General features: G+C 41.4%; 9 protein-coding genes, 1 long non-coding RNA gene and 1 pseudogene across 15 annotated transcripts; 2 read left to right on the top strand and 9 right to left on the bottom strand.

Moving 5' to 3' along the window:
- Positions 1 to 24,665: 24,665 nt before the first annotated feature.
- Positions 24,666 to 53,626, bottom strand: LOC110086537 (vitamin D3 hydroxylase-associated protein). The gene is made up of 16 exons (XM_020807496.3): positions 53,529 to 53,626; positions 51,271 to 51,535; positions 48,659 to 48,772; positions 46,776 to 46,919; positions 44,636 to 44,769; positions 42,970 to 43,176; positions 42,082 to 42,122; positions 40,785 to 40,909; positions 39,485 to 39,610; positions 37,683 to 37,780; positions 37,011 to 37,110; positions 35,233 to 35,276; positions 34,818 to 34,857; positions 31,950 to 32,058; positions 29,231 to 29,376; positions 24,666 to 27,808 (listed from the first exon to the last, which is right to left on the bottom strand). The coding sequence occupies exons 2-16, from the start codon at positions 51,499 to 51,501 to the stop codon at positions 27,683 to 27,685; spliced, it is 1,785 nt and encodes a 594-aa protein (XP_020663155.3). The 5' UTR covers positions 51,502 to 51,535; positions 53,529 to 53,626; the 3' UTR covers positions 24,666 to 27,682.
- Positions 53,627 to 57,111: 3,485 nt separating this feature from the next.
- On the bottom strand, positions 57,112 to 91,325 carry LOC110086550 (vitamin D3 hydroxylase-associated protein). The gene is made up of 15 exons (XM_072997590.2): positions 89,558 to 91,325; positions 86,863 to 86,976; positions 85,113 to 85,253; positions 79,072 to 79,205; positions 76,352 to 76,558; positions 74,473 to 74,513; positions 72,113 to 72,237; positions 71,257 to 71,382; positions 70,333 to 70,430; positions 69,414 to 69,513; positions 65,623 to 65,666; positions 63,772 to 63,811; positions 61,052 to 61,160; positions 58,522 to 58,667; positions 57,112 to 57,309 (listed from the first exon to the last, which is right to left on the bottom strand). The coding sequence occupies exons 1-15, from the start codon at positions 89,765 to 89,767 to the stop codon at positions 57,175 to 57,177; spliced, it is 1,770 nt and encodes a 589-aa protein (XP_072853691.2). The 5' UTR covers positions 89,768 to 91,325; the 3' UTR covers positions 57,112 to 57,174.
- A 1,478-nt stretch (positions 91,326 to 92,803) lies between these two features.
- On the bottom strand, positions 92,804 to 115,471 carry LOC140701291 (vitamin D3 hydroxylase-associated protein). The gene is made up of 15 exons (XM_072997588.2): positions 115,189 to 115,471; positions 111,898 to 112,011; positions 109,916 to 110,059; positions 108,392 to 108,525; positions 107,229 to 107,435; positions 104,187 to 104,227; positions 102,430 to 102,554; positions 101,669 to 101,794; positions 101,124 to 101,221; positions 100,106 to 100,205; positions 99,694 to 99,737; positions 98,871 to 98,910; positions 98,301 to 98,409; positions 95,792 to 95,937; positions 92,804 to 95,676 (listed from the first exon to the last, which is right to left on the bottom strand). The coding sequence occupies exons 1-15, from the start codon at positions 115,396 to 115,398 to the stop codon at positions 95,548 to 95,550; spliced, it is 1,767 nt and encodes a 588-aa protein (XP_072853689.2). The 5' UTR covers positions 115,399 to 115,471; the 3' UTR covers positions 92,804 to 95,547.
- Positions 115,472 to 118,506: 3,035 nt separating this feature from the next.
- On the bottom strand, positions 118,507 to 152,723 carry LOC110071700 (vitamin D3 hydroxylase-associated protein). Of its 2 annotated transcripts, none has more exons than XM_072997587.2 (15): positions 148,461 to 152,723; positions 145,169 to 145,282; positions 143,259 to 143,402; positions 141,736 to 141,869; positions 140,564 to 140,770; positions 138,670 to 138,710; positions 137,341 to 137,465; positions 136,477 to 136,602; positions 135,920 to 136,017; positions 134,625 to 134,724; positions 134,213 to 134,256; positions 133,389 to 133,428; positions 132,820 to 132,928; positions 130,285 to 130,430; positions 118,507 to 118,739 (listed from the first exon to the last, which is right to left on the bottom strand). In XM_072997587.2, the coding sequence occupies exons 1-15, from the start codon at positions 148,668 to 148,670 to the stop codon at positions 118,611 to 118,613; spliced, it is 1,767 nt and encodes a 588-aa protein (XP_072853688.2). In that variant the 5' UTR covers positions 148,671 to 152,723; the 3' UTR covers positions 118,507 to 118,610. The 2 variants fall into 2 exon arrangements, with proteins under 2 accessions (XP_072853688.2, XP_072853687.2); XM_072997586.2 differs by lacking the exon at positions 118,507 to 118,739 and adding an exon at positions 127,585 to 130,169.
- A 157-nt stretch (positions 152,724 to 152,880) lies between these two features.
- FAAH (fatty acid amide hydrolase) lies at positions 152,881 to 176,578 on the bottom strand. The gene is made up of 15 exons (XM_020783375.3): positions 176,315 to 176,578; positions 172,448 to 172,561; positions 170,591 to 170,734; positions 168,519 to 168,652; positions 166,796 to 167,002; positions 166,068 to 166,108; positions 164,355 to 164,479; positions 163,431 to 163,556; positions 162,165 to 162,262; positions 160,191 to 160,290; positions 159,383 to 159,423; positions 158,640 to 158,679; positions 156,833 to 156,941; positions 153,902 to 154,047; positions 152,881 to 153,113 (listed from the first exon to the last, which is right to left on the bottom strand). The coding sequence occupies exons 1-15, from the start codon at positions 176,480 to 176,482 to the stop codon at positions 152,985 to 152,987; spliced, it is 1,722 nt and encodes a 573-aa protein (XP_020639034.3). The 5' UTR covers positions 176,483 to 176,578; the 3' UTR covers positions 152,881 to 152,984.
- LOC144589038 (uncharacterized) lies at positions 173,832 to 179,118 on the top strand. Its single transcript, XR_013544895.1, has 2 exons — positions 173,832 to 173,928; positions 175,721 to 179,118. It is a non-coding gene; the product is annotated as an uncharacterized LOC144589038 (long non-coding RNA).
- Positions 179,119 to 179,291: 173 nt separating this feature from the next.
- NSUN4 (NOP2/Sun RNA methyltransferase 4) lies at positions 179,292 to 193,032 on the bottom strand. 3 transcript variants are annotated; one of them, XM_020783372.3, is made up of 7 exons: positions 192,819 to 192,958; positions 192,379 to 192,549; positions 190,196 to 190,587; positions 187,831 to 187,985; positions 183,606 to 183,760; positions 181,149 to 181,273; positions 179,292 to 180,020 (listed from the first exon to the last, which is right to left on the bottom strand). In XM_020783372.3, the coding sequence occupies exons 3-7, from the start codon at positions 190,552 to 190,554 to the stop codon at positions 179,744 to 179,746; spliced, it is 1,071 nt and encodes a 356-aa protein (XP_020639031.3). In that variant the 5' UTR covers positions 190,555 to 190,587; positions 192,379 to 192,549; positions 192,819 to 192,958; the 3' UTR covers positions 179,292 to 179,743. The 3 variants fall into 3 exon arrangements, with proteins under 3 accessions (XP_020639031.3, XP_020639029.3, XP_020639032.3); XM_020783370.3 differs by lacking the exon at positions 192,379 to 192,549 and having other exon boundaries at positions 192,819 to 193,032; XM_020783373.3 differs by lacking the exon at positions 192,379 to 192,549 and having other exon boundaries at positions 192,613 to 192,877.
- Positions 193,033 to 195,895: 2,863 nt separating this feature from the next.
- UQCRH (ubiquinol-cytochrome c reductase hinge protein) lies at positions 195,896 to 201,631 on the bottom strand. The gene is made up of 4 exons (XM_072997589.2): positions 201,503 to 201,631; positions 199,750 to 199,770; positions 196,618 to 196,779; positions 195,896 to 196,136 (listed from the first exon to the last, which is right to left on the bottom strand). The coding sequence occupies exons 1-4, from the start codon at positions 201,551 to 201,553 to the stop codon at positions 196,104 to 196,106; spliced, it is 267 nt and encodes an 88-aa protein (XP_072853690.1). The 5' UTR covers positions 201,554 to 201,631; the 3' UTR covers positions 195,896 to 196,103.
- Positions 201,632 to 201,876: 245 nt separating this feature from the next.
- Positions 201,877 to 215,201, top strand: LRRC41 (leucine rich repeat containing 41). 2 transcript variants are annotated; one of them, XM_020783367.3, is made up of 10 exons: positions 201,877 to 202,016; positions 203,412 to 203,498; positions 204,781 to 204,851; positions 207,028 to 208,222; positions 209,938 to 210,189; positions 211,402 to 211,566; positions 211,778 to 211,876; positions 212,594 to 212,716; positions 214,345 to 214,420; positions 214,919 to 215,201. In XM_020783367.3, the coding sequence occupies exons 1-10, from the start codon at positions 201,905 to 201,907 to the stop codon at positions 215,151 to 215,153; spliced, it is 2,415 nt and encodes an 804-aa protein (XP_020639026.3). In that variant the 5' UTR covers positions 201,877 to 201,904; the 3' UTR covers positions 215,154 to 215,201. The 2 variants fall into 2 exon arrangements, with proteins under 2 accessions (XP_020639026.3, XP_078248982.1); XM_078392856.1 differs by lacking the exon at positions 204,781 to 204,851.
- Positions 215,202 to 215,633: 432 nt separating this feature from the next.
- RAD54L (RAD54 like) lies at positions 215,634 to 239,436 on the bottom strand. Of its 2 annotated transcripts, none has more exons than XM_072997585.2 (18): positions 239,063 to 239,436; positions 237,955 to 238,041; positions 234,042 to 234,161; positions 233,152 to 233,212; positions 227,648 to 227,783; positions 226,687 to 226,756; positions 225,839 to 226,127; positions 225,016 to 225,140; positions 223,021 to 223,171; positions 222,350 to 222,476; positions 221,723 to 221,797; positions 221,397 to 221,527; positions 220,147 to 220,257; positions 219,900 to 220,023; positions 219,603 to 219,681; positions 218,811 to 218,990; positions 217,604 to 217,767; positions 215,634 to 216,917 (listed from the first exon to the last, which is right to left on the bottom strand). In XM_072997585.2, the coding sequence occupies exons 1-18, from the start codon at positions 239,063 to 239,065 to the stop codon at positions 216,716 to 216,718; spliced, it is 2,235 nt and encodes a 744-aa protein (XP_072853686.2). In that variant the 5' UTR covers positions 239,066 to 239,436; the 3' UTR covers positions 215,634 to 216,715. The 2 variants fall into 2 exon arrangements, with proteins under 2 accessions (XP_072853686.2, XP_078248983.1); XM_078392857.1 differs by having other exon boundaries at positions 237,958 to 238,041.
- LOC140707146 (U1 spliceosomal RNA) lies at positions 228,886 to 229,039 on the bottom strand (annotated as a pseudogene).
- Positions 239,437 to 276,199: the final 36,763 nt, after the last annotated feature.

The following is a 276,199-nucleotide window of genomic DNA, read 5'->3' as shown; positions in this document are numbered from 1 at the left end:
AAGTGCACTGACAGTGAAACTAATAAAACAAAATTATTATCACCTTAATTTTGCAATTAAAGAATAAAATACAACCTTACTAGAGAGCTGAATTCCCCAGTTACTTTGAATGGATTCAAACTGTTCCCCCCCCCCAATACAATGTGCAACTGAAATTAGCTTTAAAATGTGGGATGGAGGGCTCTAAAGGCAAACCTACAGTGAAGATGTGGATTTATAAGGATCTCTTTCCTAATAAATCTAGGGATGCCATTTTCAAAGATGTGGCTTTTGCAATGCAGACAGAGCCATAGCTAGTCATTTTGGCATCCAAAGCAAGCAGCACAAAATGTGCCACTAAATCAACTTTGTCATTGATGATATGAGACTAGTACAAGAGATTATGATAGCACTGAAAATCTTGCCAGAATCTCCCCTCCTCCTATATATTCTAGTGTACCATGTATTTATCAAGTGACTTTCTGTCCCATACAGTCCAGAGGCCTGGTCTACTGACCCCTAGATAGCCATACTCTTTGACAAGTAAGCCACGGTCTAGGTATGGTTTAGTTAGTTCACCCATCCATCTGTATGCCATGACCTTCTGCTCTTCCCATCTTAGCCAAAGACCCAGTCTACTGAGCCTTGAGTGGAGTTGATCTTCCATGGTGATGGGCTGGTAGTCTACTTACAATTTGAGTAGACCAGCACTCCATATAGCGGCCTCATCTAGGCCAGAAGGCTAATCTATTCAGTCTTGGGTAGCCAGGCTTTCCAATGACTGCAAATCTTAGAAATCTTACCTCTACAAATTCCTTAGCTGACAAGCCACTGGCTACCGCAGAGCATTCAAAATTGTTGTTATGGATTTTCCTTGTCACATGCAATCCCATCATAAAGCAGAACAAACTCCCATCCAAATTATAGTGGAATGCAGCATGGAGTAACCCCCATGACTTTGCTTACCATTGATAACAGTGGTAATAAAAGCCATTATCACTCAACATCAGCCTTTCACTGTCTGCAGTAGAGGGACAAGAAATAAATATTAGTCTGCCTTGGAAGGTGTTTCAAAAGTATGCCATGTATTTTGAACGTTATAATACATTATGCTACACATGGTGCTGGCATTCTAATGGTACACAATGATTGCACTGCATTTGCTGAACATGACAACTTTTCCTGAGCAGCTTGCTTCCAGCTTATTTTTACTTGCATATGTAAGCACCAGTTTGCTCCATGGTTGCTTTCGAAGAAAATGTTCTGGCCAGCCCTCTCTCTACTATGATAATGAGGTTGAAATTCATTATAAATACCTCCTCTTGCCAACACTATGTAAGATCATACCATGTTAAACTAGACTGTATCCACAAGAAATCATAGGGGTGAAACCATAAGGAAAAAATCATGAGAAGATGGATGTGTTTCATGTCCAGCTATCTCTGTAAATATTATACCATAAATAGCTGTTAGTTTTAGTTTTCCTACAAATTAGAAATTCCATCTTTATAGAATTTGGAAAATTAAAAACAGATGTAGGATGGGAGAGGAGAGTAATTTTAGTGGTACACTGCCAGAGATCTTTAATCTTTCAGAGGTATAGAAAGATTTCAGAAAACGTTGATTTCACAGTGGCTTCCTCACTGTAGCTTCTGAAGATCTAGAGTTCTGAGAAGATTCACTTTCAACAAAAATGTTTATAATTTTCAAGTAACAAATGAATCCAAGGTTAATTAACTGAGCTATGAAATAAGAAGTCCATAATTCAAATCTTGCCTCTGCAACAAACTTACTAGGTGGCCTTAGGGATGATGCTTCCTTGGCCTTAGTTTCCCTGTCTCACATATAAGGGATGGGAATATGGATTTACCCTAATCCTGTGGATTTTTTGTTAGACTTATAACCAGGTAGTGCTTGTGATTAGAAAAAGACTGAGACTTGGAAAGGCAGTAATGAAGGAATTTAAGAAGATCATCAAGGACCATGGGTCATTGAAAACAAAGACCAAGATCATCCTTACTCTTGTATTTCTGATTACCATGTGTGGGTTTAAAAGCTGGACAGTTAAGAAAGCTGACAGGAAAAAAATATTGATTCATTTGAAATACAGTATGGTGATGGAGGAGAGCTTTTGTTATACCCTGGACTTCCAGAATGATGAACAGGTTGATCCTAGAGCACATCAATTCTGAATTATCTCAGGATGAAACATGATTAAATTGGCCTGTCATACTTTGGGCACATCATAGAAGGCAATATTCTCTGGAAAAGACAATAATGCCAGGAAAGGTTGAAGGCAGCAGGAAAAGAGGAAGACCAAATATGAGGTGGATTGACTTCCTAAGGAAACCACAGTTTTGAGTTTGCAAGAGCTAAGCAGGGCTGTTGAGGACAGCACATGCTGGAGATCACTCATCATAGGGTCACCATAAGTTAGAGTTGATATGATGGCATGTAACAACAATCACAATACTTTGAACATTTGTAAGCACTTTACAAATATTAGATGATATTAAATCCCATTAAACTCGGTGCAATTTAATTCTCAGAAAATGTGAAAGAACTGGGCTGTTTTATTCCAATGCTATTCATATTTACACAAAAATAAGTCCCATTTTGTTCAGTGGGGCTTTTACCCATAAAAATTGCCTATTTCCTATTCCTGTGTGTGTGTTTATTTTCAAAAGTAAGAACAAAAGTTCATTTTACATTGAACATAGGTAATTCCATGTTCCTTGTTTGCTCTGAAGAGCAGCTGTGGGAATGGCTGTGATATCAATAAGTGGGCACTGAGATAGATAGCAAAGAAGGGAAAATATAACACAGAGAAGCCACCAAATTCTAAGTGCCTGATGGATTCACGGTTGGGAACAAATGGAAAGCAGATTGTGGCTAAAGAAGCAAAACAAGCGCTCTAGATCCAGGACTGGCAGAGATGGCTCCCCTGTTTAAAAAAGGATGTCAAAGAACAGCAGGGTTTGGGATCCAATGAAGTAAAAGCCTAATCTGGCATGGCTCTGATGTGTTCACTTTTCTTTTGGCAGCACCAGAGTGGAGGTTTCCTTTTCCACAATGAGGGAGGCATGTGAAGGTGGATCTCTATCCAAGGACCCTTTTCTGTTGGGGTCGAGAAGGAGATTTGCTTAATCAATGACTCTGGTCACTCTCACAAAATCATAGGTTAGAAGCCATGGAGTTAAACCAAGTAGAACAGGGAGCATTGCAATTATAAACAGAACGGATGTAAGCATTAAAGGATTTATGATTTGTCATCTAACATCTTGCACAGTTTTACAAATTGCAGATTAATTTGCTTTTCTCAAACAAGAAACAACGGGCTCTGTCTGGTTGTTGATTTTGAAAACAGCACCTTTGAAGATGCATCTCTGCAAAAAAATAGCATGTCACCTTCTCCTAATTGTCTATCTTCTCGACCTCCATTTTCTGTTTCCATTTTCCAAACATCCTTTTGGGGATATGTTCTTCTATTGTCTCTCAAACTTGTGGCAATCCTCATTCAAGACCGCAACACTTGAAAGAAGTATGGACCATCCTTCATAGAGCGGCTTTTAAAGCACCAGAGAACAGTGCAAAAAAAGAGTTTCACTTTGCATACCTGCATTTTTAAAATTTTGTTTATGAAAAAGGTTCTTCCACAATTAACATAAACATTTCCAATTCATTCATTTACTTTTAAAAAGCAGAATTCACAGAAAATTCATCTCAGCTCTTGTTGATGCACAAGAGTCAGAATGCCTTCTGTGCAAAGAATTCTTCCAGAGTCACACTTAACTATTAAACTATGTGCAACATTGAGAATTATTTTGTTGTTTATCTTCACTTACTCAGTTTTCATGCTAAATCTATGTTGAGTGGTTGGCAGAGGGAGGATTCTAAGCCACTGCAAACAATAAAAGACCTCCAGATTGGTGGAATCTGCTTTCTGACAGGTTATCGCCTATGCCAAATGAGACAGAAATACAAGTAATCTTGTAAAATGAAAGCCAAGGACAGACCTGTCCCTGTCTTAGATGAATAAGTATCCCATTATACTGAGGAATGGCAGCCCCAGGCAATGATTATGCCACTATTATATTCTAAGCATCATGGTTTGTCAGACTGAATAAATTCTCATGAAATAAAATAAAAAGCATCCAATTTATAGCAAAGCATATAATCTATTATTTTGCTTAATATCTCTTGCTTGGTTTTACAGATTATTGGACACAATAACACTATGTTTAAGCATGTGTTTAGAATCTGATATAATGCAGGCTCTCTCCAACCTTTTTTTTAAAAAAGACATAACCCCATTGAACTCTCATGAATTACACTGGTAGAAAGCCAGCATGAAGAAGATTAAAAACAAGATTGGGGGTATTTGGGAATGATGCATGTCCATTCGCCCTTTTGTTTATGCTCAAATCCACAGAGAATGTTTCTTTCAATACTCTCCCCCCCCCACGGTCTCAAAGGCATGGTACACTAACAAGAGCACAACACAAGCAAACACATTTCTATGCCAAACAACAATTCAATGTACATTTCACATTCAAAGGGCTCAATGCCACACCTCTGGATTTTTCCCTTGAGGTGGTAGATTTGATCCTTTCCTGTTTAAGGCTGGAGTCGAAACAGGAATGACTGAGCTAAACTAAGCTATGACTGAGTTAAAGCTTGATTTTATGAAGTAGCAATGTCTCTTCCAGCCTCTTTCCCATTCTGTCCAACCAATGTTGGAAATAAAAGAGTTACAAGTGAACAGTTATCTGTAATTAGTTACCTTTTTAGGTGACAAGGGAGGCTCATTACATTTTTAAACAATTTTAACTAAATGTGTATCCACTCATTTGTGTAATGAATAGCATTTCCTAGTTACTTTCAAGAGTAACTTTTTGCTGTCATTTTAAGAAGCATTTTGACAAGCATCTTTCAAGCTTTTTGTCACCGTCTGATCAATCATCAGTTTTGCTTTGAGTCACAGAAAGTTACAAGTGGTATAAGCAATGAAGTGAGTTATATTTCAACATTTTAAAGACAAGGAGATATTGTAATGAATGTTTTCAAATGCTGTAATGAGTAACAGGAATGAATTACTTTCAGAAGGTAGCTCCAGCTTGTCTGTCCACCCTTGTGAAATGAGGTTTGGTAACTGCCCATTTAGGAGAGTGAAGAGAATTTTTTTTTATCTGCCATGATTGCCTTGGGACCACTCTTTCGACCTGCTCAACACTGTTGAAAACAAGGGATACATGATTTCATTGGGCTAACTGCATGCTTAGTCTTCTGTACAGTTGGCAGGAGTAAATATAAGAAGTACATTGATGGGCATCCTGAGGCACAGGGATGCTCAGGGATTCGTCACTATGAGGAAGAATAACAACAGCACTGCTCTGTTGCTTTTAAATCTGTGTTTAGTACTGATTTTATTTACTTTTTTAAATATACTCTTTTAAACTTTTAAATACTGTCCTTTTAATCTTGTAAGCTGCCTTCAGTCCTTTTAAGTAAAAAGGCAGGGTAAAAATATTTTAAATAAATAAATAAACTCTGGAGATGGATAATAAGAGAGGGGGGAAGACTTACTGTTCATGAACTAGAATCAACTTAAGGACAGTACATGAAGAAATTAGTGACACAACCTCTGGACATGGCTTCAGTGCCATTAGTCGCCTCTTCTATATAGCTAAGAGGGAAGAGGAAGAAGAAACAGGAGGTGACTTTAAGAGGTGACTTTAGAGGGAGGAGAAGGAAGAAGGGAAGAGAGCTCTAGGTGTAGCAATCTGCCATACAGATCTAGAAAAAAACAAAAGAGGAAAGATGTGGACTATCTATATTCCAGTTACCCCACCCCAACACACACACACAGGTTCAAGTCATTTGTTGTGTGAGCTGGTGCTCGAGTCCAGTGATTGGCCAACCTTGGATAACCCAGGTGTTCTTGGACTGCAATCCCCAGAAATCCAGACCAGCACAGATGGCGGTACGGATGTCTGGGAACTGCAGTCCAAGAACACCTGAGTTGGGAAACCCTATTCTCTTCCATCTCTTGTCGTCTTCAGCTGTCCCAGAGATCTTCTGCTCCCTCAAAAAAAAAGTATTTTCTCCTCTTGCTAGAACTTTTTCCGACACCACGTGTATGATGCCTTCCTTCCAATCTCTTCATAAAACACATTTTCCCCCCATGAAGTCATTTGAATGACATTTCCACGCTCTGCTATGTAACAAAGTAATCAAAGTAAATAAATACACATATAGAGCAAATTGAAATCAGTTGTCCAGTGTATCCTGCACATATGCATCGCTGAATGTCTGGTGAGAGCAAGAGTGGAGTGAAAGCAATGGGTTTCTGTATTGCATGACAGCAGCTTCTCCGGGAACTGGTTGTGGCTAAAGTGGTAGTGGGTGTGATTACATAGGGAAAACGGTTGTAATTTGCACCACTTGTGGAGTGGTCTGGTGCAATCCCTTTCCTAGTGATCGCATGATGCATGGGAACATGTGTGCCAGTCCAACTCCAATCTGTGCCCAAGCTGGACCCTTTTTTAGGTCTTTGAGTTTTAGGTCCAGACTGGAGCAAGTCCCCAGCAGAGGAGGTTATTTTGTAGCTTATTGTACCCATTCCTTCTAGTCAGATGGGATTTGTAAATATTGGTCAGCTGCCCTCCTTGGAACTTATCATTCCATGCTGTTCCTTTTTGCAATATCAACTTTCTGCCTGGCGCTGGTCCTAGATTGTTGTTCCTGGGGGGTCTTTGGCGCCTGGTTGCATCAGTCCCCTCCAGTTGGATGAGATAGGTGGATATCATTGTGCTCAGTTGTCACAGTTTGGGCCATTTTTTTCACAATATCAAATCTTCTTCCCAAAATGAGTACTGGGATGTTGTTCCCAGGGGCATTTTTGGATGGTTGCATCAGTCCTTTTTAGTTGGGTGGGGCAGGTGAATTTTTTGGGGGGGAGGGCTACCCTAAAATCAGGAGGCTTCATTCTAGGCTTTTTTCACAATTGATTTTTCTGCCTGGGACAAGGATGAGAATGTTGTTCCCAGGGGCATTTGGCACCTGCTTCCATCAGTCCCTCACCCCACCCCTTGTTGGATGGGTTGAGTGGATATTTTCAGGCTGCCCTACTTAGAAGTCATCCTTCCAAATTTTTTTCACGCTGTTGGTTTTCTGCCCAGAATGGGTATTAGAGAGTTGTTTCTGAGGATGATTTGTGTCTTGATTTATGAGTCTCACCTAGCCTCACATGTGTCATGAATTTAGTTTGATTATCCTATTTAGAAGTTGCCATTCTGGGCCACTGTGTTCCATTTCAAAGGGTTTGAGAGCAACAATAGAACAATAATTTTTAGGTTTAATGTGTAAAATATTGTTCTGATGTTTGTCCATTGCATCCCACTATCTTTGGCACCCATTTTTTATGAAGAAGTCCCCATTCTATTCCATTTTGGCTTTTACCTAGTCCCAAATTTTCAGCAAACATGCACAGGATCAGGCCAGACAAACACCACTGGGTATCTTGCACTCAGCAAGAAATTGCCACAGCTCTGATAACAAAGCTTCACCTGCTAGAATGCTTGCTGATTATGTGCATGAAGTTTCCTTTTGGTCCACTTTAATCATGGACATCCGCCCCATTTCCCCCCTTATTTTAAAGGGGGTGAGGAAATAACCATAAAAAGCCACACACATGACAAACAGAAACCGTTCTGAAACTTGACACTTCTGTTTGCCCCTGTAACAGAGGCAGACTTTTACTGAAGAATGTGTCTCGATCTGGCTGTGTTCCTTCCTTCATCGTGTGAAGGGGAGGGCAAAAGGCAAAATCCCCACCAGGACAAAAGGAACTTGAACCCCATTCAGAATCTGACAAGTGCGAGCAGAATATGATCCTAATCCGGTTTCCAGCATTCTTCTTTGCTGCCTGGCCTTTCTGTTCAGGTCTGTATTCTTCTAACTGTCACTGCAGCAAATCCCCCAAATGGAATAAGTGGGCCGATAACCATCAAAGGGACGTCGGGCAATCTACAGTAATGTCACAGAGTTATGGGAAAGAAAAGTAAGTGGGTGGTGATGGTGGTGCAAATAAAAGGATGTTCTACAAAAATTGCCGAACACCCACCCCTCCTATTGCAATGCCAAGGATTTTCTCTAAGCAATAGCATTTCAACTCAAAGATAATATTTTTTTAAAAAAAATGGAAAAGGGTCTTTACATCTTCTAGCGGCCTTTTTTAAAAAATGAAGAACATGGAGGCCTCAGGCATTCTAGGAAACCCCAGAACATATCAAAATTACCTCACTGCGCCCTAAATGATATTTTGAGCCATTTTCTCCCCCTCAAAAAAATGAAACTAGTTTTTGTAGCATGTGAGGTGCTGGGAGGTGTATTTTGGCTCCGTGGGGGCCACATGTTAGCCAGCTTCTTTAGAATGTGGGAAAGGGTGTGCAGGGAAGCCAATAAACAGTTGTATCATGGGAAAAGGGCCTTCTGGGGAAGTCCACAGGGCCAAATTTGCTCTCAGTGCAAAATTGATTCTGTGTTTTAATACTGCAAGCCCCCATAGATCCTCTTGAGGAGAAAGAAAGGACTTAAATATGTCAAAAAGATAAATGATAAATTTTCCATACAATTGGTATCAGCACATTGCTATTGTAGGCAGAAAACCCAAACACAAAAGATAAATTCTGACTTATAAATCAGTGTGTCATTGACAGAGACAGAGTTAGAGATTCATTATTTTGAGGAACCTGGTGTGTTCCACCCCTGTACTGCTTTTAGGACCTTCCTTGCTGGTTCCATTCAATGAGTTTCCCCTGAGGAAGGCCCTAGAACAGAGCTGAAGTGGATCTGGTGCCTCAACATGTCAAACAGACAGACAGACAGAGATCTATTTTCTCTTTGTGCAAGTAGCACTTAACCCCTTTCATGCCAGACTGCAGATATCACTGACATTCTGAGTTTTTCCCTTCCTGGTTTCTACACATAAGGCAAAAAGACAGAATGCAGCTCAACGGGTGAAACATTTGTTTTGCATGAGGAAGACCCCAGACTCAGTTACTGGCATCTCCCTGTTGGTCTAAGAAACAGACTTCCCTGAAACCATGGCGAGTCTGAGCAAGTTAGTGTTAGCAATACTAGGCAAGAAGGGATCAACGTTCTGATTCATTATAAGGGTGGTTTCCCTATGTTCTTAGGCCTTGGATGCTCCTGTTTTTAGGTTCTCCTATCCCCACAGCTCATGAGCAGCAGAAGGAGAAGCAGCGGACAGATAGCCTTAGATAACCTCCCAGAGCAGAAGACCTGGCTTCTGATTGGCTCATGCGTCCTCAGGCTGCAAGAAGGCCTATTAAGCCTATGTCAGGTTCTAATTCGTCTCTTTAATGTGGTACAGTGGAAGGAATGTAGCTCCCTGCTGTGGTGTAATTTCACGCAGAGGAGTCTGATGGGGTTCCCTGCAGCCTGATCCTTTATGGATCAGAAAACCCACTGTCCCTTTGTGTTAGGGAGCCCAAAGATTATCTCCTTAACTCCTTTCATGCCACTGTCTGCCTAAACCATTGACACTATGCCTGCTTTATGACAAGTTTCCCTTATCATGGTTCACCTTATGGGAGGGTTTTTGTTTGTTAGTTAGTTTGTCTGCCTGTTAGTTTGTTTCTTTACTATATGAAAATAAATATTTCAGAGAGGGAGAAAAGGCCCTGTTGTTCTTAATTTTTTGTCCATATCAGACACTTTGTTATGTTTTCTCTAACTTCTGAAATCAGAATCCACTGCTCCATCCATGCAACTTCAGATGTCGCCAGACTGTATCTGCCCAAATACCTCATCATTAGGTGATTGGGGCTGATAAGAGATGAAAACCAACCCCTTGGTTGGAGAGGCTGACTTAGGTCTAAGAACCACAGCAGCTGTGATCCTTTGTATCCTTGTGTTCTAAAAGTTATTTAATGAGTCTTCAGAACATCTTTAATGATGAATTATCTACCCTCAGGTGGTCTCCAACGGTTAGTAAAACAACATAATGATAATACAGCAGTGCAAGTCAATAAATCAGAGAAAATAATCAGATAACAACAGCAAATAAAAATGGGATAAGAAAGAACCCTTTTACCTCCATTGATCAACTCGCAGGGAGCAAGGACCCATTTTAATGGTCCGCCCTCGAAGGCTACTGGATCCTATAGGATTCCAGAATTCCATGAGAGGGATTCCGGTTGAGCTGGCTGGTGCTCCTGTCGAGGATCTGGTTGATGGCTGGTTCACAGCAGCCACCAGGGCTGTAGACACAATCGCTCCTAAATGCCCGCTCCAACGCAGAGCTCGGCCAGTGTCTTGGTTTAATCAGGAGCTACGAGCGATGAAGCAAATTAGGAGAACGCTAGAGTGCATTTGGAGACAGAAACCGACGGATCACAATAAGGTAGCTGTCAGGGTCGCGACTAACCATTATCTTGCTAAGATAAGGGCTGCTCACCTCGCTAACCGGATAAGTGAGGCTTCAAATCAGCAGGGAGAACTTTTCCGTATAGTCCACGATCTATCCAGAATTGGTTGAAGTGATGGGCCTCCTTCTAGTATCTCACCCGACCAATCTGCAGCATTTTTAAAATCTAAAGTGGAGGCCATCCGCCGGGAGCTTTCTCCTTTTTTGGATACAGTGGATTGAGCAGAAATGTCCAGCGCTCTGCCTTGCCCAGTAAGTTTTGATTTCTTTCAGCCTGTGATGCCAGATATTGTAGACAAAGTGCTTGATCCCTGCCAGGCTACCACCTCTACTCTTGATCCTTGTCCGGCCTGGCTAATCAAAGCAGCCAGGCCTATAACAACAGAATGGGCCACAGCAATAATTAATGGTTCTTTCCGGGAGGGCAGGGTTCCCCCCGCCCTCAAGAAGACACTTATTAGGCCCATAAGAAAAAAACTGAGTTTGGCAGCGGATGATATTGGCAATTATAGGCCCATCACCAATGTTTCTTTCATTAGTAAAGTGGTTAAGAGAGTGGTGGCCGATCAGTTTCAGGTGCATTTGGAGGAAACACATGCCCTGGATCCATTCCAGTCGGGCTTCAGGCCATGCCATGGTACAGAAATGTCATTGGTTGCCCTGTTAGATGACCTATTGAGGGAGGCCGACAGAGGGAAAACGTCTCTGTTGGTCCTCCTCAATATCTCAGCCACCTTTGATACTGTCGACCACGGTATTCTCCTGGGGAGACTCTCCGAACTGGGAATCAGTGGCCTGGTGTTGGCCTGGCTCTGATCCTTCTTGGAGGATCGTCTTCAGAGATTCCAGCTTGGGGAGGAGGACTCGGCCCTGTGGAGTGTCAATTATGGAGTTTTGCAGGGCTCGACCCTCTCCCCAATGCTGTTTAACATCTATATGAGGCCACTGGGTGGGGTCATCAGGGGATGTGGAGCATCGTGCCATCAGTATGCTGATGACACTCAGCTTTACATCTCCTTTTTTCCAACAACAGAGGATGCTGTTCTGTCCCTTCAGCACTTTCTGGGGTCTGTACTGCAATGGATGCAGGAAAACAGGCTGATGCCGAACCCGGACAAGAGGGAGGTCCTGAGGGTGGGTGGATCCACCATCAGCGGTTTGGGAAACTCCCTCTCTTTCAGTGGGGGGGGGGTGACTCTCACTGCAAAGAATGAGGTTCACAGCTTGGGGATACATCTGGACCCAGCACTCACCATGGAAACTCAGGTGGCATCAGTGGTCCGCACCGTCTATTTCCATCTTTGGCGGATTGCCCGGCTGCATCCCTTTCTTGATGTTGGTGCACTCACCACCTTGGTCCATGCGCTTGTTATCTCGAGATTAGACCACTGTAATGCACTCTACGTGGGGCTAACTTTGAAAATTATGTGGAAACTCCAAATGGTGCAGAATGCAGCAGCCAGACTTCTTAGTGGGATGAGGAAACATCAACATATTACTCCCACTCTGGCCGCCTTGCATTGGCTGCCTATTCGATTCCACATTAATTTCAAAGTTCTAATGATCACATAGAAAGCCCTAAATGGTTTAGGACCTCAATACTTGGCGGAACGCTTCCTCCCACCTAGATTTAATCCTATCACCCGATCTAGCCAGGAGGGGCGACTAAGGAGCCTAATGCTGAGGGAGGCCCGGAAAGAAAAAACAAGACACTGGGCCTTCTCGGCAGTGGCTCCCAGGCTCTGGAACAAGTCCTCCCCCGAGATTCGTCTGGCCCCCTCACTGGGCATTTTCAAAAACCAACTCAAGACCTGGTTATATAGACAGGCCTTCCCTCTGGGCACTATGTAACTTTTTCTTTTTCTCTATCTTTATCTATTTTGTTCTGTGTAAATGCTATAAATTGTTATTTGATATTAATGGTTTTTATTCTGCATTTTGTGAGCCGCCCAGAGTAGACTATGTCTAAACAGGCAGCATATAAGCTCAATAAATAAATAAATAAATAAAATTAACTCAGAACCACATAAAAACCCCCTGTTGTGCTACATACACATGCATACAAAGAGGCTATGATGACATACTCAGCACTTTGGATGCTATTCAGTGAGTGAATTTTGTCAGAAAATTCCATTACCAAATCAGGCAACATCAAGGGATGGAAACAGAAAAGGGATAGAGACAGGATAGAGGAAGGAGAGGTGGAAGGAGGAAGGGAAGGAAATGTGTTATGGCATGGACATTCAGTCTGGATTACTCTGAAGGAAAATTGACTACAGGTATGGAAGATTGGAGTGAGTAAATCCAAACCAATGGTGGAAAGAGACCACTGCTCCAACGCACATCAATCCAAAACACACTGTCTGGATGGGACCACCACATATCTGCTGTTAAATCTACTCAAGTAGCTCAAGTTTTTAACTTCAGCACTTCCCAACATTCTCCTTAATTTCCCAAATCTTCCACAACTCCTCTAGTTTTAGGGAATGACTATAGCTTGTGGGTAAAGCCCATGTCTTGCATACAATAGGTCCCCAGTTCAATCACAAGCATCTCCAAGCAAGAAAGGATAGCTTCTCCTTCTGAACAAGGAGGACTTCATAGCCTTGAGTTCATATAAGCAGAGCCATCCCTACCATTAGATAAAATGGGGCAGCAACCCCAGGTAAAAGATGCTGAGGGGTAAAAGAGACACCCTTTCAGGTGTTTTTCTTGCATGCCATGGTCATTCCTCCTTGTTGGATAAGAGAGCTGTGTGGGCCCTGTAGTTGTAAATTATCTGGCTGGCCTCGAATGCAATGGAGGGTGGAGTCCAATTGCCAGTGTTGAAGTAAATTTGAAAAGACAGTCCAGTTCCCCTCTGTGCGTGGAACTAGAGGAAAGAGGATATATTTTTCTTTGCTTTAAGGAGCAAATTATCTTGGGTCAGCCTTGGGCATGAGGTAGTTTACTGTGTCCTCTGCATGTTCACCAAATGACCACCTGGTCTTATTGTGCAGTTGATGGAATACAAGCAGTAGAACCAGCCCACAAACAAGCAGATGTTGAACCAATTGAGCCTCCCAAAAGATATGGATGGCAGGAGCATCAACTATCTTTCAGTTCTAAACAGGATGCAGTATTTCACTATATGTAGAGGAGAAACCCTGTGGTTTAAGTGGTCATCATCAACCATCACTCAGAAGTGAGACCGTGCACTAACATCTCCTTTCTTCAGGCACCTTCCTAGCATCATTGGCTATGTCTGCATAAGACACTGCCCATTTTCAAATCCTGCATCCTCCCATTATCATTCTGCTCCATCCATACAAACCAATACTGCGGCTGGGCTATCGAAGGAAACACAGGACACAGTCAACTGTCATCAGACCACTGTCCCAGGCAGGAGAAAGTCAGGCAGTACTTAATCCTTTATTCATTTCCCAGTAGATTATGAACAGCAGGTTAATCGTATCCCTACAGAAATGGTGACTTGTCGGTCAGTGAAATGGAGATATAACAGGTCCCCAGTGTTTCAGATGTAGGGTAGGACTCAAAGTAATTCACCCAAATTATAAGAAAGGCAATTTCAACTAACCATTAGTGGCAGCATTCTAAGAGTAAGAGCTGTTTGACAGTGAAACAGATTGCCTTGGGAGGTAGTAGATGCTCCTTCAGTGGAGGCTTTTAAGCCGAGGTTGGACATCCACCCATCAGATTTGCTTTAGTGGTAGATGTCCTGCTTCTGAAGGGAGTTGGGCTTGGGAAGCTTTGGAGTCCCTTCTAGCACTATCATTCTATGATTCCAGGTATTTCTGAGGCTAAATCCAAACTCACTTTTATGGTGGACATCCTCTAACAGAATAGGACCTTCTTCCCCTCCCTTCTGTCATGAAAATGTGAAAACTAGCAGGGAGTTGGACTTGATGGCCTTGTAGGCCCCTTCCAACTTCACTTTTCTATGATTTCTATAAAATAGCTCCAGAGAAGTTCTGGAAGGAGCTCTGAAGGAACACCACAACAAAATGCCACCAGATAATGCTGTTTGACTCATCCTAAACTTTTGGAGCCCAGTAGAATCTTTTGGAGCTCAGGAAGATAATCATATTTCACTAGTTCCTGAGTTGTATCCTAAAATGTTTTCAAATGTGGACACAGTCATACAATGTGAATAAAATCTATATTGAATAAATTTCTGCAATTATCCATTGTCTTGGGAAAGGTACCACCCACCGATCATTTGTTCTGCACAAATTCTCTTATGCTTCAAAAATCCAAGGCAGATAAGAAAAGGTATAAACGGAATCAGAAGTCTGGTGGGGTGGCACTGATCTCTTTTCTTGCAAGTGGTTTTTTTTTTTTGAATGAATGAATGAATGAATGAATGAATGAATGAATGAATGAATGAATGAATGAATAAATAAATAAATAAATAAATAAATAAATAAATAAATAAATAAATGCTCTTTACAAATTGCTTTTGTCCAGGGTGGAGATGCAGGAGTTGTCCTACTCCTTGCCTCGGGTGGGGGGGGGGGAAGGAGATCGCACTTCCTCTCCCTTACAAGACATTCGAAGGAACATCTCACAGCTTTGGCCCTTAACTACTTCTGGACAAAGGATTTAATGTACATTTTTTCTATTTCTCTCATTTTCCTGCCTCCATCTATGCCCTAAGCCATGAAGGGTATAGTAACACATAACTGTGATAACTCTACAGCTTCTTAATGCTAATGAAAAAAATCCCTGCACATCATTATCTTCCATTGGCTGGGACCATTCAAGAATGCAATGGCTTTCACAGGCATGAAATAATCCACCCTGGTATTTAGGGATGGAAAATCCCTATCCAGATGGATTAGGGAATATTGTGCTTTAGCTCCAATATCCCAAATGATGTCTCATTGAAGGGCTTGGGAAATCTCATAGAAGAATATTTTTCTCTTTCATTTCAGTTTGCCTATCTCTGCTTATACCACAGAATCTGCTCTGCCAATTTCCTCGGCACAGAGCAACCAGCTGTTTAGCGGACTTGCATCAGAGCTGTTTCCTTCCATATGCATAACTATGAGACAGAGGACTGGCAGTGAGAGCAGAGATGCTAAAAATTCAACAGAACCGCTTCTGGTTTAGTCTGAAGGTCAAGCCAGATTATACAGCAGGTAACAGATATTGTATGTGGAAAAGGTGTCCCCTCAAGTGGTGAAAGCAATATAGTCATTGTAAGACTTAATCTTCCACAATTCTATAACTTACATTTAGCATACTTGCAAACAAAGGCTCAGTTTGCAAGTCTAATTGCTGACGCCCATATCTTTGAAGAAATCCTACTATCAAAGAGGAACACATTAATAGGAGGGAATACAATTTTTTCTTATTGTGTTGTTTAATCCTAAAACATTTAGTGACCAGAGATGGAACCCCATCCACTTCAAAGTGCACAGTATCTAAAGAAAACTAAGTTGTATTCATACATGAGGCAGAAATCCCCCAAATCATCCGTCCCCCACTTTGGCTGTACAATTTAGCAACAAACTAATCAACTAACAATTTGCAGCTCTTTCATGATATCTCCATCGAGACACACATTTCCCATCTATGTTCCTCATGATCCCTCTTTACTGAGAAGCCTCTGGCTTTTGGGGTGACAAAGAGTCAATGGAGATATGGATTCTTGACAAGACAAAGGAGCCCAAGAGAATGTGTCTTGTGTTGGACATTTGGGAAGGTAGCATTGTAGATATTGACATTCACAATTGTGCATTGTATTCAGACAGGGATAGGAAAACACATTGACTTTTCAGATGTTGATAGAGTACAGATCCAACATCCCTGACCACTGGCAATGCTGTTGTGAGTGGCAATCCCAAAATATCTGCAGGGCCACCCATTCCTCATCCCTGTGTTTAGAACAAAACAGTTTTGTGGAAAATAAAAATACAGTGGTGCCCTGCATGACGACAATAATCTGTTCCGGGAAAATCGCTGTTAAGTGAAATCATTATGCGAAAAATAATTCCTCATTGGAATGCACTGAAATCCATTTAATGCATTCCAATGGGGAAATTACCTCGTCGTCCAGCGAAGATTGCCCATAGGGGAAGCCATTTTGCGAGCGCCAATCAGCTGTTAAAATGGCTGCCCCTATGAAGCATGGGTCCGGAAAAGACAGGGCAGCCATTTTGCAGAGCAGGAAAAATCGTTGTCTTGCAAACAAACAGTTCGCAAAACACGGACCTAATCGACGTCAAGTGAAAATCCCCAATTGGAATGATTGTTTTGCGAATCGCTATAGCGATCGCAAAAAGTCACCATCCTGCGGATTCGACATACAGCGGGGTTGTTGTCTAGCGAGGTACCACTGTAATGGACAAATTCAGAAATCACTGGAGAGAAAATAAATAATATGAAATGATTCTACTCCAAATATCTTTCTATTAGACGTGATCAGCCAGAGGCACTTCTTGTCATGTTATGTACTTTGATTGCAATAGTGAACCAGATTGATCTAAGTCCCTTTGAAATCTGAAATGGATGCAACTCCGTTTTCCTAGATTCCAGTTCTGCTCTATAACACAAGACTGGCTTCAGCCAGAACCAGCTGGTATGACTCAGTAAGGCTGATTCCTGTTCAGAGAATCTTTAAGCTTTATCAATTAATGCTTACAAAGCACTTTGTGGCTCGCCCAAAATTCTTCACAAGCTCTGTCTCACTGGCAAAGGTAAAGACTGTTTGTTTGGGCCTGTGTGGCTTAGCCAGCTTTGCCCGGACTTTAGTCTCCCAATTTGATAGGTTCCTAAATGAAAATCCAATAATATTTTAAGCAGAATGAGTTCCCATGAAAGACATTTTAAATCCCTTGGCACATCATACCTGTCGAGGGATGGAAGGGAGAGAAGGAATGGGGGGGTGAGATAAAAGCCCTACGCTTCTTCTATGGGGGGGGGGTAACTCCTGTGAGCAGTGGTTTTACTCCTCCAAGCAGAATCGGCCCTTCTTTCCACCGCTATGATTGAGGACAGCGGCTCTGCATCCCACTTAATAATGAACATGTAAATAGGACTACGGGCTTTGAGTGGCATAACCCCTAAGTCGGGAAGTTCTCCGAAGCAGCTACAGAAGGAATAAGTCTTTATTCCCAGCAGTGAGAATAACTGATAGGGAACTGAATGAGAGCAGCTCATGCAAATGCTTTCCGAATTAAGCTCCGTCTGAAGTTAGAAAGGACGGATGATAAACACTCTCAGCTTTAAGATGGCAAAATATGCTTTGCAGGCATGAAGCTGGAGCAGTAACAAAACAATCTGACATCATATTAACAGCAAAGCATTTCTTATGTGCTGGGCTGCAGTTACCTAAAACTAAAGTCCATTAAAGAGCCCTAACTGTTATTTACACTTCTAAATCTTAAAACCATTAACAAAAGCCACTTAATTCAATTACTTTCCCAAGGCACCACCATGATTACATTATCAGGGTGTTGCTGGGTTACATGCACTATGTGACATTGTGGTCGTATTTTCTTCTTCTTTCACTTGTATACCCCCCCTCCCTTGAACTCCCCGCCCCATCCTCCCCTCCCAGATGGTTTCCCCTTCTCTGTGGCTGTTGCATAGAGCTAATGGGGTAAAGGGAAATGATGTTTTCCCCATTGACAGGTTTATGAGAATTTAATAAAGCGTGGCATGGATAAAATGAGATATTACAAGGTCGCGCAAAGCTGATTGTCTCCAACACGTCAGCATTTTTTATGCCCGGGTATCGACAATTCCCAGACTAATCACACTATTTTGGGCTTGAAAGACACTTTATTTTCTGAACTGAAAGGGCTTCTGGGGATTTGCCTGTCCCTACCGGGCCTGGCAAGTTGGATTTGTTAAAGGATGCTCAGAATCCCAGAAGATGTACATTGATTGTTTTGACCCTACCATTATCCTTTGGCAGATGTTGCTGGGCACTGAAACTGCCCTGGTGTAGGGTGGCTGTGTGCTCTAATTTCCTCCTTTCAAAGCTGCCCTTTCTTTAAAAACTGTTCAGTCCAAGTCTTTAGAGACAAAGAATGCCAAGGGGGCAGAGTAGCAGGAGCCTTGAGGTTGCCCATCCCAAGATGGGGGGTGTCTTGAAAAGCAAACTGTGCAGGCACTTAAGTCACCTCATCACAGTATATGCATGAGCCAACTCCTCCTTAAGTTCTATTGACTCAAACAGGTCTATTTTGCCAAAATAGGTCAGCAAGTAGGCCTATTTGAAACAGCCTAATTACAAAGAAGTTGACTCATTAAATCCCTATTGATTCAATAGGTTACTCTAATGTAATTTACTATGCTAAGCAACAGGATTTTTGGCTAATGTATTGATACATAAATCATAGCAATTATTTCCAGCTTTCTACCTATCTATACCAATAAGCTTATGCAATTCAACCCATCTTTTGGGTCAGTTGATGTGCTTCCTTTTGGGCAGATGATACACCTTTGGGGCAAGTAGTCATCCGGCCTTCGGTAAATAACATAAGATAATAGGGGAAGCCCCTGTTTGCAATAGTAACACACATTCTGTTGCATCAGCAGGATTGCTACCTCTTGAAATATGTGTGTTTAGTCGTGTCTGACTCTTCGTAACCCCATGGACCAGAGCACGCCAGGCCCTCCTATCTTCCACTGCCTCCCAGAGTTGTGTCAAATTCATGTTGGTTGCTTCGCAGACACTGTCCACCCATCTCGTCCTCTGTCATCCCCTTCTCCTCTTGCCCTCACTTTTTCCGAACATCAGGGTCCATTTCAGGGAGTCTTCTCTTCTCATGAGATGGCCAAAGTACTGGAGCCTCAGCTTCAGGATCTGTCCTTCCAGTGAGCACTCAGGCTTGATTTCCTTTAGAATGGATAGGTTTGTTCTCCTTGCAGTCCAGGGGACTCTCAAGAGCCTCCTCCAGCACCACAATTCAAAGGCATCAATTCTTCGGCGGTCAGCTTTCTTTATGGTCCAGCTCTCACTTCCATACATCACAACAGGAAAAACCATAGCTTTGACTATTCGGACTTTTGTTGGCAAGGTGATGTCTATATATATGAGGTTTTTATATACAGTGGTGCCTCGCACAGCGAGGTTAATCCATCCCGGATTAACCCTCGCTGTGTGAAACATCGCTGAGCGGGCAGAAAAGCCCATTGGAACGCATTAAACATCATTTAATGCGTTCCAAATCGGCTGAAAACTTTCAACGATGCTTCCGGGGTCCGGCAGCCATTTTCGCACCCTCCCCTCGCTGAACGAGGGCACGAAAATGGCTGCGATCAGCTGTTCCGCGGCTTCAAAATGGCCGCCGGAACAGCCGAAAGGGCCGGGTGCAGCGTTTTCGCGCCCTTGGTAAGCAAGGGGAGAGCACGAAAACGCTGCGCGCAGCCATTTCGGCTGTTCCGGCAGCGTTTTCGCGCCCTCCCCTTGCTTACCAAGGGCGCGAAAACGCTGCACCCGGCCCTTTCGGCTGTTCCGGCGGCCATTTTGAAGCCACGGAACAGCTGATCGGCGGGTCGCAAAGCGAAGGTCGGTAAGCGAACCGCTTACCGACCTTCGCTCTGTGATTTTCGCCCATTGGGGCCATCGCTGTGCGATCAAATTAGCGATCGCAAAAGCGTCCTCGTAGAGCGAATTCATCACTCTACGAGGCGCTCGTTGTGCGAGGCACCACTGTATATATATATATGAGAAGATGGGTGGATCTCTCAGTGAGCAGGAGTCAGGAATCCGATTCTTTATTATGCCTCCCATGAGAAGAGCCAGGTACTCCCAGAAGAAGGGAATGGTAAGCCACTTCCGAGTGCTCTATACCTAGAAAACCCTGAGAAGGGTCACCATAACTCAGAGTCAGCTTGGCAGTTATTATACCTAGGGGGCTTTGCAATTGAGTCTAGTCAGGGCTGGGTGGGCTGAGGCAGGAGGTAGAATACGTCAGCTATTTGGGGAGGACAGAGTACTGCAAAAGTAAAAAGAGGAGCAGCTCATGGAATTGTTGCCATGTGTGGAAGCCATGTCATACTGAGTAGACAGAAGAATCCCGGTATTGCCTTGAAGGGCTCTTAGCAATACAACCCCCAAAGCAATTAATAGAATTAAAGAATCATGGGGTTGGGGGTGAAACGGGTAGCCATGACCTCACCTGTCCATCACAGCTGGGCAGTAAATCATCAGCCAATGGTGTGATGGAGGGTAGAACTGAAGAGGAGGAACTGGTATAAAAAGGGGGGTGAAGAGTGTGTGAGGGTAGATTGATTGAGTGAGAGAGTGAGATCTGGAGAGATCTGGCGTGAGAGAGAAAGAGGCCTGCGTGCCTGAGTGTCAGTGAGGGAATGTCTATGTGTTTGATTTAAACCAGAAAGTGATTTACACCTTGATTATCTTACTGTGATTTACTTATTTTATTTTGTACTCAATAAACCAGTTTTGTTTTTGAAAGAAACCCTTGTCCTTTTCATTTAAAGGAAAGGTTGATGGCAGCAAGTTTTTGGTGAGGGGTAGTGAGCACTCTTATAGGCCTGGATCAGAAGAGGCTTGAGAGTGGCCTGCTACAGGGGGGAAAACCCAAGAGTCTGTTGATGCAGAAAATCCACAACTAGTGTATCCCTCAGTCATGGTCATCTCCCTGTTGAAGGAGTCCACCATCCTAGGGGGTGGTCCAGTCCCTCAGTTAAAAGCATCAAATTGTTCAAGAGAACAGAGCTAACACCCACAGCCTCAAGCCACATGCTATGCTCTCGCTCTTCTTTTGAGCCACTATCAAGTTCCACAAAAATATCTGAAACAGTTGCTGTACTACTTCTGTTTCACGTCAAAAGTTCGCCCCCTAGTGACTGAATGAAAAAAGGTGGCCTGTTCTCTTGTACATAAAAAACGGTCAATGAGAATTCACCCTAAGATATTCATTCATTTCTTTCATTTGCATACACACATACAGTATTGGGGCGGCGTTAATTTCCCAGATAGAATAATAGTACAAACTTACTGCAGTCTCAATCGTATGCTCAACTAAACAACACTTTTCCCTTGCTAGTAGGGCAGCAAGAGAACATGCATAACAACCCCATATAGGACCAGATGAAAGGAGGGTAGGAGACCCTTGAAGCCACCATATTGCTTCCCAACGTCATCAACCAGACCTTCCTGGAAAAGAGACCTGGGTTCAAATTCTCACTTGGCCGTGAAACTCACTAGACAATCTTGAACCAATCACAATCTCTCAGGCCGACCTACCTACCTCATAAGGTTAAGGATACAGTGAAGAGGGGAGGCATATTCACCAGCTGGAAATTTTTTTAAATGGCAAATGAAGGACAAAAATAAAGATTATAAGGATAAAGAATACAAACAGATCAAAAATGTTATCAGAAAGGAGGAGGAGGAGGAGGAGATCCCTGGTCTATGAATAAATGAATGAAAGCAAAATACAAAATAAAACTGGAAAGCTGAATGCCAGGAATGAGATAAAACAATTCATCGTTCCTTTTCTTCCTAACAGAACAGAACTGCTGCACCTCAACAACCCCAAATTATTTGCAAAAGTGAAAGCAAAAGAGCAACATCCTATCCTGGACATTAGTCTAGGCACTCCTCAGTTGGGGCAGAGGTCTTTCAGAAATGCTTATAGTTCAGGGTTTATTTGTTTTTAACTGGGCTTGCCAATCTTTTCCTCCCTGGCTATTTCTAATGCCCTCCACTGCTCCTTCATAGGCTGATAAGTGTTCACCTTGGGATCTTCTTGTACTTTTAGGAAATGGGAGGTAAGCATACCTGTGATTCTCTGCAGAAGGAGGATTGGTTACTGAGCTCCACAAAGACATATGAGATATGGACTAAGAACTAACAGCTGATTGACACTCCATGCAATGGTTGTACATAAATAGGCAAGCAAGATCAGGCTGATTTGGATCCTATTTGCCTTAAAAGCACCAGCCTCAGCTGCTCTCCTGTAGAAACTTGCCAATGAAAAGAAAGCAAAATCTGGTGTGTGGCTCTTCCTCTCCACCAAGGATGAGATGAGATATTCCACAAATAGGGTCTTTCCCATAGCAGATTTCCCTTAAAAAGAGGAAGAGGGAGAAGAGCAGGGAGGAAACAGCACAACCTGCAGTCCCTGGACCTAATATGGTTTAGAGCAGTGGTTCTTAACCTTTGTTACTCAGGTGTTTTTGAACTGCAACTCCCAGAAACCCCAGCCAGCAGAGCTGATGGTGAAGGCTTCTGGGAGTTGCAGTCCAAAAACATCTGAGTAACAAAGGTTAAGAACCAGTGGTTTGGAGCAGTGGTCCCCAACCTTGGGCCTCCAGATGTTCTTGGACTACAACTCCCAGAAGCCTTCGCCACCATGTCTTCTGGCCAGGATTTCTGGGAGTTGAAGCCCAAGAACATCTGGAGGCCCAAGGTTAGGGACCACTGGTTTAGAGGAAGGCCTGGGCAATGTTTTGCCTCTCCTTCCCACTGTGCCTCAGAAGCTGGCATGAAGGGAACCCCCACTATCTGATGACTGAATACAATTCTCTCTCTTTGCCACATGGATTTCCCCCACTCTAACCCCACCCCCACACAGAGCCCTCTACAGATTACCCCTACAGTGAGTAATTGAACTCCCAACCTCTAGCTCTGCAGCCAGATACCTAAACCATCCGGCAGTTCAGTACCAATCCAGTTGAACAATTTACATCATTTGCTATACCCACGGCTGATATTATACAGCACAGAGCCTCTACTCTGGACTGACCAAAGACCATGATGGCTGGACACCTCTGGGAACTTTCTGATCAGGACACAAGAGTGCATCTACACCACACATACTTAGAGTAGTTCAATACCACATTGAATTACCACAACTTCATCTTATGAAATCCTAGAATTTAGAGTTTGGCGTGGTCCTTAGAATTCTTTGCAGGAGACTCCACTAGAGCACTTTTGCAGAAAATTTTAGGTTTCTTACCATACCACAGATGGAGGATTCCATTTGATACCTGGAGCCATGCCAGGTGTCAAACAGCTTTACCTGTGCAGTTCAGATGCATTCACAATATGCCTCTTACAGCTGTTATATCTGAAGCTGGTGCCCACCTGTGCCATTCTGCTAACCAAATTCCATCTTCTCCCCCTCATAGAAAATAATGTTGCTTTACTTTACATTGCTGTGAACCAACCTCAGAAATCCCTCACAGATTCAGCCAGCACTGCAGGCACAATGCCACAATACAGTTACCTCACTCTAAAGTATCTGCTCTTTGCATCTCCATCCACTTCACCACAACTGGAGTGCTAACTGATATTCTCCTTTACACGCATGCTTTCTTTCATGTTTAAAATTACATCCTCCTTGTCTAAAGGGAAGGAGTCAAATTCTCCCTGGTTTAAAGATTCCATGGCAAGAGATAAGCATGCCTTGCTTTGCCTTGCCACATAATCAGCTCTTGCACCAATCAGCCTCTTGGAATGTAAATGTATGCAAATCTTCAGCAATAAACCATCTCCGCCCCAATCTCTTCTTGCTCCCTTTGGAAGGTGGAGGAGGCTGGAGTAATCACAGTGCAGTGATGCCGGGCAAGAGCATTTCTGCTGATGAATGCAGCCAATAATAACATCGTTTTATGTATCATTAATTCCCTTAGCATTCAAAACAATGACTTTCTCTGAATACAGATAATGCAGTAATCACTTACAATTGCCAATAGAGTTATCAGCATTCAGCTGTGTAAAACAACAACTAGAATATGTTTCTTAGCCACTTAAAACAGGAAGCAGGGCGGGGGCACCAGCTTCAACTCTTTAACATGCACATTAAATGCAAAGCTGCACAGAAGCCTAACTCAACTAGTTACTAGCTGATCTTCAAATGCTGGCTATCAAAGCAAACCACTTCGTGTTTTGTAACAACTGCAAAATGGAAGCTTAGGAACTGTAAATAAGGTTATTTCAGTCATTTATATATTCAGCTCTTTTCCTACCAAGAAGGGTCTGCCTTGAAAACTAACAAGTTTGATAAAAAAAAGTCTATGCATTGTGATCACTGTAAGCTCAGGGAGTGGGGAATGTGTGCCCCTCCAGACCTTGGTCGATTGCACACCAACCAGCATAAGCAGCACTGAGGGATGATTGGAGTTGTAGTCCAGCATCTGGTGGGCTGCTCATTCTTTAACCCTTGCTGTACATCCATTCCTTCAAATCCGCTGCCTAAGCTGATAACTGTCAACTATATGTACCACCACTCTTTTGTAGTTATAGTTTCTTTCTTTTATAGATATATGTACATAAAACAAAATATAACAAAAACATGACAAATAGAATCACAACTCAGATATACAGTGTAACCTACCACCATCAAGAATATAAATTTATATAAATTTGTACTAATCAATATGTTTTATCTTAATTGATGTCATATATCTCCTCTCTTTCCAATAACATAATGATTCTTGTGTTGGGGTATAACCTTTATATTTTGTAAATACATATTCTATGCAAAGGTTCAAAATCCCATTAAAACTATTTTTCTTCAATAATCCTTTTCTAACTTTCAGTTCACAAGTTAATTTATCGTAAGATTCCACATCTCATTATACTATTCTTCCAATATCAATTATTATTTTTCCAGTTCCTTGCAAATATTGGTCTAGCTCCAGTTAGCATAATAACAATTAGTTCCATCTTTCCCCTCTCTAGTTGGCAGGTTCCAAATATATTTAACAATGCTAACATTGGACATCTTTGTATATCTGTCCCTAGAATTTCTTTAATTTCATTAAATAATATTGTTCCTTCCTTCTGTCTCTCTTCACACACCCACCACATATGACAGCATGCTCCCCTTTCTTTTTTACATCTCCAATATACAGATGATAACTTTATTCAATATATTCAATTTCACTGCTTTTAAATGCCATCTCCATATTACTTTATAACAGCTTTCCCTTACCCTAATTGACATATTTTGATCCACTTCCTCTTCTATATTTCTTCAGTAATTTCTTTAGTTAAATCTCCCTGCCATAGCGCTTTCAAAGCTATTCTTTTATATTCATTCTCTAACATCTAACATATTACAATTACTGTATTATCCATTTTCTTTGAATATTATCATCCATCTCTTCCCTCTTTTCAATAATTTCTTCAATGTTAGTCATCCCCCTACATTCTCCTTCCTTTCCCCCCATTCCTTAGTCCAGTTATTTAAACTGTCTTACATTTGACCAAGTAATTCCTTCTCCTCCTAGCATATTTTTATGGTCTCTATATTATACATCTTTTGAGTCCAATTTTTAATTTTTATACCTTTTTGTTCTAACAAAACCTTGTATAATTTCTTCTTCAGGTTATCTGGAAAGCTGTGTAATTCCACCATGTGGGTCAAGTGGGAAATCTTTGGACTCAATATTCCCTTACACTTCTTCCGACATTGCAACGTATTATTTAAAAATGGGTTGTCTATGTTTCTAATAATATCCTTTAAATGTTCTTTTAAAAACAAATCCTCCATATTTTCCTTAATCTTGTAAAAACTCAGGATGTGTACCACCGCTTTTGTTCTTGAGACTGCACACGTTAATGCTACTAATGGTGGGGCATGGCTTCATGCCAAGAGGTCCCAGGTTCAATCCCTAGCAAATCCAGATAGGGCTGGGAAAGAAACTTGCTAGAAAGCCTGCAGAAATTCTGCCAGTCATTGCCAGTAACACTGGCCTAGATGGAAAAGTCACCTGACTGTGTATGATCCTATGTTAGCAGAGATCAGCATCTTTTTAAAGGACATATCCCTCCTCTTACTTATCCTTGCATAAAAGAACCCACTTATATACCGTAAAAGAGGAAACAAATCAGCAAATAATTTGTATAAATGTGCATATACTTAACTTATTTATGTAGCTGCAAATTTAGAAATAACAAGTAAAATATAACTGGAAATTCAGTACTAGCTAAGAAGACTGTGACCAGGGGAACTATTTGCCCAGCTAGTTGTCTAGCTGCTAACAGCTGATGGCCAGGTTTAATGCATCTGCTCTCCCTTCTGCTAGTTCCTTATCTTTCAGCCATATTTGAACTGGACAACCTTTTAAAAAGGGATCATCTTCTGACACTAACCAGAATGTGACGATGGACACAAGGGCCACTTCCCTCTTGAGCAACCAGATTTCTGTACTGTTGCAGACAAACTGGAGATGCTAATATTCATAATTATGTCCAGGTCATAAAAATGGGGGCTAGGAATGCTAGTTATACCCCAACACAAGAATAATTTCCAAAGACAGACTTCTTTGGAAAGAAAACAAAAGGCATTCATGATCAAAAACTGGCTGATGTAAAAGAGCAAGCTACTATGGCCAGCCTTTCCCTGCATGCCAGTTGTAATAATATTTAGTCAAGCAATTACAATACTGCTGATGACATTGTTTTCCTTAAATTCTGAGTAACACCAATGAGAAAAAAACTTTTTTTAATGGAATCTTTCAAAAATTTACAAATCATCATGCACATGAAAATTGATTTAAACATACCCATCGCTGGTTCAGAGAAATTATCCCTGCTGTGGGGATTTTAAGGAGATTTGAATATATATTTTTTTACACATAAGTTGCCATTTTGAGAGGATTTGGAGGAGATACAAACCTTTGTTCAAGAATAAATCCTTGTGCATCATTGCAAAGGAACAGCACAGGCTGGAATCTTGTTGGGATTTTTACCTGCACTTAAGTAAAATTATGGAAGTTGTAAGTAACCTAAGTAACAATTTGCTAGCCATGTGCATGGTTGCATTTCATTAATTAGATTCAATGAGCACCAGAACTTAAACATTTCTATTTAAGATGTGCATAAAAACCCCAATAGGCTTCTGGCCACTTGGACTATAACAAGGTAGGCCAAGTATGGCCTTCCCTATGTTCTTGGACTGCAGCTCCCATTAGCATAATCAATGGTGAGGAATGCTAGGAGCTGGAGTCCACTAGTACCTGAATGGCCACACCTTGCCTTGTGGAGCCCCTCTCTTTGCAGACTAAGCCAATCTTATCTGATTGTACTCTCAAGTGTAACACACACAGAATGGTCTATCACAAAGCATACTTTTTGGTGAGCTGCAGATGTTGATGATTTAGGTCCAAAAAGAATTCCATATCCATTCTCTACAGACAAAATTGAATCCTTATAACTGTCTCAATATCCCAGGTTGCTTGATACTGCATATTTTCCCTGATAAAATTGCCTCTTTATAGGCAACTGCAAACAGTTTTCTCTTCAGGTCAAATGGCCTATTTCTGTCTCACTTCCTGGGACAGCTTCTCTACCTCCTTCATGAATCGAAGGCATAATTCTTCCTGCCATGGTAAAGCCACACACTGTACTGCCACAGGGAGTCCCACTGCACCTTCCACAGCCTACAAAAATAAACAAGAGGTTGAGTTAATAAGAATAAGAATAAGACTTGAAGAATACTTTTTTGGGGGGAGTATAGCTTCTAGAGTCACTGACTGAAGGTTTCTAGGAAATAAAGTCCCCCCCCCCCCAAAAAAAAGCTTTTGCAAGCTTCACTGAAAATGCTCATATAACAGGATCCAAGTTTTTTGAACACTGGCAGCCCGATCCAATGCATGTTTGCTCTGCTGTAGCACTGTGTTCAGTGGAGAGTAGTTCTGTATAAATGTGTTTGTGCGTGCGTGCGTGCGTGCGTGCGTGTGTGTGTGTGTGTGTGTGTGTGTGTGTGTGTGTGTGTACCTGCTGCCTTTGAGTCTGCTTTCTGCTGCTTCCTTTGGGACTGATAAGTGTGTGATGTGCCTATTTTATACTGTAGATATCTTTTGCTTATAAGTTTTTATTGACATGCATTGCATGTGACTGAGATCTGACAGACAATTGCAGGTCATATGTGTGCCGGGAGTGACAGTTAAAACAGCTGAGAGGTATGGAAGAATGCTTGTGAATGCAACTATGAGCTTATGATTCCTGGCTGGAGGCACATTGTTTTGTTCCTAAGGTGTGTGAGTGTCACATAGTACTGAGTGCCAACATGCAGAAGGAACATCTCTGACACCATGCTGTACCTGGTCACCAGAGTACTTTAAGATTGTTAGCCAAACTTGTTATCAGGACACTTATACCCCCAAGACACACACTTTTTGACTAAAAACAGATTCAGACAATATATATTGTGATGGTCATTTAACAGGCTGTAACTTTGTCACTTTTTCTGTTACAAAAAGAATATGATCCTCAATTTTGCAACTAGAACCACAAATGTTCCTTCAAATTTCTTATCAGTTTGTTTAAGTGTTGGCTTTAAAAAAAAAGTTGGGGAGAAAACAAAACTATTCAACTAAGAACCGAGAGTAGTTGTCATGATTTGCTTCAAGAAATGTAATCTTCCCTTGGTATAAATTTCTTTGGAAATTTTCAATGATTTTTTCCCCCAAATAACTTTTAGATTTATGAATATTTGTTATTTGGTGTAAGTGTCTGACATCCAATATTTTTGCAGTAACTATTTGACATTTATTTACAATTGTCAGGCAGGTATCTAAATATTCTATATTGACTCTCTTAATGCAAAGTAGTCAACATTTGTCAGGTGAAGCTCAAATTAAATGTTTCCTTAACAGCATGTCTGACAGCAGCTTTTGTCTTCATTGAAGTTGAGACATACAACATTTAGTAAATTTCACATTGTCTTTTTTCACTGGTCTAATAAAATTTTGTCCAAGACAATTTTCAAATTCTGATGTCACATTTTTATCATGACATCAAAATCTGAATTTTCAAATTGACATTTCCTGCTCTAACTCCAGTCACCAATCCAGGCGAACCTCTTGCAGTTTCTTATCCCAGGGGTCACCACAGAGTCCTCGGTAACACCTCAGCTCCTCTTCATCAGCCTCTGTAACTGTGGTGACGGGCACAGTTCCAGCAGGGAAGTTCAAAACATTGTACAACATGGTGCATGAGACAGCCGCTGGGAAGGGATAGATGCAAAAGAAGACAGCTGGTGAAATCCAGGTCACTTCCCTCCCTCCCTTGCTACAAAGCCATCTCCTGACATGTCTCATTTTCTGTGTGTTCTTCCATCACAAGTGGAAATGGTATGACTTCAGCCAGTGACCTATAGCGGGGGTGAGTAGCATGTGGTACATGTGTGGCTGGCACACACATAGTCCCAGGGGGCTTGATTTAGCCACCCAAGCAGCCATGGGGACCACTGCATCTGCATCCCTTCACATGATTGACTCAAACTTCCTTTATCTTCTCTGGAGTTGAGGAGGAGGAGGCCTCTGCCATATTTTGATGGGCCTCCAGGCCTCCAATAAAAAACAAATGGCCACTAAAAGGCTTGAGGGGGCTCTTCCATTTAAACACACACATGCACACCCAGAGACACATTTAGTAAGCAAAAATAGGGAGGGGAGGTGTACTGAGGTTCATAGGAAAGTCCAGGAGTGGCCATGTGTGACTCTCAGACTGCCAGGGATTGCTCGTCCATGGTCCAGAGTCCTCCAACTCTGAGCTTTAGCTCTGTCCCAGAATCCTCCATGAACCCTAGGCTTTTTTCTGGCATTTCCTCCAAGGCCTAAATCAATCTGGACGCCAGCTTATATTTGTCTGCCTAAACACCCTTCCATCAACCGTGTTCAGGTCCCCTATTTCCTCATCTTGGTTCATTCCCATTAGCTTTTCTGTCTTTTTCTTTCCGTCTTGTTCTTCTGCTACCTGTTCTGCAATCTTTCTTTCTGCCCACTTATTCACCCATCCTCGGATCCCGACTTCCATGGGATGACACACAATGATCACACACACATATCACAGACTTCCTTGGGAGGGAAGCATTCCCAGTTGTAGTTTTGCCAACACTGTTGTTGTTAGACTATGGTTCCCATCAATCCTGGCCAGCATAACCAATGATTAATAAAACAATAGGAGTCTAGCAATATCTTCAGGACCATAAGCTACCCATCTCTGTTGTACAGTGGGGGCTTGACTTGAGAACTTAATCCATATTGGAAGGCGGTTCTCAAGTCAAAAAGTTCTCAGGTCAAATCTGCATTTCCCATAGGAATGCATTGAGAACCATTTGATCCGTATCTGCTCTTTTCCGTCCATAGAAACTAATGGGAAGCTGCTATTCGGCCTTCGACCACTAGAGGGGGATATTTTGTTTCTTTTTTTCTTAGGTCAAGAAAGGTTCAGGGAAGCCAGGAAAGATACAGTCCAGGCAGTACAGTACCAGGCAGTCTGAAGACTGTCTCCCAATCCACTCTCTAAACGCTGGGAGGAGTGAGGAAGCAGACAGGCACCCTTTTCACTGGCCAACAGTTAACTGAAAGTTCAAATTTTGCACTTTCCCTGCCTCCCACGTGGTTTTTTTCCAGTTCTTAACTCAAATCTAAGTATGTAAGTCAAGTCAATATTTTCCTATGAGAGTGGTTTGTAAGTCAAAATGTTCTTAACTCGGGCCGTTCTTAAGTCAAGACCCCACTGTACTCTTATCAGTGTATAAATAACACTATGCTGCTGAATTATTTCCATTTAGCGTTATTTTAGAAATTACAAGGAACACCATCGCAAAATTTGCTAATGAATACACACACACAATTGTTCCAGTGCCAATTTGGAAAGATAATTATAAAAGTCATACATGAACACAGCTTGGAAGTGAAGAGTTACAAGTAATGAAGTTACTGTAACCAGTTATTTTGGGGGACAGCTAACATGTAACAAAATGACATTTCAGAAGCAATGTAAAAAGGATCAAAGTTATTTTATTGGAGCAACAAGCATCATTTTCTTGTTACTTTCAAATGTGTCTTTTAAAGTACTTCTTGAGGAATTTTGACACAAATTTTTCAGGTTTTTTGCTATTCTCTCACCAATCTTAAGTTACAATCTTATTATATAGTAACAAGCAGAACTACAAGTAACCATACAAGTTACTTTTTCAACATTGTGCAAGAACAGTCCAGACTAAGGCCAACAGTGTAATAGAACGTTGAGTAGGTGTCAAGAATATATGATAGGCTGTACAATAAAAGAGAGTCTATTGTGTGTTGTTCAGACCAAAGAATAAGCTTTAAAGAGGGAGCCTGGACCCTGGTTCTCAATAAAGAAACAAACTTTCTTGCCCAGGTTATTTCAGATTGCTGGGGAGGATCCCATAATGGCATGCATAGACAGAATGGTAGACATATCAAACTCTAGGATGTTTGAGGGAAGGCCTGGCTGAAGACTCCATCTAGAGTCTGAGGTAATATAGACCAGATGCAGGTTAATTGCCACAGGGAGGATTAGGCCAGGTTACCTGCCCATCCCAAGAAAGCAGGAATTGTAGCTGTTCTCTTTGACCAGTGCTATTTCTCTCCTTGGCTTGCAATGGAGAACAGCAAAAACAGATTCCAGTTGGGCAAACACCTGGTATCAAACCCAATTCTGGTGGAGGACAAGTCCAGATGGTTCTAGTCAGGTGGATGTTCTCAAATTTTCATAATGGTGTTTGACTGGACAGAAAGATACTCCCACCGAAAATACAAGACTTACGTAGTATTTTTGCAGGATATCCCAGAAGGAAGGCAGGGCCCAGGACTGGGCAGAGGAGAACATCAAGTTGGCATTTCCTCCACTCATCAATAAACTTCTGATGATAAGCCTGAGGGTGCAAAGCAACAGCAGTTTAAAAATTGGGATGGAGGTTGAAAACAACAGAAGGATCACTGTTTGAAAGAGTGATATATAAGTTAAACAAACAAACAAGTCTATCACATTAGAAACTCTAGAGCAAGTATTACTGCTATGGCATGTATTGCTTTCTGCCGTCACCAGGATAAGTATGATGTCTCCCTCGAAAGAGGTTCATGTGGCCTTCCAAATTTTAGACTGTAATTTCCATGATCCTTCATCTCTAGCTATCTGGGTTAGGTTTGATGGTAGTATCCATCCAACAATGTATGGAGAGTTACACAATCCTCATTCCTGTTGTATCCATACAATCCCCATCTTATGCCTGGATGTAGGAAAGTATATTCTTATGATAATTTCCTAGATAAACCAGGTCTAGGCAACTTAAGGCATTACCAAAGCAATTCCATACATATCTGTTCAGGAATAGGTCCCACTAGATTTTGTAGGACTTGCTCTCAGGGAAGTTGGCATACAATGGCAAGCTACAGGCCATGAGCAACACATTGAATTGGCTCCATTAAGCAACAGGGAGACACTACCGGCCTCTGAGTGCTGGTGTACAATATATCCTACATCAAATCCATGTTAGAAAGCCTGCTGCAGGGTTCGCATGAGCTGAAGTTCCAGAATTCTTACCAAGAGTGGAGAATTCACAGAAGGCATAAATTATGCTCATTTGGCTGAAATCTGATGGAAAAGGCAGAGCCTTCCTCTAGCCGGGCAAAGCAGAAGCTGTCCGAAAGCACCCCCACCCCTAATCAACAACAGTCATAACCTGGACATCCAAGTACAGCACAGTCTGCAAATCATTAATTTTATGTTTCTGTGTGCCTTTACTGAGTACTCAACCATCACCAGAGAAAGAGAAATCACCAAGACAAAAGACTTTCAGCCAAGTTACAAAAGGTGAAAATGCCAGATGGCATCAAATGGATTGATAGCATCAGGATGTATTTTTGGGCTTCATTTGGAACACACAACCAATTTTTTTTAATACTGGAACATGAGACAGTTTAGCACCTATAGGTTGTTAGTGATGTTATAGCAGTGGTTGCCATTCATTTTCTGAGATGCTTGTGCATATTGTCTTTTGGATGTAGGTAGAGCCTGATTTTCAACAAGTTCACAATGCAGCTAGTTGTCTGGTGTGCAAGCCAGTTTTGGGTCATAGCAGTAGCCTTTACAGCACATCTGAGAGATTGAATGAATTGCATAGGCAACCAAAGTAACTGGCAACTGCAACTGGCAGTTGTTGTGGGTTTTTCAGGCTCTTTGGCCGTGTTCTGAAGGTTGTTCTTCCTGATGTTTTGCCAGTCTCTGTGGCTGGCACCTTCAGAGGACTGGAGTAGGAACTCTGTCCTTGGTCTGTCCACTCCAGATCCTGGCCATAAAAGCCTTCGAAAATACATATTTCAACTGTCTTTGAGAATGCATATTGCATACTGCTATGTGTTCTTGGTTCTACTGCATGAAGCAGAATCATGGATTTTAACACAGGCTTCTATTTTTTTTCTATTTTTTTTTAAACACCACTCTGACAAATACATTTTTCACAGAATGCTAAGAATTTATTGGATGGACACATAAGCACATAAAATGCAGAAAGCTAGAATAGCCCAGTTATTCAATGAGAAATTAAAAGTACATGTTGCTGCAACTAGGGACATGCAGGTGGGGAAACCGTTGGTTTCCTTCATTGCAGGAACTTTCAGGGGCTCCTCTGCTTTTTCAGGAGGTTTACAGTACCCGGCCTTTCAGCAAACCTTCGAAACACTTGGATCTTTCCATTTCAGGGAGCCTGGGCTTGGGAAATAGTGATGAGAGCATGAAGACATCAGAGCCTGTGGCCGTGGGAAGGAAATGGCAGGAAGGGGAAAGATAATTATGTATATGCATCAAATGGAGGTAATTTGATAGAAGAAATCCATAAGAAATCTCTAAGTTTCCTTCAGAATCTCAAATCTTATGGATTTCAGATGCTCTCAGTCCAGGAAGCCACGAAAGACTCCAAAACGAGAGAGAGAGAGAGAGAGAGAGAGCCTCTTTCATGGGGGTTTTCATTCAGATCATCCCAAAGTCCAATCCCTAGCTACAACTGATCCTTCAGGGGGGGAAATGCAACTGGAAAAAGAGTTACAGGAGGAATTTCCCAGTTGAAAAATGTTGGATATTGATTTGGATGCAACACGGTATTACTGTCCAGAGCTTTCCCAGCCCAAGTCAGAATAGTGATTATTCCACCCAACCTCTGCTAGGAACCTAACATATCAGAACACTCCTTGGAAGAAAAAGTGGGATTACAAGGGACTTGTGAAGTTAGTGGGCTATGGCCAGTTTGCAGATTACAGGTCTGGAGACCGTTTGCATGCAAGCAAGCAAGCAAAAAAGAAAGAAAGAAACTTCCTGTGAGGGCAAATTACAGCTCTGCTGCCATAGTTAAACATCCAGTGTATGCTTGCACATTCCTTACTTGTCAGAGAGTATGTAATTCATATAGTTTCATAGGTTACTTTGCTACCTTTTAGATGCTTATGGTCCAAACTTCACAGAGGCCTACATTTACTGTGGTTGTGGTTATTCACACTGAGGAACAGAAATAGAACTGCCTTTAAAATGGATTGCATCTCTTTGAGAGAATGTCATATACCTCATTCCAGCAGTGACTCTGATTTCTCAGCACAGATTAAGCCAAGTTTTTTTTTTCTACTTGCACTAAAAAAAATTTACCATCACTTTTTCATGGTGCTCCCAAAGGTTTTTCACAGACCTGAAATTTAATAGCATACAATCAGTTGTGCATATTAAAAATAGAAAAGATTGACACATCATAGAGTATGCAGCCATATCATAACACATCTTTAAAAGGTTAGGCAATTGTAGCCCTCTAGGTGTTGTTGGAATACAAGTCCCATCCTTCATCACCAGTAACCATGATGCCCAAAGCTGATGGGAGTTGCAGTCCATCAACCTCTAGAGGACTGAAGTTCCCTCCCCCAAATATCATTTATTTTACACAACATTCCACATTCTGTAAAACATTGTATTGGACAAAACAGATGACTTTTGTTTTTAAGATATGCATCATCTCCAAACGTGTTACCATTGTTCAGAATGTTGTCTGTCAACTTTAATTGACTCTTACCGCACACCACACAGGGCGTTCAGATGACTGGCCAGTCTTGGGAACTAGAATGTAAACAAAACTGGGTAAGACTCTAGATCCCTTAGTACTATTCGTTTTTTGGCTAGATATATAGTAATTGAGATTGAAGGGGAGATTGCAAAAAGATTTTATTTCCAGTATTTAGAAACTGGTAAAACTGTGCAATCTTATGCCAGGATTCATGGTCTGCAAGGCTATCAGCTTAGCACTCTCTTACTCTTGCTGACAAGCCACTAAGTAGAGAGTGACTCCTGGTTTATCAGTCCAGTAGATCTGATAATTTGCCATTTCTCTAAGTTCCCCAGGCCCCAGAAGACATCAACCAGCTAGCAGTGATGCCATATATATGGGACAGAAGAAAAAACGTAGACTTAGTATCCACAATTCATGGCATGAGTGGGCCTTAAATAAAACCCCAGAGTTTTGTTTTTCCCTTCGGGATTCTTGGAAGCAAAATAATCAGAGAATAAGTGAGGCAACAAAGATATTTATTACCAACTGGTATAGTGGTACCTCAGTAAAGTGGGTGTACAAAGACATGGAGCATTCACAGAGCTTCTATAGCATTCTTTTGACAATAAGGTGGGGATATCAACTAAAACCACCAATCAGCAAGTTACATTGCAACTAGAGATGGGCACGAACCAGTTTGTCCCAGTTCATCCTGGTTCATAAAGGCAGCAGCTCCCCTCCCCTGCCCCCTCTGGCTCAAACAGCCACTTACCAGGCCCAGCATGGTAGCTTCCTGCAGCTCCTCAGCTGATCTTCCAGTCTGTGCAACACCTCACGCTTCTCAGCCTTACCCCTCTTGGCTGATCTCGTACTCAGACGAAAGGGTCGGGCAGAGAAGTCAGTGCTCTGGCTCACGACTGGAAGATTAACTGAGGAGAGGAAAAAACACTCAAACTGGGCCTGGTGAGTGGCCAGATCAGATGAGGAGGCAAGGGAGGAGAGCAGCACCACCTGTACAGCTGCCTTTATGAACTGAGATGAATTGGGACAAACCGGTTCATGTCCATATCGAATTGTAACAGCTACAAAATAGGACAGGTACAATTGTCTACTTATATCTAATCATGTATACAAGAAAGGGTGGAATATGTCATAACAAATGTGGTAATTCATCTTCCCCTTAGAGATGCAGGTGGTCTTGATCAGACTTGGAAACTTGGAACAGATGTCTGTCATCCCATTCTGTAGTGAGGCCAATGGGATGTGCAATAAAATATAGAGGCATGTAGTTGATTCAATCATGTAGCAACTGTAGTGTTTGAAACAGCAAGGTCCAGTGGTCAGTGCATGACAGATTATAGAATACAAAAAGAAATAAAGATCAATTTGTCATTGACGACACAAATATTTACTGTAAGTAGAAATATCCAGAATTAATTTTCCCATTATAGTTCTTCATTTGCATAGAGCTGTACTCTACATTCCTAAGAAGCATTTGAAATGGAGAGGTTTTACTGTATTACTTACCAGGTCTTAACGGTGTCCATTCCCTTCACCATAGCTTAGAGAACCTACAAGGCTGCCTGTTGTATATACCAAATTTCTGGACTTGTACCCATTCTTTCTCCTATATGTCCCTGTTTCTTTAAAGTCTGATCCACCCTCAATGCCATCTTTTTCTCAGCTAGCAAACTAAAAGTTGCAGGGATTATCGCTTACTAAAGAATATAGCTTATATTTTGAGAAGGAGAACAAGATTAGTAGTATAAATGGCAAATGAAGACCCAAAGAGGTGCAAGACTCACCCAGGGCTTAACAATCTTGGCCAAAACCCTTTTCACTGTCTTTTGGATTCTCAACCAAGTCACTTGAGGCTTCAGCCTTGGATCCACAATATCTTTTTCACTGGGCAGAAGAAGAGAAAGAAGGCAAACAATGGGAAAGACCAACTCCTTTGGGCATGCAGCAAATATATAAAATAGGACATCCTTGTCCTACTTTATGACAGCATTTGTGGGTTCACTCATCTTATTCCTTATTCCTGAAACATATGAAATTTAAAAAATCACCCAAAATACATATTTATACATACTTCCATGGTGTAATTACCAGAAGTAGCCACTAATGGGAGCCAGAGACAATGCTATGTATAGCATTTGCTACTTCCATGTTTTTCGGCATCCACAGGAGGGCTGGAAACAATCCCCTGTGGTTTCCATGATCCTTCAGTATATATATTCCTCACCATTATTTACACCCACATAGAACAGAGTATAATGTGGAACAAAAGCTGCCCCAGTCCAACACAATGACAATGGCTACTGTGTGTTTGTTGAACAGCTCCCCACTTTAGCAGGAAAACAGTTTAGATCCAAGTTTTTAGATCCAAGTTTTCTTTGACTGTTTGCCGTATTTGATTTGCGTTTTTTTTTCTACCCCTCCCATGAAGTGTTCCTTTAAGGTTCATAATTACTTACAACATGGCCAACAGAAACGAGCCACCATCTGCAAAAATGCCTTTGAGAAAAAGTTCATCCATGGCATAATCCACTGAAGGTGGAGTGAAGGGAATGAGCTGTAAACAAAGGTTTATTTCATAAGGCAAGTGGCAACTAATTGTTGACAAATGTTTCTTCACAAACACATCTCTGCTCTTTTGTTACCAAAAAGGGTGTGCATTAAGTCTTTGCTGGGTATTTGTTTGCTCTAAGGGTGCACTCACATATATCTAATCCTATTTTTTCACAGAGAGATACAGTGGTGCCTCGCTTGATGACATTAATTCGTTCCAGCAAAATCACTGTAGAGCGAAAATGTCGTCAAACGAAATAAAAAACCTCATTGAAACACATTAAAAACCAGTTAATGCATTCCAATGGGCGAAATGCCCGCTTGTCCAGTGAAGATCCTCCATACGGCAGCCATTTTCAGGTGCCTGTCTTGCGAAAAACGGCTCCTAAAAACAGCGGGGAGCCATTTTGAGCAGCCAGTGGCCATTTTGAAAACCCGACAATCAGCTGTTTTGATCATCATAATGCAAAGAATCGGTTCCCGAAGAAGGGAACTGATCATTGCTAAGCGGAAAAAAAACATTAAAACATTGTTTTGCAATCGCATTTGCAATAACAAAAACATTGTCGTGAAGCGTATTCATCATTATACAGGGTAATCATTAAGCGGGGCGTGACTGTACAAGGCCCAAGAAGCCATGGACAGAGGGGGACATTTGGAACAGGATTGAAAACAGGGTTGCTGCAGTGCCAAAATCCACAAGATCAAAGCACTTGAATGACAAATTATGTGTTACCACCTCCTTGGGGTTTTCTTGAGTTTATTTGCAAGAAATAGCTTTTCCCATTACTGTAACTTAGCTGTCACTGTTATAATGCAAAGTATTTGGAAAAGATTTGGTCTTAAATGAAGAATTCAGATCTGTTAGCTCCATGAAAGAGTCACTCATGGTTGTGAGGAAAATTGCTAGTGCTGGTTTCTCAGTATGGATTGACACAGTTATCTGCATGTTTGAACCACCTTGAAGTACTGGCTTCCCAAACTCTCCCCAAGTTTGTGGGTGCTGGATTTATGAATTTATGGTGTGTTTATCAGGACTATCACAATGAATGTTTACACTGACAAATCTATCACTGCAACACTAGTTGAAAAGCCCTCTTCAACATTACCCTTTACTGACCCCATGAGGGGCTCAATCCTTCAGATATCTTGGAAAAGTTGCTTTTTTAACTACAACTCCCAGAATTTCACAGCCATCATTGACTCCATTGCTTCATATATATTCCAAACATATGTGTACAGAGGTTTAAGGGCAAGTAAGTTCTTTTCCTTCCCCTTGTGTAAAAACTGTGTGCACACATGCACAAATGTGTGTGCACACATACCTAAGTGTGAGGTAAGAACTAGTGTTGAGAAAGAGGGGAAGAGTCAACACTTTCCACATATTCTACTTAATTAAATCTCCTTGCTGTGGAACCTCTGTTCAGCTGTAGCTGCTGAAATTAAACCGGCAATGAGCTTTTTCCAGATTCTCCCAGAGCGAAACAAAGTCCTTCTCACCAGGTAAAGTGTTCTACTCACAACGTTCTGGAATGAGTACTATTAACCCAGATGTCACCTCAGTATTTGAACTGCTGTGCTTAGCAACTATTGCTAGACAGCTTGGAAGGGCAGATGGAATACACAGGGCACATTTAGCAGCTTCCTTCCTTGAGATATGTAGAGACGGTGCACTATAAGTAGCAGCAGCAGTTCCAAATGTATCTACCCTATGACCAGCTTCTTGGAGGAGCATTCCTGTTTTATGCACAGCCCTCCTCATGCAGGGAGGGAGCAAGAAATAGCCATCGGTGTCATAATATCCAATCCGAAGTGGTGCAGAACCTGCATATACCTAGGAAGGAAGAGAAACCTGTCAGATGCCACTGTTGGGGGAAAGTATTACTGTGGAATCAATCCATGGCAATCAAATTCTCATGTATCTGTTCTGCTGTTCTCAACTGGCATGTACAAAAAGACAAACCGAAAACTACAGATCTATTAAATAATCTATGAAATAATCTATACTTGGCATAACATTACATTTTGAGTATCAAGCTAAGACTAGGGAAATTCAGGCTGAAATCCCACAATGGACACAGAGGGGATATGAATGACACACAGATGTCCCCCAAGTGCACTTAAAGCCTTACACGGTTTCAGACTATAACACCTGAACAGGGTTTATCCCTAATCTGCCTCGGAGAAGATGACTCCAGAAGGGAGTGTCACATATGCTGCCCAAGCACCTGGATGGAAAAGTGGCAAACAAATGTGAACATAAAGGGTATCAAGTTCCTCCTCCTTTGCTGTGTAACATATAATAATGGTAACATATGTGATCACAACACATTTTCTCTGCCCCCATCCCCAAAGACTCAGTGCTGGGTGGGGCCATAATATGATGACATCAAATGATAAGCTTGCATTAACTCCAAATTCTAAGGGAAAGAAGGAAGGGTTTGACATGGAAGCGATCATCTCTAAGAGGAGTAGCTTTAGCTCAGTGAAAAAGTGTGCAGTGGAAGTTTGCGCTTTGAATGCAAAGGGCCCCAGTTTCAATACTCAGTGTCTCCCATCAGGGCTAGGGGGGAAATCCTGAAACCTTTGACAGCTGCCGCCACACAGTGCTTACTGGGTTGGGCTGCCTTCCATGGCCGATGAGCCCCACCTACCCGGCCTGCTCTCTAATAGTGCGGAAGTATGATCCGATCCTTAAAACTTTCCTGCCTCCCAGGTGTATGCAATGCTAATTGGCTTTCCTATTTACCATATTAGGGTCAGAGATAGAGTCAGAGAATTTGAGAGTATATGTAAACAGTATCTGTCAATTGATATGTTTTGTAGTAAAGCAAAGTGAGTTGGGGTTAAATCCTGCATCCATATAGTGCTGAATGAGGTGAACTCCAGTTTGGGTATTCTGTGCAGGAACTTTTGCAGTGACTATCAAAGTCAGCAGTTGTGTATGTAGTTCCAGGAGCAATGTGGGCACTGTAACAGAATAACAGGTATTGCCACCTTTCATTTACCTCCTCGTTGAATGGCATAGGTGGCACAGTGGGATCCATCTGGAACATGTCCTCACATAAGAGAGCCTTCATGCAGAATGCCAGACTGTCCACATCCCTGGCCATGGGCCCCACAGTTCCTGCAACTGCAATGGAAATGAGAAGATGGACCCAAAGGCAAAAATCAAGCTGCTGAGACAGGCTAACATAGCTGCTTCTTTGGAAATGGCTACTTATGCATAATGTATAATGGGTATAATGCAACCCGTGGGATCTGGGATCTGTAGAACAGATCCTGTGGAAGCTGGTAGAAGAGGATAGGCTAGGTACTCCCACACATCTAGAGAGTGCCAGGATGGAAAAGGTTGGAATAGGAGGATAGAATATCTGTCAGTCAATTTCATAATGACTTTCTCAATGCTTGCATTCTGATTAAAAAGAGCAAAGGAAAAATAAATGAGCATATATCTGCCACAAGAAACATGTGGAGAACCAACTGAAATATGGGAAAGTGACTGCTTTGTTAGGGATGGAAAAATATGTCAGGCTTTGTTGTTCAATTTTTTTTAAGCATAGGCCACAATCGCGCATATTTTTACAGCATCCATGCTAGTCCTTTTCTGGCATTTGGTTAACTTCCCCCTTGCACATGCAGAAGTCCCATTGCTTTCCATAGGGTAGTCTCCAGCATGTACAGCTGCAACCCACACACACATCTTGCTCGCACAGAGGGTAGAGGTTCTCACATTTTGGCAAAGTCTTCAAAAAACAAAAATGAGACTCAGTGCAGGGAAGACCAGTGTGGGGAACTACCACATAAGTATTAAAAATGAGCCCCTCTGGCTCTCTCTCTAAAAAGAGAGTGAGAGCGAGAGAGAAAGATGGCAACTCAAATTCAGCATGAACATACTTGACTGCGTACAGATTAAGTCACAGACTTTTAGGAGTTACGTAGCAAGCATTGAGGACCTGGGCTACCAAATCTTGTCAGTTTTTATCTGCCCCACTTTTTTTCAACAACAACAACAGTAGTGCTTAACTTCTTTCTTACCTGGATAGAAAGACATTCATAAATTTGGCAAATTCTTATGAAATGGAATTCCCCCCAGTCCCTACAGCTGATCTAGCTTCTGACTTATTGATCCAAAGGGTAATTGTCAAATGGGAATCATGTCATGGGTGAGCGTTGTTCCAAAGTTATTCTACGTTCGTTACTTTTGAAAGAGCAAATAATTCCCCTGCCCAATTTTATCTTTATTTGGACCACCATCTTCTCTGACTTCTTTCTAATTTGGTACAGAAAAAAAAGATCATTTACCTGAGAGTATTCCATCAATCGGACCTTTGACTCCTGAATTGCTGTGGAACATAGAAGTAGCTGATAAAAGCAAATACCTAATAAAAGCAAATGGCTGGTAAAAGCAAATCCAAAAACATTTACCACCAACTTCTTGGAGAATGGTGCCAACCAATTTACTGCCCAAACTGCACATTAAAATCAACACACTTTTTAAATGGTCTACTTGAACTGGTCATTTTTATTGGGAGAACAAGCAACTGCAGAGTCCTCTTACCAAATACCTCCCGGATTTTCTACATGATCCCTAAAACAATGCTGGGATGGTTTGGTTCTAAAGTTTTGGAACAAAAGATACATGTTTGCTACAGAGATAGGAAAATAGCCAACCCTACTTTTTAACAAAGAGCCACATACCTGGGTGCCTAAACATTAGCCTCAAGTAGTAGGCTAAAGGATGAAAAACCATCACAAGTTTTACATACATACTTACTAATTATTTGGGACAATAACAATACACATCACCACAAAATGAATCCAAAACTCTTAAGTAGGCTCTGCTTTAACTTCATATAGTCTGACTCCAAGGGTCTTACTAGAAAAGACACCAGTTTATTAGTCAGTAATTAGGAGGCTGAATGACTTTCTTTGTATGTCACGATGTCTCAGACACAGTAGTACGGAAAGATATGTGCTGACTGGAGGGACAGCAATTGTCATAATGTGTGAATTGGTAGTAGTTGTTGTGAAAGCTTTGCTTCCCATCTGGATGATGTGTTTATCTCCTTCCATTTGGTTCAGAACCACTGGACTAGATTACCTGGAGATCCCTTCCATCAACTGGACTCAATGCTTTGGGTAAAAGAATTTCAATGGTTTGCAGAGTGGGGCAGTAGTTTCAGTACATACCTCAACCTTCCCGCTGTTGGCTTCAGCCCACAAATGCCACAAAAGCTGGAGGGTATGCGAATACTTCCACCTATATCTGAGCCAAATCCCAAAATGGACCCTCCTCCAGCAATCAGCGCACCTTCCCCTCCAGATGAACCACCAGGGCCTCTTTTATGATCAAGAGGATTCATTGTCTGGCCAAAAATTGAATTGCTGCAATCATAGCTATAAGGAGAAAAAGGGGGAGCCAGTTATTTTTCTTCAGGTTGGGACAATGGGACAATGCATGTAAAACAGAAAAAGAGCTGGTCAATGAATTTTTAAAAAATAATTATTGCCATTACAACAGCTCCAAAGTAATTAATTGTCATTACTATTTCCTTTCTCAGTATTCAAAGGAACCACAATTACCTTTATTTACTTTTTTTAAAAAAACCCGGAAAGCTACAAGATTAACCCACCCAAGATTTTTAAACAGAAACAAACTGGAGAGATATGAAAGAAGAAAGATAATCTTTTTCCTTCTTCTTCATCTGATCTGCTAGGAAAAACCTAGCCAAGCATTATATGGAGCTGCTTGTTAACTGAGGGTCAAAATTGTTTGCAGAAGTTTTGGTTAAATTCCTGTAGCTGCAAGGAGAAGTGCAGGGATTCCCAGAGCAGAATAGCTTTAAAATCCACAGATTAGTCCACTCCTTTTTTCATTAACAGGCATTTATAATCTCCCTAACTCACTCTGAGATATTATTAGCAGAAATAATAAAAACCATTTTCTTTACTTACAGTTGTGAACAGATCAAACAGCAAACTAAGAAAACATAATGACTTTCAGCAACAAACTTCAACAGTCTCACTGTCAGAAATCAACAGTGGGGGGGGGGACCTCAGAGCGGGGAGTGGGGCAGCTCTCCTTGAATTCAGAGGCCAGAAAGGATCGATTGGTGAGTGCTGGACAGATTGACACTCTCCAGCCCAGAAAGGTCCCAACCAAACCTACTAAAGCCACATACGATGTTGCAAAAACTCCAACCAAGTCAGATGCTATAGACAGTGCATCATTAGAAGCAATTGCCACGTTATTAGAAGATCTAACCATTCAGTCCTCCCCCAGCATCACGTGTGTGCTGTCAGAATGCAGGAGTGTTTGACTCCTGGAAACCAATCAAATGATGCAAACTATAAGAAAAGAGACACAACAAGCCAGGATGTAGCTCAAAGTGGCAGTTTTTTAAAAAAAGAAAATACAGAAAGAAAAAAAAATCAGATGGCTACTTTCAGTTTCTATTGGGGGGAGTAGATAGGTCTTGTGGGTCCACCTATATGAAAACTGCAGCTCCTGGAGCAGAAATGGGTAAATGTTTTTGGTGGGGAAAAAAGTTTTATTAAAAAATTAAGTCACTGTGAGGACTGCAAATACATCCATGGGGAACTGCATGGTCCAATTGAACCCCAAGGCTAAAAGAACCAATCCCCCCCCCCAAAAAAAAACAAGTTTCTGGAATCACAGCCATGAGTTCTATGTTTTGCACTAGCCTGTAGGGCACTCCAGCATTCTAGCATTTAATCTCTAGGCTCTCGGAGGCTGCTCATCCCTATTGTAACAGGCTAAGCAATTCTATTTACGCGGCTGATCTGTACTCACACTGAAAAAGAGAAATATATTGCATTGCTTACATTAACTTACTTGAATAAAGACTGTGGAACATTTGTGAGGACAAAAGGAATTGCTCCTTGCTTCTTTAACACCTTGACCAACACACTGTCCTCTTCTTGCAGAACACCAAGAAAATGAGCAAGCCCACATGTTGATAAGTGCCCCTAAAAGGGAAAGACGCTTGTTAAAAGCTTGGGATTCTTTTCTCTTTTTTTCAAATTTGTGAGAAAATATTAAGCAACACCTTAAGGAAAGGCTAAATTAACATTTTAAACTAATTCTGCACTTCAACGGCTATCTGTTATAAACCACACAGCTTCCTCCAGCAATTATTTTCTCTGCCATTTGTGCCAATTGTCTGAAAAAGAATTTTGTGCCACTTAAAAATATGCACAATGTATACAGCAAGAGACACATTACCCGTTGTCACATTTTCTTGGTATTGTAGATCAAAGGCCATTTCCTGAGACAATGGGATGAAAATCCATGACAGCTGTACTTATATAGATCCACATGATCAAGCGAGGACACAAGAGAAGAGACAAATAGTTTATTAACACAGAAATGGGACTGTGAAGCTGTTAAGTGCTTCAGTTAGTAGTTCCCTGGCCAGGGTAGTAGCTGTAGGCCAGGGGAGCTTGGCTGACATAGGTTTGCTAAAAGGACTGGCTGTGAATCTGTCAAAGGAGGCAACAATTCAGCACCATGAAATATTATAGACAGCTGGGTGATTCGTATATATAAGTTACTACACTTGGTCTCTCTTTAGACTCTTAAAAATGAACTGGAACAGGAGTTTAAATATACATACACTACACAAAAATTTCAACAGAAATTTCCCTCATATAGAATTACCCATTGTTAGAGGATTCCAGAAGATGACCACATGATCTGTACTGTGGTTATTGGGAGAAGAGAGAAGGAAGAAAAGTTTAGATGTGGCTGTAGTCCCTCTGTACCAAAATATTTTGAAAGGCTATTTTGGACTTAATGAAATAGTGAAGCAAAGGTGTGAGTAGGTACAATGTGAACAATGGGGAAACATAAACATCCTTTAACCTCTTGGTTAAACTAATGTTGCCAATCTGCAGAATGCAGATTAGAAAGCTGTGTTCCATTTTCCAAACCCTTTCCTTGAGTTAGGCAAGCTGAGGAAGGAAAGCTGTATCAGACCAAAAGCTCTAGGTAAATGCTGCGTGCATGTTTTTCAAAATATGTCCCTTCATTTTTTGAAATTAAAAAAAGGGGGAGAGGTTGGTGTCCACAAAGAATGTCAATGGACACCAAAGTCAAAATCAACCATACTGTGTGAAAGAAAGACAGTGAAGAAAGACAGGGATAAAAATTAACTCATTGGAGATGTGGTGTTGGAGGACAGTCATACATATATGAAAGACAGCCAGATAAGCAGGAAAACAGGTGCTCAATCAAGTCTGAACTCTTACTTGATCAAAAATTAAGCATATCCTACCATGCACGTATAATGGAAATACAGAAGTGACCAGAATATACTACATTGCTGGGAAAAGTGTGGGAGGAGCAACAGGAAAAGAGTAAGACCTAACATGAGATGGTTTGGTTCCATAGTGGAAGCCACAAAGCAAAAACCAGCAATTTCACAACTTAAATAAGTAAGCCTCTGAATATTTTTTCTCTGTTTTCAAAAATAGGTTTTATATATTTTTACATCAGAAAGAGAATCTCTTTTTAATGTTTGACTAGGAAGGAGTTAAAAAGTTCTCCTCCTGAGAGTCATTTAATTTGGTCCTGACTGGCAGGGTCAAAAGTTGAGATCTTTCTGCTCTCAAACTCCCAACATTGTTTATATTTAGAATGTTCATACTGATAAGAAAGTTAGGGTTTTAACCTTTGAAAACACTTTCCTTTTACATTTAAAAATTAAAACTTCAAAAATTGTTGGCCCCCCAAATCTCAAAATTTACCACAAAGCAAGAGCAGACATCTGTGTCAAATGTGATGCTGATCTGAAGTCCAGCATCAAAGTTATAATTTTTGTTTAGGGTGCCCCCATTTTTTTGGTTGCTTATGTAATGCTGAATTGCACCATTGCACAATATCTATTGATGCCCTCTTATGCAGCAATAATAATATCTTGTGAAAGGATTATAGGACATGTGTAACCTCTGTGCCTCACAGAAAAAAGAATCACCTTATATCCAATGTGGTCCTTAATACTGATAGGTATGCCATGCAATAAGCCCTTTGCCTTCTGCTTTTTTATTTCTTGGAGCTGGTGTTCACATTCTGGGATAAAATCGCGCACACAGTTTGTCTCCTGGGTGACAATTAAAGCCTTTTCAGTGAGAAAAAAATGGGCAAGAATTAATTGCATACATACATACATACATACATACATACATACATACATACATACATACATACATACATACATACATACATACATACATACATACATACATACATACATACATACATACATACATACATACATACATACATCTAGCTTATGGATTTGTTTAATATACTATTTTTACTCATGGTAGCTTGAATCTACAATAATTTCCCTGCCTTCAGCAACTGCTGGTATGGTTTCCCATAATTCATAGAATCAATCCCCCAGCTCTCACTGTCTCACCAGTGGCGATGTCTTTCTTCTACTCTTATTCTTTGCTACTCTTCCCATGGGGGAAAATATGTTTCTCTCTTTCTCTCTCTCTCACACACAAATATGTATAAATATAATGGCCAGAATCCCATTTAATATTTGTGCAAGGGGACCTTAAGACTGTGGAAGCTGAAGAGCTGGTTGTGAGTCCAGCCACACACAGCTACCACCTTGACCAGTCACTGCAGCAGCTTTGGGAGCTGAAGTTGAACAGTCTACTGGCCAATGTATATACAATCTATTTTTGCCCAATAGAAGCAGAACTAGAACCAAGGGTTAGAATTAAAGGAAAATTGGCTCAACTCTCATTCAGCCTGAATCTGTCCAAAAATAAAACAAATGTTGCAGTGTAATGTTAAATTCAGTATCCCATTTCTTCTCAGAATTGCTACATTTTTAATTATGTATCAGTATTTCCTGCTCCAATTATACAAATAACTTGCAGAAAAGGGAGGGAACTTAACCTGGAGGAGTTCTCTAAGAAAGGGGGCCAGTAATTTTGAGTTATATGTGTTAAGAAACGGGCAAAATCAACACCAGTCATCCGAATGTCTGCTGGAAATGTGAGAAAGAAGTTGGTACATACTTTCATATGTGGTGGGAATGTGAAAAGGTACAAAGTTTCTGGAGACAAATTTTTAAAGAATTAAGTTGTATCTGTGGAAAAGATATAGAATGTAAGGCTGAGATTGCTTTGTTATCAATATATGAGAATGTGGAATATGACAAAATGATTAAAGAATTGATAACTAATTTAATAACAGCAGCTAGATTGATTATTGCTAGACAGTGGAAATTAAAGACTGAATTACAAATTGAAGAATGGTATAAAGAAATATGGAATATAGCATTAAATGATAAATTAACTTGTAATTTAAAGATGAAGAAAGGAGAGTTGAAAAAGAATAATTTTTATGTAATATGGGGCAAATTTTTGGAATATGTGTTAATAAGGGGAAAAGGGAGAGCTCCAAATCAAGAATCTATGCAGTTCTGGAGAGGAGGACAATAGAAGAAGAAGAATGAGAAGAAGAAGAAAAAGAAGAATATGGCAAGAGGTCCCGTATATGGTGGTGGGGAACACTGTTATTGTGTTGTAAGTGTATATGTTTTATGTATATGATTTTTTTATTATAGTTATAAATAAATAAAAAAAATATTGAAAAAAAAAGAAACTGGCAAAATTATTCTTTAGGTCGAGAATTCCATAATGAGACACTTGAGAGGCAAGGCCCCTATTCCTAATTTTGGAAAGAGATGCCTCTATAGCAGGCAACCTAAGTTTAGTAAATCATGTCGCATAATATGATAATTCAAGACAGTGTTTGGGCTGCCTTAAAGGTATATCTATATCTATATCTGTATTTCTGGAGGAACATTTTAAGTAACTGTATCATTTTTCTTACCTTCTCCATATAGGTGTAAAGGACAGTTTCAGGAGACAAAGATTCTTCCTTCAGCTTCTCAGCCAGCTCAGCCAGAGGCAGAGAAAGGATGTAAGCACTTTGTGTTCCGGGGTTCTGTAAGGACAGCGTGCAGCATATGAACTATGGTCAAGGACTCTGTAGAACAGGAGAGAGCAGCTGTGGCCCTCCAGATGTTCTTAGCGCACAACATCCAGCAGTCCCAGCTAGCATAGCCAGTGGTGAGAGATTATGGGAGTTGCTATTCCAGGCATCTGAAAAGCCACACTTGCCTTTCCCTGCTGTGGAGTTTAAATGGTGCCAAAGATGTATCAATCTTTCTGCTATATAGAACCCCATACCTCTATTTTGCTTCCATACAGCTTGTGGAAGCAATGCTATGAATCATGAGTTGAGATGAGCACAAACCAGAAACATGAAGGATCAGGCTGATTTGTGGTTCATGGATAACCACAAACAACCACAAATCCCCAGAAAAATGAACTGGTTTGGTGTTCACTTTTCTGGTTCATGCCTGGGGAGGAATCTACCTGCTCCTGCCCTCCGTCCCCCGCCTGCCCCCTTCCCACTGCCCCTGTCACCTCCCTTCCTGGTCCTGGTCCTGCCGCTGCCTCCTCCATCACTGCCATCCCCAGAAGCAGCAAGCCCAGCCTCTCTTCCCAAAGCCAGGCCTTCTGCTTCCGCACCCGCACCCGCTGCCCAGCTGATAGGCCACTGCATGCACAGAGGCAGCAGGCCAATTCCTCAAAGCCAGGTCCAATGCCTTTGTGTAGTGGGAAGTGGCAGATGGGCATCCCCTTTTGCCAAACAAAACAAAAGCACCAAAGGGGGGAGGGAAGTTTTGTGCTTCATTTTGTTACAGCAAAACAGGATTCCCAAATGTGATTGTGAAATGAACCACAAACCAGCCTGATTCATTGGTTTTTCTGGTTCGTGGTTTGGGTCATGCCCATCTCTAATCATGACCTGGTGATGTTTCTATGAGAGATTCTCTTCCAGGAGCACTGCCACCAAAGTTTTTCAGCTAGGCCCTTGAAGCAGCACAAGATGAATGTCAGTGGCCAGAATAAAAGAACAGACCCTTAATTATTTTATATTTTAATGGGTGTTGGCATAATTCCCAGGTTGAAGCAGTGAAGAGCTACAATGGTTCTCCTAGCCACTGCATCCTACACAGCATCAGGTCTCGACAGACCAGCAGCAGAAAATAATCTGATTCTCACTGGAGAATTGGTGGATATGCAGATGCTCCATTAAGATCAAGTGTCCAAGAGCTCTTCTGTTCTAACACAAAGCACGGCCTTCACCACATTCTTCCCTCCTAAAGGAAAGTTGGCTTTTTTAGCTGCCACAGCTGAAGCAATTGGCACAAGATGGTTCTTGGGGGAGTCAAAACAAACAAACAAATAAAAAAACAGGAGCCATCAGAGGTGTGTGTGCTTTTATATTTTGCCCATAGCTAGTTTAAAGGTAAGACCTTCAGCTGTAAGTTTACAAAACCCCTCAATGCTACCAAATATCCCTTTGTTTCACAGGAGGTGAAAAGAAGGAAAAGTGTTTCACCGGGCTTTAGTTAAAAGGTAAAATACATGTTAAAAATGAAACAAGGTAATTGTTTGCTGGTTGGTCCATTCACATTTTAGTACTTGTGATAGCCTTCTTTTCTGCAGCTATGAATTGTCCTGCTGACAAACCAACAAACCATACAGAGCACCACAGTGTAAGCTGTCCTCTGAAGTTGCCGGCCACAGAGACTGGCAAAATGTTAGGAAGAACAACCTTCAGAACACGGCCAAGGAGCCCGAAAAACCCCACAACAACCAAACCATACTTTAGTTTCTCCATATCTGATCAGTTTATTTCATGACAACTACTCTTTCAAAGTTCTTTCTGTTGAGTTCAGGAAGAAATGTGCAGATTCTGATAAGCTTTTATGAAATGAATAATAATTAAAAAGAAGTTTGAATATCAACGGTGGTCAAATTCATTAGGTACTGCTGGTCGCCAGATAGAAAACATTCTGTTGTACAAGACTGCTGTGTCATTAGTAAGGATGAGGAGCACATCAACACCACAACCATGGTTGAACACAACTTGATTATCAGGTGCTTAGCATTCAAATCCCTATGACTGAATGGATGAATGTGACATATGAATTTGTCACATTTGAATTTTTTTTAAAACCCCACCTTCTTTCCATCCCAATTATGTAGAAATTTGTGAATTTTGGGAAGCTCCAATCAGAAAATAAACCAAACAAAATATTCACTCAGCCTTTCTCCAAATTATACATGGTCAAACTTCTGAGTTCTATGTTTTAGAAGTCCCCTTTAGTAAATTAATTAAAATGTGCAAAACTGCAATAAGTTATCAGTAACCAAACACTGTATACTGTATATTAAATCAATTTGTCAGTCAGCTTGTGTCCCTGGTTTGAGAAAAGGCATCCTATATATAAAGTAAATAAATGTATGAATAATTTTTTTGTTTCCTGAAATTCTACTCCACCATAAAATAATTGCTAAAACTTGTGTGAACAAAAATTTAGAATTTTAAATTATATATACATATGCTTTGGGGGATGTACAAGTTACCTCCAGCTTAAATCTCTGGACAGCTTTTTCCATTTGTCCCAAACCATATTCTCTCTTGCTTCTCGCCTCTTTTATTTGTCTTTTTATTCTTTCCTGGCCCATCCATTTCAGTGCCAAGAAAGCTGCAGAAGAGCTACAAGCCAGACCAAAGATAACACGAAGATCCATTTTGATGTAGGACCATGGCTGCTTCATCCATTCAGGCATCATGATCAAAACGTCTTGCAGCATACTGGAACCAAATCAGTGGTTGAGGTTCACAGATCTTGAAGAGGGAAGATATGGAAACCATCAAATTTAACCTGTATACGTGTGACTTTTTCCAATCCTTGATCATTCAAAAATCATGTTAAAAGTCAAAGTTAGTACCCAGATGAATTAAGGTACACAACACTGGTGTGCTACAGGATGATTCAAAGAGGAATACAAACGCAGAGGAAGGACTAGCTTTTGGCCTATATGGCAGAGGAGGGCAGGACTAATTAATGGGTTCTGTTTAGTCCACATTCCAAAACTTAAATTGAAACCATAAGAAAAGTCAAATTCTACAGAAGGTTCTACAGTCTATTCCATATCAGAAAAACAAAAGAAAAAAATGTTTCTGAAGAAGTCCACAAAAATTTGCATTAAAATATAGAAGTTAGTCTTTAAAGTGCCACTATATTTTTGTCTTCCTTCTCCTTCTTCTTTGTTTTTGCCTCTTCTAACACTACATTCTGTTCCATGGACCACTAAGCCACCAAACTAGCAGATGCAAGATCAGAAGGACAGCATCATGACACCAGCCCTGAAGACTCATACCAAAGGCCCATCTAAGTCATCTATACGTTCCCTGTACTGTGGCCAATGTAATAGACTTCCCCTGCCCTTGCTCTAATCTACAGCACCATGGGCAAAGTGCAGCTGATAGGCTACATGTCATCCCGGAGGCTTTTGTGACCCTTCTCCTGCCATCTCCCCTGGATTGGGTGTGAGAAAAGGAATGTGAAAACAACGGTGAAGCAAGCTGAAGGAACTACACAATGCAGGCAAAGAGCCAGAAGCAAAAGTTTCTCCAGCGGTTTTCTCACATCATTAGGGAAGTCATGGAATGTTCATATAACAACCTCTGTTGGATGAACTCGCCCTGTTTACAGATAAAAATTGGCTGTTTCTCTCCTCGCAATGGAAATTCTGGTCCAAAACATTCCAAGGGTACCAGGTTGCCATCCCGTGCTAACACATACAGAAAGGAAGGGCGCAGCTTCAGATCCTCAAGCGGTAGGTATTCTGTGGATTGTGCACAAAGCACACCTCGATCTGCTCCTGTACTGATGAAGGGCAACAACTTCTCTTAGGTGGTTCCCCTCACTTTCAAAAATGGCCACGTACTGTAACCGTATCCCTCTCCTCCTGGTGCCACATTGTTTCTCATCTACTGCTGCATTCTCAAGCCTAAACTACTGGCCACCTCTTGGATCCCATTGTGGAGCACCATTGGCTGCTTCTCTTGCTTCACTCATGCCTTCCTTTAGACACCACTTCCCCTTTCTGATAGGAGGATTTACACAGTTCACAGGAAACAAATACAAAAGATTACAGCATGTAGGAGTGGGGACCTATACATTTGTGTGAGCACAATCACCCACCACAACCATGACCCTGCCATCATCTGCCATAAAGACAACAATGATACATGCACACATGAAACTGTTGCATATGCTGATAAAATTAGGCATACAAATAGACAATCAACAATCTTAAACAGAGAAAGATCCAGACATATTTACATGCTTTAATTTTTTTAATTACATGCCATCAAGTCAATTTTGACTTAAAGTCTTCTAGGTACAGAGTACTCAGAAGTAATTTACCATTCTCTTCTTCTGGGGGTGCGCTGGGACTTTGCAGCTTGCCCAAGGCTACAGGGGTGGGCTTTTCTCCCAGGAGAGACAGTGGGGAATTGAACTTTTGACTCCTGGCTCCACAGCCAGGTACTCCAGTTCACTGATGCCACTGAATAATATGTACAATGTAATATTGCATGCAAAAAGTAATGTATACACCAGTGGGGACAATATGATTCATATAGAAGCCCTACTACCTTTATCCTGTCTCTCTCACTTTCCCCAGTCCCATTTATAGAAACTGACCAGAACAAACACTGCTTTTATCATCCTTCCTGAATTGTGCTACCCTACAATTCAAGTTCTTTAATTTTGTGACTTTCCTATGTTGTCTAGTTTTCCTCCCCCTTTCCACAAGAAACACATGCTTACCTTCCACTCTCGTTTCTATCTCATAACTCAAAGTCACAGAGTTGACCCAAACCATTCACAGTAGGTGGAACCGCATTGACTAGCTGGACAAGATTATCAGGAAAACATGGGAGGCTGGGCTTTGAAAAACAACCTTCTTGGCTTCCCACAAGCCCTGCTGCTTATTTAAAGCAGCTCATGCAGTGAAAGAATGTAGACTTGATCCAGAAAGTATGCAGGGAAGCCTGGCAGGATGGTTTCCCCAGATTTGGATCAGTTTGTGCAGTACAAACTACCTAAAGATGGAATTCAACAAATATGGTTCTCTGTAATGAAATATAGAGAAATATGTGTATGTTCTGTTTCGGCCAGCCAGGAACTGCAGCCTATTTGTGCATAGCTTTGCTACACCATAACTCTTTTTTTTAATGAAGTGGAGTACAGTTTGTGAAACTTTTGACACAAGACTCTTTGTTACTTATAACCTGTTAGTTCCAGACTAACTGTACAGTGTAGCAACACTGCAAAAGAATAGGTGTAAAGAAACTAGAAAATTGAGAGAACAGTGGTTTCAGATACCCTTTGAAATACAGGCTTGTTAGCTTGTACCTGGGATGAGCAGGCCAGAAGAATGGGAAGAGCTTTAATTTAACTTAGTCTTTCTTAGGAGAATGCTATGCTCACCTGATGGTTTGTATTCTGCATATGTTCTGCAACCATGGTGAAGTTCTGCTTGAATATGAGTACTAGCATAGGACAGATAGCATTCTTATTTTTTGTAGGAAATGCTCTGGAATTGTCTTTGCCTCAAAATCTTTTGAATGCTTATTTGCTCCACAATCTTTTTGATTGATTTTGGGATTTTTGAAACTATGTTTTGAAACTATTTGGAATGTTACTCTTTATTACTTCTTTTTGGAACATCTTCAATAAAATAAAATTTTATAGCAATGTGATTATTTTGGGTACTAAAGAAAGTATCTTCCCTCAGTCAACTATTGGATACCTTACATTGTATGGGCATTTTGGTTTTCCTGCCTGGCATAGTTGGTGTACAGTCTAAACTGCTCAACCTTGTGAATTTTTGGTAACTCCCTGAACACTGAGCAGTCACGGTGACTCAAAATGTTGGAAGGGGTGCCAGGAAGGAAGATTTTCCCCAGCCATCAGGATATCTGGCTCTCCTGGAATTTACCCACACCAGGAATTTTTGGATAGTGTAGCTGAGTGGTTTGTGTGGATTATCCATAACATTGACAATAGGTAACTTTGAGAGAGATACATACTATCTCACCAGCCCATTGGGAGCTACAGTTTGCCAGCTACCGAATTGCAGTGTTAAAAGCAGTTGCAAAATGCATAGCTGAAGCAATTGCAAAAGGCATGACATGAAGGATGCTCCTTGTTTTAAGAGAGAACTGTGCTTGCCTTGCTGGCAAAGAGAACTGCAGAGGGAGGTTGTTGCTGTGCTACCATTAAAATCCATCAGTGCGGGTGCATATTTAAAGTAGTCATAGTAGCAGCATCTGGTCCATTAGGGCAAATGGGACACTGCCCCCATAACAAGCCCAAGCTACTGGCAACCAACATAGTCCTGACTCCATTCTATTGGGCAGGTGTATTATGCTTATTAGCATGGCTCTGTGAGTGAGTGAGAGAGGGGGGGAGGGAGAGACTGCCTGTGTGTGCATTGGCTGCTGTGCCTTCCACCTATCCAGTCATAATGAACACCAGTTAGCACTGAGCAATGGGGTAGAAAAACAGATGGAAACATATGCAACCTTAGATTTTAGATTAGATTAGATTAGATTAGGCATCTTTCAGTCTCGAGAGACTATGGTAAAGTGCTCTGAATAGAGGACTTGGAACAGCATCTAGTGTGGCTGAGAAGACCAATTTGAAATAACATCAACTGTGGGTCCTGATGGCAATTTTAATTGTATTTTAATTGTATTTTAATCATTTTATCTCTTATTGTATTGAATTTTAATTGCTGTAAGCCGCCCAGAGTCCTCTGGGTAGAGTGGGCGGCATATAAATTAAATAAATAAATAAATAAAATAAATGAATTCAAGAGTGACAATCCCTTCCACACTGAAGACAAATACAGTCTGTCCCCTGTCCAGCTGCCTGATTTTGCTGGTTTCAAGACTGCCTCTTTGCCTTCGCCTGCTGGACAAAAATCTCTTCAAAATGGGAAGGCCATGCTGTACCACCTGCCTCCAGGCTGAATGCTCAGATGTCAAGGTTTCCCATCTGTTGAAGTCCATTCCTAAGGCCTTCAGATCCTGCTTGCAGATATTCTTGTATCGCAGCTGTGGTCTCCCTCTGGGGTGCTTTCCCTGCACTAATTTTCCATACAGGAGATATTTTGGAATCTGACCATCAGCCATTCTCACAACATGCCTGAGCCAACGTAGACATCACTGTTTCAGTAATGTATACATGCTAAAAATTCCAGCTCGTTCTAGGACTACTCTGTTTGGAACTTTGTCCTGCCAGGTGATACCAAAAATGAACCGGAGACAATGTATATGGAAATATGCAATCAGTGGCCCCACATTACTCATCCCTGTTTGAAGAGGCAACCCCTAGTGACCTTGGTGATTTCCCTATGAACAGGATTCTTCTGTAAGTGGATTCATTTGAGAATTTATCTGGTGATGCTGTATTGCAACACTCTTATCAGTAAATTGCATATGTTTACCATATTTAAATCAATCCCCTAATCCTCTGTGTATATATGATAGACCTATTTCTCTGACAGAAATAAATCAGATTATATGGAATATGTGTATAACTCTTGATGAAAACATGTGATGGTACTGGCAGAACAGTAAAAAGTGAGGTGAATAGACCTGCAGAGGAAAATGTACCTGGCTTTCTACAGTTACATGTGATTGTGAAGAGTCAGGATACACATTGGAACCAGGGTTCAAATTGAGCTACAAATGCCACGGGATGACCCTAGTAATCCTTAACTGTCCTTCAGCATAACCTGTCTTCAAAAGAACTGTAAAAAAAGGAGTTGCAATATACTTTGTGAACCTGAGAAATGGTGTAGATTAATAATATCATAAACAAGAATCTTCTGTAACAACACCATAGTCAAAATCTGTAAGAGACTAGAAAGTGCTGAGTTGATGATAGCATCCCAGTGAAAGTCCAAATGAAAAAAAAAAGAACAATGACAACAGCATGTTTTTGTTTGGAATATACTCAAAAAAACCTTGGAAAGTGCTTCTACATGAAACTTTATCCTGTTTTTTCCTCAGAATTGTAGAGGAGATCCAATATTGTATTTTATTTCTAGCCCAAAGTTTCCTGCTTACTTTTTCTTTTCACAGAAAAAAGTCTGTTAAGGTGGGAAAGACAGAATAGCTGCTCTGTGTTTTTTGACTTGTACCAAAAGGAACTACTGGCCTGGAAGATTATGGCTGATCTCATGTAAGTATTGCTATTCATGTTGCATCAATGAATGTTCACTGCTTCCTAAACTATAAGCTGAGGCATCCACTCCCAGTATACTTGAAGAGTGCATTGATGAATACGGAACGCTGCAAATTCACCAGTGGTATGAAAGGAAACACAACAATAAACCAAAGAATGCAACAAAATGTTTATTTGCTGATATGATTACTTCCTTGCAGACTCCCTTCCAAGGAGCTCAGATTTTCCTCCTCCCCCTCCTTTCAGTGGAAACTATCTCCACTTCCTTCATGAATCGAAGGCACAGCTCCTCCTGCCATGGCAAGGCCACACACTGGACAGCCACAGGAAGCCCCACACCACCTTCCACAGCCTGCAGGAGACAGACAAAGCACAAGAGGGGCACTGATCATTCTTCCACTGATAGTTATCAATAGGAAATAGGTTGATTTACATTTTCCTGAACAACTAACACACACCTTATGCCAACACTGTCAATTTAGCATACAAGGGCAAGAAACCAATGGCATGGAGAAAGGAGGAGGGTAGTACACAGAGGTTTGCTGAGGGAATCTTGTACCACGGCAAAGATAGCACAGTACCCTATCTTTGATCAAGAATATTTGCCTAGTCCTGATGGATGGCTATATACAAACCTGCAGAAACTCAAGCAAGATAAACAACCCCCAGTGTGGAGGCCCTTGTGGAGGCCCTATGTGCTAATCACTATCAACATGAAAAGCTCCAATAAAGAATTATATATATGGGACTCAGCAGGACTTCAACAGCTGTCTGGTGTTCTTTGGTATTCTGTTATGGAGACAGAAGGCCAGGCTGTGCCTGCAGCTCTCAGAACATCCAGAAGGCTTTTGAACTGTGTCGAACCTGTTACTTAAAAAAATTAAAACAAAAGTGATGTTGTCCATCATGCTAAGCCATGGGTTTTGGGTTGTTGTTGTTGTTTGTCCCATAGACAACCAAACAAATCAAAGTTTGTTTTCCCCATTTTGGGTTTTGTTTTGTCCTTTTCTCTTCCCCTCCTTTCCTTGGGTTCTGTTTCAGAATGGCAGCTGGGGAAACAAACCAGGGGCTAGTCATGGTTCCAGGTTGTGATGAAATGAGAAGGCATGAGATCAACAAGCTAGAATCTGCAAATCAACAAGAAACCATGGCTTCTAATTCTGGTTTGTGGCTGGCTAAAAGACTAAGGTTTATTTGTGGGGATAGCTTTGAACACAAGAAGAACACAGAATTCAATGAAGCACAAACTGGCTTACAGTTATGCATGAACTAGGCTCTTCTCTTCAGCTGCATTATGGAAAACCTTCAGAACATATTTCCAACACTGATATCCATTTGATATTTGAATATGAGTTTAATGTAAGAGCTATCATATTTTAGAATTTCAACTGCATAGCACAGAGTTATTAATAAACAGGAGAGTGATTGTGTTAATATGTATCATGTGTTCCTTCAGACAAAGAGTCACTGACTTTAGAGGGGTAGCAAGGCAAAGTACCTTAGCTACAGTTTTGCAGAACAAATTGAGAGTCTCAGACAATAGCCAGCTTTCCTGTTTACTGACCTCCTTCATTCTTTTGTCCCAGGGATCTCCATAATGTCCTTTGTAAAGCTTCAGCTCATCCTCATCTGCCTGTGTCACTGTGGTGACTGGTACAACTCCACAAGGAAAATTCAGGACATTGTAGAGATGGGTGTAAGTAGTAGCAACTGAAAGAGACCATATACAACATGTGATATTTCAGGGATGAATGGTGGAGTTTAGGGAGACACAACACTTTTTGTTCAATGGGGCAACAATGCCATTGCTAAACAAGGAGGTTGCCTTGCTTTACTTTATCAAGAAGGCAATGTTTTTAAAATGTTAAAAAAAACAACCCCAAACCAACTAATGTAAGGTACCTGTCTATAAGCACCTATGTCTGCCATACCCTTATCTATGGAGTCAGACTTGTCTTTCATGTTTTAATAGAAATCAGGTTTTGCCTATTTGGTTTCAAGCTTGTTGCTGGAATCCTGAAGGACATGGTTTGACCTGGGGCCACAAGCTGAGTTGCTCTCAGGTTATAAATGTACCCCCTCAAGAAAGCAGGTTGGTAGGTTCTCTCTCGATTATCTTTCTACAGGCAGGACAAACAGCTTCAATTTTAGGTAGGCCTTTAACTCACTGGTACAACTAGAAGCGATCACATACTGGTGTTTTAAAAACAGTGGTCCTTAATTTCATGATTTGTTCAATTGGTTTTTAATGTCATGTTTCTGTAGTGTTTTAATTATGTTGTTTTAATTAACTGTGAACTGCCTTGTGTCCCCTACAGGGATAAAAGGTGGCAAATTAAATAAATACATACATAATCATTTTTTTTTCAGATAGCTACATCCCATGAGATACCTTTGCTATCACAGCTATCAACCTGGGACATTTGCCAGAAGGCATAGTCTTCCTAAGTGCACAAAGAATTCAAGAAGTGGAGAATTAATCAGTCAAGCATTTAAGTCTTATATTCCATATTTCCTCCAATGAGCTCAAAAACCATCTTTCTACCCTCACACCAACCTCATGGGGAAGATCAGGATAAGAAAGAATGACCTGCCCAAGATCACCCAGGGTGTTAGTGAAGTCTAGAGCCCAGATGTCCCACTTTGAATCCAATACCAACATGGACTCTGAGACAGTGGGAATATTCTTGTTGTGAAGTTTTGAAAAGGAGCCCTGCTATATACAGTTCTATATAAAAAAATAACCTTGATTATAGTTATATTATCTCAAACCCCAGCATCATCCTTCTTCCATCACTGTCATCCTCATTCTCACTAGTTAAAGGGAAAGTACAGTGAAAAAAGTGCAGGTTCATGCAAAGTAGCCGCCTAGAGTGGTCCTGACACGACCAGATAGGCAGGATAGATAGATAGATAGATAGATAGATAGATAGATAGATAGATAGATAGATAGATAGATAGATAGATAGATAGATAGATAGATAGATAGATAGATAGATAGATAGATAGATAGATAGATAGATAGATAGATAGATAGATAGATAGATAGAAATAAATAAATAAATAAATAAATAAATAAATAAATAAATAAATAAATAAATAAATAAAGTAAACCTGACATAATGAAGAAATGGAAGCATCAAGGAAAAAAATATTTATCTACTCAAGATAGGCCTGGGAAAATGGCTTGTGAAAGAGCCAGCAACAACACTCACCTTGAAGACACCATCTCAGTGTAGCTACAGTTCTACTGATAATGCATGAGGCATTCAAACAATGGTTGTTGTGGGTTTTTCGGGCTCTTTGGCCGTGTTCTGAAGGTTGTTTTTCCTAACGTTTCGTCAGCCTCTATGGCCGGCATCTTCAGAGGACAGCACTGTGTGCTCTGGCCACAGAGACTGGCAAAACGTTAGGAAAAACAACCTTCAGAACACGGCCAAAGAGCCCAAAAACCCCACAACAACCATCAGATCCCAGCCGTGAAAGCCTTCGCGAATACATTCAAACAATATTTTGTTTTAGACGACACTCAAATATCCTCTTTGGGTATTAGCTTTGCCTTCTTTGGTTAAAAATCTATCCTGCTGGCAATATGCACCAATGGTGTGAAATATATTTCAGCTTGAGGATTGCATTCCAATTTAGAAAGAGTCCAGAGATCTGTATATACTAGGAAAGGGTTGAACTAAGGACACAGGGTAAGATCAAGGACAGAACAGGCAAGGCCAAAGCAGAGGAGGAAGAGCAAGGCATATCACTTTACTAAGCTGCTATTTTCTCATCACACAAACAGTAAAGTTCAAGTTGTCTGAAGAAGCGTACATATCCATGAAAGCTCAAATGGAAGTATAACAGCTAATCTCTAAGTTGCTGCCATGTCTTTGTGTATGTGTTGTTATTGCTTTTAGGACATGCTTGCACAGATTAACACAGCTATGTCTTTAGATGGTAGAAGCATCCTGCATAGCTCTACTGTGCACGACTGCTGGGCCCTTTCTTAATACCCACATAAATCCAACCCTTTTTGTTGCAAAGTGGGGCTCATTACACAACATTGAATCACTGGCAGAGCAGGCAAGATTATCAAGCACTACCAAATAGTTTTCCAGCATATCCCAGATTAAAGGCTGGTCCTAAGGCAGGACAAAGAATAACATCCAGCTTCATCTTCCTCCATTCAGCAATGAATTCATCACGGTATGCCTAGAGAAAGAGAATAAGAAATATCATTGTTACATACAGCACTGATGTTACCTGTCTGTCATGGGTTTGGAGGGAAAGTTCCATCCTATGGGGAGTGGAAGGCGGGACATCAGGAGGAGGGGCTGTACTGTATATATATGTGGAGCTTGTGTGGAGAAGCTGAGAAGCTGGAGAAGAGCTGAGAGAAGAAGCTTGAGTGGGAGTCTGTGTGTCAGACAGGGTACTACTGTGTGTCAGTCAGTACCAACCTGATAGGTTCAGGTGTCTGTATGGTTAGCCAGAACTGATAGGTTCAGGGTCTGTGCTTCAAGTTAAGTGTTCTGTGTGAACCAAACTGTGTGTATGTATGATTGAGACTAAGCCACGTTACTGTATCTTATTCACTTGATCCTTTTATTTTTTCCTGTGTGTTATTTAATAAACCTTGTTTTTTATTTGTTTAAAAATCCATCCCTGGTCTGTGTGACTTCTTATAGGGAATGGTTGGTGGCAGCTTAGTGAAACTGTGGCATATCCCAGTAGGTCTGGGTTTGTCACAATCATTATTTCCTTTTATATACTATTCTCATCTTGAATTGATTACTCACTTCGAAAATAGAAATGTGTTTAGATATCCCAGCATTCTGGTTGCTAATCAACATATAATATAAGAAACTCAATAGGGCTCTAGGGTTCATAAATGCGAGGGGAAATCTGAATTTTGGTAAAGAATGCTTTCACTTTAATGGGTTTGTTAAAGTCTCCTTCATCAGAAGGAGAATATGAACTTCAAGTACTGAGAAGTTGAAAGATAGCACTATCCCAGTTTCCCTGTGCCTTCACCATGGTTCCTATTTTCCTTTCCTCCATTCTTACAAACCAATTTTTCATCCAAGAATGCCTTTTCATCTGCCAAAGTCTGACAAAATATTGCCTGAATTCAAAGCCTGACCCTCCGAAATTCCCTTGAATGTTAAATTAAGACATCTTGACATCCCATCAGCATTAAGAGTTCAAGATCACAACCTGGAACCTGATGCAACCACCAAATGAAAATGCAACATTTAAAATGTGCACACTGTCCTATGAAAATATTTTGTATTTTACAGTTTGATTTAATAGTTTCTAGTAGACAGGTTTTTGTGTACATAAAGACTTTGACCTCTGCTATCTGTACAGATGGCTGGTAAGTTCAGATGCCAGGAATTATTCACTCCAGCAACATTTAAGTCATACAAGTTATGACCTCCATAAAGAGACAGGTTTCTAAAATAGAAGTTAGCATCTTCCCCTTATCTGCATGTTCTGCAGGTCCATTTTATAACATATATAGCAAATATATCAGCTAAGGTATGGGCACAGAGTAAAACCTGCTTGACTGGACTGGTTGCTTCAGCAACCAACTTCTTCTGAACCTGCCACTGAAAATAGCAAGAACATGAAATGAATTATCAGAAAATTACATGAGCATTTAATAGAATCTTACCAACATACAGCTTTCGTAAGCAAGATCTTTATGTGCTAACAATAGTTATATTGTATTAGGTAATTAGCTCTAATTTCAAAGCAGACAAATGCCCTAACACAGTTTAAATGACATGACTATGAAGATCCCTACAATGCATTACCAGTAGGCAACACAAGTGTCATAAACCTCAAGCAGCTTCCAAACAACCCATGAGCCAAATATCAGTGGCAGAACCCGTGAGTTGTATGCAGAAGCTCCTGAATTTGGTCCCTGGGCGAGAAAGGTGCCTGTTCAAAACCCTGCACATCTGAAACAAGGCAGGATAGACTGGGTATGGGCTGTGTGCAGCTCTCTATGTTTTAGGCTGGAAATCCCATCCTCCCTCACCATTGGGATACTTTCTAGGCCTGGTGGAAGACTCAGTCTAAGAAACATTTCAAGGCAACCTTTTTGGTGACAGTGGTGTAGATGGGATGGCCACTGACACATCTCTGAAAAGGAGGATATGCCAGTGCCACAAAGGATGACAAAAGGGGATGCTTATTTGCATGAAACTCAATATGTTAATTAATATGTACAGATGCTGCCAAGGATTATAATGCATCTGACTTGAGTTGAAAAGACCGTGAGCATGGAATGTACATGCTTACTGAGTTCACGGTCCAGGTGTTCACTGTGGACAGGAAAGTTCAGGGTCCCTCATCTCCCCCTTTAAATATATCTTCAGGATGGGCTTGGACCAGACAGTGCTTCCAACAGAGGATATCTTCAAAAGAAGGATTGTCCTTTGGCAGCTGTTTAAACTGAGGACTGGCATCCTTAAAAGAGGACATATGACCACCCTAGATGTAGACAATTCTGAAGTGGATGGACTAAAGGTTTGGTTCAGTATACAACAACTTCCAGTGACTACTGTGCTCAGTGTTTTACCAACATCTCAAGGTAAGGCCGGGAAGCAACTACATGAAACCCTGGGGAGATGCTATCCATCAAAGCCACTTATGCTGGTCCAGGTGCACTAACAGCCTGACTCTGTACAAGGCAGATTCTTATATTCCCATGAAACAATCCTTCCTATACAGACTACTCTCTGCTGAAGAAAATACAGAAAAATAGATTGATCTGCTTGATTTTCTTTAACTTGAAATGAGGAAACATAATTACCATTCGGTCAGCATTGTTCTTCCAGAAGTTTTTCACTGACCTAGGAAGTTTGTAGAACATGTGCAAATTAACAGTAAGAATTTTAAAACTATTCCTCCTTCCCAATGCTTAATCAACCTTGAGTGCATAAGTACATTTAGCTATCAAAACTCATCTGCAGAAATATAGCTGTATGTTAGATGAAAATCAATATAGCATTTGGAAATATCTCAATAAAATGTCAAACACAGCCTGTCCTGAAATGGCCATGAGTCACTAGTGATAGTACATCCCAGAAGTTCAACGCTGCTATAAATTCCTCCAGAATGTTGAGACACATGTTATTCTTACAGTCAGATTATTTAAATTTTCATACGCACATTTGTCTCTCCATCAAGAAAGCTATTAGCAATGATAATTAGATTAGCAATCTGCTCCAGTGTCACAGTTTGCTTGATCAGGCAACGGAAAACAGGTGTCCAAAATTTGGTTTTCCATATTCACAGGATTGTTCCCCAAAGAACTCCATGTTCATTAACTCCCACATAATGTAAACTATCCCATACAGTTTCAAGAATTTCAGAACAATGCGAATTGCAAATATTTCCCTGCTTCCAAATTTCCTTGTAGAATATAGTGTCTTTTGCACTAGCCCTGTATTTTACTGCTACCTAGTGGCTGGAATAGAACACAACAGCATTCTAAATACTGCTCCACGGTATGCAGAACATAAGACAAATTCCAAATTTCAGGGTGCGGTGGTACATTTACTAGATATTTACCCCATAAAGAAATTGTTGCATCTTTTTATTTGACCCCACAAAAAAATGTCACCACCACATGGATTTTGGAATAAAAATGTGTTCTACGGTGTTTTACCAACAAAAAAAGGATGGGATTGTGGCCTAGGCTTTCATACATTGTTGTGCACTACATAAGATAATGAACTATGCACATACACATGCAGTACATATGGATACACCTGAAGCTCATAAAAGCTATACATATCTTCATGCTTCCATCTGCCACCTGGGGCACACAACGCAATCCTTCACTTACATTGAAGCTCTACAAAAACATGTACTTATTCCTTCTTCCTGGGTGCTGGATGGTAAACATGAGCTTACTTTGCAAGTCTGCCTGCTAAGATATAAATTTCTCAGGAAATTCTGTCTCTAGAGGGGAAATACGTTAATCTCAGGCTTTGCTCTTCATGTCTCATTTGCTCCAAAGTCAAGCTTTAGATGTTAGCCTTCCAGGTGTTAGTGGACTGAATTCCTACCATTCCTGAGCTAGGCTGAATGGATGTTGCAGTCTAACAACCTTCAAAGGACCACACTTTGTCCAGCCTTGCTTCTAACAGTGTTTGGCACCTCTGGAGCAAAGTATCAGAGTAAGCTCCTTCAAGGGCCCCTTGTCATGAATACTGATGGAGGCTGTATAGCAGAAAATCAGAATCAAACCAAAACAAAAACAATTGGTGGGAGAAACAAGGAAGATGAGACACATCTCAGTAGCACAGTATCATGTGCCCACACTGGGCAAGGCATGAAAACATGATAAACCTCATTGTTCATGGCTCTTGTGGTTGCAAATTTTTATAACATTTTTAATATTGCACAAAAATATTCATGGTTGCACTTAAAGCTAGAAAAATGTGTTAACTACTTCTAAATGACCAGTTGCTATCAATTATCCCTGCTGTTTCACTCTTCTCATGCTTAATGGTTATTCTCACATGCATTTTGTTATGTTTTTTTTATAGCTGTTTTATAATTTGTGGAAACATAGCTAGGGATTCTCATGAAGAATAAGATATTAATAAAATTCAACGAACAAACAACTTTTTAAAGTCAAGGAAAGTTCTCTCACCCCACTCCAAGGAGGGCATGCAGATGTCGGGAGATTCGTGGAAACTGGAAAAGTAACAACATATTGCATTAGAAATTTAGCAAAATGCGAATGGAACATGATAGCTAAATTCAAATACATTCATGATGGAACTCCTGACTAAATCTGATTTTGATTGAAAAGTCCGATAACCACAAAATACAGAAGGAGGAATGTGTCATACTCTAATTTCTGTGTGTAGCCATGACTCATGTTCCCTGGTGTACCTGTCCAGCTGTTACCAAGAGCTGTTAGTTGATGGGACTCCTGGTGCCAGTTGTCCTTCCACCAAACAAATAACTTAACACACTATTACCAGCATGGTTCACATGGGCAGTAGAGTTGATGTAGCCTATAGTCACCTACTACCTTTCCTTTTTATGAAATGATTGAGGTTTCTATCTATAGATTATATTGTAATCAATGCCTCCCTCTATCAGAATGTAATGTGTCCTGTACTTCCAAGAAACATTCAGGTAACTTCCTTCTGTGTTGGAAATAGAAATATGTGACCCACTTGTAATGCGTATATGCTCTTTTATATTGGACCAATCCCCACCCTTCACCTACATACATAGAATTATATTATATCTTTAAGTGTACTTCAGTTGTAAGCCACTTTGGGAGTCAATACTATGAACAAAGGAACAAGTAACACACATACAAATATACACTTCTATTTGATCTGTTTCTTACCACTTACTTACCTTACATGAAGATAGCACTGAGAACATGGATAGCCAATAGACAAATCACGCTAACCACACCAAGATGCATATTTCACCCTGAAGCTGAAAATGATTCTTTTGAAATTATGAGGCAGGGAGGGAGAAACAGTCTTGAGAAAACTGTGCCTGAGAGTACGTATCCTTAAAGTTCAATTCCTGACTCTCTACTGTCTTTGGAACTTCAAGATAGCACTTCTCTGAACATCATCTGATGACTTGTGACTTCTCTTCTTGCTTGACAAATCTCCTTCAAAGCCCCTTCATGAATGGAAGTGACCATCAATGCCAACTTTCAATGCCAATTCCATATCTAACGCTCAACTCATAAATTTTGTTGGAGTTGAGATTCTGAACAAAACTATATCCACTAAGACATCACTGAAACATTCACACATGGAACACAAAGGTCTGAAAATATACCAAAAATGCATTTGATTCAATGCACTTAGAGTCCTGGTGTGATTGGAAACCCTGATAAGGGTGAGCCCCTGATCAAACAAGTTGTGTAAGCCCATTGAGCTGTTCTGCTTCAGAACTTTGTATTTGTCACATGGACTCAATAACTTCCAGGTAGGGATATGATGTGGGGACACTAGGGTTTATGTGTTCATCCCCCATTTTCAGCACTCTTGCAGCCTTCTAATAGGTTCAGGCCTAATATGTGAATAGGGCTTGAGTTTAGATATGTGGAAAAGTGAGGGATATCACCTTATTCTTTTTACCTCAAAGTGTCCCTTCTCTCATACTCTCTCTGTTATTTTTATCCATTCCTTTTTGGTAACGTGCTTTATCATATTAATTGTAAGAACTAGATCCAATCCTAAGATTTGATGATATATTTTATGAATTTCATAACAACAAATAATAATGGTATTCCATCAAACCAATTCCAAATTACAATTCTTATTTCAGAAGTCAATTACAAATCCTTTCTCCCAGAGACAATCTGGCACTCTGCAGTTTGCCCAAGGCTACGTAGACAGGCTTTTCTCCTGGGAAGCACAGTGAGAAATAAAATTCTTGACCTCTGGCTCCATGGCCTGGTACATCACTTAAAGTACATTCAAGGTAATATGCTTTTAGCATACACCGATTTAGAGAATATATACTATTAATTCTCACTGTGAAAATAACAAGACTTAACATTTTTGAAAATGTGGGAGGAATACATCTGCTTTTTTCATTACTGCCAATGAGTTTTATGATAATAAAGAGTAATGAAAGAAAGAACATCTTGTGACTGTGACATAATGAAAAGAGTGGGGCTGTTGTTGCAGGAAAGATCATGATTTGTGGCAATACTGTATTTTCATTGCTTTCAACCCCATCATTTTTGAAAGAATGGGATCATAAAAAAAAACAAAAACAAACAGCATATGGAAACCAGAGACCAGCTGTATCAAGATCATTATTCTTAGATTATTATTTTCCACCTTGGTTATTCCGCTTTACAAAGAAAGCAGCTAGAACTTGATTTCAGTTTACAAGATAGAATGAGGCGACCGTACTCTAAATGAAACAGTCGTTCTGAAACAGCATAACTGCAAAACGATCAAATGCCAGTTTATATTGCAATTTAGTTTAGGCTTCAAAGAAAATGGAAAATGGTTTTCTCTAAAGATCCAGAGCTACCTTCTGATTTAAATATAACAATGACAATCAATTCAAACAGGGAGGTATAAGCTTCTCATAAGAATATGCATTTAAAGAACTGGTAAGCAATCTCATTTTCTGAAGCGCAAAAAAGGTTTCAACATATTTCCAAAGACAATAGAGCAGCAATGAAGTGGTAGTCTTGGCAACCAAAGCATCAGATATTTGGGTATTTTAGAACAATTGTAGAAACTATAAAAATAATGAATTTTTCTGCATTTTTATCTTAGAAAATCTTGACCTAACAGTCACTCCATTGCAATCAACATCTACAGCACGATTTTATTCATGTCTACTCAGCCCTAGTGAGTTTGAGAACTTATTGCCAGGCAAATTTGCATAGGATTGCAAATCCTAACTCAGATGTGCACTGGGTGCAAATGATGGGGAAAGAGCACAAGTCCCTTCTGCCAGCAGAATCCTCTTCTGCCAGTTCTCAAAAATCTGTTGCCAGAGCCATTTGCTGGCAGGACAATTCTGCTGGTGAAAATCTGCTAGCAGAAGAGCCAAAAGAAGGGGGAAGAGAAACAGGATTCAAGTTAAACTAGAGACAAATCTCTTCTCAGCAAAGTTAGGTGATTGTGAGGGTAGTGCTAAGTAATTTCTAATCTCTCTACATCCTGGAGATGGATGCTAGAGGGGAAAAGGTTGCCTGCAGTTAGAGAATTTCCCGCAGTCTAGATGGCGACCCTCTTCCCCACCAAAGATAGGCGACTGCTTTCTGGAGGGCAAAATGCACCCTTTCAGATGTGATCAGACTGCAACTCTCAAGGTCCCTCACCCTTCACTGTGTTGTCTAGGACTCTTATGAGTTGCAATTCGACAACATCTTGAGGGCCTTACTTTGCCCACCCATGATCAACTGGAAATGATGATGAATTCAGGTTGGAAAAAAAGGAAATGAACACCACAAAGGGACAGATCTAAGTCTTTGTGTGTTTTAGACATGAGGAAGCAACCTAATGCGAGCTGACCTGGGCTTCCATCAGTTATGTGAACAAAAGAAATTCATCTATAAATGTGGCAGCCCCAACTATTTCACTCTGTTTGCTGACCATTCAGTATCTTTAGGATATGACTAAAATGCAGCTCCTGCTGACTTTAGAACAGTAGCATAGTATACTTGCTTATTCATTACATCTATGTCCCACCTCTCCTCAGTGAGGTGATGGGGTGGATTTGGCAGCCCTCCTCCCTGCTTTATCTTCACAACACTAAGGTTGAGAACTGGTGTCTAGACCAACATCACCCAATGACTGTCAGGCTCATTGGGGACCAGACCCAACATCTTCCACAGTACTCTTACCATTACACCTATGGGCTGTCTTATATCACATTGGTATATGTGCTCCAGAAACTATCTCTGGCTTTAGTTGTGCCCAGGAGGCTTACCACAGGTATTAAGATGAAATACAGAATCCTCTTCAGCAGATTTGGCATTCTGTAACAACGTAACTGGTTTGTCCAAGTGGAATCCACAAACTCTCCATCACTGGAAAAGAGAAAAGAGAAGGAAAGCAAATCTGCAGAGTCCTAAACCTTCTTGACAGTCTCAACTGGAGTAAACCCATCAAATCTACTGCTGAATGGAGAATCAGTACACATATACACTGACTCAATGGATCTATTAAAATTAGCACTATGTACTACATTTAGGCCACAGTCTCTGATGTATAAGACACACATTAGTTCATCTCCTCTAATTGTAGGAGGGGAGGAAGAAGAAGTGAACACTCTTTCAGCTAATGACAGCAGCCATTTGTTATTTTAAAAATGGAGCTTTGTGATGCTCAAAAGCTTCAGATTTCAGAATCGGGGTGCAATTACATCCTGAGAAAAATGTGATGGATTCACTGTGAAGTCCCACCAGGAAGTCAGGTTCCCCTTGTTAATTCACTCCTGCCAACCAGACAGGTGACAGCAGAGAGAGGGGAGGAAATCTGCCTTATTTGTGCCTTGTTAACTGTTTCAATTCTCTCCTCCCCACACCTGGGGCCTAGTCGGCTTGTTTTCCTCTTCCTTTCCCATTCACTTCCTTCCTTCCTTGATAGCTCTGCTACAGATCTGAAAGAGGCACAATTATAGCAGAGCTACCTTAAAACTTTTTCCTTGCTCTCTGCTCAGTCCTCGCTGTCCCCTCTTTTGGTCACCCAGCTGCCGTAGTGCTAGATTAGAAAGCCTTTTAAAAAGAAAGACATGGAATAGGAAGGGAAGATGGAAGCTGATCCTATGGACAAATCAGAAAAGCTTTCTGCATCTTTAATATAATCACCCCATTGCTGTTTGTTAAGACATTTTGGACTTTACTTACAACTTTTCAACTAATGTGGAAGTTCCATCAGCATACAAGCCTTTGGTAAAGAGCTCATCCACCAGAAAATCAATTCGAGGGGGAGTGAAGGGTATAAGCTGAGTGAAAAACGCAATGTCAGTACTTACTTACTTACTTACTTACTTACTTACTTACTTACTTACTTACTTACTTACTTACTTACTTACTTACTTACTTACTTACTTACTTACTTACTTACTTACTTACTTACTTACTTATACCCCGCCTATCTAGTCAAATGACCACTCTAGGCGGCTTCCAACATATAGAACAACAATATAACAAAATTGCAATATAACAAATTTTTTAAACATCAGTAAACGAATTATCCAAGAAGAAAAAAGGGAAAAAAGGGAAAAAAAGGAAAGAATATAAAAAGAAAAAAGAAATCAAGTATTAACTGGGGGGAAGGCCTGCATAAACATCCAAATTTTCAGTTGGTATTTTAAAGATGCCCAGCGAAGGGGCCACACAAATCTCTGGAGGAAGGTTATTCCAGAGGCGAGGAGCTACCGCTGAGAAGGCCACCTGAGTTTCCATGGCGAGTGCCAGGTCCAGATGGATCCCCAAGCTGCGAACCTCACTCTTTGCGGTAAGAGTCAAACCCCCCGAAAAAATGAGAGTTTCTCAGACCGCTGACGGTGGGGCCACTATTTAAAGATAGGATTTCTTTTTTATTATTATTAACAAACAGTATTTACCAATACTATTCTTTACCAGGATGGTGAGTTAATGTTCTTAGTAGTAAACTGTATTGGTTGTGCATGATGGGGTTTTTTATTGTTATGCACCTCTGTGTTATGAAATCCTTGCTTAAATTAAAGCAGTATAACTAAATTGAATGCACTCATTATAAATTAAAATGAAGACAACATAAGACATTTTCATGACCACAGAGCTTACCGTATGCCCTGCTTCCTGCAGGAGTTTTCTGGTTTCCTGCACAGCCCGTCTCATGCTGGGAGATGGTTCAAAATAACCATCATCATCATAATATCCAATCCTAAGGGGCTTGGAACTTGAGTAAATCTGCAATGAATTGAATCTTTATTTAGTGCTAGTCACCAGGTAAAGAACTTGATGTTCTGGTGATGTCACCAGAGCACAGGTTGCTGTCCTCTGAAGATGCCAGCCACAGAGACTGGTGAAACGTCAGGAAGAACAACCTTCAGAACACGGCCAAAGAGCCCGAAAAACCCAGAACAACCAACTTGATGTTTATTGGTTCTCTTTATGTCCTTGTGGGTGGGATTGAGTAGTTATGTTTTAACCATTGTTAGCTATCCAGAATAATGCTTAGGCACTAGATGGGTGGGATATAAATGTAATGGATGGATGGATGGATGGATGGATGGATGGATGGATGGATGGATGGATGGATGGATGGATGGATGGATGGATGGATGGATGGATGGAAGGAATTCTTGGGATGAATTCATTGAATTCATTTTTGACAGCTCAGCCAGGGGTGACATCTGAGGGATCTTCCCATAGGCAAACCCATACACTAAGATCTTCAGAAGAGGCCCTTCTCAGTATCACCACCATTTGAAATATGAAATGGCCTTTCGCATACTGGTCAGCCAAGTTATGGAATGCTCTTTCAAGGATACTCTGCTGATGCCTATAGAGTGGCCACTTACACAACATGGAAAAAGGAGGACAAAAGAGGACACCAATTCACATAACAATGACTCTTTCTAAACCATCCTCACTATACAACAGCACTCCAGATTATCCTTGAAATCAGAGACATTACCTCATCATTAAAAGGGAGTGGGGGCACAGCTGGATCCAGAAGGAACATCTCATCACACAGCAGGGCCCTCATGCAGAGAACCAGACTGTCCACATCTTTTGTCATTGGGCCTGTCACAGAGATGACTGAAATAAAACAGAAAAGCCTCTGAATGTGAGGAAACAGTAGTAGTATGTGTTACATGGGAAGGATCTCCTAAAACTACTACTATGAATGTGATCTGACAGCAACTTTAATAAAAATGGGTTCCAAATCTTCAATTCTGCAGTATGAACATTCAAAAGAATTAACTTAAGTGCATTGTAGGGCCATAATGGCCAGAAACGTATTGGTGCTTGCACAATTTGCTGTGACTAATTGATGAGATGCCAGGGTGCATCTCTGTCACACAATAGGAAGCATGATCAAGCACACAACTAGGATGCAACCTGCCATTTCATCAATTAACATGTTATGCAGACCTTGTGCAAACACCAGCAGAATTCTGGACACCGTGTCCTACCATTGTAGAGACAATCCCTGAACACCACTTCCATTCAGGTACACAGGGAAATGTCCCATACTGATTCAACCCATTTGTCCATCCATCCAATCTCTGAAAACGCTGAGTGGTAGTGGTTTGCCATGGTTTCAGCCAGGCTTCTTTGGCAGCATTACGAGGAGATCTCTGGTTTTTGAACGGGAGACCACTATGCTTTTGTAGCATTACAAGGGATATCGTCTTCATGTACTAACTTGATCCCACCTTGTTCCTAAAATCAGATGGATTAGTATGTTCTGGGCGATAACACAGTTATGATATACTACTTTCACACCTCCTGTTTCCTTTACGTGTGTGTGTGTGTGTGTGTGTGTGTGTGTGCACGCGCGCGCACGCGTGCATTTAGATTTATTCTTGGTGAAACAAAATGAAATTTAAGGCTTCCCTTTCTAGTGTGGAAAAAAACCTGAATACAGAAAATTATTTTGTTCAAACTAGAATAGCTTCACAAACTGATATTAGAAAATATTGGGATGTTTGATTGAGATTGTACAAGGTGGGAAATGGTGTTTTGTTTAACCCCCCCCCCCAAAAAAAACCAGAAGCTTTAAACTGTAGACATGATCTAGAGGGGCGGGGTATAAATTTAATAAATAAATAAACAAACAAACTGGTCTACAGAAAAGGAAGGAGTGAATTACCATGGTTTATGATCACATCAGATCTGGACAAAAAATATCACATGCCAGATTGAATGCCAATTCAAAAGTTCTATTGCTGTACCTTGAAAAATCAAGTTTCATATTTGAAACCTGCACCATACCACATACTGCTTTCTTCAGCAGTGTTAACGGCAACAATTGTGGTAAATCTGGTAAGATGAGAGTTTTGAAGCTAGTCAACAGAACTGGTTGAACATATTTGACAAAACTCTCAAGAAGGGGCAAAACAAACACATGCAGCTATTCCTGATGACACATCATGGTGAATGAGGCACATTGTCAGAAGGCCCCAGATGAAATTTTTATCTCAAAGTGATGAACTCATTGGGTACCTGTGTGGCAGTTAGTGGCTTTTATACTTAATTTCATCCATACACAGATTAGAATTTAAAAAAAAAAAAAAACTTCAGTTCTCAGAACTCTCAACCAGCATGGCTGCTTTTAGGAGTTGACATCCAAAATTAAAAACAAAAGAAAAAATTCTGACACATGTTGTCATATACCAGTACAGTGTAAGACAATAATAATGTTGGCCTTCCTTGCAGACTATTGTAAGATTAGTAAATTAATATACAGATAGCCCATTTGAGCATGTAAGAACAGTTCTATAGCAATGCCTATTGTTGCCCATCTTTGTGTCCTATAGACCGCCTGTGTGAGCATGCACATACCTGCATACATGCATGCATGTAAACACATGTATTATTTCACCTTATTTTCAGTCTTTATACCAGACACACTTGCAAATGTAAAATGTAAACCTGATTGCCTAGGATCTAAAGAAATCAAACTTCTGAAACAGCATGCATAGCTACGATTCTGTTTATTGAAAAACAATGGCAATACTTTTTTTCTCATTTTTGTGTTTTGCAAAATTTCCGTGGTTCTTGATTTAAAAATGTAGCTATTATTCACTGGGGAGGGTTGGAGAATCACAATCAGAAAATAAGATTGAAAGTTGGTCCCCTCATAAAAGGACACTTAAGATTGACTGACTGAAAGACAGACAGACGAGACTGACCAATTTTTGAAGGCTGATTGCTTATCAGAAGACCAGCATATTCATCAAAGGGCTTGGCACTTGTTTTGAACTTTCCCATGAGCTGAGTAACAGTTTCAGCTCTAGCTTGTTTTTTATCAGCAAAAGACTAGCTCACCTGAGTTCATTCCAGCTACTGGAGAGGTAGCACCTTTGACGCTGCAAAAGAGCCAACGAGAAAAGTAAATTAATGATGGAGAAAAGCCAAATGACAGAAAGAGCCAAAGAGACCAAGCCATGAAATGCAAGTGACATGTGTCAAAGGATGTTACTAATAGCTGCAAGCTATTGGAAAACCATTGGAAATTCTGCACAGAGTATGGCCTGTTTATATTTCTTTTTCTTCTCCATACGTAAATATAACAAGTACTTTTCATTACCTTTAATTAATTATCTCCCTTGCTTGTGTAGAGCTACATGCAGTAGGAAGATATTTGATAAACTCTCTGACTGAAGGAGATTGTGGATATTTTAACTATGCAGCTTGCATACACTGGGGATTCAAACAATTTCACTTCCCTTCTTAGAATTTAGACCAGAACTAACAACAATTTGCAGAGAGATTTGAGCTTTAAGTGAAAACAGGCTCTGGACCTTCTCCGTGTTTAATACTTTCAGTGGCACAGCCCACTTTTTTAGTCCAGAAGTTAAGAGTTATGCTACTAATGCAGTTCTTCCCCTTCATCTCCACCCGCTCCTCAATCGTCTTCTACTTATATTACTAAATTTCCTGGAAGACTTGTGTATCTCTCTAAGAACTCAAAGTTTAACTACCTGTAAAAGGGCCAGCATTCTCTTCCATTCACCCAAGATGAGAAGACCTTATTGATACCTGCTTGGGTGTACAGTTCAGCATTTATGCAGAGCCAAGATTGAATTGATCTCAGTCCCAGACCCTGTTCTGATGCCAAAACACAACAATGGGATGCATTTCTTCAAAACTGAGAAATCCCAACCCTCCATTGTGGCATACTTAGACGTCTGGGGTATGAGAAACAGGAAGATCAGGTATAAAGAAAAATTGAATCATGTTGACTCTACCACCCTGGGAAGAGGGAGACAATATCAGGAATGCCCCCTTTACTGGCCATCCAGAGACAGTTACCAATGGCCACTGATAGGTTACAACAGCTGATCTTGCAGTCCTGTTTGTGCATCTTAATCCTTTGGTCAGATACGTGTGACTTGATACATTCTGGGATGCATGCCGTGAGTGTATATTTATGTGTGAAAAACACATACATAGAGAATTGACAGCACACAGAAAATATACATACTTGCATGTGTTTACAAATGGATGCATATTTACATGTTTGTGTGAGAGGGTGTGAATGGAATGTACAGGCTGTTTGCTTGTGTTTGTGCATGTGAGAAAGGACACAGAGAAAGTCTAAGAACAAATGACAATTGGATAGGATCATACTGTGCATGGGTGAGGGTATGTAAGTCACAACAAAAGGATGATGATGCAGAGGAAGAGCATGAGAGAACAGGGATGTTCTATGTTTTTAATTTGTCCCCAGCCACTTTTGTCTTTAGCCACAACCACTATGAGATCAGGCTTCTGCTGGGGAAATGTGGCCCTCATTTTTAAAATAGGTTCCCCACGTCTAGCTTAATAGCTTCTTGGCCTTGCCATATGACAGATCATGCTAACTAGTACGTGTTGTGTTTACAATCTAGTTTACTGTGGCTTTTTGAAATAAAAAGAGCCGTGGAAAACTTGTGTCAAGAAATTCTGAATGCCTGCAGTTTGTTTTTAAAAGGTAGTGCTTCTCCTTTTTTATTTAGTTGACTTTACATGATTGATGTAGCTTAGTGAGCAGGAATATCTGGCTGTAGAGAAGACCCACCCTGTGTAACCTTAGGTAAGCTGCGTAGTTGCAGGGCAAAGGGAATAGTAAACCACTCCTGAGTACTGTATATCTAGAAGACCCTGGAAATCTATTTGTGTGCATGCAGTTAGTATTAATTTGGTCCAAACCTGTTGTACCTACCTAATCCTATAACCAGTTGGTTTGAACCCACAGATTCCACAAAATCCACATGGCACACGGATACTTGCAGCCACATCTGTCCCAATTCCAAGGATGGAGCCTCCTGCTGCAACAAGTGCTGCTTCTCCCCCGCTGGAGCCTCCAGAGGTTTTCTTGTGGTTGAAAGGATTCAAGGTTTGTCCAAAGACTGTATTGCCACAATCAATGCTGAGCAGGAGGGGAAAGGAGTCGTAAGTTAAAGTTCCTGTTCCAAGGCACCGGGCTCTTCTTGGCACAAGGTGGACTTTGAACAGGCATGCAATTCACAAAAAGTACTGCGACAGCTTCCTTAAGGAACTTCCTACATGAGCAAACTTCATAGACCTTAGACTGCAGCAAAAAACAAGAGTGTGACAAACACATTTGGGGGATTGCAAAACAAGTGGGTGAGCTATGCCACCTCTTCACATGAATGTGTGAGTTATTCAAGTGTTAAGCGCCATTGGCTTAAACTAATGAACTGGCCATTTTTACTTATGAAAGGCATCTTACTAGACAGAGACAGATTGGTGTAGTACTATTCTATTTTATATTTTATTACCCTTGGGTAACTATAAATTCATTTCCATTTCAGTTTGTGAACTTAAGAAACAATGTCTATATCAACAGTCATGCATATTTTGTGCATATGAATTCTAATATGTTATTGTGTATTTACTTTTCCTATTACACACAGCTTTCACATGCTATCTCCCTTATGAAATGTTCTTTTCTTCTTCTTCTTTTTAAGATTATGGAGACAATCCACAAAACTGCAGGCACATTCCTTGTATACAGGTCTGTACACATTCTTTTGATTGTAGAACTATATTGCAAAACTTAGCACAAATGTTGAAGCAGAACTGTTTCAGTTTACAGAATTCAAGCCAAACACACCTCACCATCTCTATTCTTTGCAACAATTTTTGCTGTTCATTATTGTAAGACGGCAATAACATTTTTAGCAGTATCTGGGGACAGAGGTGCAAGTAAGCCCTGCTCAAATTCAGTGGTTTGTAGAATGCAAGTTAGATGATAGAAAGATTAACTTGGAGAAAACAGTCTATCATGCTTTCAGTTTATAGGACTTTGGGACAAGAAGAGGTTTCGATATGAGACCAGTAATCTATGTGCTGTAATGGGTGGAGCTTTCTCTTTACTTTTTTCTTGAACTTGGCTACAAGTACCTTTGTAAATAAACAGATTTATCCAAACATGCCATCAGAGGTCAAGCTTCCTTCCATTCTACAAAGAGACCTCTCCCTGTAAAAACTCACCTCTATTTTTTCCTATTAAGAAAGAGTCAAATTCTCCATGTATTATACAGAGTGGAATACAGCTGTGAACTAGCAAGTGAATCCTTTCCTGGCATGGAGATAATGGCTGAAATACTGTTCCACATGTGCAACAGTGATGACACCCTAGTCAGTGGCAAACTGTCTCTGGTTAAATACTTCCTTTGGCAATGTTGGGTCCATATGACTTTGTCATATTGTTTACAAGTTTATATGCACCCCAAGATCAGCTTTAACAGTTGCAATTAGACATGAGGATGAATTTAAAAAATAATTGCGATATTCATTAAAAATTGCTGATTCATTAAATATTCATCCCTTCATATTTCTCCATTGCAGAGACCCCAACAAATATGAAGGGACAAATATTGCCCAATTTTTATTTGTCCCCCATAGGAAGAAAGGGACAGCTAGCCTTCCCTCTTTTCTTATGGCCTTCCCATTCTGCCTATGGGCCCGCCAATCAGCAGGCCGGTAGGCAGCCAGCCAGCCTCACAGCCACCCACCCCCACAGCCTATCCCCCGCCCCCTTCCTCTCCCTACCTTAGTCGCCACCACCATCCAGCACCACTGTCATCTATTGCTGCCTGCTGCAGTGGCTTCCGCAGCCATGGCCTGCAGTAAGGGACACTGCTATCCTTTGCAAAGATGGCAGCTGTGGCTTTATTTAGGGTAGGGAAGCTCCAGTTGCCATCTTTGCAAAGGGCAGCCTGGAGTCCCTTAGCCTGCCTTAAGGGAATTCAGGCTGCCCTTTACAAAGATGGAGGCTATAGCTTCTTTACCTAATTGAAGCCACAGCTGCCATCTTTGCAAAGGACAACCAGTGTCCCTTACTGCAGGCCATGGTGGCTGAGGCCATCTGCAGACTGCAGCAGCAGTCATGGGGCCAGCGGGGGAGCAGCAGCAGGGGGTGGTGTGGCAGCACAGCGACCACTGCCAAGGTAGGGAACTGACAGGGGCAGGGGGCAGGCTGTGGGGCTGGGGATCAGCTTTTTTAAGACGACCTCTGGCCATCTAAAAAAAAAAAAACCAGACAAACCGACAAATTCATGCTTCAACGGTTCATGGGGAAGCTTCGTTCTTCATCAACTTTGATGGATCATGAAGTAGGACGAATTGCCAAAATGGCAATTCGTCCCCATCTCTAGTTGCAATTTCTCTTTAATTAGCAATGAGCTGTGACCTCTGACACAATCAAGGCACATGTGGAACTTCACACCAGGATTTCACCCAGTGAGACAGAAGAAGCTCTACCACTCTAATTTCTGTGGGTCAGAATGCTACTGAAGGCAGGAGAGTTCAGACAATCAAAGGGGCAAACTTACTTGGACAAACAAGACCCAGCTCATGTCTTTAAGAACTGCACAGAATAAGCATTTTAAATAAAAGAACAGATACAGTACTTACTTTAATATGGCCTGGGAAGTGTTGGTCTTTACGAATGGGATTGCCCCTTGTTTTTTTAACACCTTCACTATTACAGAGTCATCCTGCTCAGGGCAGTCTAAAAATTTCACCAAGCCAAGTGTGTTGGGGTACCCCTTAAAGAAGAGAAATAGACTTGGTGACTTTCCTTTGGACCTATTGCCCACTTCTTATTCCACCCGACGAAATGTAGCATGCCTATACTGTATATTATAAATTTACAGGAATTTGATACCAGTTTAACTGCCATAGCTCCATCCTAAAAAAAGTCCTGCAATTTGCAATTTGGTAAGGTATTTTGAATTGTCTGCTAGAAAGCTCTCCTACATTTACATCAACAAGTGCAGAGAATTCTAAATTTCCTTATAGACTACAGATTCTGTAGAATCAAGCCACGGGAGTCATCAAACTGCCACAACTATGTAATAGATACCTTTTTCATAGCATAACGTTTCAGCAATTAAGAGTGACTTCAGACATACACTTAGGTTCATTCCCACTGGAAATTGTATTTTTGCAGATAATTTACACTTCCCAAATATCTATTTTAATTACTATTTTGTTACTGGGTAGGAGACAATGTATCCTGTTTGGTCCTTCTTTTGTCTTTCTCTAATCCCTTCTTAGTGGGGAAAACTTTCCACAGCAAAAGAGGGTGATTGTGGAGGAAGAGGAGCAGAGCTGCTGGTGGTCACCAGAACATGGTGTGACAAACCCAGACCTACTGGGATCTGCCACACGTTAACTAAGCTGCCACCAACCATTCCCTGTAAGAAGTCACACAGACCAGGGATGGATTTTCAAACAATAAAAAGAATAAGGTTTATTTAAATACACACAGGGAAAAATAAAACGATCAGGTGAATAAGATAAAGTAACGTGGCTTACTCTCATTCATACATGCATACAGTTTGGTTCACACAGAACCCTTAACTTGAAGCACAGACCCTGAACCTATCAGTTCTGGCTAACCAACAGACACCTGAACCTATCAGGTTGGTACTCTGACACACAGTAGTACCCTGTCTGACACCCAGACTCCCACACCAGCTTCTTCTTCCCAGCTGCTGCTTCTTCACATCCCAGCGTCTCCTTTTCTCCACACACGCTCCACATATATATACAGTACAGCCCCTCCTCCTGATGTCCCGCCTTCCACTCCCCATAGGATGGAACTTTCCCTCCAAACCCATGACAGACAGGTAACATCAGTGCTGTATGTAACACCTCCCCTCTTTATAAGTTGTTTTGTACGGGGAAAGCTAAGGTGCTTTTCACCAAAAAACAACCTGAATAAAACACACAACAACAGTTATACATACCATATCATACTTACTTATACTTACATTCTAAGTTAACCATAGCAATTAGGCATTTAAACATTTACCATATCCATTACATCAATTTACCTTTATTCATACAAACCAAGTTCAAAAAACATGTACATTTAACTTTTTGTCATCAATATATATACATAGTCCATGTTTCTTTCGCCGTCTTCATTCTTCAGGTCTTCTTGACAAGGCGTCAGCAACACAGTTCACTGACCCTCTGACCACCTTCACTTCAAAGTCATAGTCCTGTAGGTTTAAAGCCCACCTCATAAGTTTGCTATTGTGGGTTTTCATTGTCTTTAACCATTGTAGTGGTGAATGGTCAGTGCACAGAATAAATGTCTTCCCCAGATGTAAGGCTTGGCCTTCTGGATCGCATAGACTATGGCCAGGCACTCCTTCTCCACGGTTGCCAAATGTCTCTCACCTTTCTGGAGTTTCCTACTCAGGTAGGACACTGGATGCTGGTCACCATTCTCATCCTCCTGGCAAAGAACTGCTCCTACCCCGCTGTTAGACGCATCGGTGTAGATGATGAACTCCCGGTCGAAGTCTGGAGCACGCAGCACTGGATAGTTGATGAGCGCCTGCTTCAACCTCTGGAACGCCTCCTCACAGTCGCTGGTCCACGGGATGCGGTCATCAGTCTTCTTCCTCGTCAGATCGGTCAGCGGAGTCGCAATCTCGCTAAACCTCGGGATGAACTTTCTGTCGTAGCCCACCAACCCAAGAAATGATTTGACTTTTTTCTTGGTGTTGGGTCTAGGCCAATCACGAACTGCTTCTATCTTGGCCTCTAGGGGTTTTATCACTCCTCCCCCTACCATGTGACCCAAGTATTTTATTTCTGGGCTACCCAGCTGCAGTTTGTTCTCTTTGCAGAGCCTAGGCCAAAGCACTTCCTCCCCTGGGTTAAAGTGCCTCTCCCTGGCTTTCTGATCATACCAGGTTTTCTGTCTGACCTTCTGAGCTTGCAGGTTCTCTGCTGCTAGCTCTAGGTTTCTCTTTAGGTCAGTCATCAAGGTGTCTATATATGTCACAACATCTTGTGGGTCATCCTGGGTGATCTGCTCCCAATTTTGTTTGATTAAATCAAGGGGCCCTTTCACCCTTCTCCCAAACAAAAGTTCAAACGGACTGAACCCGGTACTGGCTTGTGGCACTGATCGATAAGCAAACAAAAGGGATTGCAGCTTCTGGTCCCAATTGTTTGGATTCTCCGCCAAGTAAGCCCTAATCATGCGCATCAGAGTCCCATTGAACTTCTCCGTTAACCCATTACTTTCAGGGTGATAGGCAGTGGTTTCCTTGTGTTTAATTCCACAGATTTGCCATAACCGTTTCATGAGCTTCGATGTGAACGATGCGCCCAAATCTGTGATTATTTCTGAGGCAAATCCCATCCTGGACATATACCCCACCAAGGCATCTGCCACTGTGTTAGTTTCAATGTTAGTCAAGGGAATGGCTTCAGGGTACCTCGTGGCATGGTCCACAATGGTGAGAATGAACCTGTTCCCCCTCTTTGTGGCCTTGGGCAAAGGTCCCACAATATCCACCCCTATGCATTTGAACGGAGTGTCAATCACAGGCAAAGGGCACAACTTTGCTTTGGTCCTGTCGCGGCTATTCCCCTGCCTTTGACACACATCCCATTGTTTACAGAACTCCCTGATCTGCTTCCCTATGTCAGGCCAGTAAAAATTCTGTGTGATTCTCTGCTGTGTTTTGTTCACCCCTAAGTGCGCAGCAAACATGTCAGAGTCCCCCCTTTGTAAGATCATGGGGCGATACTTTTCAGGTACCACTAGCTGACTTCGAATCCCATCTCCCCCTTTGGAGATATTCCTCAGGGTCTCTCTATACAAAATCCCCTTTTTCTCTAGAAATCTCACTGGGGTTTCAGGTGTTAGCTGGGCGTCAGTCACCTGTTCAAAACACTTTTGGAGAGTGGCGTCTGCCTTTTGCTCTTGGCCAAATCGGCTGTCTGTGGTTAAGGTTTCCACCACAGCTTCTGAACTCCCCTCTGCTTCCGTCTCTGGCTCATCAGTACCCCCCTGAACTGTCCCCGTGGTGGCTTGTGAACGTGTAATCACTAGCACCCATTTCACATGTTCAACCAGGTCATTTCCCACGAGCACGGCTGCTGGCAGAGTCGATGAAATCGCTAGCCGCCAAACTCCCCTCCAGCCTTGAAAGTTCACAGGTACCTCCGCTACTGGCAGTGAGATCACCTGCCCCTCAATCCCTGCCACCTTCATGCTCTCATTTGGGATTATATATTCCCTAGGAATAATATCTGGATGGCACAGGGTCACCTGGGAACAAGTGTCCCTCAGCCCCCGATACTGATGGTCAAGTATTCCTACGTCCACCCCTGCTGTTTCAAACAACTGAGAATCTGTTCTCACGAGCAAGCAGCGCTTGACCTCCACAAGAGGACCATTTTCCTCAGCCTGATCAGCAGATGTAACTGTTCCAGATTGAGTAGCCATGGCAACAGGCTCCCTCAGTGACAAGGAGCTTTGCTCTTTCTGGACACAGAACACCGCTTTTGGCTTGGTTCCACTCAAATCATGAGGCAAATTTCCCTTTATCTGCTTCCAGTTCTCACACCCTGAGATTAGATGGCCCTTTCCCTGACAGAAATAACATTTTCTGCTGTACTTGGAGTCTTTCTCCTCTGGTTTTGGTTTTCCCTCCAAAATCTGGTTCCTGGACTGGCTCTGCCCAGAAGTTTTATCAACAGAATGGCCGCCCATTTTTGGCGGGCTCTGAACTAACCCTTTGGAGTACTTAGGGTCCCATGTTTCCCTCATGTTTTCCTCAGAATAATTCAGGTTTTGGTGTTGTGCCTTAACCTGTGTGCCTTCTTTTGGTTTCTTTTCTAGCTGCAATTTCTTCTCTTTTATTCTCAAATCCAGCTCCTTTTGCTTAGCCTCAAACTCAGCCCTGATCTGTAAAATTTCTTCCTCAGCCCTAGCTTTTATCTCTTTTACTTTTTCTTCAGTCTTATCTCTGATTTCTTTTAACTTAATGTCTTTTTGCTGATTATATTTTTCAAAATCTTGCTCACTTTGTCTGACCTGAGCCTCATACTTTTCTCTTTCCGAAATTTCTTCAACTGATAAATTGTTATTTTTCTTATTTAGGAATGTTAATTTTAATTGTGCCATTCTCATTCTGTGTTCCAGTTCCATCTCTTTCATCCTCATGGCCATTCCCCTTTTCTTGGCATCTGCCTCTGCCTGACTGATTTCAGATCTTTCTCTTAAGTCTAATTCCCTCATCCTCAGTTCATGCTGTTGGGCTATGAGCATTTTCCTGAGTTCTGGGTTCTGTTCTCCCGTGCTGTCACCCTGCACTGAGCCAAATTCATCCTCAGAACCTTGGTCAACCTGGGGGTCTTTCACTTCACCCATTTCTGCCATTTGGCTTCGAGTCAAGGGCATAATCCCCCCCCCCAGAACAGGCTGCTTTCAAAAGTCAAGCCTCAAAATAAAGCGACCACTTTTTTTTTCTTTTGCCTCAGAACCAGCTTTCTATAGATTACTGCTGTTCTTCAGCACTAACTTGCAACAGTTGCGAGCCAGAGTCTACCCCCCTCTGCTAGGCCTCTCAGCAGGCAGGCTAGATCACTGCTACTACACAGTTTTGCCTCAGCTTTTTTCCCACCAAAACAAGTTGCCTCAGAGCTCCCTAATCTAGTCCCCAATCTGAGGTTACACGTTCTTCTACTAGCGCACCCCCCCGTGAGGTACACCTAGAAGATTACCTACGTGCTCTCAGATTGTCCCTGACTAGACCCCCCTTGCTCTGGGCACTCTTGCCAAGGCTTTGCTGGACCACTGGACAACTGGACCAGTCGTATCCCACACGCTGGACACCAATCAATGTGACAAACCCAGACCTACTGGGATCTGCCACACGTTAACTAAGCTGCCACCAACCATTCCCTGTAAGAAGTCACACAGACCAGGGATGGATTTTTAACAAATAAAGGAATAAGGTTTATTTAAATACACACAGGGAAAAATAAAACGATCAGGTGAATAAGATAAAGTAACGTGGCTTACTCTCATTCATACATGCATACAGTTTGGTTCACACAGAACCCTTAACTTGAAGCACAGACCCTGAACCTATCAGTTCTGGCTAAGCAACAGACACCTGAACCTATCAGGTTGGTACTCTGACACACAGTAGTACCCTGTCTGACACCCAGACTCCCACACCAGCTTCTTCTTCCCAGCTGCTGCTTCTTCACATCCCAGCATCTCCTTTTCTCCACACACGCTCCACATATATATACAGTACAGCCCCTCCTCCTGATGTCCCGCCTTCCACTCCCCATAGGATGGAACTTTCCCTCCAAACCCATGACAGACAGGTAACATCAGTGCTGTATGTAACACATGGCAACTGGGAACTGTAGTCTACCTCAGAAAAACTGATTTAGTTGTGTGATCTAAACCAGTGGTTCCCAGCATTGAGTAACCTAAGTATTCTCGGAGTGCAACTCCCTGAGGACTTCCCCACTATCTGTGCTGGTCAGGGTTACTGGGAGTTGCAGTTCAAGGTTGGGAGCCACTGATCTAAAACAAATAAAAATACTAAAATATGAACTTTAAGCTAATTCACTCACTCTAGTGTGCCACTCCCTACCTGATGAATAATGGTAAATTTTACCTTGCAAGCAACATTTTCCTTGATGCTGACAGGGACTCCATAAAGCAAACCCTTCTCCCGTTTTTTCACTTCTTGAAGCTGTTCTTCACACTCTGGAAGGAAGTCTGTCACACAGTTGATTTGATGGGTTACTTCTAAGGCCTTCAGATGAGCAAACCACAGAGGAGGAAAGTGAGTTAGTGCAATAACATCTAAGGGTCATAGCAATAATTCTGTCTTCTTTGCTGTCCAAAACAGGACACTGTGAGGATCTCTTTTCCACACTGCACACATGTTTTATTTTTAATAACACACAGGATACAAGCTTGCTAGATCACTGTACTTAGGAAATGTCCAAGTTGAAGACCACAAAGGATGCATTCTGACGTGCTATGCAGCAACTTCTAACTGCAGAAAATAAAGCTGGCTCCTTTGCTGGTGATGATTAAAGCACAGTTTGCAGAACAATGGTTCAAAAGCAGCACTTTAAATAACCACAGGGTATGAAATACTTCACTGGCTAAATATATCAGTGGACGATAAAGTGTAGAGAGCACTAAACATATTGGGGATAAAAACCATTAACTTTCCTTCAGTTTTGAAAATGATTCCCACATTATTGGTTGAGAGACCAATTTGTAATATCACAGTAATTTTCTGAGGCATTAGATAAGCATGTCAAGGAATAAAGAACTATTTTGGCATCTGTAAACCAGTTGGCTGGACTGATAGACTCCACAGGATAATTATATTCTACTGGAAGGTCCCCTCAGTGAAAAATCTGGAAACTACTAACATCACTGGCTAGTCACCCCTTCTCTCTCTCTCTCTCTCTCTCTCTCTCTCTCTCTCTCTCTCTCACACACACACACACACACACACACACACACACACACAGATTTTGTGAGTGATGAACCTGCTACTTTTCTCCCAGCACCAGATGAAGGCCCATACTTTTGTCCACTTTAAGTCTATGCATTACAGCTGCCAAGCGAACACTCCATTCATTTGATTCACTGCCTCTGCTCCCCACAACTGTGAAAACCAAGCAGTTCCAAAAATGGAAGTCCCTTCTAGCTTAGCTGTTAGGAGCTATAATAAATCTACTACAGCTGAAAATAACTCTCTGAATCACATGGTGCTTCAAAGGTCTGAGTCCATTGCATGCCCCATGTACAGGAAGAGAGATGGAAATGGTGGATTCCCATTAACTCCACAATTGTGATGATCCTGAGTATATAATTACAGAATTCATGCAAGCTGCAGAATGTGTCTTAATGGGGAGCAGAATCTGAATTACCTTTGTGAAGAAAGTGGTATGGGTGAGTACATGTATGTCACAGAGTATAAATGGGGGATTAGGGAACTGGGGTTTCCTTTAAAAGAAATAGGTGGAAACATTTTTAAAATTTTCTCTAAATTAATTACTTCCTAATAATTATTCATTGAATTAAATAATTGTAATTTAAAAGAATTAAACAAAACTGAAACTGAACAGAATTCAGTCAATTGATATTCTGAATTGGTGTGTGATGCATAGCCACTGCTTTTCTCCCCATTTATTCAGGCCCTCTCATCACAGTAGTTGTTTGGCTATAATTTGGCATTCACATGAGGTCCCAAAGGTGAGCTGTACAACATTTCCAGTATCGAAAAAGTATCACTACTTTGTAAAGTTTTAAATGGCTTTGAGGTTCACAGAGACAAAGAACTGAGTCTGTTAAAGCAATACATATCCTGCATTAGGACTGTAAACTGAAATAAGATTTACCTTTTCTATGTATGTGTACAGGACACTTTCGGGTGACAAGCTACCATCTTTCAACTTGGCGCTCAATTCCGCAAGAGAAAGAGACAGAATAGAAGCTCCTTTCACTCCTGGATTCTGCAACACAGAACAAACACAACACAGTCATATTTCTACATTATTTGTATTTGCTAGACCACAAGCAGAGAACCTTCAGCCCTCCAAAGGTTGATGAACTACTACTCTCGTCATATCTTGCCATTGGCCCATTTGGCTTAGGCTGATGGGAAGTGGACCTCACCAATATTTGGAATGCTCACTTATCCCATATCTGTCATAGATGACACTGGCATCTTGCTCTACTGAGACAATGTGCTTTCACATAGGCAGTGTAGGTCAGAGGTTGCCCAGCCATTCTATTTTATGATGCAATGGTGAATGGCTTGATGGCAACAGCAGCACAAGGGTGCTCACTTCTATTTATTTTACCAAACACATTTCTGAATTAGTTTAACCATCCATTAAATAAATGCTTGAAGTAGTTTACAATTGTGCTATGTGCTGTCAAGTCAGAACTGATCTACAGCAATCCTAAGAGGCTTTCAAAGTAAAGAGAGATATTTGAGGAGTGATTTTACTACTTTGATCACCCCCAGTGAGGTTCCATCGCTGGAACCTATGTCTCCTGAATCCTAGTTTGTTGCTCTTATCCACTACACCACACTGAATTATCTATATAATAAAACCATAAACATAAGAAAATGTGACAATTTTGTGCATTTTTGTAAAACCCATCAGGAAAATATATATGGTAACCTTCTTAAATCAAAGAACAACATGAGTCATTAAAACCTCAATGGAACAGCACAGTTTTTAACAAACCATTTAAAAGCTAGTAAAAGGAAGTCAACCTAATCTGTAGGAAGAATTCTACAACTGGGGTATGGCTGCCAGAGATGGCAAAAGACAATTATTGCTGTTTTTCTACAGCTCTTGGAATACCTAAGTATTCTGGAACGTATTGTCCAAGAAAAGTTATTTTTCCTGTCTGGAGTTGCTACCCAGAATTCCCTATCTTATCAACTCCAGGTGGAGGAAAATGTGCAACGGGGTTGCAGATGGACGAGGGGAGCTTTAGGAAGATTCACTTCATACAGGAGGAATCTTGGCCTCAAGCTATTTAAATTGTTATAGATATTAACTAAAATCTTAAACTGGGCCCAGAAATGCATAGGAAGTTAGTGGAAATGTTTAAATCTGGTGCCATGTGGTCTGTGCAACACATACCACCTCAAAATCTGCTGTGTTTTGCATTAGCCGTTACAGTATTTCCAAACATCCCAACTAGTTGCAGACTCTTTCCCTGAACCCATTGCCAGATGTCCTCAACCGGTTCACCTTTTTCCATGAGCACAGCCTCTGAATAGGAATTATTCCTGCAATGTTAAGCAAGCAATGAGGGCTCAAGAGAAAAACAGATATGAATATGCAGGAGTACAAAAGAACCAGGGACTTGTTCACAGTGGAAAACAGCAGAAAGAAAAAGAGCACACAATGTTTTCTCTGCAACAAGGAGAGTCCTAGACTGCATTTCCAAAACCTGAGTATGGAGACTTAATCTGAGTAATGGGCATTGAACATTCTTGTGTTTGTCATTGTTGCTCACAAAAACAATAGGAAGGGACTGCTCCTTGTATCCAGACATAGCAGCATGTAGCATGAAACTAAGTCTCAATGAGAAACAATAAATAAATAAATAAATAAATAAATAAATAAATAAATAAATAAATAAATAAATAAATAAATAAATAAATAAATAAATAAATAAGGGGCCAAGTGCAGCAAGGACTTAATGGTGGAAAAAACCACAATTGGAGAATAATTTGAATACAAAGAGACTCATTGTCCAGAGTTGCTACGTCCAGATCATGTGTGGCCTTCAATAGCAGGAGGAGCAGAAGCATGGAGCTGCCACAGGGTCCTAGCACCCTGTCAAGACATCAGCTCAAATATTGTGCCTGTAGCAATGGACTGTTGGTCATCAGCCAGCTAAGACCAGGGTCCACGACAGCTGCATTTGCATTGACAGTTTGAATGCAACAGGGGTGGGGGGTGGGGAGGCAACATTATACCCTCCTTTCCATGACAGAAAGAATGTCTCAGTGTCAACAAGCTCCTAAAGTTAGACAGGGTCCAAAGTAATCTTAGCTGGAAGGGAAAGAGATCATATGATTTGTACTGCTCTATTAGATATATATCTATAGCAAAGCAGGGTCTTTAAAGCTGAAGAAAAAAAATATAGATTGTATAGGACAAGGTACGGTGCTATCACTGTAAGATTATATGGAGAGAAAAAAATCATCACCCTTCTTACCAGCACTTTGGAAAAAAAAAACAAATGCAGCCAATCAGAAAGGACAGCCTCTGTAGTTGCACAGCTTGAGAAAATGGCTTCTTTGCAGTACAGATTCAAGAATCCCCCAGCCAGCATATCTGATGGTCATTACAGCTAAGAGGTTCTGGAAAACTGAGCACACACACACACACACACAAAAAGCAACACTTTCAGGATTTGCATTGCAGAGATGGTAAGGCCACTAAACAGCTGCAAGAGATATGCCTCAGCTGCTTCCTAAAGTGGAAAAGGAAGAAACAAAGCACACCCTTTCCTCCAAGCTTTGTCCAGTGATGTGAAACCTCCCCCCCAAAGAAATTTCACCTGCTGCTTAAATTGCCTTGCTGTCTTCTCCATTCGTTGGAAGACGAGCTCTCTCTTCCTCTTGGCCTCCTCCAGTTTCTTCTGGACCCGTTTCTGGTGGACCCATTTCAGCACCAAGATGACAGTGGCAGAACCGCAAAGTATTCCCGAAACGATGCGGAGATCAACCTCTGTGCCTGAACAGAGCTCCTTCACTCTGTCAAGAGCCATGCTGGGAGATCTGCTCACAGCCCTCAATGGGGGAGAGCTGCTAGAAATCCGAGTTCCTTGAAGCCACTGGCAAAGGCAGCAAGGAAGGGGAAGAGGGTGGCGACTCTTAACCCCACCCTGGAGCAGTCAGTTCCCAGCAACTGTCGAAGAGAAGCTTGTGTGTTGAGGGGTGAGGAACTTTTGGAATTGCTTTTGGCCAGTGGAGTCCTGTGGTGATTGGCAGAGACTTGCACACCCCACATTGTTTTCCTGCCATCGGGGAAATTCTGCCTTAACATTCCAACATATTTGATAGCCAGACGTCTTACAAGTAAGAGAGGGCCCACCTGTTCCCTTCTGTATTCCAGCAAATGCTACTCCTTGTCTTCTGAAGGACATTTGAAGAACACGGAACATTCATTTTCAAAAGCATTATGTTGACTGGACACCCGAGTAGATTGCAACTATTGCAGTGACAGCATTTAAAAAGTAACAGATCCCTGTTTCTCAATAATAAATAAAGAGTTACATATGGTTGATTTTAAAATGTGTTAGTGTTACAAGGCAGTGGTCTGTGATGCAAAATGCATGCTCCTACTCAGCTCATCATCACACCAATATTTGCAACTGAGCACAAAGCAGTAGTAAAAGCCATAGGATGAGACAACATTTGAATCATGCAATATTCTTCTTCTACCATCTCATGAATCCATGACCTCACCTCCTTAGCTATTAAAGTAGCGAAAAACTTATAATTATGCCATAAAGTTATTCCTCATTGAGTTCCTATTATAACATGGTTATATATTAATAACTGAAGGAAAGAATAAATTGCAAGTATCTAGTTGTTTGTAGTTAAATTACTTCCACACTCTGGCTGTGTGCACATGTACCTACACCTGCACAGGTGCCCTGGAAGAAAATGGCAAAGCAATCAAGGGTATCGAGGAATAAACCAAGTGTGATAGTGGTGAAAACTTGCCAAAGTGAGACTGACACCAAGAACAGCAGCCTGGGTTTGCAACAGGCTATGAACCTGAAAAATCCCCAAGGAACAAATAAAACCTGAGAAGTACATTGTAGTTTTATTCACTGTCTCACAAATGACACTGCACATGGGCTAAGAGACACGTTGGGGGAATCTGTCAGCCAGGGTGTGCGGCTTGAAGATGTAAAGTGGTATTGCTTTATTGACATTTTCCCATTAGGACTAAAGTTTAAGTGCTTAAGAAGGAATCGGATTGTAGCCAGCCTTTCCTGACTACCTGAACAGGTGGGAATCAACTGCCATTTCACTAAAGAGTGGCATTCAGTGTGTGCTTAAATGCCATCTATGCAGAAGGCAGATCCTGGCACGAGAGAGCTGTCTGTTTAAAAAAAATACTTCCCCTCCCCAACACCATTTATTTATTTCTCCCTTTTTTGACTTTTGTGATTCCTCTCCTCCAGCGGGCTAATCACGGGTAAGATCCATGTTTTTTGCCTTGCTGTGGAACTATGAAGCATAGAATCTGTGATTGGGGGGGGGGGGGAAGTCCCTTGGAAAAATTATGTAAATAATTCAGGATCTGATTTTTTTTTGATACCTAATTGTGCACAGCTCAACAAATATGCTTTCCCCAGATTTTTAAAAACAAGTTGCAAGAGTTAATCCATTGCTATGCGACTGTGTATGGCCCTGTGAAAACACAGTTAAATCCCATCCCTTGCCAACTCAATTGCAATCCTCCATCCTAGTCTGGAGAAGAAGAGCAAATTCCTGCCGACAGAGACACTCCCAAGTTGCCAAACAGGTTCAGAACCATTTCCACTGATCAGGAATCAGATTGTTGTGTTCTTTCTTCATACTAGAAAAGCAAATAAGCTAAGAAGACAGAAAACTGTCACAAAACTGGTCTGGAAACATACCAAAACCAAAAAGTTGGAGACCACAAGGGCACTGTGCATTGACAACTGTCTTGTGTGGCTTGGAAATGAATGAGGCCTTAAAGTGTAAGGGAGAAGAGCTGCCATACTCCATGAACATGAACCAATTAAGGCATGTTTTCTTCTCTTCACTCTGCCTGTACCTACCTCCAGGGTTCACAAAGGTAAGAAGATGTCCAGTAAGCAGCTCTTGCTTTAAAAAAGATAACATTAAATGTAATTCTAATCTCTCTGAAACCACTATGAACACTTAAACCACCTATGCTCAACCTAGTTAATGCATTTATGCCACTCATTTTCAAATGCGCTCTTCCGACTGATGAAAGACACCTATTTCATCTTCCTCGTACATTTCATCTGCTTTGTTTTGTGGTTAGTCATTAGAACATAAGCACCATTTGGCCTGATGGGTGCTGTTTCACTTGAAAATATGACAAACACGTCCACCGCGCACTCCAGTGCTTGTTCTGCAGCCACAGGTTCATCTATGTGGGGAGGGGGAATCGCTAGGGTCCTTTGCCATGTTGTTTGTTGGTAATTATGATGAGTATGTCATGTGTTTGCCCCACATTTGTTTGTTTAAAATGCCCCATTCATATTTTTCTTTTAAGCCATCATCCCAAAGCCTTCAGTCTCAGACATTTGGTTCTGTATGCTGGCCTGGCTGCTTGTGGACATAAAGTTGCCATTCAAAAAATTACTTACTCAGCTTTATCACCAAGTTGTTAAAATTCTCTTCCAGCCCCTAAGCAGCACAACTACATCATGGCTACAATCCTGGTGGCCCTTGTCTACATTCCATCCTCCACCATTAAGGAATAGATGCTACTTTTCAGCCTTCCTGAGCCATTTGCTTTAAATTGCCCACTCCTATGTTCTGTTTCCTTACATTAATTGAATGCTACACCATGTCTCCTCAACCCAAGACCAAATGCAACTGGATCTGCACAGAGCTACATTAAATGTTCCAAGATACTTAAAATTCTACCACAGATTATAGGATTCCCTCTGTTGGCTGAACAGAAGCATCATCAGGACTGTTTTGTCCACTTTGAGAAGCATTGTGCCCTGTGTGACTGGCACCAGCAGGGGCATAAATTTGCTGTATAAAATTACGTCAGAAAGCAGAACAAGAAATTATAATTTTAAATTATATTTTCAGAATATGCACAGAAGCTTTCGTTCCACAGGTACCATGAGGCTTGGTGCCTTTAAAGTCCAGTCACAAACTTGAAGGATATTGTGTTCTTCCAGCTGGGCATTTTGTGCTTTTTAGAAGCTGTGAAGTCCTGCATGCCATCCTTCTGGAATCAGGCCCTACCTCCTTTCAGCCAGTCTAGGCAACCTATTCATTTTCTACATTCTCCCATCCAATACACTGTCATACAGCTAAGAGAAACCAAAGTCAATGTGCTGGTAAGTGTACTATTATAATTATTCCTTCCCAGGCAAAAAAAACATTCACAGCAGGTTTGTCTGCATTCTCAAATGTATGATAAAGAATGAAGCAGGCAACAACAGGATGCTACAGAGTATAGGTCTTCACAGTGTGGTGGATTCTCCAACACATTGGAAATGTTCAAACAGAGTTTGGTAACCCCCTGTTGGAGATGTTTTAGGTGCAATTTTTTTCCTTTGGCACGGGGGTCTGTAGTCCCCCTACTCTTCTATGAATCTTGTATAATGATGAAAAATAATGGGCATCGCAGTACAATAATATTTGGGTAGCCACAATATCTCAGGATGCCTGGACATCAAAGGATGCCTACACATCATGCCAAGGCTATGGCAGTGCCAGGACCTTTCGACCTTCTTTCCACTTTAATTGCTTAAAATGGGGTTAGCCAATTTTGCTGAGCCTGGAGGCTATTTTTGTCTTATCACAGAGCTTGGTGAGCTGTCTCTACATCCACCTCATCCCCAAAAAAAGAATATGAAAATGGCCAGTCATACCCTCTGAAGGCCACTGTTGGTCCCTGACAAACATTTTAGACCACCCTGGGCCTTTTAAAATCAGAAATAACTGCTTTAAGAAATAGTAAGAGAATAGCTAGTATGGAGGGGCAGAGTCAAGAAATCTCCATTGGTCCACACTGAAAGGAGGGGCAGAGGCCTTGCTTGCTTGAGCTTTCTGGGAGGTATAGTCCTAAAGAGCCACTTGACCAAGCTCTGTTCGAAAGGCAAGATGACTAGAGGCCAGAATCAAGAGGATACCATCAGCCAAGAAGTCAGAGATGAGGAAAACCTTGCACCAAAGCTACACAGAGAATGTATACTGTTGGGTGAAAAAGTGAGTGAGAAAGAGTTTGGAAAGCTAGCAAAACAGAATGTCACACATTGACTAAAACCCAGGAGTCAGTTGCAACTAGAGTAGGCTCATTTGAATCAATGGAACCTATGGAGGTACAATGGTGTAAACTGCAGTGCGTAATTGCCAAAAGGTATGTTTGCTGCTTGAATCCCTTGTTGCACACCAGTTGTATGAACTGGTGTACTGCAAGGAGTAAAAGTGGCAACTTGTTAACAATGATTATTATTATGTACCATCAAGTCATTTCCAAATGTTGGCAACTGTTTCCCAGATTTTCTGGGAACAAGGTACTCACAATGATTTACTACTCACTTCTTCTGGGCATACTCTGGGACTCTGTAGCTTTCTCATGGCTATGCAGGCTGGTTCTTCTCTGGAGGAGCACGGTGAGAAATAAAACTCCCGACCTCTGCCTCCACAGCCTCACTTGCTGAGCTATCCAGCCAGCAGAGACTCATTAGCTAACATCAGTTCCCTGCTGCATTTTATGCCATTGCAGTTACACTGGCAAATGAATGGTTGTTCAACATATCACTGTTACTGGCAGGAAATGTGCTAACTTAGTACATGGCATCTGTGTCATCCTCTGTACCTGGGGATTTCTTTGTAGTCTTCCAAGTTGTGTTGGGGTGGTGGTGAAAGAGAGCATAATGCAAGAGAGGCAAAGAAAAAAACACGTAGAGCTGAAGTTATGCAACAGCCAGTCTTCTTCCTGAACTATCTTGCTCCTGTTCTGGTCAGCCACAAACTCCAGCTGCCTATAGTACATGTTCCATAATGTCTATCCAGGTGGACAAGCTATCTTGTCATCTCTTGCCATCTTTCACTCAGAGACTGTTGGTTGTGTGAGAACATCCATCCTGTTCCTCACAAAGAACAGATGAAATGGTAGACTCGTGGAAGAGCTATCTTTTGGTGAGTGGAGATGCACAAGAATCTTTCTCTGTTTAAAAACATAATAGATCACATTCCCATGCATAGAAATACTTGGTGGGAAGGAGGTCCAGCTCAGCTTTTTCCATAGCTACTTCCTTTCTCATATAAAGGGAGCTTTTTTTTTTTGTTTTGCATGGAGAAACATTTGATCACCAGAGTACCCATTAGCAATCTGAAGAATACAGATTAAGACTTGCCATCTAATTTGCTGTTTATGAGACCTTAGAATCAAACAATGCAATCAAAATGTTTTTAGGAACTGAGCTTCATTAAGGAAGAAAGTTTATCCTGGTATGGGCTTGCCTTTTTCCCCATATTGCAAATTATCCTGCTTGACTTCTGTGACTGGCTTTATTTCCAAGTCTGATTGCTTAGGCATGGAGCTTTGAAGGAATTCATGTCTAGTGAGGAAAATGCTACAATAGTGGAAAGTACACATTTTTCTTAACTTGCAATTTGACCCTTAATCACAGGATGATTTCTTCTGTGAGGGGTAAGCAATATATAAGAAATTACTGTGCCCTAAACATACTTTAGAGATGGGTTAAGGGGATACTCTAGTCTTCATTGTGCTAGATTGTTTTGTTCTTTCCATTTTCATTGTTGCTGCAGGAAGAAGCATAATGTATCATTTTTGTGTTCTTTTCTCATGAACAAGAGTCTCCACCTCCTTCATGAACCGAAGGCAAAGCTCCTCCTGCCAAGGCAAAGCCACACACTGGACAGCCACTGGGAGGCCCACAGCATCTTTAACAGCCTGCAAATGGAGGGACAAAGAAAGACACAAGGACATTGTAAACATGCAAGAGATCTGACAGGAAGCAAGAAAACCAACAACAGGCTGATATATTTTTGTGCTCAGATACACTAACCTCTTTCAACCTCTTGTCCCAGGGGTCACCATAATGCCCTCTGTAATGTTTAAGCTCTTCTTCATCAGCTTTGGTGACCGTGCTGACAGGCACAATCCCAGCAGGAAAGTTTAGGACATTGTACAAATTTGTGTAGGATGTAGCCGCTGGAAGAGCACAAACACTATTAATGAAATGATCTCTGTTCTTCTTTGGTAGCTTCTCTGGAAAGACTGCTACTGGCTGCTCAGTTAAAGAATGGTGCATGCAGCTGTTGTGTTTTGTTTTTAAAGGCTTAATGCAATAATAAAATAATGCTGGACAAAACACAGAGTTTTTAAAGATGAATTAAGCCAACAACTCATGACTCAAAGTTTGAATTGCTTGCCTTCACAAGTTTCACAAGGTTAGATTGGTGGGTCAATTACACAAGTCTTTTCTCTTTTGCTTTCTTTTGTAGTAGCAATCCCTCAATGAAACTGACTCCCAATGTAGGTCAAACTTTGTACCTTGTTTAGACAGACAGTAAAGATTACTCTGTTCTGTCAGTTTTTTAAGGTTCCATAATATTTTATATCCAATTTTAATTTTAATTACACACTTCAATCGTAGTAGGTTGGGAGTGGGAAGTACATTTCTGGACCTTTATCATCTTGAACCAGATAACTGGCTCAAGATAGCATGCGTGTTACAAAATGATTGGGGTCCTATCACAATTTGAATGAGTGAGAAAGAAGAATTTTTGCCAGTACAAAATGTGCCAGAGATTTCCAGTAATGTATTAGAAGAATCAGCCGGATGGATGGCTCAAGGGAGTTGGATATCTGGCTGTGGAGACAGAGGTTGGGAGTTAAATTCCCTACCATGAATTTCCAAAGTGCCAGCCTATGTGGCCTTGGGCAAGCTGCAAAGTCACAGGGATGCCTCCAGAAGAAGGGAATGATAAACCACTTCTGAGCACTCTTTACTCAGAAACCCTCAAAAGGGTTACCATAAGTCAGAGTTTACTTGACAACACACAATTATTCTTATTACTAGAACAATCAATTAAGTTATCAGGCAAGCTATGCCTTAACTAACCTGAGTGGATAAGTGTTCTTAAAGTGACTTGAAGGTTTTTTGTGAGGATAAAATGGGCAGGAGGAGAAGCATCTACAATATTTATTGTTCACTGGGGGAAAGTAACTTATAAATGGGAATAATAATAGTATGCTGGACTTCAAAGTATTAAGTAAGAAAGGCATTGCAACATATTGAGAACAATGTGAGGCTGACTACAAGAGTACTTAGCCTGCTGTTTGTTCTGCTGCAGAAACAGGCGGGTGTGCTTTTAAAGATGGTGATCTGATGACATTTTTGTTGGAACAGATTAGACCACCCCTAAAGTAGTCCTATCTGTACCTTTTCGAGTCTCCATCAGGAGCTTCTGCTTTTTGGGAGGTGGGTAGGATTGCTCTGGTTTGGATCACTTCCAGTATGTGTGATTACTGGAACTGATCCAAAGCAAGGATTTTGGTTACATTTTGCCCATATGATGTGGTGTAATCAGTGAGACACTTCAGGATATTGGGACAGTAATAGACAGTTCTTTCAAAAGAGAAGCAGGGAAAGAGAATTTTTTTTGTTGCTGTATAATGGACTATTGCTTCTGCACTGCATCGGTTATAAAAATAAAACAAAATCTTTTTTCTTAAAGGACAGATTGAGAAATCATCCACAGTCAAATTCAGGGGGGGGGGGGGGGGTTTCAGCTGCAGGCAGTTTCTCAACTGTCCCTTTAAGACAAAGCAAAGAAAAAAATGTTTCAATTTTTTTTCATAATGGATGCAGCACATTAGCGGCAGTTCATATACAGTTCGTGTCGTTCTGCCAACTCCTGCGACGTTGCTGGAACCGACATTGCTGGAACCATTTCCATTGGACCGTTTCAGCAATGTGGAGAGGGGGGATCTGCTGCTTGGGTAACAGCCTATCCTCCATATTACTTTACCCAGGCTTCATGCTCTGGAGAGGACACTCCTCGATTCAGAGCATGTTACCATAGTCTCTCGAGACTGAAGGATGCCTATGATGATGACATACAGTACAGAGAATTCACTTCCCCTGCCCTTCTTGCCAAGAAATAGAGGAAGTGATTACTTTGCTAATATCCTGAAGTGGCTCACTTACTAAGTCACGATATTGGCAAATTCAAACCATAAGGGTTGCTTTGGGTCAATTCCAGTAATAACACACATTGGAACCAATCCAGATCAGAGCCATTCAAAAAAGTAGAAGACCCTAGTAGGGCCTCAGAAAGGTACAGATAGGGTTGCTTTGAAACTTACTGGGTGACCCTGAGTCTATCCTTCTTTTTTCTTAGCCTTAATAGAAAACGAACACATCTGTTTGTTCTAGGACCAAATAGCCACTCTTCACTATAAATATAATTTCATTACATCTGTTGGCTTATTAACAATTAACACGGGATTGTTTCCCTCAAATTTTCTAATATTTTGAATTGTACACATAATTACAATGCAAATAATACCAAATAATTTCCCGGGGTAGCCTTCATTAAATGCTGGGCCCAAGACAGGACAGAGGATGACATCCAGTTTCAGCTTCCTCCATTCTGCAAGGAACTCTTCACGGTAAGCCTGTAGGGTGAGTTTGTGTCAAGCAGGAAAACGGAAAGAGTGCTTTTCCCCTTCACCTTACATTTATTATTTTCAGGATGATTATATGGCCACCTAGTGGCTGATTCTCAACCAAGCCCTCTTTAAGCATAGCACGGCCTGCCAGTATCAGGAATGAATATCAGAGTACAAGCAAGGTAAACAAGTTTCCACCAAGTGCAAAGGGTACATTAATGTCTTTCAAAAGAGGCTGACAACAGGATATGTACCAGCTACCCTTCCTTCTGAGGCATAGTATCAAAAGTCCCACATGAATCAGTCTTTACAACTGCTTTCTACATACTAGTACTCTTTGTCTAGTTATTCATTCTAGTGCCAATTAACCATGGATGATGAAAGTGTCTCTGAGAAGAAAATTAAAGCACAGTTTTCAAATGAAGTGTTGATGGCTGATCAACATGTCATCAAGGACATAAACTCACCGCCACTGCTACATGATGTTTCCATAGTTCTTTTGCTGACCTGCAACATTGAAATAATTCATTAATGATTGTTCTCCCACAAAGAGACAACTAATCAGGACTGTGGCATAAAATGTGCCTGGATGAGTGAAAATTTATGAGCTAGTTTCATCTTAGCTTCCCATCAGCGTGCCATCAGCTGATACACAAAGAAGACTATACACAGTAACCACAGGAGAGTTGGAATGATGTGGATCCACCTATCCTCATGCTGTAATTACACCTATAACCCTGGCAAACATTTGGCAAGCTCCAGATATTGTCTAAGATGCATTTGTCAAGTGAAAGGCATGGCAGAACAGCAACAAGTTCTGTACAGAACTAGAGGAACTGCTGGATAGCTCAATGGTTTAGGCATCTATCTATAGAGCCAGATGCTGAGAGTTCAGTTCCCCACTGCACCTCCTTGACAGGGACCGGACTCCGTCATCCATAGAGTCCCTTCCAGCCCTGTAGGTTTAAGACAATACTGATCTTAATGCTGTGGCGAGCACTTGCAGAATACATGGCCTTGAAAACATTCAGATTTCCATACACATAATCTGAATCTTTGTATGGCAGGGCCAGAAGGAGGGCAAGGTTTGGTTTTGATAACATTCATAAATTTCTTTATAACCACAGAAAAGATGAAGCTAGGAAGTGAAACTGACAGATTTGTTTATCCCTCCCCACAACCTGGTCCCTGGGTCCCTTTCTGTTACCTGCATCCTTTAAGGTGAGGATGGTTACATTCTACAGAGCTGTCACTGATGGTGATTTTTAAAACTATACTCTCATTCCTTACCCAACTCCACACAAGGCATTGAGGTCTCTGGCAATCCGAGGATACTGGCAAAAAAAGGAGGGGGGGACAACTGTATTGATTTCCATTCTGAATCCAGCAATCATGTCATTTCCTCTTTAGTAGCGGATGAGATCACTAAGAGTGAGCTTATCCCCTAAATACCAAAATGCATATTCTGTCTTGCTTTAGCACATTCATTTATAGCACATAGATGGAATATGTAGTCTCTCAGACCTTGTTGCACTTCCCACCATTCCTCATTGTTGACTAGAGCTGATTAAAACCAGTAAAATTTGTACAACCAAATGTTTCCTACCCTTAAGCTATACTTAAGATGTACAAGATAAACAATCCTATGTAATGCTTCTCAGCCTCCCTCTGTTCTACGGATACAAGAGAACAAAATACTCACCATAGGTTTTAGGATGAATGCCAAGATCCTCTTCACTACAATGGGAATACTGTAACAATTTATCTGCGATTTTAGATTTGGATCAACAATATCTCCTTTGCTGAGAAAGGAAAGGAAAAAGAAACCCTAATGCTGGATGGCCAAAAGGCCAAAATATATATATATATATGTTGGGATAATAGCAATCATGCATGTACAAACCTGGATTATGAGTAAGAGGTGGATTTACATCCTGATATGATTGTCCTTTGTCACTAACTTGATTGGTAAAGTTCTTTTTCTTGCCTCTGCCATTTGAGGCAAGCCCTGTCCCCCATTTCTTGTTTTCTTTGCTTGATTCCATTGTTTGTTTTTGTTGATAGCCCACATCCTCTCTGGCCTTTCTCCAAACAACAAGCCTGCATAGTCTCCCATGAGCTGGAGACTCTGTTTTCCCTCCTTTTCAGCCCTCCAAAACTTAATTTATCCCCCCCAAAAAAGGCAAATTATGCTTTTGGAAATTTCCAGAAAGTACAAGTGTCCTTTAAAACAAGATGGACTCTCCCATGATTTATTTTGCACAAAAAAATTAAGTTTCTTGCAAAATCAGAAGTGGATTTCCAATCAATTCTAGTTTGGTTTCAGAAATGATTCTGTCCATAATTGGTCCCAGGGAAGGAACCAGTAAATTTGCTTTGCAACCCGTTAAATGATTCAATAATCTGATGTTTTGTAATTCAGAATAAATCAATAATCTGATTCATTGTTAAAGCCGATAGGTTCTTAAAGTTGCCTAACTTGATGCATGTAATGTCTCCCAAGTGGACATTGATTCATCATGTCTGTGTGTTTCCAAATAGTATTTTTCAAGTTTGTATAAAAACATTTGTCCTACATCTATATAAGTGATGCTCAGATGAAAATAAATGGTTCACTAAACCTCTGACATTAAAAGAGCTATGCTGAGCATCAGATTTTGCCAGAGCAAGAACAGCAAAACTATTGGACCCAAACTATATTCAAATACAGGTCTACTTACAACTTCTCTACTAAAGTTGCAGCTCCATCAGAATAGAGGCCTCGAGTGAACAGTTCATCAACTACATAGTTTATGCGAGGAGGTTCAAAAGGGACAAGCTGTGTGAAAAAGAGAACAGTTTTGATGGTAACAGGCAAGATTATATGAACTGTACATAAAAGTTACATTATTGGTCCCATTTCCTGGTAGTTTAGAAAGTTATCTGACAGGTTTTTTAAAAAAGAAAGAAAGTTACTCAGTATCATAGTAGAAGATAAAAATGAAAAATATCTGTCTTCTTCCCTTTATTTGCTAACAAATTAGACCAGAAATGAGCAAAATGTAATTTGTGAGCTGTGAGCCACCCCCTAGTACTCCTGTCCCCACAATTTCATTATGTCCTCCCCTCCAAGCTGCTATAGATGAAGAATGTATCTTATGAATAGACTTTCAGCCCACCCCTTAACCTTGGTCACTAACTATTTAAGAAAATGATGGGCATTTTAAATTTTCCAGGGCTTTATGAGATGTTCATGAGAGCTGGGGAACAGGTAAAAGAAATGTACCGTATGCCCTGAGGTCTGAAGAAGATGTTTGGTTTCTCGAACAGCCCTCCTCATGCTGGGAGAGGGCTCAAAATATCCATCATCATCATAGTATCCAATGCGGAGGGGCTTTGTACTGGTATAGATCTGGGGGGGAAAAGAGAATAGCTGTCATTTAGTGTTCACTGAAGCTGTGAAGGCACTTCCTAGCCTACCATAGACATAAGTCACATTGGCCCATCCCTGCTTGTTAGACTGCTACTGCTGCTCTCAAATCTCCCAACTCCAAAGATATTTTTAAACTATTTTTTTTTAATTAAAAAGCTGCCTCACAGCCTCCAGTGGCTCTAAGAAACAATTTTGCCATGATCGCTACTAGCTTCCTTTTTTCTTTTCTTTTTTTAAAGGGCGATCCCAGCTTAGAACAGCACATGGAAGCCATATATATATCCCAACAGTTTGCAAATGCCACAAGAAGAAACACAAAGTGATCAATACCATTGATTCACATATTTAAGAAGTTTGTACAGATGGGCTCAATAATGAAATTAACAGCACTTGTTTGAATTAGGAATAGATATGATGAAAAGGATGATTTTGACATTAAGTAGTCATGGATTCAGAATATTATCAAGCCATGCATTTCCAACAGCATAATCTATTGTTCAGATAAACTATTAAAAAAGGAGAGCAATATTGTCCTAACTGGAGTTGTCCATGGTGCTGAACCTTTGGTTGTGAATATTCTCAACTCTGCCTTGTTTCTCCTTGCAGGCAATTACCTCCTCTTTGAAAGGCATGGGTGGTACTGAGGGATCCAGGTGGAATAACTCATCACATAAAAGAGCCTTCATACACAGAGCCAGGCTGTCCACATCTCTTGCCATTGGGCCAATTGTTGCTGTAACTGCAAAGGAAATGAAGAAGACTTTCCCCTTTAAATGCACTTTGATGATGTGAAGTTATTTGTCAGCAGCCAAGACAAAGAATAAGACTACAACCAATCACTGCTCAATCATATTTAATGAGAGAGAGAGAGAGAGAGAAGAAACACCTTTGCTGAAGCTTCTGGTGGACATACCAGTCAGCACTGGGCTATATAGCTAAACTGGTGGTTCCCAACCTTGTGTTCCTGGATGTTCTTGGAACTCCCAGAAATCCTGGCCAGTACTGAAGCAGCTAGTGCTGAAGGACTCTGAGAGTTATAGCCCAAGAACATCTGGGGACACAAGGTTGGGAATCACTGAGCTAACAGTCTGGTATGACAACTGTGACTATACCTAAAGAAAGCCAAACTGGCCTCAGTTATGAGTATGCCAGTTGCATTGCAATGAAAATGCTATAATGTTCTCCACATGGTCCAGCCTTTGAAGGTAACCCAACAACCTCAATTGTCAAAGGGACCTGATGGTCAAAACATATGATACCAATTCTTTTATATCACTAGTGCATCTCTGAACCCAATTCACAGCACCTGGTTTTGGACTCCAAAGCCCGAAAACAGTTGAGGACAACTTATTTAAAGGAACACCTGTACCTACATCAGTCTGCCTTTGATTTAAACTTTAAAATCAATGTCAGAGATCTGGGCATTTACTTGGAATATACTGTATATCAGTTCTAGAATGTAAGGGCTTTTTGAAAATAGCAATTTCAAATAGCTTTCAATTAATGAGTTCTTTTTTTATTATTTAAGTATTTATTTAAGGACAGGGTAGGGAATACAAAAAGTAGGGGGAAAGAGGGAAGAGGGGGAAAAAAAGGTTAGGGGGATAGGAGAACACAGAGTATACCATCATCCAATCAATTCATATTACAATAACAGATCATCTTTTTGCTTTTTCACAGTTTGATTACCCTCCTGCTTTCATCTTATCATTTAATTTTAGTTTAATTCTATGTTTTAATTCTATGTTACTCCAACACTATCTGGTAACTGCAGCCATTTATACAATACATCCCATCGTTCAGTTTCCTTTTGAATTAAACAGTCTTTCAGCCCATCTGACAGTATCCATTTTTGTCACTTCCCATATTTTCACCATAAGATTCTCTTGTTTCAGTGTTTCTTTCTTGAGATTTTAACATAATGCTTTTTAATTTTGGAAGCTGCATAGGTCACTGTATAACTCTCTATCCCATCTATGTTACCTGGTGTCATGCCCAATAAAGATGGTTCTAAAGTTTGTGCAGCTTCATTTAAGTTTTGGTTGGCATCTAATGTCCCCTCTTTTGTCACTTTCATCAGATCTTCTATTTTGCTAAGACCTTCATGTACTTGCTGAAACCCTGTTATCAATTAATGAGTTCTATTGGTCATACTGCTATTTTATTTCCTACAGCTTTGAGATATGTGTCCACATTTTAATATCAGCTGATTTATAAAGTTTCATTATATAATTTACACATATACATTAATTTTGTATTTGATATCTTTTCTCCATGGCCTTAGGTGGCCATGGTGCAGAAAATCACATATAAAGTAATGTATACAAAGTGCGCGCACACATACATACATGAATGGATACAAGATACTTACCTGACTTCATGCCTGCTATAGGGAGAGCAAGACCAAGAAAGCTAGGAAAGATGCAATCAAGACAAAGAAGTATTTACTAATAACATAGTGAGGAGGAAGGGGGGAAAAACAGCAGAAGAAAATAACCAAGCTTCAGTCACAAGACACAACATCTGTAAAGTGAAAATAAGCATAACAAAATCCTTACTTTGTGTCATGTAGTTCATGTGAAAGCACAAAGAGGGGATTTGATCACTCTCCCCAGAGAGGAGGGGCGCCAGAAGGCTCCCCTCCTAAAGCATTTAGGTAAAAGGTAAAGGTTCCCCTTGACATTTAGTCCAGTCGTGTCTGACTCTAGGGCGCAGTGCTCATCCCCAAGCCGCAGAGCCAGCATTTGACCATAGACTAGACACGGAACACCATTACCTTCCCACCAAGGTAGTACCTCTTTATCTACTCGCATTTACATGCTTTCAAACTGCTAGGTTGGCAGAAGCTGGGACAAGCGACGGGAGCTCACTCTGTCACGTAGATTTGCTCTTACAACGGCTTGGTCTTCTGACCTTGCAGCACAGAGGCTTCTGCAGTTTAACCTGCAGTGCCACCACGTCCCTGCCCCTAAAGCATTTACCTCAAATATATAATGTAACACCCCAGGGAGACTTAAGAGAAATCATATTCTAACATTCAAAAGTTTTTCAGCAGGGACTGTGTGAGGATTCTTCCTTCTCAGGTGGCTGTACCCCCACAACCTCCTTTTTGGGATCAAATAAAGATAACTGGTCAACCAGCTCCTAAACCTCAACATTTATTTTAAGGAGACAGTGACAGTGTTATTTAACATATTTTCCTTTTGTAATGGTATGATAAAGGGGTTAACAGCTTGCTTAAAGAATGGGTTAGAACCAGGGGTCTCAAGCTTTTCAAACACCTGTATTGGATTATAGTCACTTATCTCAAGTCCTGTTGTCTCTGACAACATGAGCAACGGATCACTCCTGAGGGGTTCTTGTCCTGAGACTTCTCTTTGGGGTTCACTGATGTCCCATGGGAGGGGGTCATGCCAGAAACCCTTTCCATGGGGTTGTGGCATTTCTCCCTCTCTCTCCTTTAGCTAGCTAGCTTGGCTTTCTCTTCCCTGATCTTTCTACCCAACTCCCTAGCCTCCTTCTCTCCCCAATAGGTCAGCATTTTAGACTTTCCTTCTCCTCTCTCCTCCTTCCCGGGGGATCATCAACTTCTCCCATTGCTTAGTCCAGGGATTCTCCATCCATATCCACTCTCAGCTGGGAGGTCAAAACCCTCTTTCTTTCTCTCTCTCTCTCTCTCTCTCTCTCTTTCTTGCATCTGCTTCTCCAACCTCCACTGTCCTCCTCCTGGACTGCTTCTCCTTGTATCCATCTACTCACCCCCACTTTTTTTCCTATTCTCCTTTTCCAACTTGACCTCTACATCCTCTACAGTGGGCCCTCCCTCTCTTGGAGGCTCCCTTCTTTCTCTCAATGTCCATTTCTAGCCAAATTTCAGTCTCTGTCACACTCTGCTCAGTTCTTCCAGATATTCCCATCCCTTCACTTGTCGTCTTTCTGAATTAGTCTTCATCAATCTTCCTTGGTTCCTCCATGACTCTCCCTGTCTCTCTCTCATCCCACTCCCCCGGAGAGTTCGTCACTTTATGTACCAAACTCCTTCCTCACAGAATGTTACAAATAAGCTGCTTCCAACCTGATGCTGCCCTGAGACATCTGGAGGGGAGGGAACACTTCACTTTGTCCCAGAAAGGGATGTGATTGGGGAGCAGGGGTTGCAGGTCTTAAATATCCTCCTTGACACAATGCAGGCTCTTTCTTTGCACTCAGACCATCAACCTCCCCAGTGAATCCAGAGTGAGTTTTGCTAGTCATTGAATGCTAGCCACATAGGAATTCTGGACGGGTTTTCCTGTTTAATATATTGAACAAAAGGAGCCAATTTTGGGCGGGGGGAGGGAGGGTCTATTCCATTCTGACTGAATGCAGAGTATATGCACCTACCTGGGGGCAGTAGTTGGGTTAAATATGTGGCCATGACACTAGTGGTAGTGAGAAAGGGTGGTTGGTAGGAGATTGGGTATGCACATCAGAGTACTTTGAATCATCAGATTCAGGGGCTGTAGGGTGGGACTCAGGTCACAACCCACTTGAAGTCAATGGACTTGGGTGGAAAACGGACATGGGAAGAACTCCCCAAGTTGTCCGTAGAACTGTAGAGCTGGAAGGGACCCTATGGATCATTGAGCGCAGCCCCTATCAAGGAGGCACGGGGGGAATTGAACTCCCAGCCTCTGGTTCCACAGCCAGATACCTAAACTTCTGAGGTCTCCAGCAATTCAGCTCAATTCACCCAGGTCACGTTAAAGATCACAGAAGGTCCTTGGGGGTAGGAGTCCCTCCTTCTTAGTTGGGAGAGAAGGCCAGGGTGAACACTTGCCCCTTGACACTCCTGGGAGGCCCCCTCTGCAGGTTTAGGGAATTGAAATTATTAATAAAGAAGTGTCCCTTTCCAGCCCATCACCTGCATCTCATCACATTATTTCCTGGATGGGAAACCATGAAGCCAGACATTTCATCTTCCAAATCTTGAATTCAAAACCTCAAAATGTAGTCTGTTTGAAAATCAAATTTGTATTCAGGTGCAATTGAGATATTTCTTGTAGTTTTAGAACTATGAGAATCATGTTCCTGTTCTAACTAAAATAATAATAATGGATCTGCAGTACAGATAATAAATATGGGCTAGATCTGAATTCCTAGTCGCATCTAGAACAGATTTCTTGAATCAGTAAGAAATCTTGAATCAGTAAGAATCAGTGGATCTGCTTTAGCTGGGACTAGCCGGTAGATTTAATTTCGTCATTATTCAGTGAACTCGAGAACTGCAAAACACCATTTGATTTTTGCATTCTAAAGGCACTTTTCATATCAGTTACTGTAAATTGAAACAGTTCATACTAACGATTAAAAAATCTGATTAGTGTGCAATTGTTTGCCTATCTGCTAATTCCATGATGATTCCAGGACCCACCTCAGCCGAGGACCTGTGGGTTTGAGCCCACAAATCCCACAGAAACTGGACGGCAGGCGAATGCTTCCAGCGACATCTGTTCCAAAGCCCAAGATGGACCCTCCTGCTGCAATCAGTGCTCCTTCTCCTCCAGAGGAACCTCCAGGACTTTTCTTGTGATTCAGGGGATTTATTGTCTGACCAAAGATTAAGTTGCTGCAATCGTAGCTGAATGAAACAAAAGATGGGCTGGTTGTTATCACCCATGTATCTGTAGTGTGCTTAAGGCCAGTGATTCCCAACCTTTAGTCCCCAATATTTTTTTTACTACTACACTTCCCAGAATCCCTGACTCTTGGGCATGCTAGCTAGGGATTCTAATAGCTGCAATCCAGCAGCACCTGGAAACCTAAAGATGGGCACCCTTGTTTCAAATCCAAACATAATATGGAATCACAGGTCAAGAATGAAATGGCATGCAAATAGTATCCTGAAACCCACAGGGGGAAAATAGTACTGAGAGAACAGCAAATGACCAGGATTGAGGTCCATTCAAGACATTTTGCTCCCTAAAACAAAGAATAAAATGGCACAACTTTGTTTCAGATGCAGACCCTAACCACAGTGGCAAGAGGACAGCATGCCTGAATGTATGCACACTTTAATCTTTGCTTCTGTTTTCATTTTACAACTAGTGAGGTGCTCTGCTATCACTTTGCCTGTTAGTGGGGAAAAATAAATATAAGAAAAGTTGGACCTAGATGTACTCAGTAAACAGGTGAACTTAATTGCTATGCCATGAAAAAGTATACAAAGGCTGAGAATCTTGATTCAAAGTGTTTCAATATAAACCTAGATCCTGGGAGGTGCTGTGTAACTACCGATTCATGGGGTCACCTGTCAGTGTTCTTCTGCTCTCAGCAGCAGAAGGGGTGTCAGATTTCTCTCTGCTTTTTTACTGCTTAGGTCATCTGCTTCACAATTTCCTTAATAACATTGACCTTTCTCTCATTTTTGTGTTCTTTTCATATCCAAAAAGAATCTCTTTTTTTTTTCCAGCTCTGGCAAGAAAGTTTCTCTTATTCCTTTTTTTTCTACATGAAAGAACTCAAGCTTCTTCTTGCACATATATCTGGAAAGAGACAGCACTAGTAGTTTGTATTTGAAAGAGAGTCGAAGCTTACTTGACCATGCTCTGAGGGACGTTGGTTTTCACAAACGGGATTGCCCCCTGTTTCTTCAATACTTTCACTATCACACTGTCATCTGCTTCCACTGTGCTGAGAAAGTGCACCAAACCACATGTAGAAATGTGGCCCTTTCAGGGGGGAAAACACAGGCAGCTTCTGAGTCTCAGACAGGAAAGCCTGCCCACCAAGAACCCCATAATGAGGTCTCATTTATAAAATATACACAGACAGTTTAGCCAACTACCAACCCCCCAAACCTTTTCCTAATGAAAAGGTGATTAACCTGGATGGGAAGGAACCGTGCAAGACAAAGACACTATTCCTTCATATAAAATAACTTCTTCTAGCATTGTGTGACTTTGAAGTCATCTGTTTCGGGGATAATTCTCATCGAGTCACTGGATTCAATTTTGTTGAAGCTTTAACATATAGCATTATTAAAGACCATTTCCCTAAGAAGAGGCACATACATTACACTCAGAGAATACACCAAGGGTGACCTTATGTATTATGAATTTAAATAGGTGAAGAACTTTGATCCGTTAGGTGCAAATTAGAGCCTTTCTCTCATTAGTCCCAGCTAGTATGTCTGATAGTCAGAATAAGGGGAATTATAGTCTAGCAACATATGGAAGGCAACAATTTCCCAAGGTCTATTTTATACATCACTGACATAGCCATGTATGTTTATTTCTGTATTTGCATGTGTCTTTATATACACAAGCATTATATAAATACCTATATAAGTAGGTGTTTGTAATTAATTAATTTTTCCCAAAAAGCAAGATATTACTAACTTGGATTATGATTTTTCGCTTAAGAAGAAATTACTTTAATCATGTTGCAATGTAACTGTAGGCTCTTAGTTACTGGCCAAAGTCCTGTTTCAGAGCCAGAGGAAGGGAGATGGTGTAACTCATGGAGGATAATTGCTGGTAATGAGAAAGAAACTACTTAGCTTCCTCACACTGAGTCAGTCAAGTAGCTTGGCATGCAACCAAGAAGCCAAGCAGAGGCTCATTACCCAGGAGCAATTAGCTGCCGTGTTACACCATATCCCTCCTGCCATGGAATAGAGTTTTAAAAATAATGACTGCAGTACGACAATATGGAGGTGTAGTCACATGAAATTGTGTTGGAATAGAGATATCACCTAGTTCATATGTTGGCCTGTAGTGTGTCTTCTGCTACCAAAAGAAAAGCTTTCAGATGTAGAGGTTTGGGGTTTTTTTTTAAAGTAACCTTTTTGAGATGAAATAATTATTAATATTGTAACTATTACCAAGACATGAAATATATGTATTCGTGAAGGCTTTCACGGACAGGATCTAATGGTTGTTGTGTTTTTTTCGGGCTCTTTGGCCGTGTTCTAAAGGTTGTTCTTTCTTCAGAACATGACCAAAGAGCCCGAAAAACCCACAACAAACATGAAATATAGTTAAGTATTTTTAAAGACAGCCAAAAGATGAAAGGCACAAAGGTCAGTGCAAGCTTACTGAAAGATAAAGAGGGAAGCACCTTGCATCCAATGTGGTCCTTAATGCTGACAGGAACTCCATACAGCAAACCTTTCTTATTTTGCCTCTTCACTTCCTGGATCTGCTCCTCACAGTCATGAATAAAATCAGTCACACAGTTCACCTCCCGGGTCACTTCAAGAGCCTGGCCACAGAAGTGGCAGCATCCCATTGAAAATAAATGAGGAACATGGAAAGACAAACCAGAGGGGGCAGGAAGGAGAGTGAAGTCATATACATTTTGTTAAAAAAAGAAGAATTCTGGACAAGAAGACGTTTTTCTTTGTCTATATATACTTCCTTGATTTATTTATTTATTTTATTTATTTATTTAATTTATATCCCGCCTATCTAGTCGTGGTGGACTACTCTAGGCGGCAACTGGATCGTTGTGAAGGTAGCAATAAATTGTAGTCCTTCAGAATCTGGGAAACATATAGACTATACCTTCCAGAATCCCTGAGCCAGGTGACTAGGGAATTCTTAAGAGGTTTAGTCAAAAAAATATAAGTTTTCCAATCTGAGCTTTTACTAGTCCTAGCTAACATTAAGTGCTCCAGATCTTGTTACTAGACATTAAGAGTCAAATCAAATGACATGTTGAGGGCAAAATCAAAGCCATACTCTGTAGCTTCTGGTGAAATGAACTGGCCTGTAGGATCTCTTTGCTACTTTCCAGTATTTTTCCATACTGCCCATTGTCTAGCTTTTGGGAGGAGCAATGTGGATTCACTGGAATCTGGACTGCTTCCGAACAGCACTGCCTGTAGTGGCTTGGCCCCTTCTCTGCCCATATTGGCACGGTTATCTCAACTGTGTTGCATTTGTGATGGGACAGCTGGGTTAGCCCCTTTGTCTCTGTACATGGGTTCTGCCTCCCCTTCATAGACCAGCTCAGTGTTCTTAAATCTGGCAGTTCAGAAATCACGAGTAACAAGTGTGCATGCATCATTGTTTACCTATGGCTGTCTAGAATATTTGAACAGTCCTATTATCTGTCTGTATATATATAAATCAGTCATTATCAGGGTAGTATTTGCATAGTAGAGAAGACTATGTTATGGACCTTGGCCTTTCTCACCAAAGAGAGATGACAGTAGTATAGATTGCATGTTGGACTCATTATATTTCTCTAGCGTAAGAGATGTTGCCCTGATGCACAGGGGCACTTTGGTCTATATGGCAGAGTATCAAGGCTGCTGTTGCCAGGTATGTTTTGCCCTAAGCTTCCCCAAAGAACACACCAAACATTTCTTTTTTGGTAGCAGACCACCAAAGAATACTATGCCCTTACTGGTGAATATTTCTATGGCAGCGTCCTTGAACTCACACTACCAATGCCACTTCTCACTGTTTCCTTGTGGCAAATGTCTTTGGGAGTGGCTTGGTACACAAAATGAACAGCAAGTACCTAGGAAATGGTTTCTATCTACTTTCAATAGAATGGCTGCCTGTGCACTCCTACAGTGCACCAAGGCAAGAACACACTTAACCCAAAGAGGTGCAATAACTGGAAAACATGCACATACACATTTGCTAGAGACCTAGTGGTAATTCAAAGCAGTATAAGTGCATAAATCAAAGGTGTAATTGCCACCAGTTATGGAGCTGTTGTTCTGTTCTTATTCCTGGACATATGCCAGTCACACAACTTGACACACAATCAGGAATGCAATTAGCAACTCGTTAAATGGCAGCTCACAGACACGATTTATACCGTTACATTTAGGCTGGCATAAATCTCCAATAAGGTTCTGGCCATTGCGCTTCTCCAAGAACAAGATAGTGCTGTTTGCCAGTTGGGAAAATGAGATAAGCTAAGCTGATGACAGATGTGTGATGGGTACCTTGGATCTTGGATGCTTCTCAGTGAGCACATGAAAAGTATCAATTAATTGGTGGGTCATTGATATAAATGAAATGAAAAAAGTAAAGCAGCCAGCTTCTTCTTGAAGCAATACCAGTATCTCCTGTTGCACTCACCTTCTTTATGTAGGCATACAGAACACTCTCTGGGGAAAGGGACTCCTCCTTAAGTTTCATTGCCAGTTCTGTTAATGGCAGGGAGAGGATGAATTCAGATTCGACTCCAGGATTCTGCAAAAATGGGGACTGGGGAATTAAATCTTCAGACACTAAGTGCAGCTCTTAATGACAAAACTGACTCATCCACAAGAATAACACTGAGGAACCAGCATGAAATTTCATCTGATCAGTATCTGAAACTGCTGTCCTTCCCTCTCTTGTGACATATCTGAGAGGCAAGACAAGAAAACAGAAGCAGGACCTACAGACCTCAAAGAGGGAAATAAATATTATTAATTCTCTCTACCAGCAAAGCCAGATAGTTAAAGTGAGGGTAATTTTGAAACCACCCCAAAATAAGGCAGTGGTTTCTACAGACTCCCTTGGTATGTGTTTAAAGCCCCACTGTTACCCTCAAAATTACAGCCCTTTTGGCAAGAGATGTTAAAAGCAAGCAGTAGCTGGACATACTGAGTTTGCGTTGAATTGAGTTTAAAGCTATGGTCAACAGGAGTCCAGAATGTAATACCTGGGTGCTAGTTGACAACAGTCCTTTGCCTTTCTTCTCCACAAACCTCTTGCCTGTTTCCAGGCCTGAAAGAGATTGCACAATTTCCTTGGCATCCTGAGCAAGGACACTCCTTGTGGGCATGCATTGCAACATTTTGTCCCTGGTCTAATTTGCATTGCGGCCATACAGAACAAGCTAGTGCCCTGCAAGAAATGTTCCTACAGTCACATGCAGATTTCCTAGTAGGGTCATGAGATAGCAGATGCCCTACTTTCAAAGAGGTGTTCATGTTGTAGATCAGTGGTCCCCAACCTTGGGCCTCCAGCTGTTCTTGGACTACAGTTCCCAGAAGCCTTCGCCACCACCTCTGCTGGCCAGGATTTCTAGGACCTGAAGTCCAAGAACAGCTGGAGGCCCAAGGCTGGGGATCACTGTTGTAGACCGTGCTGTTGTACTAAACATTTGGCCTTGTACCAACAAGAACATACTCTTAATTGGAAGACTAGTGCCCAAAGCCTCAGGCAACAGAGGAATAGTAGCTGGATTGGTGAAACACTAAACTACCCCCTGAGAGATTTATGGCAAAGGTTGTTGGGAAGCAGGTTCCCAATTCTGCTTTTGCCTAAAGAGGGACTGAAATCTTCCCTTGATCAGAAGTGACAAAGAGCAAATTTACTCCTCAGGGGCCAGCCCATAGATCTTATTGCAGCCAGCATCTAACTGCCAAGGGCAAAAGAATGTTTTGCTCGGTCCAACACTGCTCTGACTCTGGCAATGTATGCAGTCAAGGTTATGCAGTTCAATAGTTAAAAGCAACCCCTGGGGTTACGTGTCACACTTCAGACTGGTTACTGGATAACCATGGAATCTTCTCTGTGTATGTGTTCTGTGCTGTCGAATTGGAACAGACTTATTGCAAAATCCTAATCGGGCTTTCAAGCTAAGTGAAATATTCACGGAGCAGTTTTATCAGTTCCACTCGCCTATAGAGATTCCATGGCCAAGCGGGGGTTTGATCCTTGTTCTCCAGAGTACTAGTCTATTACACTGTCCACTACATCACACTGGAATCCTCTAGTGGGCTTTAAGTACAAAATGTTATTGTAATGGTAAAGATAGTTATAAAACTTAGTGGATTTGTCACATTTAAAAAAAAAAATCTAAGCTTTTCGGAGTCAGCCTGCAAGGATATAAATACAAAAAGGGGTCCATTATTATAACATTCAGCACTTAATCATATTTAAATGTGTCCCCATTATAGGAGAATGAACTCTCCCATTACAGGTATTAATATGTTACCACCTGCTGCCTATAAACTTGGATGCTGGACGTCATCAAGGTCCTTTTGGCAATGGACGTGACACTTCTAAATGAATATATTGTTTGATGTTTGTCCACAAGATTCCTGAGCTGCAGTCCATCATTCCATGCCACACGAGGAATACTGTACATGGCATCAAAGAGCATACATTTGAAAACCCATTGTTATGTTTTATTGTATCTTACATTCTTTATTTTAAAAAAGCTGTTCCAGGCCATCTCCATTTTGACTCTTTTTGTATGGCTTTCCTTTAACCAAATTCTAAGGTATTTACATTTATGAACAGGCTTCACACTTTCATTTGGAACCTTTAGCTACAGTTCTTTTCTTGGACTACTTCCTTTACACTGGCTAAGTTAAAGGTAGTTTTCTTTGCTTTCATTTTCAGACCATACCCATTACTCATTTCATTGACTCGAAGTAAACTTTGCAGGATACCTAGGTTTATCAGCCAGGAATACTGCACGATTGCATGTTGTTGACAAATGGTCCATTAATTAGGATTATAATCAGCAAGTGCTTCTCTAAAAATGTCCCAAGGAGTGGCTAGTCACTCTTTCTTGGCCTGAGTTGTTGAAAGGTTAAAATGGGGAGGCTGTCATGTAGAGGAAAGGTGGGCTGTAAATGTAGGAAGATAAATAATAGCTTGATTGAGAAAGTTCTTCAGTTGTTGAATTGTTTGTAACTTAGGAAAGCTATGCCTACAGGTAAGTGTCACATAATCATAACTATTAAATTATTAAACACTCTGTTTATATAGGGTATTAAAGGCTTGGAGGGTCACATCAAACCACTTCTTAGCACCACACATGAAACCATGCCAGGTAAATGTCACCTCCAAGCAGAAGCAAAGGCTGATTCCATACATGAGGGAATTGCAAATATAAATAACAAATAATACAACACAAACCTATTGAATGTCATATTGAGCATTTACCTTCATTGCACTGAACTAGAGGTCTTGCCTGCAGATATCTTTATTTTGCTGTAGCTTGGAACTTTCCATGTTCTGTATGGAACAAATCTGCTTCCTAAGTGTCTGAGGAAACAGGCCTGATCCACAAAAGCTCTCACTAAAGTATAATAGTCTTTAAGGAGCCAAAGTGTTGTTTCTCTCATTTTCTAAATTTTGTTTTGTTTCTCTGTGTTATTTTTGCACAGATTAACATGGCCACATATTTGAAAAGTCCTTATTCTGTGACAAAACACTAACAAAAGTTGTGAAGAAGCTTGGGGTGCCCTCCCCAATGTAGAATGGTAGCATACAGTGTATATGTTATGGAGGCTGGAGCTTTTGAGGTACCAGTACTACTGACATCGCCAGGGTGCACAACTGAGATTAAAAGCTGGTTATTTTAGCAAGACATTGCTCACTTTCAGAGAAAGGCATCGTAACATTTTTTTAAAAAAAGATTACCTTCTGTTTTAACTTCCAAACCACTTTCTCCATTTGCTCCAGACTGTCATCTCTCCACCCTCTGGCCTCCTCCATCTTCCTCTGGATCCTCCTGTGTGCCACCCATTTCCACAGCACAATTGCAGCAGCTGAGCTACAGGTGATGGCAAGAACAGCGGGAGGATTTATTTTCTGCAGGGGCAGGAGCTCCCCCAGCTTTTCCTGCATCATGACAAAGGAAGTCTCTTTGCCTATTGAAGTCTGCTCGCTCTTCTGAAACTGAGCGATGGCTGGAATAGGGTTGGTTAGGGCTATTTAAGCATTAACTGCTGACCTTCTTCAGAGCACAGACTCTCAAATTTCAGGCTTACAAACTCCCCCCAAGGAATCTCAGAATATGACCTTTGATCTGGCAGTGAGTAACTTGATTAGGAACTTCTTATGGGTGTTTGGTGCGCAATTTCTAAACATAGCTTAATGAAAACACAACACAGCACCCAGACAACTGCACCAAGCGGCTTTTTCTGATTTTAATAGCTAAATATTCATCATTGTTTAACAGCTTGGAATCATAATCTGCAGAGTTAGCTTCTATGTTGTAGAAATACTTCAGTCTCGAGAGACTATGGTAACATGCTCTAAATTAATAAAGGACTTGGAACAGCGTCTAGTGTGGCTGAGAAGGCCAATTCGAGAGTGACAATCCTTTCCACACTGAAGACAAATACAATCTGTCTCCTGTCCAGCTCCCTGATTTTGCTGGTTTTGGGACTGCCTCTTTGCCTCGGCCTGCTGAACAAGTGTCTCTTCAAATTGGGAGAAGCCATGTTGCACTGCCTACCTGCAGGCTGAATGCTCAGCTGTCAAAGTTTCCCATCTGTTGAAGTCCATTCTTACGGCCTTCAGATCCCACTTGCAGATATCTTTGTATTGCAGCTGTGGTCTCCCTCTGGGGCGTTTTCCCTACACTAATTCTTTTGGAATTCAACCGTCAGCCATTCTCATGACATGCCCAAGCCAACATGAACATCACTTCTATGTATTACAAAGCCTTCATCTATTGGTGCATATATGCAGAGAAGGTATACCATAGCTTGTGTTATGCATAAATAGAAGTTAAGCTACCCAGCTTCAAGGTACACATTTACTACACCCCTTTGCACACGCATACATATAGTGGTTCAGCAATAAAGAAAAGCTGAGCAAATATCCTCTGCCTATATATAAAAAGGGCATACCCTTGAACAAGCTCCTGCCTCCACCCATTAAGCACTCTTTGGCAAAGCTACAGGAATTTTCATTTAAAGAACAAGTACATGCCATTCAAAGGATTGGGGCAAGGAGAGGAATATCAGAAGTTACGCTCAGTGTTTTTCTTTTCTTTTTATTTACACTGACCAGTATCCTACTGAGCTTCAGCCAAGTGGAGAATCCTGGCAGTATGGTAATGCAACATTGCACTGTTTGCCACTAGCAAGTAAAGATTGGTTTCCTTCATGGAGATTAGTTTGCTCAATGCTTGCACAAGTGGCACAATCCTGCATGCTATACTGGTGGGACTATGTGCTCAGCAGAAACTCAAGAGCATGCTGGAGTGTATGTTTAATATTTACTTGCAAGGTTTTACTGCTTGGCCAGAGGAAATTCATGTGAATAAAACATGGCGGCTGGGTGGGGAGAATCACACTCAGACAGGCAAGTCTTTGGGAATATCAAAATGGCACTCTGGATCCATGCTAGAATGCAGTGATTACTGCTTTATTCTTTCAGAGAAAAGACAAGTGTTATATACTGGTTACTACTGCATGTGGCAGAAAACAGGAACGTACATCACATCAGAGTGGTTACTAGATCTGCTTTCTGTCCCTGTGGACCCCCATGTGCTGCAAACTACAGAAAACCTGTCCCTTCAGCTCTTGCTGAACTCCATTTCCAACAGTATCTCACCATGTTGGCTAATGATGATGAGAGTTGCAATCCAACGTTACCTGGAGAACTACACATTGTTTTGGAGTCCACCTCCTAAGAAAGAAACCAGCATCTATACACACACGCCCGTCACTTATATCTTTGCAGCCATTAGGTTCATGGTGAGTTGCTAAACGGCCGCCCATACTGTATATACCAATTTAGTTATAACTGTATCTTCAGATGTTTTTGTTTTGATAGTTAACCTTCCAGCTGCCTTCTGTGCAGGAAGATGGATCAGGGTGGTTTGGATTGGGTTAAGAAACAAAGTTCACCAAATCCCCATCCAATCGCTCCCTAACAATGCAGAATCCAACCCACGGCAATCTGGCAATCTTTCTATATTTTTGAAAACATAAATAGTAATGCATGATCTGCAAAACAAAAACTGCTACATGGAATTAATTGCCTAGCCAAAAACAGTGATAAATTCAGGTCTTTCCATGTAAGCCCTGTTTAGATACACCAGACCAGTCATGAACATTGTCTAGTGATCTGCCTTTAATGGGTACATGCAATAGAGAGGAACTCAGATTGGTTAGAAAGATGGGTCTATGGATGTTGGGGAAGATCAGAGTTAGCAGAAGAGGCAAGGGAGCATTTTAAATCAATGGGCATAATGCATCCTAAGGATGCAGGATAAAGATAAAAGATTCGAATACCGAAAGGTAAGTAAAAGCAAGATATAAAACACAAATATTTACAAATAGAATAAAAAGCTGCCTAACTGAGTTGGCAAGACTGAGCCAGATGAGCCAACCGACTCTGAAAAGGCATCTTCCTATGTTAATATTTGGGGTTTTTATATGTGAGTACTGTATATATCTGTGAGCCAGCACGGTGTAGAGAAGTGGTTGCCAACCTTGGGTGGTGGTAGTAATGCTCCTCCTCCTCCCAAGCTCTGACTGTAGAAGCAGATACTTAAGCCACAGCAGCTCTGGATAGCCTCACGTATTCTTTGACTAAAACTCCCAAAAGCCTTCACCACCAGCTGTGCTGGTCGACATTACTGGAAGCTGCAGTCCAAGACCAACTGAGTTACCCAGGTTTGGGAACCACTGGTGTATAATAGGATAGAACGATGGTTTAGGACTCAGGAAAATAGGGGATGGAAACTCATTGAGGAGTGGTGTTGGTAAAACCACTTCTAAGGTATTCACATACTCTGAAAACCCTACCAGGGTCTCCATAAGTCAGATGTAATTTGACAGCATATAACAACTATACATTTGTACTATAATTACTACGGCACAGATTACAGAACCATTCCTGTGAAAGTGTTTTACAGCCGTACAACAAGACAGCCATGGCACTGACGTCCTGCATTTTCATAGCAACACTATGAAAAAATCAACCACCAGATACGCAAAATTATTTCACATATTTAATCAAAACAGACAAGCAAAATCCATGATTACAAAAAGTTGGCTAGAGCTGAGGGCAACTTGCCAGCTTTCTTCTTTCTGCATCATGACTCAAGATACCCTTGATCTTTTCTTGGTCAGATTCTCCACTTCTCTCATGAACCGGAGGCAAAGCTCATCCTGCCATGGCAAGGCCACACACTGAACAGCCACTGGGAATCCCACGGCCCCTTCCATTGCCTACAAGGACAAAACACAAGAAAATATTTTTTTATTAAGCGTCCAAAACAACCGAAACCATTTTTACATGCAGCAGTGTAGTAGATCCAAGGCTCACAGGGTCAAAGCCCCAGGACTTTCTGAGTAACAAGGACTATGACATCCTCTGTAATACCCCACAGGCTTCCCTGTTGCTTCCAAATAAGGCTGCAATTCTCACAGTAGCTGAGAGAGAAAATGTGTTTTCCCAGGAACGGTATACTGTAAACAGCGGTCCCCAACCTTTTTGGGACCACAGACTGGTTGGGGGGTGTGGGCTCCATGCGCAGGGGGGTGGGAGCACCTCGTGCTCATGGATGGGCGTATCATGCTTGTGGGGGGCATGTCCTGCTTGCGGAGGGGCGTGTCATGCTTGCGGAGGGGCGTGTCATGCTTGTGGAGAGGCATGTCATGACATGCTCATCCATGAGTGCGACACCCACCTGCGAGTGCAACACGCCCACCGTGCGTGTGTGCGGGGGTGGAGAGCCATACCTCTGCGGCCCAGTTTCAGGAAGCCCACGGACTGGCACCGGGCCACGGACCGGGGGTTGGGGACCCCTGCTGTAGTAGAGCATCCTTATAAGACAAAGCATTTTGTAGCAATTTTGAAAGGACAGTTAAGAGCCATCCACTTAACATAAGAACTGCTCTTTATTTGCTGAAACAGGTAGATTCAACTGCCCACATTTTGGATTCTCCCTGGGGAGGCCTGGCTACAAGGACTGTCATAACAGGCCTTTGCACTTCCAAATTTCCCACAACATCACCAGTGACATACCTTCACAAAAAGTTTGTCCCAGTTGTCATTATAGTATCCCCTGTGATTTTTCAGTTCTTCTTCATCCTCCTTGGTCACTGTTGTTACAGGTACCACTCCAGCAGGAAAATCCAAGTAGTTGAACAAAATAGTGTAACTTGAACCTACTGGAGAGAAATAAGGAAAAAAGGGTTTTGGCTGCTTTTCATAATACATACAATAATTATAAGAATTACTACCACAAGACCTACAGTATATCACAGAAGTGAGTACACCCCCTCACATTTCATAAATATTTTAGTACAGTGGTGCCTCGCCTTACGATGTTAATTCATTCCAGCAAAATCGCTGTAGAATGAAAACATCGTAAAGCGATTTTTAAAAGGCCATAGAAATGCATTAAAACCCGATTAATGCATTCCTATGGGCTTGAAACTCACCATCCAGTGAAGATCCTCCATAGCGCGGCTATTTTCGCTGCCCGTGCAGTGAGGAATCTGTCTCAGAAAACAGCAGGTGGCCATTTTTTTAACCCGGTGGCCATTTTGAAATCACCGATCAGCTGTGCGGAAATTGTCATTTTGCGATGATCAGTTAGCGAAGCAGGGAACCGATCATCGCAAAGCAAAAAAACCCCATAGGAAACATCATTTTGCGGCCGCTTTTGTGATCGCAAAAACTTCGTCGTTATGCGATTTCGTCGTAAAACAAAGCGCTCGTCTTGCAAGGCACCACTGTATATCTTTGCACGTGACAACACTGAAGAAATGACACTTGTCTCCAATGCAAAGCAGTTGAGTATACAGCTTGTATAACAGTGTAAATGTGCTGTCCTCTCAAAATAATGCAACACACGGCCATTAATGTCTAAACCGCTGGCAAGAAAAGTGAGTTAAAAAAAGTCAGTCTGGAGAGGAAGCGGAATTGGGAGTCTTCCTGCATAACCGATGAGTGGTTGACTGCCTGGATAAGTGGGGAAAGCTCCCAGCTCTACTGATGCCCCACTGTTAACATTTATTTTAAATTAATTAAATGCTTTTCCCTTCCCCCCACCCATTTTAGATTCTGAGGCTCCCTGGGCTCCCTTTTGCCCTGGGAGAGCATTTAAAGAGCCTCAGATTTGGAGGAGCCTTTCATAATAATAATAATAATAAAAGTAGCTGCCTAATCACTGCCTCTCGGATGAGGACCACCAGTGGTGATCTGTGGCAGCAATTTGGGGCCATTTCTATCTATTCAGCTACTTCAGATCACATTTATACTTAGTGGCATAAAAAGGCTATAGAACCACAACAATCTGAAAGCCAGAGCTGGGCTGAGAAAGGATTTCTCTCCCAAATCTAGCTGCATTCCTTGTGTTGATATATTTAACTGCTACTAGTTCCTGGCATTCCCACAAGGATCAATTCTGCCCTTTATGCTTTTCTCCATCTACATGGAGGTACCAGGATAACCTGAAATTCCATGTAATTCTGTTTCTCCTTTTTTCCTTAACACCAGTGAAGAAGCTTTCCCACACGTGCTCCCTCTCAAGTGTTTTATACTATAATCCCCATCATTCCCCAGCCAACTTGGTGGCATGATGGGAGATGTAGTACAAACCCTATACAAGGTCCCATATTTAGGAAAGGTGCTTTGCATAGTTGCCCACTCATTTCTGGGCACAACTTAAAAGGCTAAAAATTGCCTTTAAAACACCAAATGGTTTGGGCCCATGCTTCCCTAGGGATTGCTCTACAAGCCCACCTATGATCTAAAATCTAGCAGAGAGGCCCTCCTCTACATCCTTTCACTCCCGGATTCTGCAACACAGAACAAACACAACACAGTCATATTTCTACATTATTTGTATTTGCTAGACCACAAGCAGAGAACCTTCAGCCCTCCAACGGTTGATGAACTACTACTCTCGTCATATCTTGCCATTGGCCCAGTTGGCTCGGGCTGATGGGAAGTGGACCTCACCAATATTTGGAATGCCCACTTATCCCATATCTGTGGTAGATGACACTGGCATCTTGCTCTATTGAGACAATGTGCTTTCACATAGGCAGTCTAGGTCAGAGGTTGCCCAGCCATTCTATTTTATGATGCAATGGTGAATGGCTTGATGGCAGCAGCAGCACAAGAGTGCTCACTTCTGTTTATTTTACCAAACACATTTCTGAATTAGTTTAACCATCCATTAAATAAATGCTTGAAGTAGTTTACAATTGTGCTATGTGCTGTCAAGTCAGAACTGATCTACAGCAATCCTAAGAGGCTTTCAAAGTAAAGAGAGATATTTGAGGAGTGATTTTACTAGTTTGATCACCCCCAGTGAGGTTCCATCGCTGGAACCTATGTCTCCTGAATCCTAGTTTGTTACTCTTATCCACTACACCACACTGAATTATCTATATAATAAAACCATAAAAATAACAAAATGCGACAATTTTGTGCATTTTTGTAAAACCCATCAGGAAAATATATATGGTAACCTTCTTAAATCAAAGAACAACATGAGTCATTAAAACCTCAATGGAACAGCACAGTTTTTAACAAACCATTTCAAAGCCAGTAAAAGGAAGTCAACCTAATCTGTAGGAAGAATTCTACAACTGGGGTATGGCTGCCAGAGATGGCAAAAGACAATTATTGGAATACCTAGGTATTCTGGAACTTATTGTTCAAGAAAAGTCATTTTTCCTGTCTGGAGTTGCTACCCAGAATTCCCTATCTTATCAACTCCAGGTGGAGGAAAATGTGCAACGGGGTTGCAGATGGACGAGTGGAGCTTTAGGAAGATTCACTTCATACAGGAGGAATCTTGGCCTCAAGCTATTTAAATTGTTATAGATATTAACTAAAATCTTAAACTGGGCCCAGAAATGCATAGGAAGTTAGTGGAAATGTTTTAAATCTGGTGCCATGTGGTCTGTGCAACACATACCAGCTCAAAATCTGCTGTGTTTTGCATTAGCCGTTACGGTATTTCCAAATATCCCAACTAGTTGCAGACTCTTTCCTTGAACCCATTGCCAGATGTCCTCAACCGGTTCACCTTTTTCCATGAGCACAGCCTCTGAGTAGGAATTATTCCTGCACTGTTAAGCAAGCAATGAGGGCTCAAGAGAAAAACAGATATGAATATGCATGAGTACAAAAGGACCTGGGACTTGTTTACAGTGGAAAACAGCAGAAAGAAAAAGAGCACACAATGTTTTCTCTGCAAGAAGGAGAGTCCTAGACTGCATTTCCAAAACCTGAGTATGGAGACTTAATCTGAGTAATGGGCATTGAACATTCTTGTGTTTGTCATTGTTGCTCACAAAGACAATAGGAAGGGGCTGCTCCTTGTATCCAGACATAGCAGCATGTAGCATGAAACTAAGTCTCAATGAGAAACAAAAAAATAAATAAGGGGCCAAGTTCAGCAAGGACTTAATGGTGGAAAAAAACACCATTGGAGAATAATTTGAATACAAAGAGACTCATTGTCCAGAGTTGCTACGTCCAGATCTTGCGTGTCCTTCAATAGCACTGCTCTATTAGATATATATCTACGTATAGCAAAGCAGGGTCTTTAAAGCTGAAGAAGAAAAGTATAGATTGTATAGGACAAGGTACAGTGCTATCACTGTAAGATTATATGGAGAGAAAAAAATCATCACCTTTCTTACCAGCACTTTGGAAAAAAAAACAAATGCAGCCAATCAGAAAGGACAGCCTCTGTAATTGCACAGCTTGAGAAAATGGCTTCTTTGCAGTACAGATTCAAGAATCCCCCAGCCAGCATATCTGATGGTCATTACAGCTAAGAGGTTCTGGAAAACTGAGCACACACGCACACACAAAAAGCAACACTTTCAGGATTTGCATTGCAGAGATGGTAAGGCCACTAAACAGCTGCAAGAGATGTGCCCCAGCTGCTTCCTAAAGTGGAAAAGGAAGAAATAAAGCACACCCTTTCCTCCAAGCTTTGTCCAGTGATGTGAAACCTCCCCCCCCCCAAGAAATTTCACCTGCTGCTTAAACTGCCTTGCTGTCTTCTCCATTCATTGGAAGATGAGCTCTCTCTTCCTCTTGGCCTCCTCCAGTTTCTTCTGGACCCGTTTCTGGTGGACCCATTTCAGCACCAAGACAACAGTGGCAGAACCGCAAAGTATTCCCGAAACGATGCGGAGATCAACCTCTGTGCCTGAACAGAGCTCCTTCACTCTGTCAAGAGCCATGCTGGGAGATCTGCTCACAGCTCTCAATGGGGGAGAGCTGCTAGAAATCCGAGTTCCTTGAAGCCACTGGCAAAGGCAGCAAGGAAGGGGAAGAGGGTGGCGACTGTTAACCCCACCCTGGAGCAGTCAGTTCCCAGCAACTGTCGAAGAGAAGCTTGTGTGTTGAGGGGTGAGGAACTTTTGGAATTGCTTTCGGCCAGTGGAGTCCTGTAGTGATTGGCAGAGACTTGCACACCCCACATTGTTTTCCTGCCATCGGGGAAATTCTGCCTTAACATTCCAACATATTTGATAGCCAGATGTCTTGCAAGTAAGAGAGGGCCCACCTGTTCCCTTCTGTATTGCAGCAAATGCTACTCCTTGTCTTCTGAAGGACCTTTGAAGAACATGGAACATTCATTTTCAAAAGCATTATGTTGACTGGACACCCGAGTAGATTGCAACTATTGCTGTGACAGCATTTAAAAAGTAACAGATCCCTGTTTCCCAATAATAAATAAATAGTTACATATGGTTGATTTTAAAATGTGTTAGTGTTACAAGGCAGTAGTCTGTGGTGCAAAATGCATGTTCCTACTCAGCTCATCATCACACCAATATTTGTAACTGAGCACAAAGCAGTAGTAAAAGCCATAGGATGAGACAGCATTTGAATCATGCAATATTCTTCTTCTACCATCTCATGAATCCATGACCTCACCTCCTTAGCTATTAAAGTAGCGAAAAACTTCTAATTATGCCATAAAGTTATTCCTCATTGAGTTCCTATTATAACACAGTTATATATTAATAACTGAAGGAAAGAATAAATTGCAAGTATCTAGTTGTTTGTAGTTAAATTACTTCCACACTCTGGCTGTGTGCACATGTACCTACACCTGCACAGGTGCCCTGGAAGAAAATGGCAAAGCAATCAAGGGTATCGAGGAATAAACCAAGTGTGATAGTGGTGAAAACTTGCCAAAGTGAGACTGACACCAAGAACAGCAGTCTGGGTTTGCAACAAGCTATGAACCTGAAAAATCCCCAAGGAACAAATAAAAGCTGAGGAGTACATTGCAGTTTTATTCACTGTCTCACAAATGACACTGCACATGGGCTAAGAGACACGTTGGGGGAATCTGTCAGCCAGGGTGTGCGGCTTGAAGATGTAAAGCGGTATTGCTTTATTGACATTTTCCCATTATGTGCTTAAGAAGGAATCAGATTGTAGACAGCCTTTTGTGACTACCCGAACAGGTGGGAATCAACTGCCATTTCACTAAAGAGTGGCATTCAGTATGTGCTTAAATGCCATCTGTGCAGAAGGCAGATCCTGGCACGAGAGAGCCGTCTGTTAAAAAAAATCCTTCCCCTCCCCAACACCATTTATTTATTTCTCCCTTTTTTGACTTTTGTGATTCCTCTCCTCCAGCAGGCTAATCACGGGTAAGATCCATGTTTTCTGCCTTGCTGTGGAACTGTGAAGCATAGAACCTGTGATTGGGGGGGGGGGTCCCTTGGAAAAATTATGTAAATAATTCAGGATCTGATTTTTTTTTTTTGATACCTAGTTGTGCACAGTTCAACAAATATGCTTTTCCCAGATTTTTTAAAACAAGTTGCAAGAGTTAATCCATTGCTATGTGGCTGTGTATGGCCCTTTGGAAACACAGTTAAATCCCATCCCTTGCCAACTCAATTGCAATCGTCCATCCTAGTCTGGAGAAGGAGAGCAAATTCCTGCCCACAGAGACACTCCCAAGTTGCCAAACAGGTTTGGAACCATTTCCACTGATCAGGAATCAGATTGTTGTGTTCTTTCTTCATACTAGAAAAGCAAATAAGCTAAGAAGACAGAAAACTGTCACAAAACTGGTCTGGAAACATACCAAAACCAAAAAGTTGGAGACCACAAGGGCACTGTGCATTGACAACTGTCTTGTGTGGCTTGGAAATGAATGAGGCCTTAAAGTGTAAGGGAGAAGAGCTGCCATACTCCATGAACATGAACCAATTAAGGCATGTTTTCTTCTCTTCACTCTGCCTGTACCTACCTCCAGGGTTCACAAAGGTAAGAAGATGTCCAGTAAGCAGCTCTTGCTTTAAAAAAGATAACATTAAATGTAATTCTAATCTCTCTGAAACCACTATGAACACTTAAACCACCTATGCTCAACCTAGTTAATGCATTTATGCCACTCATTTTCAAATGCGCTCTTCCGACTGATGAAAGACACCTATTTCATCTTCCTCGTACATTTCATCTGCTTTGTTTTGTGGTTAGTCATTAGAACATAAGCACCATTTGGCCTGATGGGTGCTGTTTCACTTGAAAATATGACAAACACGCCCACCACGCACCCCGGTGCTTGTTCTGTAGCCACAGGTTCATCTATGTGGGGAGCGTGAATCACTAGGGTCCTTCGCCATGTTGTTTGTTGGTAATTATGATGAATATGTCATGTGTTTGCCCCACATTTGTTTGTTTAAAATGCCCCATTCATATTTTTCTTTTAAGCCATCATCCCAAAGCCTCCAGTCTCAGACATTTGGTTCTGTATGCTGGCCTGGCTGCTTGTGGACATCAAGTTGCCATTCAAAAAATTACTCAGCTTTATCACCAAGTTGTTAAAATTCTCTTCCAGCCCCTAAGCAGCACAACTACATCATGGCTACAATCCTGGTGGCCCTTGTCTACATTCCATCCTCCGCCATTAAGGAACAGATGCTACTTTTCAGCCTTCCTGAGCCATTTGCTTTAAATTGCCCACTCCTATGTTCTGTTTCCTTACATTAATTGAATGCTACACCATGTCTCCTCAACCCAAGACCAAATGCAACTGGATCTGCACAGAGCTACATTAAATGTTCCAGGATACTTAAAATTCTACCACAGATTATAGGATTCCCTGTGTTGGCTGAACAGAAGCATCATCAGGACTGTTTTGTCCACTTTGAGAAGCATTGTGCCCTGTATGACTGTCACCAGCAGGGGCATAAATTTGTGTATAAAATTATGTCAGAAAGCAGAATAAGAAATTATATTTTTAAATTATATTTTCAGAATATCTTATTTTTATTTATTTTTATTTATTTATTTATTGTATTTATACCCCACCTACCTAGTCATTTTGACCACTCTAGGAGGCTTACAACACAAGGATAACAAGTTCTAAAAAAATTATAACAATTAATTAATTAAATGATTCTATAAGATGGGAAAAATAAAAATAAATCAAATAAAGAGGGGAGGAAAAAAAGGAAAGAGGACAGGAATTAACTGGAAGGGAAGGCCTGCCTATACATCCATGTTTTTAGTTGGTTCTTAAAAGTACCCAGCGAGGGTGCAGCGCAAATCTCCACAGGTAGGTTATTCCAGAGACGAGGAGCCACCGCCGAGAAAGCCCGGTTTCTAGTTCTTTCTTTCTGGGCCTCCCTCAGAGTCAGGCTCCTCAGCCTCACCTCCTGGCTCACGTGGGTGACACGGGTAGAACTAGGTGGGAGTAAGCGTTCCGCCAAGTATCGAGGTCCTAAACCGTTTAGGGCTTTATACGTAAGCATTAACACTTTGAAGTCAATGCAGAAACAGATAGGCAGCATATAGATTACTATATGCTGATAGAATATGCACAGAAGCTTTCGTTCCACAGGTACCATGAGGCTCGGTGCCTTTAAAGACCGATCACAAACTTGAAAGATATTGTGTTCCTCCAGCTGGCCATTTTGTGCTTTTTAGAAGCTGTGAAGTCCTGCATGCCATCCTTCTGGAATCAGGCCCTACCCCCTTTCAGCCACTCTAGGCAACCTATTCATTTTCTACATTCTCCCATCCAATACACTGTCATACAGCTAAGAGAAACCAAAGTCAATGTGCTGGTAAGTGTACTATTATAATTATTCCTTCCCAGGCAGAAAAAAACATTCACAGCAGGTTTGTCTGCATTCTCAAATTTATGATAAAGAACGAAGCAGGCAACAACAGGATGCTACAGAATATAGGTCTTCACATTGTGGTGGATTCTCCAACACACTGGAAATGCTCAAACAGAGTTTGGTACCTACCTGTCGGAGATGTTTTGGGTGCAATTTTTTCCTTTGGCACGGGGGTCTGTAGTCCCCCTACTCTTCTATGAATCTTGTATAATAATGAAAAATAATGGGCATTGCAGTACAATAATATTTGGGTAGCCACAATATCTCAGGATGCCTGGACATCAAAGGATGCCTACACATCATGCCAAGGCTATGGCAGTGCCAGGACCTTTCGACCTTCTTTCCACTTTAATTGCTTAAAATGGGGTTAGACAATTTTGCTGAGCCTGGAGGCTATTTTTGTCTTATCACAAAGCTTGGTGAGCTGTCTCTGCATCCACCTCATCCCCAAAAAAAGAATATGAAAATGGCCAGTCATACCCTCTGAAGGCCACTGTTGGTCCCTGACAAACATCTTAGACCACCCTGGGCCTTTTAAAATCAGAAATAACTGCTTTAAGAAACAGTAAGAGAATAGCTAGTATGGAGGGGCAGAGTCAAGAAATCTCCATTGGTCCACACTGAGAGGAGGGGCAGAGGCCTTGCTTGCTTGAGCTTTCTGGGAGATATAGTCCTAAAGAGCCACTTGACCAAGCTCTGTGCAAAAGGCAAGATGACTAGAGGCCAGAATCAAGAGGATACCATCAGCCAAGAAGTCAGAGATGAGGCACCAAAGCTACACAGAGAATGTATACTGTTGTGTGAAAAAGTGAGTGAGAAAGAGTTTGGAAAGCTAGCAAAACAAAATGTCACACATTGACTAAAGCCCAGGAGCCAGTTGCAACTAGAGTAGGAACATTTGAATCAATGGAACCTATGGAGGTACAATGGTGTAAACTGCAGTGCGTAATTGCCAAAAGGTATGTTTGCTGCTTGAATCCCTTGTTGCACACCAGTTGTATGAACTGGTGTACTGCAAGGAGTAAAAGTGGCAACTTGTTAACAATGATTATTTTTATGTACCATCAAGTCATTTCCAAATGTTGGCAACTGTTTCCCAGATTTTCTGGGAACAAGGTACTCACAATGATTTACTACTCACTTCTTCTGGGCATACTCTGGGACTAGCTTTCCCATGGCTATGCAGGCTGGTTCTTCTCTGGAGGAGCACAGTGAGAAATAAAACTCCCAACCTCTGCCTCCACAGCCTCACTTGCTGAGCTATCCAGCCAGCAGAGACTCATTAGCTAACATCAGTTCCCTGCTGCATTTTATGCCATTGCAGTTACACTGGCAAATGAATGGTTGTTCAACATATCACTGTTACTGGCAGGAAATGTGCTAACTTAGTACATGGCATCTGTGTCATCCTCTGTACCTGGGGATTTCTTTGTAGTCTTCCAAATTGTGTTGGGGTGGTGGTGAAAGAGAGCATAATGCAAGAGAGGCAAAGAAAAAAACACGTAGAGCTGAAGTTATGCAACAGCCAGTCTTCTTCCTGAACTATCTTGCTCCTGTTCTGGTCAGCCACAAACTCCAGCTGCCTATAGTACATGTTCCATAATGTCTATCCAGGTGGACAAGCTATCTTGTCATCTCTTGCCATCTTTCACTCAAAGACTGTTGGTTGTGTGAGAACATCCATCCTGTTCCTCACAAAGAACAGATGAAATGGTAGACTCGTGGAAGAGCTGTCTTTTGGTGAGTGGAGATGCACAAGAATCTTTCTCTGTTTAAAAACATAATAGATCACATTCCCCTGCATAGAAATACTTGGTGGGAAGGAGGTCCAGCTTAGCTTTTTCCATAGCTAGTTCCTTTCTCATATAAAGGGAGGTTTTTTTTGTTTTTTGTTTTTGCATGGAGAAACATTTGGTCACCAGAGTACCCATTAGCAATCTGAAGAATACAGATTAAGACTTGCCATCTAATTTGCTGTTTATGAGACCTTAGGATCAAACAATGCAATCAAAATGTTTTTAGAAACTGAGCTTCATTAAGGAAGAAAGTTTATCCTGGTATGGGCTTGCCTTTTTCCCCATATTGCAAATTATCCTGCTTGACTTCTGTGACTGGCTTTATTTCCAAGTCTGATTGCTTAGGCATGGAGCTTTGAAGGAATTCATGTCTAGTGAGGAAAATGCTACAATAGTGGAAAGTACACATTTTTCTTAACTTGCAATTTGACCCTTAATCACAGGTTGATTTCTTCTGTGAGGGGTAAGCAATATATAAGAAATTACTGTGCCCTAAACATACTTTAGAGATGGGTTAAGGGGATACTCTAGTCTTCATTGTGCTAGATTGTTTTGTTCTTTCCATTTTCATTGTTGCTGCAGGAAGAAGCATAATGTATCATTTTTGTGTTCTTTTCTCATGAACAAGAGCCTCCACCTCCTTCATGAACCGAAGGCAAAGCTCCTCCTGCCAAGGCAAAGCCACACACTGGACAGCCACTGGGAGGCCCACAGCATCTTTAACAGCCTGCAAATGAAGGGACAAAGAAAGACACAAAGACATTGTAAACATGCAAGAGATCTGACAGGAAGCAAGAAAACCAACAACAGGCTGATATATTTTTGTGCTCAGATACACTAACCTCTTTCAACCTCTTGTCCCAGGGGTCACCATAATGCCCTCTGTAATGTTTAAGCTCTTCTTCATCAGCTTTGGTGACCGTGCTGACAGGCACAATCCCAGCAGGAAAGTTTAGGACATTGTACAAATTTGTGTAGGATGTAGCCGCTGGAAGAGCACAAACACTATTAATGAAATGATCTCTGTTCTTCTTTGGTAGCTTCTCTGGAAAGACTGCTACTGGCTGCTCAGTTAAAGAATGGTGCATGCAGCTGTTGTGTTTTGTTTTTAAAGGCTTAATGCAATAATAAAATAATGCTGGACAAAACACAGAGATTTTAAAGATGAATTAAGCCAACAACTCATGACTCAAAGTTTGAATTGCTTGCCTTCACAAGTTTCACAAGGTTAGATTGGTGGGTCAATTACACAAGTCTTTTCTCTTTTGCTTTCTTTTGTAGTAGCAATCCCTCAATGAAACTCACTCCCAATGTAGGTCAAACTTTGTACCTTGTTTAGACAGACAGTAAAGATTACTCTGTTCTGTCAGTTTTTTAAGGTTCCATAATATTTTATATCCAATTTTAATTTTAATTACACACTTCAATCGTAGTAGGTTGGGAGTGGGAAGTACATTTCTGGTCCTTTATCATCTTGAACCAGATAACTGGCTCAAGATAGCATGCATGTTACAAAATGATTGGGGTCCTATCACAATTTGAATGAGTGGGAAAGAAGCATTTTTGCCAGTACAAAATGTGCCAGAGATTTCCAGTAATGTATTAGAAGAATCAGCCGGATGGATGGCTCAAGTGAGATGGATATCTGGCTGTGGAACCAGAAGTTGGGAGTTCAATTCCCTACCATGAATTTCCAAAGTGCCAGCCTATGTGGCCTTGGGCAAGCTGCAAAGTCACAGGGATGCCTCCAGAAGAAGGGAATGATAAACCACTTCTGAGTTCACTCAGAAACCCTCAAAAGGGTTACCATAAGTCAGAGTTTACTTGACAACACACAATTATTCTTATTACTAGAACAATCAATTAAGTTATCAGGCAAGCTATGCCTTAACTAACCTGAGTGGATAAGTGTTCTTAAAGTGACTTGAAGGTTTTTTGTGAGGATAAAATGGGCAGGAGGAGAAGCATCTACAATATTTATTGTTCACTGGGGAAAAGTAACTTATAAATGGGAATAATAATAGTATGCTGGACTTCAAAGTACATTAAATAATACACATCCATCTGTTCAAATTCCACTTAAGTAAGAAAGGCATTGCAACATATTGAGAACAATGTGAGGCTGACTACAAGAGTACTTAGCCTGCTGTTTGTTCTGCTGCAGAAACAGGCGGTTGTGCTTTTAAAGATGGTGATCTGATGACATTTTTGTTGGAACAGATTAGACCACCCCTAAAGTAGTCCTATCTGTACCTTTTCGAGTCTCCATTAGGAGCTTCTGCTTTTTGGGAGGTGGGTAGGATTGCTCTGGTTTGGATCACTTCCAGTATGTGTGATTACTGGAACTGATCCAAAGCAAGGATTTTGGTTACACTTTGCCCATATGATGTGGTGTAATCAGTGAGTCACTTCAGGATATTGGGACAGTAATAGACAGTTCTTTCAAAAGAGAAGCAGGGAAAGAGAATTTTTTTGTTGCTGTATAATGGACTATTGCTTCTGCACTGCATCGGTTATAAAAATAAAACAAAATCTTTTTTCTTAAAGGACAGATTGAGAAATCATCCACAGTCAAATTCAGGGGGGGGGGGGGTTCAGCTGCAGGCAGTTTCTCAACTGTCCCTTTAAGACAAAGCAAAGAAAAAAATGTTTCAATTGTTTTTCATAATGGATGCAGCACATTAGCAGCAGTTCATATACAGTTCGTGTCGTTCTGCCAACTCCTGCGACGTTGCTGGAACCGACATTGCTGGAACCATTTCCATTGGACCATTTCAGCAATGTGGAGAGGGGGGATCTGCTGCTTGGGTAACAGCCTATCCTCCATATTACTTTACCCAGGCTTCATGCTCTGGAGAGGACACTCCTCGATTCAGAGCATGTTACCATAGTCTCTCGAGACTGAAGGATGCCTATGATGATGACATACAGTACAGAGAATTCACTTCCCCTGCCCTTCTTGCCAAGAAATAGAGGAAGTGATTACTTTGCTAATATCCTGAAGTGGCTCACTTACTAAGTCACGATATTGGCAAATTCAAACCATAAGGGTTGCTTTGGGTCAATTCCAGTAATAACACACATTGGAACCAATCCAGATCAGAGCCATTCAAAAAAGTAGAAGACCCTAGTAGGGCCTCAGAAAGGTACAGATAGGGTTGCTTTGAAACTTACTGGGTGACCCTGAGTCTATCCTTCTTTTTTCTTAGCCTTAATAGAAAACGAACACATCTGTTTGTTCTAGGACCAAATAGCCACTTTTCACTATAAACATAATTTCATTACATCTGTTGGCCTATTAACAATTAACATTGGATTGTTTCCCTCAAATTTTCTAGTATTTTGAATTGTACACATAATTGCAATGCAAATAATACCAAATAATTTCCCGGGGTAGCCTTCATTAAATGCTGGGCCCAAGACAGGACAGAGGATGACATCCAGTTTCAGCTTCCTCCATTCTGCAAGGAACTCTTCACGGTAAGCCTGTAGGGTGAGTTTGTGTCAAGCAGGAAAACGGAAAGAGTGTTTTCCCCTTCACCTTACATTTATTATTTTCAGGATGATTATATGGCCACCTAGTGGCTGATTCTCAACCAAGCCCTCTTTAAGCATAGCACGGCCTGCCAGTATCAGAAATGAATATCAGAGTACAAGCAAGGTAAACAAGTTTACACCAAGTGCAAAGGGTACATTAATGTCTTTCAAAAGAGGCTGACAACAGGATATGTACCAGCTACCCTTCCTTCTGAGGCATAGTATCAAAAGTCCCACATGAATCAGTCTTTACAACTGCTTTCTACATACTAGTACTCTTTGTCTAGATATTCATTCTAGTGCCAATTAACCATGGATGATGAAAGTGTCTCTGAGAAGAAAATTAAAGCACAGTTTTCAAATGAAGTGTTGATGGCTGATCAACATGTCATCAAGGACATAAACTCACCGCCACTGCTACATGATGTTTCCATAGTTCTTTTGCTGACCTGCAACATTGAAATAATTCATTAATGATTGTTCTCCCACAAAGAGACAACTAATCAGGACTGTGGCATAAAATGTGCCTGGATGAGTGAAAATTTATGAGCTAGTTTCATCTTAGCTTCCCATCAGCGTGCCATCAGCTGATACACAAAGAAGACTATACACAGTAACCACAGGAGAGTTGGAATGATGTGGATCCACCTATCCTCATGCTGTAATTACACCTATAACCCTGGCAAACATTTGGCAACCTCCAGATATTGTCTAAGATGCATTTTGTCAAGTGAAAGGCATGGCAGAACAGCAACAAGTTCTGTACAGAACTAGAGGAACTGCTGGATAGCTCAATGGTTTAGGCATCTATCTATAGAGCCAGATGCTGAGAGTTGAGTTCCCCACTGCACCTCCTTGACAGGGACCGGACTCCGTCATCCACAGAGTCCCTTCCAGCCCTGTAGGTTTAAGACAATACTGATCTTAATGCTGTGGCGAGCACTTGCAGAATACATGGCCTTGAAAACATTCAGATTTCCATACACATAATCTGAATCTTTGTATGGCAGGGCCAGAAGGAGGGCAAGGTTTGGTTTTGATAACATTCATAAATTTCTTTATAACCACAGAAAAGATGAAGCTAGGAAGTGAAACTGACAGATTTGTTTATCCCTCCCCACAACCTGGTCCCTGGGTCCCTTTCTGTTACCTGGATCCTTTAAGGTGAGGATGGTTACATTCTACAGAGCTGTCACTGATGGTGATTTTTAAAACTATACTCTCATTCCTTACCCAACTCCACACAAGGCATTGAGGTCTCTGGCAATCCGAGGATACTGGCAAAAAAAGGAGGGGGGGACAACTGTATTGATTTCCATTCTGAATCCAGCAATCATGTCATTTCCTCTTTAGTAGCGGATGAGATCACTAAGAGTGAGCTTATCCCCTAAATACCAAAATGCATATTCTGTCTTGCTTTAGCACATTCATTTATAGCACATAGATGGAATATGTAGTCTCTCAGACCTTGTTGCACTTCCCACCATTCCTCATTGTTGACTAGAGCTGATTAAAACCAGTAACATTTGGACAACCAAATGTTTCCCACCCTTAAGCTATACTTAAGATGTACAAGATAAACAATCCTATGTAATGCTTCTCAGCCTCCCTCTGTTCTACGGATACAAGAGAACAAAATACTCACCATAGGTTTTAGGATGAATGCCAAGATCCTCTTCACTACAATGGGAATACTGTAACAATTTATCTGCGATTTTAGATTTGGATCAACAATATCTCCTTTGCTGAGAAAGGAAAGGAAAAAGAAACCCTAATGCTGGATGGCCAAAAGGCCAAAATATATATATATATATGTTGGGATAATAGCAATCATGCATGTACAAACTTGGATTATGAGTAAGAGGTGGATTTACATCCTGATATGATTGTCCTTTGTCACTAACTTCTTTGGTAAAGTTCTTTTTCTTGCCTCTGCCATTTGAGGCAAGCCCTGTCCCCCATTTCTTGTTTTCTTTGCTTGATTCCATTGTTTGTTTTTGTTGATAGCCCACATCCTCTCTGACCTTTCTCCAAACAACAAGCCTGCATAGTCTCCCATGAGCTGGAGACTCCGTTTTCCCTCCTTTTCATCTTCTGACTCTAACTACAGATAGTAACTGTTAGTAAAGATACTTTTTTTCCTACCTTAAATGTCTCTATAGTAATTTTATCATACAGAGTGCTAGTTTGTTTGCACAACAAACCGGGGGGGGGGGGGGGCTGATGAAAATATGCCTCTCTCTCCATATTTCTGTGTTGATGTTTTTTCTACCTCATACTCTGTTAACTGAAAGGAAGAACCAGAATTCTCAATAAAGACTACTCAACTCAGACCCATGCTGGGCTTTGAAGGGCGCCCCTCCAGCCCTCCAAAAGTTAATTTATCCCCCCCAAAAAAGGCAAATTATGCTTATGGAAATTTCCAGAAAGTACAAGTGTCCTTTAAAACAAGATGGACTCTCCCATGATTTATTTTGCACAAAAAAATTAAGTTTCTTGCAAAATCAGAAGTGGATTTCCAATCAATTCTAGTTTGGTTTAAGAAATGATTCTGTCCATAATTGGTCCCAGGGAAGGAACCAGTAAATTTGCTTTCCGACCCGTTAAATGATTCAATAATCTGATGTTTTGTAATTCAGAATAAATCAATAATCTGATTCATTGTTAAAGCCGATTGGTTCTTAGAGATGCCTAACTTGATACATGTAATGTCTCCCAAGTGGACATTGATTCATCCTTTTGTCTGTGTGTTTCCAAATAGTATTTTTCAAGTTTGTATAAAAACATTTGTCCTACATCTATATAAGTGATGCTCAGATGAAAATAAATGGTTCACTAAACCTCTGACATTAAAAGAGCTATGCTGAGCATCAGATTTTGCCAGAGCAAGAACAGCAAAACTATTGGACCCAAACTATATTCAAATACAGGTCTACTTACAACTTCTCTACTAAAGTTGCAGCTCCATCAGAATAGAGGCCTCGAGTGAACAGTTCATCAACTACATAGTTTATGCGAGGAGGTTCAAAAGGGACAAGCTGTGTGAAAAAGAGAACAGTTTTGATGGTAACAGGCAAGATTATATGAACTGTACATAAAAGTTACATTATTGGTCCCATTTCCTGGTAGTTTAGAAAGTTATCTGACAGTTTTTTTTAAAAAAGAAAGAAAGTTACTCAGTATCATAGTAGAAGATAAAAATGAAAAATATCTGTCTTCTTCCCCCATTTTTAAGTTTATTTGCTAACAAATTAGACCAGAAATGGGCAAAATGTAATTTGTGAGCTGTGAGCCACCCCCTAGTACTCCTGTCCCCACAATTTCATTATGTCCTCCCCTCCAAGCTGCTATAGATGAAGAATGTATCTTATGAATAGACTTTCAGCCCACCCCTAAACCTTGGTCACTAACTATTTAAGAAAATGATGGGCATTTTAAATCTTCCAGGGCTTTATGAGATGTTCATGAGAGCTGGGGAACAGGTAAAAGAAATGTACCATATGCCCTGAGGTCTGAAGAAGATGTTTGGTTTCTCGAACAGCCCTCCTCATGCTGGGAGAGGGCTCAAAATATCCATCATCATCATAGTATCCAATGCGGAGGGGCTTTGTACTGGTATAGATCTGGAGGGAAAAAGAGAATAGCTGTCATTTAGTGTTCACTGAAGCTGTGAAGGCACTTCCTAGCCTACCATAGACATAAGTCACATTGGCCCATCCCTGCTTGTTAGACTGCTACTGCTGCTCTCAAATCTCCCAACTCCAAAGATATTTTTAAACTATTTTTTTTTTAAATTAAAAAGCTGCCTCACAGCCTCCAGTGGCTCTAAGAAACAATTTTGCCATGATTGCTACTAGCTTCCTTTTTTCTTTTCTTTTTTTAAAGGGCGATCCCAGCTTAGAACAGCACATGGAAGCCAAAACATTTCCTGCTGGAATTTGAAGGATATACAGTATATATCTCCTTCAAATTTCTTCTAGTGGCATTTGCAAACTGTTGGGAGATATATATATATATATATATATATATCCCAACAGTTTGCAAATGCCACAAGAAGAAACACAAAGTCATCAATACCATTGATTCACATATTTAAGAAGTTTGTACAGATGGGCTCAATAATGAAATTAACAGCACTTGTTTGAGTTAGGAATAGATATGTTGAAAAGGATGATTTTGACATTAAGTAGTCATGGATTCAGAATATTATCAAGCCATGCATTTCCAACAGCATAATCTATTGTTCAGATAAACTATTAAAAAAGGAGAGCAATATTGTCCTAACTGGAGTTGTCCATGGTGCTGAACCTTTGGTTGTGAAGATTCTCAGCTCTGCCTTGTTTCTCCTTGCAGGCAATTACCTCCTCTTTGAAAGGCATGGGTGGTACTGAGGGATCCAGGTGGAATAACTCATCACATAAAAGAGCCTTCATACACAGAGCCAGGCTGTCCACATCTCTTGCCATTGGGCCAATTGTTGCTGTAACTGCAAAGGAAATGAAGAAGACTTTCCCCTTTAAATGCACTTTTATGATGTGAAGTAATATGTCAGCAGCCAAGACAAAGAATAAGACTACAACCAAGCACTGCTCAATCATATTTACTGAGAGAGAGAGAGAGAGAGAGAGAGAGAGAGAGAGAGAGAGAGAGAGAGAGAGAGAGAGAGAGAAGAAACACCTCTGCTGAAGCTTCTGGTGGATGTATACCAGTCAGCACTGGGCTATATAGCTAAACTGGTGGTTCCCAACCTTGTGTTCCTGGATGTTCTTGGAACTCCCAGAAATCCTGGCCAGTACTGAAGCAGCTAGTGCTGAAGGACTCTGAGAGTTATAGCCCAAGAACATCTGGAGACACAAGGTTGGGAATCACTGAGCTAACAGTCTGGTATGACAACTGTGACTATACCTAAAGAAAGCCAAACTGGCCTCAGTTATGAGTATGGCAGTTGCATTGCAATGAAAATGCTACAATGTTCTCCACGTGGTCCAGCCTTTGAAGGTGACCCAGCAACCTCAATTGTCAAAGGGACCTGATGGTCAAAACATATGATACCAATTCTTTTATGTCACTAGTGCATCTCTGGACCCAATTCACAGTACCTGGTTTTGGACTCGAAAGCCCTAAAATAGTTGAGAACAACTTATTTAAAGGCACACCTGTGCCTACATCAGTCTGCCTTTGATTTAAACTTTAAAAATCAATGTCAGCGATCTGGGCATTTACGTGGTATATATTGTATATCAGTTCTAAAATGTAAGGGCTTTTTGAAAACAGCAGTTTCAAATGGCTTTCAATTAATGAGTTCTATTGGTCATACTGCTATTTTATTGATGCACTATTCGTATTTTTTAAAGTTTTATTTATTTCCAAAGAATGAAAAGACAATTGATCATATCACACATATTAAATACAAAACTATTCCCCACATTTCTCCAAATCACATATATACCTTTCCCATCACCTTTTTTATTGATGCACTATTCCTACAGCTTTGAGACATGTGTGCACATTTTAATATCAGCTGATTTATAAAGTTTCATTATATAATTTACACATATACATTATTATTTTTTACTTGATATCTTTTCTCCATGGCCTTAGGTGGCCATGGTGCAGAAAATCACATATAAAGTAATGTATACATAGTACACACACATACACACATACATGAATGGATACAAGTTACTTACCTGACTTCATGCCTGCTATAGGGCTAGCAAGACCAAGAGAGCTAGGAAAGATGCAATCAAGACAAAGAAGTATTTACTAATAACATAGTGAGGAGGAAGGGGGGGAACAGCAGAAGAAAATAACCAAGCTTCAGTCACAAGGCACAACATCTGTAAAGTGAAAATAAGCATAACAAAATCCTTACTTCGTGTCATGTAGTTCATGTGAATGCACAAAGAGGGGATTTGATCACTTTCCCCAGAGAGGAGGGGAGCCAGAAGTCTCCCCTCCTAAAACATTTAGGTAAAGGTAAAGGCTCCCCTTGACATTTAGTCCAGTCATGTTTGACTCTAGGCTGCAGTATTCATCCCCAAGCCGCAGAGCCAGCGTTTGTCCGTAGACAGTTTCCATGGTCACATGGCCAGCGCGACTAGACACAGAACACCATTACCTTCCCACCATGGTGGTACCTATTTATCTACTCGTATTTACATGCTTTTGAACTGCTAGGTTGGCAGGAGCTGGGACAAGCGACGGGAGCTCACTCCGTTGTGTGGATTTGATCTTACAACTGCTTGGTCTTCTGACCTTGCAGTACAGAGGCTTCTGCAGTTTAACCTGCAGCACCACCACATCCCTGCTCCTAAAGCATTTACCTCAAATATATAATGTAACACCCCAGGGAGACTTAAGAGAAATCATATTCTAACATTCAAAAGTTTTTCAGCAGGGACTGTATGAGGATTCTTCGTTCTTGGGTGGCTGCAGCCCCAAAACCTCCTTTTTGGGATCAAATAAAGATCAACCAGCTCCAAAACCTCAACATTTATTTCAAGGAGATAGTGACAGTGTTATTTAACATCTTTTCCTTGTGTAATGGAAATGAGGGCAGTAGCTGGCTTAAATATGTGGCCATGACACTAGTGGTAGTGAGAAAGGGTGGTTGGTAGGAGATTGGGTATGCACATCAGAGTACTTTGAATCATCAGATTCAGGGGTTGTAGGGTGGGACTCAGGTCACAACCCACTTGAAGTCAATGGACTTGGGTGGAAAATGGACATGGGAAGAACTCCCCAAGTTGTCCGTAGAACTGTAGAGCTGGAAGGGACCCTACGGATCATTGAGCCCAGCCCCTATCAAGGAGGCACGGGGGGAATTGAACTCCCAGCCTCTGGTTCCACAGCCAGATACCTAAACTACTGAGGTCTCCAGCAATTCAGCTCAATTCACCCAGGCCACGTTAAAGATCACAGAAGGTCCTTGGGGGTAGGAGTCCCCCCTTCTTAGTTGGGAGAGGAGGCCAGGGTGAACACTTGCCCCTTGACACTCCTGGGAGGCCCCCTCTGCAGGTTTAGGGAATTAAAATTATTAATAAAGAAGTGTCCGTTTCCAGCCCATCACCTGCATTTCATCACATTAGTTCCTGGATGGGAAACCATGAAGCCAGACATTTCATCTTCCAAATCTTGAATTCAAAACCTCAAAATGTAGCTTGTTTGAAAATCAAATTTGTATTCAGGTGCAATTGAGATACAGTATTTCTTGTAGTTTTAGAACTATGAAAATACATTCCTGTTCTAACTAAAATAATAATAATGGATCTGCAGTACAGATAATAAATATGGGCTAGATCTGAATTCCTAGTCGCATCTAGAACAGATTTCTTAAATCAGTAAGACTTAATAGTGGACATAGAATCAGTGGATCTGCTTTAACTGGGACTAGCCATTAGATTTAATTTGGTAACAATAAAATCAATCCTTATTCAGTGAACTCGAGAACTGCAAAACACCATTTGATTTTTGCATTCTAAAGGCACTTTTCATATCAGTTAAATTGAAACAGTTCACACTATCCTATTAGTGTGCAACTGTTTGCCTGTCTGCTAATTCCATGATGATTCCAGGACCCACCTCAGCCGAGGACCTGTGGGTTTGAGTCCACAGATCCCACAGAAACTGGACGGCAGGCGAATGCTTCCAGCGACATCTGTTCCAAAGCCCAAGATGGACCCTCCTGCTGCAATCAGTGCTCCTTCACCTCCAGAGGAACCTCCAGGACTTTTCTTGTGATTCAGGGGATTTATTGTCTGACCAAAGATTAAGTTGCTGCAATCGTAGCTGAATGAAACAAAAGATGAGCTGGTTGTTATCACCCATGTATCTGTAGTGTGCTTAAGGCCAGTGATTCCCAACCTTTAGTCCCCAATATATTTTTGTACTACTACACTTGCCAGAATTCCTGACTCTTGGGCATGCTAGCTAGGGATTCTAATAGCTGCAATCCAGCAGCACCTGGAAACCTAAAGATGGGCACCCTTGTTTCAAATCCAAACATAATATGGAATCACAGGTCAAGAATGAAATGGCATGCAAATAGTATCCTGAAACCCACAGGGAAAAATAGTACTGAGAGAACAGCAAATGACCAGGATTGAGGTTCGTTCAAGACATTTTGCTCCCTAAAACAAAAAAATAAAATGGCACAACTTTGTTTCAGATGCAGACCCTAACCACGGTGGCAAGAGGACAGCATGCCTGAACTCCAGAATGTATGCACACTTAAATCTTTTCTTCTGTTTTCATTTTACAATCAGTGAGGTGCTCTGCTACCACTTTGACAGTTAGTGGGGGAAAATAAATATAAGAAAATTTGGACCTAGAAGTACTCAATAAAAAGATGAACTTAATTGCTATGCCATGAAAAAGTATACAAAGGCTGAGAATCTTGATTCAAAGTGTTTCAATATAAACCTAGATCCTGGGAAGTGCTGTGTAACTACCGATTCATGGGGTCACCTGTCAGTGTTCTTCTGCTCTCAGCAAGCAGAAGGGGTGGCAGATTTCTCTCTGCTTTTTTACTGCTTAGGTCATCTGTTTCACAATTTCCTTAATAACTTTGACCTTTCTCTCATTTTTGTGTTCTTTTCATATCCAAAAAGAATCTTTTTTTTTTCAGCTCTGGCAAGAAAGTTTCTCTTATTCCTTTTTTTTTTCTACATGAAAGAACTCAAGCTTCTTCTTGCACATATATCTGGAAAGAGACAGCACTAGTAGTTTGTATTTGAAAGAGAGTCGAAGCTTACTTGACCATGCTCTGAGGGACGTTGGTTTTCACAAACGGGATTGCCCCCTGTTTCTTCAATACTTTCACTATCACACTGTCATCTGCTTCCACTGTGCTGAGAAACTGCACCAACCCACATGTAGAAATGTGGCCCTTTCAGGGGGGAAAACACAGGCAGCTTCTGAGTCTCAGACGGGAAAGCCTGCCCACCAAGAACCCCATAATGAGGTCTCATTTATAAAATATACACAGACAGTTTAGCCAACTACCAACCCCCCAAACCTTTTCCTAATGAAAAGGTGATTAACCTGGATGGGAAGGAACCGTGCAAGACAAAGACACTATTCCTTCATATAAAATAACTTCTTCTAGCATTGTGTGACTTTGAAGTCATCTGTTTCGGGGATAATTCTCATCGAGTCACTGGATTCAATTTTGTTGAAGCTTTAACATATAGCATTATTAAAGACCATTTCCCTAAGAAAAGGCACATACATTACACTCAGAGAAAACACCAAGGGTGACCTTATGTATTATGAATTTAAATAGGTGAAGAACTTTGATCCGTTAGGTGCAAATTAGAGCCTTTCTCTCATTAGTCCCAGCTAGTATGTCTGATAGTCAGGATAAGGGGAGTTATAGTCTAGCAACATATGGAAGGCAACAATTTCCCAAGGTCTATTTTATACATCACTGACATAGCCATGTATGTTTATTTCTGTATTTGCATGTGTCTTTATATACACAAGCATTATATAAATACCCATATAAGTAGGTGTTTGTAATTAATTAATTTTTCCCAAAAAGCAAGATATTACTAACTTGGATTATGATATTCACTTAAGAAGGAATTACTTTAATCATGTTGCAATGTAACTGTAGGGTCTTAGTTACTGGCCAAAGTCCTGTTTCATAGCTAGAGGAAGGGAGATGGTGTAACTCACAGAGGATAATTGCTGGTAATGAGAAAGAAACTACTTAGCTTCCTCACACTGAGTCAGTCAAGTAGCTTGGCATGCAACCAAGAAGCCAAGCAGAGGCTCATTACCCAGGAGCAATTAGCTGCCGTGTTACACCATATCCCTCCTGCCATGGAACAGAGTTTTAAAAATAATGACTACAGTACGACAATATGGAGGTGTAGTCACATGAAATTGTGTTGGAATAGAGATATCACCTAGTTCATATGTCGGCCTGTAGTGTGTCATCTGCTACCAAAAGAAAAGCTTTCAGATGTAGAGGTTTGGGGTTTTTTTTTAAAGTAACCTTTTTGAGATGAAATAATTATTAATATTGTAACTATTACCAAGACATGAAATATATGTATTCGTGAAGGCTTTCACGGACAGGATCTAATGGTTGTTGTGGGTTTTTCGGGCTCTTTGGCCATGTTCTAAAGGTTGTTCTTTCTTCAGAACATGACCAAAGAGCCCGAAAAACCCACAACAAACATGAAATATAGTTAAGTATTTTTAAAGACAGCCAAAAGATGAAAGGCACAAAGGTCAGTGCAAGCTTAATGAAAGATAAAGAGGGAAGCACCTTGCATCCAATGTGGTCCTTAATGCTGACAGGAACTCCATACAGCAAACCTTTCTTATTTTGCCTCTTCACTTCCTGGATCTGCTCCTCACAGTCATGAATAAAATCAGTCACACAGTTCACCTCCCGGGTCACTTCAAGAGCCTGGCCACAGAAGTGGCAGCATCCCATTGAAAATAAATGAGGAACATGGAAAGACAAACCAGAGGGGGCAGGAAGGAGAGTGAAGTCATATACATTTTGTTAAAAAAAGAAGAATTCTGGACAAGAAGACGTTTTTCTTTGTCTATATATACTTCCTTGATTTAGTTAGCAACTGGATCGTTGTGAAGGTAGCAATAAATTGTAGTCCTTCAGAATCTGGGAAACTTATAGACTATACCTCCCAGAATCCCTGAGCCAGGTGACTAGGGAATTCTTAAGAGGTTTAATCAAAAAAATATAAGTTTTCCAATCTGAGCTTTTACTAGTCCTAGCTAACATTAAGTGCTCCAGATCTTGTTACTAGACATTAAGAGTCAAATCAAATGACATGTTGAGGGCAAAATCAAAGCCATACTCTGTAGCTTCTGGTGAAATGAACTGGCCTGTAGGATCTCTTTGCTACTTTCCAGTATTTTTCCATACTGCCCATTGTCTAGCTTTTGGGAGGAGCAATGTGGATTCACTGGAATCTGGACTGCTTCCGAACAGCACTGCCTGTAGTGGCTTGGCCCCTTCTCTGCCCATATTGGCACGGTTATCTAAACTGTGTTGCATTTGTGATGGGACAGCTGGGTTAGCCCCTTTGTCTCTGTACATGGGTTCTGCCTCCCCTTCATAGACCAGCTCAGTGTTCTTAAATCTGGCAGTTCAGAAATCACGAGTAACAAGTGTGCATGCATCATTGTTTACCTATGGCTGTCTAGAATATTTGAACAGTCCTATTATCTGTCCGTATATATATAAATCAGCCATTATCAGGGTAGTATTTGCATAGTAGAGAAGACTATGTTATGGACCTTGGCCTTTCTCACCAAAGAGAGATGACAGTAGTATAGATTGCATGTTGGACTCATTATATTTCTCTAGCGTAAGAGATGTTGCCCTGATGCACAGGGGCACTTTGGTCTATATGGCAGAGTATCAAGGCTGCTGTTGCCAGGTATGTTTTGCCCTAAGCTTCCCCAAAGAACACACCAAACATTTCTTTTTTGGTAGCAGACCACCAAAGAATACTATGCCCTTACTGGTGAATATTTCTATGGCAACGTCCTTGAACTCACACTACCAATGCCACTTCTCACTGTTTCCTTGTGGCAAATGTCTTTGGGAGTGGCTTGGTACACAAAATGAACAGCAAGTACCTAGGAAATGGTTTCTATCTACTTTCAATAGAATGGCTGCCTGTGCATTCTTATAGTGCACCAGGGCAAGAACACACTTATCCCAAAGAGATAAATGGAAAACATGCATATACACATTTGCTAGAGACCTAGTGGCAATTCACAGCAGTATAAGTGCATAAATCAAAGGGGTAATTGCCACCAATTATGGAGCTGTTGTTCTGTTCTTATTCCTGGGCATATGCCAGTCACACAACTTGACACACGATCAGGAATGCAGTTAGCAACCTGTTAAATGGCAGGTCACAGACACGATTTATTCCATTACATTTACGCTGACCTAAATCTCCAATAAGATTCTGGCCATTGTGCTTCTCCAAGAACAAGATACTGCTGTTTGACAGTTGGGAAAATGACATAAGCTAAGCTGATGACAGATGCGTGATGGGTACCTTTGATCTTGGACGCTTCTCAGTGAGCACATGAAAAGTGTCAATTACTTGGCGAATCATTCAGATGAAAAAAAAAAAAGGGAAGCAGCCAGCTTCTTCTTGAAGCAATACCAGTATCTCCTGTTGCACTCACCTTCTTTATGTAGGCATACAGAACACTCTCTGGGGAAAGGGACTCCTCCTTAAGTTTCATTGCCAGTTCTGTTAATGGCAGGGAGAGGATGAATTCAGATTCGACTCCAGGATTCTGCAACAATGGGGACTGGGGAATTAAATCTTCAGGCACTAAGTGCAGCTCTTAATGACAAAACTGACTTATCCACAAGAATAACACTGAGAAACCAGGGTGAAGTTTCATCTGATCAATATCTGAAACTGCTGTCCTTCCCTCTCTTGTGACATATCTGAGAGACAAGACAAGAAAACAGAAGCAGGCCATACAGACCTCAAGGAGGGAAACAAACATTATTCATTCTCTCTACCAGCAAAGCCAGATAGTTAAAGTGAGGGTAATTTTGAAACCACCCCAAAATAAGGCAGTGGTTTCTACAGACTCCCTTGGCATGTGTTTAAAGCCCCACTGTTACCCTCAAAATAACAGCTCTTTTGGCAAGAGATGTTAAAAGGAAGCAGTAGCTGGGCATACTGAGTTTGCGTTGAATTGAGTTTAAAGCTATGGTCAACAGGAGTCCAGAATGTAATACCTGGGTGCTAGTCGACAACAGTCCTTTGCCTTTCTTCTCCACAAACCTCTTGCCTGTTTCCAGGCCTGAAAGGGACTACACAATTTCCTTGGCATCCTGAGCAAGGACACTCCTTGTGGGCATGCATTGCAACACTTTGTCCCTGGTCTAATTTGCATTGCAGCCATACAGAACAAGCTAGTGCTCTCCAAGAAATGTTCCTACAGTCACATGCAGATTTCCTTGTAGGGTCATGAGATAGCAGATGCCCTACTTTCAAAGAGGTGTTCATGTTGTAGATCAGTGGTCCCCAACCTTGGGCCTCCAGCTGTTCTTGGACTACAATTCCCAGAAGCCTTCGCCACCACCTCTGCTGGCCAGGATTTCTAGGACCTGAAGTCCAAGAACAGCTGGAGGCCCAAGGTTGGGGATCACTGTTGTAGACCGTGCTGTTGTACTAAACATTTGGCCTTGTACCAACAAGAACATACTCTTAACTGGAAGACTAGTGCCCAAAGCCTCAGGCAACAGAGGAATAGTAGCTGGATTGGTGAAACACTAAACTACCCCCTGAGAGATTTATGGCAAAGGTTGTTGGGAAGCAGGTTCCCAATTCTGCTTTTGCCTAAAGAGGGACTGAAATCTTCCCTTGATCAGAAGTGACAAAGAGCAAATTTACTCCTCAGGGGCCAGCCCATAGATCTTATTGCAGCCAGCATCTAACTGCCAAGGGCAAAAGAATGTTTTGCTCGGTCCAACACTGCTCTGACTCTGGCAATGTATGCAGTCAAGGTTATGCAGTTCAATAGTTAAAATCAACCCCTGGGGTTACGTGTCAAACTTCAGACTGGTTACTGGATAACCATGGAATCTTCTCTGTGTATGTGTTCTGTGCTGTCGAATTGGAACAGACTTATTGCAAAATCCTAATCCGGCTTTCAAGCTAAGTGAAATATTTACGGAGCAGTTTTATCAGTTCCACTCGCCTATAGAGATTCCATGGCCAAGCGGGGGTTTGATCCTTGTTCTCCAGAGTACTAGTCTATTACACTGTCCACTACATCACACTGGAATCCTCTAGTGGGCTTTAAGTACAAAATGTTATTGTAATGGTAAAGATAGTTATAAAACTTAGTGGATTTGTCACATTTAAAAAAAAAAATCTAAGCTTTTCGGAGTCAGCCTGCAAGGATATAAATACAAAAAGGGGTCTATTATTATAACATTCAGCACTTAATCATATTTAAATGTGTCCCCATTATAGGAGAATGAACTCTCCCATTACAGGTATTAATATGTTACCACCTGCTGCCTATAAACAGGGATGCTGGACATCATCAAGGTCCTTTTGGCAATGGACGTGACACTTCTAAATGAATATATTGTTCGATGTTTGTCCACAAGATTCCTGAGCTGCAGTCCATCATTCCATGCCACACGAGGAATACTGTACATGGCATCAAAGAGCATACATTTGAAAACCCATTGTTATGTTTTTATTGTATCTTACATTCTTTATTTTAAAAAAGCTGTTCCAGGCCATCTCCATTTTGACTCTTTTTGTATGGCTTTCCTTTAACCAAATTCTAAGGTATTTACATTTATGAACAGGCTTCACACTTTCATTTGGAACCTTTAGCTACAGTTCTTTTCTTGGACTACTTCCTTTACACTGGCTAAGCTAAAGGTAGTTTTCTTTGCTTTCATTTTCAGACCATACCCATTACTCATTTCATTGACTCGAAGTAAACTTTGCAGGATACCTAGGTTTATTAGCCAGGAATACTGCACTATTGCATGTTGTTGACAAATGGTCCATTAATTAGGATTATAATCAGCAAGTGCTTCTCTAAAAATGTCCCAAGGAGTGGCTAGTCACTCTTTCTTGGCCTGAGTTGTTGAAAGGTTAAAATGGGGAGGCTGTCATGTAGAGGAAAGGTGGGCTGTAAATGTAGGAAGATAAATAATAGCTTGATTGAGAAAGTTCTTCAGTTGTTGAATTGTTTGTAACTTAGGAAAGCTATGCCTACAGGTAAGTGTCACATAATCATAACTATTAAATTATTAAACACTCTGTTTATATAGGGTATTAAAGGCTTGGAGGGTCACATCAAACCACTTCTTAGCACCACACATGAAACCATGCCAGGTAAATGTCACCTCCAAGCAGAAGCAAAGGCTGATTCCATACATGAGGGAATTGCAAATATAAATAACAAATAATACAACACAAACCTATTGAATGTCATATTGAGCATTTACCTTCATTGCACTGAACTAGAGGTCTTGCCTGCAGATATCTTTATTTTGCTGTAGCTTGGAACTTTCCATGTTCTGTATGGAACAAATCTGCTTCCTAAGTGTCTGAGGAAACAGGCCTGATCCACAAAAGCTCACACTAAAGTATAATAGTCTTTAAGGAGCCAAAGTGTTGTTTCTCTCATTTTCTAAATTTTGTTTTGTTTCTCTGTGTTATTTTTGCACAGATTAACATGGCCACATATTTGAAAAGTCCTTATTCTGTGACAAAACACTAACAAAAGTTGTGAAGAAGCTTGGGGTGCCCTCCCCAATGTAGAATGGTAGCATACAGTGTATATGTTATGGAGGCTGGAGCTTTTGAGGTACCAGTACTACTGACATCGCCAGGGTGCACAACTGAGATTAAAAGCTGGTTATTTTAGCAAGACATTGCTCACTTTCAGAGGAAGGCACCGTAACATTTTTTTAAAAAAAGATTACCTTCTGTTTTAACTTCCAAACCACTTTCTCCATTTGCTCCAGGCTGTCATCTCTCCACCGTCTGGCCTCCTCCATCTTCCTCTGGATCCTCCTGTGTGCCACCCATTTCCACAGCACAATTGCAGCAGCTGAGCTACAGGTGATGGCAAGAACAGCGGGAGGATTTATTTTCTGCAGGGGCAGGAGCTCCCCCAGCTTTTCCTGCATCATGACAAAGGAAGTCTCTTTGCCTATTGAAGTCTGCTCGCTCTTCTGAAACTGAGCGATGGCTGGAATAGGGTTGGTTAGGGCTATTTAAGCATTAACTGCTGACCTTCTTCAGAGCACAGACTCTCAAATTTCAGGCTTACAAACTCCCCCCAAGGAATCTCAGAATATGACCTTTGATCTGGCAGTGAGTAACTTGATTAGGAACTTCTTATGGGTGTTTGGTGCGCAATTTCTAAACATAGCTTAATGAAAACACAACACAGCACCCAGACAACTGCACCAAGCGGCTTTTTCTGATTTTAATAGCTAAATATTCATCATTGTTTAACAGCTTGGAATCATAATCTGCAGAGTTAGCTTCTATGTTGTAGAAATCCTTCAGTCTCGAGAGACTATGGTAACATGCTCTAAATTAATAAAGGACTTGGAACAGCGTCTAGTGTGGCTGAGAAGGCCAATTCGAGAGTGACAATCCTTTCCACACTGAAGACAAATACAATCTGTCTCCTGTCCAGCTCCCTGATTTTGCTGGTTTTGGGACTGCCTCTTTGCCTCGGCCTGCTGAACAAGTGTCTCTTCAAATTGGGAGAAGCCATGTTGCACTGCCTACCTGCAGGCTGAATGCTCAGATGTCAAAGTTTCCCATCTGTTGAAGTCCATTCTTAAGGCCTTCAGATCCCACTTGCAGATATCTTTGTATTGCAGCTGTGGTCTCCCTCTGGGGCGTTTTCCCTACACTAATTCTTTTGGAATTCAACTGTCAGCCATTCTCATGACATGCCCAAGCCAACATGAACATCACTTCTATGTATTACAAAGCCTTCATCTATCGGTGCATATATGCAGAGAAGGTATACCATAGCTTGTGTTATGCATAAATAGAAGTTAAGCTACCCAGCTTCAAGGTACACATTTACTACACCCCTTTGCACACGCATACATATAGTGGTTCAGCAATAAAGAAAAGCTGAGCAAATATCCTCTGCCTATATATAAAAAGGGCATACCCTTGAACAAGCTCCTGCCTCCACCCATTAAGCACTCTTTGGCAAAGCTACAGGAATTTTCATTTAAAGAACAAGTACATGCCATTCAAAGGATTGGGGCAAGGAGAGGAATATCAGAAGTTACACTCAGTGTTTTTCTTTTATTTTTATTTACACTGACCAGTATCCTACTGAGCTTCAGCCAAGTGGAGAATCCTGGCAGTATGGTAATGCAACATTGCACTGCTTGCCACTAGCAAGTAAAGATTGGTTTCCTTCATGGAGATTAGTTTGCTCAATGCTTGCACAAGTGGCACAATCCTGCATACTATACTGGTGGGACTATGTGCTCAGCAGAAACTCAAGAGCATGCTGGAGTGTATGTTTAATATTTACTTGCAAGGTTTTAGTGCTTGGCCAGAGGAAATTCATGTGAATAAAACATGGCGGCTGGGTGGGGAGAATCACACTCAGACAGGCAAGTCTTTGGGAATATCAAAATGGCACTCTGGATCCATGCTAGAATGCAGTGATTACTGCTTTATTCTTTCAGAGAAAAGACAAGTGTTATATACTGGTTGCTACTGCATGTGGCAGAAAACAGGAACGTACATCACATCAGAGTGGTTACTAGATCTGCTTTCTGTCCCTGTGGACCCCCATGTGCTGCAAACTACAGAAAACCTGTCCCTTCAGCTCTTGCTGAACTCCATTTCCAACAGTATCTCACCATGTTGGCTAATGATGATGAGAGTTGCAATCCAACGTTATCTGGAGAACTACACATTGTTTTGGAGTCCAGCTCCTAAGAAAGAAACCAGCATCTATACACACACGCCCGTCACTTATATCTTTGCAGCCATTAGGTTCATGGTGAGTTGCTAAACGGCCGCCCATACTGTATATGCCAATTTAGTTATAACTGTATCTTCAGATGTTTTTGTTTTGATAGTTAACCTTCCAGCTGCCTTCTGTGCAGCAAGATGGATCAGGGTGGTTTGGATTGGGTTAAGAAACAAAGTTCACCAAATCCCCATCCAATCGCTCCCTAACAATGCAGAATCCAACCCATGGCAATCTGGCAATCTTTCTATATTTTTGAAAACATAAATAGTAATGCATGATCTGCAAAACAAAAACTGCTACATGGAATTAATTGCCTAGCCAAAAACAGTGATAAATTCAGGTCTTTCCATGTAAGCCCTGTTTAGATACACCAGACCAGTCATGAACATTGTCTAGTGATCTGCCTTTAATGGGTACATGCAATAGAGAGGAACTCAGATTGGTTAGAAAGATGGGTCTATGGATGTTGGGGAAGATGAGAGTTAGCAGAAGAGGCAAGGGAGCACTTTTAAATCAATGGGCATAATGCATCCTAAGGATGCAGGATAAAGATAAAAGATTCGAATACCGAAAGGTAAGTAAAAGCAAGATATAAAACACAAATATTTACAAATAGAATAAAAAGCTGCCTAACTGGGTATTTTTTTATAATAGGTTTACAATCTTTTAAAAGAAAGATAAAAAAAACAATAGAGCTGTGTAACAGCAGTGATAAAACAGATAAGTCCCCTGGAGTGATGTTTTGGGGTCTGAACAAACTAATTAAAGAGGGACTTTGTCCTGTCTCAATTCAGACAAACAGTTATTCATTTCCAAACTAAAATCCACTTCCAATATTTCAAATATTAACCCACTTCTACAACACTGAATGACTTATTAATGTACTGTTGGCCCTACTTAGTACAGGCAAAGAAAATTATCCTTCTTTGTACAGTTGCTCTCCCACATCATCTTCAGGAACAAGGGAGGGGAATATCTTTGTTGGGCCACTAGTACATTAAAAAGGGGTGAATGTTCAAATCTGGAAGGATCCATCTTCAGGTTAGACACAGTTGTGCTTGAGAAAATTGGGGAGGGGGGAAAAAAAGGCCAAAAATGACTGCAAACAGACGTTGCAATGGCAGGATCTGTGTATATGTAATGTAATAAGCTGGAGACGGCTTTGAAGTATCAGGTTTCAGCTCAGGCAATGTAAAATGAATTGTCCTTTCCTATCTCTGCAGACAAAGGGTTCCTAACCATTCAATACATTCTTCATTGCCCTTTTTCAAAGCATCAAGATTGTATTTGGCTGAGTGATAATAATAATCCTTTTATTAGAAGGCCTGGAATCCAGATTTAGTTACACATGAGGCAAAGATATCAGAGCTAAATTAAAACGTCAAATGATTAAAAGACAGAAGTCCTTACTGTAAGTGGAGCAAATCCTTGTTGATCTCCCTCCTGTAACAGATCTCCATCCTCTGAACAATTATTCTAAAAATTTACTATAATCAAACATAAAATAATAAAGCTGTGCAGTTTTTCTGCAAAATCCTGAAAGCAAGGGTGGGTAATAACCTTATCAGGGCAAACCAAACTCTCCGACACTTTCCTGTTCATTTTCCATGCGTCCATTTCTCCAGGTCCAAGAGGCTGCTGTAGCTCAATTGCAAAACATTTGCTTTGCATGTAGAAGACCCCAAGTTCAATCCCAAGAATCCTGCCTGAAATCCTGGGCAGCTGCTACAAGTTAAGAGTTGGCAAGACTGAGCCAGATGAGCCAACCGACTCTGAAAAGGCAGCTTCCTATGTTAATATTTGGGGTTTTTATATGTGAGTACTGTATATATCTGTGAGCCAACATGGTGTAGACAAGTGGTTGCCAACCTTGGGTGGCGGTAGTAATCCTCCTCCTCCTCCCAAGCTCTGACTGTAGAAGCAGATACTTAAGCCACAGCAGCTCTGGATAGCCTCACGTGTTCTTTAACTAAAACTCCCAACAGCCTTCACCACCAGCTGTGCTGGTCGACATTACTGGAAGCTGCAGTCCAAGACCAACTGAGTTACCCAGGTTTGGGAACCACTGGTGTATGATAGGATAGAACGATGGTTTAGGACTCAGGAAAATAGGACATAGAAACTCATTCAATAGTGGTGTTGGTAAAACCACTTCTAAAGTATTCACATACTCTGAAAACCCTACCAGGGTCTCCATAAGTCAGATGAAATTTGACAGCATATAACAACTATACATTTGTACTATAATTACTACGGCACAGATTACAGAACCATTCCTGTGAAAGTGTTTTACAGCCGTACAACAAGACAGCCATGGCACTGACATCCTGCATTTTCATAGCAACACTATGAAAAAATCAACCACCAAATATGCAAAATTATTTCACATATTTAATCAAAACAGACATGCAAAATCAATGATTACGAAAAGTTGGCTAGAGCTGAGGGCAACTTGCCAGCTTTCTTCTTTCTGCATCATGGCTCAAGATACCCTTGATCTTTCCTTGGTCAGATTCTCCACTTCTCTCATGAACCGGAGGCAAAGCTCATCCTGCCATGGCAAGGCCACACACTGAACAGCCACTGGGAATCCCACAGCCCCTTCCATTGCCTACAAGGACAAAACACAAGAAGATATTTTTGTATTAAGTGTCCAAAACAACCAAAACCATTTTTTTTGCTATTGTTACATGCAGCAGTGTAGTAGATCCAGGGCTCATAGGGTCAAAGCCCCAGGACTTTCTGAGTACCAAGGACTATGACATCCTCTGTAGTACCCCACAGGCTTCCCTGTTGCTTCCAAATGTGGCTGCAATTCTCACAGTGGCTGAGAGAGAGAATGTGCTTTCCCAAGAATGGTATACTATAGAACAGCGGTCCCTAACCTTTTTGGGACCGCAGACTGGTTCGGGGTGTGTGGGCTCCATGCGCAGGGGGGTGGAGGCACCCCGTGCTCATGGGTGGGTGTATCATGCTTGCATGGAGTGTGTCCTGCTTGTGGAGGGGTGTGTCAGGTTGTGGAGAGGCATGTCACATGCCCACCCATGAGTGCGGCACCCACCTGCGAGCGCAACACACCGACTGTGCATGTGTGCAGGGGCAGAGAGCCGTACCTCTGTGGCCCAGTTTCAGGAAGCCCGCGGACCTGCACCAGGCCACGGACCGGGGGTTGGGGACCCCTGCTGTAGCAGAGCATCCTTATAACACAAAGCATTTTGTAGCAATTTTGAAAGGACAGTTAAGAGCCATCCACTTAACATAAGAACTGCTCTTTATTTGCTGAAACAGGTAGATTCAACTGCCCATATTGTGGACTCTCCCTGGGGAGGCCTGGCTACAAGGACTGTCATGATAGGCCTCTGCACTTCCAAATTTCCCACAACATCACCAGTGACATACCTTCACAAAAAGTTTGTCCCACTTGTCATTATAGTATCCCCTGTGACTTTTCAGTTCTTCTTCATCCTCCTTGGTCACTGTTGTTACAGGTACCACTCCAGCAGGGAAATCCAAGTAGTTAAACAAGAGAGTGTAACTTGAACCTACTGGAGAGAAATAAGGAAAAAAGGGTCTTGGCTGCTTTTCATAATACATACAATAATTATAAGAATGACTACCACAAGACCTATAGTATATCAAAGAAGTGAGTACACCCCCTCACATTTAATAAACATTTTAGTATATCTTTGCATGTGACAACATTTAGTATATCTTTGCATGTGACACTTGTCTACAATGCAAAGCAGTTGAGTATACAGCTTGTATAACAGTGTAAAAGTGCTGTCCTCTCAAAATAACGTAACACATGGCCATTAATGTCTTAACCACTGGCAAGAAAAGTGAGTTTAAAAAGGTCAGTCTGGAGAGGAGGCGGAACTGGGAGTCTCCTTGCACAGCCGATGAGTGGTTGACTGCCTGGATAAGTGGGGAAAGCTCCCAGCTCTACTGATGCTCCCACTGCTAAGATTTATTTTAAATTCCCTTTCCCCATCTGTTTTAGATTCTGAGGCTCCCTTTTGCCCTGGGAGAGCATTTTAAGAGCCTCAGGACTGGGGGAGCCTTTCATCATCATCATCATCATCATCATCATCATCATCATCATCATCATCATCATCATCATCAAATAGCTGCCTAATTACTGCCTCTGGGATGAGGACCACCAGTGGTGATCTGTGGCAGCAATTTGGGGCCATTTCTATCTATTCAGCTACTTCAGATCACATTTATACTTAGTGGCATAAAAAGGCTATAGAACCACAACAATCTGAAAGCCAGAGCTGGGCTGAGATAGGATTTCTCTCCCAAATCTAGCTGCATTCCTTCTAGTGTTGATGTATTTAACTGCTACTAGTTCCTGGCATTCCCACAAGGATCAATTCTGCCCTTTATGCTTTTCTCCATCTACAAGGAGGTACCAGGATAACCTGAAATTCCATGTAATTCTGTTTCTCCTTTTTTCCTTAACACCAGTAAACCTGTGAAGCAGCTTTCCCACACGTGCTCCCTCTCAAATGTTCTATACTATAATCCCCATCATTCCCCAGCCAACTTGGTGGCATGATGGGAGATGTAGTACAAACCCTATACAAGGTCCCATATTTAGGAAAGGTGCTTTGCATAGTTGCCCGCTCATTTCTGGGCACAACTTAAAAGGCTAAAAATTGCCTATAAAACATCAAATGGTTTGGGCCCATGCTTCCCTAGGGATTGCTCTACAAGCCCACCTATGATCTAAAATCTAGCAGAGAGGCCCTCCTCTACATCCCAGCTAGGATAGGACCCCCCATAAATGAAGACAGAAAAAAAAGTTGTGCCCTGATGACAGAAGTCTATGTCCCATTAGGCTCAGGAGGCCCTCTCTTAATTTCTTTTGCTGAAAGATAAGAAAGTTTCCATTCCAAGAGGCCTGTGGTTCACTGGGCAGGTAATCCCATTGCCAATGCCTTTTCTGTCTGAACCTTCCTATATTTCATCTTTTACTTTTATGGAATTTTATTGTATTTTATAATTGTCTTCACTGTTGTCAAATGCTCGGAGTGGCAAGTGCATGAGATGGCAACAATCTTGCATGCACTAACACTAGGTAGCAATGGAAATGGGCTCTTGCCCCTCCCCTCTTCCTGTTTGTTTGCTTCAATTACTTTGTTTGTGAGTGTCTCTCTACAACTCCCACAATCCCACAGACAATACGGCCACTGGCTATGCATGTTATGGGATTCTGAGAGCTGTAGCTGGAAAAACATGTAATGTTTTTGGTTGATGTACTCCAGACAACCATTCCATGCTTCTCAGCAACTGGAGTAGGGCTGAGTAAGCCATGGACTGTCTGCCTTGAGGTGAATCAAAGAAAGTAACTGTTCTTGGATCAAGAGCTTCTACTAAGGTTTAGTCAAGCAGCAGTACAGTATTTACTGCCAAGTGACCCTGCACTGAGAAACCATTTTGCAAAGATATATGTACATACAGTCGTGCTCCGCTTAACGATTACCCCGCATTATGACAAATCCGCTTCACGACGATGTTTTTGTGATCGCAATTACAATCGCAAAACGATGTATTAAATGGGGAAATTTCACTGCGCGATGATCGGTTCCCTGTTTCGGGAACCGATTCTTCGCATTATGACGATCAAAACAGCTGATCGTCGGGTTTTCAAAATGGCTGCCGGGTGCTCAAAATGGCTCCCCGCTGTGCTTAGGGACGGATTCCTTGCTATACAGGCACCGAAAATGGCCACCGTATGGAGGATCTTCACTGGACGGTGAGTTTTTAGACCACTGGAATGCATTAACCGGGTTTTAATGCATTTCAATGGGTTTTTTATTTTCGCTTTACGACGTTTTCATTCTACAGCGATTTCGCTGGAATGAATTAACATCGTTAAGCGAGGCACCACTGTATGTTTATGAATATGCATGTGAGAGAGACAGATTAATTTACCAGGGGTAACGGGAAGCCCACAAAATGTGGCAAAATTGCCCTATATACACAAGAGAAGGGATGGTGGAGCTTTTTGATTAAGATATTTTTAAAAAAACATATGTATCAGCGGTTTATGATTCGTAGTTAAATTTCTGGGGCATAAGAGTTATACACAGATTTTGAGCTACACAGGAGTCCGACACCCCTAACCCCAGTATTCTAGAAGGGAGAAGTGTAGTCACTCCAAGATTAGATTACTGCAGTATGTGACTACCTTTGAAGAGTCATGTGTTGCCCAATTCTGGTTCAAAAAATCAGGATATAATGTGAGTGACATAATATCAGCAAATACTCCAAAGGGCATCAGTGTTTTCTGCATATCTGACTTTCCACAGAACATGCAAGTACCTGATACTTTTCCAGGGAATCCAATCTTAAAAGCAGGACCCAGTTCAGGACAAAGCATCACATCTAGATCCAGTTTCTTCCATTCAGCAATGAATTTCTGGCAGTATTTCTAAGGAGAACATAGAAAAGGGTGGGCATGAAAAATGGGACAGAGGAGGCAACAAACAGGAACATATCTGGAACTGCAAACATGAGGGCACCCCCATTTAGACTAAAGGAATGAGATTATCCAGGCACTGAATTAAGTAAGTGCAAAGTGTTATGCTCCCCATACTGGCCTAGCCATGTAATTCCTCTACAGATTCCTCTAGTTCGTCCTACAACAACTTGATAAAGCACACCAAGCTGTGATGGGCACATCAGCTCAGTAAAGACTACAATCTGGGCTGTTTCTACCAAGTTCAACACTTTAACCATGGCACTGCATGGGCTCCTCTCAACTGTCCCTTTGATTGCTGTAACCTTGTATGAAAGAATACTTTAAGGATGGCTTTGAAAGTAGCCACAGTTTTTGGTACGTAACATCCACAAACCATCCTGTAGGGCAGGGGTCAGGGAACTTTTTTACCTTTTACCCCCCCCCCAATTTATATACATCAACATTACCCCCTTGATTTGAAAGGAAGGAAATCATGCATTACTTAAATTCAAAATATTATTGAATCTACACAGGCTGTGTTCTGAACTAGTGGGATATATCATCAGTATCAATGGCTGCCAGGCTATGTACTGAACTAGCAGGATGCACCAAATTTAATAAAGATATGCACTGTTTTTGCTGGAACACATTGCACTCCAACCATGGGGTTGTATAGGGAGTAGTAAGATGTCCAATGTGCCTAGCAAGTTGCATTAAATTTCTGCTAGCTCACAGAGGATTTAATCATCATCAATGGCTGCCAGAGTGGTGCTAGCAATGACATGCTTGCTAGAGACAGCCAATGCAAAGTTGGGGGGCTTTTCCTACCACTTTAATCATTCTCCACTTTGAGGTTCAGCTGCAGGGGGTGGGAGTGGGTGGGTGGGGGGTAGCACTGCTGATTACCCCCAGGATTTTCATTTTTACCCCATTTGGGATAATTTACCCCTGTTCCCTGCCCACTGCTGTAGGGCTTCCTGAAATTCCTTTCTCTTTTGGATTTCCTAGTTTTGCAGCTCAGAAATGTGAGAGTTTGCAGCCTGTAAACTTATTCAAGATGGAATCCCATGTTAAAAATATCCTGATTTCATCTGCTCTAACAAGAGATCACAGGAGGAGAATATTCAGCTGCCGTTTCCCACTTATGTTCCAAGATGGATGCAGGAACAGGAGAAACTGCTTCGCAACTGGTCAGTCTTGCTCATGGACAATCTTGCCCAGGGTTTCAGAGCTGGCACCTTCCCAGCCTTACCTGACAAAGATAGTGACTATGCAGGTATTTTTATAATGTATGCTTAGGGTCTTAGCCAGGGGAATGCTGACATGGCTGTGGACTACTCATGATCAGCAGACTACAAGGTTGTTCCTACATGACAGCCATTCAGAAAGACATCTGCATGTGGATGTTCACTGTGCGCAGGTATTTAAAAAGGCAAATTGTGCCTAAAGCAGAAGGGGACAAGAGCTGCAACAGGTAATATGGCTGAACCCAGAAGCCAAATGAGTTTTCATATAACAGCTCGATCCTTTAAAACAAATGTTGTACTTTCTCACAGCTTGGAACATCTGTGATTTGAGGCTACGAAAATACACAGCACATCCTTTAACCCTTCCTTGACCTTTATGCTATGAGCACAGGCATCTAAAGAGCAGTCCTAAAATTGTTACCTCAATTTCAGTGTGAAGTACCCAAAGCTCTTTCACAGACCTAAAATTTAAGAGGAAGTGAGTATGAATGAGAAAAGAATGAATTTGATTTTCCATGTCATCTTTTCCTCCTTTCTCAGTACCCTGTTAGACTACAAATCCCATTATTCCTAGACAGCACAATGAAAGATGTTCCTTGTTAATGGCAAACCTCCATAACAGCTTTGGTGAATAACAATTCCTGAGGTGATTAATACAGGCACAAAAACCTCTCTGTACCGAATGAGGATGCTGTTATATCTGAAACTTGCGGTGGAGGAAGTAACTCAGATAGTTATCAGAGATTACAGTTGTGGGCTTTTGGTCTAGAATGGAGCCTTCAAAATCCTAAGAATTTCAGTTTTTCTAAAAAGCATGTTTCTATCCCTCATTGTTGCCAAGAAAACACATACAGAAAGCTTCTGATGAGGCAGCACAGCAAAGATATGATAGATCACAGCTGTGGGAAGGAAGCAGATAAGGAGAGCTCTAACTCCTCTCTGGTGCATAGGGAGACTTCAAGGTGTAATTTCTAGCATAAGAGGAAGTGATCGTCGGAGAAGTTTTTCACTTTCTGTCAAGTCAAGTCAAGTCAAGTTCAAGTTTATTGTATTAGCTAAAAGCCGTCACAATTGTTTAAAATACAGATATGGTCAATTAAAATCATGATAAAACCACAGACATATAAAATAATAAGAGACCCCTTTCTGTCAATGTAGCCTTACCTCTCAGTCATATTTTTCAGCGCTTCTGATATACGAGGACTCTAAAGAAAGAAAATAATTGACAACGTATGTTAAGATAATTGGGCCAAAGCATTTTAATTATAATTGCATGCCAACCCATGAGGCAGACAACTCGGCAGTAGTTTTCCCACATTCCACCATTCTAATGGTATGTATTGCAGCTCAAACTATAGTCTTCAGATTAATCAAGGACAAATCAAAGCCAAGGCTGTTCATATTTGTATTGTTTATGTGCCATCAAGTCAGAATTGACTTATAGTGACCCTAAGAGAGTTTTTCAAAGTTGTGAGATATTTAAGAAGTGGCTTTACCAGTTCTATACCCTCACTGAATGTCCATGGCTGAGCAGGGATTCAAACCTAGGCCTCCTGAGTGCAAGTCCTTCACTCTATCCACTACACCACAATGGGTATCCTTCATATTTCTGTGCCTAACCCCAAATCTCTGTTCCAAAACAGCCTGCAACTTCTCCATTAAGGAAAATGAGAGCCTAGTATGGAAAAATATAGACTGTCCTATAATTCCATATAACAAAAATCTCCAAAGCTGACGAAGGAGATCAATGGCAGGCTAATCTGTATTTGGAAACCCAAGGCCCATATGGTAAAGAAATCAAGCTGGAGGGCAAGAAAGGAGGACTTCTCATGAGATCATAACTAATGCAAACAAAAGAGCAAACAGGAAAAGGGGAAAGAGAATAAGAGGTAGGAAGCAGGAGAGGATCTACAAAAATTTGAATGCAACAGCACGTGCAAATCAGAGCAGATTAGTGAGAGAGAAGTCTTACTATTGGTCTGATGATCCAGGACAGGAGGTGTCGTAACCAGTTTGGCAACTTTGCTATATATAGCAAGTCCTTTAATCTGGGGTCTGAAGACTCTCCTTTGCTGAAAGGCAATCAAGACCATCAGATTCCACCACCTTCACTGTGAATATTATTTTCATTTTAGTTTTTTAATTTCTGGCTCCAGGACTTTGACAACCACCGTTACACTGTTATGTGCTGTGAAGTGGCATTTGGCTTAGAATGACCCATCAGGGTTTTCAAGGCATGTGAGATATTTAAGCAGTAATTTCACTGCTGCCTCTCTGTCCATTACACCACTTTGGCACCCATTACTGTGGTTCAAAAACTATGTTCTCTACAGCCATGGGATTTAATTTACATTTTGGAGAAAATGTGGCATTTAGGATTCACCTTGACAGGCATTTCCACATTCAGCAGAGATTTCCCAGAAAAAACATAATAGCTACTTTTAACACTAAGATTTTTTTAAGGGCTGATGCAGCATCTGAAAAGGTTAAAATGTGACCCACGAGGAAAGTCCTGTTGAATTAAACCAAACAACTGTCTAATGAAGCATGAATTTCTAGTGGTAGCCTAGCAGATGCCCTAAGAAGCTGACAAAATAGCTTTCCCAGTGTCCATCCTAAATAATTTGTGGGTCTCCACAAATTCACCTAATTTAATGCTCAGACACGTACATAGTTTACACATTAAGTTAAGAAGAGACACTATGTACTACAGATCTCCACTTTTCTCCTCTCTGAAAACACTCCACTTCTTCCTAATCTCTCTTCTCATGTTTATTGAATTTGTAACTCATCCATAAAATGGTTCATCTGCTTATCCCAAGACTGCTAACTTTGCTGAGAAGACCTTAAATACAGTTCTTTACCTAAATGTGTTTGAGAGTCCATGAATAGCCACTGGTTTACTGTTGTCAAACCATTTGCTGTCAATTGTAGAAAGATGAGAAGGTAGGATTTCGCTTTACAGAAACCATGCTTATCTCTTCTCCAAGAATACCTGTTCTTCTTTAACTATTCTATCTCTAACTATGCTTTCCAACTGAGACAGAAATTAGGATTACTTATAATTTCCTTAGTACATCCCCACCAGCAACAAATCTTCCTCTCTTGTTTTGGAAGAGTGTGTCATAATGGCTACCCTAAGTTCTCGAGCAGTGTTGGGCCCAGTGTCTTCTGCAGTAAAAATCAACACAAAAAATGCATTCAGTTTCTTTGCAACCTCCACATCCTTCTTTAACAATCATTTCACACACCTATCATCTCACATTACGTTCCTCTGCTTCCCATGTACGTAAAGATGCATAATTATATCACTGCTATTTACACATTGATGTTTTTAACAATATGCCTCTCTAATTCATTTTTGACTTTTTCATGATCTACTGATATTTGAATTTTCAAAACGTTGTTCCTTTTTAATCTTCCTCAATAGAATAGAATTTCCACTTTTGAAAGAATGCCTTTCCCACCTTTTACAACATTTTGATGCTTTCACTAACCATGCTGGCACCCTCTTGGATTGATTTACATCTTTCCTAATTTGTACCATACTTTCTTGCGGAACCTGTATTAATCAATTTAAATTAGATGGCATCAAGCCACTAAAGAACCACATGCTACACCCTATGGCTGTTTTTGGTCCACAAGAGCTACAGAGTCTCTAACAAAGCTGAGTCAGAAATTATAGAAAGGGTCAACAGTTTATACAATTTTTTTCATCTGCCGCAGCATAAGCCACTGCTAAGCCACGAGCACATGTCCTCTCCCAGGTGCAGGGATGTCAGAAGTGGTTTCCTCTTTCTGCATCAGAACATAGTAAGCCATATTTCTCCCACAGACAATAATAAACAAGAACACAGAAAGGAAGAGTCAAGTTTTTAATACAAATTTAGCTCTATGATAATTTTTTTTGCCCTCCACTATATATGACTGTTTACACAATACTCACAAGTTTTCTAGAAAGGTGGCACAACCGTCAGCAAAAACTCCTCTGGTACCAATGTTAAACATAAAATGGTCCACCTGAATAGGCTGGAAGGGGATCAACTAAAAAGGAAAGCAAAAAGTACAAGATGAGGACCGTCGACATGAAGGTAAGTGCCACAAGGTCATAGATTACTGCCAGTCCCGGGCAATCCCTGGTTTCACACCTTATACAAATATGACAGCTATAGACAAGCCCAGCTCGAAGCCAAAATACATGCAAGAAAACAGGGAAATATATTTGCATAAACATCCTCAAACATCATTTACAATTTTGCCTCAGCCATAGAACCACAGAAGACTAGAACCTGAGGGAGCACAACAGATCCAGCCCACTGCCAAAGCAGGAAATGCTTACCTAAAGCATCCCTCACAATTAGCCATTTAACCTCTGTTTAAAAACCTACAATGAAGGATAGCTCCCCACCTTGCAAGGAAATCCATTCCGTCATTTCCTGTAGTTTAAATCCCCTACTAGAATGTGAGGACTGTGGACACATTTGGGTGCCCTCTGGAGAATGATAGTGCCTTGTTGACTGATCCTTCTACTCCACAAGCACCACCAGATTGCTTTTGACATGAACAAAGAAGAAAAATCCCTTATTCCAGTTCTTACCTTCTGGAGCTGAGGAAAACAAGATCACTCCATCTTCCACATGAAAGCGTTACAGATATTGAACGAGGGCTATCACTTTGCCTCTCAGTCTTCTCTTCAACAGACTAACGATGCCCAACTACCTCAACAGTTTCTGATATGGCTTGGCTTAAAAACCTTGATCACCCTGATCACCTTCCTCTGGGCACATTCCAGCTTCTTGATATCATTCTTGAATGGTGCTGCCCAGAACAGGACACAGTATTCCAGGTGAGGATTACATAATTCTTTTGTCCTCAGAAGTAAGTAGCTAGAAGAGAGATTTTCATGCAGAGCATAGTCCCCGTGGAGGGGAGGTTTAGCCCTTTCTTCTCCAGCTACAATCCAAACAAACATACTCTCCTTCCCAACTGCATTACAGTATTTGCCTCAGTCAAGAAAAATGTCTACTGAAATCACAGGAAATATTTGTTCCTGGTTTCAAAAGCAGTGCAGTACGGGGGATTTTTGTCTTGCTTTACATGCCTCCTAGCTGCTTAGAGCTTATTTCCCTCTGTACCTGAGGTGAGGAAGGGATATCAACAATGTCCACAAAGCGTGCATGGGGGAAGGGATGGAGGGAAGGAGGACACATACCACATGGCCAGCCTTCTCTAGAAGCTGCTTGGTTTCCAGTACTGCTCGTTTCATTGAGGGGCTTGGCATGGTGAAAGAATCAGTGGCATAGTATCCTATTCGGAGAGGATGAGAGCTAGAGTATACCTGTAGCAATAACAGAAGTGAAGAAAACAATTTCAAAAGGCCATTATCATGGCAAACAAAATCATGCTGAAAATCTGCACAGATCAGTTGAGGAAGGAGAATGCATGAATGAGGTATACAAGTCTGAGGTAATGTATGGGGGTGGTTTTGCCTGGCCTATATATGCCATGAGCACCCCTGTCCACTGATGGTATGCAGCCCCTGACATCCCTGATGTTGAAAAGAAAGCAAGGATGGCACTAAGCTAATGTTTCCAGGAGGGAACGCTAAAAAGTTGTCTGCCACCAAAAACAAAAAGACCTCTGTCCTTCTCTGTTCCTCTTCAAGGACTGGTATGATCTAAAAAAGGGCCTGAAAGGCTGATCAAATTACCTGGGCAAGTACGTGCAGAAAAAGGCAGCCCTTCAAGGATCCTGATCCCCAGACAGTTCAGAACATCTTAGACAATTTACCTTCAGTCACAGAGTTATCTTCAGAAATGAACCAGAAGCCAGTATGGACCAGATAGAATCTTCATGGAAGAAGATATTTTCACCGCAAGCCCTCATTTATTGTGCCATGCTTTAAGTGACTGCTTGTTTAAATAAAAGTCATGGAAAGAGCACATCAGAGAAGCACAAGGCCCTCAGCAATAACATACTGTGCTTGGATTCTAGTGCAAATAACATTTTAATTTTGCACTTTGGGTAACAACTACTAGAGGTGGCCTGCCTGGCTGCCTAAAGAGAAGATAAAGAGTTCTTATTTATTGACTTCTGCGCAAGAGAAAGCAGTGCCCCATACCTTCCGATCTCTTACCTGCTCATTGAAGGGAAGAGGTGGTACTCTGGGGTCTAGCCGGAACATTTCTTCACACAAAAGTGCTCTCAAGCAAAGAGCTAAGCTGTCAACATCTTTTGCCATCGGACCTACACCCGCAGTAACTAGAACAGAAAAAGAACAAAATGGCAGTTTAGGCCATTTAGTGTTTCAGGCCTGGAAAAACCTTTGGGGAAAAAAATAAGTCAAGTTTGCATGGCCCCAAATCACTGAAATGCAAAACTTGGAAATGCTACTTTCTTTGATAAATGTGATAAATTTCTCCTTAGACAATGTGGAGATTTTCAGAGTCCTAGTCCAAAAAAGGCAGCTTTCCAAGCTCAGCTAGAGCTTTCTTTTTTCTATTACAGAAAGTACATCACAATAAATCCAAGAACACCAAATTTCCCCCCTCCCCCCCAAAAAAATCTGAGTGTCAAAGCTGAGGAGCTAGTCATTTACTTTAGGTCAAGGGCGGATAACATGCTGCCCCCAATGCTCACAGAGACCTTTCACCAATATTCTTCAAATCTTTTCCCTTTTTATAACTGGCCAGACTAGCTGAGAAATTCTGGGTATTTTGATCCAAACCAGTAATTTCATCAACTTTATGTTGTGTTTTGACGCATTGCTAGTTTAGGAATGGGCATGGAAGATTATATGAATTGTTCTCAGTACTTAAGTCCCAGCCTGTCGTAATTAGAGATGGGCATGAACCACTTCATGCCTCTTCATAATAAATCGTCTGTGTGGCAGCACATTCATTCCTTTCCCCTTTCCCCCTTGTCAGCACCTCCACCTACCAGCTGGCACATGCTGCTCTGTCCCTCCCCATTGCATAATCTTCCAGATCAGGCAGGAGACTGGACTTCCCTTCTCTGCCTCCTCTAGCAGCTGGCCACTCAAAGGCAGTGCTGCAGAAATCCCTGTGACATCTTCTCATCTGAATGGCCTATTGGAGGAGGTGGTGAAGGGAAGTCCAGGCTCCTGCCCAGATTAGAAGATCCTGCAATTGGGAGGGATGGAGCAGTGCATGCTGGCTAATGAGTGGAGGTGTTGGCAAAGGGTGTGTGTGAAAGGAACATGTGGCAGCTGTGTTGCCATGTAGACAACTTATGTTAAAGGGGTACAAAGTATTTCATGCCATCTCTACATGTAATATAAGCACATACCAGTTGCCTAAACTTCTGACTTTAATTATCTCACCATGGTAGTAAGGGTATTTATGCCCTTTCTCATGGCAATGGGCTCAGGCCCCATTTTCTGCTAAAGGGAATTATATTTCCTTCAGTGGTTCCCCTCCTTCTTGCTAACTTCCATCTGTTTCACATAGCTATTGGAAAGCCTCTAAATTCCTAGTTACATGAGCAGATTTAGATTTCCCCGACAGCAGGGAGGAGGTGCCAGCATCCAAGGGATCTAGGCCTCATAGAACACCATTCAATGTCTCCTTAGGAAAGATGCATGGCAAGCTTTCCTTTCCTCAATTATCTATTGGGTGCACTCATCACTATTTTCAGTAAACTTTGTATCACACAAGTGCCTTTGTTCTTCTCCAAGCAGTCACCATATCTATTTACTTTGAGGCCCAGAAGGCACCAAGCCTTGAAACAGTACAACTGGTGTGATCAGATATGAAATAAGAACATCAAAGTGCCACATATTCATCTCCTTCACATTCTACCTTAACCAAACAAAGTGTTAGTTACCCACCTGATTTCTGTCCACGGATGCCTGCCATAATTCCTTGTTTGCTTTTAAAAGAAAAATCAGCAGCAGAAGAAAAGCAGTTTAGGAAAATAGTCAGGATTTCAAATTTTCAAAACAAATGCTCTACCTGGGAAACTATTAACAGGCCTTAAAGAAGATCCTGCTTCAAACATCACTGAAGCTCCCCTCTTCTGAACAGAGTACATGTCATCTCAATAATGTATTATATCATTTCAAGGTTGCCTTTCTTCCATAATGGGAATCTATCACACTTAATAAATTAAATAAATTAACACATGCACACGCACATGCACACAGACACACACACACACACACACACAGAGAGAGAGAGAGAGAGAGAGAGAGAGAGAGAGAATGTATGTTCACAACTGGCATTTATTTCACCTGTACAAGGAGAAAGACTAATAGCATAATTCCATACAGGCAATCTCAGAAGTACGACTTCAAATGGCTTTGCCCAAGATCATTGAGTACAAGCTCTCAGAAGGGCACAATAAAAGCAGCAGTTCTCATAGCCCAATAACTTGTCTCTGCAATAACTGTAACTTGCTGGTGTTTGTTACTTGAATTCATTATTTTTTACTCCCTTTTTGGGTGTCTCTTGCCCACAGGATCTGGATGCTACAGAGAACACCCTATACACCAGATCTAGAGGAAGCTTCTACCAGAAGTCTTAAGCAATCTTTCAAGGATCTGTCATGTCAAAATACCTAATTCTGTTGCCCGTGGTCTTGAACCCACAAATCCCACAGAAACCCGCCGGGAGACGAATGCTTCCTCCCATATCGGTGCCGATGCCAAGGAGGGATCCTCCACTTTTGATGAGAGCACCTTCCCCTCCAGAAGAACCACCTGGTGTTCTGGTGTGATCCTGAGGATGCACCGTCTGACCAAAGATTAAGTTGCTACAGTCATAGCTGAGAAGGAAGAAAAGGCAGTGAATATACAAGAACAGGTCATCCCACACCACCAGCTGCCACCTTCCAGGCCCTATCAGCTCCCTTGTACAACTGCTTAGATTGTAAGAAGACCTCTATTTCACAGAGGGTATAGAGGAGTCTTCCTCAGACAAATTATCCCCTTCTCCAGACACTAACCCATGGAGGTAGGAAGACAGACCAATAGATAAATAGATTGACTGACTGATTGATTTAATATATTTATACCCTGCCTTTCAGCTTGCCATATTAAAACAGACAATGTAACAGCTGGAAAAGGGCAAGGGAAAGAACAGCAGATCCCATCTTTGAGAGCCATTTACTGGGAAAAACGCCCTTGTGTATACTAAACTGCACAGCTGGGAATCCCTCTTGTGATCTCTAATCAAAATGAAGAGCAGGAGCCCCACCCTCCCACTTGTGATGGCAAACAAGATAGTGGGAGAAAAATCTCCTTGTTATCACTGATCAGTGAAAAATGTGGATGTCCTTCAAGTACTCCTTGCCCCTTTGGGTGGCAAGGACTGTTTTCCATGAGGAAAGAGGCAGGGAAGTCTTGGCTGCTCTGAACAGAGATAAATGGGAACTGGTACTAGTATGGTATCGAGATTGGATGCATTCACACACCACAAAGATGGGCTCTAAGCCATGCATTAGGCCAATCAGGTGCCAGTTTTTGGTGTTCCACTTAGATCTTTTGCATGTTCCTTGCCAAGGACAGCTGGAATATGGACCTAGCTAGCATTTGCATGTATTTCATTTATCATACACAAGTGCTTTGTTATCATACATTTATTATAGAGAAAAGGCTTACATTAAGGAAGAGAAGAGCTACATTTTGACAGCATTCTGATATCTGGCCTGGGGGTGGGGCCTAGGGGTGGGACTTCCTGCTTTAAAAGAGCGTGTCTCAAATTTTGTATCTGGCCTTAATATGGTAAATAGGAAAGCCAATTAGATTTGTATAAGCCGGGGAGCCAAGAAAGTTTTAAGGATCAGATCATACTTTTGCACTATTAAAGAGTAGGCCGGGTAGGTGGGACCCGTGAGCCATGGAAGGCAGCCCATCTAGGAGAAGGGAAACTCCAAACCTCCACTGCCTTGTGGCTATATCCACTCATGGAAAAGGCTTCAGGAGTTAACCTCGAGGCAAAATCCGGAGCTGGAGTCCCGAAGGCAGCATGTGTTGTTCTGCCAACTCCTGCGACATTGCTGGAACCAGTTGTATTGGCCCTTGCCTTTGCATTGGACCATTTCAGCAATGTGGAGAGGGGGGATCTGCTGATTGGGTAACAGCCTATCCTCCATATTACCTTACCCGGGCTTCATGTTCTGGAGAGGACACTCCTCGATTCAGAGCATGTTACCATAGTCTCTCGAGACTGAAGGATGCCTATGCTAGATATCTGAAAACAACTAGCAAATTGCTAAGCGTTTGTATAGAAGTCAACAGACACAATAAACAGACCAGGAGGAGGAAGATTATGTGATTTACCTCATCAAAGATTGAGGGACATTGGTTTTCACAAATGGAATTGCTCCCTGATGTTTCAACACCTGGACTACAACAGCATCAGTTGTTGCTGGTCGGTTGAGACACTTCACGAAACCCGACGTAGAATCATGTCCCTGGAAAAACAGATTAAAAAATGAAGGCGACATTCAGCTTCCGTTTTAAATATCATATGTCTGCACAGGTCTCAGTATGACAACAACAAGTGTAACCATGGACAACAGAACATAGTTTCATCTTGTTTACCGAGGAAGGAACATATGTCACAATAACCATGAAAGCCTTCCCTCATCTTATGGAAAACAGATTAAACACAATCTCTTTATGTTGTTATAAAAACTGTGAATACAATTTCCAGACTGCCAATAGATTTCACATGCATTCTTACCCTGCACAACAAAGGAAAAAAAATATGTGTCAAGTTACTACCTTCTGTCAATGATCAGATTTAACAATGATGGAATCATTGTTAAATTTATCTTTTTGTCATTGACCGGAATTAAATTATGCAGAGAGGTAATGATTTGCCTAACCAACAGGTTGCTGCTTGCATTTTTTTTTAAAGTCACAGGCCAGTAACATTATTTTGTGCCGGTTGCATAGCTTGGTAAGTTCCAAACAGGATTCTGGCTGCTACATGGGAACAAATTGTTTTTTTACAAGTGTTTCAATAATCTTGAACATGACGGGCAATGAAAAAAGTTTAAATGATTATCAGTTATATGTGGCATGACTATGTTCACAGAAACATGCACTATTGTGCAATCACACAACTACTTTAGATTTTTCTCAAAGGATTTTGGTATGATAACTTATTTTGTGAATGATTTGACACCTGGGAAAAATATCCCCACACAGCTGGACATAACTAGGACATAACTAGGATCTGAATCCCTGGGACCAGACCATCCACTCATGCGTCCGCCGGCAGCAGTGGCTCCGCTTTCCCTTCCAATTGCTACGGAGCTCATGTTCAACTATCCATTCCTGGCAGAAGGAGGGAAGACAAGTCTCCCTGTCATGCTGATGAGTAGCTAGTCAGCCACGAGCTCTGGGGAGATTGGGAGAGTGGACCCAGCAGCCACTGCAGACATGTAAACGGACGATCCGGCCTGTATCCAGGGGGCCGGACCCTCATTATGTCCAGCAGTGTGGGGTTATTCATGTACAAATACAAATACAGTGGTGCCTCGCTTAACGGGCACCCCGTTTAATGACGAAATCGCGTAGCGATGAAGATTTTCCGATCGCTTTGCGATGGCCTGAATGGTATTTTTTTTTTCGCTTTGCGATGATCGGTTCCCTGTTTCGCTTACCGATTATCACAAAGAGATGATTTCCCCCAGCTGATCGGCAGTTTCAAAATGGTCGCCGGGTAAAAAAAAGGGCCACCCGCTGTTTTCTGGGACGGATTCCTCGCTTACCGGGCAGCGAAAATGGCCGCCGTATGGAGGATCTTCGCTTAAAGGTGAGTCTGAAGCCCACAGGAATGCATTGAAGGGGTTTCAATGCATTCCTATGGGCTTTTTAATATCGCATAGCGACATTTTTTTTCTGCAGCGATTTCTGTGGAACGAATTATTGTAAAGGTAAAAAGGTTCCCCTTGACAATTTGTCCAGTCGTGTCCGACTCTAGGGGGCAATGCTCATCCCCGTTTCCAAGCTGTAGAGCCAGCATTTGTAGACAGTTTCTATGGTCACGTGGCCAGCGCCACTACACACAAAACGCAATTACTTTCCCACCAAGGTGGTACCTATTTATCTACTCGCATTTTACATGCTTTCAAACTGCTAGGTTGGCAGGAGCTGAGACAAGCAACAGGAGCTCACTCTGTCATATGAATTCGAACTGCTGATCTTCCGACCTTGCAGCCCAGAGGCTTTGCAGTTTAACCCCATCTCTAATGGACATTTTAAAACAAAACAATCTCAGTGCATAAGGAAAGCATATGCCCATGATAGAAAAAGAAATGCTGAAAACAAAAAAGAAAACTCAGTTACTGATTTGTCACATGAATGCTTAGCACACTGGCCATAGCCAGCACTGGCTGTACCTTGCAGTCAATGGAATCTTTTATACTGACAGGAACACCATAGAGCAACCCTTTCTTTTCTGTACTTTTCACATGCAGAAGCTGGGATTCACTATCTTTGAGATAATCAGTCACACAGTTAACATCTTGAGTCACTTTTGAGGCCTGTGAAAAACAGGAAAAGGCAGTTAAGTTCAATTCACAGATGATCCAAATCCATCAAATAGGAATGGGTTTGGAAGAAATCGACTTCAAAATGAAACACAACAGCACTATCTTCAAGCTCCTTTCTCTTTCTCAATCTCTTTGCTTTCATAAATTGTACAACTTTCTCACCATCTCTACAAAAAGTTAAGACAAGCCACTGAAATCCTACCTGCAAATTATGCAAGGGTATAAGTACTGCATAATAAGGTATCAGTCACATACTTGCCCTGTGCCAGCACATGACTAGGAACACAATCAGCATCTTGTTAATTGGTAGCAATTCATTACCCCAATTTACAAGATTTCTCTCATGGATGCCTAAATTGTCAGCAGGATTCCAGCCATTGTCTCTTACCTGAATAATACTGAGAATGTTGTGACATCTGACAGTATTAAAGCAGCAATGATAAAATAAATTCAGAAATGATAAGATGCCCATAATCAATCAACCATCTTCAAGGAATTTTCACCTTTAATTAATCTGAGTACAGTGGTGCCTCGACTTACAAACTTAATCCGTTCTGGAAGATGGTCGTAACTCAAAATGGTCGTAAATTGAAGCACCATTTCCCAATGGAATGCATTGAAATGTACTTAATCTGTTCCGGCCAAAGAACAAAATCACCAAAAAAAAACCCAAACCCACTGCAAGACCCATTGGAAACGTGATTAATCCATTCTGGCCAAAGGAGGAAAATAAAAAGAAAAGCAAGCAAACTGTGTAAGATCCATTTGAAATGCAAAAAAAGTAAATTAGAAATTTATTTTATTTATTTATTTATTGCATTTATATGCTGCCCATCTAGACATAGTCTACTCTGGGCGGCTTGCAAACCGTGCAAGACCAAACCGTGCAAGACCAATCAGAAATGCAAAAAAACCAAAGCAGAAAGCAAGCAAAGCATGCAAGACCCATCAGAAATGCAAAAAAAAAGCAAAGCAGAAAGCAAGCAAAGCATGCAAGACCCACCGGAAATAGGGGGGGCAACCAAAAAGCAAACAGACTGCAAGACCCATTGGAAATGGGGGAAAAAAACCCAAAAGCAACCAACCCTGCAAGACCCATCAGAAATAGGGGGGGCAAAAAGCAAACAAACCCCCAAGACCCATCAGAAATGGGGGGGAACCCAAAAACCAACCAAACCCCTAAGACACATTGGAAATGGGGGGGGGGGAAACCAAAAAGCAAACAAACCCCCCAAGACCCATTGGAAATGGAAAAAACACACCAAAAAACAAACAAACCTGCAAAACCCATCACAGCATAGAAACATAACCCCCCCAGCCCAGAACCACACTGCAAAACCCACCCAGAACAGTTTTTTAAAAGCAGGCAGTCTGATGCCTCCTCCAATCCCACTCACTGTAACTGCCGGGGTGAAAGAGCGACAAAGAAGCAGCTTCTTCGCTTACCAATGGTCAGCGATTTGAATTTCCCACCTTTTCCCCTGCCTTTTTCTGTTCGTAACTGGAAGCTCCAGCCGCAAGTCGAAGCAAAATTTTGCGACTGAAGCTGGTCGTAACTCAAAATGGTTGTAAGTCGGGACGTTGCTAAGTCGAGGCACCACTTACTTGTGTTTAAGAGCATGATTACAGAATAAACTTTTGCCATAAACACAGACACAAATTTCACTTCAGTTTTGCTGGTTTGAAAGCCACGCTTCACCTCACCTTGTCCACGTAGGTATAGAAGACAGCCTCAGGGGAGAGTGAGCCATTCCTGAGTTTCTCGCAGAGTTCAGGCAGAGACAATGACAAGATGGGATCTGGTTGGTGGCTTGGATTCTGGAAGAGAAGTAAAAGATGCTGCTGAGTTAATCTACCCATACACATAACAAGTATTTTTGTTTCTTTCTATGCAACAAAAATGGGATCTCTTTCTAAGCAAATCTCATTACAGAGACTGATGTAGCCCAGTGTATTTACTTGGATCTGAAGGCCCTAGATCAAATTCCCGTTGGACCACAAGAAAGCCATATTGCCTCAACTTACCCAATTCTTAATTTCTCACCAATAACATGAGGAACAAGAACTGCCTGTTGTGCGAGAACAGTTAGGCTGCTAAAGGACACCCAATGTCACTGTGGTCAAGCCGTCAGAATAGAGTGAATATGATATTACATATTGACTGAAATCCAGGAGTCAGTCACCACTTTAGTAGGATCATTGAATCAGTGTGGATTAGTCAACACCTATGTACGTTCCACTGATTTGGTGGGCCTACTTTAATTGGGACACTACTGGACTTCAGCTATTAAGTAATAACGCAGTTGGTTCTAGCTCACTATGCCCAGTTGAAATTAAGTTTATAACAAAGATCAAGAGCATGTAAGTGGAACAACGGCATAATCTGCTTAGCCCCGTCTCCTATTTCTCTCCTGTTCCTCCAGTTTAAACATTAAGACAGGGATTTATATTTATACATAAGTAAAGAAACAGACATCCTCCATCTTCCCAAACTTTATATTTCACTAGGTAATGATGGCACTTCATTTTTGCTATTTTTAATGGCTCTTCCTGTCTTGCTAACTTTCTGAAACTGTCCTCATCAGTGCTGGTTTATTTTATCCTGTGCCTGGTGCTTCAGACTTAGTATCTCCAATGATTTCATAGGCAGCCAGATTCCACTTGTAAATAAAGACATGAAAATATTTCATTCAAGAGCTTCTATTAAGTTGGTCCTGCTCTGTTGTGCCTCTTCTATCTTTCTCATAGAACAGGCCTTTGAAGCACTCTGAGAGCTCTGCCAGTCCCATCCATTTTGGCAGGGCACCCCTCAACCAGCCTTTGTTCCATAAACTAAAGACACAAAGGGTCACGCTCAGTTGGGTTTATTGGGCCTTGGACCTGAACACAGCCAATTAATATGTAATAGGTTCAGAATGTCCTCAGTAACTTTTCTGCAAAGTTGTGGATAGCTTTTCTCCTAAGTCTAGTAATTTATCTCAGCTAATTAGTATGCAGTCCTAACTAACTGTATTAGTCCAATGTTTGTTTCCAAGTCTCGGGCCTCCTGGCTCTTCAAAATGAACCCATTTTGAAGCACTGGCATCTCAGACAGTGTCCTAGTTTTGGCCTAGTGTCAAAGCTCCTCTGGTACTGTATTGAATCACTCCAATCAGTGAAGGCCAGAATGTCCACAATGAAGGCAGGTAGGTAGAAAGTTTCACGCTTGACTTTGCCTCTGTCTTCCTTTTCCTCTCTCCCCAGTAAGATGGGCATTGTGGAGGGTTTTGGTCTGTATTTTTTTCCCTCCTGGGACATTTAGCTGGACTAGAACACCCCCTCCACACCACAGGCCCTCTTTATAAATACAATCCCACTCTGCTGGGGGGCTCCAAGTCTGACTCTGGGGATTCCTCAGCCTAGAGTGCTGTCCTCTGAAGATGCTGGCCACAGAGACTGGCGAAATGTTAGGAAGAACAACCTTCAGAACACGGCCAAAGAGCCCAAAAAACCCACAACAACCATCATTTATAATGTTTGTGAGTGGTAACTACCACCTACTTTTAAATGGCCCTATGTATTTTAAAATGTACTATTTTGAACTTTCTGATTTTTAATTATACTGTGTTATATTATGATTATTGTTACTTTCATGTTGTAAACCACCAAGATGGGTGGTATAAAAATCAGATAGATAGATAGATAGATAGATAGATAGATAGATAGATAGATAGATAGATAGATAGATAGATAGATAGATAGATAGATAGATAGACAGACAGACAGACAGACAGACAGACAGACAGACTCACTCACTCACTCACTCACTCACTCACTCACTCACTCACTTATGTGCTAAAAGTGGCAATTACTGATATTTAGTTTAGTCATTTTCTTTTCTGGGTCTGTCTTGCAGTAGATTGCTTCTGGGTATTCACCTTGCCCTCTTAATTTGTTCTTTATCTGTACTGGATGGGTATTTAGTCTGAGAAATGCCTTTTGGAGATCCTTGAGTTTGGAGTCTCTATCATGTGGGTCTGAACAGATGGGATTGTACCTGAAGGTCTGGCTGTAAACAATAGATATAGTGGTGTGTGCAAGACAGAAGGTAGAGGCATACAACTAGGTACACTGATCAGTGTGTTTTTGATGTAGCATGGTGCTAAGAGAGCCATGCTGTAGCTTCACAGTGGTGTCAAGATAATGCACCTGTTGTGTGCACTGGTCCAGGCTAAGTTTGGATAAAAGTCACTGAAATCCTGGTGGAATTTCTCTAGGGTGTTCTCTCCATGGGTCCATATAAAAAATTATAATCAATGTGCCTTAAATAGGATGGGTACAACAGTTAAGAAAGCATTGTTCCATAAATATAAATACTGCATATAAATATATTTGCATATAAATATATGCCATAAATATATTTGCATATTGTGGAGCCATGCAAGTTCCCATGTCAGTTCCAGAGACAGGTTTTATTGTCAAAGATGAAATAGTTGTAAGTACAGTGTTCCAGAGGGTGGTGACTATGTGTGCTACTGTAAGACAGACCCATAAGAGAAAATTACCAAATAATGTTAGTTATACAATAATCGAATGTTATTTTCCTTCCCAATTAACCAGACCTGCCTTTTCAGAACAAGGCTCAAAAGTAACGTTTGCCATTCTCTGCATTACCACAGGCTGTTTCTTTGTTGTTTCCTTTAATTTCCTTTAATCACTGTTCACAGGACCAGGCTTGAAAAGAACTGAATACCAAACTGGGTCTTAAATCATTTCTAGGTGTGAAATGCAACCAAACACAACTCTCCCTTTATGTTAGAGCCTTGCATGCATGTCTCACCATGTAGTCTCTGTATTCTAACTCTTATGTCTGATGAAGTGGACAATGTTGGGTTACCTTAAAATACAGCAGGTAGTCTTTAAGGCACCTCAATGTCTTTTTCTCTTTCTTTCTTTTGCTTTATGTTTCTTGTTGAAATGCTTGTACAACTAATACAGCCACAACTTCAAAAACTCTGTCGCCAGTGCAAAAATTACACCAACCTGATCAGCTGCCAAACGTGGGAAGAAAGAAACAAGTAGTCTACGAAAACAGCAAACCAAATGCTTCTTTTTAAAAAAAAAAACACTGAAAATTCCTGGGAACCTTCCGGCGACTCTACCCAAAGACCCTTGAAAATTGCTGCTGTGTACATGTCATGCCAAATGACAGTGTGGCCTAACAGTTACGGGGTGACACTGTGGCACCCTGAAAGGAAACAGATTTGCACTGCCCTTAAGCAGCAGGCTTTCTTTGGCGTGAGCTTCTGTGGACCGGCGTTGGAGGGAGGTGGGCTACAGCCCACGAAAGGTGATGCTGAATCCAACTTGTTCCCCTTGAAGGTGCCCCAAGCGATTCTGCTCGTTTTTTTTTTCCTGGCAAAACTGGGTAAGAGTGACAGGGGGATGTCCCCGCGCCGGTCCCAGGACTGGACCTTGATTTCTTTACCCAGAGTCTGAAGTCCTTAACGGATCCTCGCTTGGCGTCTATTCCCCGGCCCGTAGCGCAAGGCACGGCGCGCTCCCGAGGACAGCGGCTTTCCCACGACCCACCTGATGCCTGAACTTGCGAGCAGCCTTTTCCATGTCCTGAAGGGAGCGCCCTCGCCTCGCTCGAGCCCCGGCGATCAGGCTCTGGAGCGTTCTCCGCCGTCGCCATTGCAGCAGGAGGATCGTCGCGGCCGAGCAGCACAGGAGGGCAGAAACAAGGCTGATGACCATCTTCGCTTCTCGGAGAAGCGCGTCCTCCCACGCCTTCCTAGCCAACAGTCCTCCCTCCGCCCCGCTTCAGGCTTTCCCCTTAATACAGCGAGGTTCTGCCAGCGGAGGACGGGCCATGGGTTCGAACCTCACACTGGCAAAAGCTGGCATGGATTTTTCACCCCAAGGGATTTTTCCCCGTGACAAAACATAGCGTAATGGTGCCTTTTCTCTTTCCCTTACTTTAATAATTCCCAGACCAGGTTTTCCAGATACCCTTTTTATTCATTGAAGAACGAGGATAGGGCCACGTGGTCGGTCCCCAAGATCACACAAATATAAAGGTGTGATACTTTTTATTGGGCCACTATAAAATCATAGGAATGGCAAGCTTTTGTGGAGAAACCCACTTTGGTGATGTTACACGTCTGAAAACTGAATCCTGTTCTCTTGCGGCTGCCTTTTCAAACATCCTTGCAGCTTGGTTTTAAATCTTTGTACACCCTGGGATAACATCAATTTTTGGACTTTTGTCTAGTTATTTGGCACTGAGGAGGTTGTGCTGAGCTTTAGGAAATAGGGCTTCTCCGCAAAATCTTGCAACGTATGTGATTTTTGTGCTGTTTTTTCGGATTGTACCTGATATGATTTTATAGTGGTCAAATAAAAGGTATATCCTAGCCATACATTTGTTTTATACGATTTGCCCTTATATAAACCACTTCTTTTACAAATTTGCACACATACAAAATGTATTTGAGTTCATGAAATCATTTGGTTACTGGCGATTCATTGTGCTTCCATCTCTAGCAATCAGACACGAGCATGCAGTTAAAAGGTTTAATATTTGCTTCTCTTTTTGGTAATGTTTCACGGTATTCATTACAAACTGAAACTGACATCCTGTCGTCCCCTTCTCCTCTTCCCTTCCCACTTTCCAATATCAGGGTCTTTTCCAGGGAGTCTTCTCTTCTGATGAGATGACCAGAGTATTGGAGCCTCAGCTTCAGGATCTGTCCTTCCAGTGAGCACTCGGGGTTTATTTCCTTTAGAATTGATAGGTTTGTTCTCCTTGCAGTCCAGGGGACTCTCAAGAGCCTCCTCCAGCACCACAATTCAAAAGCATCAATTCTTCAGCCTTCTTTATGGTCCAGCTCTCACTTCCATACATAGCTACTGGAAAAACCATAGCTTTGAGTATGCGGACCTTTGTCGGCAAGGTGATGTCTCTGCTTTTTAAGATGCTGTCTAGGTTTGTAATCCCAAGAAGCAGGTGTCTTTTAATTTTGTGGCTGCTGTCACCATCTGCAGTGATCATGGAGCCCAAGAAAGTAAAATCTGTCACTGCCTCCATATATTCCCCTTCTATTTGCCAGGAGGTGATGGGACCCTCATCTTACCCAGCTCCTGAATACTGCATGCATAGACACAGAATCCTTGCTAATAACTCAAAATCAAGCAAGAGAATTAGCTTGGATATATATATATTTAAGAAACTGACAGCCTGTACAGTGGTACCTTGCTTGATGAGGATAATCCGTTCCAGCAAAATCGCTGTAGAAAACAGCGTAAAAAACCCATTGAAATGCATTGAAAACCAGTTCAATGCGTTCCAATGGGCGAAATACCTCAGCGTCCAGCGAAGATCCTCCATAGGGTGGCCATTTTCTGGTGCCTGTATAGCGAGGAATCAGTCCTAAAACACAGCGGGGAGCCGTTTTGCACAGTGGGCGGCCATTTTGAAAAACCGACGATCAGCTGTTTTCATCATCGTTAAGCAAAAAATTGGTTCCCGAAGCAGGGAACCGATCGTCGTTAAACGAAAAAAACCCATACATTGTTTTGCGATCGCTATACTCATCGTTAAGTGATTTCCTCATCTAATGAGGTAATCATCAAGCGGGGCACCACTGTATCTGTATTAACCTTACCAGTTTGTTACTTCCATCCCATAGCCACATTTTTATGTAAACTTAAAGAAAAAGAATTCATAGTGCCAGCTTTCTGAGTTGTTAAAAAAAATTACAAAGACCACCTTAAAATCTTGTACATTCATGCCAACACTGGTTTGATATCACATTAAGAGTTTTCCCCCACGCTGAAGAGAAAAACAACACCCAGGATTATGACACATAGAAACTTCCCTACCCTAGTCTGAACTAGATCTTGTTTATTATAGTGGGGCACACTGCTACGTAGGTGTGCTCAGGTCTCTGGTCTAGAGATAACACCAGCAACACAATATTTCATCTTTGTTGCTTCACATGGGGAATAGGGTTACACTCCAGTAAAGAGTGTGACACTTTAAGTTACACAAATTCAAATGAGCCTAGTCTAGTTATGACATACTTTTAAGTTACAAATAGAGAAGGACCATTTGAAACAATGAAACTTGGAATTGATTCACCAAAACTCCAATGATTCAATGAGTCTACTCTAGTGCAGCATACTATATTAAGCAACAAGATTTCAACCACAGTCATGTTGGTAATCCTTCCAGGCGCCACACGTGCTTTTATTATTTTTCTTGCATTGTCAAATAAGAAATACTGCTATATGTGTACTTTCTCAAATATGCTGTAGTTCCTGTGCAATAGAAAAGACCTTTAATAATGCCACACAATGTAATAAACATCAGTTGAAAAGCTTTCTAGAAATGCACGTATCCCATCTTATTAGGACATGTTTCTTTTCGTGAGGCCTAGTAGGACAATACCTCTGTGTTTACTGATTTGAAGTAAGAGACATGAGGCTTTTACTCCCAATGGAATGAAATAGAGCAGCTTCTTTCAAGAAGGGGCATTTAGGAAAAGGCCACAAAAGCACTGTATTAGTGAACTGGGAATTATTTCCATACTTTATTGAATGCTTTTAACATTATACTTCTAAAATTACATTTCTGAAGACCAAGTGGTGTATTACTCATAGCATGTTGTTGACAAAATACTCTTCCCCATACATGGCAGCAATCACATTGATATGTCTTCTCTGGCTTATAGAACTTTCAAAGAAAGACTGACCATACCCAGCTTAGTTGATGCTCACATGTAAATGTTCACAAATGTAGACCAATGTCCACGTTGGAGTCACATCAATGCCAGTTCTTTCTATGTGGACTAACAATATACAGTAGGCTATTTTGTAGCAACCCTCAAGGATCAAGTAACATAAAAAGGTCAACAGGTGTGGTCAGGAAAATAGGATAATATGTTTTCTAGTAAATTCCACTAAAATGGAAAGCTGAAGGTAATCTCGCTTTTGTCACACAATGTTCTGTTTGTTCTAATTCAACCTTTGCAATTTGCAAAAATACATGGGTCCAAAGTTAGCTGATAGATTAGGAAGGATGAGCTCTCCAAGTCTGCAATCTTGATAAAAGGAAAATGTGCTCTGGAACAGCCTCCGAAAATAGCTTAAGTCTGCAACCTGTACTGTGATACCATGCTCAACTTTCAATAACTCCACAGCTCCCTCAACCACATATTCATTCTGGAGCTGCGACAAGGTGCATGTTGAGTACACTACTTCTCCTCCTGGCTTGGCAGCAAGGATTCCAGCTCTGGGAAATGAAGAGAAGAAAGGAACATTGGGGAAATGGATGAGTTAGCACTGAAGCAAGCCATCTATTCAAGTCAAGTACTAATGCAAAAAGATATGGAATCCTTAAGTCAGACAATATTCTGACATCCTTTATCTCTAAACTCTGGATAATACACTGTTCACTGCATCTTTGAGAATACAGTACGAACAGTTAAATAGCAAAGAACATCCCACTGCCCTTTAATCTCCAACATGCCAAAATAAATATTGTCATTTTGCTTTTCTAAGCAGGAATGGACAACAGGGCCTTCATTCCTCCTCTGTGACTTATAAGTTACCAGTATCATTAATTTCCCCCATACCAGATGGCCTTGGTTTCCATCTTCAACCCATATGTTATCATACTTCAACCAGAAGACCCTTTTCTAAAAATTGAGTTTGACAGAAGGATGCTTTGGAATACCATTTTTTTTTCCATTTATAAGACACTCCCCAATTTTCTAACCCCCAAATTAAGAAAACTTAGCTTTGAGGATTCAGCCTCTGAGCTCAAAATGTCGGACATTTTGTCTTTGTTGAATCTTGAGCCTACAGGCTCCACCTCCAAGGAGGTGTATTCCAATTGGTTTGTTCAGGGTCAGCTGACATCAGTTTCGTAAGGCTTCTTATTGGAAGAAGCTAAGTCTCCTGACTGTAGGAAACTAAGCCTTGTGGCTGAAGGGAGTCTGTTTACAGAGGCAAGGTATCTGCCATTTTGTTCTCTCCTCAGGTATCTCAGCTTACTTCTGTGTAAAAGATGCCCCTCATTTTTTAATGTAATGATTTTAGGAAAAAGTAGCGTCTTATAGACAGATAAATACAGCAGTTGCATTAAGGTAAGAATTCCATTAAAGAAATCAGTTGCACAGTAACCTATGGCAAATAAACCATCTTCAGTTGCTTAGGAAGGGAAGCATTATGGAATATAGCTTCTTTATTTATGAAGTCAAACACAGGTGCCATGTAGGCAGGGCAGATACAGCATCAGGAATTCTTTCAAGTTATGAACATCTTTGCAAAGCCCTGAATAACATTAACACAGCCACAACACAGGAAATGACATACAGCCAGCAGATAATATCCCTCACTGAGGCTTAGGTTCACTCACACAAGCAACTGTAGCTGAAGCATTGGCAGCATCTTACGCTCCTCCTTTCGTCCATACTTAAAGATACTGTTTTCCTCTTCCTTCAATGATTGTCGGTCATTGGTGCATGGCACATCCACAAGCACCTGCATGAAACAGGAGAGCAAACATTTCACTCAGTTATTTAAAATTTCTGCATGTTCATTCCACCCTCATCAATCACATTCTGGTCAGATTCTTTCTAATCTGTCTGCAAAACTTAGTATTTGAGGAAAAGCTAAGATAAGGCTTTCGTATTTCAAAATTCATTTTCTATAGCAGCAGAAATCTTCCATATTTATCCATATTTGTGGAAAAAACAAGATAGACATTGGCTCAGGGTTTATTTTTCCTTTAGAAAAAGGAAAAGTTAAATGTTCACACTCCTTTGCAGAAAATACAATTGGATTACTCTGTAGTGCAATCTATATCAGAGGTATATTCCTGTAAATAAGACAATGCTTGCATAGCCAGTGTCATGTACCAGTTATACTAGTGAGCTGGGACCAAGGAAAGCCAGGTTGATGTTCCAATGTTTTTATTTAAATTGTCAAAAAAATCCAGTTGTTTTAATTTGTATTGTGATTTAAATAAAATTCACTCTGGTGCTAATAGTTCAGGAACGGAAAGAGACTCCCATTAGACACAGCCAGTTAAAGCTACATATAACACTACTGGAGAGTTATCGGACCGAAAACAGCTGCCTTAACTCCAAAAATATAAAACACAGGTCTTTCGGGCTACAGACACATCATCAAAACATTTGAACGGTACAACTATGTTCTGAACAGGGCAAGTTCATACTTTGTATGAGCCTAGGAAAAAATCCAAAAGACTGCATTCAGCATCTATAAATACCAGCTTGCTCTCTATTGTTGGGTGGGTATAATCATCATCATCATCTTAGAACTGTAGAGCTGAAAATAATGTCACCAAAGGCTGCTGAGAACACTCCACAGTCAGAGGATGAGAGGGCAGGTCCTCTTTATGGACTGAGAATTTGTTGAGAACCAGGAAACAGAGATTAGGTATCAAAGGGCAATTTTCACAATAGAGAGAGGTAAAGAGTGGTGTGCCCTAGGAATCTGTCATCAATAACCTGGAGACAGAGATAAACAGTGAGGTGGCCAAGTTTGCAGATGACAGAAAACTTTCCTGGGTAGTGAAGAAGAGAAGGAATTGTGAAGAGCTCCAAAAGGATCTCTCCAAACTGGGAGAATGGGTGACAAAACGGCAAATGGGTTTCAACATAAGAAAATGTAAAGTAATGCACATTGGGGGGAGGGGGAATCAAAACTTCAGTTATCAGCTGATGGGTTCTGAGCTGTTGGTGATGAAAGATCTTGGTGTGCTGGTGGACAGCTCAATGAAAGTGCCAACCCACTGTGCAGTGGCAGTGAAGAAGGCCAATTCCAAGCTAGGGATCATTAAAAAGTGGACTGAAAATAAAACAGCCAACATTATAAATGCCATTGAACAAAATGGTGGTAAGGCCGCACCTGGAGTGGTGCGTACAGTTCTGGTCGCTGCACCTCAAAAAAGACATACAGTGGACCCTTGACTTACAGACGGCTTGACTTACAGACTTTTTGAGTTACAGACTTCTCTGGCCGCAAAATTTAGGTTTGACTTGCAGACTGAGATTTGACTTACAGACCAGAAAAAAACCAAAATGGAACAAAAACGGCCTGTTACGGGATTAATCGGTTTTCAATGCACTGTAGGTCAATGGAGACTTGACTTACAGACTTTTTGACTTGAGAACCGCCTTCCAATACGGATTAAGTTCTCAAGTCAAGACCCCACTGTAGTGGAACTGGGAAAAGTGCAGAAGAGAGCAACTAAAATGATGACTGGGCCGGGACACCTCCCTTATGAGGAAAGGCTACAGCGTTTGGGGCTCTTTAGTCTAGAGAAAAGGTGCCTGAGGCGGGGACATGATTGAGACGTATAAAATTATGCAGGGGATGGATGACGTGGATAGAGGGAAGCTCTATTCCCTCTCACGGATTACCAGAACCAGGGGACATCCACTCAAATTGAGTGCTGAGAAAGTGAGAACAGACAAAAGAAAATATTTCTTTGCCCAGCATGTTGTTAAGTCTGTGGAACTCCTTGCCAAAGGATGTGGTGATTGCATCTGGCCTAGATGCCTTTAAAAGGGGATTGGACAGATTCCTGGAGGAAAAGTCCATCACAGGTTGCAATCCATGATGGGGATGTATAATCTCCAGGCTTAAAATGAAGGTAGCTGAAAATGCCAGATGCAGGGGAGGGGTATCAGGAGACAGGTATCTAGTTGTCTCATGTGCTCCCAGAGGCATCTGGTGGGGCCACTGTGAGATACAGGAAGCTGGACTAGATGGGCCCTTGGTCTCATCCAGCAAGGCTCTTCTCATGTTCTTGCATCCCTATGACATCAGCTATAATATCACTTACCCTATCATAACATGTGTCATTCAGGTCACGCCAATTTCTCCCATCCTTTCTTGTGATCTTTACTTTATTGATAAGTTGTTCAGGAAGATAGCTGTGGAGAATCCTATGCAGCCGGTCAATGCGAGAAGCAGAGATATCATTGACTGCCAGTTCTCCTGTTACAAGAAAGACAGGGGCATGATTCAGAGGCAGCCAAATATTCAGATTTCCCAAGGGATATGATGGTTATATAGTACTCTCTCACACTGGTTCTCACACAAAAGTTCCCACCACCAACCACCGCACCATTTCATGTTTCCTGTATTTAAGGAACAACTCCATGGATATGGAGGTGTTCCTGTTCTTAGAGCCAGGAGAGGACATGCCCAGTTCCCTGACAGCTCCAGGGCAAAGTGCCCTGCTTGACCTACACTCTTCAGCTGCTACCCTCTGACTTTGATTATTCCAGATTTGCACCACCAGAACCAACAGCTCTTAAAGCTGACAGGAGGCCCTTTCACAGGAGGCTTTGCTTACAGAAAAGAGAGCTGCAGTTCTGTTTAATGCTCCACCTGCAACTGGCAGAGGATAAAGCAACATTCAAACATAGTCCTGGGAAGCTCAGTCCAAAGATTCCTAAGCAGCTTTCTACAGTGCTACCTTGAACCTGGTCCTGGCAAAATAAGCACTGGAACTCCAGTTTCTCTGAATTTAGCTTTGCTAGAATGTGAACTTTGTCTCAGAATCCAAACCCTTGCCTATAAGCATATCCAACTGAGCTGACCACTTGGGACACAGCAGGGCAGATTTCTATCAATTACCCTACACACACCAAGGCACAATGTACAAGAAGAAAACAAAATGTGTCATGCTAGTATCTCCTGATGACCCAAACAAGTGAGTTGCAATGCGTCCAAAGGCAAGTGATCCAGGTTTCATCTCCTGAAAGCGGAAATAGAGAGGTTACTTACCAGTAACCATAGTTCTTCAAGTGGTCCTCTGTGAATCCACACAAATGGGTTTTACTGCACCTGCGCAGGACTCCTTGGAATATTCTAGAGCTTAAAAAGACGTAATTAGTAGGAGGTTGCCCTGTGGCGCACATGCTCTGCCTGCCCGAAATACCTCAGTTCTGGAATGTCCGCCACTGTCAAGGCTCTGACTGAAACAAAGCACAAGAACACCAAGTGACGGACAGTGGGGAAGATGGGCGGTATGTGTGGATTCACAGAGGACCACTTGTCTGCGCTGAGCAGGTGGGAACGAAAAAGGGGGACCGGGGAAGATTGAGGAGGGTTGGATCTTTCAGGCGCCAGAGCTGGAGGTTTGTAGGGCTGATAGGGTTGCTGGCATTGTTGCTGAAAGGTAAAGGGCCTGCACGATTGGTTACATTGTTGGTATCTGGGCTGCTGGGTAGAATAGGAATGGGCAGTCTTGTGCATCTTGTGCAAATTGCCCATCACCTCATCCGTCTTCTCATTAAAAATACCAACATTATCAAATGGGAGATCCTCAATGTGGGATCTAGTATCATCATTGATCCCTGCGAAATGCAACCAAGCGTGCCTTCTGAGGGTAATAGCTGAGGCTAAAGCCTTCGAGGCAGCGTCAGCTGTGTGGCAAGATATGAGACGCTGCTGTTTAGCTAGCGTTGTGGCCTCAAGATGAGTGTTGAGGGCACAGGTTCTGGTCTCCTTGGGAGCAGCCTGAACGACTGGGAGGATCTTGCTCCACAGTTGTCACTGATAGGCTCCCATCATGGCTTGGTAATTTGAGACTCTCATAAGAAAGGAGGCCAGAGAATAGAGGTGATGGCCTAAGACATCCAACCTTCTGCCTTCCCTATTGGTAGGAGTGACTGGAGATTGATTACCTGCACGGGACTGATTTGACTACACTATAATGGAGTTTGGAGCAGGATGTTTCACGAGAAAAGCTGTGCTGGATCCATGCGTTATTTAGTGGTTCTCAATGCGTCAAGAGATATGAGTAGATATAGACAGCTTGTCCGATGACTCCTTGATAAGGTCCAAAAGGGCTGGTATGAATGCCAGACTCAACAGAGGGGATTTCTCTTGATTTATGTCGTCAAAGACAAGTTCCTTTTTGGGAGGTGGAGGCTGTTTGATGTTGAGTTCCAAAGATTCGGCCATACAGAGAACGAGCTGGGAATAAGATGTAAAGTCCTCAGATGGAGACGGTGGGTTTCAGTACATTTGACTGGGACTCCCTAGAAGCTTCCAAAGGCAGATCCTGATCCTGCTCAGAAGCTGTCGAGATTGGAGTCTCTCAAGAGAAGAAGTGAAGGGGAATGATGATGGTCCCAAGGTGAGTGAGTCAAGGTTAAAATCTGTGGAATCAAAGCTGAAGCATGACATGAGTGAGACCTATGGACAACAGTAGCCGGTGGCAGGGAGGATAAACGTGCATGTTTCGCTGGTACCAGGGATCTCAGATGGGGATAATCTGTGTTTGGAAGCAGATATTTTTCGGTGTCGGCATCGCAGGGTCAGGCTTGTAATACGCTCGGTATGAACATTGAGAGGGAGGTGGTGAAAGAGATTAAGAAGATGCGGGAGAGGCACACCTATAATGCATGCGCCTAGGCCACCCATAATAATCCTCAACATAGTGGTGATCGAGCTCATTCAACCTGTATCGGTGTCGATCGCTACGCTGATCCACATCAGAATAAAGAGGTTCACCATATTCAGAAATCATGTGGTGTCGAGACGAGCGCGGCACAAGAATCACCTCCCGATACTGAGAATACTGTCGGGATGGAGAGATGTGGTGCCGTTTAGCAGATCGCTTCCGTGGAGGAGAGTGAAAAAGTGATGCCTCCGAGTTGGAAAGCTGGATCACTGTTGCCCACCCAATAGAAATAGGGCTAGAATGGGCCAAGGCCGGGCTGGAGATAACGTCAGCCTCAGAGCGGTCATGAGATGGTGACAAGCTTGGTACCAATGCCGAGGCTTGAGCCTGAGGAAGTGGTCCCACCTCTCCAGCTTCAGAAAGGGAATCTGGGTCCGAAACGTCCCTCAATGACTCTTCCAAAATAGGAGAGGGGAGGGAGATGTGAACCGTTTGAGGTTCACGGGTTTATGAGACTTAGAGACCCGCTTAGCTTTCTTTTAACCGTGTCCTTCTTTTTCTTAGGAGAGAGGTCTTTGGTAGAGACCAAAGGTGACCTTGACATCGAAGTCAACATCGATGCCGAGACAGTCTTAGGGCTGGAAGCTTTGGGTTCCATTGCGGGGCCAGCAGGAGGACTAGCTACAGGGTTGGAAGGCCGTAGGGACTTTTCCCAAAGATACGACCAAAGTCGTTCCAAGCGAAGCTTGAGGGCTGGCTTGGTTAATTTCTTACACTCCACGCAGGAGTTGATCTGATGTCTCTCTCCCAGGCAAAACAAGCAGCGATGGTGGCCATCAGTGAATGGAATTTTGTTGGCACACGATATGCACCTCCTGAAAGGACCCGAAGAGGCCATAAAAGAGAGGTGGGAAACAGGGGAAAATTGTTGGGGGGGGGGAAGAAAAGGGTACCTCACAGGGGGAATATCCAAGTCCAAGATCCAAACGCTTAACGATAAACAGTCCAAAGATCAGAAAGCCGTAATCAAACCATCAACAAAGCCAAGTCCGTGACAAGATTGGGAAACCATTAAACAAGCCAAAGATCAAAAACAGTTGAATCAAAATGGAAGAAACTCTAATTGCTAAAGGAGTCCGAACTCAGTGGCGGCTAAAAGGAACGGAGATATTTCGGGCAAGCGGAGCATCCACGCCATGGGGCAACATCCTACTAATTACTTCTTTTTAAGCTCTAGAATGTTCCAAGGAGTACCTGCGCAGGCACAGTAAAACCCATTTGTATGCATTCACAGAGGCCACGAAGAAGTATATTTTCTCCGTGACCCAGCCATGTCAGGACACATGGATTGGGGCCCAACCCCTCCTGTACCCTTTTCTGATACTTGTACCTGATTTTTGTCTATCTTGGCATTTGTACATTTTCAGATTGCTGTGGAAAAACTCCACTCCTACAAGTGCAGAAATACGAACAGCTATGATTTAGGGTGCAGGATTATACAGCATAATTAGAATTATTGGCACATCTCCATAAAACATATTCTGCAGAACAAAAGTGGTTTGTGTTTTTAATGTTTCCAACCAGTGTTGACTACACCATGGAGTTCCATTTGAACTAGGAGGGGCAAAGGCAAGAAAAGAAGGTTACTTACGACAGCATCCAGTCTGTAGAATTGCCAGCGTCTTCCCACCTGGTGCTGCACAAAGGTCAAGGACTAAATCACCAGGTTGTACATTGAGAGCCAAGACAGGTAAGACAGATGCAGCATTGAGGAGGTAGTAGCCCAGAATTCCTAGTATATCTGGTCTAAAACAGAAGGAAATGCATGAAACCTAAGTACCCAAGGTAGTATGAGCAACACAATTTAAAATGAACAATGTGGGGCAAAAAAACACCCTACAGATTTATTTTAAAATCATTGTTTCATAAAATAGATTAGTAATAAAAATGGATTTTAAAATGTCTAACTCCAGAACTAAATGGTGCAAGTGATTATACAGGCAATGTCAGGAAACCAAAGATGGCCCAGTCACCTCACTGAAGAGCTAAATGTGGTTGGCAATATATGAGTGAATGACCACAACATAACAAGCGCAGCTCATTGGGTAGACTAAAATTAGCCTGTCAACACTGTTCAGTACAGTACTTTCCCCTCTTTAATCAAATATATAAAAGACTTACATGCTATAGACATTCAAGAGAAGTATCTGCATATGCAACTTCATATCATTTAAGCTGTTTTTTCTTAGTATTTTCATTTGAATACTTATGAGCTTTTGTGATACTAAAGGCTGTAAGGACATTTTGGGAAGCAAAGTCAATACACATTAAATAAATATGCGAAACCAGGTCATGCTCTATTTCGAACACCGGGAGGTGGGGGGGGGGGACTTGCAAGGAATATCAAAAATTTTCCAAAAAAGCCAGTTTAAAATACATTGGCTGCACAGAAAGGTAGTAGCTGAATGGTAGTGTAAATGCTTTGCCTGCAAAATGTTCCAGTTTATAATCTTGGCATCTTCTGATGAAGCTAAGAAAAAAAGCGCTAGACAGCTGCTGCCAGGCATTGAGGTAGGTAGAGCTATTGTCTGACCTCAGCATAAGAGCATGAGGCAGCTCCCTGGATCCTTTACTTACTAGTGCCTGACTCACATTCCTAAAATGTACTCCTAAAAAGCCCTATTATTTTTGGAACAGACCTTGACAACTTTGAAGGTTTAATAGAAGTTCCAATTCTGGTTTTCTTTTGGTCTCACTTTTCTAATCTCTATTTTTCCCTGCCTGATATCTACATCATATTCGCGTGTGCGCGTGTGCGCGTGCACACACACACACAAGGAAAAGGAGGAAGTTTTAGACCAACAGTCAGCAACCTATGGCACTTACCAGGAGTGCAGCTTCTGTCAACCCTAACTGATGACCATGGTAACTTCGACTGCATAGCTTGTTGTGAGTTGAGTCAGAATGATTTAGAACCTGAACCACCGGATGACCTACTTCTGCCTGCCTTTGAGATTGAAGGTGAATTATTTGTAGCAGATTTTCATCTTGACCCACAGATACTGAAGATGGCTCTTTTGGGAACTGGACTGGCTTTGAAGAAAGAGCCCAGTACTTGCTGATCATAAACATAAAACCTAGGATAATGCTTGTGGCCTTTTTTGGCATTTTACACAGCATGGGGTTTTATAGGCTGCATTTTGCTCAAATGCATCATACAAATGCTGAACTAACTAGAAAGATGTAATGCTTATTAACAACAATAATAGCAGTAATGCATCATCAAGTCAGTTCTGACATGGAGACCCCCATTCCATGGTTTTCTAGGCAGAAAGTACTCAGAAACAGTTAGCCAATCCCTCCTTCTGGTGGTGCTCTGGGACCATGCAGCTGTTCAAGGTCACACAGGTGAAAGGATAAGCAAACTTGCCATCCACACATTTTCCAGGTGATCTTAGCTAATTCCTCTCTTGGAAGACACAGCAGAGATTTGAACTCCACAGTGAGGCATTGCAACAGAGTTATACTAGCTCCATTAATGTGTATGACCCACGTACAGTGCAACTCAGGGCTGGGCCAAGACATTCACTGTCTGAAGCAAAGAACAGTAATTGAGTCTTCTCATTTTATGTACAGAAAATGACCAGACTAGCAGCTGAATCCTTCTCAAACAGCCTCCAATGCAGCTGAGAGTAACCAACTTAGAGGAAACAGAGCAAGCTGCGTAACTCAGCCCTCCAACATCTTGCTGCCACTTAATATGCCTCAGCATCCACTATCTGAGGCAGCAGCTTCATTTTGCTGTATAGTGGGTTCTGCCAGGAAAAGAAAACCAATGACAGTCAAAGACAACTCTCAGGGGATTAGGTATCATCCTTCTCCCTTTCTACAGTCTGGGAGCAAAGACAGTATCCATACTCTACTAACTACAAAAGGTTCGGGGGGGGGGGGAGGAGCAGGCTTGCCATTCAGAAATGCCAAATTGTTCCTAAATACACACAAAACCAGGCACATACTTAGCTTGAGGAAAAAGACTGATATCCCCTCTGGGGAATGTATAACACTTGATGTTGGGACTGATGAAAGAAACAGGCTGGTCTCGGGGCTCGCAAAGTTCAGTCTGAGTTTCTGGGGATAAAACTTGCTCTCTTGCACCTTGTTCAGCCATGGAATCTAGATCCTTTACTGCATTTTGAGCTTCCCAGATGAAATCTATTGCATTCAGGTCTTCTAACTGCTGAGTGACCAGCTTTACATCACAGAAATTGTTGAAAAGAGCTCCGTATTTCTGTTCTGATAGAAGGCTGATGCGGATAGACGGCCAGAGGCTGCCAAATTGTGTTCCATAGTTCATATCGAAGATCTGCAGAGCCATCCGGGTGGCAGGAATCCGAGGAGTAGTGGTTGCCTTCATAAGAATTAAAATATTGTACACGTGAACAATTTGAAGTCCCCAGTGATGATTTTTTTAAAAACAGTATTTCCATAGTTTCAGGTTCACCTAGCATAGGATTACACACACCCTACATTTACCCCCTCTAAAGAGATCTAGAAAACTATCACTAGGAACTGAGCCTTCTCGGTGGTGGCCACAATGCATAGAATGCATTACCTGCAGATATACGTATACCAGGTTCCCTCTCTTCTGGCCTTTAGGAAATAGATAAAAACTATTTGGTTTGAAGACGCCTCCAGAAACATCTTACACCTTTGACATCCTCATGGACCCATGAATTGGATATTAATTTTGATTGGCCATCTAGCACCTTGTTTATTTGATATTCTGGGTTATTAATGTTTTCGTCTGGATCTTATTATTTATGTCTTTGTGGGTTGCGGTGGATAGTTGTGTTTTTCAATGCTGTTAGCTGCCTAGAGTAGTGCTTAGATGGGTGGGGTACAAGCGTAATGAATAAAATCAAAATAAATAATGCTTGTTCATGAAGCTCACTGGCTATACACGCAGATAAGCTGCACTCTCTCTTGTGAGCATAAAAATGGATTTGGGAAAAATACATAAAATGCCACCTGGAACAATTTGGAGAAAAGGTGGAAGAGTAATTAAAATGGACAGTTTTACTGATTTGAAAATCTTGATTCTTTGCTTTCGTGCAGGACTGCAGAACAAAAACTGCAACAAAATGAACAGTAGAATGTAGGCAGAGACAACCAAGATTGCTTGGAGGTACACAAAAGCCCAGTGTAGATCGTATATATTTTCTAAATATAAGAGACAAAATTTATCAATTTCCATTTCATGTATTTCTGTGCAAACAAGATGTCAAAGATGTTCTTGCAGTTAGCAGCAGTTTGGAGAGATCTACATACTCTCCAAACTCTCCAGACACAACCACCTTCTACTGGCGCAACCCAGAGTAGAAACATAAGCTCAAGAGATCTGAATGTTCAAACAGATCAGGACACATTTCAAGGAATTATTGCTTGCAACAGTGGTTCAAGTCAGATGCCTTTGAACATGGAAACTGGGTCCTTTGAGGAAACTGTCAGAACTGGCTTTACAACTATATTTTTTTATTCCAACAATACATAATGCTGAATTCTGGCTATCTCAAATGCATTATTTTATATCCAGTATCACTATGTATAAAAAATAGTCACTAAAAAATCTGACTCGAAAAGTGATAAAAAATGTAGTCAGCCCCAAATTATCTACCATGTTTCCCCAAAAATAAGACAGGGTCTTGAAAATCATACTAGGGCTTATTTTCAGGTTAGGTCTTATTTTCAGGGAAACAGGGTAATGCTTCTGCTTGGCTTGGAAATACTGAAACAGTGATTCTACTCACTACCGTACATTCTAATCCAGAAAGACAATCTGACAGCACTGCTACTCTTAAACTCATTATACATTTTTGTTGCTATATGACTCCCAACAAGAAAAGTCTAATAAATTAAGTCTGTAAATCCCATATCCATTCACCTAGCCTAGGAACAACCCTTACTGAATTAAATAAGAACTTTTTCAGAGTGTTAGAGTTGTTTAATAAGGCTGTGAAACTCTATACACACCTATTCTGCAATTGCTTTAAAACATATGGGAGGTAAGTAAAAAAGTATAGGATGTGGCCCTAAAATTACAATATATATATTTATTGAAAATACTGCTTGCTCTTCTGCAATTTACAATTGGCCCACTACAATTATTAAAAAGAAATTCAAAGGTATTAAAAATACATACATAGGGCAGTTGAACGATACCACCTCAATCCAATCAAAAGTTAAATCCTGGGATGTTTGATGGGTTGGGCTTAAACTTAATTTCATCATAATGACTCAATAAAACCCACTGAGCCTTCTTCCACAGCAAGGAGGAGGGGAACTTGCTGAACCCCGCCATGCTTTTTTTATTCTGAAAGAAAAACAATCGCAATTTTCCGTAAATGTATCTGAATAGTAAAATTTAATTTCTTACCGACACGCCCCAAAGAGGGAGGAAAGTCGGAATTCGCCCGCAGCTCTTTGTTTACAAAGGAAACAGGCTGGGGGGCGAGGGAAGAAAGCAACTGGCGTGCATGCTTTTACTCACTATACTATCTACACTACAGGATCCACGAAAACTACTGCCGGAAAAGGAGCTGTTCTTCTCTACGGTATTAACTCCGCTTCCCTCCCACTCACCCATTTCTTCTTCTGGGGGTGGCCACGGCGGCAGGGAGCTGAGGTGAAGAACAAGCGGGTGAGCGAAGGCGCCTGTTCCCTCAGCAGCTGCCGGAGAAGCCGCCTTCCTCGCCCAACTTGCAAGGTCGCCGCCATTGAGCATCCCCACCGTCAGCAACCCTCCCATAGGCTGGGGCCGCCTGACGCGAAAGCTCCGGCTCCGGCGCGGCTGCGTGCGCTTCCCTCTGCCGAAGGCCCCGCCCCCGCCCCCGCCCAGGCTGAAAGGGCCGACGGGACAGCCGGATCGATCCGAGAGAGCGTAAAGACCGTCCTATGGCCGCGGCATCCTTTTAAGTACGGTGCGCAATTTTGAGCTGGTACATACCCCAAATGGACGGTGGGAAGCTACCTCCTGATTTGCCCAAAGCAAAAATAGAAAGCTTTCGTCCCTTCTTCTGCCAAGTACTTGCAAAGGGGAAAAATGTAGCCGATTGCCATGTCTTGCCCTAGTGTTCACGTCTATGTACCTGCTCCTTGATTAAATGAAGTAAGATCTCCTTTCACTTCCCATCTAAAAATCCACTATACAGGTAACACCACATCACGAAGTTCTAAACACGTGAAGACCAAGTGTTTGCGTACAGAACATGGACAGAGTTCCTACTCCTGTCGTCTGAAGATGCCGGCCACGGAGATTGGCGAAACGTCAGGAAGAACAACCTTCACAACACAGCCAAAACGCCCGAAAAACCCACAACAACCATCTAAACACCCGATTTTTGCAAGGGAAGGGGTCCTAACCATCACTAGGGATGAGGCTGCTAATGGCATTTTCAGCAGAACTCTGTCGTTTCCATTTTGGTAATGGGAGTCTGGCTTTGGCAACTGTATTGATTAAGTTGAAGGATCAAGTTGTCATTAATTAGATTGTAGAAACCTAACATTTCTATAGGTTTCTGGCTATAGATATTTTTGAAAAAGCTGATGACCAGTCTTCTCAGAAACATGCTTCAGTCTGCTCATTGTCTCCTGAATGGACTGGTTAAATAATATGCCCATAAATGGGAACTTTATCACTTATTTCTACACATTTGCAAAATGCAGCAAATCTAAAAAGATCATGAAACAGTTGCCTACTGTACTGACTCCAAGGAAGAAACAGTTATGCACAGTAAACATCCATGTTCAAGTCTGTCAAACTATGTTGTTCAGACCTCAGGTTCATCAGTAGAGCATCATTCTTTAATAGAAACACATAACTTAGTTTTTGGGCATTGTTCAGAAATATGTAAGGTAGCTAACTTTGTTTCTGATCTCTAATAAGATGACCATGAGAACAGGCTTCTAAAACTACTTGATGAGGTATGCCTTGTTTTTTGGAATTCAAGGCTAAGTGACTGCTCCAAACATGTTCAGATGGTCTGGATTTTCTCTACTTACTGGAAGTCTCTTCTAGTTTTTAGGGTATGAACATTTATATCAAAGGGACTCATCTATTTTTGACAAAGTTGTGTGACATCTATTTCATGTCCTAATTTCTGCAAACCTGGTGCCCTGCTTCTGAGTTGGCTATCCTCCTATATCTGAAAGAACATGTTCCAGCATCCATTGAGATACAGTGGGGTCTTGACTTAAGAACGGCTCGAGTTAAGAACATTTTGACTTAAGAACCGCTCTCACAGGAAAATATTGACTTGACTTACATACTTAGATTTGAGTTAAGAACTAAAAAAAACCACGTGGGAGGCAGGGAAAGTGCAAAATTTGAACTTTCAGTTAACTGTTGGCCAGTGAAAAGGGTGCCTGTCTGCTTCCTCACTCCTCCCAGCGTTTAGAGAGTGGATTGGGAGTCTTCAGACTGCCTGGTACTGCCCGGACTGTATTTTCCCTGCCTTCCCTGAACCTTTCTTGACCTAAGAAAAAAAGAAACAAAATATCCCCCTCTAGTGGTCGAAGGCAGAATAGCAGCTTCCCATTAGTTTCTATGGGCGGAAAAGAGCAGATACGGATCAAATGGTTCTCAATGCATTCCTATGGGAAATGCAGATTTGACCCGAGAACTTTTTGACTTGAGAACCGCCTTCCAATACGGATTAAGTTCTCAAGTCAAGACCCCACTGTATTATAATGTCCTGAGACAGAATCTTAAGGTAAGGGCAAAACCAGGCCAACAAAGTACCTACCTGCTTTTAGTGTGAGAATAGCTGCATGCATCCACATGGACACATAAACACCAGTTTTGTAGCAAAGCAGCAGAGGCTTTATATGTAGAACTATGCAAATATACATAATGGTAGAGGGTCTTTCTCTGCAATTTAGTCAGATTTTCAATTTTTCTTGCTCCAAAGGAACTTCCTTTAGCAGGGGAATGAAGATAAAGAAAGCCAAATAGATATCTGAAGAAATGCAACAGGAACATGTACAAAGGAATTGTTTATGACCTTAAAACCAAACACCCTCCCAGCATCTAATCACGTTGCCATTTCTGTATTATAATCCAACATGGTGGAGCAAAGAAATCCAATGCAGTTAGGCCATGAAGAATCCAGAGCAGATGAATCACCATATAAGCTCTGAAAGTAGCACTATTGCCAACTGGATAGAAGCTGGCAGGGGGTTTTTACATCTCATTTTCCCCCTTCCTTTTAAAATATTTCCCTTCTCATTGCTTCATAATGCACGGCTGCATAGAGGGCAGGGTGGCTTCTTCTTTTGGCACGTTCACAGCAGGTCCCCCACCTTGCTTTTTGCTGTCTCCACTGTCACACTGATAGAGAAACAATGATGATGGTCACAACTGCCACCACATGGGTAGACTGAGAGGGAGACTTGTTATAATCCAGAAGATCATGCTCTTAGAAACATTAGCTCTATCTATAATATGCTTTTCTTGTCTCTTCTCAATTACTGTAGCTAATTATTCTGATCTGACTTGGATTTTTTAATCTTTTAAACCAAGGAAATAAAGATCTACATGCAATTACATTACTTTCAAAGTCATAAAAACTAGACACAGAAGTACTGCATATCATTTATGCTTCATCTCCAGGCATGCTAAGATGCTTCTTACTACCCAATAATAAACAAACATGTTCATGTTTGGCAGGAAATAGATTTAATATGTGAATGTACAGTTACTCCGTTAGCAGTTGTAAATCTTCCACAAAACACCAATCCTGATAACTGCATTATTACAGACGAGCTTGTTCTATTTTTCTAAAACCACAGATGAGGAGCAGCATATCAGTTGAAACAGAACATACTCAGGTTTCCATCATGTATGCAGGAAGATGCTTATATGAACATTTATTTCAGCTTGGTGAAGAGTTTTTCAGCCACCTAAAAACCCAAAAATAGACACATTGGGTAAAAACAGGAGCTTCCTTAACAACACGCACATTAGTCTTGCTCTCTTTCGGAGACAACAGGCTTCTTGCACTATATACCTATAAACTGTTACGTTCTTCCAGTCTGAAAAGCTGGTTGACGATTCCTCAACAGCAGGAGGCTGATTATTTCCTTCATAAAACCTTCACATTATTACTATAAACTATTTCTAGGAAACTAACAAAAGACAACAAATTTGAGAACCACACAGTTTATCCTATGAAGCTGAAAACTATGTACGTAAAACCTATGAAACAAATATCAGTGCTTCAATTATTTTAATTAAGCTAATATCCAGATCAATAATTTTTTTTTATTTGATATCAGTGTGGCCTGCATAAAGTTTTTATGGTAAAACACTAGAGAAATAAGACTCATTCTCACAGGCAAAAGCAAACATTTATCATTGAAAGTCATTCTAAAAAATACTTACACAATGATCTCTAGTTCTCAAAAAGTCAATGAGCTCATCTGAACACGTCTCTTCTGTATGGGATCTGGAATTCACTCGAGCCTCACACTCATCAAGCACTTCACGGAATTTCACACATTTTTCTAGCTTTTCACATTCTTCCCTAATAACAGTTAAAGGATCCTGGAAAAAAAAAGCAACCTATAAATATTGACCAGATATTAATGCAGATGGCGCAGTACTAAAAGGGATGTTTATTCTTACCACTTCAACAAACAGAAGTAAAAACTTACTATTCTTAACCCCAGACAGATGGCTGATTATTTACATATGCCAAAGTTAAATGGGATATATCTCAGTGGTAAATTACCATTCACTAAATCAACATATTTATTGCATTTTGTGTACCAAATTGGTGTGTAATGAGGAATACAATGTTGATGTCTTAACTAGTATCAACTCAGACCAGCATTCCTGCACTCGGGAGGAGCCGAAGACTATCTGCTGGCCACAGCTCACTGTGTGAGAGACAGTGGGACTGTGCTTGGGCCCCTGCTGGCTGCCAACTCTTTTCCAAGGGAGCTGGTTCAGTCTCCCTCTGTTTCTGCAGGACTGGGCCCTGCTGCCCTGGCTGCCTCACCCCCTCTCAACATCAGCCACATGGCTGGGGGGGGGGGGAAGAGAAGGGGCTTTAGAAAGATTTTTTTATTTTTAAATTGTGATTGTTAATTGCCATCAATTAAGAGAGACCCACAGTGGATTTGAGGGAACAGGAAGGGGGAAGGGTGTTGGAGGAGGCAGCCATTGAGGTGGTGCTGGGTAGGGGAAAGAATGGCAGTGGGGGTAGAACGTGCCCACATAGGAGAAGAGAGGTTAGATATCTTACATCTGTCCCCTCTTCTAGTCCTACCCCCAGCCAGATGGTATCAGGTGACCATATCAGCAAACCCTCGAGCCACACAATGCTGTTGATGAACGCCAGGTCAGTACAAAATAAGACTGCCCTCATCCATGATGTAATTCTGGATGAGGGTGCTGACCTGGCGTGCATTACAGTACTGAGACCTGGGTGGGAGAAGAGGGCGGTGTCCCCCTCTCCCAGCTGTGTCCGCCTGGGTACTCGGTCCAACACCAATGTCGCTCAGAGGGCCTGGGAGGGGGAGTTGCTATAGTCTATAGGAGTTCTATCTCCTTGACCAAGCTTCCTATCCCTTTGAGAGGAGGTCTTGAGGGCCTGTATTGTGTGTTGGGCTTGCGAGACAGATTAGGGATTCTGTTGGTGTACCGCCCACCCTGCTGCGTACCAACAGTCTCCCTGCCTGAGCTGACAGAGGTAGTCTCGGACCTGGTGTTGAGGACTCCCAGGCTGTTGAGGACTCAACATTCATGCCAAGGCTGCCTTGACTGGGGCAGCTCAGGACTTCATGGCCGCCATGACAACCATGGGGCTGTCTCAACGTGTCATAGGACCGACACATGAAAATGGCCATACCTTGGATCTGGTTTTCTCAACAGGACTGGAAGATGGTGGTTTGGATGTGGAGGGGTTAGTTGTAACCCCATTGTCATGGTCAGACCATTTCCTGGTCAAGTTTAGTCTATTAGCTTCTTCTCCTCTCTGCAAGGGTGGGGGACCTATTAAGATGATCCGCCCTCGGAGACTAATAGATCCAGATGGTTTCCAGAATGCTCTGGGGGATTATCCGTCTGATATGGTCGGCACTCCTGTCAAAGCTCAGGTCACCCTATGGAATAGGGAGATGACCCGGGCAGTTGACACGATTGCACCAAAGTGCCTTCTTCCTCCACACAGAGCCCAGACAGCTCCTTGATAGACATCTGAACTGTGGGCAATGAAGTGAGAGGGGAGACGGCTGGAGTGCAGGTGGAGAAAATCCCACTGGGAGTCCGATCAAACACGACTTAAGAGCCCATTATTGGGCCTATTTCGTGGCGAAACGGCAATATTTCTCCAGCCGTATTGCTTCCTCAGAATGTCGTCCAGCAGAGCTGTTTCGGGTGGTCCGGGATCTTCTTCAATATGGAAATCCGGTGGAGGTCCCAGACTGCTCATCAGCTCACTGTGATGAGTTTGCCATTCATTTTGAGGGAGAAATCACTCAGATTCGCAGTGGGTTGGACTCCACCATTACTGCAAAATCAGAGGATGTATCCAGTGTGCCGTGCTTAGGTCAAGTATTAATGGATGAGTTTCAATTGTTGAGACTTGAGGATGTGGACAGAGTGCTTGGATCTGTCCGTTCCACCACCACTCCGCTCGACCCATGCTCATCTTGGCTAATTGGAAGATCTGCTAGGGGGGTTCGCACCTGAGTCCAGGAGTCTGTGAATGCCTCTTTGAGAGAGGGAGTGGTCACTCCTTAAAAAGCCTAACCCGGTACTGGTTCTTAACCTTGGGTTATTCAGGAGTTTTGGACTGCAACTCCCAGAAACCTTCACCACCAGCTGTCTTGACTGGGGTTTCTGGGAGTTGCAGTTCAAAAGCATCTGAGTAACAAAGGTTAAGAACCACTGATCTAGATGGTGCCCATCTTTGTTCTAGACTGGAAGAAGTGTTCAAAAGGCATTGTAGGTAAAAGGAAATTGGGGGCTTCCAGATACTACAGTGCACTTTAGAAGCATTTGAAAAACAGTTCAGCAACGTAGTATGAAACATCTTCCCAAGATGTGAACATATTACTTATTTATAATGTTCAGAGTTGTATGAAAGACACAGTACTTCTATCAGTCTATTACTTTTTCTTTGAATTATCAGTCCCCCAGAAATACGTTATACATGAGGCAGGTGCCAAGCTACATCTAGGCTTGTAACATTGGTCTTTACCACTGTGCCAAGCTGCCCTAGGATTCTACCAGTATTCAAGACTACAGCACACTTGTTGTCACAAAATTAAATACAGTACTACAAAGTTATAACATTGTGATTCCAAGATCTTACTTCATTATACTAAGGAAACTTACATTTTGCCATACAGAAAGAACTGACACTTTACTAATGAACTCTGAACTCAGTCATCATGATTAGCCACAAACTTGTACCATTTTTTAATCTGAAATGGGAAGTTAGTTTGTTGTGTGTGATGGCCTTTTAAGGACTTCTCTCACTACATTATGATATTTAAAGTTACATACCACAAGTTCTTCCTCTTCCTCCTAGAGAAACAAGAAATAAAGGATATATCGGTGTCTGGACAGCACAATGGAAACACATTTAGCAACTGCAAAGTAAATATCAATTTTGATTATCTGCTAAAATATAGCTTCTTTCATAAGACACATGCCATAGTAACTCAGTACAGTGACTTATTATTTAACCAAATATATTTCCTCACAATCATCTTTAAAACCAATATAAAACCTATACTTTGGCAACCTAAATCAAATAAATATGAAACATTCCACAGTGCTGTAAAAATCCATTGCCTCTTCCTTCCTTAAATTACTCTGGACCAGTGGTTCTTAACGTGGGCGATAATGCCCCCCAGGGGGCGATTTCATTTTTCAGGGGGGCGGTAAAACGAAAAGGGGCGGCGTGGGGGCGCTGGAGCAGAAGGGGGGCGGTAGGGGGGCGCTGGAGCAAGCCAAACCTGTGAAGATGGCTGCAGCCTTTTTACAGTGTGCATGAATATATGTTTTCCTCCAATCTTAATTTAGTTTCAGAGGTTTCATGTTGAATTTTTTAGTTCCTGCACTGCAGTTTGTATTTATGCCCTTTTTATATTTCTTTTTGTGTCTTAAAATTCACTTGCAACTAAATCATTAAATGTTACTTTTTTGGGGCATTTCATTTTCTTGGAATTGAATTTTGTTTTCAGGGGTCTTTGGATTTAAGTGTCTTAAATAAATAAATAAATAAATAAATAAATAAATAAATAAATAAATAAATAAATAAATAAATAACCTATCTATCAGTGCGGGGAGGGGGGGCGATGATAACTTCCTCAATGGCTCAAGGGAGCGTTTCTTTCAAAAAGGTTAAGAACCACTGTCTGGACCACCAAATTATGGCACAGTGAATAAAGCCAACAGAAGAGTTTTATCAGAAGCCACCTAGATATTCTGAGAACTGAGAAACAAGATGTAGTGAAGCAGGGGTAATAATCATTTGCCCCAACTCTCAGAACTATAATTTCCATTACCCCAAATGGGGCACATGCATGTTGGGAGTCCAGTAACATCTGGGGGAGCACTCACAGGTGCATCACTTTGAGGTGTTTGTGAAGTAAGTGGAACTCCCAGAATGGAGAATATTTATAGTATTTGTAGTCCAGCAAATACAAAAATCCCACTCCTACAGAACAGTATATTGCATCCCCGCAGGAAAGACATCCACGAAATGATTACAACAGGCAACAACAATAAAAGTACATAATCCAATTATTACAGTATTGATACACAAGCCGTTTCCCAGGCAGTCAAAAAAATTAGTCTCCAGTCATAGGCTATTCTAGACACTTCAAAAATAGGTGTCAAATAATACAAAATCAAATGATACTATAAAATCTTTGACTATGCATTATCCATTTTCTGAGGTTTACCTCCCACTCTTTCCTGGGCCCTGGACTCGCCTACTGCGAGAAAGGCCTAGTGACAGGGTAACCCGAATAAGGAAGCCCCTCTGGACACCCGTGGGGGTCTACTCTCCAGGAAGTGAGCACAGGATCGCAACCTCAGACCTTCTGGCTGGGCTCTCTTAACCTCAGAGTCCGGTTACGGAAGAGGAAGAGCAAGAACTCGGGGAACAAAACGAAGAACGCAGACAAGGGCCCCGCCATCAAACGGGAGAGGGTGGGGGGAGAAAAAAAATCAAGGCGTAAAAACCCTACACAACGGGGAAAGCACATTCCCTTCTCTCCCTGGAACGAAGAGAGCTCCATTAGCTCACCTCAGGCTCGCCGCTCCCCCCTTCCAGCGCCTTCTCGTCCTGCCGCCCCATTTCAGCAAACCTCGTTCTGACTTGACTTAAGCTGCCGCAGAAGGACGCCGAAGGGTCACCCGCACGCTAAGCGGAAGTCCCGCCTCTCTAAAGCGCCTTTTCTCATGGACGCGAGGCTTCTTCCGGCCCTCTCAAGATGGCTCCCTTTACTCGAGCGGCCTGGGCTTGGTGAGGCTCGTTCCTTCCGATTCACGCACGGCCCTACCAATATGGCCGCCAGTACGGCCAAAATAGCGCCGGAGGATGCCCGCTCGCGATCAGTGTGCCGCTACCTGCATAACAATGAGTGACCTTGCCAAGATGGCGTAACTTATCTGGCTTCCTTCAGAGTAGACCAGCCTTCTGAACGAGATGGAGACAAAGTCGGGGGAGGAGGCCCATGGTCGGCATCCCCTTAGCCTCTTTGAGCTGAGCGGGGTGGTAATCAGCTCTGTCATGGGACGCGTGGAGAAAGAGGTTTGGGGTAAGGAAACGACCGGGCTGGGATCGGCCTTAATTCACTGTATAGGCTACGAAGCGGGGGCTCCTCCTTGTGGGCCGTGAGGGTGGACACCTCAGAGCGCCAGAGATCGCTGAGGTAGGGCTTCAAGATGCCGCTTCGTTTAAAGAGCTTCGTTGCCGTTCATAGCAGCAACACATATCCACAGAGGTTCCCATGTGGTCCCCAAACTTGGGCCTCCAGATGTTCTTGGACTTCAACTTCCAGAAATCCTGGCCAGCAGAGGTGGTGGCGAAGGCTTCTGGGAGTTGTAGTCCAGTAACATCTGGAGACCCAAGGTTGGGGACCAGTGCGGAAGGAGGGTGAAAAACAGGAGACGTGTGCCTTGGAAAGAAGGGTTCTTACAGCCCGCGACACAGCAAGTGTTCGCAAATGCAGAGGAAATGGATCCGCCGGCAAACATGCCGAGCATTGTACCATTGGTACAGGCGGGACGAGGACGGCGCAAGTCTTCAAATGTTGGATTTCATCTGGGCTCATCTCTCACCATTGACTATTCCGGCATGGCTTCAGCGACATCTGGGGCACCAAATGTTACCCTCCTGTGTTAAATATAAATGTTCTCTTATTTCCTCCTCCCAAACCTGAATGTTGGAGGACTCAGAGGCTTGTGTTTGTTAACAGCCCAGAAACCACAGTACTGTAGCTTCTGTTTTTAATAGGTGGCTGTTCCACTAAGTTTGCTCTTTACTTTTCCCCACCTGCATACTCTCTCTTCCACTAATCGGAATCTTTCACTTCAGTAGCTTAAACATGTGCTAAGACTCATCTGCCCTGTAAAGTAGAACTGAGGAACATATAATCTTCTAAATATTGATGATCTTTAGAGCACAATTGACATAGCAGAGAAGAACATTCCTATTAAGAGCTTTCAAAGAGAGCCAGGATGCTAGCAGACAGTGTTGTATTATGCAGTCCCCCACCACATTTACAGAATTTTTAATGGGTGAGTGGCTTATACAATGGCATATTTAATTGGTTAACCCCTCATTTGTTTTGCCACTTTTCCCCCCACATGTTTAATCTTGCCAGGAAAATAATGTGCTCAGGGAGAAAAGATAACTGCATGTTGTGTTTTCACTGAAGTGCTAAAAAAACTGTTTCAAAGCACTCTTAGCTGTCATAGTTTCAATTTGTCTTTAATTCTGCGATCCCATTGTACACGACATATTAAAGAATCATGCAGATAGAAGTGAAAGCCTCAGAATATTTAGAGCAGAGCAAGATGTTAGGTATTCCACTCAAGACTTCAATCCTGGGAGTTAGAAAGCATCTAAAACAGCCCGACAGCAATCCATATAACTGTTCTTTCAATGTAACTGACATAAAGTTTTCTATTGATTTTTCCCACAAAAAAAGCACTTCCAGGTCCAATCCTGAAGGGCATCTTGCCTCTGCTTAACATCTATTATCTGGAGCGAATTGAGGAGACAGCCATGAAAAAAGGTCAGTTATTTTGTGAGAGGTGCTAAAAGAAATAAAACACTTAGCAGTTCTGTTTTTTGTTTCCTTTCAAAAATGTTACTGTATTTCGTTTATATCCTTCATAGTACAGTACAAATAATTCTTGTGATGAAGACCAACCACTGCTTTGTTAATTTCATTAAAGTGTCCATCCACTGAATAAAGAGGATTCCAATTGTGTTAAAGTGGACATGTTGAAAGGTCAATCCCACCAATTTTACTGGACTTACTCTCAAGGAAGCATTATAGAATTGCTGTCTGAGTCACTACAGTTACTGAGTTCCATTACACCTAAAAACTAGTTGAATTTAGTGAAATATATGTTAACATTTTGTCAAAGCCACTATAGAACTGCTGGGTACCTCAGTGGTTTAGGCATCTGGCTACAGAACCAGAGGATGGGAGTTCGATTCCCAACTGTACCTTCTTGACAAGGGACTGAACTGTACAGAAAGAGCTGTATTCAAGTTGTATATTGATAAAGGATTTACTTGGTAGTCTTGTACGAATGAAGAGCAAGAATGTTTTGGGCTGTCATAGCAGATGGTGTTATACCAGGACTCAAGGCACCTGTGTTCAAATCCCAACTTAGCCGATGAAACTCATGGGAAGATGGCAGTGGAAAAAAACACTCCTCAACATCTCTCATACCTCTAAAATTCTATTAGTGTCATCAGAATTTGAAAGTGATTGACAGTACATATCAAGAAGTTCTAAGTTTTTAAGAGGTAAACAACAAAAACTGAGGATTATTTGCACTGCTATGGCTTATGTGCTATTGGAACATGCATTAGTAATGGTGATCTGCAGCTTCAGTGTTTGTTTTAAACTTGAAACATAATTTTAATGGTGAATCTTAAAGTTTTTAGGATAGATGCTCCCATTGGACATGGAAATATTGCTTTATAGTAGAGTCCTGTACATATGTACTCAAAACTATGACTGAATTCATTGGGACTTACTGCCAAGTAAGTGGGTATAGGATTATAGGTTAAAGAATATTAAGTATGTACTTGTGGTGCAATCCGGTATATGACTACTGAAAAGGGGTAGTGTGGACGGCATATAAGTTAAATAAATAAATAAATAAATAAATAAATAAATAAATAAATAAATAAAAAGTATATCCCATTGAAGTCAATTAGATTTATTTTTTGGTATGTTTGTAATAAGCTGTGTCTTATAAAAATTAATACATTTAAAACTATTATGTAGAAGACAACTATTTAACTGTTTTTGAACAGTTTACTATCTAATTCTACAGGACTCTCCACCCAGCCTATATGGTGCAAGCTCTGGTTTGACATCATGAAAACAAGACCTTCTAGATTAGAGGTGGGTAAAGATAAGCATCACAAAACTGACGTACCTGAGGAGACCAGGCTTCCCGCCTTCATAGCTAATTTTGTCTTCAACCTGTGTCAGCTATGATGATGCTTTGAATCAATTTCCTCGATAAATTTTATTATAAATACAAATTTGTTTATCCGTCTGAAGATCCAGAGGTTGGGAGTTCAGTTCCCATTGTGTCTTCTAGGAGAAGAGCCAGCCTGTGTAATCATGGGCAACCTGCACAGTCCCAGGGCTCTCCCTGAAGAATGTAATGGAAAACCGCTTTGGACTATTCTATATCTAGAAAACCTGGAAAGGGCTGCCATAAGTCAAAATTGACTTGACAGCACCCTGTTATTACTGTCTCTGGAAAATTATGGTAAGAATGCAGTTGCAAACATCGCTGATGTTTGTGGAAGCTGCTGCCTGACTTGCCATGCCAAATTGTGCCTAATTGATGTGATGCCAGGGTGTGGCTTGATGGTGTGCCTGATTATGCACCCAGTTCTGCACCTGAGATTCAACCTAGTATCTCATCAATTAGGTGTGGAAAGTCACACAAACCTTACCAGTAGGATTCTGGCCTATGTCAGGAAATATAAGTATGGTGTGGAGAATCCATAGTCCTTTTGATGTTTCCAGTCTCAGCTCCCCGAATCCTCAGTTTGCAAGACCAGCGTTAAGGAATTCTAAGAGCTAGAGTCCAAAAGGCACAGAGAGAGCCACATGTTCCCCAGCCAGGTTTGTTTAACTTGACACACTTAATTACAACTAACAGACAAGGTGCCAGTGCACATCTTGGTTGAACAATCAGATGCCAGACATGCAACTGGGATAGCTAGTTCAGTTCAGTTAGTTCAACAAACTACCCAAATGTTATGTGATCACCAGTAGCCTTCTGGTAATTATTTTACAAAAAATGTGTTTTTGTTATTGTCATAAGAGACCATGAGACACATGACATTCTTGTAACATTTCTAGAAGGGCGATGTAAGATACATTATTATAGCAAAAATTATGGTTCAGTGGCATCTCAGGACTGACAAACTTTATACACTGTTTCTTTCAGACCAAAGTCAAGAACCCTTGATAATGCTTATCAGCTGGACATGTGAATTTATTTCGTACCCTGGCAGACAGATGCACAGGCATCACTATGGTTTTAAGCAGATTTTTTGCATTCTCTGTGTACCAGCTGAAACCATTCTTATATATTTTAAAATCTATGTTGCCTTTCAGAGTAGAAGTTTTTCTGTGTAAAACTCCAAAAGAATAACATATAAAACACAATTACCATATTTTCCATTTATAAGACGCATGTGCCCTGCCCCTCCCTTTTCTAACCCCCAAATTAAGAAATCTTAACTTTGAGTGTTCAGCCTCTGGGCTCAGAATGCTTGGACATTATGAATTCCTGTTGTATCTGAGTGTACAGGCTCCACCTCCAATGAGGTGTATTCCAATTCATTTGTTCAGCATCAGCTGATGTCAGTTCCATAAGGCTCCTGTTTGGAGAAAGCTAAGCCTCGTGATTGAAGGAAGTCTGTTTGCAGAGGCAAGGTATGGGCTGTTTTGTTTTCTCCTTGGCTTCTGTATATACAACACCTCTCAACTTTTAGTGTAATGATTTTAGGAAAAATTAGTGTCTTATACATGGAAAAATAAGGTAACTAAAATAACAGTACAAAATACTCTATATCTCAAGAGACCCTAAAGAAATTAGCAGGACTTAAAACTATAATTAAAGAAATGCAGCACTGTTACTTAGGTAAAATCCACCAGAAAATCCACTTATTTGAGACCCACTTATAATTACCCAGAGAGATCTGTGAAAGAACATTCTATAAAGATGAAAAATTAAGTATGACAGGAAAAAAAGGTAGCTATTCAGTATGTCCATCTTTGCTGAATGTGCATACTGTACCTCTTTACATTTTAGGAAATAAGTTTTAGTGGCCAAAATGTAGTAAATTGCAGTAGAGTTGGCCCATTGAATCAGTAAGAATGTGGTGAGTCAACTCCTCCATTAGTTCCCCTATTGCACATGGTTCTGCTCTAGTTGTGACTTACTTGAGTATAATTTCAACCCCTAAAGGCAGTTGGGTTTCCTCTATAGATCACACAGAAAAGATCATACTGTGTCGAGTATTTATGGTAATTTGGTTCTATTTGATTACAGAGCATCAAGTGTTGGAGGAAGAAATTCCTTGAAACGTTCTTCTCTAATGTGCTGCGTGGAATTTTGGATGTGTCTTCACACCAACGCCTGAATGACCCTTGCTTTTTGCCCTTGCTATACACTTCACAGCACGTTACCCAGCTCACCATCTATAACATGCTGGAGGGCATATCGGAACTCATGGCAGAACACAACCAGGATGTTCTAGACAGATTGGCTGTCTCACTCAAGTCCCTGACATTCCGTCACCTCCTCCCCACCAAACAGTCTGCTAGACAACTGTTGAGTTTGTTTCTTCATCGCCTAATTCATCATGGGGCTGTGGACCACCTGTCTATGTACTCCTGGCCTGATCCTGACCCAGCACTTTTAACCCTTATTCTAAAAATGAGTGCTGGGGTTTGGCATCCTGGAAAAGTGCCAGTGAACCAGGAAACATGTTGCCATATGTGCAGAAAGAAATCTATTAATCAGAGCCTAGAGCTAGAGCATAAGCCTCTTTGGACTTCAAGCACACAGTTCCATAGTTCAGCAGCTGGCCAGTGTAGTGACAAAGATCTGAACAGTGAAAAAATGGTTCCTCTTGTCTCTCAAGAATCTATGGCAGGCTTTGAAAATGCTGTAGAGTTAGCCAGCATCAACTGTGAGACTCTGAAAGACCCAGTGGACTGTGGGTTGGGTTGCAGTTCTCCCCAAAGAAGGACACAACAAGCTACAAGTTCAGGAAGAGAACATGCTGATGTGGCATCTCTCAGCTGTTCCCTAAGTAAAACGTCCCAACATGATCCTTCTTTGAAAACACCACAGAAGAGGTGCAAGGCTACAACAGGGAAGAGCCACAGCTGTCGAAAGACTGGCAAAGCTCCTATAGACTCAGAAGATCTTTACGATTTTGTCTTTGCAGTTGGAAGAGAAAAACAGGAGAAAGCACTTTCTAACAAAAGGAAATTGGGGGCAGCAAAGAGTCCTGCTGACTGTTTCTCTGCCCCATCAGAGCTTGCCAGTGGTAGCAGTACACCTTGTGCAGCAGAAGCCCGACCAGTTGGGATCACCTCTCTGAAAAGTGCTGGCCATTTCCGAAGTGTGACCACACTGGAAGTATTCTCCATCCCTCTGACTAGGAATACATGCCAAATGCTTGGGAACCTGCTAAGCTCTTGGGTGTCTTTGGAGACACTTGTTTTGACCTTGAATGGTCAGTCAGAATACAGCATTTGTCTTCAGTTCTGTTAAGCATGTTGTTTTACTACTGTGAAGCAGGAGTGGGGAATCCAGCCATCCAGATGTTGCTGGATTCAAGACTACCATCAGCCCAGTCAGCAGGGCCAGCCAGGGATAGTGAAAGATGTGGCTTGACAATATCTGGAGGGCTACAGATTCCTACTGCTGTTGTAATGGAGCGGTTATTATATATTTTGTGATTTGCACCTTTTGGGGTTGTTACAACACTTGTGTTAAGACAGGGTGCTTGCAACTATCCCAAAGACTATTGAAAAGTGGGGAGATAGTGAAAAGGAATAGGGTTTTTCTCCATTTCAAAAAGGAAACCTTAGTTCAAATTGTCTGCTAGAAGTATGTCAGTGCTTTCAAGATGCCTTATTAAGCACAGGGGTTTGTATGCAGTGCTTAGGTTGTTCTGTGAGCAGCACAAACCAGTGTCAAATAATAGAATCTTTCCTACATGTCCTGTCACTAATTATATTGAGCCATAAAATCTCTCTGACTGGTCAGAGAACTATCCAAGGGTTTCTTTGTTATAGATAGTATTAATTGATTACTTTTATACATGGTCACTAAAGCAGTAAATCTTATGTAGAATGAGGCATCTTGAGAGCACTTGTGTACTTAGGACACAGATTCACAAGGTCAACGAGTTAAAGTTAATCTGGCTGTGATACGGATGAAATTCAGCTTCAGAGTGTTAGAGAACATGGTGCTAAGAAACATTGTGGTCTCTGTACCTTCTCTGGGTAGCCTCTTGTATTCTAGTCCAAACTGGCTTGATATTGTATGTATAATATGCAGCTGCTGTGAGAAGATGAATACAGTGGTGCCCCGCATGACGAAAATAATCTGTTCCAGGAAAATTGCTGTTAAGCGAAATCGTCATGCGAAAAACAATTCCCCATTGGAATGCATTGAAACCCATTTAATGCATTCCAATGGGGAAATTACCTCATCGTCCAGCGAAGATTGCCCATAGGGGAAGCCATTTTCCAAGCCCCGATCAGCTGTTAAAATGGCTGCTGTGCGAAACATGGGTCCAGAAAACACAGGGCAGCCATTTTGTGGAGCCGGAAAAATCATCGTTTTGCGAACAAACGGTTTGCGAAGCAAGGACCTAATTATCGTCAAATGAAAATCCCCCATAGGAAACATTGTTTTGCTATTGCTGTAGCGATCGCAAAAAAGTCATCATCATGCGATTTCATCGTTCTGCGGGGTCGTCGTCATGCAGGGCACCACTGTAGTTAGTTACTGATATAATAGTATTAAAACAAAATTGGTGTGAGGTCTTGGTGCTATCAGCCATAGTGAACATCTGGTGATTAGGATAGGAAGTGCATGAAGTTTTTTTGCTCCCGTGCCTACCATCGCTGTTGCCCTACGTATAAGGAACACTTTTTTATTAGTTGGGAAAATTCAACAGAGTATGACAGAGCCTTTAAGGTCTCCAGTGTTACAGTCTGTCAGATATAGCAACATTCTCTATTTATTTGTAGCTAGTATTTTTATTCTCTCTAAGTGTCCCACAGATGCAGGGATTATACTATTCAGTCATGTAAACCAAGTGGGTTTAGTTTTCAATTGCCTCTCATTGAAAAATACACAGGATCAGAAGCAGTGCATTTACTCCAGGTGAAATAGTCATTCTGTTCTCTATTTCTGCTTTCTAAAATCTGATTGCAGGCTTAGGCCTTGGTATCTTCAATATTCTCGCTGGACTCCGGGCTCTCTCTCGACACAGTGATTACTCTCTCCGTGTGGTGCGCATCAGTGACATGTTCTCACATGTCCCCTGTATGAATCTTGTCCATTCTTTCTTGCGTGCTGTTCCATTGCTTCAGACACTCTTGGTCAGCTTTGATCTCAAAACTGCACCAGAGTGGAACAGGTCAGAAGATAGCTGGGACATGTTATTCTTACAAGAAGAAATTCCAGGTAAAACTTTGTCCAGTTCCAGTCTGACATTATAATATGCTATTGTTCTGTATCTGAAGTTAGATTCCTATGACTGCTCTTATGGGCCTGGTCATTCCACAGTTTGAATGGTTCCTATGGCTGATGCTCTGTTCTATGCATGCCTTTACTCACTCTAGAAATGAAATTGCAAAATTTGAATTAAAAGTAGACTTTGGAGTAAAATAAATAAACAGGCATTACTTTCTAAAAGTTGTCCTTGTTCTTGATATCAGGGAGAAATTCAAGAGTCCTCCATTTCTAGCCTGCCACCTGAGTAAAAACAAACCTCTTCAGAAAGTAGATGGAGCCATAGCTCAACTGTTCAGTGCAAACTTTATCTGCAGAAGATTCTACATCTGGCATCTCCTGTTCAGATAAAGAGTGGAGTAGCAGAAGCTACAGAAGCCATTTGCCCTTTAAATAGAGTATTGGGCAAAATGAGGAGTGGGTAGAGTGCAGGCCTCCATCTCTTACTGGACTGCTACTGCCAACGTTCTTCACAATTGATGCTCCCAGCTAGGGCTCCTGAGAATTGCTGTCCAACAATATCTGGAGGGCCACAATTTGCTTACCCTTGGGTTAAATGGACAAGTAGTCTGACCTTGCGTAGTTTAGCATCCTCTGGACCTAATACTAATGATTCACCGAAGAGTCATGTCCATTATATCCTACACTGGAATATTTTATTTTGAAATTAATTGAGTCAGTTTTGTGTAACACTTCAGCGGTCAATAAGTAGTAATACTAATACTTCTGGTATTTCTGTTTTCCTCAAAAACATTTCTCATGCCAGATTGCTTGTATTAAATAGTTATTTATGTATGCTTTTTGTACTGAAGTGGGCACTGGTTCCATTCAAGTTATCTACATGTCTTAAAAGCCTTCTTTACAAGCATGTCTGTACTTGCACTCTCAAAAGCTGATAGCATACCTTACCAATGAAGTACTTTGCTTCTGTACAATCTGCCCTGCCTGTGCAATGGAGAGCCAGTGTCTCCTATTTATTACACCTCTTGTAGGGGAGCACTTCACTGTTAGAGAGCACAGGTCTTGAAGCAGCCTGATTCTATGTCTCCTTCAAAAGACAGACAGTGTTTCAAGTCAGCTCTCCAAACTTTGCTCATACTGTTGTTTGCCAGTTTAAGCTAGTGAGCAAGATCTTTTTTTTTCTTGTTTCCATCTCCTATTTAGAGGGCAATCTGGAACAGCTTGAGATCAGATTTCCCAGGGAACCTCTTCAAACAAGTCACTTGGTGCCAGTGCTGAAAGCCTCAAGGTCCCTCCAGAGTCTCTCCTTAGACAGTGTTGCCATTTCCTGTCCACAAGAAGTTGGACTTCTCCTTCATGCACTCAAAGGTAAGGCAGAGGCAATTTTACCTGCAGCACACAATTGGACAGTTCGTTAGTTGTAGCACCAGGTCATAATAACATTAGCATGTAGCCAGTTGAGCTTCCAGGATTATTGTATAGGTGGCATAGAAAACAATACAGATCCTAGAGTGGTCCTAGAACAGAAAAGTAGTACAGCACTTCAAGTCTTTCATCATTAGATCTTGTTGTATTACAGAATATAGCCCAAACCTGAAGAAGTTAAGCTTTCATGATGTCAACCTTTCTGGCCACTCAAAAGAAGTCCTCCTCCTCCTGCAGGACCCGGTCCTCCAAGGTATATTTAACTAATATCTGTTTATGCTCCAAAATGGTTACAGGTCTGCCAGTTGCAACTGTCACATACCATTTGCAAAGATGGTTCTGAAGAGGGTTGAAAGTTTCATAATCAGTTTCTCAGAGAATGTACAAGGCAGTACAATGTGTGAATGGTATTATGGTTAGAGGGCTGGCCTGCGACTTTGAAGAGACAGGTTCTTGTCTGTGAAAATTGCCAAGCTCAAGTTGGGAAATTCTGGTCAGTTCCTCCCCATCAGCCTCACAAGAGTCCGTGTGAGTAAAAAGTGAGGAGGATCCATCTGTACCAATTGTTCTGGGGTATAAATGCAACTAATAAAATAAAAACAATGATTTGGTGGAAGGAGAAGCTGAATTTTATTTCGAATGGCATTTTGTGCTGAGCCTTTTCCTGACTGGAGAATAGGGGTTTCACTGCTTCCCCAGAAAAACAAACCTAGTTCATTGTAGAGGAAAACTACTTAGCAGAGGGGAAAAGGATTATGGAAGAGCAAGCATATCGTTTAGAACAGCAGAAAGGAAAAGAAATGCCTTTATCCATTATAACCATAATTTAAAACAAGTCTGGCAGGGTATCATTATGCTTTTAATGTTTGGTTCTCACTTGTCTGCAGTGCATTCCATGGAATTAATTTCATTTAGCGAACCAAACAACGGGAAGGAGGAACATAATTATTTGTTCTTTGTCTTGTGACAGAAATCACCTTTTCTTTTTGTCGGCTGTTTGAAAAGTGTACCACGGATCTTTTTTCTGAAATAATCAATGTTGTGAAGAAAAACTCCTCATTGACGACTCTCAGAATCCCAGGAAATAGGCTGGGTATGTAAGGCAAATATGGCAGCCATCCTGGAATACTTTTTCTGTGTGTGAAAGGGTTGTATGGCACCAAGAATACAGGTGCTCTTGGTTTGATTAGTATGGCAGTTGCTGTTACTTTGTTTACCATCTTCCAAGACCAAATGACACAGAGGTATAACAAACAAGGAAGGCAAGAGGAGCAAAGAAAACATTACGAAATTTTAGGCACAAGCTATCACATAATGACTTCATGAAATGAACTGATGGTGGCAATAGTTTTAAGAAGAGGAAAAAATATACATGGGGAGATTTAAGCTGATAAAGCCCCTTGTCTTTTTTCCCAGCCATGTGGGAATAAGCAGGTTCTCTTTTTATCAGAGAATTAGACTAAGTGACTATGCCAGAAGGGCAGTCCTACTATTGAAGATGAGGCAGTTGGGTGACAGATGAGTCATGCTGTGAGGTAACAGCAGTTGCTACCCTTCTGCTATTTATCTCTGATACTTCAGTGTGTTCCATGGGATCCACCCTGCACTTCTTCAGATGAAGTGAACACCTACCCATCATGAGTGCGGGATTAGATTTAGATGTCAGGTTGTATAGAGAGAATTGAGGATGGAGGTAACATCTTGTCCTTTACTCCAGACAGTGCAAGAGTTTGGGACTGTGTCACATATACCGTATTTTTCGCTCCATGAGATGCACTTCCCCCCCAATAAAAGTGGGGTGAAAAGTGTGTGCATCTTATGAAGTGAATACACTTCTGCAAGGGCTCCCTCCAATGTCGGGGGAAAGGCCTTGGAGATCTCCTGGGGGTTGGATCGTGGCGGCGGGGGACCCCCAGGAGGTCTCCGATGGCTTCCTCCATTGGAGGAATCTCCTGTCCTTTCCCCCTGCCTTTTTGCCTTTGTGGCAGCGGGGGACCACCAGGAGGTCTCCAATGGCTTCCTCCAATCCATCGGAGACCTCCTGGGGGTTCCCCGCCGCCACGATCCAACCCCCAGGAGGTCTCCAAGGGCCTTCCCCCGAAGGCAGACCTCCGAAGGCAAAAGCAGGGGGAAAGGGCTGGAAATTCAAATTTCCCACCCTTTCCCCCTGCGTTTTTTGCTTTCGGATGTCTCAAAGGACTTCCTCCCATGTTGGGGGGAAAGCCCTTGAAGCCCTCTGAAGGTGCCAATTGCTGCCGCGGGGACTCCCGTATTTTTCGCTCCATATTAGCTGTATCTTACCATCAGGTGCATCTTATGGAGTGAAAAATAAATCTGACTGTAGTTGCACTGGCAAGGTAAACTGCCCTGCCCTATTGCCTTTCTTGCAACTTTTTGGTGAAGAGATCATTCTCATACTGAACTGGGCAACCCACTAAGTTCTCCCCTTCTGGAAATCTAACCAGTTACCAAATGGGATCTTTTGTTCAATAAATTGTTACTGGCTGGAAACTTTGTAGGAACTTGATGCTAATTTACTCAGAACCAACAGATTATTGAGAGGCAGGGGATGGAGACATTTTTCTTGGTCCACAACCAGTTCCCACAATTTCTTTTCATTATTGTTCACACCAGATTGCTTTGTTATATTACTGATGGAAGTTAATACTCATCTTCTGTCATTCATAGCTTCATTTAAATTTTTATTTTCCCCATTCTTAGGAAATCATAGGTTGGTTGCACTGGCTGACATTTTTTCGGAAGATTCAGTCTGTTCCATCTGTCATCTAGATCTAAGGTATTTTTCATTTCTCTTAATCTCTCAGAAAAGCCAAATGAATTGAATTTATAGGAACTTTCCTTCTGCCCTAATAGTGGCAAAGATGTTATACCCACCTAGTAGGTTGATACTATAAGATACCTTGTCTGCAGGCTACCTAGATTCTTCGAGGCCTCCAGTGAATGGGCCTTATTTCTACTGTCCCTCTTCTACACCTCCTGCCAGTCCACTGAGTTAATGCTTTTATATATGTTGTTGATTCTGCACTACTAGTTTCTGAAGTTATTTCTTAAATCTGTGAGATGCAGCTACTCCTGTGCCGACGTCAGAAAACATTAAATCCTGTTTTCTGTCACAGACATACAGTGGTAAACTATTTGTAACTACCTTTCCAACCAGAGAAAAATGCACAAAATTAGTTTTCTATCATAGTAAGCTTTCTAGGCATAACAGCTATATGGGAGAGTAGTCTCATGTACAAGTTTGTTTATAAACTAATCTTTTCTTTTCCTACAGCTCCAACTGTATCAAACCTGATGGTCTCCTGGAGTTTGCCAAGAAGCTAGAGGGTTACATAGCACAATGCAGAGAACAAATCAAGTTTACCAAATTGTGCCTCTACCAGAACTGGCTGGACCAGGATGCTGCAACTGCCCAAGAGGCCCTTTGGCGACTAAAAGCCATATGCAGTGTGGTTAGTGACACATGGGATGCGTCTCAGGCCTTTGCTGACTATATCAGTGTGATGTAAAGAACACTTATGAGACAGTATATTGTAATAAAGCATCTTAGTGATCTACCAGGATTCAGATTCTTTCTGCTAGAGAGATGCAGTGGCTGCCGCCTTCATCTTAATGTTTCAACTCAAATATTTCCTTAACATGGCAAAAAGCAACAGCAGTACAAAAGGAGTGATTACTGTAGAACTTTCCCTTCACTATTGATTAAATTTAGTTACGTATAGAATTGTGAGCTCATTTTATAGGATACAACATTTAAAAGATAAATTTGCTACTAGCAATTATTACCTACAGGATCGCTGAGAATTAAGTGTTCTGCCATCAAATTGAATTCCTTTACACAATTTGCCCCAGTAAAGGAGAATCCTAATAACCCCATAAATCTCACACTTACTCAACTAGTCTTTATTTATTTATTTATTTACAATATTTTTTAGCCGCACCATTGCGGTTAGTAGATAAACTGTGAATAAAAAGCTGGACATAAAAAATAGAAATTTTCCTAACATTTTATTTTTGAAATAGTATGGAATCAATTTAGACAAAGGTTTACACCTTGTTTATGGAATTAAAATCCAAGTCCCATTATAATTTGTACTAAACATTTTAGGAACAAGTACTGTTTTAAGAAACTATCAGTTTTCCACTGATGAACTGAAGAGACTTTTTATGCATGTCTTCAGCATAGCAGTTTAAATTTCAGATCAAGCAAAATAGTCCAGAAGACCAATTCTAACATTAGTGAATAAAAATCCTTTGATCTTTAAAAAAATCGCACTGTATTCTTGTCCTAGAAGCCAGGTTTGACAAACCTAATTCACCTTCCTAATTAAAAAAAAAACCAGATCCCTCCTTGCTTCTGGAAAACAAAACCATTCCCTGTCAGATTTTTCCAGCTGATGCTATAGTAAAAAAAGTTCACTTATCTGCATCTTGTTGGCTTCATCTTACATTTATGGTCCATGTTCTTTCAAATAGGTGCCTTGTCTTGCTCCCTGACTCTTACATGTACTCTGTTCATGGCAATAGATTAGTTTTAAGCAAATTTACTTGTGACTGTAAGAGGAGACTTTAATGTTGTTTTCCAATATAATTGTGATCTAAAATTTTCCATAATAGACTAAAATCTGATGATGCAACATTAATTTGCAGTAATGAAATACATTAGAAAAAAAGTGAAGTTCACTAGAAAGGTTTTATGAGGTTATAATATCTGTTCAGGCTTTTCTTTGAAAACAATATTGTCAACAAAAGCGATCCATGTACAAGTCAGTATGATTCATAGTCTTCTTACACTGATGAGATTGCTTCATCTTTGGTCTTTTTCCTGCCAGAAAGGCTTAGTGAATGGACAGAAGAATCAACATCTATAAAAACCTGTATCCTAGTGCTCCATTGTATGGTCTGCCTTTTAAAGACAGTCTGTAGTAAATCATGCAGAAGATGGAAGTTCTTCTGGTACATTAATTGCAGAAAATGCTGTCCTGATGTCAATCAAATCACAAATACGGAGATACCACACAGCTGTTTTCTTATATAAATAGTGCAAGTTTTCAGATGAGTGAACAGATGGTCATGGTATCCCCCCTTGCTTCTCATGGGAATGATGATAAAAGGTGAAGCTGACAGCTGCATCCCAGGCAGCCTTGAGGACATTATCCAGGAGGCCACGTTTTTCAGCACAGTGGTTCCACTGAGACAGGTCAGAAGTGCAGTCAGACCCTTCTGGGGGTGGCCTGATTTGATGGCCATTCACACAGCGACGACACTTGAACCTGCAACAAAGAACGTGTTGTACTGACAAAGGGCAGAAGCTTTGCATAGCCTGACTCCAGACCATCATACCTGACCTAGGAATTTTGAGTCTTCATAACTAGAATATAGAATCTATATGGATTAGAAGCAAGTTCTATTCCATCAAGCAAAACAGGCAAATATATCCATGATCTTAATGGAAGTCACATTCATCATTGGTGAAAAGGCCTATGCAAAACCTGATCTTACAGAAAATAGAAATAAGACACCAGTTTTTATCCTTCCTGGTTCATAAAAGATGTGTTGTGCCTTTTCTTTGAATGTGGCAAGTCAACAGGACTGACTTGTACAATAAACAGAAAAATAGACAACTACCCTGAGTAAATATACAAGCCCAAAGCCTTCGGCCAAGCAGAATGAGTAGACTACAAATATTGCTTCCTTTTTATAGGATTCATTTTATACTAGAGTGTTGTGAAGACCTTCAAACTTAATGGATAGTGGGAAACCTGCTCCACCCCATTTAATGAGCATCAACTAAGTGAAAGTTAACCAAATAGTATCCTGATGTATAGATGGGAACATCTGTATAGGGCATGCTTTGTTTTCAAAGAACTATTTCATGGATATTCTTCTCTTATATACCCAAATCTTTGCACACAATATAAAGTAGCTATGCAGTCACCCTGCCCCTGCCAAGACTTACTTGTCATGAGTATCACTTGTAGTCAACTCATTGAGAGTGAAAAGTTCCTTCAGTTCCCCAAGAGAAAAGTGTCTTTCCACATCCTGCTCTTCATCAACCACGCAGCTGCTGAGAGCCTTCTTGTGTGTCTGCCGCTGAAAAATTTTTTCTTCAATTGTCCCTGTCTAGAAGGAAACAAAATTAAGACTGATAACGGTGTTCCTGGAATATCTGAGGGCCTTTAAAGGCATTACATCTTATTCAATAGGAACACTTTTCACACTCTGCATGGCTGCAGCTGCAATTCTTGGTCAATGACTGTGGCATCCATTTCTCATCAGTTCACTGCCTAGAATCTCCCTGAGCAGGAAACTGGACCATACCCTTAAAGTCTATGGAAGGAGGGAATGGTGTAACTATCAACTGAATTGCAGTATCATTTCTTAGCCAGAGTTAAGACTTCTGAAATAATATTAGGCTAATATTTATTAATTTTAAATGTACAACTTTACCTGCTGAAGAGTCCTGGATATAAGGCAATTCATTATGTCTTTTTTTATTATAAGGAAGGATCATGAATAACAAGACAGACTCTTGGCTAAGCAGGAGCCCAGCACAGACTATGCTTACTCCCCAAAGGCAGAAACAGAGGAAGGATTGACTTATTCCCCTTCTTTCTCATGCAAGAACAGCAAAATATTGGTTCTAACCAATGTACCCTCTAATTTTCAGCCCTGCTAGGCAGGTCTCTGCCTCTCTCACATGTGACTTTGCCCTGTGTGCGCAAGGGTTCTGTCATGACTGCAACCAAAGGAGTTGAACATGATTCCTGCACAAAGGAGGAAGAAAGCTGCGTGGAGGGAGGCGCAGTCACACATGCACATTGCTTAGAGGGAACCTTGGTTCCAACATTAAACAGCGTTGGGCAGTTAGGAATCCTCACAGCATTCAGATCTGCCTACTTCTTCTAAACAAGTGTTATTTTATAAAGATTGGAGGCTAGACCTAACTGAACGAACTCTTGTTATCAGTGGAATTTACATAAATGTTGGCTCAACAAGCCCCATCCATTCAACAGATCTGCATTAGTTTGGATTACCAAGTGGATTTAGCCCTTAGGAACATGGATATAATTTATCTGGTTAAATTTTCCCTTCACATCCTGCTTAAATATTTGGTAGAAGTGAACAGTAGCAATCAAGTTTGCAAAAGCCAGCTTGGGTCTTACCGAGAGCAAACGATAGATGTAGCAAGTCTTTTTCTGCCCATCTCTCCATACACGGGCCATGGCTTGTTCGTCATTGGCTGGATTCCAGTCTGGATCAAACATCACAAGTCTGTTTGCCCCAATCAGATTTAAGCCACAGCCACCAGCTTTGCTGCTCAGCATGAAAATGAACTCAGGGCTCTGTTAAGACAAGACAAACTGAAATTAAATGCTACACTCAAATGATGAGACTGACTCACGTACATGCAGTTTTGTGGTTGGGTATACTTCAGAGTTAACTGCCTTGCTTTTAAAGCAGGAGTAATAAACAGCAGAGCCACAGGTTGACAGATATTCCATACCTTCATCACAGTTCAAAGACAATGGGCTTTTCCTGCTTTCTGCTGGAAATCATTACAAACCCTCCATACATACAGCCAAGAAAACTGATATTGTTTTTGACTGTGTAAACATAAACCTGAAATACAGGGAATATCATATAAAAGCTAACATGTAGACTGAAAAACTATTCACTGGTGGGAACATTCCCTGTAAAAACAGCTTATTTAGGTGTATACACATGTACACAGTTCTTTTTTGTGGCTAGAATGTGACTGAATCACTTAACTATGGAAGTGTTTACACATGGAGGGTATACGGCTATGGGATTACTGAGGTAGTTTCATAAAAATATATTGGACAGGCATACTTGAAAATATTTTCCTATGAACATGATTGTTGCTTTACAGCCAACAATTCAGCTTAAAGAAAAAAAGTACCAATTTTTACCTGGCTTTAAGTGGCATTACTTACAGATATGTTGTTGAAACGCTCCACTATCTTCGCTCTCTTTTTAATTGACATAGTGCCATCCAAACGAACATACAAATACCTGGCACAAATAATGCACAACAAATTAAAGGTAAACATATCCTTCAAAAATGTAGGATTTCATCCTTCACACATGAAAAGATGGTCCTAGACCCATGAGATAAATGAAACCTGTGACATCTCTTCTAGTTGGGATTAGCAACCAGGTTTGGCCCATCTCCTCTGCTCTACCCTCCTTCCCCACCTCAAACACATGCCAACGTATCCAAGTCATCATACCTCCTAACTCGGCAAAGTTTCTCAAAGAGATCCAGTGTCTGGGTGTAATTAGACACTAAAACTACTTTATCATTACTGGTGCTCCTAGTAACTGCCAAAATGTAGTCCAAAACCAGCATCTTTCCTAGAACAAAACAAACAAACAAACAAACAAAAAACAGCAGCATACATGTCAGTGCTGAAAAATCAAAGTTCAGCATGGAAGTTCCCATGCCAGCATACAGATTGATTTCGTAGCAATGTTTACCTGACAGCTGTGGTTCTAGGGTCTTGATGCTGTAGCCAGGAGGAAACAACTGCAGCGCACCCACAAACCCTTCTTCCTCCTCCACACACTTGTCATAGATCAGGGCAGGGTCTGGAAAAAGTTCAGAATTCATTGCACGGAACTGGAGTTAGCAGTACTGTATTTTGAACACATCTCTGACTGCTAGACAGCCCAGTGGTTTAGGCATCTGGCTACAGAGAGAGGTTGGGAGTTCCATTCCCCACTGTGTCCCCTTGATCAAGGCTGGACTCGATGATCCATCGGGTCCTTTCCAGCTTTGCAATTCTAAGATAATGATGGTAATCTGAATAGCTTAAATAATGGAACATCCTGTTCTTTATTTTATATGCTGGGTCAAATATCTGGTAACTACAACTCTATAGCAGGACTGGGTAATTCGAGCAGGGCTGAGGACCATTTTTTTTTGGTTCTGATGGCAGCCCACGGTCATACTTCCAAGGGTGTAAGGCTAAAGATGAAGGGGTATGGTCAAGGACGCTACTATGCATACATATCTTTTTAATTTTAATCTGGCTTTTTTACTACATAACTGTCCTAATTCTTTTGCATAACACAGCAAGGAACAGACTGAAACTTGTTACTTTGCTTACCTTATGCAACAAGATTTTGGCCAAGGTAACATAAAGCCATGTTTTAGAATACTTACAGCAAACAGACCAAATAGCCAATTCATGCAAAATAGGGCTAGAAATAATCAAAATTAGACCAGACATGACTAATTGGCACATTTACAATTATATACTGTTTAATACCATTTTATATGCTATTTTAACGTGTTTTAATTCATGTAGACGCTGTCTAGAGGGGCAGGGTAAAAATTGAATGAATGAATGAATGAATGAATGAATGAATGAATGAATGAATAGGCATTGCCAGAACCCCCTGAAAAAGTTGTTTAACTAAGAAACTTTGGAGTTTCAAGTGAAAAATCTTAACTGCACCCACTAATGCCATCAAAACATGCCACATTTGCTCTCTCCACACCTCCCAGGGGCCACAAGGGCAGCCACTGTTATGAAATGTGGTTATTACTCGCAAGGTGTTTTAAGTATACCATGTTATGATCAGCACTCGCTGTAACCAACATCCACCTTCAGATATCAAACTTTTCAAGGACAGCTATTTATCTTTATGATAGCATCCTGCAACATATTCTGGGCCCTTGGGATTGGGCACGGTACAATAAACAAATTGATAGAACTACTTACGATTACAGAGCTTCTTCAGAGATGTGATTGAAGAGAGAGATGAGACACTGATTTTCCCCTCCTTCAGATCTTCAGCTGGTTTTGCTTGCTTCAGGAAGCGTTTGTACAGTTCTGACTGAAGAGGAGTCAATCTGAGGTGAAACGAGATACTAATCATGTTATGATCTCTGAACAGTGGGCCAGTCTAAAACCTGGAGCACTATCTTATCAATGGTGAATTAATCCCAAAAGAACATACAAACAAGTTAAAAAAATGATGAATTATTTCTGCTACCCTTTCTCTTCAGAGTCCACTAGGAAAGTTCTTACTTTCTTTAATGCTGTACCTGCAACACACCACCTGTTCAATTTTCACTGGGAGATATTTAGAGAGAATATCAGAAGTCCTCCTTATAAGGCATCTACAAAACACAAAAACGAAATAAGGTTAATGCTGCCTGCAAACATAACAAACTCATAACCAGGTCCCAGCAGTCTTTTTCCTCCTGTCTAACAGAGAAAACTTTCAATTATAAATCTATAACCTTTGAACAGTACAAGTTAAAAGCCCCCTTTTTTTTTCACTTCTTCACAAAAGAAGAAAAATCTTTTTAGGCTCAGTTGCCATCAATAGGTTAGCATCAATTTTAACATAAACAAAATGAACAAAATTCATTAACTGATCAAAACATTTAAGGGAATGGAGATAACAAACCAGCAACAATTAGTGGAACTCAAAGGGGAAAATCAGTTTGTTAAATTTGAAGATAAACTATACACAGCTAATGTAGATTTCAGATGGTGTTTTCAAGATTAATGGACTGCATTTTTGCCATTGTTGGAGGGAATTTGGGTTATGATCTAAATGAATAGTGAACTAAGAGGTTTCTAGGGCCAAATCCACAATACAACTTAAGGAGCTGCACTGAGAAAAACAAAGTACACTTAAAATGTAAAAAGTTTTTGAATTTCACCTGTTGACAATGCTGATCAGTTCTTTCAGCCTCTCCTCTCCTTTATGTCTTTCTGATTCACTTGCATCTGCATCCCTGCCTTTCAGGATAGGAATTTCAAAGTGCTTCTTGAACTCCTGGGCTGTCCCTACCCAAAAACAGAAGGCATGCATATTTTTGGAAACAAATTTCTATCACTTAGTAGATGACCCCAGTAGAAACACACAATGCAGACTCCTGGGCCAGAATTATGAGTTCAGTGTATAATATAGCAGAAGGTAGTGCTTTCCAAAGAAAGCAAAGACTTCCCACAAGGAAGAGCAAGGGTACGCTACTTGGTGCCCTCCACACGTTTTTGGACTATGGCTGTCAGAATCCCTTACCTTTGAACTAGTGGCTGAGGCTCATGGTAGCTCTAGTGGAAAATGTAACAAGAGGACCAAAATGCCTTCTCTCAATCAAGATTATTCCCTGTTTTCCAGGACATTTTGATTAGCCAAGGTCTTCCACTAAAATTGCTAATCATTAGTGGACTATATCATGGGAAGGTACAGAACTGAGTACATGGAGCAATTTGATAAACCCTGACAACCAAAAAATACTCTTTGTCAAGTCCAGAGACAATACTAATAATTAGAAAACCAACTTGCTGACTCTTACTTTAGACTATTATGCTGGTGAAAAATACCTACCTAGGATGCCAGAATTGACAAAATGTACAAGACTAAAATATTCAAGGAGGTCATTCTGAATGGGGGTTCCTGAAATGAGTACCCGCCGAGATGTGTTCAAGCTGTTGAGAGCCTGATAGGTCTGGTTGTCTGAATTCTTGAGCCTGTGACCCTGGAAAATAAGTTTATTTACAAAAAGAATGCATATAGTGCTTGAGATATATGTATACAGAATCAGATAATATTCATATAAACTGAAGGATGTGATAGAGATAGACATTACATTACACATTAACAAAATAAGAAATTGATAGTTACTTATTGTAATGGTGGCTAAATATTGGAAGCAATGAATACTTGAAGTGAATCAGAGAAGGGAGAAGTTCAGATTTGCTTGAGTCTTAGCTATCAGATGGAGATCATTCACCTTGGTGGATGATCTACACCAAAAGCTGGACAATCCAAGTGTGTCCCTGTTGGTTCTGCTGCACCTCTCAGCAGTTTTTCATACAATTAAAACAGTATTCATCTTGGTTGCCATTCTGGGATGAAGTTTTCTAGAAACTGTTAAGCTGTGGCTCTGGTCCTTACTGAAGAGGGGACAGTTAACCAACTGCATTTCAGTTTCCTAGTTAAAAGCAACCAGTACAGGTATTAGGTGCTCTAGATCACTGGTTCTTAACCTTGGGTTACTCAGGGGTTTTGGACTGCAACTCCCAGAAGCCTTCACCACCAACTGTGCTGGCTGGGGTTTCTGGGAGTTGCAGGTCAAAAACATCCAAGTAACAAAGGTTAAGAACCACTGGTCTAGATAAATACATGCCCCTCGGGCATTCAACACATCTATTACAATCTCAATCCACTGGGGGCCGCTAGTGCTCAACAGCATCCTAAAAGGCAGCATCCAGCAGGGAAAGCAGTGTGCGTAGAAAGAATTGTACTCCTCACAGAAAAGTGAGGTTTTCTTCCTAAAGCATTAAAGAAGAAAATCTTTGATTCCAATCCCTGCTCTTCAGTGTTAAAGATCTCTTTCTGCTTTCTTCAAAATAGCAAGTGTATAAATGAGAAAACAAATTCAAAGATAAATCTGTTCTCCCAGCCACTATATATGGTCCAAAAGAACAGTAAACTAAGGGGTTTCTAGAACTCTGAAATTTCCAAGTATCCAAGAAGAACCTTTCCTTGGTGCAATGGCAAGACAGTTAGCATGGGCCATATTTTGGTTAAGGACTTGGCTTTGCTCTTTTGGATTTTTGGACTTCCTCAAGAATTCCAGAAATGGCAGTCCAGAAACCAAAACCAGTACAACAAACACCCATAGAGAAGGGCTTCCAAATGATTTATTTACACCATCGGCTCCTCTTGCTTCTTATTGTTGGTTTGTAAACAAGCAAACAAACTATTGTAGTACTTACTGGGAGAGACAGTCTCATTACCCATTAGGCTCTATGGAGGCCCCCTTTAAAAAAACAAAAACAAACGATGATACCCAGACACCATGGGAGCAGATTTTTTGGAAAAAACACATCAGTGCCAAGAAACCGGAAGGCAAAAAATGCAAATAAATCACTTAAAAGCCCTTTTGGGGGTGGGGGAGTTGGACTTATAGGTGCGTTGATTTTCAATTCTAGGACTCAATTCCCAGAATTCTTGAAGGATTCCCATGCCCTCAGACCTTGCCCATCCTTGATTTAAAGGATATGATTGATGGTTTATTTGCAAATCATGATCTGTGGATTGGGACTCCCAGCCATTTCAGAGTGAACTGCCACCCACACAGATCATAGACCACCCCTAGGATTAGAAAATGTTTGGATATGTGTATGGAGTGTCTACAGTAAATCAAACAAATTTCTGTGAATTAACTGCAATGAGTATAATAAAAAAACATAATTATCTCTATAGAGAATAGACATCTCTGAGAGAATGGTACTGAGAATGGAGCTAAACACTGCTGGCCAGACTTACCACACATGTTTAAAGACACAACAATAACTGAAATTGCCTTCTACACACCTCATCACATATGACTATCCCAACACTCCCTTTCTGGAGAACTTCAGCATGAAGGCGAAATGTTTCATAGGAAATTATCAGGATAGGACTTGGGATTCTAAGGCCCCTCTGGTTCATAAATCCAGCTGTTAAAAGAAAAATATGGCAAAGAGGAAAATATGAATGGCGTGTACAGTATTAGGAAGCCATAAACAAGACAAGAACCCATTTATGCAAAATGATGCATCCAACAATACAAATAGGACTAGATAATTCATTTTGCTTCTGTATTCATCAAGAAAAGTTGTTCTACTTTATTGTTTCTTCTGCATTTCGACACAGCAGTTTACATATCCAAAGTCTCTATTATTTCCAGCCCAGCTGCCTCAAACAACTCAACAAACCCATGGCTCAGTTGGGGCAAAGATTCTAGGCCATCTTAGGCCAATGAACTAAACACCAGGTCCTTGGGCTTCTCTGCACTCTGCTTCCTTACTCACTGGGGTGGTTCCACGCTTTATTATATTAGGGACCAATGCATTAAAATCAATGGGACAAATTACAACTAAATTACTTCTCAATTATTTAAATGCTTTCATTCTCAGCATGACTAAGTCTGGATCCAACTCATACTCCTTTGCTATCTCTACTCTTTCTTCCTCTATTTACAATCATTAAAACCTTTCATCAAATTATACAATATGAATCACAAGAATGAACATAGCCTGCTAAAAATGTGATCATGGTGTTAATTTAATTTGAAGCTATTTAGCAACTCAGCTAATGTGCCCTTGCTTATCAGTAATACATTTTTAAAGCAACACACATTGTACAGACTTCATACCTAGCTTATTGTCTATTTCATCCTTAGAACCTCCATCAATAGCCAAGGGCTGGATCCTTCCGCCAAGCCATTTACCTACTTCATTGTACCAATTTTTCACCAGGCTGGAAGGCGAAACTACTACGGCCTTGTCAATTTCAGGCTTGCAATCTGGACTTTGTCGTAAGAGTGTCCACATCAAAGTGATGCACTGCAGTGTCTTGCCCAAACCCATCTCATCAGCCATGATGCAGCCATGACTTCCAGGGATACGGCGGCCTGTCACACACTCCCACAGGAACTTCACTCCCTGAGCAAAACAGAAAGAGGGACTCTAGGCTATACAGCTTAAATCACAGAACCCAAATATCTGCCATTTGCAGCATCAGTGAGCAATCAACATATACCTCGAAGCAATTTTTTAAGCCAGTGGAATATCACTAACAGAACTTAAGTTTATTCAAAAACATTTTCAAATGTTCAAAATAAAGCACCCATGTGAACAGAGACTAGGTGCAAGGGAAGCCATGGGTATCCAGTCATAACAACATTGAATTATTCTGCCGCCAGCTCTTCCTCCAAGCAGAGAAAAATGAGGCAACAACATCTAGAAAGAGAAAAAATCACTCAGAAAAAATGCACCATCATGATGAAGGTTCCCATAACAGCCAATAGTGACATTTACTACAGTTTGGACATAAGAATTCATCTCTGACAAAGGCTAACTGTAGCCAAGACAAAAACTACGGTACCAAGGATTCTGCCTGGCTTTACCCAGCAGGGGAATGCAGATGAGAGTCTCTTAAACAGCAAGTTCACAAAAGCAACAGCAGCACAACAACCACTATTTCATATCTCTCAGCACTCACCTCTCTCTGATGGGGCCGTAAAACACGACTGAGAACAGGATCCACTACAACATGAACAGGTATTTTGTCCCTTCAGGAAGCAAACAGAAGATGGCTCTTATTAAAGCAATATTCTCAGGGAGGATACAAGCAAATATACCACTCTGTTTCATGAGAAAAGGGCTCTCATAATCTGGTTATTGACACCTTCAAGACTAAGAAACCACTGCTTACAACAAAAGGCAAAGATGTTTTGGCTAAATCCATAGGCAATCATCCAGCAACAAATTATTGTTGCATTTAATTCAGCAATTAACATGCACTTAAGCCCCTCTGTCGTGTTTCCCCGAAAATAAAGACAGGATCTTATATTAATTTTTGCTCCAAAAAAAACACATTAGGGCTTATTTTCAGGATATTTTTTTCATGTACAACAATCTACATTTATTCAAATACAGTCATGTCATCTTCTGGTTACTGCACAATGGTGGAGGGCAGGGTTTCCTTGAACTAGGGCTTATTTATGGGGTAGGGCTTATATTATGAGCATCCTGAAAAATCATACTAGGGCTTATTTTCAGGTTAGGTCTTATTTTTGGGGAAACAGGGTAGTTCCAAAAAGACAGCCCACTTCTGCAAATTTACCATACTCTCTTTCATTCAGTAATCTGAATCAGTCACCCTGAACAAATCTTTAGTCCAAGATTGCATGGAAAAAGAAACTTCAAAAGGATGTAGCAAGAGTGTGGTCCACTTCAGTCTGCATTGTTGGAGATGCATATGCTAAGCAGCTCTAATGCTAAATATTGATTTATACCAGATTTGCTTGCCAGTTCTGAGACCTGAAGATCTAATGCAAAGTCTAATCCAGAATCACAATACAGCTACATAAGCAAAATAACACACACAAAAAGAGAAAACAGATGTAAATGACTAAAAAGAATTTTCTGGAGAGGTGGGGAGATTAATGGGGACAACTCACTTGTCAAGTTTAAGCTGATCATGAGCACTCAGAGGTGGAGGTTCGTACAGCACCAGAGCACCTTCTTCAAAAGGGTCGTGAAGAGCATGCCTCACCCCTGCACGTTTGATACCCAGCGCCCGTAAGCCCAAGGAGCCTAAAATATTGCACAAAGAAAGCAATGTTAACTTTTTTCCTCCGGTTTATGCAATACTGTCAAATATGAGACAGGGACGCTGAACCAAAGTACTGTGTCTGAAAGATAACACCCCATAACAGACAGATTATGAAATCATATTAATTCTGGTCTATCACTTATTTCAACAGCTTCATGAGACTATGCATTAAGACAGGGAGCAGAAGGAGCAAAATAATTATTTCTAATATAGTCTGTAAAGACAGCAGTTCTTTGGCTGTGAAAAAGAAAAAGGAAAGCAGCCTGTAGCTGTGCCAACAACAGTGTCTTCCTATAGGTGATGAGATGGGGTTTCCAGATGCTAGTGATCTGGAAAGATTTCCAGTTTTCTAAATAGAACATATCCTGATTTAATACACTTATTTGATTTCTGTTTATTGTACAAAGTTTTTAAATGTCTCAGCAACCTATGGGTATTTGAACTGAAACATCTGGTACAGATGTTAGAACATCAGCCTAGAACCGGGGAAACCTGGGTTGAAATACCTCAGCCACAAAGCTCACTATTTAGGACCTTGATACCTGTCAGAGCGCCTTCTTCCACCTAATTCTACCCGTGTCACTCGTTCTAGCCAGGCTTGACGGCTGAGGGGCTTAACTCCAAGAGAAGCCCAGAAGGAAAAAACTAGAAACCGGGCCTTCTCGGTGGTGGCCTCTGGGACATCCTCCCTCCTGAGATCCACCTGGCTCCCTCACTGGGAGTTTTAAAGAGTAAACTGAAGACCTGGCTCTTCAGTCAGGCCTTCCCTCTTGCCATTACTTACCGTATTTTTCGCTCCATAAGACGCACTTTTTCTCTCCAAAAAGGTGGGAGGGAAAGTACATGCGTCTTATAGAGTGAATGCAGTAACCTAGGGCTCAGCCGCCACCACCACCCAAAAGCCTCCCACTGCCTCCCTGTTGCCAAACAGAGACTGCTTTCTGTTTGGACCTCACCATTCTGCACTGCTAGCTTTCCAGGATCTGCTTCCTGCAGCCCACCTGGAAAACCAGCAAGGCAAACAGGCCTATGGCAGCAAGCAGTGAAAATAGCTAAGGACCAAAGGGTGGTTCTAGAAAGACCAAGGGAAGCCACAAACACAATCTCCCACTTAGGCAGTTGATTTTCCCACATTTGGGGAAATCACAGGGGTCAGCTCATCCGAAGTGCAATAGATGAGCCTTACCCTGGGAAAACCACTTTTACAACAATGGTATCTCCCCTGCCAGGTCTGAGTTTGAATAGCCCCAAGCCTCCTGGCCCTTTGTGTGCACTATCCCCCAAAAGGCATGGTGACCGCCGGCTGTACCTCCTGATCAGAACAGTGCTGCACAGCCCCAGTCCTGAAAGAGGCCAGGAGAGCTACTCAGTGTTTTGGGGTGCCCCACAGGACCCCCATCAGGGGCTAGATGTTCCTCCCACAATCCTCCAGTGCACAGATACTAGCATATTTGCCTGCTTGCATCACCCAGTAGGCTTCTCTATTGGAGAAGCAAAGCAGGAAGGAGGAGTCTCTTTCCCTTCACCTTCTGCAGAGAAGTTAGACCATGTGACTAGCCAGACATTTTGAGAAGCAGAGAGAGAGAGGGAGAGGGAGAGAGGACAGAAACAAAAGCTTCTAAAATTGGCAGTAACTTAAACAGGCCTGAGAATGGTGAGGGGAAGATAAAGTTACTACTGAGAGCCTGCTAGAATAGCTCTCTGTAGTTCAGAGCTTTGCAGGAAGCTGCATCACTTCATCATAAATTAGGCCTAAATAGAAGTAATTTTGCAGATATTTAAAACATTAAGGGACGGGGGGGGGGGAGGCTAATGTGTATTGTTAGCCAAATTTCATTCTGAAGCACAGAATGATTAAAAAGGCACTGAGCACATGCAGAATAAAGTTCAAAAGGGAAACCAAAAAGGGACCTAACACTCCTTTCCTTAATATATTACCACTAGGGCTACAGGTTTTATTTGGTGTATTAGCTTGCCACATTAGCTGAGTCCAGTTTTTATGGAGCAAGGCAATTTGAATTGCAGAGGGCAGATCTGAATCACAGATCTGAATATGTTCAAGTAAGGCTTTGAAATCTTGAAAATTGGTTTAAGAACCCAATATTTCATAAATAGCATTTCACATGTACACACACACACAACTGGAAATAGAAATTTTAGTAGTATTTTTGTGTTAACAAAAGCTGCATGGTGTCGCTCCCCCTGTTTTTATTGGTTTTTCTTAATCATTGTTGTTCTACAATATTGCTGGTAGATTTTATCTTTTCATTGTGATTCCCAGCTACTGTATTTTATCCTATTGTAGTCTCTAAAATTGGACAACCATCTGTCAGATCTGCTCTGATTTGGATTCCTGCATTGAACCAGGGGTTGGAATTGATGGCCTTATAGGCCCCTTCCAACTCCATTATTCTATGATTCTGTGCTGCTTTGAGATTATATTTGTAAAAGAAGCAGGCAGTATATGTGGTGATGAATAAGGGGCACATTTTTCTTGCAGAGTATGGGAACTCATTCTACCAGTGCAAAACAGAAAAGGCTAGCATACAGCATTCCTTTTAAACTAGAGGTAGTAAAATATGCTAAGGAGTATGGAAACAGTGAACAGTGCAGAGACATTTTGGGCCTCCTCATCTGAAAAAATGATTAGAGAGTGGAGGAAACAGGAGGATCAGCTGCAAAAAGCTGATAAAAGTAAGCACACTTTCTGTGGACATGCTGCATGCTGCAAAGTAAAGAACTGAATGATGGAGAGAGAAAAAACTTTATTGCTGTAAGGTAGGAAGGGAGGAAGGGAGGGAGTGGAAGTGAGGCATGCTTTGCTGTTTGCTTACACCTGTGCTGGTGGTGATTTCTTCATCATAGCTCTTATTGACTACCCAGCAACAATCTGTTTATTCATCTTTTTCAGTGCAATAACAATTCATTATAAGTGTTAAAACTTGAGATGGTACTGTAATTCCCACTCATTGTGTGTCATCCTGCTGTAGAAGTCTGCTTCATGATTCTCCACTTCTGGTACATGTATGACTTGTGAAATGACATGCTTGACAATACACCAGTCCCAAAACTGCACTGTTAGTAGCAAGAAAGACATGGATTTTGTTCCTCCTTGGTGGTTGATATAAAGCATTGTAGTGTTGTTGTCTGTGGCTATTGGAATAACTTTGCCAACTACAAATTGTTCAAAAGCTCTCACTGTGTTGTACACTGCAAGAAGTTTGAGGTAATTGATGTGACAACATCTATCTATTGCCTTATGAATTTGCCAGAATATTTTTTTCCGGTTTTCCTCTCCTAAAAATGAGGTGCGTCTTATTTGGAGGTGCGTCTTATGGAGCGAAAAATACAGTAATTTCTTCTCCTGGTTTTTCCATCTTGGATCATATTGGCTTGTTTTAGCCTTTTTATTGATAATTTTAACTTCGTTGCCTTTTTTGGACTGTAAACTGCCCAAAGTAGATTCGTCTAGATGGGCGGTATAAAAGCCAAATAAATAAATTCTAGTCTAAATGCATCCAAATCTTAACAAGAAAGTCAGTATAGGGTAGACTTTTGAAGCTTGCAAGGTTCTTGTGGAAAACATCCCCAGCTCAAGCAAAGACATAATTCTCAGTGTCCATGCTGACAGTAAACAAAAATGAATCCCAGTTTTAATTTAGAGTTGATCTAGACAACTAAAAGTTGAATTCATGCAGTGATGTTGGGCTAGATTATTATTTGTGGGGTATTTTTAGCTGATTCCAAATCAATTAAACAAGTATGTTTAAACAAGTATTTATTGTTGCCAATAAATTTTATGAAACCCTGTCTGAGATCCTGTTGCCTAACGTAGTAAATTCTAAATGGCGTATCCATGGAATTTACATAGGAGCTGATTCACCAAATCTCTAGTGATCCAATGGGCCTACTCTGGTTCTAATTTACTATGATAATCAACAGAATTTTAGCCACTTTGTAAAACATTTCATTTCTAAAACATGAGCAGTGGAAAATGTTCAAACCCCCATTACCAGGTTTAGCCATTACCCATGACGATTATTTCCAGCAGCAGCCAGCAAAGGCACAGATGACTGAAGTGGTATTTCCCTGTCTTATCCAGTTTGGCCAGAAATGTTATTCTCTTACAACATAAGCACCTTCTTGCACACTTACATAAAACTGCAATTTTACATTTATCTGTAAGTACATGTCACGCAGAGTAGACTACCTGTCTAGATAGGTGGGGTATAAATCTAATAAAATAAATAAATAAATAAAAATACATATAAAAATATCTCAACCCATTTTCCCTGAAGCCATATTAAGTACACACTCTTGTAAATATCACAGTATCAGGAAGAGTATACATAATGGTGCTCTGGAAAAGAGAACCAGTATAAAACCAATAAACAAAATTAGTATGCACACAATATATACATTGCATGCAATATCTACATCTGCAGGCCTTCCCTACAGCCATCACTTAGCCTATCTTTCCTTTTTTCCATCTTGGATTCAGCTGTTAATTTGAGTTTTATTCTTAGTACATTTATACATTCACTATTTTTTATATTTTGTGTAAACCGCCCAGAGTACATGTTCTAGATGGGCAGTATACAAGTTTAATAAAATAAACTTTTAAAAATACATAGGTATTTATTTATTTATTTATTTATTTATTTATTTATTTATTTATTCATTCATTCATTCATTCATTCATTCATTCATTCATTTATGTGATTTATTTATTTGATTTATATCCCGCCCATCTGGTATATTCTACCACTCTGAGCGACTACCAACAACATATATACATTAACACAATATCATTGGTCTGATCAATAACAGAAACAGGTAAAGAACTGAAACACACAGTAGACTAACCTAAGCCCTGAGGACCTGTAGAAACAAAGGTATCTTCCACAAGTAATTAAAGTACGGGCAGTAGGTGAAGTTCTAGGACCAGGAAGAGGATAACCTGGCATAGGAATTGCCACCATGCTGTATGTGCTGCTCTGAACAATCACAGCTCAGTCCTCTTGAGCACTAAGTTGAAAATCTAAGCCACAGCAGAAAAAAGTTTGACCATAACATGGACTTAGACTATAGATAAGGCAAACATGTTACAGGTGGGTTCAATAAAAGCTGTAAGAATTGCACAGCAATCCTATATCTTTTGTGTCACAATGTTCAACAAAGCTTACTGCCAGAGAAGTTAAATAGCCATTACTATTCACCATTTATTAATGCAGAAATTTTAAAATATGAAAGTACATTTTGTCACACAAAACTTCATTCTTTCATATAAATTCAGATTTAACAGATGGAAATGATAGGATTTAATGTTGGGCAAAACCCTTAACTTACCTGTGTAGTTTGGAATGGGAACTTTGAAAGGTTTCGACAAAATACTCCGTATAAAGGCTTCCTGGAATTTTAAAGTATGAAATATTCATTAGTTGACCATTAAAGACTGATCATTCAGGCTGATCAATAAGTAAGCTTGAAAATATGTTACACTAAGGTACTCCCAAGTAAATGTATTTGGGGTTAAATAAAAGATGCTAGCTGTGTTATATTTAAAAACACAGATGGAGGTCTTCTGTGTACATTCAGTAGAATTATGGCTTATTCAAAGATTTAGAAACCAATAATGAGTCCAAATATTTCTTCATTAAAATATACAGGACAGTCCAATATATGATGTGAAAAGAGCCCATTTACACAACAGATTGTTTGCCATCATCTTCTTTCATAATCTAAGGACTATGAAATAAAATATCGCTATCTATACTTGTTAACTGAGGCAGCAATGGATTAGGACATCACTCATCCTCTTAATTCTGGTCCAAACGAATTAGGCTCTTTATTGACAGCTATAGGCAGAGGAAGAAATGTCCTTACAGTCTGCAGGAAACTTGTGAGGATGTGAATCAGTGGTCCCCAACCTTGGGCCTCCTGATGTTCTTGGACTGCAGCTCCCAGAAATCTTGGCCAGCAGAGGTGGTGGTGAAGACTTCTGGGAGTTGTAGTCAGAGAACATCAGGAGGCCCAAGGTTGGGGACCACTGTTCTAGATCATAGTTTCAAGTCTGGGACATAATGATAATGTGAGCTCATCTACAAAGCAGTCGTTATTCCCACCAAAGCCATTAGTAGAATTTTTACTGCATCTTGCATAACTGTAGTAACTTCCAAGAAAGTGTTAAGTCAACTGTGCAGAGCCTTATAATGGAAAAAAAAAAAGAAATAACTTACATGTTTGCTAGCATCAAGGTAATGAGGTCTATTGGTCAGCTGAGCCAAAGGTTTCCGGAAAGATGACATATAGCACTCCCTATCATCTGCCTTGCTGCCATGTTTGTGCCTTTTTGAAGTCTAGAAATGGGAAGAAACATTGCATGAAGATTTTGAAAACCCACAGATATATCAATATATATACCGTCATACCAACTGAGCTACCCTGCTTTGTGTATTCAATCCATTTGCTACAGTGCTGTCAGTGCCACACACCCTAGCAGAGCTTCAAAGGCAATTACTAATCATTGTTCATTCCTGACAGAAGCAAAATGCTCAGTATAATATACAACCTACCCCATTCTCTTACGATCAGGCTTGAAGCACTGTTTAGACATGGAGCAACCGGAGAAATACAAGTAAGAAGAGAATGCAAAAATTGGATTGTTTCAACTCCCGAGCCTGTCAGAAGAAAGGGCTATCGGCTAACTCTGTCCCTTAGACATATTAATTAGGTTTGCATTTGCACCAAGGAAACTTCAGTCTCCAATCCCTGTTTGCACAGGAGGCTTATGCATATCATCCTGAGCTTCTGAAGCTGAGGAGAAATAAGAATGTTTTAAAATGTCAGTTTCCAATAGATGCTAGTGGAAGTGTATAATTAATCTTTTGTAAAATGAGCAACTAAGGCTATAATTTGACAGATATCCAACATTACGAACCTGTACATAGACCATATATAGAAGTAAACCCCACTGAACTCAGCAAGACTTCTCTTCAAGAAAACATATAATAATAAGATTGGGATAGCACTTAAGTAATAATCTAATTATATTAAGGTTACATTAGCATAAGCATTCTCCACATGAAAAGGCTAACACATAGATCTGCCTAGAGTGTCAAGAAAGGATCACTGGGCAGAAAGGCTTGAAGGTTAGAAAATGTCAACAAAATGTTCCTGGTTCCACCTGGATTCAACAGCCACCAAATAAATGCAAGTGATTCAACTACACAATTATATTTCCACACAAAGAAACAAACTTACTCCCAGATGAAACAGATATCAACTATCAGAAAAAACACAGCATCTGTAATGGCTTGGCCTTACTACAAGCAAGATAGCAAAGACCTTTAAAAAAATAACAGTAAAGCACATAACACACCCCTTCATGTTCAATGTACTAGGCAATGAGCAAATGGAACACCTAATACAAGACTATTATTATTAACAATCATAATCATCTTGACTTTTTATACCATCATAACGCAATTGCCTCAACGTAAGATATTAGCATAGGCATTTGCTGTTGTGCGCCAAGTCATACAACTTGGCACACTATAGTAAGTGCCTGTGCTAACTGTTTTTTTCTTGCTATTCACCAACAAGATTTACACCAATTGTGTTATGCCTTTGGGTGTTAGCTAACAGAATTTTGGCCAGTTATAATTAACACTTATATAACACATGCATTATAGTCTGAAAATGGGAAAGACAGCACAGTTTATAACAGCATATTAACAACCACCACTAACTACAGTTAATTCTAATTATGATTTTGATAAAATGAACATAGTTACTTGGAAGCACTCATACCCAGCTCTACATGGCTGTTTATCATACAGCTGGAGCAAAAAGAAAATGGCATTTTGTTTCTGGTAACATCAACCTAAGCTGAAGTAGTTAATTTCTGGGGAGACATCTTTACTGAGAAAGCAATTTCCAGGAACTCACATGTGAAGGCTCCTTGTTGGGAGGAGAACAAGGAGCAAGGAGGAACTTTACCTGCCATCAAGTGCCTGAACTAGGATAGACATCCCACATTAGCTGCTTGGTTTAACCCTTTCCTCCCTGTAACTATTGCCTATGGAAACTGTGGTTCTCCAAGTGATTGGCGCTGGAACTCCCATTATCCTCACCAAAGATTCTTCTGGCTAGAGCTGATGAAAGGTGGAGTCCAACATCATTGGAAGGGAGCCCAGTAACATCAGTGTGTTGACAGACCCTAACTGATCCCTCAAAACTCCCAGAATTCCTTTCGGCCCGCTTCGCCCGATACTGTGGCCAGGACGCTTGATCGCTGTCGTGCCACCACCTCCTCTTTGGACCCTTGTCCGGCCTGGCTAATCAAGGCAGCCAGGCCTTTAACAACGGAATGGGCTACTGTAATAATTAATGCGTCTTTCCTTGAGGGCAGATTTCCTTCTGCCCTCAAGGATACACTCATTAGGCCCATAAGAAAGAAACCTAGTTTGGCGACGGACGAAATTGGCAACTATAGGCCCGTCGCCAATGTTTCTTTCTTAAGCAAGGTAGTCGAGAGGGTGGTGGCCGATCAGCTTCAGGCGTTCCTGGATGAAACTGATGCCCTGGATCCATTCCAGTCGGGCTTCAGGCCACGCCACGGAACAGAAACGGCATTGGTCGCCCTGTGTGATGATCTATTGAGGGAGGCCAACAGGGGCAAAGTGTCTCTGCTGGTCCTCCTCGATATCTCAGCGGCCTTTGATACCATTGACCACGGTATCCTCCTGGGGAGGCTTGCCGAGTTAGGAATAGGTGGCCGGGCATTTGCTTGGCTCCGTTCCTTCCTAGAGGACCGTCCCCAGAGAGTACAGCTTGGGGAGAGTGTCTCAGCCCCGTGGAGCCTCAATTGTGGGGTCCCACAGGGGTCGATCATCTCCCCAATGCTGTTTAACATCTACATGAGGCCGCTGGGGGGGGTCATCAGGGGGTGTGGGGCTCTGTGCCATCAATATGCTGATGACACACAGCTCTACATCTCCTTTTCACCAACCACAGGAGATGCCGTTCTGTCCCTTCAGCGCTGCCTGGAGACTGTACGGGAATGGATGCAGGAGAACGGGCTGAGGCTGAACCCGGACAAGACGGAGGTACTGAGGGTGGGCGCTCCCACAGCTGGGGATTTGGGAAACTCCCTCATTTTGGGGGGGGTGACCCTGCCTGCCAGCAATGGGGTTCGCAGCTTGGGGATACATCTGGACCCGGCCCTCACCATGGAATCTCAGGTGGCGTCTGTGGTCCGTACCGCATTTTTCCATCTTAGGCGGATAGCCCAGCTGCGACCCTATCTCGACGTGGGGGCTCTCACTACTTTGGTACATGCGCTTGTAATCTCAAGATTAGACCACTGTAATGCGCTCTACGTGGGGCTACCTTTGAGGCTGCTGCGGAAACTACAGGTGGTGCAGAATGCTGCGGCCAGATTACTTAGTGGAGTGAGAAGATACCAACATATCTCCCCCACCCTGGCCGCATTGCATTGGCTGCCCATCCGATTCCGCATCGACTTCAAAGTATTGATGCTTACTTATAAAGCCCTAAACGGTTTAGGACCTCAATACCTGGCAGAACGCCTTCTCCCACCAAGATCTACCCGGGTCACTCGTGCGAGCCAGGAGGTGAAGCTGAGGAGCCTGACGCCGAGAGAGGCCCGGAATGAGAAGACCAGAAATCGGGCCTTCTCGGCGGTGGCTCCTCGCCTATGGAACAACTTACCTCCTGAGATCCGCGCTGCTCCCTCGCTGGGCATTTTCAAGAAACAATTAAAAACACTTATGTATAGGCAGGCCTTCCCAACAGCTAACCCCTGACGATCTTTTTCTCTCTATATTATTTTGACCTTTATTTTTATTAATTTATAATGCTTTTAGAATTTATTGTTGTTGATTTGTAAGCCGCCTAGAGTGGTCGAATAAGACCAGATAGGCGGGATAGAAATAAAATAAATAAATAAATAAATAAAAGATCCCAAGGAAAATTCTACAGCTTGAACCCATCTTGAAATTAATTAAGTCAGAGCTGATGGCTGGATGACAATCTGGCTGGGAACCCCCATAGGTGCCACCTTGACTTCTTTTATAAAAGAAATGCAAGATACAAGTGCATTAAATAAAGGGTAGACAAGATGCTCACAACTTCAGGACACCACTCCTCGTCCTCCTCAGAGCCATCACCTCCAGGCTTCCTCTTGGCCAGCTGGCTAGGAGCCAGGCTTCTCCTCTACAAGTGAAGAAAGGGTGAACAATACACCATGTTACACGTTAAAGGAAATTTAAATTTTCAATACATCATGGGTGCATTAAAAGTCTGAAATATGTGGGATGAATTCAGATTACAGTACTTTGAAAGGGTTAGCCACGTTAGTGTGCTGCATCAAAGCCAACAAAGAATCCTGTATTATAATAATGGTTCCCAACCTTGCACCAGGGGACGTGGTGGCGCTGCGGGCTAAACCGCAGAAGCCTGTACTGCAGGGTCAGAAGACCAAGCAGTCGTAAGATCGAATCCACGCAACGGAGTGAGCTCCCGTCGCTTGTCCCAGCTCCCGCCAACCTAGCGGTTCGAAAGCATGCAAATGCAAGTAGATTAATAGGGACCACTTCGGTGGGAAGGTAACAGCGTTCCGTGTCTAAGTCGCACTGGCCATGTGACCATGGAAGATTGTCTTCGGACAAACGCTGGCTCTATGGCTTGGAAACGGGGATGAGCACCGCCCCCTAGAGTCGAACACGACTGGACAAAAACTGTCAAGGGGAACCTTTACCTTTACCTTTACCCTTGCACCCACCAGATGCTTTTGGACTAAAACTCTCAGAAGCCTTCACCACTACCTGGGCTAGCCAGGATTTCTGGGAGTTGTAGTCCAAGAACATCTGGGGACCTAAAGTTGGGAACCACTGTATTATAGCATAGCATATATTTTTCTGGACTATAGCCCACTCCACCAGTCTTGAACAGTCGCCCAGACTTTCAGGTAAACATATAAGTATGGCTAATTCCATCATCACCATACTATTCACTACGTAGGCCATGTGAACTACATGCACCAGGAGCCCAATAAACATCCAAGGAAAGGGGTTACTGTTCAAGAAAACTCGTGCCATCATAAATATGTTGTTTTTTAAGGTGCCACGAGACTCCTAGTCCTATATTTTAATGGCATTATGATGAAGAGGTTTTAAAGGGGCAAAAAGTATGTGCAATGATGATGCACCCCAAAACCCGAAGCCACCCCGCTTACCATTTCCTCCCCAGCGAAGTATTTTCCATCTGTGCCCAAAGTTCAGAGACGCTTGGAGGAGTTCAAGAGAACGGCAATGCTCGGCAAAGTCGGGGACAATTCAGACCCGCAGAAATGGAAAAGCGACGAACTAGGCTGCAGAGCCAAAGAAGTGCGGGGAGCGGCAACTTCGTCCGGGGTGGACAAAAGAAGGCGGGTCCTCCCAAGCGGGGGCGGCAGTTAACCCCGGGGCATCCTCCTGGAAGCCCTCGCGCGGCCTCCCAGGCAGTTAAGGCACAATAAGAGGGAGGGGCTCCTGCGCGGCGGGCAGATTGGCCGGACGGCGGCTTCCCCACCACCACCACTTTTTTTTTCCCGCGCCAAGATTTCCGAAGATCACGCCCCGCCCCTTAGAGCGAGGCGTGTCTAGTCGCGCACCTATCGAGAAGGCTCCCCATCGACCAGCTCTGAGCTCATGTGAGACCTGAGACTACTTCTGCTGCTGGAAGGCTGGTAGCAGTGAGCGAAAGAAGAGGGGCGGTCAGAAGGGAAGCCGCGGAGGGTGAGGCGGGGAGTGATGGGTCCTGCCCGTTCAAAAGACGAGGTGGTCGGAGGTTGAGAGGAGTCAGGGTGGGATCTTCACCTTTGGGCCCCTTGTTCTCTCCCAGCCTCTGTGAACATAACGTTGGGCAGGTGCCCTGATTTGCGGAGAGGTAGCTTTGTTAAGTCTGTTTGATGTTCAATCAAGAGGGCAGATTTATTTCAGTGCCACCTTTCGTGATTGCAGTCCATTTCCTCAGGCACGTGCTGCCAAAGGGAATGGCAGTATTAAAATATAACTAAAAATAAATAAGTGAGGGAGTAGCTGGCTTTGGAACTTCGGAGGACTGTCTAATAATAATTTGCTAGGAGCTGCGTTTTTAAAAAATATAGAATAAAAAGATAAATGTGTGAGAGGGCACACGAATGTGAAACGGTAGTCTGCAAACTGCACAACCTTTTTATTAAACACCAGGCTAAAAGAGGAAGAAATTATTGTTCCAACTACAGCAGCCAACCAACATGAGCATCAAATGTGTATAAAAAGGCCTGTACCTAACACAGAAAACACAACAACCTTTTAAAAGCTATCACCCAGTGAAATTAAGTAAATTTCAGAACAAAATAAAATATACTATGTCTTCACACTTGGCACATTTCTATATTTATTTATTTATTCATTTGTTTGTTTATGTATGTAAAATATTTATCAGTAGATTTTAATACATTTATTTTTGCTCATCAGAACCGTAGTGATGTGCAAAAAGTGATGTACAGTATACTAAAGACAACTGAAAATGAAAATAACCACTTCTTTCATATTGTTTCTTTTTAATTAAGTAATCTGCCTTGGGTACCTTTTAGGAAAAATACAAATATAAAATATAAATATTTTAAATAGAAAGAAAACAGTGAAACAATCTAAACTAACTTGTGAATTCCCTGCAGAAATGGTGATTTATATGATAAGTAAACTCATTCATAGCATGTGGACTGCTGAGAAGCATCTTGCAGATAATTGTTGCAAATACACAACATGGCCGTTTCAGCAGGCTTGGGTCAAAATTCAAGACTTGAAATAGCATAGGCTGTACTTGAAGGGGAGGTCACAGGATTATGTTGTTCAGCAGCAGTGAACTCTTCAGTTCTTCTTAGGATCCCCCAAATCACAGAGGTTGGCTACTGGCCAAAGTGGCCAGCGGATTCGGGGAACAGTCCAAAAAACAGCTTTTCCAACAATGCCTTCAAAGATGTTCATCCTCTACTGTTTTCCTTGTCCCATCATTCATATTTGATCTCTTCCTGACCCTTAACAATACTGAAATCAGAATAAATTATGTACATGAAATTCATGTACACATTTTTGTCTTTTCCCACTTTTGGGGGATTTGGGGTTTCTAGCTGCTGGTTTGTTTTACAGCATTGGTTTCTGATTGCAGAACCACTATTAATACTTAAAGCCGTCAAATAAGCTTCTTCAAATTCAAAAGGACATTTTGTTCTCGCAGAATAAAAGTTCAATCAAATAAGCTCTCCTTATTCCAGACGGAAACAGTTCTGAGAGTTTTGCATGAGCATTGGATGTGACACACACCTGAGTCCAATATTGGCAGCTGAAGGATACTTCATTAATTCATTAATCAAGGCTGTTGTCTAGTTAAGCAGTTAAAAAACAGCAGTTGTTTCTGGGAAACATTTTTGCTGCTGTGTTGTTCTGGGGTTCCCTATGACTCTTGGACTAGCACCTCTCTAGAGTGCCTGGGCAAACAGTGATACTACCAACCTTCTGCAAAAGGAAGAGTTTTACAGATAAACTGCAAAGTGAAAACAACAAAGAGTTCTGTGGCACCATTAAGACTAACCAGTTGTATCTGGCACAAGTTTTCATGGTGTGCAACCCTCTTCTTCAGATGCAGGTGGGTTGGAGTTCATGAAATCTTGTGCCAAATAAAACTTGTTAGTCATAAAGGTGTCACAATATCCTTTGTTCTTTTTCCTGCAACAGACCAACACAGTCATCTCCTCTGCAAAGTAAGATATTTACCAGATGATTTAAAGGCAATGACTTGGCTTCAGACTTCATTGTTTTGTGCCACCTAGACACTTCCTATCTATGGTGACCCTATGAATTAGTGACCTCCAAAATGTCCTAACATCAGCATCCTTGCTCAGTTCTTGGAAACTCAGGGCTGTGGCTTCCTTTATTGAGTCACGCCATCTCTTGGATCCAGATTTGCCAGTCCATAAACAGGACGGTTATTTCTGTTGAGAGAAGGGCTAAGATGCAGCAAAAGCTTCTCATTGAAGGAAGGGAACAGGAAGGCAATCTACTGTTCTTATGGTCCACCACTGCTCGGTAGATTTTCAAGAAGCGCAGGAAGTTTCAGGGGGAAGACAATCTATCAGATGACAGATTGTAACTCTACAGTCGCACATTTAATTTCTGGTGTTTCTACGGAAGCACATTAAAAATTACTGTCTGAAACCCTAAAGCAGTTGCCAGGCAGTGATGACAATCTTGGATTACAGTAGATGGATCAATGGTCTGACTCTGCATAAGGCTATTCTCCCTCTCCACTCATCTGGTATTGGTAGAGCTCTGCCAATTGTTAGGTCTATCCCACTCCTATGTCCTATCACATTCTTCATGGAACTTTCCTCAATTACAGTATCATGTGACATTCACAGAGAAGTTACTTTTCCCCTTGGATGCTGACAAATGCTATTCAAGCAATACCACCTGCTGTGCGGCTTCAGCCTTAAATGAACATGTTTGTAGTATGTCCTTGATGCATCTGAAGCTAGGTAAGCTAGGGTTAATGCCAACAGAATGAGGTCATGATCCAAGAGATCTGCCACAACAATGCACCTGCTTGTGGCACTATCCACCAATTATGAAGCTTGAAAAAGCCCCTAAATTAGCTATGCTAATCAAGAGAGGTAATGATGGCAATTCACAACAATGCTGTTCTGCTTCTCCTGGTATCTCATAGCCCCTAAAGGCCTGACAGCAGAATAACAGGAAAGTGCTGGAGTAGCCTCTGCACAACCTTTGCCACCGGTAAAAGTCTGGACCAGTAAGTGCAGCCACTATATGCAACCAGTTCCATGACAGGAATAGACCCATGCATGAAACTCATAAACTGTCTAGAACTAAAATTGGGATTTTGCTGTCAGAGCAATGGCCTCAGCAGAGACAGTACAAAGCGGGTGAAGCGGGGGAAGAGAAAACATTAGCAAGAAAGAGGGAGAGGGGAGGCAGAGCTGGCGCATGCATGGTTTTTATTGAGTAGCATCACTTGTGGGTGATATATGGCAGAGTCACTTTGAAATGATCTTCAAAACCTTTTTTTGTTCCTGTAATATTCTGGCCCTTGAAAAAGAGATAGTGTTAAAACCAGAGGGTGTGTAATTACAGAATTCAACTAAGCCAGAATTTTGCCTTCTCAGTTTTTCATTTAATTTTGAATTATGATCTCTACCACTCCAGTTTAGAAGTCCTTTCCTAGATTTAGTGACTAATACTAGCCATTTCTGTTGCAGGCTCTGTGGGCACAGAGTAGTTATTTATAATGATAATTGGCTATTTCTTTCCCCTGGTGTGAATAATTATTGCATGAATAGTTCTTCGCTCTGTGGTGTGAAGGCAATTTCTTCTCTCTGCTGTTTGGCCTAAATACAGGTCAGTGAAATGTGCAGAGAAGGAACTGGATTTATACTGTACTACATGCTCATGCGGCACTATCCAAATTAAAGTCAGGTGCATGAGTGTATCATGTATTTAACATGTAAGTCCCATAGCAGAAATACAGAAATAGATGATGTGTTACATCATGTGGAGGTAAGATATTCCTGCTTCCTGAACTTTGCATTGGGGTCTTCAGATTTATGTAGAACTTGGAAAAGTTTATTTAGGGGTAGGGTAGAACTCTGAGAATTACAGAACTAGCATGGCCATAATTTGCATAACACTTCATAGACCTAATTGCTTAAATCCCCAAAATGTGAATGCTGCAATTGGCCCAGGCCAAGTGAATATAACTTTAATCCCAGAGCATAAAGCATCATAATAAACACTGAAAAAGGAGGCCTTCCTCTGGTAATGTGTTCTGTACCATTCTTTTCCAGCAATTCCCCTCTGTACTCTACATCAGTGGTCCCCAACCTTGGGCCTCCAGATGTTCTTGGAATACTACTCCCAGAAGCCCTCACCACCACCTCTGCTGGCCATGATTTCTCGGAGTTGTATTCCAAAAACATCTGGAGGCCCAAGGTTGGGGACCACTGCTCTACATAGAACAAGCATAACAGTAGAGTTTGGGATGTTACAATACTGGTGAAGTATTTCTGAGCACATGGAACATAGAAACAATGTAGAGAAATGAAGTTGGTGGAATTGGAGAAGCTGACTTATTGCAACTATGAAAATACTTCTACCTTGATATTCAAATGAATTTTTATGTGACTGGAAATGATTTGACTGGTTGCATTCTGGAACTAACTCTTAAATGGAATAAATGGCAACTGTGATTAACATAAGCTTCTGATTTTTTCCTGGAAGTCCATAAAGTTCTGTAGGGCTCTTAGGGGGTATGTTCAGGCATAAGAATCTGTGACTTGACAGGACAATCTCTACACAAAGGAACTAATAGACATAAATCCGACATCAGGAATGACAACACCAAAAAAACAGTTTCATAACATTAAAACGTGCCTGTTTTATTTTAACTTACAGTGACACTCTTTGAATGACTTTTGGATTGAGAACAATTATAGGATGAGACTTGAAAAAAGCCAAAAGCAAAAGTGTGCTGCTTGTATATTGTCCCATAGTGCTTAAAGCACTTATGGGACAGTTCAATTATGCAGGCTACACATTGCCCCTCCTCCGGTGAGATGGGTATCCAATACACCACTCTCAGAAGATGGAAGAAGGCTCAGTCAACCCTGAGCCTCTACCTGAATCCACTGGGATCATGAGCAGTAGTCTGGAGGATCTAAATCAGGTGCAGCCAGGTTCAGCAGATGTGGGGGGCATTTTATTGCTGACTGGATCCTCCAGGGATGTACTGACTATCAAGAATGCAAAAAAAAAATAAGGGTAAAAGTAAGCTAGAAGTGATCGGACTTCTGAAAAATAGATATGTTTTTGTTATTTTAAATAGCACAAAGGGCTCTGCAATTTTTTAAAAAGAGAAATCTACTTCTGGAAACTTGGCAGCAACACAGTTTCAAGGGAATCGACACAAGGGGCATAAGGGGAGTTTTGGGGCAGCGATAAAAAGACAGCACCTGTGATCCAGAGTCTCGCTTTGCCATCTCCTAATCTGAAGCAAGTCCAAAGGAAGATTCTTGCCTAGTATAGTGTGAATCTGCCATGTTGTTTGGGTTCTTCCGTAGGTGTCTAATTGACACATTCCACATGTATTCCCCTCTATTGTCTCACAATCTGCTCTTTCAAGCTTCAGAGACATTTCAAGCTTTTCAAATACTGGTATAAATTCTCAACACCTGGAGGGGGAAAGACAATGATTTACTCTTGAGGTTTTTCTCTTTCTTTCTAATTCTATTCTTTACATTTCAAAAAATACTCAAAGGCAAGTTAGAGAAGTAGCTAAGTAGGTCCTGCCGAGACACAGGTGCTCAGCTTTCTTTTATCAAAGGACTAATCTTCTGTGGATCATGATACAGACTTGCAGAGAAACTAAATTAGGTGGTGCCATTTCCTCTGCCATGAAGGAATCATGCTGTGAAAAGAAAAGGCAAGATTGCCAACAAACATCAGCTGCACTGAGGGGAAGACAGAGCACTCCACTTTTCTAAGAAATGATTTCTTTCCAGCCATTAGACTGGATAATTTTAGAGGCACAACAAAGAGTCAGATCTATGTTGCCTACATTATTCATACTTCAGCCTGCCACTCTACCCAATTAGCTGAATTCATTGGGATTTACTTCTGAATAGATATAAAATTTTATCGAACGTCTTGTTCAGCTCACCAGTGCTAGGCTGCATCAAACTTTTCAAATTGACTTCAATAGGATCTAATTTAAACTAGACCAAACCTCACATGGCCAAAGGTTTCCCACAACAGATCAAAACCTCCCTAATGTAAGTCCTTCAGGATAATCTGATAAGCACCAGTCTCACCTCAAAGGTTTCTCCATGCCCTTTTTAAAACATTTTACAACATATATGGAGCAAACAATGCCAGATGTTCAAGCTGGATTCAGAAGAGGAAGAGACACTAGAGATTATATTGCAAATATAGTATATGTTGGTCAATGGAGAAAGCCAAAGAATTTCAGAAGAAAATCAGTTTATGCTTTATAGACTTCAACAACTACACTGAGTCTATAGAGACCCTATGGATCTTTTAAAAAGAAACAAATATGCCACAGTATTTTACTAACTGGGTACATAATGCATACTCTGTTTGGAGAGAATATGAAGAAACAGAATGCTTTCCCTTTGGTGAAGGTGTTGGATAAGGGTGCATTTTATCTTTTCAATCTACAGTATATGCAGAATATATTGTATCAGGTGGAAAACTGGATTAGATTCAGATGAAGGGGGAGAAAATGGTAAAAGAAACATCAGCAATTTCAAATATGCAGATGATACTATGTTAATGGAAGAAATCAGCTCATTTGAAATGTATAAGGGAAGAGAGCTTTATAAATACCATGGACTACCAGAAAGACAAATAGGTGGATTCTGGGCCAAATCAATCCTGAACTCTCACTAGAAGCAAAAATGATTAAACTGAAGTTCCAGTACATTAGAAGACAAGACTTATTGGAAAAGACAATAACTCAAGGAAAATATGAGTGTAGCAGAAATAGAGGAAGAATAAACATGAATTAGATTGACCCCAAAGTTTACAAGACTTGGGTAGGGATGTTAATCTGAAAGTCAAAAACAACTTGATAGTACACAGGAACAACAGTTTTCTTGAAAGTGTTGGAAAGCAACAAGTTTGCCTTATATCATATTCATTATTGATTTGTCATGTAATTAATAGGCCTCTTTCTGTAGTGGAATGTCAGTGAAGTATGTATAGTATGTGCCCAGTGTATCAGCATTGCCTAAGCATTGCTAAAAGCAAGAGTTTTACAATGTGCTAATTTTTACAATGTTCCCCCCTTTTTTCTTGCTTGCACCTGCAGGACCATTGTCTGTCATTTGATTCATACTTAATCAGGTCTGCTGTCACTGGTAGCTGCAAAATACTGGGAATTTTATGGGGTTTTGTGTAAGGCAACAGACTATAGTCCTTCGTCAGCTTTTATAGCTAATGTTGATGGATACTGTAAATAGTGACTTTCTAGAGGACATGGAAACATCTTTCCTCGGTAATTGTGATATATTAGTGCTTACTGATCTTTGAAAGCATAGAGATGTATGTGAATCAGCTGAATCCAGATGTTTTTGAATCAGCATCTGACTTGAACTTCAGCACACTCACTAAATCAGCAGAAGTTGTTTAGGTTTTACTAACCCCTGTGATGGAAGGTCATAATAAAAGTCTTTCAGTTATGAATGTTGCAGGCTGATGTTATGAGTAGAGTTGTATAACAGTGAGACAGTTTTAAAGAGATGCACCAGAAAGAAGAAATGGTACACCCCCAGAGCTCATTAAATTTAGCTAAGCTCTCTAATCCATCATCAGCTCTGATGTTCCCTGTATCTCTTATTTTCTATAGAAAACACCTTTCACTGCTGACACTCGCTAACAAAACATTTAAAAACAAACAAGTTAAGCTCTATACAGAGGATATTTGAAGACATGATGAGATTTCCTCCTAGAACATGGGGGGAAACAAATGCAGCTCGTGAGTCATGTACATCAGGAGTGAAGAGAAGGTAGACTCTCTAGATTCAAGATTTTGCCCTCGCCATTGCCATTATTAAGACAAGTCCATGGACCCATTAATCTATTTCCCAGGGCCCTATATCATACAGTGGACCCTCGACTTACAGACGGCTCGACTTACAGACTTTTCGAGTTACAGACTTCTCTGGCTGCAAAATTTAGGTTCGACTTGCTTGCCAGAGAATCGTCCTACAGACCAGAAAAAAAAAACACAAAATGGAACAAAAACAGAACAAAAAAGGCCAGTTACGGATTAATCGGTTTTTCAATGCCTTGTAGGTCAATGGAGACTCGACTTACAGACTTTTCGACCTGCAACCACCATTCCAATATGGATTAATTCTGTAAGTAGAGGGTCCACTGTAAATATATAATCTACAAAGATGACCACGTCTTCTGGGAGATCCCAGGAGCTGTAGTTCGAAAAAAGACACGTCTCCCATCTTTGATAATGTAATTTTATATTAACAATTACGATAACAGTCAATTCCATTTTATGATGATGTTCACTAGGGTTTTTTAGGTATAGAGAATGTAGGAAGGTTCAGTATTCACTTCTTCTGGAGGCACTCTGGGTCCGTGCAGCTTGCCCACGGGTACACAGGCTGGTGTAGGCAACAACATTGACAGGTAATGCAAGAATTGCTCCAGGACTTGGAACAATCAAATTTGTATTATTTTCTATCAACTGCACAATGTAAAAATCAAGATGCATCAGCCCAAAATCTACCCACTCATCTAAATATTTTTCCTTTGTCACAGGGGCTTCTACTGTTTCTGTTTTGTTTGTTTTGTTTTTGTAGTGAATACATTTGCACTGATTCAGGTGGTGTGATTGCTTGTGTTGATGCAGAATCAGCAATATGACAGCAGCCGTGGTTTAGATCCTCTTCTCAGTTTCCAATAACTATTATTTTTGACAGCACTGGTTGAGGGAAATGGTATTTGGAAACTCCAAAACCAGCACATCACCTTTGGGGAGAAAGGGAAAACTCTATTTTTATTATTGCCGTTTCTTTTTCTTCTTCTTCTTTTCTTTAAAGGCTGATCCAGAGCTTTCCTCTGTTCTGTTCCCTGTCTCCCTCCCTTCAGCACTATAATCTCTTAGTCTTTTAGAAATTATACACTAGAATCATTTGAGAAGATGAGTTTAGAGCTTATTGTTTAAGAAATACACAAAACACAGAATCATGGTGTCCTTGCTTGATGCAGAAGGTCAGGAATTCATTTGGAGCTTCTGGTGATATTTGCATGGCCATTAGCTTTGCAGAACTGTCTTGCATGGCTAAATAACATCATACGTGCTGTCAAGAGTCCTTTGAAATCTTTCCATTCTGAAACCAGAATGAGAGAAGAACATTGATAAGCAAAGAACACAAGGAAACAAGGGGTTCCTCTGTCACCCAGGGCCTCAATGTTGGCAAAGATTGTCTTTTACACTTTTCAAGGTCTATTCAGACTAGAGGATTCTGATGAAAGATATTTTTTTTGTACCAATGTAGACTGTCTTCAGACAAATGCAGAAAAACAGACCAAATTAGAGGTAATTGTGCAATTCTGGAGTGACTACCGGACAAAGCAAAGAGCCTTTCTTTACTCCCAAGGAACAGTCTTGCCCACTAGTCAAATGGGCATCAAACATTGAGATAACAACTCAAAAACAGCTGTTGCTCCTAGTAGCACTCAATGTCAGAAGATTCCTCAAGCAAGGAAAAGTACCCCCTCAGAGGTACAGAAAACTGTATTAGTAGACAGAGGAGGTTTGGCCCTAAAATTGCATGAAAAGACTAAACCCCCTCCCCAGTCATAGAAATATTATCTCTTCCCCCACCCCCCGCACCAGCCATTTGTGGAAATTTAGTTATTTATCAAAAGTCTCAGAACAAAAGATGGAGGGGATGAGAATGTATCTCATGGATGCAGGGCACATAGACCCCAGTCTGTACAGTATATTGTTTATTCAGGTACTGAGCAGGCCAGGGAACTGTGTTTCATAGAATATTTTGATATTTGCATTACTGAAAAATTCTTTAGAGTGCTTCAACTGTGATTGCAGAGCACAATCCAGAAAATTTCCAATCAGCATCCTCAAGGCCAGAGCATGAAAATACTACTTTTTTGGGCTCAACTCAAACAACTCAAACAGTCCACCATGGTGTTGAGATTTTGATAGGAAAATGTATTAAATATTAATGTTGTATAGTTAAATGTAAAATGGATGATTCTACCTGAGTCACTGTACTGTATTCAGGTGTGGATATCAAGGTTTATGACTGAATGTTGTACAGATGTGTACATGATGAAACTTGGTGTAACAGAGAATGAAGTAATGTATTTTCTGATTGGGAAACTTCACAGGGTGGGAAAATTCTGCCTAAAGGTTGCAGCTGCATTCTGTTCCAGTGACGTGCACACATTCCTGACAGGAGCAGCGGCTGCCGGTGGGTGGGGTAACCCCTCATTCTGCCCTTTCGCTTAGAGGTAGAGCATAAGATCAAAGAATTATTTTAGCCAATCCTAGTGGTGATTAGGTAACTAGTATCTGAATTCTCACGACATACTACTGTATGTAACTCTTGCTGAGTTAATAAAAGAGTTCTCAGAGCGTTGCCTTGAGGCTCCGCTGGCTCAGACATCTGCTTGTCGACTCCTTTGCACTTTCTTTAAAGCTAATTGCCTTCCCTTTGTTCTGTGATCATCCACACCACTGAACCGTACTTAATGGTCGGGGTACAAATTCAGTAAATAAATAAAGTCATGTGTACATCTTTATCTGGTGTAAGTCAGATCACTTTTTCCTATGCTGTGTGTTGCTTCGTGTCATGTTATGCTGCCAGAAGAATGTCTGTTCTCTATGTATATATGTAAATATACTAAGTTTTTGGTTTTACTCTCTCAGTGTCATAGTGTCATAAGTATCTCTGCTAACCAATATCTCCTTACTCTGCTGATGTTATGAGAATACACGTTATAATCAAAATTTTCAACACATGGTGGTCAGGGGATTCTGGGAGTTGTAATTAACATTTCCAGGTTCTTTTCCAGGTATCAGATGGCAATAGCACAGAAATACCAATAAAAGGTGCTAAGATACTGTATTGAATAGTATTGTCTTCTAGATTTTGCTCACTCAAAAGATGGCTGAAAACATTTCATTGCATTTCCCTCCTCTAACAGTATAGAAGTTTCTTTCACAATCATGGTTTCGTGGAATTTAAAGGCTTGGTTTGAATTGATGGAAGTATTTTCTGTATGCACTGAAAAGAAGAATATATTTCACCATAAGTGAAGCTGGCTCAGTAGCAAACAGTGAAGTAGCAGGGTAGAGTCATGAGAAACGCACTCAAAGTGACCAGCAGGGAGCTAATCACAAAGCAATGCGTGCTCCACAGGAGGGTAGCAGGAAATCATTACAGCCAAACAGTGCTAACACTTGAAAATAAGGAGTGTCCAGTTCACCATTATACCCTCACTAAAGCAGGTGTCCACAAACTGGCTGCCTCCAGATGTTTTAGACTACAGCTCCTTGAATATTTCAGCCAGTGTAGCTGGGAAATGTTGAAAACTAAACCAACGTGTCTACTGTAGAAGGCACTAGCAAACTGCATATAAGGAAGCAGTTGCCAACCAAATACGCCAAGAAGAGCTGTGACTAACACTTAGGGTATTGAAGGCTTTGCTGCCGTACTGGTTTGGCTTGGACCTTGTGAGACTGGCATACTCAGGCAGGGGCTGGATGAATGGAGTAGAATGCCTGGGTTCCTCTCTGTGTGTGACAGTCATATTGTTTCTGCACTTAGCCCACCTGTTCTAGATTTTCTTCTGCCCGGGGAGGAGTAGCTGGAGATGTTATACAGAAAAATAAAATCTATCTAAATTTCAGCAGAAGGCATCAGACCCCTGGATGGCTGCCCCAGTTATGGCTCTGACATCATACTTTGGCTGAAAACACTATAAGGGCCCCTTCAAATGTCACCCTCTCCCCTGTTAATGCCTCCCATCTACTTATTTATACAAAAATGTATATTTGATCTGCCTCCCCCCAAAAAAAGGGTCCCAAGCACAAGAAGGACACTTTTAAAAATATTGTCACAAGAAAAAAAAAGTCACTTAAAAAAAAGAAGCTTGGCAAAAAAATACATGTTGAATGTGACCCACCTAGAAATCATCAGGGACACAGCCACTTGAGCTTCTGTTGAGATAGATGCTTAAAGTTCATCTCATGTTCTGCTGATGTAAAGTGTTACTTTGCTTCCTGCTTTTCTGCTACGTACCAAAAAGAGGTCTGTGAACTTCGCCTTAAGGAATAGAGAGCTCCACTAAGGTCCAAGCCAGAGCTGACACTGAGCCCTGCTCTGACACTTTAGTTGCTTATATTTAGTACTGAGCCTGTGAGTTTAAAAGACTAAAAATATTACTGAAGGTATCATGGGGAGGTAGTCTTTTGTGAAAAGCCATTTTGACCCTGGAAGAAATGGGTTCCAGTTCTTTCCTTCTTTCTGCTGCTCACAGAAAGAACATTCAGAAAGGAAAGCAGTTTACCACACATTCAGCAGCATGATAAATCGGCCATTTATGTATCTAAATAGGATAGGCTTTAAAAAGAAATCGCTAGTACTGTTTCTAAATAGGGATCCGCATTGGCCTCTGACCTTATCCGTTCCTCAATAAAGGTGCACACGGTGGTGCCCAGCCTGCCCGATTCCCTTTTGGAGGTAACTGTTATGAGTATTGAAAAGAGAAGCCAACATTGGAGTATTGAAAATGAGTATTGAAAAGAGAAGCCAACATTGGAAGAGAGGGAGACCCAACCAGACATCCTAGAACAAACCCATACAGAGAATGCAGGCATTCATCTGCGCACACGCACACACGGACGCACTTTGTCCTAGTAGTGTAACCAACTTTGTTTTTCAAAAGAAGGGGGCAAAAGAGTAAAATCTGATAATGCAAAACTCACATGATAGGCTACACTGATAGAAACTCTTCGCTTTCTACTGCAGCTAAAAGGAGAGTGCAGAGAACTGTTATCCAGGTTGGCAACTTCACCCAGTATTCTCGTTGACCAGATTGTGTGCCAGAAATTGAGCTTCACTGGGCTGTGGAACTGTCAGTCTCCTCCTTTGGTGCTGACTCAGTGTTTTCCTTTTAAGGTACAGACGCTTTGGACTCTCTTTTCCTCACTTTAATTACATTTTTATGTTAATATGTTTTAACTCCACAAATGCTGGATTTAAAGTGAAGAAACTGGGAGGTGTGCCCTTGGGCTTTTAGCTGAGTTCTGTGGTCACTTTAGAAATATGCAAGTAGCTGTGATTTGTTCCATGTTGACAGGTTTGTCTGAAGACAGAGGACCTCCCTAATTTTCAGTCTCTTTTTGAAATATGTCAAGGAGAGCAGAAACCCAATTCTGGGTGTATTTTCTCCTCTTAACATGCTATGTAGTGCACTCCACATTCTCCATCACTAGACAAATAGCCTATGTTTAATGACTTCATTTGTGAAAAGAACTGTGCTCTGTCCCTGTGCAATCTGGAATTCATTCATCCATCATGACAAGGAACTGAAGGCAGTGGGCTCCCTAGTCCAAAGCAACATATAATTTCCTTTCCAAATGAGCTCAAAGTGATTCAGTCAAGAGAAACAATATCATTTTCCTCTTTCAAACCATTCATCCAATTATAGTTCCTATCTGCTACCAGATTAGCTCATTTTTAAACCATAATTTCTCCTCTGAACTCTCACTGATGAGACAGAAGGTGCTGCAGCCCAAGAAAATCATTATGAGATTCTGACAGCAGTCTTAATCATTGATGAGGAAAATCAGGGAATTCAACCAGAAGCTCTATTCACAGTTACACCCTGGCAGCACAATCCTATTACATGTCTGCAGAGAAGAAACTCCCATTAAGGCCAGTGGGGTTTTCTTTCAGTTAAGTGGGTATAATATTGCAGGCTTAGGGTTTTGTAGATTGGATATCATGAATGATTATACAGAATCAAACCTTAAAGTTTTTATAGATCAAACAGTTTTTTGAATTACAACTCCCTGACTCTTGCAGATAGCTTGGCTGCACGGTAGCCCCAAAAACCTCTTTTTCCAATTCATTTCAGAACTGAATTCCAGTATTAGGACCAGTAGAATTTATGGCATTATCTCCTCTATCAATTTTGTGAGTCAAGGGTGTTGCTTCGGTTGTGAAACACACAAATAACATTTCTCTTCTTTCTGCATGCACCATTCCCATGCTACATGATTGATTCTACATTCCTAATACATTAGAGCAAAAAAATGTAATAATTTTGCTCATTCTAATTTTTTGAAAAAGACATACTCTGTCCATGTGCAGTTTGCCAGTTTCATGACTTAAAATCGGGTAAATTGTAACACCATTATGAATGCAGGAATAGAACAGAGTTTACTTCTTCTGCCCTGGAGTTAAAGCACATTGACTTGAGAATGAACACCATTTTGGCACAGACAAAGATAACATGTTGAAAATATTAAAAAGAGCTTCTGTGATGACTTCTGTGCCAAAATATCCAAGTACAACCTAGATTTCAGTAAACAGAAGCAATCACTTTACCAGACTCTCACATGGATGAGACAGATCTGTCCTGGCCTGGCCTGCATTCTGAGAACTAGAAAACTAATCCCCATACATCAGTGTGCATTGTAAGATAAAAGTAAGGCTCCCAACACATGACTTTCATCCTGCCATTTTAGGACTAATCTTCCAAACTGTCCCACCTAATGGAAATATAAGTAACCAACTGGAATAGATTTGGACATTGTATTTCAGAGCATGATGGGAGGCACTCGTTGTAATAATTTGCTTATTCACTGTGCGTTATTAATCAGAGCTCGCTCTTGGAAGCCTGATTGCTATTCTTCCAACTCCTTTGAAAATCAGTCTCTGAAAATCTAGACATACATACATAATTTCACTATAAAACCTTTACAGCCTAATCCTTAAGGAGGCTCTGAAGGCAACCTGAGGAGATGGGCAATACATTTTCAGCATGGGGTAGATAGTGAGGTCCTGAGGTTGAGGGGGAAGGCACTGAGAATGCCTATGGAAGTTGGCTAAGTGATGTTAATTGAACACATCCTGATTTAATCACAAGTCACATAAGGAGAGGAAGAAAGTTGCTGTGCACAGGCACACATAAAGGCTTGCTCATAACGCAACTTATTATGTTGAGCTTGTAAGAGGTTTAGATTCAGGTTCCGCCAGATAGAGACGTGCTCAGACCTAAGTCAAGTGTGGGCAACTGGAGTCCTCCACATGTTTCCTTCCCCCACAACTCCTACTATATCCACTCCATGTAGTGAATGGTGAGGGATCACAGAAGAGGTGATTTTTTTAAAAAAAATGGGGAGGGTCACAGTTGGTCAGCCTCTACTCTATGCTATTTCAGGCGTCCTACAAAGTTATCAGAAAAAATAGTGAAATTTAAAATTCAGTGGTTTTTATGATTTTTCAAATTTATTTGAGGAAGAATGCTCATAAAATAAGGCTTTAAACTATAGCTTACATTGTTCATGGGTAGATCCAGCACTGAACACAGACAACATCAATCTTTTGCTGGAGGGTTCAGGAAGCACAGGAAATTCATATTGTATTGGAAAAGTTCAAAAGGGAAGATGTTAGGAAGATGGGGTGGAACCACATTTGGGGTTTTTGTTTTTGTTTGAAAAAGAAGTGACCCTTTCAGGCCCTTTCAAATTGAATGAGAGCTGGCAATTGCTTTGACCCAGCTCTAGAAGTGCATGCAATGAAAAAGGCCTTGAATGTCACCAGCGTCTCCTTCTACTGAAGAAATTACAGTATTGCCACCTCACAACCCCAACACCTGACTAATTGGAGAGAGGTCCTTAAGGGCAGTGAGGGGCTGACTTGATTAAAAGCTTGCTGAAGAACAGGGTGCCCTCTGCAAAGGGACAAGTGCCTTGAAATTCGCTAAATTCTACATTCCTATGACAAATGTCAAGAGTTGGGCATCCCCGTTGTTAATTAGCAACCTAGGGATGCATAGATTTCAAGACCCAGAAGGCCAGCAGCAGCTTGTTAAATCAAGCACTTAGCACGAAGTTGATTTTAGAAATCCATTTCAATCTATGTTGAGAATTGATTTGAGAATAATGAAAGGAGGGAAGAAACTACAGTGGTTTGTACTGCAAAGGACAGGAGAACTGCTAGGACAGTTAATCATTATTATTTGCATATGGCCAAAGGCAATTAGCATGCACACTCTTCACGAACAGCCTAATAATGGTTCTTAATAACCATTATTTATATTACAGTCATCTTGAGTCATTCCCCGGCTAAGTGGCTTTTAATGCACTGTCCTCACCTACTTGTTGGCTCCCACTCCCCACCATTAAGAATGGAGTACATGAGCTGCAATAGGAGTCACAGTATGTTTGACTTGAAGTGGTGTCTGTTAACAGTCCAGTCAGTCACGAGTTTTATTGCTGTGGGCCGAAACCATAGCAAGGGCACATTTAAAACAAATACAGTAGTACCACAAGGACAGAATTTCCAGTCCTGCACCTTAGTACTTGTAACATGATAGGATTCAACCAAATGCTAGAGCGAATCAGGCCTACTATTGGTGTCAACCTGTGTGTGCCCTGATCAAAACAAACATCCCCAACCTGGCTCCAGTGTGGCAAGTTCTATACCAGTGTGGTCTGGAGGGGAAATGGCATCAGTAAATAGTAAAAAAAAAATGTACAAAAAAACAGGGAAAGAGGAACAAAAAGTGAGAATATGGTATAAAGAAAATGATGAGATGATGAAAAAGGGAATGTTGCTGGCCTTGGCTGGCTGATAGCTAGCTACAGCCTCAGTAAAGCTGAAGGGCTTTTCTTGTACTTCCAGATTTCCAAGAACTTGGGGAAATTTCCTCAGTGAGGTCACACAGGCTTGCTTGCATGCTGCCTTTCTTCTTGGTTTGCTTAGGTACCAGGTAGGTTATATTAAGGGCTGCGTTAGCTTGTTTGCACTTCAGTTTGAACTACATTAGAATTGAGTGTATATGTTCTTGTGCTGGGTGCTTATGTTCTTGCGTGCATTTTAAATAAGTAGACTGCAATCAGTTTTAGCACACCTAGGCCTGTCTCATCCCTTCTTCTTTTTTTTCCCCATATGTTTTGGGATTTCCTTATTGCATTTGCCACTTACCTTTGGGCCTTCAATTTGGTGTTGGCCAAAGTAAATTTGCCACTGCTGCATGAGCTTCCCCCTCCCCCATTGTACAAACAAAGCTCATACCTGACCTGGCAGGGTTGCGCAACCCATCCCATCATCTTAAAAAGAAGATGAAAATAAGCAAATTTTGGAGGTGATTTACCCCCAAATCTGAAGAGCTGTGTATCTACCATTTGGTACAACAACTCCTTTTTTTTTGCCACAGTGCATGGCATCCAGACGTATAGCTCTCTTTGTGCACCCATTCAAGTGAATGGAAGTTGCAGATTTCAGGAGTGAAAATATTCGTTAGGATTTAGGCCCAGATTGGACTGGAATTGGCTCAGACCATTTTGTGTTGAATCACATCCTGATTCAAAACAGCACATTGGCACCTGGGATGGATCAGGAACCAGAGCATTGCCCACCAGTAACAAATATAAGAATATTAAAGGAAACATACATAGTGCAAGGGTGCTTCCAAATCCAGATGAAGTTTTGATTTTTCTGATTTCTATGAATTTTCACTAGAAGTTGTTTACTTCTACATACTGTCATCTTCAACTTGTCCCATTTGCTCGCTCTCTCAGTCTGGACCATGTTGGGAAAAGGTAACTTGTTAGAAAAGGATAGAGATTTATGCTGAACTAAGCCCTTAGTTCATCATCTCCCATCACCTCCTGGGAAATTGAAGGGGAAGATATGGAGGCAGTGACAGATTTTACTTTCTTGGGCTCCATGGTCACTGCAGATGGAGACAGCAGCCACGAAATTAAAAGACGCCTGCTTCTTGGGAGGAAAGTGATGACAAACCTCGACAGCATCTTAAAGAGCAGAGACATCACCTTGACAAAAAAAGTCCAAATAGTCAAAGCTATGGTTTTTCCTGTCGTGATGTATGGAAGTGAGAGCTGGACCATAAAGAAAGCAGACTGCCGAAAAATTGATGCCTTTGAATTGTGGTGCTGGAGGAGGCTCTTGAGAGTCCCCTGGACTGCAAGGAGAACAAACCTATCAATTCTAAAGGAAATCAACCCTGAGCGCTCACTGGAAGGACAGATCCTGAAGCTGAGGCTCCAGTACTTTGGCCATCTCATGAGAAGAGAAGACTCTTTGGAAAAGACCTTGATGTTAGGAAAGTGTGATGGCAAGAGGAGAAGGGGACGAGAGAGGATGAGATGGCTGGACAGTGTCTGCAAAGCAACCAACATGAATTTGACCCAATACCGGGAAACAGTGGAAGATAGGAGGGCCTGGCGTGCTCTGGTCCATGGCGGCATGAAGAGTCGGACACAACTAAACGACTAAATGAACGAACGAAGCCCTTAGAATCCTTCTCTTTGGGCCAAAGTTTTTAGCTTGGGACTGTCTAAATTATTAAGGCCACTTGCACAGCAGCTAGTAATACCTTTGCTCTGAAATTGCAGACCAGGAATCCTCCTCGTGTAGTATTGCTCTTGGTAAGGAAAGGGCAAATTACACTCCTCCCCAGATGTTGCTAAATTGTACCTCCACCAGTCCTAGCCAGTATGTGTAATAGTGAAGGATGATGGGAGGTGAAGTCCAAGAGACTCTAAAGGGCAGCATGTTGTCAAGCCCTACTCTAGGTACATACCGTGTACATGCAGAGATTCCCTTCAGGGATGTTCTGAGAGTGTAAGTGGTTCTGTTAATCATTACTACACACAGTTCTGCCACCCTTCTTATGTGCACTTTCAGTTTGTGAAAGAGGCAGGGTGAGAGATTGATATAGTAGCAGGAAGACCTGTGGTCATTGAGGCAGTGGCATGACATTGGGCTTATGCTTTCTCTCATTCAACTTCCCGGCTGCTGAGAGGATAAAACAATAGTAAGAATAAAGCCATGGACACTGTCCTGAACTCCAAGGAAGGAAGGTAATTAAATAAATACGTTTCAACCTAATTTACTTTGAAAGGCCATTGCAAGTACAATTTGGAGATGGGGGGGCTCACATATGGCAATTTCTCAGAAGGGTGGGGTATAAAATATTGCAAAAATATTAATGTTTCATGCATGCCTGATTTTACCCTCATTTTATTTGTTATTCACCTCTGCATGCTATGTTGCTTTTTTATTTCATTTTCCCGTTCTGAGATAGATAGTAATGTCTGTGCTCTCTTTTCGTAATTCCTCTTCTGTTTGTCATTTTAATATATTTTTAAAATGTGTCCCAGTTAAGGCTCTGGATATGTTTATTACATTGTCATAAGCGGCTGTAGGAACTTCTTACAAACACAGTCATGATCACCAAGATAAATGACCTACCACCATCAGTGCTCAGTTGTCTCCACCCAAAGGCTTCTTTGAGCAGAGAAAACAAGCACCCATCAATGCTGCTCCTATTATCCCTGTCATCATCTTTGCTGACAGGCCTGATGGAAGTTGCAGTGAAGCAGCTAGAACACATCAGTTCTTGATACATCACACAGGGGGGAGAGAAAGCACCAGGCATGAAACTACACTACTGTCATAATGACTTAATTTGGGCCAATGATTTAGCTTGGGACTGACTAAGATGTTAAGCCCACTGGTACGGCAGCCAGTAATTCCTTTATATTGAAATTGTGTTTATTTATTGTTACTTCTGCTTTCCATCTCTGTGCTGAAGAAAGAGGACAGCTCAATATTTCTTTATTCTGAATCGTTATTAAACACAGCTGCACCAAAAAACCACTGCTTGTTGCAATAAAGTGCTTGTCTTCCTCTCACAGTCTTTAGGGACTTAAGATTAACACTGTATCAGAACTGGCATAAATTAAAACAGTGAGCCTTCCAATTAGAATTCTATCGTGATTGACAGTGCATAAGCTTTAAAGTGCTGAGTACTGTACAATGTTTTCCTGCCCTGGCCCTGTGAGTTGGTACTTTGCAGGAGCAATCCAAAATGCTGAACCCTATGCCCCAATTAGATCCAGCACCATGGAGAGCACCTTTAAAACCTGACTAAGCCCTAAATTCTGAGTCTGCGTCTGTCTGGCATTTTGGATGGATTGGGCTACAAATGGTCTGTTGAAGTTGCAAGGAGAGGCAATATGCATTTTGGTATGTTCCTCCCATCCAAACAGCAAACGACCCCTTGTAGCCTGTTCAGTGCTTTCCCAATCCACTGCAGAGGGTAAAGGGAAATTATTCTTTATTTTTACATTGCTCCTCTCTGCCTCTCATGTTGGTGCCTTTTTGTTTTCTCCCTCTCCCCTCTCTTATTTCCTTTCCCTCATTCTCCCCCCTCCCCCCCACACTTTCTCTCTCACTCTCACATAGCCATGGTGAGTTGGAAGCTGAGGCTGCTGGGGCTGCTATCTTCCAGCTAAACAGGCTAAGCAATGAGCATGCCAAAAAGAATGCATGCTCTACTGCTGGGCAAGAAAGGTCCATGGCAGTTATTTATTAAATGGCTCAATTTAAATAGAAACACATATGGACAAGGTCTCTCTCTCACTTCCTTTTTAATCCAAATCATGCTTTCAGTGAGCTATATATCATATCTATGTGCAAGTGTATACATGCTCTTAGCCTCTGTGAAATCAGAGCCACCAGCCTCCATTATTTTAGTATCTACAAGCAGGACCTGCTGCAAAACTTTGCAAAGCAAAGAGTTTCTACTTTGAGGCTCAGGGTTCCAGCTACCTTGCTATGCCCTCTTCTAGCATACTCCCTTCCCTTTTTTTCATCCCAAGCCACTGAAATATCCATCTTGTTTCAGAATTGTGCCATATAGGCTATCTAAGGACTCGTACTTGGATAAATGAGATCATGATCGGTATATAAGATGAAAGCAAGAACTACTGGCACTGAAAGGAGCTGCCTCATCTTCTCATGTTTCTTTTTTTCCCTAGCTATGCCTCCTGTGAGGGCAAGGCCTTGGGAGTGATTGAAGGAATCATATGGGGGGGGGGGGCGTAATCTGTCCCCACTTCAAGCAAATTTGAAGGAAACAAAGCCAGGGCTGAGAATCTTTCAGTGACTCATCTAGCAAGCCTCCTCCAGTGGCAGGTATTCTGTGCTCAAAGGAACCTTCTTTTCTCAGAATAATTGTGTTGCAGCATATATTTACAGAGTTCCTCTGTATGTTTACTCAAAGTATTCAATGGGCCTTCCTATGAGAACAGTATCCCTATAGGCCAAACTATGATGACACAGTGAGGTGAGAAAGGACAAAAACCAACCAAAAGTTTGATTTATTATATAATTAAAGTATTTTGACCTTGCCTTACTCCTTAAATGTACCCAAGGTGGCTTACATAGTTTAAAAGACAATATTTAAAAGCTAAAAACAGTAATTATACACATATTAAAAAAGAATTAAACAAGTATGATATTAAAAATGGCGATTAAAATCATGACTAAGAATACATTCTAAAGCAACAGAGCTCAACAATCTGTTCACCCCCACCCATCCACCCGGCTGTCAGGTAGCCTTCTCTCCTGTTTATATTCCAGAGCTACCTTAGCCTTCTTAAATACCTTCTGGACATATCACTCTGAGATCCAGGAGCACCTTGCCTTAATATAAATGCTGTAGCAGCCTTCCAAACCTGGTATCCTGTAGATGTTATTGGACTTCATTTCCCATCATCTGGAGACAGCAAAGTCAGGGATGTTTGGAGCTGCAATCAGAAGAAAAATCTGAAGGTCACCAACTGGAGAAGGGCAGAACAAACTATGTGAATAATTTTTTAAATTAAAATGCTTTGAGAGTAAATTAACACACATTGAGGGCATTGTGGTGGGGGCAGGGGAAACTGTGTTGTCCTTAAACAGTGCTTTTTATTTACAGATGACAACAACAACGACGGTAATGATGACAATAAATCCTATTAGCACCACTGCCACCACTTGCATCCACAGAGCTCCAAGTGATGTATATAGGTAAGGTAAAGGTAAAGGTTCCCCTTGACATTTAGTCCAGCCGTGTCCAACTCTAGGGGGCAGTGCTCATCCCCGTTTCCAAGCCGTAGAGCCAGCGTTTGTCCGAAGACAGTTTCCGTGGCCACGTGGCCAGCGCAACTAGACACGGAACACCATTACCTTCCCACCGAGGTGGTACCTATTTATCTACTTCATTTTTACATGCTTTCAAACTGCTGGGTTGGCAGGAGCTGGGACAAGTGACAAGAGCTCACTCCGTCACGTGGATTCGATCTTATGACTGCTGGTCTTCTAATCTTTTGCAGTTTAACTCGCAGTGCCACCTCATCCCTTTTAGATAGGCAAAGGTTCTATCAATTTATTGCCAAATATAGACTATGTCAAAGTCAAGGAAGAAGAGTCAGGCTCAAAATCACCCAGTGAGCCTCACAGCTGGATTGGTATTCTGATATCCTTCTTTTTTTCAAAATTGAAATGCTTCTCAGTGTCCTGGTACCAGAGAAAGATCACCACAGCCTTTCCTTTACAGTCCCCCCTGTTAAGTTCTTACTGTTGTTTTTCAGTTTTCGGGGTGACCTGAAGCCAGTAATGCCTTCCTTCTGTGTGAGAATTGTGCCACAGTATATACTGTAAGATGAAACCCTTAAATGGTGACTCAAAGAGGAAACTGTCCCCTCTCCTCACGTTCTTCTCTTTTGAGCTATGTCTCCTGTGAGGGCAATCTCACAGATTCTGGAGGAGGTAGGAGAGTTATTTCAGGATCTTTCTTTCTTTCTTTCTTTCTTTCTTTCTTTCTTTCTTTCTTTCTTTCTTTCTTTCTTTCTTTCTTTCTTTCTTTCTTTCTTTCTTTCTTTCTTTCTTTCTTTCAGCAATACAAGGTCAACCAGTCTTACACTAATTCTTATCACACTGTGAACAGGCAAGGAGTGGTACATACTTTTGGTGACTTTCCATATGAAATATGACTCACAGGGTATGAAGATCAGGTATTTTGAATAATCCTCAACATTACTGATGTGCCTTCTGCCTATATCATCTAAATTTCTCGACTGTGCCCTCCCCTAAGCCTTTGCTAGGGATCAAGTCATGGAGCATAAACTCCAAATCCTGTTTTTATTCACCAGGTCTTTATTGCTTTTTGTAGCATTTCTTTATAATGCTGAGGCCCCTGCTCAGTTTTCTAAAGCAGTGGTTCTTAACGTGGGCGATAATGCCCCCCAGGGGGCGATTTCATTTTTCAGGGGGGCGGTAGAACGAAAAGGGGCGGTGTGGGGTCGCTGGAGCAGAAGGGGGCAGTAGGGGGGCGCTGGAGCAAGCCAAAACTGTGAAGATGGCTGTAGCCTTTTTACAGTGTGCATGAATATATATTTTCCTCCAATCTTAATTTAGTTTCAGAGTTTTTGTCTTGAAATTTTTAGTTCCTGCATTGCGGTTTGTTTTTATGCCCTTTTTATATTTCTTTTTGCGTCTTAAAATTCGCTTGCAACTAAATCATTAAATGTTACTTTTTGGGGGCATTTCATTTTCTTGGAATTGAAATTTTTTTCCAGGGGTCATTGGATTTAAGTGTCATAAATAAATAAATAAATAAATAAATAAATAAATAAATAAATAAATAAATAAATAAATAAATAAGATATCATCACCATGGCGAGGGGGGGCAATGATAACTTCCTCAATGGCTCAAGGGGGCGTTTCTTTCAAAAAGGTTAAGAACCACTGTTCTAAAGCAAACTTCTCCCCATGCCCACACTTTAATGTGTATGAGCTCACTTCTCCCTTCCGACACTAGCAGGAGTGAGATAAATAAATAAATAAATAAATAAACAAATAAATAAATAAATAAATAAATAAATAAATAAATAAATAAATAAATAAATAAATAAATTCTCTCTCTCTCTCTCTGTGTGTGTGTGTGTATGTGTGTGTGTGTGTGTGTGTGTGCGTGCGCGCGCGCATACACTTGGTTTAGCTTGGCCTGGATTTTTTAAAGGGGCAAGTGGAGCTGCAGTGGTGGCAGGAGGAGACAGGAGAGTGATTGTTGTTTGTGTTTCTCAACTGGCTCTTGAGAAGAAAAGTAAATAAAAATCCCCCTCATTACCCCACATCTCCTCCAGCTTCTGACAGCAGGTGAGTGGAGACCAAATAAGATAAGTTCTGCTCCATATGCCATTGGGATCTGAAGACTGCACTAAATGGCATATCAGACTTCCTAGCACCAGCTATTTAGCCTGTGCCGGCCTGCTCTGAAACTGGTGTATGGACAACCCTATAGTCTCAGAAGAGACTAGCTTCACAATTGGAAGGGGGTGACCCCTTTATACCATGAGAGATGTATTCCTTCAAAGCTCCAGTGCCTGAACAATCACATTGTAAATAAAACCCATACTTACTGTATTTGCCAGTGATCAGTCATAAAATAAAAGCACACTGATTTGCAAAAAGCAACACAGGTGGAACTTCATGATGCTGGAGAGCTTTTTTAGAGACCTGCAATTTATTAATTCTGTGCTTGGTACCTCAGACTAGAACTTGGGAGATGCAGGGTCAAATCCCTAGCCTGCCACAATGTACACTGCTGACCTGTCACTTTTCTCTCAGCTTAACTCACCCTTCAGGATTATTTTAAGTATGAAGATTGCATGGAGAAGTACCACATACACAGTAATGTATAATTGTATATAAATGTGATAATTACAGAAATCAGTGACTTGCACAAACCTTTTATGAGACAGCCTGTAAGAGCAGAAATCTACTATAAGTAACAAGAAGGTAAAACTGATTGCAATTTTAGCCATTGTTATCAAAGAACTAAAAATGAGTGACAGACACCTGGAATCAATTACTGCCAGTCCCAGAGTCTTCATGAACACAGCAGTACTAATTCACGGAGCTCAGGAATCTTTATTGGGACTGAGAATGAATCTTTTTCTGTGAAAGCCTGCCTTCCATGCACCTAAACAATGTGAAATTCATATAAAATTGAGCTAATATTGCCCTTGACCTTTTGTTCTTATGGGGGGGGGGAAGACCTCACTCTAGGGGCATGACAGCCGAATCCTGACTTGGATATCTCACTCTTATGTCTGAGGAAGTAGATTTTATCCACAAAAGCCAGTGGTTCTCAAACGTTTTCCATTTGCAGCTCCTTTGACCTGTCCCAGAGCCTCCCTGGTGCAAAAAAAAAAAAAGGCTGCCGCTGCCACCTCTAACTCTTCTCCTCCTGCACAGGTGAGCATCTTGGGACAGGGATGTGGCTCATCCTGGGGTCTGTACCTGGGCATGGGCAGGGCATCAGGCACGGTTCTGGCGAGCACACAGGGAAAACGGACAGCCATGGAGAGGAAGACAGAGGCAACAGTGAAGAATGAGAGGAATCCATGTGCCCCTGGTTGGGTTTTGCGGCACCCCAGGGCACCATGGTGCACAGTTTGGGAACCACTGCACAAAAGCTCACATTAAAGTATAGCAGTCTTTAAGGCGTCACATTTTTTATCATTCTTTTGTTTTTGCCTGATAAGTTTGCACAGAGCAACACAATTACCTTCTTCTAAAACTACTGACCTGAGAGAGGCGCCCTTCACCTTCTGTCTCTTTGGCAGCAAGAGTTGCAGCAACATTTTGAAGAAAGGCCCTCTGAGCTTTTCTTGAGGGGGCCTAAATCTAAGAGATAAGCTTCCCCGGTAGGAGATGGTAGATTTCTTATCGGGCCTTAGCCATGCATTTTCTATTTCCTCCAGTTCTATGCAATCAAGATGCATTCGATTTGAGATTAGGGGACTTCAGAGAGATAGCTTTGCTGTGCTGAGGAATAAATATAACCAAATCTGTCAGGAATGTAAAAAGAGCTGGCCTAGGACCATAAGGCCAAGATTCTATGTCTGATTTTTTAACAACAACAACAACAACAGCAACAACAACAACAACACAGAATTATCTTCTTTCTTATACCAGTTTTGTTGCTAGGATAGAACTTGGAAATGATAGTTGTTTTACCTTCAAGTCGAACCAGCATGGGTGGGAGCTATAATCGCCCCAATTATTAATATAATTGAAAGCTCTGTGCTGAGTTTTTAGAAACACAAGATAGATATCCACTGGGTCAAGAATAAAAGTACTCACCTTCATCCAGCTCTCCTGAGATTATTGCCTATTGGGTGCAAAAAGAGTTGTTAATTTTGTCAACTCATAATAGATGCTGTCAGATTACATACACTTTCAAGGAATCCTAAAGTTACAGGAGGCTGTAAGGCTTGATGCTTGTACTGCATCCCTTTATCCAGGAGGGTAACAGACTTAATTCAGACTTAATTGGCCCCTCTAGGACAATGGGAAATATATGTCCTTCCCAATGTTGTTGAACAACTGGTCCCATCAGCCTTAGCCAACATAGCCAATAGTGAGGGATGATAGGAACAGTAGTTCATCTACTTCTGGAGGGCCATTATGTTACCCACAAGACATCAATTTCGTTTGAGAGGTCTAAGAATCTGACCTCATTTTAGCTGAAGTAATAGAACAGCACTGCAGTCTTCACAGATACAGATAGTCTCAATGTGACTCTTCCATCCTTTTGAAGAGATGCCTTTCTGATGTATGCAGTGGCACTGAGGTTCTTTTGCCATGCCTCTTCATTGACATGTCTTTGCTTTTAGTTTTCTATTCAGTGCTTTAATTTTTTTTCCTCAGATGGTTTTAATACACTCCAGAATGAAAAAGGAAAAGTCCAGTGTGGTCCTGAAAGATTTCACAAATGCAAGAGGAAGTGATACCTTTTATTGACCATTAAAAATAAAACATGAAATCCACTTCCTCGGGCTCTAAGCACCCCCTTCATGGATGGTGCAGAAAAAAATTGTCCAGAAATTAATGTTATATATCTGGCAGAGATGATCTGTTCTTCTTGTAATGCTGAGCCTCTTATTGTTTTTCTAGCAAGGTTTGGAATTTTTGAACTCTGGCTCTTGAGACCAAAAGGATGTGGATTACCCTGTGATCACACATACACACCCTGACATTGCTTGCTTGAAACAAGGTTTCCTTTAGCTGTGGGCATGGGAAAAGACAACACAAAGACACAGCAGCTTTCAGAACAAGTCAGGGGCCCATGATTTGGTTCATTCACCAGGCAGAAACAGTCAGACTAAGTTTTTTACCTGGTGAGCCTAAGTTCATACTCTGGTCATCTCTGGTTGATGTGAATAATTCACAAGGTTGCTTTTGAGAATCCACAATGTGCTATAGGTGGTGCTGGGTCTGGCCATCAATGGTATCTTGTACACTCCAGAATGAAAAAGGAAAGGGCCAGTGTGGTCCCAAATATTACACAAATACAATGCATTCTGTTTTTAAAAAATATTGAAATTAAAATATTTGTGGAAATATACTTAAACCCAGGATGGGCAGCAAGTGCCTCTCACCTATTTTAATGGCTTCCACCATCAGCTCTGCTACGATACCAGTGAATGTCAGTGGAGCAACAGAAATCCTTCAGGAATCCTCTTTAAAACATGGCAAACAGGGAGCATATTCCTCATGTTTAAAGCTGAATCATACTCTCAAAAACTCTGAAAAGTACAGTTTAAAAAGTACAGTTCCACTTAAAAGCATGCTCTTATGTTGCTTCCAGATTGTGAAATGAACTCCCTTCCCAGATATGACTTGTTTCCATATCAACTGATTTTAAGAAGAGAGTAAAAACAGATCTTTTTATAGTGGTATATGGTATCTAACCTGCCTTGCTCTGTTATTCTCAACTGTGTCCTTTGTTGCCTTTTAAAATGTCAATATATTTACTTGATTTTAGTGGTTTTATGGTGGATTTAGGTGGGGGGTTTTTTAGCTTAATTTTATCTGTTTTTATTCTTTTAATAGCTTAAAATTCTTTTAAGTCACTTTGAACACTATATTTCAATGCAGGGTATGTATGTATGTATGTATGTATGTATGTATGTATGTATGTATGTATGTATGTATGTATGTATGTATGTATGTATGTATGTATGTATGTATGTATAAAGAAAGAAAGAAAGAAAGAAAGAAAGAAAGAAAGAAAGAAAGAAAGAAAATGCACTCTTTCTGTGTACCTCCTTTTAAAGTGAAAATGTGTGGTGGGAGTTTACTGCTGTATTATTAAAATTTACTGCCAAGGTGGTAACAGGAGCTGCATATGGCCCCCAGTGGTTTCAGAGGGGGCCAAAGTGCCTTCCCTGTCACAAGAATTTTTCCATTCGTTCCTGAACTGGAAAAACCTTCTAGTGCAACCTCAAATGTGGAATGTAAAGATTACCATGTTAAAATGATGCATTTGTGTGAATGGTTCATGACTGCAATAACATACTGTGTTTAGCTACATTGTATCCTAGTGTTTACTGAAAATAGTGGTGTGTACACAATACATACACAACTATACTGCTGGAATGTAGAAAGCTCGTTGCAATTCTGCATATAGTTTACAACAGAAGCACCACAACTTGAGAGCATGGAATGTCCACTGTGTGGAAATGTTTTAGATTGTGACTCAGTTTATTATTATTATACTTTCATATGCACAAGGAAGTTTCTTTTTTAAGATAGAATCTTGCTGCTCTGCACTGGATTATCCCTAGAGCAGCTGCTACTGGAGTCTGCAGTCATGAGCAACCAGAGGAAGATTATTCAAGCAGAGGCTGCTATTGAGATTTAGAGGCTGCCTGCTCCAGAAGTGTTATTGTCTCCTTCAATGTGTTGCAACAGACTGGAGGTGTCCTTTGAGTGAAGTGCTGCTGAAGAACAAGGGCCAGGCAGAGACAGAAGGAGATAATGATACTTGGGGTATTTCCTCTGGCAGGCTGCCATTCCTCATCAATGCCTCCCAAATCTATTTTTGGGAGTCTTTTAGCATCTATGCGAGAACAGCCTCATCCAATGCAAGGTGTTTCAGAGATAACGAGGAGACACATCCCAAATTCTAGTCAATTTGCAAGGAGCATACAAAAGAAGGAAGGAGGGGGTGTATTGGTGGGAGGAACGAAGGAGAGTTCTTGGCAAATCAATGTGCACACTACCACTGGCAGTCCTAGCTTAGTTGCTCAGGAAATCTGTATCTGGAGAGCAGAGGAAAACTGAATAATCTCCTAAAACCATAAAATGAGCTAGAGATAGTGCTAAGGACAATTTTGATCTCATTGTTGCAGCCTTGCTTTTCTATGTGAAAATGTAATTCATCCACCTCAATTCAGACTGCATGTTTATATCATGGGCAAGGGGTGGGGAGTCTGCCTATGTATGCAAGCATACATGTGTTTTCTTAGCATACAACCCATCTCTGTGTATTGAAGAACAAGAACAACAGGGGCCTCTATCAGTACCTCTGACTGAAAATGTTCAACATGACATTTTTCAGCTTCTGTACTGCAAATTCCAATTTCACAAATACAGTAGCTTCAGAGGTGAAATGGAACAGAGCAGTTTTATTGAGCATTTCAGCCAGTTTTTCAAGATTACTCTTTTCAGCTAAAACTCCCAGAATCCCTCAGCCAGTTGCGGGGAGGTCTAACGAGGTTACTTTGCCTGAAAAAGGCTTCTGGCATGGAATAGAGAGGCACAGAGCTTCAAGGGTGAATTTCATACAAAAAACTCTTTGTTCTGGCAATCAAATGGCATTGCTCAGTTATGCTGTGTTCCCTCATCAGTTTTTCTGTGGATAAAAAAAAAAAAAAGGCAGCAACAGTGGGAGGGCACAAGGCAGCCACAAATGGAAGACATCCCTCCTCACTGAAATTCTTTGAATGAGGGATACTAACTTTAATCCCAATATGGCTTCTGTAACTTTAACAGGAATTGGACTTACACCTGCTGGAATTCTTTTTTTTTCCTACCCTCCTGTTAAAGGTTAAAGAGCCTTGGCTGCTTTTTAACATTGGCAGATCCAGAGGAGGTGAAATTATCCTAGTGTTTTAATTTCAAAATGTGGCCTCACAGTCAGTCTCTTGCTTCCATCTGCCTCCCATTTTGAATTCTGGAATCACTGTGTTCAAGAGATCAAGTCAACCATAATGGTCGTTTCATTTAGTCGTTTAGTCGTGTCTGACTCTTCGTGACCCCATGGACCAGAGCACGCCAGGCCCTCCTATCTTCCACTGCCTCCCATAGTTCTGTCAAATTCATGTTGGTTGCTTCACAGACACTGTCCAGCCATCTCATCTTCTGTCGTCCCCTTCTCCTCTTGCTGTCACACTTTCCTAACATCAAGGTCTTTTCCAAGGAGTCTTCTCTTGTCATGAGATGGCCAAAGTACTGGAGCCTCAGCTTCAGGATCTGTCCTTCCAGTGAACACTCAGGGTTGATTTCCTTTAGAATTGATAGGTTTGTCATCACTTTCCTCCCAAGAAACAGGTGACTTTTAATTTCGTGGCTGCTGTCTCCATCTGCAGTGATCATGAAGCCCAAGAAAATAAAATCTGTCACTGCCTCCATATCTTCCCCTTCTATTTCCCAGGAGGTGATGGGACCAGTGAATATGATCTTAGTTGTTGTTGTGGGTTTTTCGGGCTTCTTGGCCGTGTTCTGAATACAATGATCTTAGTTTTTTGATGTTGAGTTTCAGGCCATTTTTTGCACTCTCCGCTTTCACCCTCATTACAAGGTTCTTTAATTTCTCCTCACTTTCTGCCATCAGAGTGGTATCATCTGCATATCGGAGGTTGTTGATATTTCTTCCGGCAATCTTAATTCCGGTTTGGGATTCCTCCAGTCCAGCCTTCTGCATGATGTATTCTGCATATGTTAAATAAGCTGGGGGACAATATACAGCCTTGTCGTACTCCTTTCCCGATTTTGAACCAATCAGTTGTTCCATATCCAGTTCTAACTGTTGCTTCCTGTCCCACATGTAGGTTTCTCAGGAGATAGATAAAGTGGTGAGACACTCCCATTTCTTTAAGGACTTGCCATAGTTTGCTGTGGTCCACACAGTCAAAGGCTTTAGCATAGTCAATGAAGCAGAAGTAGATATTTTTCTGGAACTCTCTGGTTTTCTCTATAATCCAGCACATATTAGCAATTTGGTCTCCAGTTCCTCTGCCTCTTCGGAATCCAGCTTGTACTTCGGGGAGTTCTCGGTCCACATACTGCTGAAGCCTACCTTGGAGGATTTTGAGCATAACCTTGCTAGCGTGTGAAATGAGTGCAATGTACGGTAGTTGGAGCATTCTTTGGCACTGCCTTTCTTTGGAATTGGGATGTAAACTGATCTTTTCCAATCCTCTGGCCACTGTTGAGTTTTCAAACTTGCTGGCATATTGAATGTAGCACCTTAACAGCATCATCTTTTAAGATTTTAAATATTTCAACTGGAATGTCATCACCTCCACTGGCCTTGTTGTTAGCCAGGCTTTCTAAGGCCCACTTGACTTCACTCTCCAGGATGTCTGGCTCAAGGTCAGCAACTACATTTTCTGGGTTGTCCAGGATATCCAAATCTTTCTGGTATAATTCCTCTGTGTATTCTTGCCACCTCTTCTTGATGTCTTCTGCTTCTGTTAGGTCCCTACCATTTTTGTCCTTTATCATGTCCATCTTTGCACAAAATGTTCCTCTAATATCTCCAATTTTCCTGAACATATATCTGGTTTTTCCTTTTCTGTTATTTTCCTCTATTTCTTTGCATTGTTCATTTAAGAAGGCCCTCTTGTCTCTCCTTGCTATTCTTTGGAAGTCTGCATTCAATTTTCTGTAACTTTCCCTATCTCCCTTGCATTTTGTTTCCTCCTCTCTGCTATTTCTAAGGCTTCATTGGACACCCACTTTGCTTTCTTGCATTTCCTTTTCTTTGGGATGGTTTTGTTCCTGCCTCCTGTACAATGTTAAGAGCCTCTATCCAAAGTTCTTCAGGCACTCTGTCCACCAAATCTAGTTCCTTAAATCTGTTCTTCACTTCCACTGTGTATTCATAAGGGATTTGTTTAGATTATACCTGAGTAGCCCAGTGGTTTTTCCTACTCTCTTCAGTTTAAGCTTGAATTTTGCTATGAGAAGCTGATGATCAGAGCCACAATCAGCTCCAGGTCTTGTTTTTGCTGACTGTATAGAGCTTCTCCATCTTTGGCTGCACGGAATATAATCAATCTGATTTCGGTATTGCCCATCTGGTGATTTCCATGTATAGAGCCACCTCTTGTGTTGTTGGAAAAGAGTGTTTGTGATGACCAGCTTGTTCTCTTGAAAAAACTCTATTAGCCATTGCCCTGCTTCATTTTGAACTCCCAGGCCAAACTTTCCTGTTGTTCCTTTTGACTCCTGACTTTACCATTCCAATCCCCTACTAACCAATTTTTTTTATCCGCAATCTATACAAGGCAGGATCATTGGCTGCTCCTTTATTACCTGTTCTTACCACTTTGGGGAAAGAGACTGGAAATTATACCTTTGGAGACAATAACTTCCCAAATCCCAGTTAATGTGGCCAGTTTCTACCTACAGATTCCTAGGTAGGGTTGTCAGGTCTCAGAGAATTGCTGTGCTTCTCTGGATCTCCCGATGGGGAGAGGAATCTCAGACAAAGCAGAGAGATAAATTTTATATTTGTGCAGGGGGTGGTTTGAAAGCCCAGATGCCCATTACTGCTTTTTCCCAGCAAGCACCAGAATGCATTTTCCTGGCAGCCTTGTGGCCAATAATCATGTTTTTCTCCTGCAGTTGTGGGTCATCATGTTAGCTTAGATTTATCTAGATTCTGGACCCATTTACCCAGACTCCCCTCATAGCCATTTCCATTGTCAGCCGGCCCAGAAGAAATTCTGCAACGAAACCTTAACCAAGCCACATCTGTAACAGCACAAGCCAGACATGCGTGCATGCGTACACACACACACACACACACACACACACACACACACACACACGGATGCAGACACACACAGAGAAACACACACATTTCATATTCTAGCCCTTAAATTCTGAAATCTGAGATAATGATGTTCCACCCTAATCCTGAGTATTGTGGCTTTCCGAAGCTCTGCTTGAGGGATGCAGAAAGTTTAACAACTCCCTTCAATGTCTGTTGGGATTAAGATGGAATGTCTGTAGAACTCAAAAGAAAGGACATGGAATAAATAAAAATATACTGTAAATTGCCAAGGGAATCTGTTACTTCATTCAACACTGTTACAAATTTAAGCCTGATTAATCCTTCAGAAGAGACAGCACGTATGTTTGCCAACAGCTAGCATGGCTGCATTCCATAGTAACAGGAGGTGAGACAGCTGTGGATTTAGCCTGCATTAATGATGCAACTGTAACACCGAACGAACGTCATACAGGGCTCACACTTTCCCAGTGATTTTCCAAGAACAAGCTTGGTATTTGCAGAACCAGCTGCTTATGGTGTAGGGTTGCCAACATTTTTCCTGGCAGAAACTCCTGTCCCTTCAACAACTGCCTAACAAAGATAAATTTCCTTTGGAGAGAAAAAGGCTAGTGCCCCTTATGGTAGGATGGCCAGATGCCGTAGAAGACAGGGCAAGTTAATATCCTCTTCTATACAAATATAAATGTCGCAGGAAGCACATCCTCTTAGTATCTAGCCACCCTAGCTCAGATCCTACTTAACAGACTCCCCTTAAGTGTCTAGCTGGCTACTTGACTAGGTGGATTCAACTGCAAGAGAAAAAGTAGCTTGTAAAGCATAAAGATGGAAAAAACCTAATTTTTTTACAGACAACAAGTCCCAGACAGCTACACCCTGTGGTCATTTTGGTTGTGGGAGTTGCAGTAAAAACAATAACAAGTTTAAAGCTAACACATTTTGTATTCGCGAAGGCTTATTTGATAAATGTTTTGGTGAGCAAAACCCATTGCTTCACATACTTGGAGTACAGCATTAAAGCCATGGGTTTGTGTGCATACTGCTTAGGCTATGGAAGTAGAACAGAACCAAATGCAATTAAAAATGGCAACTGTATTAATTAACATGTGTCCTAAACCAGTGGTCCCCAACCTTGGATGACCCAGGTGTTCTTGGACTACAGCCCCCTGAAACCCTGGCCAGTGCAGCTGGTGGTGAAGGCCTCTGGGAACTGCAGTACAAGAACTTACCCTTGGTTAGCCAAGGTGGGGAACCACTATCTTAACTATCAGATTCAAAGGAATGCTTAGTATCAATATCTTGCAGTAGTAAAGTCAATGACGTGTCAATTGCCTTCTTAGTGGCTAAAGCAATGGTTCCTAATCTTGGGTGCCCAGAAGCTTTTGGATTACAACTCCCAGAAATCCTGGCCAGCATAGCTAGTGGTAAAGGCTTCTGGGAGTTTTAGTCCAATACACCTGGGAACTCAAAGTTGGGAACCATTGCACTAAAGCAATGGTTCTGCTTTCAAGAGAGTATGTTTTGCAGTTTTAAAACAATAAAACTTCCTGGCAAGTCTATAGAAAAAAGTCACATCTCTGATCAGAGAGACAGTGAAACAAAACTCATAAAGTTCCCTGACACGCTAGCTTTCCACATGCAGGAAGGTATATACATGGAGACAATTCAAACATGTATTCCTCCTTGCAAACAAATTCTGTGTGGCACTATTTGTGCAGGTTGGTAAAATCTGATCATGCTGTTTATGCTCTCCGGCACACATTCTTCCAGCATCAAGGTATTTCATGTTTTGCCAACTACTGTCAATTTGAAGTGTCTAACAAGACACATGCTAATAAAGTTCGTGGGTTCATGAAGTATTGCTAATAGAAACTTACTCTTCAAAAAAATGAATTCTTTAGCAGGGTTCCTTCTCTTCCCTTTGATCACTGAAACTAAGAAATCCAATTTGCTCTTAGCCATTGAAGATGCAGGATTTATTTCATTTTCCATTTTACTAAGGTGGAACAGTGGCATCAAAGTGCCTCCTTTTACATCCTAGTTCTAGTAATGTACGTGTGATTAGGACAAAATACAAAAGAAAAATAAGAGGGTATTTTTGGTCTACTAATTTCAAAATGCTGTAGGCAAGAAAGAAAATATGATGTGTACAGCATATGCAAAAGATAGTTCATGAATAAATGTGTAAATTGTGAAGTAGCAAGTTCATATTATTTAGTTATAAACTTTGTAAATTGCTTAGAACTGAAGATTTCAGTGCACTGTATAATAATAAAATACAATACGCCAATACACAGAATTAAAATACAATGCTAAAATCCTTTTGTGTAATTTTTACACAAAAGTCGTAATTTTTAATGATGAATTGCCATACTTTGGAAATTTATATAGGTATTTTTTGTTGCATGTCAAGACACAAGACTCAGTGTACAACCATTTTCTTAACTTATGGCAATTTACTGCTAAAAGCTATGCCTTTTGTATAATAGGATTTCATACAGCATGTACCTTGTCCATGAAACAGAGAAAGACCTGCAGAGGAATACTTTCCACATGGAAAGCTGGGTGAACCTCAAGTTGGCTACCTGAATCATGAGCAAAGTTTTGGCTACACTACTGCACTTAAACTACTGCACCACAAGGCTCCAAAGAAGATCTCAACATGATTTGAAAAACAAGGGTTCCCATTTGTGTATGAATACAGCATACTGTACTCCCCACAGGGAGAAGGTAACAGAACTATAACAGAGGGATTAGGGCTAGTTTGTTCTCCATCACATGGTGACTTACTCCACTTTCAGTAACACCTGTACAGAGTGGAGTCATAGGATTTTAAAGCAGTACTCAGGTAAATAAACATTTCACTTAGCAAACTAAAGCAAGAAACTGCATTGAAATGTCAATGCTGGAGCAAAACTAGGTCAGGGAAATCTGGTTCCAGCTACAATACTGAAGGTTAGTTGGGCAGAAGAAAACATCTTTTAATTTTGAAAAACTAAATACGGAAGCAGTTAATAATTTATCCAAATGCATTCTTTCTGTACCTTTCATGAGCTCATAAATTTGCTCATGGCTGCAATATGTAGAATACAGGGAGCCTGTTGTCTCCATAAGAAGGACACCTCAAGCTGAAAATTTGGGTCAAGGTCCCTCCCCCACTTCCAGCAGTGAACTAGCCCTGATATAGATTGACACCCTTTCTGGGCTTTGGGAATTAGTGATCTAGAATCTAGACATGAGACTTCCAATAGTTATCATACTACTGGAAGCCTCATACCTTGAGCTACATGGAGCCAAATAGACATGTCTGTTTGTTCAATACAGGATGGGAGCAAGGAGAGAAACTCCAAAACATGGACAGAAAAAATGAAAGATGCACCTTGAACTGGAGTTTTTCTCCCTAAAATCCAGAGTCATCCAGTGATGCTGAACTGCTAGATATTTAGGAAAGGTTAAAAGGACATACTGCTTCCCAGAGCTCATCATTAACCCACAGAATGCACTATCTCAGGTTGTAGCAAAGACCAACAACTTGGTTTTAAAGCAGTGTGAGACACACTCAAGACTATCAAAAGTGGCTAGTTATTATGACTGTTTGTTGCTTGCTGAATCAGAGTGCTGTGCCTCTGTACACCAGTTACTGGGGATGACATGGATGGGTACTCTCATGCTCAAATCGTGCTTATGGGCTTCCCACAAGCATCTGATTAAACACTATGGGAGAGCATGCTGGGCTCAATGCTGACTATTAGCTTTGCCCAACCTGGCTTTTTAAATGCCTGAAACGATTTCAACATCAAGAAGTGTCT

Source organism: Pogona vitticeps, chromosome 4 (assembly GCF_051106095.1).
Source record: "Pogona vitticeps strain Pit_001003342236 chromosome 4, PviZW2.1, whole genome shotgun sequence".
NCBI lineage: Eukaryota > Metazoa > Chordata > Lepidosauria > Squamata > Agamidae > Pogona > Pogona vitticeps.
Note: the sequence above shows the minus strand (reverse complement) of the source record. Positions and strands in the feature narration are given on the sequence as shown.

Coding starts and splice junctions, on each gene's coding strand:
- LOC110071700 (XM_072997587.2), bottom strand. CDS start 148,670: ATGATGCAGGAAAAGCTGGGGGAGCTCCTGCCCCTGCAGAAAATAAAT. Junction 145,283..148,460: donor TTTGGAAGTTAAAACAGAAG/GTAATCTTTTTT, acceptor CCATTGTTGCAG/AATCCTGGAGTCGAATCTGA. Junction 140,771..141,735: donor GTCCCTCAGAGCATGGTCAA/GTAAGCTTCGAC, acceptor TGTTTCATTCAG/CTACGATTGCAGCAACTTAA.
- LRRC41 (XM_020783367.3), top strand. CDS start 201,905: ATGGAGACAAAGTCGGGGGAGGAGGCCCATGGTCGGCATCCCCTTAGC. Junction 204,852..207,027: donor CAAGACCTTCTAGATTAGAG/GTGGGTAAAGAT, acceptor ATTTGATTACAG/AGCATCAAGTGTTGGAGGAA. Junction 214,421..214,918: donor ATCTGTCATCTAGATCTAAG/GTATTTTTCATT, acceptor CTTTTCCTACAG/CTCCAACTGTATCAAACCTG.
- UQCRH (XM_072997589.2), bottom strand. CDS start 201,553: ATGGGGCGGCAGGACGAGAAGGCGCTGGAAGGGGGGAGCGGCGAGCCT. Junction 199,771..201,502: donor GGGGGAGCGGCGAGCCTGAG/GTGAGCTAATGG, acceptor TTGTTTCTCTAG/GAGGAAGAGGAAGAACTTGT. Junction 196,780..199,749: donor AGGAAGAGGAAGAACTTGTG/GTATGTAACTTT, acceptor TTTTTTTTCCAG/GATCCTTTAACTGTTATTAG.
- FAAH (XM_020783375.3), bottom strand. CDS start 176,482: ATGGTCATCAGCCTTGTTTCTGCCCTCCTGTGCTGCTCGGCCGCGACG. Junction 162,263..163,430: donor TAGAGAAGGCTGGCCATGTG/GTATGTGTCCTC, acceptor TTTCCTTTTTAG/TTGATCCCCTTCCAGCCTAT. Junction 156,942..158,639: donor TACTTCACACTGAAATTGAG/GTAACAATTTTA, acceptor TGTTCTCCTTAG/AAATACTGCCAGAAATTCAT.
- RAD54L (XM_072997585.2), bottom strand. Junction 226,128..226,686: donor TACGGCCCCATCAGAGAGAG/GTGAGTGCTGAG, acceptor TGTTTTGCTCAG/GGAGTGAAGTTCCTGTGGGA. Junction 221,528..221,722: donor GAACAGGTGGTGTGTTGCAG/GTACAGCATTAA, acceptor GTTTCACCTCAG/ATTGACTCCTCTTCAGTCAG.
- LOC110086550 (XM_072997590.2), bottom strand. CDS start 89,767: ATGGCTCTTGACAGAGTGAAGGAGCTCTGTTCAGGCACAGAGGTTGAT. Junction 76,559..79,071: donor ACTTCCCAGGCCATATTAAA/GTAAGTACTGTA, acceptor CCTCCTGCTCAG/CATTGATTGTGGCAATACAG. Junction 72,238..74,472: donor AGTAGCTGGAATGAACTCAG/GTGAGCTAGTCT, acceptor GTTTTATTTCAG/TCATCTCTGTGACAGGCCCA.
- LOC140701291 (XM_072997588.2), bottom strand. CDS start 115,398: ATGATGCAGGAAAAGCTGGGGGAGCTCCTGCCCCTGCAGAAAATAAAT. Junction 107,436..108,391: donor GTCCCTCAGAGCATGGTCAA/GTAAGCTTCGAC, acceptor TGTTTCATTCAG/CTACGATTGCAGCAACTTAA. Junction 102,555..104,186: donor TATAGCAGGCATGAAGTCAG/GTAAGTATCTTG, acceptor TTTCCTTTGCAG/TTACAGCAACAATTGGCCCA.
- NSUN4 (XM_020783370.3), bottom strand. CDS start 192,953: ATGGCGGCGACCTTGCAAGTTGGGCGAGGAAGGCGGCTTCTCCGGCAG. Junction 183,761..187,830: donor TCTACAGACTGGATGCTGTC/GTAAGTAACCTT, acceptor TTCTTGTAACAG/GAGAACTGGCAGTCAATGAT. Junction 180,021..181,148: donor CTTCAGCTACAGTTGCTTGT/GTGAGTGAACCT, acceptor TTCATTTCCCAG/AGCTGGAATCCTTGCTGCCA.
- LOC110086537 (XM_020807496.3), bottom strand. CDS start 51,501: ATGCTGCAAGACGTTTTGATCATGATGCCTGAATGGATGAAGCAGCCA. Junction 42,123..42,969: donor CCAACAGCGGGAAGGTTGAG/GTATGTACTGAA, acceptor TATGTTCCACAG/CAATTCAGGAGTCAAAGGTC. Junction 27,809..29,230: donor GGGATAAGAAACTGCAAGAG/GTTCGCCTGGAT, acceptor TTATTTTTGTAG/GCTGTGGAAGGTGCAGTGGG.